General features: G+C 39.2%; 5 protein-coding genes across 9 annotated transcripts; 3 read left to right on the top strand and 2 right to left on the bottom strand.

Moving 5' to 3' along the window:
* Window positions 1–15,903: 15,903 nt before the first annotated feature.
* kazald2 (Kazal-type serine peptidase inhibitor domain 2) lies at window positions 15,904–25,208 on the bottom strand. Its single transcript, XM_079838815.1, has 4 exons — window positions 24,424–25,208; window positions 21,457–21,617; window positions 19,493–19,640; window positions 15,904–16,219 (listed from the first exon to the last, which is right to left on the bottom strand). Exons 1-4 carry the CDS (start codon window positions 24,902–24,904, stop codon window positions 16,098–16,100), a joined length of 912 nt encoding a protein of 303 aa, XP_079694941.1. The 5' UTR covers window positions 24,905–25,208; the 3' UTR covers window positions 15,904–16,097.
* A 16,487-nt stretch (window positions 25,209–41,695) lies between these two features.
* aup1 (AUP1 lipid droplet regulating VLDL assembly factor) lies at window positions 41,696–68,645 on the top strand. Of its 4 annotated transcripts, none has more exons than XM_079838601.1 (13): window positions 41,696–41,923; window positions 42,474–42,654; window positions 43,656–43,793; window positions 47,956–48,106; window positions 50,262–50,452; window positions 54,039–54,111; window positions 56,690–56,763; window positions 57,195–57,261; window positions 60,005–60,128; window positions 60,235–60,378; window positions 62,780–62,925; window positions 67,098–67,186; window positions 67,312–68,645. In XM_079838601.1, exons 2-13 carry the CDS (start codon window positions 42,614–42,616, stop codon window positions 67,355–67,357), a joined length of 1,284 nt encoding a protein of 427 aa, XP_079694727.1. In that variant the 5' UTR covers window positions 41,696–41,923; window positions 42,474–42,613; the 3' UTR covers window positions 67,358–68,645. The 4 variants fall into 4 exon arrangements, with proteins under 4 accessions (XP_079694727.1, XP_079694729.1, XP_079694726.1 ...); XM_079838603.1 differs by having other exon boundaries at window positions 60,005–60,110; window positions 67,312–68,025; XM_079838600.1 differs by lacking the exon at window positions 41,696–41,923 and having other exon boundaries at window positions 42,373–42,654.
* On the top strand, window positions 68,397–71,353 carry tubb4b (tubulin, beta 4B class IVb). Its single transcript, XM_079838598.1, has 4 exons — window positions 68,397–68,645; window positions 69,624–69,732; window positions 69,832–69,942; window positions 70,144–71,353. The coding sequence occupies exons 1-4, from the start codon at window positions 68,589–68,591 to the stop codon at window positions 71,202–71,204; spliced, it is 1,338 nt and encodes a 445-aa protein (XP_079694724.1). The 5' UTR covers window positions 68,397–68,588; the 3' UTR covers window positions 71,205–71,353.
* A 1,250-nt stretch (window positions 71,354–72,603) lies between these two features.
* Window positions 72,604–117,023, bottom strand: loxl3a (lysyl oxidase-like 3a). Of its 2 annotated transcripts, XM_079838597.1 has the most exons (15): window positions 116,712–117,023; window positions 113,056–113,352; window positions 112,767–112,930; window positions 104,354–104,571; window positions 94,466–94,658; window positions 93,012–93,192; window positions 91,546–91,700; window positions 90,920–91,090; window positions 88,211–88,366; window positions 87,107–87,266; window positions 85,804–86,047; window positions 78,882–78,997; window positions 74,273–74,409; window positions 73,729–73,840; window positions 72,604–73,552 (listed from the first exon to the last, which is right to left on the bottom strand). In XM_079838597.1, exons 2-15 carry the CDS (start codon window positions 113,348–113,350, stop codon window positions 73,479–73,481), a joined length of 2,376 nt encoding a protein of 791 aa, XP_079694723.1. In that variant the 5' UTR covers window positions 113,351–113,352; window positions 116,712–117,023; the 3' UTR covers window positions 72,604–73,478. The 2 variants fall into 2 exon arrangements, with proteins under 2 accessions (XP_079694723.1, XP_079694722.1); XM_079838596.1 differs by lacking the exon at window positions 88,211–88,366.
* A 28,187-nt stretch (window positions 117,024–145,210) lies between these two features.
* kctd8 (potassium channel tetramerization domain containing 8) lies at window positions 145,211–198,626 on the top strand. The gene is made up of 2 exons (XM_079838443.1): window positions 145,211–146,332; window positions 197,149–198,626. The coding sequence occupies exons 1-2, from the start codon at window positions 145,498–145,500 to the stop codon at window positions 197,673–197,675; spliced, it is 1,362 nt and encodes a 453-aa protein (XP_079694569.1). The 5' UTR covers window positions 145,211–145,497; the 3' UTR covers window positions 197,676–198,626.
* Window positions 198,627–282,420: the final 83,794 nt, after the last annotated feature.

The raw sequence follows: 282,420 nt of genomic DNA, 5'->3' as shown, positions 1-282,420 counted from the left end.
GTCTGTCTGTCTGTCTGTCTGTCTGTCTGTCTGTCTGCCTGCCTGCCTGCCTGCCTGCCTTTGTTTCTTTCTTTCTTTCTTTCTTTCTTTCTTTCTTTCTTTCTTTCTTTCTTTCTTTCTTTCTTTCTTTCTTTCTTTCTTCCTGTTAAAAAGTTTAGCAATTTAATATAACTTTCTAACATATGTTAAAATGAAATGTATCCTTGCAATGGCAAAGCTGAATTTTCATCGTCATTAGTCCAGTGTTTAGTCATGATCCTTCAGAAATCTTTCTAATATGCCTAGGAGACGTAAAGGCTTTTCCAAGTAAATATTCAGAGTTTCTTTTGACAAACTTAGTTTAGTTTAAAAAAAAAATCGTTACATAAATTTAACTCTACTTCCTTACATTCAAATTCAAGAACTGAATTGAATCAGTTCGAATCAGAATGGTGCACAGGTGTGTGTCTCGCAACAGTTTGGTTGAATGCTAATCTTATTCTGCATTTGGGAATTTCTGAATTTCCATCTTCCTACTTGAAGTCAGACTTCTAATTTGTGCAGAAATCTATTAATCAATTTGCACATGTATGACATCAGACAAACATGCTGGCATTTGTTTGGCGATAGCTTAAAACGTGTAAAACATAGCATTCATTTTGCTATGTTGACAATAATACTTGGGGTTAAAGCTAGAGAAGTGCATATTGCGCACCCTATTTCTTCGGCTCTGGGAGTATCCCACATCTGCCCTTGGTTGGAATGCTTGCCGATGGAAACTGACTTTTGTTTCACGTTGTTGCAGGCAGTTTAGCTTTATTAAATATCATTGAGTTTTAACGAAAACCTCCACGGTTTGGTCTAATGAGCCTTAAACCGTCGTTGAAAACATATCTGCTTTTCATACGCACTGTCGAAAGAATTGATATGAATAGATGCCATCATAATAACGAATGTTCTCCTCATATAGTTGTAATTATTTTATCACAGTCGGAATGTCTGACATCTCAAGCAGATCTGAGTGTAAAGTGAGAACGGGGATTTCCACGGACATAATGCGTGGCATAAATCATCTTAAATGTAGCGCCTTTCATCTAATTGCTCTGCTTTGTGTAGCACATGTAACAGAAGGCCGTCCCCTTTGGAAGGAAACATGGTCGTTTTTCACAGTATAAACTGATCAATTGAATGGGACATCGAAAAATGAAATTTGAAGAAGCAATTTTTTTGCTCTTATCCATCTTTGAAATACCACAGTAATAGCAACAAAGTGGTTTTTCCTCAAAAATGCAGTTTCTGCTGATCAAATCAGGATTTCAGGGCAGCACATTTGAGAGTATGAACGACAGGACCCATCAGACTTAAGTGAATTATGACCCTGTTAAACCAGGTTTTAGTGCCATCCAAAGCAGACACATTTTCCAGCCTTTTCCTGTAATTTTTGAAAGCCTTTTTGCTGTAATAAAATATCACTTTTTCCAGCATTTATGCATTAAACGCCCATCGTCCTCGTGTCTCTGCTTCGATGATAATCAGATTGCATCTCGCTTCCTTTTCTTCGCCTCTCCCGGATCACTCTCGGTAAAGATGACACGAGGGCCTGCAAACTGGACCAAATTGACCTCGGTGTCTTTCCCTCACTTTCACTCTCTCCGGTCGCTCGTGTTATGATTACATCATCTAAAGAAACACTGAGGTGCTTGTATGACTGTCGCAAAGGGCTCTGACGTCCCATCATGCGGCTCTTTACCCACAATGCCTTGGGACAGAGTACGCCTTGAATCCTCGAACCAGCTATTAGAGCACATCGGCATGTTTACAAAATGTCCCTGACAGGTCCTTTTGGCGGGAGAGTGTTTTATTTCTCAAGCGAAACCATTCTGATGCGATGACTATGATTTCACTGTGGAAATATGACTCGTTGAAAATCACTGAAACCCAGCTGTGGATATTGGCAATTATGTCAGGCATAATTGTTTGGAAATGAGAATAGGAGGCGATAAAACAGGCCGATCGCTCTCTGAATGATCCTGCTCACTTCAGTCTGTGATGAGATGGCTCAGGACAGGTTTGCTGCTGCGTTCCTGATGTTCGCTGTAATGTTTCTCAGGCATCGCTACAGGTAGGCCTGCTGCAGTTCTGCTGATAGAGACCCATCCATAACCAGTGAACCTGAGCACCTGCTGTAGCCTCCGGCGGCCATTTATTCTCGCAGCGTGATGTCACCACAGATTTGGCTTTCCCGAAATGCATTGCAGTTAGGATTGAATTCAAATGAAACAAATGCGTTTACAAGGTACTGGGATGATACAATCTGAGCATTTAAGGAGGAATTAGTCACTGGAATGTTTTTCAATGGCATCAAATCTTAGAAAGACACCCAGTTTTGATAACATGGCAAACATTTTAGATAGACAGACAGACAGACAGATAGATAGATAGATAGATAGATAGATAGATAGATAGATAGATAGATAGATAGATAGATAGATAGATAGATAGATAGATAGATAGATAGATAGATAGATAGATAGATAGATAGATAGATAGATAGATAGATAGATAGATAGATAGATAGACAGACAGACAGACAGACAGACAGACAGAAAGACAGACAGACAGACAGACAGACAGACAGACAGACAGACAGACAGACAGACAGACCATCAATCGATCGACAGACAGACAGACAGACAGACAGACAGACAGATAGATAGATAGATAGACAGACAGACAGACAGACAGACAGACAGACAGACAGACAGACAGACAGACAGATAGATAGATAGATAGATAGATAGATAGATAGACAGACAGACAGACAGACAGACAGACAGACAGACAGACAGACCATCAATCGATCGACAGACAGACAGACAGACAGACAGACAGACAGACAGACAGATAGATAGATAGATAGACAGACAGACAGACAGACAGACAGACAGACAGATAGATAGATAGATAGATAGATAGATAGATAGATAGATAGATAGATAGATAGATAGATAGATAGATAGATAGATAGATAGATAGATAGATAGATAGATAGATAGATAGATAGATAGATAGATAGATAGATAGATAGATAGATAGATAGATAGATAGATAGATAGATAGATAGATCCACAGACAGAGACAGACAGACGGACGGACGGACGGACGGACGGACGGACAGACGGACGGACGGACAGACAGACAGACAGACAGACAGACAGATAGATAGATAGATAGATAGATAGATAGATAGATAGATAGATAGATAGATAGATAGATAGATAGATAGATAGATAGATAGATAGATAGATAGATAGATAGATAGATAGATAGATAGATAGATAGATAGATAGATAGATAGATAGATAGATAGATACACAGAGACAGACGGACGGACGGACGGACGGACGGACGGACAGACAGACAGACAGACAGACAGACAGACAGATAGATATATAGATAGATAGAAGCACTAGGCATGCAGACGCTTCTACACACATTTGTGAAAGAATGGGTCGCTCTCAGGAGCTCAGAGAACTCAAGCGTGGTACCGTGATCGGTTGCCACCTGTGCAATAAGTCCATTCAGGAAATTTCCTCACTACTAAATATTCCACGCTCAACTGTTAGTGGTGTTATAACAAAGTGGAAGCAATTGGGAACAACAGCAACTCAGCCATGAAGTGATAGGCCACGTAAAATCACAGAGCGGGGTCAGCACATGCTGAGGGTCACAGAAGTCGCCAACTTCCTGCAGAGTCAATAGCTACAGACCTCCAAACTTCGTGTGGCCTTCAGATGAGCTCAAGAACAGTGTGTAGAGCTTCATGGAATGGGTTTCCATGGCCGAGGAGTTCATCCAAGCCTTATATCACCAAGTGCAATGCAAAGCGTCAGATGCAGTGGGGTAAAGCGTGCCGCCACTGGACTCTGACGAGTGAAGAATCACGCTTCTCTGTCTGGCAATCCGATGGATGAGTCTGGGTTTGGCGGTTGCCAGGAGAACGGGACTTGCCTGACTGCATTGTGCCAAGTGTAAAGTTTTGTGGAAGGGGGTCAAATATTCCCATAAACTCCTAAACCTTGTGGAAAGCCTTTCCAGAAGAGTTAAAGCTGTTATAGCTGCAAAGGGTGGGCCAACTCCATATTAAACCCTACGGATTTAGAATGGGATCTCATTAAAGTTCATGTGCATATTAAAGCAGACGTCCCAAAACTTTAGTAATATAGTGTATTAACAGAAGGGACATGAGGAGTGGACAATTACAAAAGTATACATTTTCTCACCAAATAAGTACAGAAATGCAACACACATTCACGGCCATGGTCAAGATGTAAATCAGCTTTACAGTTCAAGAGATGAATACTCGGAGAGAGGGCAAAAGATTTACCAATAATCATCTGAACAATTTCATGGATCTCTTTCCAGTAAGTCTATATCTAAACATAAATTTACTTGAGAAGCAAAATAGTTGTGTTTTCTGAAAAAATTATCTATATTGTGTTTTTATTCTTAAAACAATAAAAAAAATTTAATTGCTTACCATTTAAATTAAGTTTGTTTTATTATCCCATTAGCAGCTATTTTGTGTTTTAAGCATAATATGTACCAATAGTATCAAAATTAAATGATTTCATGCTTAAAACAAGACAAATGTTTACTTATTTTTCCTTTCGATTAAGTTTATTTTTTATTATCCCATTGATATTTATTTCCCCTATATAAGTATAAACTTGCTTAATTTTATTAGTATAGAAAACTAGACTTTCTTAAAGTGACTATATGTGAGAGTTTTCATGTATTAATCGCTTTTTTTATTGACAATTTGTGAACAGTTTGTAACAAAAAATTAAAAAACGAGACCTTATTCAACTTCCTAGGTTGCCAAACCACATAGTATACTACTCTGACTACTTTTACCATATCTTTCTATGGCAGAAATATCAGTAGTCTGTTAGTATGTGGTTCCGAATTCACCGAAAGCCTGTAGACTGACCTTTATGTGAAGGACTTAGGACGTTTTTTTGCGTGATGTGACATTTACGTGCACTCCTGACCCGTGAGCCTCTCTTCCGTTCACACGCATGAAATGAATACATACAATGTTCAGGATAATGCACAACGAGCCGTTCTGTACTACTGTAATGTCAGTGTGCCATACAAAGAAAAGGGATTAATTCAAACTATAGTCTCACATAGCCAGATCTGTAGCCTACTTTATAATCATTCATAACAGTAATTTTAATGACCTCATCTGTCCACATGATGCCAGTGAATTGCAGAGCTGGTGCAGACATATCCACATCGTCGGGATGTTCATATATCGCTGAAAAGGTATTTCCAACTTCTTTTTACTTCTAAGCTAAGAACGAAATAGAACTTCGCCTTGAGTATACATGGATTTCTCTGCGACGTCATCACTGCTTGCGCACGCACCCGAGAGGCAGAAAGAAGAGACCTCTCGTGTTGTAGGTTAGTAGCGGCGTGTCTGTAAGTCAAAATTACAAGGAGTTGCTGCGTGGTTAATTGTACCAACAGAGCCAGTGATGGGTGCCTGATGTTTAACATACCAGTAGATGCGGTTAGTACATTACTAGCCTAACATTATCATTCATACATGTATCACAGCAACACTGCAAAATTAAAGACAGACAAACAGATCCAACTAAAATCACGTTTTATTGAGTCAGCAGTTATATACAAACAATAAGGAAAGCTTCAATACTTAAAGGGTTAGTTCACCCAAAAATGAAAATTCTGTCATTAATTACTCACCCTCATGTCGTTGGACACCCGTAAGACCTCCGTTCATATTCGGAACACAAATGAAGATATTTTAGTTGAAAGCTGATGGCTGAGAAAGGCTTCACACAGGCCTCCATTGGCATTCAGTACATTTACACTCCCAAGATCCATGAAAGGCACTTAAAACGCCGTTACAAAGTCTATCTCACCACAGTGGCTCTACAATAATCATACAATGCGACGACAATAGTTTTTGTGCGCAAAAAAAATCAAAATAACACCTTTATCCAACTTGTTCTCGACTTCCGTGTGTGCCTCCACGACGCATGCGCGAGAATATGACGTAGCGCCGGTGTTCGGGAATCGATGAAATACACACTTAAGCCCCATTTTGAGCACTACGCCGAGACCTAAAGCACGATCAATGTAGAATCCAACAGCTTAGACACGCGCGTCTTCCTCTGCTCGTAAACAAATCGCTTCTGGGTCATCTGTCCAAACGCCGGATCTGCGTCATATTCTCGCGCATGCGTCGTGGAGGCATACACGGAAGTCGAGAACAAGTTGGATAAAGGTGTTATTTTGATTTTTTTTTGCGCACAAAAACTATTGTCGTCGCATCGTAAGATTATTGTAGAGCCACTGTGGTGAGATAGACTTTGTAACGACGTTTTAAGTGCCTTTCATGGGTCTTGGAAGTGTCAATGTACTGAATGCCAATGGAGGCCTGATTGAAGCCTTTCTCAGCCATCAGCTTTCAACTAAAATATCTCCATTTGTGTTCCGAATATGAACGGAGGACTTACGGGTGTCCAACGACATGAGGGTGAGTAATTAATGACAGAATTTTCATTTTTGGGTGAACTAACCCTTTAAGGTTGTTGCAGTAGCGGACCAGCTCAGCGATCTGGCTTTCTGCCTCTAGGATGCGCACGCACCCTGTAATGTTTGTAAACAGGAAACCCGTGTATATCGACTTGAATAACGTTCAGTCTCTTGTACTTTACGCTAGTTAGCATTTCACTGGTTCCCTCAACAAAAACCCAATAGGATTTTCCAATAGGCTGTTGGATTATTGCAAGCTGTAATCAACAAAAGTTTATGATACTTACATGTTTTTTCCAGCAAGATACTTGTCAAAAATGAACTCAACTTTTATGAATTTTGAAGCCTAAATCCAGTCACCAGAAGTAAAAAGCTAAAGGCTATAAACGAACTACACCACGATCCCGCGATTTCAATGTCTCCATCACTGAGCTAACAGCAACTCTTTCAGCTTTTATCTCTGAACATTTTCCAGAAAGTTTGAGTAGTTTATTAGAGCACAATTATGAGTATAATGAGGCAGTAAAAGTGGACTGAGCTTATCTTTACAGCGTGAAGACGTTTAATCCTCTGTAGTCCCATTTAGCCACTTGTTAGCGAACGCCTTTTTCAAGATACAAAACAGCTTTAAAAAATCACCGGTGGGGTAATACTGATGTATTTTATGCTGTAGAATAAAACGTGAAAGTGTCTTGAGCTTGTGTTCACCACAGACCTTATTTCAGCCATTTAACCAAAATCCCATTCAAAAAACCCATTGACTCCGAGACGATGGAACCGGAAGAGCTAAAATGCTAACTCGCATTTTGGACTACAAAGTGATATCAAACCTGCACCACTCTGTAAATTATTTAAAGGGATAGTTCACCAAACTTCTGTCATCATTTACTCACCATCAAGTTGTTCCAAACCTGTGATTTTCTTTCTTCTGCTGAACACAAAAAATGATATTTTGAAGAATGTCGGTAACCAAACAGTTGATGTGCGTCATGACTTCCATAGTATGGGAAAAAAATAGCCTACTATGAAAGTAAATGGAATGTTTGGTTACCTATGTTTGGTTTGGTTATCTTCTTTAGTGCATCTAAGATGCTTAAAGCAATTGTCTACAAACATGACGGTATATTCAGCTTTTTCTAAGTATTTGAAATCATGTAAGAGTAGCACTCCGGAGATAATAAGAAAATAGGAAATAATACACTGTGTTCTGTTACCTGTGGTTATTGTTTATTGTGGTATCAACTTTTTCAGAAAAACCCGGCCCTTAAAGGGATAGTTCATCCAAAAATGAAATTGTTATGTTTATCTGCTTATCCCCAGGGCATGTAGGTGTCTTTGTTTCTTCGGTAGAACACAAATGAAGATTTTTAACTCCAACCGTTGCAGTGTGATAGTCGTAAAATGCATGTCAATGGGGATATTTAAGAGTATGAGAGCTATGAGAGTAAAAACACATAGACATACGAATCCTTATTAAACCATGCGGCTCGTGGCGACACATTGATGTCTTAAGACACGAAACGAGCGGCTTCTGCGAGAAACCCAACAGTATTTATGTTATTTTTTTACCTCTTATCAGACGAATGTCATCTAGTATTCCCAGCGCCATAACATCAGGCGAATAAGGTCAAAATATTGCCGTGATCAAAGATATATATACGTAGATGCCTCATTTGACAGATTGGCGCAGGCACTAATGAGGACTCTATGTATACATCTATGATCGCGCCTGTATTTTGCATGTATTTTGACCTTATTTGCTGGAAGTGATGGCGCGGGGACGGCTGATGCAGAGCCATAGAAATAAATTAAATAAATGTTTTATCGCTATGTTTTATCGCTATCGCTATATTTAAATATGGATATTTTTCTTACACAAACGCATCAATTCATTTGATGGACAGATGCACTTTTTAATGGACTTTTAAAAAACTATTACTGCCATTATAATGCTTGGATTAGCCTGGACTTTTGTAATATAACTCAGATTTGATTCGTCTGAAAGAAGAATGTCATAAACACCTCGGGTGACTTGACTTGAAGGTTAGTAAATCATGGGCTAATTTTCATTTTTGGGTGAACTATTCCTTTAATGCCAGACAAAAAAAAGCAAAGTGAACTATCTGGGCAGAGCCGGCCCAAGGCATAACCGAACTAAGCGGCTGCTTAGGGTCCCCTTGGCCTCGAGGGCCGCCCCAAGAGCACATTAAATTACTTTTTGCTGCATGTTACTTTATTGAATTCGCAAAATGGCCTCAAACAATTACCAGATAAACAGGCAATTTTTTTTGGGGGGGGGGGGGGGGGGGGTTCTAATATATGCATATATTCCTGTGATCAAATCTGAATGTTCAGCATCATTACTCCAGTCTTCAGTGTCACATGATCCTTCAGAAATCATTCTAAAGGCCTGTACACACTGGGACGAATATCGCGCGTGCTAATTGGCAGCGCTTTTCAGACATTTTACAGCGCATATTGAGTGTTCACACCCAAGCGTAGATGGTGCTCCCGGTACACAAGGCGGTGCTGCGCCACTTTACGCTTCTGACACTCGCTTGTTACACAGAAGAAGAAGAGAGACAGTATTTACATGCTTGCCAAAACCATTCACACACTTTTTACTAACTGGCAAGCAGCATTAGCAGCTCATCTTCTTCTTTGTGTACGTACTTCTTCTTCATCGTATCAATGCGTGCTCGGCAAGACCGTTTTGTGCTTGAGCGCCACCAACTTCAGCAGCTCCAGGCACATGAACAAAAGCGCCGAACTCATTGGTCGGCTAATTTTTAACGTGGCACGTCAAAACAAAAAAACAAACCCAATGCGTTTTTTTATTTTTATTTTGCATGTCGGTGTGCACACTCACATTGGCGCTCTTTGTTTAGTCACGAGGCGTTAAACGTCGGCGATAAATGCGTGCAAAAATTATCCCGGTGTGAACAGGCCTTAATTAGGGTGACCAAACATCCTGTTTTCCCAGGACATGTCCTGTCCTGGCCCTAATATAACAATTTTCTATCCATACAGTGGGGGCATACTTTAAATGTATTGAAATTAATAAGGAATCTTTGAGTAAACATTGAGTATCATTTGAGTATCTCATTGCCGGGCAGAGTGTCCTGGTTTTCAGTAATCAAAATATGGTCACCCAGCCTTGATGATTTGCTGCTCAAGAAACATTTATGATTATTATCAGTGTTGAAAACAGTTGTGTAAACATTTTTTTTAGGATTCTTTGAAAGCTTTCTATTTCAGAAAATTCTGCTCTTTTGAACCTACTATTCATCAAAGATTCCTGGGGGGGAAATTAGCATATTGTGAGCATATTCAGCATAAAGAGACTTCTTTTAAAAAAAAACGTACATATCAGAGTCTGAACTGTTGTACTGTAAGACTTTGAATATTAAAGTGCAAATTAACACCTGAGCACTCTTTAGTGGGTTTGCTACTGTTACAATTAAAAACTGTATAGGGGTAAAAAAAACATGACAGGCAGACATGATGTAGGCAACACAGCTACAACTAATACAATTGATAATGGGTGTGCGAGTTATCAAGAATTGACAATAGTCAATCGTATTGGTGGCCCCCAAATAAAATTCTGCTTAGGGCCCCATATAGGCTTGGGCCGGCCCTGTATGTGGGCTATTGCTAATGTTAATCAACAGTCAAATTGCTATTTTGGTTTAGCTTGAATGAAAATAATTCAAATGAATCTAGAATTTTTTTTACTAAGAAAGTCAAGTCACATTTATTTGTATAGCGCTTATACAGATTGTTTCACAGTAATAAACAGAAAAATAACGACCAATGATGCAAACTTCCTCAAATATGAGACAAATTCAAAGCTCTACAGAACAATAGTGTCATTATTCAGATCAAGTCAGTTCAGTGTTGATTCAGTTCAGTTTAATAACTGTGAGAGAAAAAAAAGAAAGATGGGTTCTGATGAACAGTAATGAAAGTGAACAGAAGCTGGGAGAGAGTTGCCAAAAGGCTGAATGGATGACTAGACAGTTGATTTATTATGTTGGTGACAGTGCTGGCGAACCCATGACAGCTTCCCCTGATGGCATCCTCAACATATCAAACACTAGACTCTTCCATTTCCACATAATAGGCACTGTGTTTGTCTTAAAGGACAGGCGGTACTGTCAGCAGTGGCTAGGTTGGATTAAAGACAGGCAGTAAATAAAAATATGCCACATCACCGTCACAAAGCTTCTCTGGGGATCAATACATCTGTCAATCACTGACTGCTGTCTGACTGGGCCAAATGAAAATGCATGCATAAGAAAACGTGTGATTTTAATACGCCACAGTCAAAGGCAAATATACTTTGAGTATGGCTGTCACTTTAAATATGAAACAGATTATTAGTACAGCTACAAAATGAAATATGTTCCTTCAGTGTGTTGCTGAGAGATTCAAGCAACATTGATAACACCGTAGCCAGATTTACTTAGTCACTATTAATGTTTGTTCTGAACACAGTTACATTTTTAACATGCTGTACAGCTAATATTTATTATTCCATGATATTAATTTGACTAAACACATAATTCAACATCAAACAATTCCTCTGAAACTATTATTAACATAAGGAAATCAAAAAACAGACCATGTGTGTGCATAGGCAAATTTGAGCACGACAAGCATCTGTAACGCTCTGTGGTTGATTGTTCAGGCTGGCAATTGTACATTTACCTGCATATGCCGGTAGTTTCCTTTGTGAGGGTTTGTTTGTGTGAAAGCTGATCTGTGAAAGTGCCATGGACGAGCTGCATCCACACACTCGGAAGCCCTGAACTCAGAACAAGCTGAGATGGAAAAATACCTGCATGTTTACTACTTACCGTAGTAATCAAATCCTGCTTTCACAGGGAAAAAAGCTAAGTGAAAGAGTAGCTCTCCGGAGAGGAAAATAGAAGGGTTAAATGATACATTCCTGCAAATGGAAGTCCATTTCTGCAAAGCACTGTATTCCGTTCATGATAAGAATAAAGACTTAAAGAGCATCTATCATGGAATTTTGAAATTTACCTTTCATGTAGTGTGTAACATAGATCTAAGTGAACAAAAACATCCTGTGATAGCTTGAAATATGACAGTGCACCGTATATATAGTTATTTTCTTTCAAAAGTAAGAGTCGACTCGGAGTCATTTTTAAGAATCGTTAGAAGACCGAAGCTTTTTCTCTGACTAGATGACGTCAACTTGTCAAGTTATTTGAATACGATACGCCCACTTATTGCGCTCCAAGACGCCAGTGAAAACTAGAAAACATCATGGCGACGAGACGCTGTATTCTGAAGTGCCACTCAAAAGCAAACTTTTTTCATCTGCCCAAGGATGAGCATTTGAAGACTAAGTGGCTTGAAGACAAACCATACATCGTCGCGATTGTGTGTTTATTAGTTGTCAAATGTATGTTTCGCGATCTCAGGAAGCTTTTATTATGGACTTCTATTATGGCACATGGTATCTTCTTCGTCTGTCTGTACATGGACTACATGTGCACAGAGCGCCCTCCGGCTGCCAGTATGAATTGAAAACAACACATAAGAGACTCAATCGCTCATGATTAGGCTATAACTGCCCATTTTGAGGAAGTATTGAATAAAAAATACTCCTCTGTTTAGAAATTTGACACAGACATATGAGAATCTATCAATATGTCTCCTCATCTGCACACTTTTGAACTAAAAGCCCTGAGGGATGTTGATTTGTCGCGAGTCTTCGTGAGGAGAATAGAGGAGTTTTTTTATGAATGAGATCAGCTGAGGCTCATATTACAATCAAACAGTACCGACGCGGTTTTCATATTCATAACTCCTGACACATATTAACAAATTACTGTCACTATAAGACTTTGATGGGCGTTCCGTTTCCGAAAATATCTGCACAGACTAAACCAATCACAACTGACTGGGTCATCGGACCAATCACCGCAGATTAGCGTCACGTAAAGGCGGGGTTTTGAAAAGTGAATCACTAAAGGAATCATTTGAGAATCGCTGTCAAAACAGGTAAAAATAAATGCATATTATAAGAAAACTAAAGTCTTTTTTGTCATTGCATGCATGCAAAACTGTTGTTGGGGACTTCTAAAACAATATTTGGAACAGAATTTGCATCAATGAACAGAGCAAGGCGAGCATTTGTGCTTATAAAACTTAAACTTTATTTATCTTTAAAAAAATGACAGATCGTTTCGCTATAAGACCCTTATTGATCTTCTGGTACCGTTTGATGTGGTTTAAAGCCCTTTTGAAGCTCTACTGAACCTCTCATTTGGACCTTGAACCGTATGGGGTCTATTGACTTTCATTATATGGAGAAATATCCTGAAATCTTTTCATCAAAAATCTTCATTTCTTTTCGACTGAAGACAGAAAGACATGGATATCTTGGATGACAAGGGGGTGAGTAAATTATAAGCAAAAGTTTATTTGAAAGTGAACTAATCCTTTAAATAAGACTGAAATAGTACTTTTTGCGAGCTGCACTTGAATAAAGTTAGCCTATGTTTTTTTTAAAGGCGGTATGATGATGGATACACACATTTTGGACCGCCATTCACTGCCATAAAGCTTGCCAGAGCCTGTACATTTTTTAATACAACTCCGTTTGTATTCGTCTGAAAGAAGAGTGACATATACACCTAGGATGGCTAAATTATAGGATAATTTTCACTTTTTCACTATCGCTTTAAATAGCTTATCGTAAAAAAGTGTGACATTTAGCCCCTAAATTACTGTAGTCTTAACTTAGTTTTAGTAGCCTATTATTGTTGTAGTATGTTGTGACATTCAATCTAAACGCTTAATCTTACCGCCCTATTAGCCTAGCCTACTATTGTAAATATTATATTTTTTTCTCCCCAAGTGTTGCTTAATCACAACAATTAATGCTCATGTGGATATTTCATATTGGCCAGTGAGCAGCTGGCTGTGAAAAGTCCAGTCAGACTGTGCCACCCAATGCCTTTGGAGAAAACGAACGAGCTCCGTTAGCAATTCACCGCCATCTCCAATTAGCCTGACAACAATAACCTTTCATCCTGTCATTTATCAATTAGAGGAGATAAAAAAAAATCGTTTAGCTGAGAGCTGTGCAATAATGTGCAGCTGTGCTGAAGAATTCGGCATCCCTTTATTACTTTGCGACAAAGGGGAGACAAAGACATATTTCACTCATTGCGTGACTTAATGAGGCCTCTCACAATCCATCACCTAAATGCAGCTCCAACAGCGGACGGAGTTCTCGCGAGAGTTCGTTTAGCAGCGCTCGGTGTTCTCGCGAGAGTTCGAGCGGAGAGCGGATGAGACAGCACGACGCGCCACCTGATGGTGTTAAGGAAGCATTTCTGCCTCTTTTTATTTGCCTTTTTCAACTTGATATTATTAAAGCATGAGAATTAAACTAATGATTACTGCATGGTGTGTTTTTTTTGTGGGCTTCGTTCTCCAAACATGAGGATATTATCTCATTAGCACACTGAGGTAAATAAATAGGCCTACAGAAATGATTGAATACGTATGTTTTTATTTTTCAGAAACATAAATTAATTATTTAACTCGTTTAATTTAATAACATTCACTGGATAAGTCAAGTTTCTTTGTTAGGCCTATTTATTTTTTAGGTTTGGTCCTCCAGATATTTAAATGAAATATCAAAATCAGCTAAATAATGATCAGTCAACAAGCGATTGTTTGTTTGATTCTGTTTTGCTGCTCCATCAGGAGTCAATATGATCAATATGAAGATATTCATGGTCGTTTCCATTGACCAGCACAATATTAAAATGCTTAATTCGCTGCCATGACTGGTTTATAACGTTTTTCCACGCTTCTTTTTCCACTTTTTATTTCAGTTTCCTATATCGTCCGGTTGATGCTTTTATGTGAAATAAATCAAGACGTCTTTTTTCGTCTTTTTACATCTTTAATGTAGCCAGAATACATTTTCTGACCACATCCTCTTCCACTCAGCTGAGGTGAGTCGTGTGTGTGTGTGTGTGTGTGTGTGTGTGTGTGTGTTAGGTCAGGCTGGGCAACTAGTAACCCGACCCAGCGTTTTATTGAGATGTCCATTAATCCCAGCTCTCTGCCCATGACCCCTGACCTCGGCTGACCCCTGCACATGGTGTTGCCGGCCAGAGGGACTCGGGCACGGCTGCGTCCGGATCGCGTCTCCCATCCCGACAGCAGCCCACTCTCTCCCATCGGAGTGGGAATCATTAAGCGCGAATCTAAAACGAGGGCCAGGGGAGAGCTTTATCCACACAAATACAGCCATGAGAAAGAGGCTCGGCTCTCATCTCCACGGATAGAGTTACACTGGAGTGAGAATGATTCAGCTTTTAATTGCATTCTTCTAACTCCATCTCGCATCTTCATCCATCTATCTCCCTCTCCCAGTTTCTCTCGCCCAATCGTGTTGCACGCTCCCCAACAAACGCCTCTCCGAGTACAAATCACTCCAAATTGGAATTCATTTTCAAGGAGCTTTTAAGAAGACGAATATGAGAGCCACTTACTTTAAATGATCCATTTATTTTAAAGCTGGAAGTCGTATCGCTTACCTGACGCCTATAAAAGACAGTCCTCACCTGCCACCAGGAGTCTAAAAATAAGCGTATAGATAAGCTTTCGATAGGTATCATTGCTTTCTCACCGACGGTAGCGGGGCGCTGAAAGAGAACACCTGATTGGCTCGCCGTCTCCCCTCCAAGCTGTTGTCACCTATCCCAGCTCTGGTGAGCAATTACCTGGCCTGTCGGAATCCTAGCCGAACAGATTGAATTCTGATTGATTTCTGCCCAGGAAAGAGGAGAGAATTTAAAGGTCTTCTTTTTTAATTGGGTATTTGGTGTGTGCTGATGTGAGGAACTTGTCCCTCCCCGGGGATCCTTTATGGGGCAATAATGGCGCTGAGAAACAGCCTGGTCTGCTCTCTCCCTGGAAGGCCATAACCCCACATTTGTCCTGAGTGCTTTTCTATTATGCATTGATAGCTAAGCATCAATCAATAGGGGAGGGAAGAGAAAACCCAGCGAAACCAACTTCTTAAGTGTAAAACGCCTCTTAATACCAGAGCTTTCAAACAACTTAACCTGGGTGTTTTCTCTCTCTCTCCATCTCTCTCTCTCTCTCTGCTGAGCATCTTTGGGAAGCCAGAAGTGAGGAGAGACACTGCTGATGTTTTATTCAAAAGCAGGGAATGGTTTTAGGGTAAATGCATGCCTCGGCAAAGTCCGGCACACACATGCACTTTTGCGTAATGACTGTAAAGCTTTGCCCTAAACAGATTTTTCCGAAATGCATTATGAACAATAAAGGACTCGATGAGTAAATCAACTATTTAATTAAGTTCTATTTTTTTTAAAGTACAATTCTCGAGAGTGAATAGAAATTATTTGGATTTATATACAAGGGCAAAAAATTATATTTTAAGAGTACACATTGTTTCGTATAAGCTTACATTTGACACATAATAAACTCGATCTGTGATTAAATGCTATGTTTTTTTTATAATGTCTATGTCACAAATACATATATCCACTCGGCTGGCCTTCGTAATCTTCATCGTCGTAGTTCTCCTCTTCGCCTGATATTCTGTAAGCTCCGTTTTCTTTTCGCCGGGACTCTTTGCTCAGCTGAGAACCTGGAAAATATAAAGATTTGATTAATTGCATTAATTATTTACGATGCATCATAAATATACACTCAAAAAAAATAAAAAAAGGTTCTATATGGCACCAAAAATGGTTCTTGGCTCGTAATCATAGGGGAACCTTTTTTTGGTGCTTCAGTGGTTCTTAAGCGGTTCTTCATCGGTTCTTTGACTAAGGTGCTATATAGCACCTCTGAAGAACCGCTGAAGCACCAAAATTGGTGCTATATAGCACTAAAAAAGGTTCCCCTATGATTACAAGCCAAGAACCATTTTTGGTGCCATATAGAACCTTTTTTATTTAGAGTGTGTGAATTCTTTTAGAAAGCACTTTGTTTAATTTAATATAATAATATTATAATAATATAATAATGCTATTATAATAATAATATTTGTTGTAATGAACAGAGTGAAAATGCAGCGAACAGCCAGCGTGCTAAGAGGATCTATTAATTAATGCACTAAATAAAAAGCAGCACGTCTACATTTGATCATTTTTTAGAAAGCTCAGCATTTTCTCAATATGTCCTGTAAAACACTCATGATGTCTATAGCCTCCTATAGGAAAAGGTCTGTCCTGTGTCCAGAGTCACCTTTCACTACCTATCCCAGAGTTCATTGCAGTCAGGACGTTCCGGGAAACGAGGGATGGGGGGGGGGGTGCAGATAAGGGGCCGTCTAAGGCAGCAGACCCCCCAGAGAAAGAGATAACAGCCAGACAGTCACAGCAACGACCTGCCACATAATACACAAGCCCTTCCACCCCTTCTCCCTTTCCCTTCCAAATCTCCCCCCCATCTAGGGCCCTCTCGACCTCCTGTCATCGCCAGCCTTTATGTTGCTGCTGCAGAAAGCCCTCGACTGGTGTACGGTTATCGTCAGCCCTGTCGGATTCTCGGAAAGGGCCAAGTTCACCTTTAGCGATGAGGAGATGATAAGCTTTGATAGAAGCGAATGCGAATCGATCAGCTCCCACTGTTGGTGCATTCGCATGTCTTTTCTGACCACGCCACAGACCACAGAGAGAACATAAATATCCTAACAGATTTCTCTTTGCAGTGTGGATGGATATTTTTCAATGTTAAAACGAGAATAATGTTCACATTAAAGGGAAATGGACATTTGTTGTTTGCATTAGGTTAAATACACAGTTCAAAATAAAACAAGTTGGGTTGAAAATGGACTAACCCAGCAATTGGGTTGTTTTAAGCAAACATTTAAACAACCCAAATGCTGGGTTAAAACAACCCAATTGCTGGGTTAGTCCATTTTCAACCCAACTTGGGTTATTTTTAACCCAGCATAATGGTTTTGAAATTGTAATGTATCTTTTTTTATCCTTCAAGGGGGGGCCTTGGTTAAATGTGCTCATTATTGCTTGTGCCTTTTCTTTTCTTTTTTTGTGCTTTTTTTTTTGTTATGTGTGTGTATGTCGTATTTTTTCTAATGGTGGTTGGATTTTTTGTTGTGCTTTCTGCTAAAGTTGGAAAAAGTTCACTAAATATAGCTATATTTAAAGAAAAAAAAGCCTTTACTGCTCTGCAAAAATGTTAATTTTTGAATTTTGTTTTTTTTTCCAGTACAAATACCTTAACATTCTTAAATCAAGATAAGCAAAATATAACACAAGTCTTGTTTTCTGGAGAAAAAAATTAAATGATTACATTATAATAATTTTATTTTTTTTAAAGAAAAGAAAAATATCTTGCTGTGAGGTAAGAAAAATAAACTTGTCTTCACGTTTTCCCACACCACTGGTGTATTTTCCCTTAGTTTTGATCGATTTTTTTCAGAAAGCAAGACTTACTAATGCTAAGTAAATGTGTCTCGATTTGATAATAATGATATTTGTACTGGAAAACAGGACAAAAACAAATTTTTTGCAAAGTAAAAATACTTTTTATTGTAATTAGATGAGATATAAATTTGCATGACTGCAGAAAATCAACTAACATGAAACTGGTTATCACATATAATAAACTGGAAAAATCACAAATGAGTAATATTTTTTAATGTAATAATTTCATATATTTTTCTTTTACACAGAAATGAAACTAAATTGATAAGAATTCTGATTGTAACTCTCTAAACGCAATTGAAGATACAAAATCTGGTGCCAAATTTTATGTTGGTCTTATTTGTTTTGTATTGGTTTTGTGTACATGTGTACATTATTTTTAATCTCAGAGAGTTTTTTTCCTTAAATAAAGGCTATAATAATAATAATGGATACTTTTTCTCAATGGAGAAAAAAAAAAAAAAATATATAAAAAAAACAGAATTTTCCTTATTTATTTTTTCAGGTGTTTTAAAATTGTCTGTAAAAAATACTGGATAATGTCCAGGTAATAAGTACTTTAAGTACTTGACGGTACTTTTTCTGTTATTTTACAGATTTATTTTTTTTATTTACATATATATATATATATATATATATATATATATATATATATATATATGTACATACACACTTTTTTTCTTTAAAAAAGTTAAAGTTAACTTAAAAAAGTAAGTAACCTGGTTGCCTTAAAATTTTGAGTTCATTGAAATTAAAACATTTGAGTTAATACAATGAAGGAAATTGGTTTAATAAATATAAACTCAAAATATTATTGTATCTGAACCACATAAATAAAATAAAAAATGTTGTGATAAATCATGAAAATAGCACATTTTGGCATGTTTCACTGCATTATTATAAATAAAGCGCACAATTACGCAATATGCTTACTAAATCTTTTAATAATATTTGAATAAAGGGTGATGTCGATTCTCAAATGTTCATTGTATTAACTTAAAGAACTCAAAATTTTAAGGAAACCAGGTAACTTACTTTTTAAATATTTTGTTTTACAGTGCAGGGTCTCTGCTCAGATTTGCTAAGATACCAAAATCTGTAATCAAAGATCTCAAATATTAACTATATTTATCATCATAATTCTTCCCATATCAAACTATCTGAGCTAGGCGGTACCGTCAACATCGGACTCATTTGTGTCTGTTTTTATTCCTCCCCAGGAATTTCAGGAGAAACATTGTTGATACTTAAATGTACTTAAAAGTCTCCTGAGTGAACAAGCAACTTCTGAACAATGAAATATTCCTCTGGGGATAAGTGTGTGCGTCAAACATGTAAACAGTGGGGTTTGTGTCTGTGAGTGAGTGGAAGCAGCCCCAACAATCATGCTTTTTCAGCTTGTTCACCTCTGACCTTGTTCTCTAAAGGCCGTGTCTGTGTCTGTGAATGAGTGTTCTCAGACATACCTCCATGTGTAACCTGTAATCTGGCGGAGGCAGACACCTCTCCGAAGGCGTTCCTGGCGGTGCATGTGTACACACCTGCATCGTTCGGGCCGACTCTTTGAATCTGGAGCCAGCCGGTCAATTCAAACCTCCGCGGTCCTCCACGGGCCTGTAATTACAGAAACGCACACCGTCACACATTTAACAACACCAGAACAGTGACTAGAATGTAAACCTGGGGTGAGAATTTATATAACTATGTGTTTGTCTGTTGAAGCTTCGATTAGATGTGATGAAAACCACTAAAGAATATGTGACTATCATTGTTTAGGCCTGTTGCGATTGGTCGATACAATCGACTGCGTCGACGCTGTTAAAAGGAACACTCCACTTTTTTTGAAAATAGGCTCATTTTACAAGTCCCCTAGAGTTAAATAGTTGAGTTTTACCGTTTTTGAAAGTAGCCCCCAGTTAGGTAACTTTCAATGTGACCGGCACTAAGTTTGTGTAGTTGCAGAGAAAGTTTCAGGCTTGCAGCCGACAAATTGTGTTGTGGATTTACCTGTGTGATTAGCCATGGTTCTGTGTGTTGTAAAGGGCTGTGATAGTAAGTCGAAGGTGTAACTACCACCATGTTTCACAGAATACCAACGAATCATTGCGCTGCTGCAGCCATCCACGACTATTACGCAGGAATGAGAACGTAGTTCCTAGCCATATAGGTGTAGAAAATCGCAACTTTTCATTTTCAGTTGGTCTTAGCACACGATGTAACTGTAGAAGAGTCAAGTTTTAAATAGGAAAAATATTGAAAGTGTCTTTGGTCATTTTTTTAATGAGATGCTAATGGACTGGTCAGAATCAATGATGTATGCTAAGCTATGCTAAAAGTGCTACCGCCAGATACATAGATCGGCTGAATGGATTCAAAAACGGTAAAACTCAACTATTTAACTCTAGGGGACTTGTAAAATGAGCCCATTTTCAAAAAAAGTGGAGTGTTCCTTTAATTAGTCGAAGTCAATATTTTTAGTCGACTGGGTAAGTTTCCTAATATGAAATTGTATTAGTACCGGTAAATGACAGCACTCTAATAAGGGCAGTATTTCTTAATGTGCGTCGATGTGTGACAGTAGGAGTGAGGACGTGTGTGTGAGCTCTGCTTCCACCATTCACTAAACAAATATATACGCACAGCTCAGGAAAAAGAACGCAACAGAAAAGTGCGCGCGGCCGGGACGTGCTCGCGCGCGCTGCCGGACTGACCTGAAGTGCGCACAGCCGCCTTTTACTTTTTACTCAGACAGATCGCGACGCCAGTTTCGCGGATTATCGGGTTTGAATGGTAAAAAAAAATATGTAAAAACGCTCGTCCTGGCGAGTATTCGGGTAAACGCAGTCGGATATGTCTTTAGTGAACGTATACAGAGTTGAATGAGAAATCGGGTGTTACAATGAATGTGGTCCGAGCAGCTCTTAAAGGGCCGGACCTAATATTCTGTGTGAAGCAGGGCAGGAACATGTCCGAGTTTAGGGGTTTTTTTAACCCTAAAACAATGAATAGTAAGTTCTGTCAAATTATTCAATTACTTTTACTGTTTTTTGCCATGGTATTGATTCAGTATCGGTATTGAGGTATTTTAGTCTGGTATTGTATCGAAGTCATAACTTTGGTATCTTGACTTTTAGGCATGTTGGTTTACAAATTTGTACCTTTTTACATTTTTACTCTTAGTTTTACATTTTGTCAAGGGCTTGTTTACATTTATACTTTTTTATAATACACTACTGAAGGCCAACGTTGCAAGTTAAATTAAATGTTTTTTAAGTAAAATTGTTGAAAATTATTGTGATAAATCAGTCGATAGATTAATCGATAAATTAGTCGATAGATTAATCGATATAAAAATAGTCGTTAGTGGCAGACCTTGCATTTCTGATGAAAAATCCTGTTTTATTGTTCACTTGTATGTGCACATGCGTACCTGTACAGCCGTGCTTGAATCATCAGCAGGAAAAGAAATGACGTCCCCCTCTTTACTCCACTGGACGGAAGCCAGTGGATACGACGACACCTCACAGGAAAAGATTACATCACTTCCTTTGGTTGTGACGATGTCACGGGGAGCGTACGTGATAACTGGTTCTGAAAAGTTTGCAGAAGACGGAAACTTTTATATTTATTCATTTAGCAGAGGCTTTTATCTAAAGCAACATACAATCGAGTAATACAAGCGAACAAAGCGATTCATCTGTGCTAGTTATACAAAGTTTCAGCTATTGTTCAAAATAGTCCAAGCTAGAATAGGAGTGGATTAAGCAATAGTGAGAGCTTTAATTGGTAAAATAAAACACAACACATTCATATTTGATGTTAAAAAGCACCCCAAAGCAAATCTCTGCTACTGGATGGTTCCCTCACACCAGCTTCTGTATTCGCGGTAGCCATTTGTGCTGTGTTTGGTTAGCTTGGTTAATTATTTTAAGGTGTGAGATTGAACACTTTACGAGCTGCTAATCTTAAACATGGCGGTAAGGTAAATACAAACCTAATGGCTGGATTTTTACTCCCACAGTTGAACAAATGGGTTTTCATTTGGCCTTTTCCATGACAAAACTTTTAAATGAGGTGATTACGTTGGCACTCAGACTCTATACATGACAATGGCTCCTCTTGAGAGGACATTTACATCTATATATATATATACATTTAAATTAGCAGATGTATTCATACCAAAATGATGCGGCCTTTACTTTAGGTCTACTGAGACTCAAAATCAAATGCCCTTTAGAAGGGTAAATCTCTGTCAGGACAAGCCCCGGCCACATTTTACGCCAAAAGCAAAATAAATAAATGCAGAAAGAAAATTAATCCTGTTTTAGGACCATTCATTGTTTGCATTGTGACTTTATATGTATGCCAATTTAGCACCCCCACCCAAATCTCCTTACACTGTAAACAAGAAAAACGGAAAATGTACTGGTTAATTTCTGTCAGGACATTATCCAGTAATTTTTTGGAAATTTCTGTCAACACAATGCAATGCTTCATTCAAAATACAAGTAAAACACCTGTAAAAAACAATACGGAAAATTCCTTCATATTTATACGCTCTAAAAAAAATGGTGCTATATGGCACTAAAAGTGTTTCTTTGTCATAATCATGCACTCTAAAAAATGGGGTGCAATTGGGTTGTTTTAACCCAGTGAATGGGTCGTTTTAACCCAGCGGTTAAATGTTTGCTTAAAACAACCCAATTGTTTAGTCCATTTTCAACCCAACTTGGGTTGTTTTTAACCCAGTATTTTTTAGAGTGTAGGGCAACCACTTTTGGTGCTATATAGCGCCATATCTTAACAGGTTCTGTATATGATAGCGGTGCTATATAACACCTTAGTCAGCGATACTATATAGCACCTCAGCCAAAGAACCGGTGAAGAGCCGCTGAAGAACCACTGAAGCACTAAGATTGGTGCCGTACAGCACTTAAAAATGTTCCCCTATTACGAGCCAAGAACCACTTTTAGTGCCATATAGCACCATTTTGTAGAGTGTACAGTAAATTGTGCCCTATTTCTACTGACTTCACGTTCTCCTTATTGTCTTGTGAACAGTGTTGGGTAAGTTACTCTAAAAAAGTAATTAATTACTAGTTACTAATTACATCTCCAATAGTGTAATTAGATTACTGTTCAAATTACTCTGTACATTACTATTACTAATTAATTTCTAAATCCTATATCAACCTCGACTAAGTAATTCAAGGATATGAAACGGCTGTTTTAATTCATTCAAATACATAATATAAAATTACATCAATTATTCTTATTAACTGACCAAAGTATTACAAATATGAGGATACATAAAAACATGCATTTTAAAGTTAGACGTAAAATGTTTGTGTTAATTCCACTATTGTATTATATGTAATAGTTCTACAGTCTATACACAGTATTTAGTTCAATTACATGTGAAGTAACTGTAATTAAATTACACAAAAATAAGAGTAATCGCTTACTTTACTTTTTCAAGGGAAATGTAATTAAATTACAGTAACTAATTACTTAGCTAGTTACACCCAACACTGCTTATGAATATATAATTAATATATAATATGTAATAATTTAATGTTTAAAGGGTTAGTTCACCCAAAAATGAAAATAATGTCATTTATTACTCGCCCTCATGCCGTTCCACACCCGTAAGACCTCCGTTCATCTTAAAATAAAACGAAATAACGACTTATATAGTGATAACCGATTTCAAAACACTGCTTCATGAAGCTTCGGAGTGTATCGAATCAGCGAGTCGATTCAGTGGTTCGGATCGGCAAAGTCACGTTATTTCAGTTTGGCGGTTTGACACGCGATCCGAATCATGATTCGACTCGCTGATTCGATACACTCCGAAGCTTCATGAAGCAATGTTTTGAAATCGGTTATCACTATATAAGTCATTAATATATTTTATAATATTAATATTGATCCACTGTACTCACATGGACCGATTTAAATATGTTTTTAGTACATTAATGGATCTTGAGAGTGTAAATTGCTTTGCTCCCTATGGAGGCCTCACTGAGCCTTCAGATCTCAACAAAAATATCTTCATTTGTGTTCTGAAGATGAACGGAGGTCTTACGGGTGTGGAACGGCACGAGGGTGAGGAATAAATGACATTATTTTCATTTTTGGGTGAACTAAACCTTTAAGTTATTTAAAAATATATGAATTGTAACGTGTTTATATATCATGGTAGTATTCTTTTGTGCTGCATTCAAAATATTGTATATTAAATACAATAAAAAATTTTTTTTACAATATTGTATTTGCTGTAATACACTTAAATGCACTGCATGTAAAAAGTTGCAATAACGAAAACCCCCAATGAAAATAACAATTGAATTACAATTTATGTATATATTTAATCAGTTTGTTTAGAGATACTTACTTGTCTTGCAGGGTCCATGGTGCAACATTGTCAACGTCTGACCTTTGCCTTGTTTGTGTTGGGCCACCCGAAACTGACATATATTCTTAAATGTCTTTTCATTAGACCCGCAGAGTGCTTCCTGCTTGCTGCAGACGCAGACGGCTCTGGGCTCACCTGTGGGGTTTCTGCGTGGAGCTCTGCAGCGCAGACCTTCAGCACAGCGCCCGTAGAAAGTAGACCCAGACCGGGGCTCGGGGTCACACAGTTGCCCCTCATCGTTTCCACATTCCCAGCAACACCCACACTGGTCACGAACCAGCCCGGCGGGACAACCCTGCAGCTGCCTAACATCTGGGCACCTCTCAGGGTGGCACTTTTTAGGGCATCCCTCACCTGGTCGAAGGCTCCTCTGCCAGTCAAAACGGCCGAGGTGCTCCAGGTGGAATGGCTCAGATACTGAAACTAGCATCAGTACAAGTATAACTAGTAAATAAGCCATTGTTTGTAAGGTTATACTGGCTAAAGTCACCAAAAAGATGAAAAAGTCTTGTCTCAGATGGCAGAAGTAGCTTTTATGTCAGTGCAGAAGGCCAACAGATGCAGTCTTGAGGGACATGAGTGATCCTCACCAGTCACTGCACCTGAAAATCCCAAAATACAGCGTTTCCAGGTTTTTGTCTCTGTGCAGTCCCCTGAGTATCGTAAAAAAGTGACCTGTGTTCCTGTGTCACACAAGTGCAACAGGCTGAATGAGAAGGTGGGAAAGAAACAGAGCTCTAACTTTGGTGACCCCCTCTTAAACTGCAGGGTGCCTCCCCCCATTTGCCAAACAAAAGTGGAGAAAAAAGGTGTGAGCTGGGAGATGCACAACATCCAATCAAAATGCTCTGTTTTGAGTTGGGGTGGGGGGTGAAACCGTGGGTTTGAAATCATGGGTTTTTAACCAAACTGAGTCATAAATTAACTTCTACAAACCTGGTCTCAGTAAGTATCTGATATTTTGCACACCTCGCACTTTGTCTTTTCCACATCATATGATTGTCTGCGTCCGAAATCGCATACTCTCTTGAGCAGGTATTTATTTTGATACTGAGTGTGTGTAGTATGAATGTAATCTGGACGTACTACATACAGCCATGTTGTCATTATCACGTGACCAGCGTCAGCCATTCATAAGTCCTCTCCCGTGGCCTCATGGGATGGTAAAGTGTCTATCATATGCACACTTCAGAATCTCAAATATTACACAAACCTTCATTAATTAAACGTTAGCCCCCTTTTTGAGAATAGACGCAAAAATGCACTATCCAAACGTAAATGGCTGTAATTCAAGAATGCTTTTGAATATAGACCTACGGTCTCGTTTTAAAGACAAAACTCGGCAGCTCTTAAAAAGATGAAAGTATGAAAAAGTTATGGAAGTTTAAATTTAGTGTAAATTAAACATACTGTACTAAATATTTTTATTTCATATAAAATTAGGGCTGTCAAAAGATTAATCGCGATTAATCGCATCCAAAATAAAAGTTTGTGTTTACATAATATATGTGTGTGTACTCTGTTAATTATTATTTATATATAAATATGTATATACATTTATATAATCTATAATAAATATAAATGTTTTATATATAAAAATAATATTTTTTTCTTAAATATATACATGCTTGTGTGTGTATTTATATATAAATAATAATTAACAGAGTACACACATATATTATGTAAACACAAACTTTTATTTTGGATGCGATTAATCGCGATTAATCTTTTGACAGCCCTATATAAAATATATATTTTACAAAATAAAAAAATATTATAAAATTACTATAAAATCAAAGCCATATGTCTAACCAAGTTGTGTCCTAAATTTTAAGTTGATATCACAAAAATTAAAGTACCCATGAGAATTTGTTTAGGTGCTGTACCAAAAATAGCCACCGGGTGTCACACATTCCATTGATTTTAATGCATTCTCCTGTAACGAATTACTAAGTTTCTGTCCAAATATCACTATAAAAAAAAAAACAGTCATCAAATATGGAACCTTGAGACATTTCCGACGATATGTGTTTCGTAAAGATAAGAAAAGATTTTGATAAAGTAGTTAAAATAAATTCTGTAATATGAAACATGACACCGCCCACTAGGGGGAGGAGCCCGTTAGAAGAATTTAGAGTACTGTTTCCATGGTAACGCAACGTCTGATTTCAAAACGGTTTTCACAGGATGAATTTTGAGCTCTTAAGCTTTTCGAATGATACCAAATTTATGATATAGCTAAAATATATGATATGAAAAAAGCCGATCAAAAAAAGCGCCAAAAACAGAAATATACTTTATGTATTTAATCTCACTTTATTGTCTTTTCTGCTGACTTTCGATGATCCAATTCAAGCATATTAATACACTAAAATGACTTTTGATAAACATTGCATTTGTGTTTTATTTTTGTGAACTTTTTTTGTTGAACCTTCTCAATTCTAACGCCTTTCTAGCCTGGTCTTACCATTTTATTTGTACAGAGAGTCTGGCCGCTCTCCATTGACAAGCCTTAACTTCCTTGAAGGCGGGAACTCTGTTGAAGTTTAAAACTTTTGGATCTGCCATAACCAATCGCTAACGTTTGGTCGTGACGTGTGTCATCTCAAACTAGCGCACAACATCAAAGTCATCTCCCTTTGTTCGCTGATTGGACCGGTTAAAGTTTGTCCGGAGAAAACCAGAGAATTTACCGCAATCCCAGACGAAGTGCTGAGGGAAAATGAAAATTGAGCGGACGTAGGAGGGCGGAGCCAGGCTAGCATGGCAGCACAGCTGGTTTGTTTGAGCTGCGCCCACTACTGTACAGACGTGAATTTACATTTTCACTTTTGATGTGAAAGGGCCTTTACATTTGCCAAAAATATAACCCTTTTAGTTATTAAAAGACAAAGCAAGCCCAGCCCAGGTCAGGGGAAAAAAATATATATTTTCACAAAAAAAATAACTAAGTGATTCAATTAGTTATTTTTATTTTTAATGTTGTAACAATTGCTTTTAAAAGTAACATTCCCCAACACTGGGAAAGCTGGGAAACTCTCATTTTGATTTCATGGGGCTATACAAAGACATTCAGTAGTTGGTCCAGATTTTGTTGTTGGCGCTCTGCATGAAAAACAAAACAGGCCTCCATTACAAATGAGCTTATCTGTGCTGTGAAAGAAAGAAAGTGAGAAGATGTTTAGCTCCTCTCTCTCACTAATGTCCTTAGTTTATCTGCTGCTCTCACCTCGCCACGTTGAGCCAAAACAAACAATTAGGCGGCCATTAAGGGCCCATTGTTAATTGTAAATAATCCATCATTAATATTGATTAGCTGTGGTGAGCAGATCTCATTCACTTCTTACCTCCTAATGAGTGGGTCTTAGTGGGCTAATTGCTTCAGGCTATTTCTATTCAACACCGAGGAGGCTGCAGCGAGCTCTGGAGTGTGCCCTGAGTTTTACTGTTAACTAACACAGATTGAACGTCCGTGATAAGATCAGACCCCACTCCAATTAACTTTCTCTGAGAACCTTTCCCAAGGTTACCATGTGCTTTTCCAATCTGTCCAAAAAGAGAAAAGTAGGTCATATGACTCACAATCTTCTGGATATAGTTCTTTTTGGAGCTCAATAGCCCCTGGTCAGTGTATAATGACAGATTTTCAGTGTTTGATTATTCCTTTAAGGGTTTTAACTGGAAAATACATGCTGTCACAGCATGTGTTAGAAAGTGTTACTCAATATGTGACTGTAACGTCTCAAGTTGTTGCTTGAAGGCAAACCAGCTGTCTGCAGTTGTGTAAACTCTTTTTGAGACGACAGTCTCATTGTCTCCCCATTCAGCGGAACATGATGTCTGTTTGATGGTTTGAGTTGAAGGCATGCCGTCAATGTAGAAAATAAATGGCACTTTCTCAAAAATATATTATCCACCTTATTTTTCAGGGCGGAAGTATAAGCCGTTTTGATGTATATTTCTTATTACACTATATAGCTTGGATTCTGAATTAAAAGGTAAATGTTTGTCCACATATATTATCAGAGCTATATGGAGCCCTCGGGGGTCAGTTGAATATAGAGGAAAACAATATAAAACTTATTTGGAAAATACAAAGTAAATACAAAACAGGAAAAGGCACAATTTGTTGAAATGATGATATTAGCAACCCTAACTTACAAGATAAATGCAATTTTAAGTTTTTCAATTCCTCCTGGGGGCTCTGAAGAATTTGTTTACATAAATTTACATCTGAATAATACAAGTTTTAGAATCCATAGTGAATCCGTGACAATCTTGTAAATGTACCAGTTTTGTATTTTTTTCAGTTTGAAATTTTATTCAACTTTAAAAATTTGATGAAACTGTTCCACTGTTATCTGTATTTGAAATGTATTATCTATTGTATTGTTTTACAGACTGTATTTTGTCTTCCACATATATTATCAGAGCTTCATGGAGCCCTCGGGGGTCAGTTGAATATAGAGGAAAACAATATAAAACTTATTTGAAAAATACAAAGTAAATACAAAACAGTAAATGGCACAATTTGTTATTTTGTTATAAGGTGAAATCATGACCTCATCATGATATTAGTAACCCTAACTTACAAGATAAATGACATTTTTAGTTTTTCAATTCCTCCTGGGGGCTCTGAAGAATTTGTTTACATAAATTTACATCTGAATAATACAAGTTTTAGAATCCATAGTGAATCCGTGACAATCTTGTAAATGTATTTTTTTCAGTTTTAAATTTTATTCAACTTTAAAAATGTGATGAAACTATTCCACTGTTATCTGTATTTGAAATGTATTACGTATTGTTTTACAGACTGTATTTTGTCTTAAATTGAACACTTTATTGAATTTTTTTTATTGTAATAATTTGTAAAATAATAGTGTTTTTCTGCAGAATTTTTCGTACTGTCACTTTAATGAAGGTGTTTGATCATAATAATAATAATATATATGACTTGAGGGTGAGTAAATCATGGGCTAATTTTCATTTTTGGGTGAACTTTCCCTTTAAAATGATGAACTGATATTAAATATTGTGTCGCTGTTTGCCATTACACTACAATGTTTTACTAATTTACTACTTTTAACTAAACAAATAGTCACATAAAATACTGAATGGAAATAAAAACTGTTGAATTCGCATTTTAAAGGTATTGTACAAATTCAATGAATTGGTTAGGCAGCTTTACAGCTTTATGGATGGGTGTCTCAACTACACCTGAAATGGGATACATTGTGTTTATGAGTTAATTATGGCAAATATGACCTACTTATGGATGTTAATAATTATTCATATTTTAGTAGACAAGTAAAGGAAATGTCAAATGAACTAAACAATTTCCTTAACAATTGATTCTGGATAATCTTTAACCAAAAGTTACAGATTACATCTTTAAATCAGCTAAATTAAAGCTAGAACAATTTTTACATATTGCTCTTCTGTAATACTGTAATGAGATTGAGAACTAGCTATACATTAATGCAAATTTCTAAATATTATAGAGGGTAACAAAAATATAAAATAAAGCTAAATATAATTTCATGCTTTCTTCTGTTTTGGACAGAAATATGATCATTTGTGGCACAAAGAAAGAAACTTTTTGGAGGATGCCAGCAGTGTAAATGTAGTCAATTGATTCAAGTTATTTGGATGAAAACAGGATTTATCAACGATTCAGAGTGATCCGATTGGCTCACCCCCCCCAAAAAAAACCTTTCATTGACATTAGTGAGTGACCCATGAAAAGAAAGCAAAACTTGATATGTAAATCATTCTTATTCATGTCAATTTCTGTTGTCTGTTTTGCAGTTTAATGGGTACTTTGCTCCAGTGATTTATTTTCATGTGGACAGGCATGTCAGATTCATGAAGATCAATTGCTTTATCCTGTCTGTCTGTCTCTCTCATGTGTCTCACACGCACACACACACACGCTGTCTCACAGTCTTCGTGGAGCCTCCGCAAATGTAATTCCTTTATAACAATGATGTCACTAAGCGGAGGTCACATATGGAGCAAATGCTTGTAAATCCAAATGACTGTATAGTGTATTAAACAGGGCAAGCAATGGAATTACTGGACGTGAGCAGGGGAGAGATTCACCTCACCTCGGGGATTAGACATATTGGTTTGTGATAACACAGAAGCCATGAATCAGCGCAGTGTGTCACAGGAGGTAGAGCCCTTATCACGGGCCTTTAAGTGATGATCAATAGGATCTTTATTTCACTAATTTACATGATGTGATTCAATAACTTTCTCTTCAAAACTGGGAAATCACCAATAGGAGTGTTTAATATTGCATGATAAATAATTGTGAATTTCTTATATATAAAAGCAATGTTTGAGAGAAAGATTTGATCTGAGTTTATATCTCTAAAAAATTTTGGGTTAAAAACAAACCAAGTTGGGTTGAAAATGGACTGACCCATCAATTGGGTTGTTTTAACCCAGTGAATGTTGTTTCAAACCAGCGGTTGGGTTGTCATAACCCGGTGAATGGGTCGTTTTAACCCAGTGGTTGGGTTGTTTTAACCCAATGAATGGGTTGTTTAAACCCAGCAATTGGGTTGTTTTAACCCAGCGGTTGGGTTGTTTTAACCCAATGAATGGGTTGTTTAAACCCAGCAATTGGGTTGTTTTAACCCAGCAATTGGGTTGTTTTAACCCAATGAATGGGTTGTTTAAACCCAGCAATTGGGTTGTTTTAACCCAGCAATTGGGTCATTTTAACCCAGCGGTTGGGTTGTCTTAACCCAGTGAATGGGTTGTTTTAACCCAGTGAATGGGTCGTTTTAACCCAGCGGTTGGATTCTTAACCCGGTGAATGGGTTGTTTTAACCCAGCGGTTGGGTTGTTTTAACCCAGCGGTTGGGTTGTCTTAACCCAGTGAATGGGTCATTTTAACCCAGTGAATGGGTTGTTTTAACCCAGCAATTGGGTTGTCTTAACCCAGTGAATGGGTCATTTTAACCCAGCGGTTGGGTTGTCTTAACCCAGTGAATGGGTTGTTTTAACCCAGCAATTGAGTTGTCTTAACCCAGTGAATGGGTTGTTTTAACTCAGCAATTGGGTTGTTTTAACCCAGCAATTGGGTTGTCTTAACCCAGTGAATGGGTTGTTTTAACCCAGCGGTTGGGTTGTCTTAATCCAGTGAATGGGATGTTTTAACCCAGCAATTGGGTTGTCTTAACCCAGTGAATGGGTTGTCTTAACCCAGTGAATGGGTTGTTTTAACCCAGCATTTGGGTTGTCTTAACCCAGTGAATGGGTTGTTTTAACCCAGCGGTTGGGTTAAATGTTTGCTTAAAACAACCCAATCGCTGGGTTAAAACAACCCAATTGCTGGGTTAGTGCATTTTCAACCCAACTTGGGTTGTTTTTAACCCAGCCATTGGGTTGTCTTAACCCAGTGAATGGGTTGTTTTAACCCAGAAATTGGGTTGTCTTAACCCAGTGAATGGGTTGTTTTAACCCAGCGGTTGGGTTGTCTTAACCCAGTTAATGGGTCATTTTAACCCAGCGGTTGGGTTGTCTTAACCCAGTGAATGGGTTGTTTTAACCCAGCAATTGGGTTGTCTTAACCCAGTGAATGGGTCATTTTAACCCAGCGGTTGGGTTGTCTTAACTCAGTGAATGGGTTGTTTTAACCCAGCAATTGAGTTGTCTTAACCCAGTGAATGGGTTGTTTTAACCCAGCAATTGGGTTGTCTTAACCCAGTGAATGGGTTGTTTTAACCCAGCGGTTGAGTTAAATGTTTGCTTAAAACAACCCAATCGCTGGGTTAAAACAACCCAATTGCTGGGTTAGTCCATTTTCAAACCAACTTGGGTAGTTTTTAACCCAGCAATTGGGTTGTCTTAACCCAGTGAATGGGTCATTTTAACCCAGCGGTTGGGTTGTCTTAACCCAGTGAATGGGTTGTCTTAACCCAGTGAGTGGGCTGTTTTATCCCAGCAATTGGGTTAAATGTTTGCTTAAAACAACCCAATCGCTGGGTTAAAACAACCCAATTGCTGGGTTAGTCCATTTTCAACCCAACTTGGGTTGTTTTTAACCCAGCATTTTTTAGAGTGTATACTGTATGGTACTGTTTTAATCCCATATTCATATATAATTATTCTGTGTACTGTAAGATCAGTTGTTTTTGGTTTGGCGCTCAAACACTCTTTTGTTTTGTTCTCCCATATAAAGTTGCAATTCCATGGGAAAGCAATATAAATCCCATTCAGCACGTCACCTGCTGTGAAATCACAGTGCGATGTTTTATCGGGCTGTGTACGCACGCTGTGCTGAAGGTATTGAGTTTAGCGTAATGGATTTTAGAAAACATTTGAATTGTATCTTAATTCACTTGCGTCGTGTAGCCTGCTATAGCAGATGAAAACAAGAATATTAAACAAAACAAGTCAAATACATCAGTGCTGTCGTTTTCTCCAGCTCATCTTTGCGAAATATACTAATCTGCATTTATGGCACTCTCATTATCCATTATTTCCCATATTATGAAACACCTTATAACCTGTCAAGTCTTTTATCTCAACAGGCAGGTACTTAACTTCAGCGTTATTAACATGATCCGACCGCCTCAGACTCACCACAGGATGCTTTTCCCGCAAAGTGAACTGCTTGATTTCTTTTCAATTGTTTTAAAGTGCCTTTCTTGTCCTTCGACAGACATTAGCCTCACAGCGTTAGCCACGACTGGAGAACTTGGCACACTAGGACATCGGAATGGTCAATCAGAGCAGGTAATGTTGGTCAGGGTGGTTGATTTGGTCTCTTTGCAATCTTACAGTCGACGTGAATTGCTGAGACAGACCATTTAAGCAGCATAATTCCATCATTTTAATCGTTTTAATGCTCAACAGGTACGCGGATCTGGGCAGCATGTGCTGTGTTTCCCAAAAGTCACACCCTGTGCCAAGCTGGACTTGAATAATTGAAGCGGTTTTGTGTACACTCGTTCATCTGAAGTGCTCTCGCATAAGTCTTTCTCCAGAGACGGATTTGAGCGGGAAAAGGCGGCACTGTTCCTACATTAATGAGAAGCTCTTTGCTGCATCCCGACTCTGTGAAGATAGGCTATGCAATCACAACCGACGTGTGTGTGTGTGTGTGTGTGTGTGTGTGTGTGTACATGTTTTTCAGACATGTCACCATGAGGTCCTAAATTGAGGTCCCCATGAGGAAACAAGCTTGTAAATCACACAGAATGAATTTTTTGGGAAAATGTAAAAATGCAGAAGGTTTTGTGTGCTGGGTATTTTTAGGGGTATGGGTTAGTGTAAGGGGAGAGAATATAAAGTCTGTATACACACTCAAAAAAAATGATTCAGGCCCTTCATAGATATGACACATTTAAATTCTGTTCACTTTACTTAAACATCTTATTTTGTCACAACTTAATTTAATTGTGTTCAATCAACCTAATATATTTAAATTAGGGCTGTCAAAAGATTAATCGCGATTAATCGCACCCAAAATAAAAGTTTGTGTTTACATAATATATGTGTGTGTGTACTCTGTTAATTATTATTTATATATAAATACACACACATTCATGTAAGAAATATTTGCATGTATATACACATTTATATAATCTACAATATATATAAATATAAATGTTTTATATATAAAAATAATATTTTTTTCTTAAATATATACATGGTGTGTGTATTTATATATAAATAAAAAATAACAGAGTACACACACATATATTATGTAAACACAAACTTTTATTTTGGATGCGATTAATCACGATTAATCTTTTGACAGCCCTAATTTAAAACTGAAGTGTACTTAATTAAGTTGTGTTAAAGTACATGAAATATTTGTGTTGACACAACTAACAGCAGTGGATCTGTAGTTCCCAGCATGCTTTGCAAGGGACTCCATTAGGAGAGTAAATTTAGGGATTAAAGTGTTATTTTATGTTTTTCTGTAAAGGGAAAAATGTTGTTTCTGTAATGCTTTTTAATGGTTACCGTGATGATGAAGAGTATAGCACCTGTGCTTAGTGACACCTCTTTTCTTATATTATCATTATATACATTGTGTATGATGATGAGTGAAACTGCTTATAATTGATTTTCCAATTAAATGTTTTAATTTAAGTTTGACAAGTATAAAAAGTCATGTTAAAAGTATATAAATATCATTTAAACTGTATTTGATAAAATTGTGTTGGACCAACTCAGTTACATTTCATTGCATTAATTAGTTTTTAATGAGTCGGGGCTACACATATTTATTGGATGGAAAACCTTCCCTCAATTAAATTGAGTTTGTCCAATGAGTTATTTTTTTGAGTGTAAAAAACCATTACGTCTATGGAGAGTCCCCACAAAGACATGTGAACCAGGCGTGTGTGTGTGTGTGTGTGTGTGTGTGTGTGTGTGTGTGTGTGTGTGTGTGTGTGTGTGTGTGTGTGTGTGTGTGTGTGTGTGTGTGTGTGTGTGTGTGTGTGTGTGTGTGTGTGTGTGTGTGTGTGTGTGTGTGTGTGTGTGTGTGTGTGTTGTGTTAGTGTTGTGTTAGTTCTCTTAGGGAAATCTGTCAATTATCAATTTGTAGATTTGTCTTCAGTTATGTAAATATTAAACTTTCCCATTCCCGTATGTCAATTCCATCAATAAAAAAATAACACAACTGCGATGCTTAGAAATGCTTTCATTGACTTTGTTGTATCGAGAAAAAATAGTTTTAAGAATCTTCCTTTTCCTAAAGTGACCAGAGTTAAAGAAACACCCTTAAATGGGTGTTTTAAACATGACCTAATGGGAAATCAATACCAGGGGTCAATTATTGTCTCTGAGTAAAAAGGATGTGTGAAGGCCTTGAAGTTGGCCGAAACATCACCGTTTTAAAGAAATAAAGTCAGCTCTATGTTTGTAGAGTATTACACTTTTCTTCTAAAGATTTTTGAGTTGAACCTCCTCTACCATTGGTTGAGCATCATGCCTTTTATTTTCGTCTACTTTGTTGCAGGAAATACCACTGCATGCTTTGAAATATGAACCATATATATATTGCTGTCAAAGTTATTAGTGCTGTCAAATCGATTAATTGTGATTAATCCCATGTAACATAAAAGTTTGTAAATATATAATGTATGCAACTGTACACATACATAAATACACACACACACAGAAACAAACTCTTATGTTAGATTTGATTAATTACAATGAATTTGACAGCACTATATTATGTATATATACAGTAATGTAAAACAATTAGGACAGCCCCAGTTTTTTTACAGTTAAACATATGGAGATTTGATCTTCATTTTAACAAAATTGGGAGATTGAAGTAATATAACTAAACAAATAAAAACAAAGAAAAGTCTTTTAAAAATATCTGTAAAATGTCATTGAAAAATGCTAATTTGAAAAAAATGCTAATTCTTGTGAGGAAAAAGTTAAGACACCCCACATGTATTCATACTTAAAATGGCATAAATTACCTACAGGTCTATCACATCATGTGCAAATGATTAGAATATTGTGACAGGGCATTTTAAAGGAGACTTATTTAAACCTCAGACATTTAGTTTGGTTTGCTCATGATTGTTGAAGTGAGCGCATGGTGAGATCCAAAGAGCTCTCTGTGGCCTTCAGAAAGAAGATTATAGAGTCTGGTAAAGGATATAAAAATATCTCCAAATAATTTGTATTCAGCCATTCCACTGTTCGGAAAATCATTTACAAATGGAGAACATTAAATACAACTGGCAACATGGCCAGGTCAGGCCATCCAAGCAAATTCAACCCAAGATGTTAAAAGAAGTCTCCAAAACGCTAAAATGTCATCACGGGACCTACAGCAAGCTCTGCTCTTATGCATGCATCTACCATAGATCGGCACATCTTTTATTATCATGGGATGTGTGCAAGGAGGAAATCTTTGCTGTCTGAAAAAAACATGAGGGCAAGACTGAAGAGAAAGGAATATACAGTGTATGGAAGTTTGTTGCGAATGGGGCGGCATAGCCGCAGACCAGTTAGTGTGCCCATGCTGACCACTGTCCACCGCTGAAAGCGCCAACAGTGGCCCGTGAGCATCAGATCTGGACCACGGAGCAATGGAAGAAGGTGGCCTGGTCTGATGAATCATCTTTTCTTTTACATCACGTGGATGGCCTGGTGTGTGTGCCTCGCTTACCTGGGGAACACATGGCATCAGGTGCACTATGGGAAGAAGGCAAGCCGGCGGGGGCAGTGATGCTTAGGGCAATGTTCTGCTGGGAAACCTTGTGTCCTGCTATCCATGTGGATGTTACTTTGACACGTACCACCTACCTAAGCATTGTTGAAGACCATGTGCACCCTTTCAAGGAAACGGTATTCCCTGGTGGCTGTGGCTCTTTCAGCAGATAATGCGCCACCACAAAGCACAAATGCTTCAGGAATGGTTTGAGGAGCACAACAATGAGTTTGAGGCGTTGACTTGGCCTCCAAATTCCCCAGATCTCAATCCAATCGAGCATCTGTGGGATGTGCTGAACAAACAAGTCCGATCCATGGAGGACCCACCTCACAATTTACAGGACTTAAAGGATCTGCTGCTAACATCTTGGTGCCAGATACCACAGCACACCTTCAGGGGTCTAGTGGAGTCCATGCCTCGATGGGTCAGGGAGCAAAAGGGACCAACACAATATTAGGAAGGGGGTCAAAATGTTATGTGTATACAGTGTTGCCACAGTTACTTTGAAAAAGTAATCTGATTACTGATTACTCCTTTAAAAAGTAACTTAGTTACTTTACAAATTACTTGATTTTAAAAGTAACTAAGTTAGATTACAAGTTACATTATTAGTTACATTCAGCAGCTGCTGACAACACCCCTGCCGCCTCAACATAAAAATGACAACCATTTTTGCCAACACTCACTTTATTGGAGGAGCATTTTTAACAGTAACGTCAACAATGTATCTCCTGACATTTTAAGTTGAAATTAAAAAATATTTCCTGAAAAAAAAAATTTAATAAAGACTTTCTTGACTTCACTTAACATAAATAATCTCAACGAGACGCAAGAAGAAAGCAAAAATATATATTTTTACTAAGGAACATGACAAAAATAGTAACGCACAGTGAGTTACTTTAATCTGTACTATATATTTTAGTGGTGGGCCGTTATCGGCGTTAATGTGCTGCGTTAACGTGAGACTCTTATCGGGCGATAAAAAAAATATCGTCGTTAATCTATTCTCAAAGTTGGGTTGGGAGCTGGGTCTATACTACGCAAGATGTGATGACTTTCACCTTGATATTTTAGCGCGGATGTAAACCTAGCCGAATTGCACTGTAGGGGCGAGAGAACGAGTCTTCGAACCTGTGTGTATGCCTACCAGTGCCTCTCATTCAGTCCGGTTAACCCTCTGAACACGGCGAACGCGTGTTCTGCTGGATTTTTCCTCATGACAGCGTGTTAGTGTTGGTGTGACCGGTCTGAATTTCGCGCGGGGTTGCATATAACGTTAATTCTACTAATTCCCGCAGATTTCGCGCTCGCATCTGAAGCGCACACATACCGTAATAAAGCCGCCTCTGACATACAAGTGCAAAAATGAGCTCCTTTTTCCTGCTTATTAATGGTCAAATACACCCAAAAATGTCTTAATGCCCATCTTGGTGAGTTTTAACGTAAACAAAGTCGTAACCAGCTCACAGGAACAGTGTTTGGGATCCATGGGTGCGTCAGGCCTTAAAGGGACAGAAGTTATTTATTATTCAAACTACAAAAAGACAAACGATCACTTACGAGCAAACATATTCTGAATGCCTTCAGCAGAATTCAAATGAGCCATTTTAATCTAGATTAATTCCAAGATTACAGTGAGATTAATCTAGATTTAAATATATATATATATATATATATATATATATATATATATATATATATATATATATATATTAGTGCTGTCAAACGATTAAAATATTTAATCGCGATTAATCGCATTAATGCCATAGTTAACTCACAATTAATCACAATTAATCGCACATTTTTATTTATTCTAAATGTCCCTTGATTTCTTTTTGTCCCATTATTTTTTCTTATTTTAATGCTCTTATCAACATAGAAAAGTGGATCGGCTTGCTTTGTTCAAATGTTTGTTTTATTGAAAACAACATTGGCATACTGTAGTGTTCGATTTCACACCAACATTCTCACTTGAAGCAAATAATCGCTCACACAATGTAACACTGCCCATCAATAAAAGGGTGAAACAAATACTTTGTTGCACAAACAGCCCCTTCAACAGCCCTTTCTAAGGGATCAAAACAGGGTGATACAAAATAAAATTACAAAGTGCACATGCAAGGTAAACTAGGACTCCGCCTATAGTGCAGTTAAACCAGGGGTCGCCAACTAGCGGACTCCGGTCCGAATCCGGACCGCGAAGCCTTTTGACGTAGGCTAATGAAACAGTTAACGTTGCAATGCTCACTGTTGCGTTCAGACCCAGACGCGCGGTCAAGCATGCACACCGGACGCGAATGACGCGACATGCACGCCGCTTAATTCGCGCCGCAGAATGTCTATTTGCGTCTTTGCGTTGACTTAAATCACTCGCGCAAAACGCTTCATTCGCGTCTGGTGTGAATCCACCATCAGAGCAGAAAGCAGCGCTCAAGACAAGCACTTTTAGTTGAAGACCCCTGAGTTAAACCATGGCATAATACGTTTCTCATTTCGGCGTCTCACGCTTGCCATCCACGTCTACTCTTTTAATGGCCCAAACAAGTGTGGGCAGCCGCAGCGTGCCTGATGTTTTGTTTCCGGTCTAGCTACACCCGGAGTGGTGTTGTAGTTTTTCTAACGTTACTAGTTGCTGCAACAGCATGTGAAAAAACTACAAAGTTTGTTAGACCAAAAAGAACGTTAATCTCGCGATAAAAAAATTGACGCCGTTAAAATTGGTTTGCGTTAACGTCGTTAATAACGCGTTTAACTGACAGCACTAATATATATATATATATATATATATATATATATATATATATATATATATATATATATATATATATATATATATATATATATATATATATATATATATAACCCATTAAACGGACATCCAGCAAACACAGAACACAGAGGACGTATAGACAGAGGCAGCACAATGCCAGAACTTCTACGGTTACACAAACTTTGCTTTCGCCCCCTCTAAATCAAGCCCCTTTACCAGCATCTGCCATCTGTTCCAGGAGAATCTGTTTCACTCCCCGAGCCAAGCAAGGCCGTTATTGGTCCTAATGGCGCTATCAGCTAAGCCGCTAAACCCAATTACTGCTTAAAAAGGGAGGCCACCCCAGCTAATCATGGCCGCCTAACCTGATTTGGCTGTGATGAAGAGATGGGATAAAGATCAGTTAATGCAGGGAGAATGATCTCACAAATACAAAAAACTCAATTCATTTCTCTGGGAGGCCAATCTGTCCGATTCAGCGCTAATGGAGTGGAGTTTCATTAGACTCGAGGCGTGCTGCTCGCTCTTATCAGCCTGATGACAAATAATATCAAATAAGGGTGATCTTCATTAGGGACATGTGTCTCAAAAAGCTTCGATTTAGGAGGGATTGATGCGAAATGTGTTAATATACTGTTCTGGACATCATTAATAATACTTGGGCTTAGGATTTGAACAAACCCTATGTTTTATGTTTTGAGCATGCTGACCATTTGTGCTACAGACAAGAATAATACCTCAAATCGTGCTTGTTAAAAAATAGGTTTTTGGAATGACTCGAAGGCCAGACCTAAAAACCTGTGTGTGTGCTTGTTTATGTGATTTATGAGGACACAATTTTGTATAATTACATTATTACACGGTTATTACAATGGAAATGGGGTTTTTGAGGACATTTCCTGAGCCCTCGTAATGAAAATGTCTTAAAAACATACTAAACAATGTTTTATTAAAAATGTAAAAATGCAGAACGTTATTTTTGTGATGGGTAGGTTTAGGGTTAGGGGATATAATATACAGTTTGCACAGTATCCTCATAACGATAGATGCAACATATATGTGTATGTCCGTGGCCAGGTGTTCCCTATATGTTATGGGGACCAAATGTCCCTACAAGTATACTAATACCAATACATTTTGACCTTGTGGGGTCATTTTTTTTGGTCCCCATGTGGAAAAAGCTTATAAATTTATCACACAGAATGATCTTTTTCGAAAATGGAGAAAGTTTTGTGTGATGGTGGGTAGGTTTAGGGGATATAATGTACAGTTTGTACAGTAGAAGAACCATTACGTCTATGTAAAGTACCCATAAAACATGGAAACCGTAAAAAGAAACCCTTGTTTTGCATTATAGTGAACTTCATCAAACCCGTCTCTTTTCCTGTACGCGTTTAGGCCTTATAAAGTCAAGTTCTCTTGACACACTGTTAGCCACACCATCTGTTCATAGGTCTGGCTTGACAGCACGTGTGCGTGCGTGTTCACCTGAGGGTACAAATCTGTTTATTCGGACGCTCATCTGCAGCCCTGCAGTCAGAGTGAGTTGTGCATGCGGCCGCTGGGCTGAAGGGCAGGTCTGGCCTAACAGAGCCGGGCCAGGCCTTACAGACGGACATTAGGCCAAACCGGAGTTAAAATCCTATTAGTTTCAGCTGGGAATCAGATTATCGTCGTCGAGAATCACTCGTCTGGCAACTAGGGTCTAATTTACGCCAATCAACAGCAATTATTGAGGGGAAGGGGAGCATCTATTAGGGAAGCTCATCCACTTAGGCTAATGAATGGGGCAGATTCAATCTCTTACTGAAGAGACATATTTGGGAACTGCAGCTGGGGGCGAATGCACTGCATTCAAGGGGCACCACTGTTATCTGACTGTGTGTGTGTGTTTGTGAGGAGAGATACATTCATTCGTACTGAGTTTTATTATAAATGGCAGTCGTATAGATCAGATTTTTAGGCTTGTGTAGTATATTACCTGTGCAGTAATGCTCAGATCAATGACAAACTGCATTATTTTTCTTTGTCAATATACTGTCAAACTGATCATGAGAGAGATGTGGGTTACTACTGTTAATGTAGGCTATAGGCTACCCTGCAAATTGTGACTTGTTTTTCCATGAAGGAACAAAATAGAGGCCTTTATTGCTAGCAAAAAGTCACTGACGCCAATAGTTTTCATTAAGTCTTGGGAGTTGACAAAGTGACATTGGAAATAAGAAGACTTGTGGTTCCCCCTAGTGTTTGAAAACAGCAAGTGTTTCCGGCACAGTTCACGTCTTTCATAAGGCAAAAGGAAGAAAGTGAAAGAAATTGTTAGGAGTTGTCTAAATATGTAAGAATAAAAAAATATTAGAAAATGCAAACATATTATGTTAAACTAGTGTCTGATAAAGGCGGTCAGACTGTATTGTAGTGCGTACTCCATAACGCAAGATGTCAGCCTTCAACTAGAAAAATGCACGTAGAAAAGCAAGAAAATAAGGGGAAGATGAAAGGTGAGTTGTCTTTTGAAAACTGAACATAGATGAACATAGATGCTTTATTTGACAGATCATCCACTCTTGACTATTTGGTAAAAGGTCAACAAATGCGGCATACGAGGTCGCTAGATTTTTACCTCAGGACTTAAAACTGAAATGGCTACATAATGGCCCGGTTTCATTTATAAATGTGCCTAAGAAAAAGAAACAAAAACATTACTGGCGTGTATCTTGAGACAAAACAATGGCACTGACATATTTTAAGACATTGGTTGACGTTAAAAACGGATCAAACATGCATTTTAGTCTGGGATTAGGTTTTATCCTGATCTGGGAAAGCAGTGGAATGTTAATTAAAACATATGTTATTGTCAAGGAAAAAAACTATATCGAACAATATTTATTTTGTTGTATTTGTCCACTTCTCTAATTATTTGGCGGTGTGCACTATTTAATATCTAAAGACCAATCAGATGCGTTACAGCAACGCACGTGATCCAGCACGGAAGTAGCCCTGGAGTGTCTAATCTCGTTTCTTTCCTGAAGTTCTTTGTTCTTCATCTAGAAACATCAGCAGCTTCTCAACATGGCGAATAACAGCACAGGCTAATAACGGGCTAGCGTCTCTCCCCCTCTCACCTTCCGTTAAACCCTGAAGAATAGTATGCAGGAGCCTTTGACATTATCCCAGAAAGAGCTTAAATAATGGAAACGCGGGGGATTGAGCAGATGTTCGACTTCCAGCGGTAACTTATTCACATTTAAAGCTTGAAATGACAACAGTTGCAGAGCTAACACAATTAGCCGTAGCATGTTCAACATCAAACCCTCAAAAACACAGCCGTATAAAGTCTGTTAGAGACTAGTGAATGATTTTCAGATACATACAAAAGAGAATAACTAGTAAACACGAATGATTTCTGGTTATTTTGGCACGTACGTAATTTTATAAACTATTTGTCATAAATGCTAATGAAACAGTTTGAAAGTGAATACTTAGATTTAGCAAGGTCGATCAAAAGTGACATGTTTTTGTAACATTATAAACCTTTTACTATCTTATTATTTTAAAAAAAAATGCTGTTCTATAGAACAGTCATTTTATGGTTTATACGTTAGTATTGCAGAATATAAAAGTCTGGGGGTTATTTTCAGTTAATGAAACCTGCCAAAATATGCTGTATATATATAAACACAGTAAGTCTTAATATTTGTGATTATATATGTTAGCAGTAAGGCCTGTTGCCTGCATAAAACTTACATTTAAATAATAATGCATTATTGTATATTAGCTGATTTTTCCCACCAAGGCCTTAACTTAGGTTGACCAAACGTCCTGTTTTCCCAGGACATGTCCTGTTTTCAAGTTTTGCCCTGGCCCTAATATAACAATTTTCCATCCATGCAGAGGGGGTATACTTTAAATGTATTGAAATTAATAAGGAATCTTTGAGTAAACTTTGAGTATCTCATTGCAGGGCCGAGTGTCCTGGTTTTCGGTAATCAAAATATGGCCACCCTACCTTAACTCGTGTTTCTAGTCATCCTGATATATTAGAGTAACTCAGACATGACCGCAGAAATGAAGTGCACTAGTTAGTAAACTGCTGGAAATGTAGTTATGCCGTCTACTGTGTACACTCCTCAGGTCTCTGATATGGAGAGATGGATGTTGGTTTCTGCCAAACGGCTGTTTTCAGAAATAGATCCTGAAGTTGGTTTCTATTCCTGTCATCTGTTTCCACAGGTTACCAAATGATCGCTTCATCCTGCTGCTGTTGTTGCTGTACTCCCCTGTCGGCTTGTGCTTGATGCTACTGCGAATATTTATTGGTGTTCATGTGTTTCTAGTGAGTTGTGCACTACCTGACAGTATTGTCAGAAGGTAAGACGCCCCAGCGTTAATAGATAGCAACATTTAGAAAGCACATCAAAAGATTGGAATCAGTAATAAAAAGTCATATTTAGAAAACATTGCATAGTATTATTTGCATTTAGTATCATTTATATGCTCTTATAATATTTATTATTATTTATTGTTTTAACTTAAACTTATATTTTCGTTTTAGCCAAGACAAAATGTTTAGCTAATATTTAATACTTTTTAATTGTTAACAATAACAATACTGCTGCAGTCTTACATGCTCAGATGCTTTTAAACAGCATTTTTACGCACAGTTTTTACTTGTAAAAATGTATTAAGTTATTTAAAAATGATGAATAGCTTGGTGATCAGTCACAAGTTTCCTAATGCATTTATTTAAAATGTGGTGTTAAATTCTTTGTCATTTTTGTTTGGCAGATTTAGGGTGTGTTCACACTTGGCAGGTTTGTTTCGATCAAAACAAACCCTGGTGCGATTGCTCTGTTAGTGCGATTCATTTGAATAAGTGTGAACACTGCCATCTGAACCCTGGTGTGCACCAAACAAGCTAACAGAGACCGCTGAAAAGACATGTTTCAGTCCGCTTCCAAATTAACTCTAGTGCGGTTAGACTGAAATATGACCAAAGACGGACCAAAGACATGTAACCGAACCAAAAACAGGATTTGATGTCACAAGATGCGACCGTAAAAAGGACAGAATGCTCAAGCATGCCTGTTTTTTTCTTATCTTAGTCATGATATTGCCCATCACAGAATTCGGTACAGGCATCAGAAAGGCGTCTCCTCGCAGCAGATCTTTGTTTGTGTGTGTGTGACGGAGGAATTCCTGCTGCACATTTTATAAGTTCTTCACGAGTTCTCAGCTGGTCAAAATACCATCAAATGTACGCACATATAAGGAGCACATTTAAAAAAAAAAAAAAAGTATCTTTAGGTTCTGTTTTAAAAAAAAGACTAAGTGAACCAGGACTAAATGTATTAGTTCTTTTTTTCGTCCGGACCAAAAGAGAAAATAGCTACTCTGGGCAGTTGTGGCCTAATGGTTAAGCCGGGTGTACACGGTGCGATTTTTTTATTTTTTTTTTTTGCTATCGTACAAACTCGCAGACGATTTATTTCTCTCGGGAGAAATCGTGTGGACATCGTGGATGCTCATATGGTCGCGGCTCGCAGCGTGTGAGAGGAATTACGTAACGAGACGAGCACCTCCCGACCTCACGATCATTTTTAAACATAAAAATTCGGCCTGATTTTCACCAGCATATGGCTGTCCCCTATTGCCAAATCATGCATCACCACGTCACAAAGGCTAGATCGATGAGTATTATTAGGCAATAGCTCAGTGGCTGCAAACATACAGTGTGCACACACACACACACACACACACACACACTGGGGGTGAAACGGTACACAAAACTGATGGTTCGGTATGTACCTCGGTTTTGAAGTCACGGTTCGGTACGGGTGCGGTACAGTAGTTTGACAAAATTGCTTTTTATTTATTTTTTATTAAATAGTGGTTTACTGAAAAAAAGTGTCTGTCCTTAAATGAATTAAATTAGAAGTAAAAGTTTATTGAAGATATTGCTGTAAACTATATAGGGAGCCCTTACTTGCACATTAATATTAAAGGATAACAACAGAGCCCAAACTATTAGCCTAAATTCAGTTGCTATTTATTTTTAGATATATTAATCAACACTCAAATAACAGTACGCAAACATGTAAACTTCACATAAGGCAGTTTTTGCAGTAACTCCCAAATCTTATTATAAAATAGTTTTTCCTCCAATTCGTTGTTGAAATATAATAATTTATACACAGTGGCTGTCATTTTCACGACAGGTTTATTTAAACATACATGAAATATTCAAGACATAACAGGTTCAGTAGAATATAATGAATATATAGGCTAATATAGAGCATATATTTAGTGAAAGAGTTGATTTCTCTAGTGAACTAACAGCTGTGGACACTGAATGACTGCCTGAGGTAAATGTGATGCTATGACATTGTTTTCAAGTAGTTATATTGAGGTCTTTCCGCCGTTGAAACACTGATTGAGCGATTACACCACATATGATACGTGTTGTAATGTATCCTCAACACACCTTCAGATGTTCATTCATGTTTATTCTTTAGGAAGAGATGATCGATCGTGTTCACAGATAATTGTATTCACATGCGCGCGGCCAACTGTGATCAGTGATCAGCGATCAGCAACGGCACATTAAAGAGCGTCAAAACAGCATTTATCATTTGAATTTCGTTATAAAATGGACCGAATACTTAATATGTTCGTGTGGGAACTCGGGTTGAAGTGTGTTCCGCGGAAACAAGCCGACTGTTAACTGTTAAAGATTGTATTCAGGTACACACGTGCACAGAACCGAAAGCCCTGTACGAATACGTGTACCGTTACACCCCTAACACACACACATACTCTCACTCACACCCTCCCTCTCTCTCTCTGGTTGTTTCTGTTTGAAAGGAATGGCTGCTGCTCTCTGCTTTTCAACAAATTATATGAACACAAATGATTTTTCTTTCTTTTTTCTATCTGCAGCTATAGCAGCAACATTGAAAGCTCCAGTATCTGTGTTAAGTGAGAGCTTGTGTGAGTGCCGCCGACTCGCCGTGCAATACCAGCTGCTTTGATGCGATTATCAAGTTAACTGACTCGTAGCGTGTGTAATATCTCACGACCTGAGTGTCTGAATTCGCACAGTGTACGCCCGCCTTTAGAGAGTCTGACTTGTAAGCCGAAGGTTGCAGGTTCGATTCTCAATACCAGCAGGAAAGGACTGAAGTGCCCTTGAGCAAGGCACCTAACCCCCAATGGCTTCCCAGTGCTCCGGGTGTGTGTGTCCACGGTTTGCAGTGTGTGTGTGTCCACTACCGTATTGTTCTGAATATAGGACTGTTTTTATTTTTATAGAAATCCCCAAAAAACGGTTTCGTCTTATATTCAGGGGATAGACTTTTACATGCACCAGCAACAATAAGTGCCGCCAAGTGTGCATAAAACAAGTGTGCCACGAAATACGGTGTGTCAGAGTGTAATGTTAGAAGATCGCGAGCGCAAAAAGAATGTCTAAAAACCACTAAGTCAAAGAAAAGCTTACCGTCGAAGAGTCGCCTGACTGTCAGGTTTGCTTGCCTCACTGACGGGACCAAACTTCCTCCAAACGTGATTTTAAAATGTAAGACTATACCCAGATTTCACTTCTACTGTTAAGGCGGGCGTACACTGTGCGAGTTCGGACACTCAGGAGCTTTCAATGTTGCAGATATAGCTTTGGATAGGAAAAAGAAATAAAAAATTATTTGTGTGCAAATGATTTGTTGAAAAGCAGAGAACAGCAGCCCTTCCTTTCAACAGAAACAACCAGATAGAGAGAGAAAGTGTGTGCGAGTGTATGCACACGCTTCATGGTTGCAGCCACTTATAGCATAATAATACTCATAGATTTAGCCTATGTGACGTGGGGGGACAATAGGGAACAGCCTACACACTGTTAAAAAACGTTTGTTTAAAAATTATTGGGAGGTCGCGATGTGCTCGGCTCGTCTCGTAATTCCTCTCACACACTGCGGGCCGCGACCATATGTCAATCAACGATTTCCACACAAGTGAAAAAAATCGTCTGAGGGCTCGTACGACAGCAAAAATCGCACCTGTACGCCCGGCTTTAATGAAATTTTGCTAGGCTACATGCTTTTCACTATGAGATGGACAGCCTAATTGTTATATAATTCAGATGGGCTACAGGGTATTGTTATGGTATACCAAAAAGGTTCTATTTTTTAAATGTTATCGTTTGTACATTTTAACAGTACTTACCATAATTTCAAAACGAAAATGAAAAACATGCAATATGAAAATGACTTGGTAATTTCTTTATAAAATACAAGATTTGGTCTGCAAAAAGCGGTACATCTTGAAAAAGGGGAGTCGTCTTATATTCGGAAAACTACGATACTCACTACTAACTTGGATGAGTAAAATGCAGAGGACAAACTCAGAGTATGGGTAACCATACTTGGCCTTCACATCGTCACTTCACTTGAAGTGTGAACACACCCTTAGTTTGCGTTTTTGTATGTTTGCTGTATTTATGCCAGTGTGTGTGAATTGGCATCTGTCTGTGCTGTTTCAGGTTCATAGTGAGAATAATGTGTTCAGTGCTGGGTCTGCATGTCCAGCAGAACAGCCCGCGCTTACGGGACAAAACTGCCCGTCTTTACATCTGCAATCACGTTACACATTTCGACCACAATATTATCAACCTCCTGACCTCCTGTAACACGGTGAGTGTGTGTCTCAGTGTTTTCCTAGTGTTTTTTCTCCTCTGCTCTGCCCTTGACTTCTGTGTCTTTCATTGGTTTACTCACACAATGAGGTCTATTTCTCCTTTGGCAGCTGTGCTGACTTAATGTTAGGCCAGAGGCCAGTGAATGAGGTTTCAGTCTCTCTGTTTGCTCACTTCAAAAGATTCACTTTGTTTGGATGCGGGGCAGTAGGGAGTAACTTGCGTTCAGTTTCATACATTAGGTCATGCTGCTCTGCTTGAACTTACAGTTCTGTATGAGTTGACCTAGGTTTTTTGGTAGAAAATAAAATCATGTATTGATTATAAATGTACACTTATTAATAATGCATGTAATTGTACATTACTGTAAACACAATTGAATTGAAATATTATATACATTAGGGTTATAACCTTGATTATTTTTCAAATAAAATATTTCCTGTATCATAAATGGGTGAACTTTTGCTTAAAAACAATGAAAAACTCCTGAATTCCTTTCTGTTTAAAAAAAGTTTAACCATAACAGACATTATTGCTTATAATTAGCAGTTCCTAAAACTTTCTATAACTTTCTTGGACTGTTGAGCTGGGATTTTCTTAAACCATTTTTCCAGAACAATCCAAATATTGGGATGCATGAGAGAGAGAGAGAGAGAGAGAGAGAGAGAGAGAGAGAGAGCGGGAGCTTTATGAGCAAACAACTAAACTTGATACTATTTGATATTTGTTTCAGTAGCAAGCAATATATAATGTTGTACAAGATAAGTGAAACTACCTTACAGAAGAACAAAGCTATCTGGGTCAATAATCTAGTGAGATTCCAGCAATCACATGGAAGAAGAGGAAGTGTGCATTTAGAAGGATCTTCACTAGAAGAAAAGTGCCGAATACCCATCCAAATGCAAATTATTGGATGGTACCAGTTTCTTGGAGCAAGAAAGGAAGAAATTTCCATAAGTCACAAATTTATGGAACAATAATTTGAACAGGAAATCTCAGTTAATCCTTCCATAATTTTGTGACTTCTTTTTTCGTTTAGCGATTTATGATACAGGAAATCCTTCATTTGTAAAATAGTTATAACCTAATACTAATATATATATATTAGGGCTGTCAAAAGATTAATCGCATCCAAAATAAAAGTTTGTGTTTACATAATATATGTGTGTGTACTCTGTTAATTATTATTTATATATAAATACACACACATTCATGTATATATTTAAGAAATATTTGCATGTATATACTGTATGTACATTTATATAATCTATAATATATATAAATATAAATGTTTTATGTATAAAAATATTTTTTTCTTAAATATATACATGCTTGTGTGTGTATTTATATATAAATAATAATTAACAGAGTACACACACATATATTATGTAAACACAAACTTTTATTTTGGATGTGATTAATCGTGATTAATCTTTTGACAGCCCTAAAATATATATATGTATAATATACATATATTATTTACACAACTTGCACAGTATAATACACTCAGTATATGTACACTTATACATCTAATATTATCTATTAATACTTCTACTCTGCAGGGACGCATTAAATTGATCAAAATTGACAGTAGATACATTTACAATGTTACAAAGTATTTATATTCTTTAGAAACTTTATATTCATCAAAGAATCCTGAAAAAATGTATCTGTTTCCTCAAAAACATTAAGCATCACAACTGTTTCAACATTGATAATAATCAGAAATGTTTCTTGAGCAGCAAATCATCATATTAGTATGATTTCTGAAGGATCATGTGACACTGAAGACTGGGGTAAAGATGCTGAAAATTCAGTTTTGATCACAGGAATAAATTACATTTTAAAATATATTTACCAGAAACTTTTTAGAATTTTAAATTGTAATAATATTTCACAACTATTTGCCTTGGTGAGCAAAAGAGACTTCTTTCAAAAGCATTTAAAAAACGTACTGACCACAAACGTTTGAACGCATTGCTCAGATGCATTACACAATGTTTCCTACTTGATTCAGCTTCAATAAAAATAATAAAAGATACTTTTAATTGCTATATCCCCTTTTTATCTATTTTTGTTTGTTCATAACTGTGTAATTAGTGAACTACCATTATGCTGTAACTAATCAGCTACATCTTTCTCTGTGTGTTTAGCCTCTGTTGGAGGGCCCTGTGGGGTTCCTGTGCTGGGCGAGGGGTTTCATGGAGCTGGGTCAGGGCGTAGGGAGCAGGACGGAGCTGACTGAGACCCTCTGCAGATATTGCTCATCTCCTAACGCTTTACCCCTCCTGCTCTTTCCAGAGGAGGACACCACCAATGGCCGGACCGGCCTCCTCAAGTTCAGGTTCAAAACATTATTTTTTCTTTACTTTTGGCTGTAGTCAATTCAAGTCAAATTTATTTTTCACAAATTCACATTGTTTCAAAGCAGCTTTAGAAAACCGTGGCATTAATGTGTATATATTAAAGGGTTAGTTCACCTAAAAAATGAAAATTCTGTCATTAATTACTTACCCTCATGTCGTTCGACACCCGTAAGACCTTCTTCGGAACAGAAATTAAGATATTTTAGTTGAAATCCGATGGCTCAGAAAGGCCTCCATTGGCACAATGCACTTTACATTCTCAAGACCCATAAAAGGTACTAAAGACGTCGTTACAAAGTCCATCTCACTACAGTGGTTCTACAATAACTTTATAAAGTGACGATAATAGTTTTTGTGCGCAAAAAACCCACGCGTAGCGGCACAGACAGCCTTCTTCAGGGTGTGAGTAAGTGTATTTTTATGATCGCAGTAACTGTAAAGGGACTATTGTAACTGGGTAATCAAAATAGCCTAATATACTGTAGTCCATTGTTTCTCAAACTTTTTCTGCCATTCCCCACTCTGAAGGTAGTGAAGGGTTCCGAGCCCCACCTGTCCCCAATCGCCCCAACAAATTTTTTCCAAACTATCAGTATCAGTATTTATGATGGCCGATAAATTAATATTTGACAAAATTATAAAAGTGGATGAAACACCGCTCAACCACATTATGAGTGTTGGTGTTTCATAGTTTTAATACATTTTATTTATCAGAACTTTAATATATTTTTATTTTCCTCTGTTCTGTTTTGACCATAATGCAGTTTAAAAATAAACTTGTTTGTTTTATCACATTATTTTAGAGAGGCTGAGGGATCATGAATAACTACAAATAACTAATGTAAGGGAAATCTATATGCGTTGTGTTTATATATATATATATATATATATATATATATATATATATATATATATATATATATATATATATATATATATATATATATATATATATATATATATATATATATATATATATATATATATATATATATATCAGCCGATATATCAGACGAACTTGACAAACTTGCTTACCATGTCATAAAATCTAATAATCGAATTCTCAAATATGTGCAAGTGAGTGTGTTTTGCCATTTAAAAACCTTCATAAATTATCTTGATTTTGATCTATAACGTGAGATGGGCGCCTATGTTTGTTTGCGTCGCAGTTCAGAGAGTCCTGTCAGTCAGATTCGCGTGAATTTATCAGTTTCTCCCGAAATACATGCAAGTAAGTGACCGGTGAACTGGGAGAAGAATATAGTAAACTTTTTAGTTACCTATACGTGTATCTGATATGAATAATACGTCGGCAAATTATTTTTGAATGGATTTATTGCTGCGTCTAGTGACACCAGTGTGTAGGCCTATTTTACAAACTCTAAATGTATTGTTTTACTAGTAGGCCTACTTATGTGTATTTAAATGTTTGAAACCTAAAATAAACATTATGCATGATATGTTAAGTCACCTTCATTTATTTAGCGCATTTTACAACACGGATTGCTTCAAAGCTTTAGTGATAATCGGAAATAGGCTACATTTTGCTTTAGAAGAAAAGCTAAAGTAGGTTTTTTTATTATTATTATTATCAAGCACTGAGCGAGTGCTTTTATTATCAAGCACTGAGGCCCTAGCCCGGCCCGTGTCCGACAGCTTATCAAAATTTTCAGCCTGAGTCCGACTGAAGCCCGTGTTTTTTTTCCTTCTATTTTTTATCCTCCCTATTAGGCCTACACATTGTTGCAGCCATTAAAATAGTTCAGTTTTGTTTTTAATGTCAAAGTAGTTATATTTCGTTTCGTTTCTTTACTAAGTTAATTTAGAAAAATGTTTGAAGCATTTATTTGTTTGTTAAATCTTTTTTTTATTTTAAGTAACGACCAAGCGGCCAGCAGCCGACAGTTAGTTAACCACATGTTTGATTAATTTAGCCTCTCAAATCAAAACTGGACTTGTCACTTGCTTATAATAAAATCCATAGATATAAAACATTTCAAGCAACACAATGTTAATTTAAACGTTTAGCCTAAAAAAGGCATTTTTGTACAAGCTGAGGCAGGCTGCTCGCAACGGCGCTCACAAACAAAACGGGCTGATCGAGAAAAAAATAAAACACACACACACACACACACACACACACACACACACACACACACACACACACACACACACACACACACACACACACACACACACACACACACACACACACACACACACACACACACACACACACACACACACACACATGCACATGCTGTTTGTCCTATCCTTACACCTATCTACAAAATTATTATAAATCCGATCTTCAATTCCCGGTCTGAGCTATATGCACATTTAACGGAGTTCACGTCAACGAAAGCAACAGATGAGCTCATTTCATCTCATTTCATTCTCATTCGAGCTCATCAGCTCATTTCAAGATCAAAGACCGCAATATGAGAGAGCGACCTGAACATTGGGAAGAGCATTTAGTCTCATTCGTTTTAATGAAGATGATTGTGTTTTTGAGCATCTAAGACGTAGCCTATTTTCTGTTTCACTTGCGGCCGTTTGCGTGTTGGCTTGCTTTACTCATTTGTGGCGATGCGTTGCATAGCGCCAGCCCCGCGCCACTCTAAACACTGAGCGAGTCATCTTGACAGTCGCGGTGTCATGGTCTCATGTTGTTTCCACCAGCGCAGCACATCTCATCTCAGGTGCACCGAAATAAAAATCCCACATGTGGGACCGCTCAAAGGGGTAATAAAGATGGGCTCAAAAATGACCACATTTCCTCCCGTTTGTCGCGCCCCACCTGTCGCGTCTCTATTCCCCACCAGTGGGGCGCGCCCCACACTTTGAGTAACGCTGCTGTAGTCTGTGTTTCTGTTTTTATCATTTTTTTTAGATTGTAATGTTAGAATGTAATGTGATTTGACCCTTTTGTGCACATAATGCATAAAAAGCATAGGATACATGGTTATATTCACTGTATTTGTTTTCATAGCTGATGAACATTGTGTGTAGGACAACATTGGGCAGGATGTGAAATAAGTTTTTTTTTTTTTTTTTTTCTATATCCAAATAGAAAAATGTAGAAAATACAGAGAAATATACCGTATATTGCCATTCAGCCAACAAAATACAGAGATATGGTTTATTTGTCCATACCGCCCTATTATATAGTATATATCACCCAATATGCTGAAAAGTTGGATATACTTATATCAGTATAGGCGATAATATAGTTTACATTTTACAATGATTTATAATATATCTGATTTGGGTTTTAAACTTGACCGTACTGTACGTAGATGGTCAGGTGCCTGATATAAATAATGTTTGGTAAGTAAGGAGTGATTTAATGGTGAGACTTTGGTGATTAAAATGTGGATCTGTTCTGGGAGGGTTGCCAGGTCCTCTCTAAGCTTCATTGACGGTTCTCTCTTAGCTTTACTGATCCTCCAGTTTAGCCTTTACTGCCTGTTAATCAGCTGACACCCACTTTGCCATTAGCTTTTAAAATGACATTTAAGACAGCTGCCATTTTTAAAAGCCCAACTTCTTCTCTCTCCTCAGCTCTTGGGCTTTCTCTGTGTCTGACTCCATCCAGCCTGTGGCATTGCTGGTGAAGAGGCCGTTCATAGCTGTGGTAATTGCATTTAAACCCTTTTTTTATAATCCACTCTAGTTGAATGATTGCAGTTACCAGGTATTTTCTTGTAACCCGGTTAAAGTCACGCACATAATAGATCATAATTACCTCTCTCGCTCTGAATGTGTATGTAATGTAATCCTATCTGTAGTTTCTATGACAATTCTGCACTTGTCATTTCTGTAAATCACTTTCCTATGAAACAATCCACCCATGCATTTAAATGAGACTGAATAATTGTCAATCGTGTCTAGAGTTTCCAGATCTTTTTCCATCCTCAAGTCCCTGTAAACACATACAGGAGGATCTTTGTGTGAGTGTGGATATTTATAGCAGCACTGATAATAAGTGATTCACAGTGCAATAGAAAGACAAAGACGGACTGCCACATGTCGGCAGATATAGTCATAGTGACCTCTTGCTCCCATTGCAGCATTGCAAAATGGTTTTATTATTTATGTTTTAGTGAGCACTGGAGTATGCATATGATGCACTCATTCAGCTGCTGTATTACAGCTGATGCCACTGACCTCCACATCAGATTCTTTAACTTTTAAAAGGCAGCTAAATATTTGTATGTTTAAAGTATGGAAGCTTGTTTGAGCCACAGAATTAAAAAAAGGTAATTGCAGCTAGTTATATCTCACAATTCAACCTTTTCTTCTCACAATTGCAAGTTTACATCTTGCAATTCTCAATTGCGAGTTAAAAAGTCTGAATTGTGACATTTTCTTGCAATTCTGACATTGCAACTCAGAATTGTGCGTTTATATCTCGTTAATTCTGACTTTTGTTTCTCAGAATTAAAAGAAAATCAGTTTTGTGAGATTTTTTTTAGTATATACCTTATTATTATTCCGTGGTGTAAACAAGCTTCCATAGTAAAGACGCAATTCACAGTATATTGTGATAGTTAATATACATTCATTTACAAATGTGTGAAACCTTATTTGGAAAATATTTCATTTCTATTACGTTACATTACTACTTTTTTCTACTCCTTTTAGTACTCTAGTGTGATTGTGTGTTGTATTTTATTTATTTAACCCTTAAAGACCGAGACAGTCGGTCTAAAAAATGCCCGTGGCTAAAAATAACTATCATTCTAAAATGTTTAATAACTTTTAAACCGCTAATCCAATTTGTGAAATGCAGCGTAAAGAGGTAAAATCTCAGTTTTTCTCGCGATTGATTATTCAGAGGCTCCGTGGATGCATCATCAAAGTCTGCAGCATTGATTCGTCAAGGAAACACATGTGGGTTGTTCCCCTGAGCCAAACCCCCCCCCCATGCCCAGATTTGTTGAAACTGTCATCAACAAAAACCAATAAACATAGTGTTTGGTCTTTTGAACCGCCAATCACATGTTTCTCTGACACAACGTGAAAGTGGGTGTGTATTTGCATGCATGAAAATAAACCGAAATAAACGCATGCAGAGCACTCTCTCACAGAGCACAGCCCACAAAAGTCAGTATATTTCTCTATTTGTATGTAGTTTGTGTTTTACACTGTTTCAGTGTTCCGTTTTTATATAAAAATATTTCTATTTACTTTACTCCCTGAACTTTTTTGGACTCAAAACTCACTCAATGTATCGTCAGGAGCCACGTGTTGAGTGGACTCACTCAAAAACGCCTAGAATAATATTATAATAAATGGCTATAACTTGCTGAGGGATTGTTACACGTAGACAAAATTTCATCTGGAAGTCAACCAAGTCTAACTTCCTAAAGGAAAAAATCCAAACTTCATGAAGTTCTGTTTGAGTTCACAGTAAAAACCGCTGCCGTTTTTCTTAAAATTCTATTAATTTAACCCATTCTCAGACTAAATAAATGCAAAATTGGGACTTTAAATGCGCTAGATGGAAACTTCATGTTCTCCTGTTTAAAATGATATATGACACTTGATGCTAACTACTAGAAGGGGTGAGAAAAGCAGAGGCAAGTCAGGCGCCCCAAAAATGTTCTAGGTCTTTAAGGGTTAACCCTTCTGTTAAAGCAACATTAAACATATACTTATTGGTTCTAATTGTTTCTTATTGCACTGTACCACAGTAGTAATAAAGTAACCAAATAAAATTGTTTTTCAAAATCAAAAATGCTGCCAGGCTTTCTTGCATCAAAAACAAATAATAAAATGTAGTTTTATAATTATAATTTAGGTTTTCGACCTCTCATGCTCTAAAAATGACACGCGCTGTACTGTAGCTTTAAGTCTTATGTATGTAAATGACCTCTTTTATGATTTGCTTACCGTTTTACATGTGAAAACAGCTGGTGCAGTTCACACTCGTTCATCTGGATGGGGCGAGTTACTGAATTCTGGATAGGTGTTTTATGTATACGTGGGCGGTCTTTTGTTAATGCGCTTATGGTTGTAATGGTAATTCCAGGACGATTTTTTAATGACCTGTTTTTGCAGCTCCATGGTCAACTGGGTAGAGAGAATTACGCTGTGTATGTGAAAGTATGTATAGATAATAAGCATCAAGGCATCGACGTGCACATAACTGTTCTGTTAAACACTCGCATCTAGGATGATATAAAAGGTCTTTCTCTGTTTCTTTTCAGAGCACACCAGAATCCTCATGGCTGAAGGAGCTGCTGTGGACCTTTTTTGTACCGTTCACAGTGTACCATGTAAGGTACTACATATTACAGTTTCTCCTTTTGCCAGTGGCAGTATTTTAAACGTTCAATCTTCTATTGCTGCTCTCGACAGGCCAGAACTGGTAATACAATAATGAACCTTTTCAGTGTTTAAGAGCCTCAGGAGTCTTAAAGATGAAGCTTATAAGGCCGACAGTTTCAGGTTTAGTCCTGAATTTTTGTGCATACTTGCCTATTGCTAAGTACTTTTATTACTGTCACTTTTAAATATTTTAATATATTTAGTTATATAAAATGTTGACATTTTGAAGAAGTAGATGCTAATGTTTAATGTTATAATTATTGAGTGAATAAAGGAAGAATCAGAAGCATGTCTTTCTGAATGAATAAACTTTCTTATTCACTCTTGCTAAGTGTCCCTGTACAAAAATGTAAGGTGTGATTGATTTGAAATGCTCTCAACCAGATGGCTTCCACCATTGTCTAAAGAAGATGGTGAATCTCTTCAAGAATTTGCCAGCAAAGTCCAAGAGGTAAAACTTTTTTCCTTTTATTTTTTCAAACCCGAGATACCATCATATTATCATATTACCCTCATATTATCTACACTATCGTAACACTTTCTACAAAAATATGATCTAGCACAACTGTTTTCAACATTGATGATAATCAGATATGTTTTTTGAGCAGCAAATCAGCATATTAGAATGATTTCTGAAGGATCATGTGACACTTAAAGGATTAGTTCACCTCAAAATGAAAATTTCCTGATCATTTACTCACCCCAATGCCATCCAAGATGTCCATGTCTTTCTTTCTTCTGTGGAAAATATATTACGTTTTTTGAGGAAAACATTTCAGGATTTTTCTCCACACAATGGACTTCAATTGCAACCAAAATGTTGAACGTCCACATCAATGCAGTTTCAAAGGGCTTAGAAGTGCTTCAAATGGTACTGCGCGATCCCAGCTGAGGAATAGGGTCTTATCTAGCGAAACGATCTGTCATTTTCTAAAAAAAAATTCAAATGCATATACTTTTTAACCACAATTGATCGTCTTGTGCTGGTCTGCAACGAGCCAGGCATTACGTAATGAACGTTGAAAAGGTCACGCCGAACGTGGGCGGAAGTACCGCCCCATTGTTTACAAAGCGAACGTTCGAAGACTAATACAAACACTTTTTTAACAAAACAGGTAAAACAATGATAAATTAAATACTAAATATGTCATTCAACATACAATAACATTTTAATGATCCTCCTTCTCCACACTTTTAAACAATGGGGCGGTACTTCCGCCCATGTTCAGCGTGACTTTTTCAACGTTCGGTTAGTTAAATAAGACCCTATTCCTCAGCTGGGATTGCGCAGTACCATTTGAAGCACTTCTAAGCCCTTTGAAACTGCATTGATGTGGACGTTCAACATTTTGGTTGCAATTGAAGTCCATTGTGTGGAGAAAAATCCTGAAATGTTTTCCTCAAAAAACTTAATTTCTTTTCCACTAAAGAAAGAAAGACATGGACATCTTTGGCTGGCATTGGGGTGAGTAAATGATCAGGACATTTTCATTTTGAGGTGAATTAATCCTTTAAGACTGGAGTAATGATGCTGAAAATTCAGCTTTGCATCACAGGAATAAATTACATTTTAAAAGGGGATTTTACACTGTAATAATTAGGGCTGTACGATTAATCGAAAAATAATCGAAACCGAAATTCAGAACCTCTAACCAACGTAATTTTCCCATGTCGGTTATTTCGGTTTTAGTCATGTGACTCTGCCCCGTCAGTCACATCAAGTGCAGTTTTCAGGCACACAGAGAGATGCAGGAGCAGTTATCTTTGTTTATAGATGCTCAGAATCACTATAGTAACTGCATGTTTATACAGGTAAGTTAATTGCCGTTTTTAAAGCCTACGCGCTGACACACACACAATGCGTTTATAGGCTTGACAGTTTGAACATTTAATGCGATTGTGCAATATTCAAAAACAACAATACATATCCGTTCAGTGCTCAGCTTTTTTCTGTGACACAGAGAGCCGAGCCGTGTCGCGTCTCTGACAGCGCGCGCGCCCTGAAGGCAGACCTCTTTCACCTGCGTCCTCAAAAAGTTTTGTCATTTGTATGTGTTTTAAGGTCTGCCAGTTTGGACATTAAGCGATTTTAGACCATCAGATGTGTATTATGTTGAACTAATGCCTGATATATTGTGACAAATGAACACTCAGACAGAAGCTCGCCCATCACGTGAAGATCGCGCACAGAGAGGAGCGCAGAAACTCATTGTCAACGCTGTCCTGTGACTAAAGTAAAGTCACTAAAGTAGCTTAGAAACTCAACCGTTATAGCATAGATTTTAATACCTTTTGAAGTACAAACCACAGCTTCATAATGAATAGAGACGGTATGAGTAATTCTCACACACAATCACTCTCTCATTAATGCATTCAAATAAATGTAATGTAGGCCAGCTGTGTCTGTATCTGATGTACAACAAGCAGAAATCTGCCCCATAGACAATAACTGCCGCAAGTGAACCGTTTCCTTCAAGTATTTTAAAATCACAAAGAAATGCACTTTTTCATTAGAAAAAGAATTCCACCTTTTAGTAGTAGAAAATATTTACAGTAAAAACCTTATCAGGAACTTACTCAAAAAACCTTACGAGGGCAAAAAGTGGAAAGCAAAAAAAAAAAGCAAAATAATAGTTTATTAATCATAATCGAGGCAAAATGTTCAATTTATCGAGGTTTTTATTTTTGGTCAAATCGTTACAGCCCTAGTAATAATATTTAACTATCGCTGTGTTTTTGATTAAATAAATGCAGTATTTGTGAGCATAGAGACTTCAGAAACATTAAAACAATCTTAGTGACTCCAAACTTTTGGAGTAGTGTTAGTCCATGTCACAAAAACTGGACAGGTATCATAAAAAACATGGAATTAGTCCTACTAAAACATTACATGAATTGCGTGTAAATGCATGTGCCGATCCTCTGCCTATTGCCTGCTGAAAGTTTGCAAGTCATGCTTCTGTAGTAATGAATGCTCTGTGAAATTCCTTGAAATTAAATGGATTGGAAACCATTTTCCGGTAATGTCATACTTGGTTGAATTACCATTAAAAACATGTTCAAACAAACCATTATCTTATTGTCCACTGACATAGTTTTTCATCTGCCTAACCTTCAGATCTGTTTCATGTCCATGTCAAAGCTTTGACTTCGGTGTGTCGTTTGATGTAATGTCCATTGTGTCCCTCTGTCAGCTGCTGGCCACCGAGCTGGGCGTGATCTCCACACAGATTACTAAAGCAGACAAAGCCGAACACATCAAAAGGAAAAGACACACTGCCCTTCAGACTGCACATTCAAGTAAGAACGGATTCAATGGTGAGAAATGCAATTATGATGTATAAATACATAAAGCTAGATCACTAGATCAGTATAGATGATGTATTTTGTTTTCTAGTGTAACATGAAACAAATTTTTTGACAGATTTGGGTGCCAGACCTCGCACAGTGGCGCAGGGTTTCCTGGGCACGAGTGCAGGAGCCGAAGACTCACGAGTGGCACGTATGGTGCAGCAGGTGAAAGAGGTGCTGCCTGACGTCCCGTTATCGGTCATCACCAGAGATCTGTGTATGTCATCCTCACATAATGCTTTGCTGTGTGCAATTAGTCATTAACATAAAATCTCCTGAAATATTTATTCAGACAAGCTTAAAAAAAAGCAACTGTGCCATTATATGTGTACTAATGCAAAGCTGATTTCTTGGGTTTAAGCATTAAGTATGGATTTGGTTAAAGGGAAGCTGTTGAATTACTCCCCCTCAGGCCATTCACGATGTAGGTGACTTTTTTTTTTTCCTTGAGCAGAGCAGTAAAGAAGATTTTTAGCTGAAACCGTAGTCCATTGGTGTGATTCATATAATGGCTACCATCACTTCGAGAGTCATATACAGGAAATGCGTGGCTCCTGACGATACATTGAGATCTTATGAAGCGAACCGATCAGTCTATGCTAGAAACTGGACATTATTTACAACACTATTTCCTCTAATCCATAGCCTCTGCGAACGGTCCTGAGTAGGGATGCACCGGTTGACCGGCCAAAAATCGGAACCCGTTTTCTTTGTATTTTTCTGCCGATTTTTCCAGAAGTGCACCCGCGTGCACATACGCGCCTATATTGCAATAATTCGCGAACACGAACATGTCACATGTCACTGTTACAAACGGAAACTGGAGAACTGAGGGAAGAGACGAGATGCTGAAGGGAATGAAGAGCCGCTTTCCTGCGCGAGCTGAAGTTGCGCGAGCTTACCTCTCCGCGCCCTGCACAAGCGCAGATAGTGAGCATTGGATTGCAGAATATGCAGTTGTTGCCTTTAATTTCACCTTTCAGCCTTGTATTTTCCAATTAAATTTCCCGTTCATTTCAGATTGCGGACTTGTTTTCATTAGCCAAAAGCCAATTTAGCCTGTTAAATACCAAATAAACATCTTGTTCATGTATACTTTCGTTCTTTTATTGAGTAAAAAAAAAATCGGTATCGGAATCGGCCAGTTTTATTGAAAAAAAAACGGAATCGGCCATGTAAAATCATGATCGGTGCATCACTAGTCCTGAGCACGTTCACGACAGTCTGGAGTGCGAGCCTCCTGTCGCATATTGGTGTATACGCGGAATGCAAACGTTAGGAATCTGTGACAAATCTTCCTGATTGAAATACCACAACCAAACGTAATCTTAATTTTTATATAGGTTGCGGCATCCAGGATAAGCACATTTGATGAACAATACAACACACGCGTCCTCCCTCGCTGTTGTAAACACACAACATCAGTTTGCATGTGAGTTTGCTCCTGTGCATAGTACATCATATTGCGACAGGAAGCTCGTAAACATGCTCAGGACCGTTTGCCGAGGCTGTGGATTACAGGCAAAAATTTTGTAAATAATGTTCAGTTGCACAATACCCATGGCTCCTGACAATACATTGAGGTCTTAAAGGAACACGCCACTATTTTAGATTTTTCCGACTCCCCTAGAGTTAAACAGTTGAGTTTTACCCTTTTCGAGCTTATCTCCTGGCGGTAGCACTTTTAGCATAGCTTAGCATAGATCATTGAATCTGATTAGACCGTTAGCATCTCGCTCAAAAATTACCAAAGAGTTTTGATATTTTTCCTATTTAAATTTTGACTCTGTAGGTACATCGTGTACAAAGCCCAATGGAAAGTTTTCTAGACTGATGTGGCTAGGAACTATACTCTCATTCCTGCGTAATAATCAAGGAGCTTTGCTGCCGTATCATGAGTGCAGCGGCGCAATGATATTACACAGCGCCTGAAAATAGGCAAACTTCGGTCAACATAACCAACGGGACAACCTGCTTGCACAGAGAGCGTGCTGGGGACTATTTTCAGGCGCTGTGTAATATCATTGCGCCGCTGCACTCATGGTACGACAGCAAAGCTCCTTGATTATTATGCAGGAATGAGAGTATAGTTCCTATTCATATCGGTCTAGATAATCGCAACTTTTCATTTTCCGTCGGTCGTAGTACACTGAAGTAACTACAGAAGAGTCAAGTTTTAAATAGGAAAAATATCGAAACTCTTTGGTCATTTTTTGAGCGAGATGCTAACGGTCTAATCAGATTTAATGATCTATGCTAAGCTATGCTAAAAGTGCTACCGCCAGACCCGGAGATCGGCTAAATGGATTTAAAAACTGTTTAACTCTAGGGGAGTTGGAAAATTACCCTATTTTTAAAAATAGTGGAGTGTTCCTGTAAGAAGCTAACAGATCCGTCTAATTTAGTTTTGCCTGAATGTTTTTTTTTACTCTCAAAGTGACGGTAGTCATTGACTTGCATTATATGAACCACGGTTTCAGATAAAAATCTTCTTTACTGTTCTACTGAAGAAAAAAAGACCTACATCTTGAATGGCCTGAGGATGGGTAAATTAACAGCAAATGTTTAGCTTTAGGTGACCTATCCCATTAAATTACCCCTTTCTTTCTTCTGTACAGTACAGACCAACTGTGTGGACACAACCATAACCAACCTGCTGGAGCAAACTGACCAGTTCAACTCAGAGGCTGCTGCGAGCACACCTTCAGCTCCAGCCAAACCAGTAGCTTCCTCCACCTCGTCTGCATACACACCCAATTTAAAGGTACCAGTGGCTCTCACATCACTCACTGAAAAGATGCAGGGGCAAAGGAACCAGTTTTTTAGCCAAAGTTTGTTTAACAAGTAGTGTTTTGTTCTTGAATGAATCGTTCTTTTAATCGGGTAACCAGTCGAGCCGGTTCACAGAATTGAACTGAATCTAACTTTTGTTCCGCTTTGATGACACAAGACCTTCATCCGAAGTATGCTCAGCACTGAATGAGCCAATAGGCATGTCCAGATGAGTTATTGAACCAAAGAACTGGTTAGAAATGAATGAATCAAGTCATCTGAATTTCAGTCATGTCTGACTAAAAAAAAATTACAGAATGAGCTGGTTCTAAATGTCAAAGTTAAAATCGTCCCATTCTTTTTTTTTTTACTCGTTTATTTTTAACCGGTTCTTTGGCTCAATAAGACTTTTCGCATTGCTCTTAACTCTGGGTTATTGTCGGTCTAAACCAGGGGTCTCCAAACTCAGTCCGGGAGGGCCGCTGTCCTGCAGAGTTTAGCTCCAACCCCGAATAAACACACCTGAACCAACTAATCAGTGTCTTACAAGGCCCTAGTTAGACACTGATTAGCTGGTTCAGGTGTGTTTATTCTGGGTTGGAGCTAAACTCTCTTCGACAGCGGCCCTCCAGGACCGAGTTTGGAGACCCCTGGGGCCGGTTGCATAAACCTTTAAGACTAGTCTTACAAGTTAGACATACATTTTTTTCTTTAAGACTGTTCATCATTTTTTTAAATCAGTTACATAAAAACATAGACTGGCCTAATTTGATATGAAAAGTAAGACTGAATGCCACTTGCCTAACTGCTAGTGGCTCCTACTAGATCTTAAGACACTGTCTTAACATAATGGCTTAGTTTATGCAACTGGCCCCTGGTCTAAACACTGCTTTTAACCCTGAGTAAAGGAACATTTCACATTTGTGATTTAGAAGCGGGTTAGCATCGCTTTTTGCCTGGTGTTATGAATAGGGTAGGGAAACGAACTCTGTACTTTTAGGGGAACCGACCAAATTACGTCGGTGTTACCAAGTACCGATTTACATTAAATCAATCAGTGCCAAATTTCGGTACCTGAGAACACAGTCTGGCCGTGAGAGTAAGATGCATTAGAGAAAGAGAGAGACCATGTCACCCCTGCAACATGTTCAAAGGCAGTGCACCTCAACAATGCGAGTTAATCTTCACTCTGGGCGACGAATTTAATATATTAGACATTATTTAATAAATTCTTTGATTTTACTCGCCTGTGTGTTTTAGAGGCTAAGCATAAGTTTAGCATAGATATATTTTCGCTCGCTCGTCTTGCTGAACACTCTGAGTGCTTGAGTTTTGCTCTCCATCAAGCGATCTGTAATTATTTCAATTCAGCTCAGTGGATATGAGCATACCTGTATTTGACATGCCGTAAACTCTAGTGTGAAAGCACACGATGCGCTGTTGCTTTGCTGAGAGCACTGTTTCTCCCACACGGAAAGAGAGAAGAGTCTGATCACACAGAGTTGATAAACTACAATATTCTTTGTTGTATTTTCCTGTCAAAATAAGAGAGTTCATTTGGAATTATTCAGCTTAAGCAGAAGATATGGCAGTTTCTCCGGTAGTGGGGCGAACTAATGAGCAAACGGCAATCTCATTGCCTGGCGCTCATCTATTACCGTCCCTGTTTTGATTTCAGCAAATCACCTTTCACTTTGGCGGAGAAGACTTCATTACCTCACTAGAGAGTCAATGACTGCCATAGGGCAGTGACTGTTTATTGTTAAAGGGAACAGTGTGCTCACACTATATCCTGGACTGGAGACACTGTGATGTCATGTGACAGCTAGACTGGAGGTTGTAGGGATGGTTTTGAGAGGTAGAGAGGGGATTTATTTTGTCAAGTGTGTACAATTTCTAAATAAATAAAATGTTTTAATTGAGAGGTTTGGACTTGTTTTTTTCACTGAAATAAATGTTTTTGTTATTACACAGAGAGTAAAGAACAGAGAAAGAAAGGTCCCGTTGGGTACCGGCACCGAATTTCAGGTTAAAATGTGAACGGTACCCACCCCTTGTTATGAAACACTGCACTGGAGCTCTTTTACAGTGTTACTGTGCATTCACACCAGACGCAAATAAATCATGCTATTCGCGCGTAGTTGGACGCGTGAACATTTTGAGTTTAATCGCTTCATTCGTGAGTGAAATCCACTTCACAACAGACGTGAATTCACGTCATGGGAGGGGCTTCTGCCAGCCGGCTCAAAATGGCTGACATGGATCGTTTTAAAATACAGCGAATATGCTCAATTTGCCGGCTTTATCTAGCTTGTAGTCTCAATAGGGTGATTGGGACTCTTTTTCCAAGTCATCTCAATGGCAAAAAGTGTCCCAATCACCCTGAAATCAACCTATGTATTGCTCAAATTGAGTAAAGAGCGTTTTTTACAACTTACCAGATTGTCCGACCTCCTCGCTCACTTTCTTCCAAGCAAGATCCTTTTTGTTCCTGTTTCTATAAAGTACGAAGATGTATCGTACAGCTCTGGGTATCCACATATGATTTTGTCCTCACTGTTGTCACAACTAGAGCAAGCTCCTGATTGGTTAACGTGGGGCGAATATCCGCCTAGAGCCCCGTTTCCACCAAAATTACCCGGAACAATTTTTTACAGGAACTTTTTTTCCCCAGACCTGCAACTGGTTGCATTTCCACTGCGGTCTAAAGTACCGTAAAGATTAGGCAAATTAGTCCAGAGACGTGGGACTGCGCGCGACTGTTCTTCCCAGTCACTGACGGACAGTGAAACCAAAACCCCATCAGGTGACCTAATGGAGAAAAATAAACCTTGGGGACCTTACCCGGACAGTAAATAAACCCGGACAGGAATCATTTTTGTGCAACACTGTCTGCAACAATAACAAGTGGAGGAGATGCAAGCAGCGCTGCTTTTGCTGGTTATGTATTGGTTTACTAAAGAGGTCATTAACAAAACTGTGGAAAAGAGATGAGCACTGACACTAAAGCATATTCTGAAAGCTCGTAAAGCTAGATTTAAAATAAGACAACATATGTTATTATCAGCTATTACAGACATTGACCTTGCGATTGCTGAGACGAACGCGCGCCATTGGACAGAAAGAGCAAGACTGATATTTACTGAACGCAGAACGAACCTCGCAAAAGACTTTTAAAAATGCCTGTTGAAATAAAATGCTGCGTGAGCTCAACCAATCAGCGCCCAAGTCCCACCCCTGAAAGTTCCTGAACTTTGAAAAAGTACTACCTCGTGAGCAGGGGAAATATTTACCCGGAACTTCATTTAGACCCTGGTTCCTGCGGTCGAAACACACCGAGTACCAGCCCAAAAGTTCCTAGTTCCTGGGGAAAGTTCCTGCGGTGGAAACGCGGCTAAAGTAATTTTTCAACTCGCGCGATCGTGCAAATCACAGGTCAAACGCTCAATTCGCGCTGCGTCATTAGCGTGAATCGCGAACATGCATTAACTTAACATGTAAATCACTTGCGCTAAACATTTAATTTGCGTCTGGTGTGGACGCACCATTAATTGATGTGGTGTTAGAATGTTACAGCTAGCAACAGACAACCAATCGCGTACTCATATTTGCGTGCTTCGGATGTCCACAGAAAAACTGCATTGTGTATAAACAGTAAATTCAGCGTTTGAGAGGACAATTAGAGTGAAGAAGAGACCGTTTCATTCTGAAATGTCATTTTAGTATAAACTCGATAGAACAGTCGGCAATACAAGGATGCATCCAATCATTGACACTGGCACCGCAAATATTCAAATAACAATGTTAACCCAGGGTTTAGGAAAGTACAGTGTGAAATGTCAGCTTATGAATACTCAGGAGTGTAGACTACGAGCAGTGTGAAACGTGAAGCAAGATAACCCAGGATTCCGTTTACCCAGGGTTAACTATTTCAAGTGTGAAAAGCCCTAATAACCTGTCTGGACATGCTTATTGGCTCATTTGGTGCTGCGCAAAGAGCGTGCGTGCGTGCTGTTTTTAGAGTTTGGCCTTATTCTGTACAAACAGTACAATGGCCGCCTTCTTGCATGGCCTACATTGGTGAATTTAACTATAAATAGTAACTTTGAAGCCTTTTGTCTGACAGGACATTTATATAAATATGTATGCGTATTCTTTCAACAGCCAGCTGCCAAATCTTTTGGGAGATCACCCACAGACAGACACATGACCCTACAGGAGAGAAAAGAAGCCTTATATGAATATGCAAGAAGGTAACACGTTTGAAAATCTGTCGTTTGTCAGTGTCCATTAGGTTTGTTGTATTATAAATGTGTGCTGTATTTATTTGCCGAGTTGAGTAATCTGATTCTTTACTTTCTGTTCACCCCACCTGCAGACGATACATTGAAAAACATGAACTGAACAAAGAGGATGATCTATGACCGTGGACAAAGACACACCTGAGGAATTGTTTAGGAAAGGCCGCTGCTTTACACAAAATCCACATAGACAAAGAAGAAATTATAGAGTTGACCCAGAATGAAACCATTGTGCTCACCAAACATACAGAGAGAAGACTGGATTTTTTTCCTTTCTTGTTTTTGTTTCTTTGTAAATCTTCTTGCATGGCAATCATGCATGTCTTTTTATTATTTCTCTCTGCAACAGAAAACAATTATTTTGGTAAACAATTTGTATTAAGACCCAGTGACCTTGGCACACTTCATATTATTTTTATAAGGTCCTTGGGTAGAGAATAGGGGTTCAGAAACAAATGGCAGTGAACCAAATCAACTTGAGGTTCATTAAGTGGTTAAGGATACATGTTGATGCAATATCAGCTTTTAAAGACATTAAAGATCATATAGAAATGCAAAGACTATTCTGATTGTGTCTCTTGTACTTTATATAATGTATGTGTATTATTGAATGAAAATGAAGTTGTAAGGGATAGATATATATAAAAAAAATTCAATAGGTCCTATAGCATGTCATACCTTTACAATGCTATTTTTTGTCATCAGGAATATTTTTTTAAATATTTATTTTCAGCTGACTGATTTAACACTCATGTACACAACAGTAAAGCCCAGTGACTGGACTGTATGTCTATGCTCTTAGCTTTTTCTTCATTTACACAAAACTAGGTTCATGGATACACTTTAAACCTATCAGTTTTTATCATTATTACTTTATTACTGCCATATAAATTAATTAACACCTTGTAATGGTCATGGGAGACAAATAATGGGGTTCAACTGTCAAAATGTCTTCAATTAGGTTTTATTTTTCGTCTACAAGCAAATAAGTGTTGGAAAATATTCACACAGCCCCTCCTTCACGAAAGCATTAATTAATTTAAAAAAAAATTATGATGAGAATTTTGAATGCCAAGAGCCGTTATAACCGCTCTTCTAGCCAATGGCCGTAAAGCCTGCCTAGTGATGCCGCCGTCTGGATGAACCAATCATAACCATGAGCACACAAAGGAGCCAATGAGAATGTTGGAGAGGGCGCACAGCGACCAATGAGAATGATGGAAATGTAGGCGATTTCCCCAGACTGAATAAGTAGGAGCACATCTCGGTTTACGACCGCATTGTCGAGGGTTTTGAGTTTGGTGTTTGTTTCAGTCATTTTTGGGTTGTCAAGCAAACAAACAAACAAGCAATAATGAGGGAGATTGTGCATTTACAGGCTGGACAGTGCGGCAACCAGATTGGTGCTAAGGTAAGAACTGAATAAATATATGTAATTTTTAAATGTAATATACAAGTAACGTTACCGGTTGGGCTTTTGGGGGGAAAGCTAATCATCGCGGGTTTTAGAATCTTAAATTGTTATAGTTTAAACGGTTACTATTACATATTTAGTATTTCATATTGGCCGACTTGTGGTGTTTATTATTAGTATTCTTTAATCTTAACTACTAAAAGCTATATTTGTTTATATGATCCTAAATCTTACGCGCAACAAGTTTTAAATAATATCTTATTTGAGTCTTCATCTAAGAATCGACGAAAATGGACTTAATGTCTGTTTAAAAAAAAAAAAAAAAAATTATAAAATCCGCAAGATTTGAATTAACTAATGGTGAAACAATGCGTTAGTTTTAGGGTGTTGGCCGCGCCGAACCGGCATAATGTCCGATTCGCAGGCGAGTCGGTTCTTTGTGACGATTTGATGGAGTCGACTCGCTCGAGATTTTGCTCCCCTACAGTTGTCTCCCGACTGTACGAGAGTCATGACGTAAGCGAATCGATGTGAACGAACGGTTCAAATGAGTCGATTCACTTGGAAGAATCACGTGTCGTTATGTGGCCGGTTGTATCTGGTTGAGCTCATGGAAAAGTGCGGGAACGTTATATGTCGCAAATACCCCCAGGCCCTAAGCAGAGACAGGATCTGAATAATTTCCAAGCATTTTGAAATGTTCAAAATAAAATTTCAAGACAATAGTAGTGCTACTAAGCTGTTACTTTAAGCTCCCGGTGATGTAAAATGGCCCCGGTGACTTGGCAAACTCCATTTTACGAGTGTGGAGCTCATGTAACGGGAAGCTCTGGCTATTCGATATTGGATTAACCTGTTTTTTTAAATCGATTTTATAAACAAACTCCATATTAGTAGCTTTGGTTATTGTCCAAAAAAGTCAATAGAACAAATAAAATAAATGTCTTCCTCCTTTTTGAATCCATTTTATTTCAGTTCTGGGAAGTCATTAGTGACGAGCATGGAATTGACCCAACAGGCAGTTACCATGGCGACAGTGACCTTCAGCTGGACAGAATTAATGTTTATTATAATGAAGCCTCAGGTGAGCAGAATTTAATGCCTTTTTGTATTTATTTAACTTGACAAAGCTGTATTTAAGCATTTTGATATGTCCTAAAAAGTCTGGACTCTGTCTTTTCAGGTGGAAAGTATGTTCCACGTGCTGTACTGGTGGATTTAGAGCCTGGTACAATGGACTCCGTGAGGTCCGGTCCATTTGGTCAGATCTTCAGACCAGACAACTTTGTTTTCGGTAATTTAAAAAAAAAAAATCAATATGAACCCAAGAGCAATTATTTGCTGTTGATTGTTTAGCTGGAACGTCTGATTAAAAAAAATTGATCCTGCATTTGCTCGGAACACGATTTGAATGGCAAATTGTGACCTGATATGGATCTATTTCCCCATTGTGTGGAAGTAACTAAACTCCTAACCATTTGTTGTCATCTGATAGGCCAGAGTGGTGCAGGAAACAACTGGGCTAAGGGCCACTATACCGAAGGAGCCGAGCTGGTCGACTCCGTTTTGGATGTGGTTCGGAAAGAGGCGGAGAGCTGTGACTGTCTCCAGGGCTTCCAGCTCACTCACTCCTTGGGTGGAGGTACGGGGTCTGGTATGGGTACCCTCCTTATTAGCAAAATCCGCGAGGAATACCCCGACCGTATCATGAACACCTTCAGCGTGGTGCCCTCTCCTAAAGTCTCAGACACAGTGGTCGAGCCCTACAACGCCACACTGTCTGTCCATCAGCTGGTGGAAAACACAGATGAGACGTATTGCATCGATAACGAAGCCCTTTACGACATCTGCTTCCGCACGCTCAAACTCACAACGCCGACATACGGTGACCTCAACCACCTCGTCTCCGCCACCATGAGCGGTGTCACAACCTGCCTGCGGTTCCCCGGTCAGCTGAATGCAGATCTCCGTAAACTGGCCGTGAACATGGTTCCCTTCCCTCGTCTGCACTTCTTCATGCCTGGCTTCGCTCCTCTCACCAGCAGAGGCAGCCAGCAGTACCGCGCCCTGACCGTTCCCGAACTCACCCAGCAGATGTTCGACGCCAAAAACATGATGGCCGCCTGCGACCCGCGTCACGGCCGCTACCTGACTGTGGCCGCCGTCTTCCGCGGCCGCATGTCCATGAAGGAGGTGGACGAGCAGATGCTCAACGTTCAGAACAAGAACAGCAGCTACTTCGTAGAATGGATCCCCAACAACGTCAAGACCGCCGTCTGCGACATTCCACCCCGAGGCCTCAAAATGGCCGCCACCTTCATCGGCAACAGCACGGCCATCCAGGAGCTGTTCAAGAGAATCTCCGAGCAGTTCACGGCCATGTTCAGGCGCAAGGCTTTCCTGCATTGGTACACCGGAGAGGGCATGGACGAGATGGAGTTCACCGAGGCTGAGAGCAACATGAACGACCTGGTGTCCGAGTACCAGCAGTACCAGGATGCCACCGCTGAGGAGGAAGGAGAGTTCGAGGAGGAGGGTGAAGAGGAGCTTGCTTAAGTTCACTCTTGTTGTGTTCCGTGTTTTTTCCCTTTTTCTAAACTTGCCACCTTTTTTTGTTTATTTTTTTTTTCTTACTGCATATCCTGTCACTTAAACCGTCAGTTCCTTTTCATGTAAATGTTAATAAAACAAATACAAGAACTTAACTGGTTTACTTGTGTTTCTCTATTCTTGACAAGGGAAGGTCTTTAAAATACGAAGACTCGAAAATAAAGGTTTTAATTCTATTCAAATGTTGATTTTTAGTTGAGGTCTGAACTGTCTTTGCAGTTTGTCTACATGTGCTTATTAGATATAAATGGATGGTCATCTAAAAATGAAAATTCTGCCATTTTTACTCCACCCTCATTCCAAGCCTGTATTAGTTTCTTCAGTTGAACATGAAAGATATTTTTAATGTTGGCAACCAGACAGTTGACGGTAACCATTGACTTTCTTTTTCTATGGGAGTCAATGGTTACCGTCAACTGTCTGGTTGCCAACATTAAAAATATCTTTCATGTTCAACTGAAGAAACTAATACAGGCTTGGAATGAATGTAAAATGAATTTACATTTTTGGGTGAGACATCCCTTTAAGGTTTTGAGAGTTAACTGAAAATACACATTTTAAGTAACCCGACTAACGGTCTAAGTGGTTGTAGAAAACTGTTTTAGTGGTTCTGAATTCATCTAAATTCCCAGTCCACAACCATACCCTCCTGGGCCCCCAGGAATAGACTTGTCCACTGTAGTGGACCTATTTTAGTGAATTTCTCTGACATGTCTCAGTTTTAAGTCTGGATGTCCTGTAAAGAGCACATTCCAGGCCTTGCAGAGATGCCAAATGTTTGGAGGTTTCATCAGGACAACAGCTTGGTCTTTAAAAACGGCTGGCATTAATATTTAGCACTCTTATGGAAAAATATTTAGTAGTAATTTAAATCAGATTAATTTGCAAATGGTTTGTTATAAATCAACATCTCAGGAACATGTGGGGTTTCTAATCAAAATATGACTTCCAAAACAAGGCATTGATTTCATAAATGTCCACTGTAGAGAACGGCAGGACTTAAATCATGTTTATCAGACATTTTGAAGACCAGTGATAAAGAAATTACAAATCATTATTCCTATGAAATAGATATGTTCATTCATTATGTAAATGTTGCCAATTATTCCTCCCATTATTACTCTTCTATTTTCATCACATGTTGCACCAAGAACACATTAATATGCAAATTAGATGCATTGTATAGAATGGGAAAATCCAACATATTTCATAAAGTAATATGGTATCAATGCATTTCGTTATATCTTTCATAACAGTTTAGAATCATCTTTAAATAAAGTTTGGTTTTAAAAAGCATGAAACCTAAAAATTGATTGGTGAATGAAAAATAACTCCCATTGTTTTTGCCTATATATGCAATTTCATGTCATTTTATTTTTTAAACAACAGTCCTGGTGTCAACTACAGAGGACATATACATTTTCAAAAATGTTTTTTTTTTTTTTTCATTTGTTTCTTACGCTCTAAACAATAATGACATGGAAAAAATATTGATACATTTTTTCTGGGTCCCAGGAGGATAGGAGTGTTGGCACAAAATGCCAACCCATATTCTGTCATATTTGTGAAATTCTATTTGGCATTGGGCATGTAATCTCCATTTAGATCTGCATCAGTGTGTTTACGGTACAATTTCAATGATGAAGTCATCTATTTTCCATTTGAATCCAGCTGGGGGAAAAATGTCTCTTAAAGGTGCATGTCTCTTTCTAGTTTAGATCTGAATGTAGGCAGAGATGATCATTCAAATGACATCAAGGATTTCCAAAGAGCAGATTTGTATATATTTTACAAACACGATTATAGGACATTCCAGAAATATACAAATATACATGGACATGTAAATGCACATACTGGGAAGTGTGAGAAGCCGTCTGTAAACATTTACAAAGCATCTTTTATAATTCCCTAATGCATGTTATAAATTCACTAAAAGAAACTGGTGTTTCACGTGAATGCTCTCAGCGTTCGTACAAGAGGAAGTGTATAGCCACTGTCCGACCGCTTGCATTTGCATTGACAAAGTTCCCAGACCACAATCACAGCTCTGTTCTGTCTCCGATGAGCTCGTCTAAAAGCAGCATGTGATTGAGTAGCAATGGATTCAAATGAGAATAAATAGGAACGTTAAGTGATTAAAGTTTCTCTTTGTCCAGAGCCACGTGGTTATTGCAGTTCCCTGGGTTTGTTCCTCCCACACACAAAAAAAAAAAAAAAATGTTATGAGATCTTGTTGTTGAGCTGCCCGGGATAATGCTCGAACTGTTTCTCCGCCTCCTCGCTGAATGAATCGCCTGGAAACAAATAATACAAATTACTGCAAGAAACATGTAAACTGGAGCTGATAAAAACACTTCAGTTAGTGCTGATCAAAAATATCTGATTAAGCGAGCACGACATTTCCTTCCTCTCAAATGTTTAATAGAATCAGGCAGATCTGAAGGACCCAGTGAGCAATGGCCAATCTCACCAAGATGACATTTATGCAACCAGACACGGTTTCCGTCGTATTTGCAGTTGCACCGCATGCCGTTGTTGGTGAAGTCACTCTCGGCGACCTCAAAGTTGGGGTTTATTACGACCTGAGAAAGAAGAAAAAAAACATATTGTAATCAAACTTAATCCAGCCAATAGTGACGGTGAAGACTAATCGTAAATAGTTCATCCTAATCCGGGAGGGTCTTTTCCAGTTAAATCCGTCCTCCACCCACCATCTGTGTAATTAAGGTTTATTACATCATTAATCAAACCAAATCCTATTACTCTTCTAACCCTTGCATTCCTGGACATCATGTGAACTGTGTGAGCGCTGACTAATCTCCACCACTAGAGGGCAGAGCTGCGACAACTCATTGACCCGCTGAGAAGCCCAGACAATGGGGTCCTACGGGACCAAAGTCTGCTCATGTAACGGCTCTCTTCGCTGTTAGTGTGCCATCTAGCCGATGGAAATACATTTTTAACAAAGCACCAAAGTGGTTTCTCTTTCTGTGACTGTTACCACGAGTGAATACCTGTAGAATGTAGTTTCCCGGTTTAACATCCGTGATGTCAATCCACTGGCAGTCGATATCATGTCTGTACAAGTCCCAGCAGCCCACCGTGATGCCCTGCTCACCAAAGTTGGCACATTCGTAGCGCTTTGAAACACCTGCAACAAGGGAAGTGGCACCAGTGTATTTCTGGGGACAAGCTGAGGCGGAGAACAGACAAATTTTTTTTTTTTGCATTTCACTGCACTTCTTTTCCATTGTTTTTTTATGTAAACATGCACTAGACCAGGGGTTTTCAAACTGGGGTCCGGGGTCCTCCAGATGGTTCTAAGGGGTCCCCAGAACATTTCAGAGAATAAAAAACAAAGCAAAAAAAGTAGGGCTGTCAAAAGATTAATCGCGATTAATTGCATCCAAAATAAAAGTTTGTGTTTACATAATATATGTGTGTGTACTCTGTTAATTATTATTTATATATACACACATTCATGTATATATTTAAGAAATATTTGCATGTATATACTGTATATACATTTATATAATCTATAATATATATAAATATAAATGTTTATATATAAAAAAATATATTTTCTTAAATATATACATGCTTGTGTGTGTATTTATATATAAATAATAATTAACAAAGTACACACACATATATTATGTAAACACAAACTTTTATTTTGGATGCGATTAATCGCGATTAATCTTTTGACAGCCCTAAAAAATTTATAATTTATACCGAATATTCTGTTTCCTTTCTAAATGTTTCTCTCATTTCTTGCCGTATACATTCCAGATTTGTAGTATATGTTTGCTTTGTATCTTTCTAGTGAGTTTTTCTCACTATAGTCCCCTTTATCTCGCTCACTGGGAATGTAAGGCAGGGATAGTTCACCCAAAAATGAAAATGCTGTCATCATTTACTCACCCTCATGATGTTCCAAACCTGTATGAGTTTCTTTGTTCTGCTGAACATAAAAGAAGATATTTTGAAGAATGTTTGTAATAAAGCAGGTAGAGCAACCATTGACTACCATAGTATTTATTTCCCTACTATGTTAGTCAATGGTTGCTCTGTCTGCTTGGTTACCAGCATTCTTCAAAATATCTTCTTTTATGTTCAGCAGAACAAAGAAACTCATACAGGTTTGGAACATCATGAGGGTGAGTAAATGATGACAGCATTTTCATTTTTTGGGTGGACTATCCCTTTAACGCAAGACGTAAGCTGCTTACATACATTTATTGTGAAAATTGCTTATACAAACATTTTAATATAAAAAAAATCTTCAGGTTTGTACATCCAACATTAATAGCCAATTTAAGTTGGGAAACAATATGTTGTAATTATAATGTCACAGTTACTACTTAACAGTTTAAAGGTTTTTTTTCATGCATAAAAATAGATGGATTTTAGGAAGGGGGTCCCTCATAAAGGTTCATCATATTTGGGGGTCCTCTGCATCATAAAGTTTGAAAACCCCTGCACTAGATGAACGTGTTTGGTCGCTGCACTCGTTTAAAAGAAGGTAACTTTTTTTAACCTTGCTTTTTTATTATTATTTCACTACCACAAATGTCGTGTTTTTGCTTTCCACCGGGATTGCGTTTCTATTGTTTTTCTATGTAAACATGCTACATACATCTTTTGCCCTGCCACACGATATGACATAGTGAAAACGTGTAGCCCAAATTCAATTTTAAAGCAGCACTAGGTAACTTTTCAACCTTCATAATATATTTTCAAGACTCTTGTGATGATACATCGACTTACAATAGGTTGAATGACACGTCTGCCATAGCCTGACGGGGTCTGTATCATTTTTAATCGTACTTTTAAACTTTGGGTTTCGGGTAGTAACCCGAGAACAAAAAGAACTACAAAATTCGACTTCTTTACGGCATAGACGTCACTTCCACCACCACCCCCACTTCCTTAAATTTGGACGTGCGAGCCAAACTATCATTTGTTTGCCGGATGTTATAGTCATGGCCGAAGCAGCACAGAAAAATAAGAAAGCAAAGGTTTTGTCAGAGGAAAGCAAAAAGAGGAAACGAGAAAGTGATGGGATTAAAGGCAGGACGAGGATCAACATTGGGCCGGCGTTTGCTCATTGGCGTGAGCTGAAGGAGGAGGGGCTACATTCTTGCTAGTAAATACATAAGACGTACAAAATCATATTTTAGGATACCTAACATGTCTTTGATATTTGTTTATTTGTCTTGCCTCAAGCTATAATGCAAATCGATTTTTCAAATTTGCAGATTCATCTATGGTAGCTTGATATTATAATATTGACGATATATGGTTATTGCCTACCACTCAAACATTGAATTGAAGTATCATATAGATTCTGTAAAATGGGAACCAATAGACTAGGCTACTATAATGACGCTGGGTAATAAAACGTGAGCATCGCGATCATTTGGCGTTTGAAAAAATAAAACCCATGAAATGATATTCATATGACATGCTGTAACGTTACCTGAGATGAAGACATTTCACACGCGACGCAAGCAGAACACCTGCATGTGAACTCCTGCAGTGTTCAGGGATATCATGGTTGTCGTGAACAAATGCACGTGCGATGCATCCCCTGATGAAGGATGACAAGAGTTTACGACAGTAGTAGAGGACAATACTGTTTCCCAACTGTAGGGGGACCTCGAGAGCAAAACCTACCTAGTGCTGCTTTAAATAAAATGTCCAACTTTTAAAAACCGAAGACCTTATGTTTCTTCCCATTTCCATGCATTTTTAAAGGGGTCATGAACTGGCTTTTAAAAAATATATATACTGTTGTCTGAGGTCAACTTATGACGTGTGCGTGGTTTTTACATTCAGAAACATCATAATGAATAAGTAATAGGCTATTTTCTGCCTTGGTTTTGAGGCTCTCTGAAAAACGCTCAGTTTTGATGGGCGTGTTGCACTGAAGACTTGGAAGTAAAGGGCCACGGCTAGGATTGGATAAGATTTGCATATTTAATGAGCTTCAGCTCCCCTCAGTACATGTGGGAATTGTTTTGAAAGCGTATGGAGAAACGCTCACAGGACTCGCAAAATATCTTTATCAAACAAACACAATGATTCATCTCTCATCCACCCGCGATTGATTGGAAAGTTATTTCTGTATCATTTTGCCCAATCATCAGTGAATATAACCGCAAACCGAACACACACACACGCGTGCGCGTGCAAGAAAGGAATGTTATTTCACTATAGCCCGCCAGCAGGCCAGTGATATGTTTTGGTAGCCCGTCTGAAAAACACATAGCCCCGGGACTTTGGGCTTTGCGAGCACTGGCGTTACAAGTCCGAGTCTGATCACGAATGAACCAATAACCACTTCTCCAGCCTGTGACCGCGTGCTAAGGTATGAAATCAATAGATATCAAACGATCTGTAACAATGCAATACTAACACATATAAAAAAACATGTTTTACTCACATAAGTGTGTTGCACCATTCCTATCGGATCCGATATAGAAGGCACAGCAATGTCTTACGCACGTGAGCTAGAACCGGCATGTTTATAGCTCGATAGCGCGAGCCGTTTAGCTCCACAAGTGGGAGGGCGGGGCTTGAGGCGGCGCTTCTGCATTCAATGACGTCAGTGGTCGACATATTCTGAGATCTCTCGTTTTCTGGGCCTGGTGTCTATAAAAGCTTTTCTTTGACTAACAAGGACGTTATCAGCCCTGAAACTTACAGGATATTCTTATATCACCATGAACTTTTATATATCAAAGGCTCAAGGGAAAGTTGATTTCTCAATTCATCACCTCTTTAAGAAGTTGGAACTTCTAAACATGGCGCTCATCCACGAGACGTTGCAAATAACGCCAGACACGTCGCAAACGCCCATCTCGCACATGTTTAAATGGAAAAAAAGCACGCTAAAATGCAAAAACACATTGTGTGTGAACGTCTTGTCCTAGTCAGGATGATTAGGATAGACTGTTTTGCTGATTTTAGAAGGGTTTTGAGATATTTGTAGATTTTTTTCCCCCATGCAATGGAATCAATGTGAACAACTGTTTGGTTAAAACATTCATCTATCTTCAGCAGAACAAATAAACTTATACAGGTTTGGAGCAACTTGAGGGTGAGTAAATGATGACAGATTTTTTATTTTTGGGTGAACTATCCTTGTAAATCAGCAATACCTTTGGCTGGTTTAGTGTCTTTAATATTAAACTTCAAATCTAAAGTAGCCTATGTATAACACACCAGATGTCAAAAAGTGACAGAGCCGATTTAAAGTGTTGGTCACTATAATGTATTAGTATTTCAACTCTTCTATAAACAGATTTCAATAGTTAATACCCAGTAGTCTAGAGACCCCTAGTGGATAAACAACTACATTGGCATGAAAGCCAAAAGGGTTCACGGTTACTATGAAACAAATCACTTAAAGCACTGAAATAAACTTTTCCTTGATCGTTAGAAATAAAAACCTCCTGAAACCTAATTTATGAAAACTAATATATTTCTGTCACAAAAAACTAACATTATAAATAAACCTCAGTGATAAAGTAACACATTTTTAATGGGTTAAGAGACAAGATGAAGCGTTTGGTGTTCATCATGCAGACAGCGTCTGACCTTTGACCCCTGCCTTACCTTCATGGCACTCTGTGTCCTCCAGGCAGAAGCTCGCTTTATGTCCGTCTGCCACTTTAGTCCCGTTTAGAGACAGCAGGTCATAATAGGTGAAGATATCCATACTATGATAGTGCCTGGAGGTCATAAACACATTAAAAATATCATTCAAATATAACCAGGCCAGCTATATGGAAAATCATTCAAAAACACATATCAATGTACATATGTATTGCGTACAAACTCATAATGCATGCTCTAAGATGATGCATTTATTGTTCAATAAAGTATTTTATTGAATCAGTGTTTTCTTTTTTGAAAGGAAATTTTGACAAATAGGTTGCATGTTAAGGTGTTACGTGTTAAGTCAAACCCAGCCTATTCACATTTATCATATGCAGGTTTTAAGTAAGGCGCATTCAATTTGAAGAAATTTAGATCAACCATTATATAAAGAATTTCAAATGTTGCCTTCTGGGCGTTATTTTAAAGGTGGAAGAACAAAACGATTTAAGGTGTTTTTGTTTCAGTCGCTGTCGGTTTAATTAACTGTTCATAGGTAGATTACTTTTCTATGATTTGTGCAATGTGTATTATATATTGTTTGTGTATTATGTATTGTCTGTATGTCTGTTACCTTCTGCTGCAAAACTAGTTTCCCTTAAAGCAGCTGTTCGTAACTTTTTTTGTGTTCAAGATTTACAAAAATTATATAATGAGAACGTACAACATTAATCCATTTTCCAAACCGTGTTTTTTTCTTACCCTGAATCATTATGGTACACTTATAATAAGTGTTTATATTGGGACTATTTCAGACCGTCCACTGCGGAGGAGCACAGTCCCCGCGTAATAACTCGCCATAGACATAAACAGAGAGAAGTAGCTCCGGCTGCAATGTTCTTCCGCAAGACGCATTCGGTTCTGTTTATTAACCGCTAGAGCGTCGAAAGTTACGGACTGCAGCTTTACTTTAAGCAATCCTGAATTCTGTATAGTGCAACCTACAAATCTGTCACTTTCATGGGCGAAAAAAAAAAAAGATTTAAAAGTCCTTGGAGAGCAGATTCAGTGCTTTAGGCCTGTATGAGGGAACTGAAATCGCAGTGTAAACACCAGCCTCTCAGACACTGGCCTCAGTCCCAATCCCGGCGGTGTGTGTGTCCTTTCAGCAAGAGCACACAACCGGTTTCCTCATCATCATTGTGTCAGGCACATACATTGGGAAACCTGATGTCTGCTAGGAAGCTTGCAGTGTAAACACAGACCACCACAAAGAGTTAATGGAGACTATTCAAAGCTGCTTTTATTCATAAATCATCTGAAAAAATGCATGGTGTGGAGAGTATAAAATTCACTGACTACGTAAAAATTCATGGGTGTCCAATCCTGCTCCTGGAGAGCTACCGTCCTGCAGATTTCAGTTCCAGCCCTGCTCCAACACACCTGTCTGTAATTATCTAGCACCCTGAACACCATGATTAGCTGGTTCAGGTGTGTTTGATTCAGGTTGGAGCTCAAATCTGCAGGGTGGTAGCTCTCCAGTATCAGGGTTGGACACCCCTTCTACACCACTGAATTCAGATTTCGCAGTCTACAGCATCGAGAGGCCATTTCAACACAAAAATGACATTTCTGTTATGATTTTATTGATTTTTTTATTTGGATTTCAAAAGTAGATTCTTTAAAAAAGTAGATCTTGAGCAGTTCAAATCAAACTAATCATTTTTGGAGCCTGTTCTTTTTAGTGAACTGGTATAAAAATCGATTAAACCCACTGAATTTGGTCAAAGTCCCTTTAAAGGTGCGGTATGTAGGATTGACAGCAGGTGGTCGAAATGTGGTACTGCAGTCCAAAATTCGAAATATTGGAGATCGTTGTTCCCCCGCCCCCTCCTCCTCAGACTTGACCCTCACGCGTGTTGCCAGCTTGAGGAAAAGCAATTGACAATGGAAGGCGAGGAGACACACTGTAAGTTGATTAGTTAATTTATCCACATTTTAATATGCTCTCATTCATAGAGATCTTTAGATGGGTGCCGAGGCTTCTTAGGTCGAGTAGAATCTGTGATCTCTGACCCAGTTTGTTCGCTGACTTCGATGGCTGCAATAAGCTTTAAACTGGCAACCTGTGGTGTCGAATTACTATTGGGTAAACTGGCAACGAACGGTTTCGCACAGACCAACTGGCTGTAGCATTGTTTTTCTGAGAAACAAGTAACTCAGCATACAGCACCTTTAAGACAAGTCATTTCATTCTGCGGCCATCTTTGAAATGCCGCTCGTTGAATGGGGAAACATCAGATTCTTTGATTTGGTAAGTGTAAAAATTGTAAAAGTGTTTTATTTACAAAATATCTCATTTTGTTTCACAGAAGGCCGAGGGCGAGACTAAATGGTGACCAAGTTTACATTTTTGGGGTGAATATCCCTTTAAGGGCGACACATTGCTGGTTTTACCATTATAAACAATAAATAAAATATTAGTATGATAAATGTATATCTGGCATTTTAATTATTGTTATAGTTTATTTTCCATCCGTTTTATGGTTGGACCAAATCAAGTACATATAACGGCAATATAAATAGCAATTACAGGGTAATTTAGAAACCTGTTGCAAACGTTGGAAAGCCATATGGCAGACCATGAATAACTTATAACCATCAAATTCTACAGGCCTCCTAAAGTATATGGAGCAAGCATGACATCTGACCAAAAATGTTAGTTTTTGACCACGTTTTATGAACTTGGGCCAGAAGGTGACGCATCGGAGGAAAATATTATTTAATATTATAATATGTCTTTTATGCGAATATTGTAACTGGTTTGCCACCAGGCTATTTGGTTCTCAATAGGAGTGAATATTTTACTCATTTTTAAAATAAAGTTTTGAGACTTCAATTCATAGACTTCAGAAAGCACAGAATAAGAACTTTTACAGATGCAGCAGTTGTTTAAATATGAAGAAATTGGGAGCAAAAATTGTAACCATACCGTTGTAATGCAAAAGATTAATATTTAAGCACTACCCCAGCTCATTGTTGAAGATTATACCATGACGCACGAACAGAAACCGCTGAGAGACTGATAACAAGCCTTGGATCATGTCGGCACACATGTGTTCATTTAAAGCAGAGACTGCCAGCTTGAACTTTCATACACCCTGTAGGTTGTCCAGGGTCTGAAAACCTCTGCTCTGGTTTGTAGGAGGAAATTTATATCGGTTTATGACCTTTGGAATGTCGATCAGCCGGCATGACCACTAGCGCTCTGTGTTAGTAAAGCCATATGGGTCCTTGGGGCTGCAGCTGGATCAGGATGGAGCAAAAGGAGAGACAGCAAAGCTGCCAGACGCTTCAAAGATAAACACCGTTGATCGATCTCTGTTCAAGCCAATCCAATACTTTCAGCAAGCAACATTACCGTAAGCGAACATGAATCCATTTATGCATAATTCACTTTAAGTTCAAGTCTTGATGCTGTCATGCAAATGCAGACATGAATTTGGCCAATGCGTTGCAACATGTTTACTTGTGCAATCTTGCACATTATCTGCAATGATCCAAAAGCCAGTGGAAAAATCAGAGGGAACCATTCTTGCATTACTGTGGCAGTACTCAAGGGGGTGGTGGTATCTTTAAATGTCTGAGGCATTACATTGGATGTTGACAATTTAACCAAGTTTAATTAACTTGATCAGCAAAAGTGTCTTCAAACTGTTGTCATGACAGTAATCGACCGGAAAGACTAAACTGACCATAGAAAAAGACCATTGTAGTGCCCCTTGTGGCAATGATGAGAATAGTTCATGATGAACTAACGAACATATGTTTTCTATAGCGTTAATTGATCTAAAATGAATAAATGCTGTAAAAGTATTGCTAATTTTTATTTCATGTTAGCTATTGAACTAACTAATGTTAACATATGGAACCATATTGTAGAGTGTTACCATTTGTAGGCCAAAGTTATCAATTTGGCACTTCCGGTTCCATCGTCCTGAAGTCAATGCGGGTGTTTGAATGGGTTTTTGGTTAAATGCCTGAAATAAGGTCTGTATCAAGCTCAAGAGATTGCCATGTTTTATTCTACCACATAAAATACATCAGTAAACCTTGTGATTTTTAAGCTTTTACTTTTCTTGAAAAAGGCAGTTGCTGAAAAGTGGCTAAATAACAGAAAGAGTTGATAGTGGTGACACTGAAATCGACCGTGGTGTAGTTCATTAATAGTCTACTTAAGCTTTTTTACTTCAGCTGATTTTATTTAGAGTTTTAAAAAATTCACAAAAGTTGTTCATTTGTAAAGATTATCATGATGAACAAAACGTGCAAGAATCATAAACTTTGGTCACAGAGCTTATTTTCTGCAATTCCAGAATCCACTGCCGCTTCAATATATATCCTTCGAGTGGTTGATAATCAAGTTATTAATCAAAATTTATCCTTCTAAATATTAAAGGGGTGGTAAAACACGATTTCACTTTTCTAACTTTAGCTAGTGCGTAATGTTGCTGTTTGAGCATAAACAACATCTGCAAAGTTACAACGTTCAAAGTTTAAAGCAAAGGGAGATATTTGCTTTTAAAGAAATCAATTTCTAAGGACTACAGCAAACGGCCGGTAGGGACTACAGACATTCCTCCAGGGTTGGTGACATCACCAGCCTCAATATTTACATAAACCCCTCCTCCGAGAATATTACATATGGAGGGTGAGGCCATTTTGTATTGCTGTGGAGAAGAGTTGGTAGGCTGGAGTGTTGTTGCCGCAATGCCGACGAAACGCTGCTATTTTCATCCGGATTGCACGTCCAGTTAGGGATCGATGGTTAAAATGTATTTTTAACTCGGTCCCTCATAATTATTACCCAAATCATGCTCTCTGTGCTGCACATTTTAAGGAGGAAAGCTTCCACAATCTTCGCGAGTTCAGGATTCGCACAACGGCTTGTCCTGAAAGATGGAGCAGTTGCAACTTTTAAAACAGAAGCTGTTTACGGGCCACAACCTGTAAGTTGATTTATTTTTCGTCTATGTGTTTTCCTGTAATAGTTCGTATTGCTAATTGTACGTTGTAGCAAGGAAGTAAACAAATGACAACGCTGTTTGGCTCTGCAAACCAGTTTGTTAAATGCTCATCCATACCGACAAACACCTAACGTTACAAACTTAACTTACATACGAACTATCTAAAAAGTATGAGACAACAACAAAAAACAAACCATTCTGAAACGTCGTCTGTTCACTGGGATGTACTCTCTCCTTGTTTTTGAGAGAAGCACATAACATGTTAAAACATACATTTACTCTTCTAGCTGACCATGACAGCCGAGGGTCTTGGTCACTGGGGTCACTCGGGCCTGTCTCCTACATGACCGATTTTAGTTAAAGCATTTACTTTTTATTAAAGTCAACCATCACTGCAGCCCTCCACCAGTCGGGGCTTTATGGCAGAGTGGCCCGACGGAAGCCTCTCCTCGGTGCAAGACACATGAAAGCCCGCATGGAATTTGCTAAAAAACACCTGAAGGACTCCATGCAGGCTTTCATGTGTCTTTCAGGAAGGATTATGGAGGCCACTGTGCTCTTAGGAACATTAAGTGCAGCAGAAATGTTTTTGTAACATTGGCCAGATCTGTGCCTTGCCACAATTCTGTCTCTGAGCTCTTCAGGCAGTTCCTTTGACCTCATGATTCTCATTTGCTCTGACATGCACTGTGAGCTGTAAGGTCTTATATAGACAGGTGTGTGGCTTTCCTTATCATGTATAATCAAACACCGCAGGACTCAAATGAAGGTGTAGAACCATCTCAAGGATGATCAGAAGAAATGGACAGCACCAGAGGTAAATATATGAGTGTCACAGCAAAGGGTCTGAATACTTAGGACCATGTGATATTTCAGTTTTTCTTTTTTAATAAATCTGAAAAAATGTCAACAATTCTGTGTTTTTCTGTCAATATGGGGTGCTGTGTGTACATTAATGAGAAAAAATAAATAAACTTAAATGATTTTAGCAAATGGCTGCACTATAACAGAGTGAAACATTTAAGAGGGTCTGAATACTTGAATGCGTACCCACTGTATTTTGTTCAGTTGAGTACTTACAATATCCCAAATGTTTCCAACTATTTGTAAATCGTGAGAAATTGCTATTTTAACCGATGAACCGGGACGTGTGGGAGAGTCGCCTGTCAATTGCGTCATATCTTCGTTACCCTCGGTTTCCGGTTTTATTCTGCAGAAACGCTTTACTCTCACTGCAGTGTGAACAAGTGTCATAGCAGCCGCCGAGAGAACGCTTTACGAGTCACGCCATAACATCATTTCCAACACACTCAGATGTGTCTAATATGATAAACAGAGCTGCGTTACCTCATACTCATGACCGTAAAACCGCAAGTGGCGCTGTGTCATAATAAAAGTCCCACCGCACTTCTCATTAACAATCGCTCCAGTGGCCTTGCTCAGCTCCACAACACTCGGCCCTGCTCTGCTTCAGACTACAGTAACATTAATAATCTCATCCATGAACATGATTTCTGCCCGAGTCCAATCCCGATTCTTTCCCACCGGCTGTGAGGTGAAGACCACATGTCCCAAGATTCTGCGTTCAAACGTGGCGTCATCAAACTACACCTTTGTTTTGAACAGGCGACCTCTAGCGGACGGAAAAGTTACATAGTGCAGCTTTAACTGTAAATTCAAAAGCCAATGATGGAAAAAGCTGAATGAACCAACTCCCTAATTGACTTTGAAAATGCATCACTGCAGCACTCTTTTTTTTTGTGATGAAATTGAGCTTGCATAGCTATAAAAGTTTGCATACTTGCATAGCGTATGTTTTTGGGTCTTAAACACATGCTCCACATGCAAAACAGGACATATAGACTGTGGGCCAGGTATGAGACTTGAAAATCAGCTACAACAAGAGCGTTTACCTATGGCATTCGTGCCACACCCATGAGTGGCGTCCGAGCCGTGGTCTGAAGTCAGCCTTGCCGATGTTGTGTATCTGGGAGGAGAAGCGTAGCAGGCGCCGGTGGCCGTATGGCCAGTTGGCTTGAGCAGCTGATTTGGCGAGGCAGTTCTCCTCTGCTGCGCAGTACAGCAAGTGCAGGGGTCGGTCCTCGATGTAAACGGTTTGCTCCACCAATGGAGCGTTCAGCACTAGGTCCGAAGCCGCTAGGGATTGTGTGAGAAAGGGACCAGAATGATACACAAATACAATAGAATAACCCTTCTTTTGAAACACATGCTTTTCTTTACAGGTTTGCATATTTGAAACGCCTCTAGGCATGCAAGAGCAGCTCCTATCTCTATGAATAGGGTAACATCTGTATTATGACACCCAATGATCATGCTCATTCTCCAGTCTCAGGTTTGTAAACTGTTCGCCATGTTTACGATTACATTTCCATATTCTAAATCACTGTCTTATAAATTTTGTTTCTAATTTGCTCGAACCATGACAAAAGACTGCATTTTTCAGGCTGGACCAAGCTAATGTGCAAGCGCACGTCTCAAAACCATAGACTGTAAAAAAAATATGGACGTAGTGTCCGTGATCGTCACCCGTAGGATTCTGAAGAGCCGTTCTGAAGCGTAAAGTAGGGACGAGCTGGCCGTTGCCATCTTGGCAGCGCGTCACTCCCGGATAACAGAAAATGGGCAAAGAGGCGGGTGGAGCTGAGGTGACGCGATGACTAACAGACAGCAGACAAACGGCTATCCACCTGTCACTCAAAGTGGCCACGCCTTAATTATGCAGAACTTTAAGGCTTTATACAATGTAAACGAATGAGTTATACAAAAATTCACCCCCCTCAGAGTTGTCATGAAGGGCAAAATTAGCCGTAGAGACCAAAACCACAATTTGTACCAGACTGTAAACATGTGTTCTTCTGCTGTAAAGTTGGGCATTTTAACATGGGGCTCAATGAGATTCTGCTCCCTTCTGGAGCCTGTCTCTAGTGGCCAGTCGATGAATTGCAGTTTAATTCACTTCCGTATTGGCTTCAAGAGAAACTGCGGGAGGTTGCCGCTTGCTCAAAACACGGCTGTTTCTGTGGGAACCGGAACTTCTAACGGCAGCTGCAGTGACGCAATGACTTTACCAATCGGCGATTGGCTCTTATTTAGAAGGCGGGACTTATTCCGCCATATTGTGCGTTGGACTTTCTCCCATTCATAGTAATACAAGTGCACTGTCTTTCTATATATAAAGTCTTTGATATTACTCACTGTCTGAGCAAATGACGCCAGCGGAGAACTGCGCTCCCGGATTTTTGCAGCTGACGACAGGATGATGCTGACAGTCGGTCAGAGTCATCTCATCTCCCTTACACTTCACTCCACTCAGAACCATCTCCGTCACATTACTGCTGTCCCAGTACCACGTTTCCTTAACACAGGGGAGAGCTCATCAGTAGATGAATGAATATGGCACATTAATGGATAAAACAAGAAACACAATACAAAGCATGGTAATGTCAGCATTAGATATGAGTTGAATTTGACTCAAACAAAATAGCAAAAATAATGGGAAGTACTTCCATTGGTCAAACAAACATATAGTCCTGCCTCTAACTCAAACCATTGGTTGAGTGTTGGTGTTGCTGCTTGCCTAATTATTTCACAATGTTTACAATTCAGTCTATGAATAAATTGCTTATAATTGCGAAGAATTCATAATCAAAAGTGGATGAAGTAGAGATAATTACAGTATATACTGTTGGGAAAAACAAATGCAATTAATAAATTATTAAAATATAATTTGAATATTTCAAGCATACTGAACGTTTACTGTTTCTTATGCTCACCATTTGATCAAAAATACAGTAAAAAGAGTAATATTGTTTAATATAATACAATTTAAAATAACAATTTTAATATATTTTAAAATGTAATTTATTGCTAAGCTGAATTTTCAGTATCATTACTTCATGTGTCACATGATCCTTCAGAAATCATAATACTATGATGATTTGCTCCTCAAGAAACATTTATGATTATTATCAATATTGAAAACAGTTGTGCTGCTTAACATTTTTGAGGAAACCTTGATGCATTTTTTTTCAGGATTCTTTTAATTAATAGAAAGTTCACAAGAACAGCATTTATTAAAAATACAAATATTATGTAACTTTATAAACATTTGATCCCTTTAATGCATCAATGCTCAATAAAATTATAATTTTTTTTTTTTTTTTTTTTTAAACACTGACCTCAGACTTAACAGAAGTGTATATTTAACGCATGAATAGCTCACATGTTTATGTTAATATGGGATTTCAAAACCAATCAAGCTGCACTGCTTGATCAGCCAGTCCCATTGCGCCTACTCACAGTGATAGCATGCAGGCAGTATCTGAGGCCTAACTGTCTGCACGCCACCATGGCTTCTCTTGTGGTCCAGTTGTCACTGCATATAGTTCCCCACCTGGACTTGACCTGAACCTCCACGCGACCCTCGTGATCCGTCCTGCCCCCCACCATACGGATCTGCAGACAGACCCCCACTGCAAGGGCTTAGCATGCAAACTAGGCTAAATAAAGTGCTAACCAGGTATGAGCCGGCTATGCTGATGCTTGAATTACAAAGTTCGATATCTGCTAGTTAATGATTTGATTTAGTGGATTATTGTGATCAGTCCCAGAGGCAAAAGAGTGTGGTGCCTTTTACTGGTCAGTTAATGTATGGAAGGGTTAAGAGGTATTAGCATAATGCCCTGTTCGCACTGACACCTCCTTTTACTATTTAGTTATAAAAAGCATCCTAAAAGGGACCTTTTCTGTTCAGATGCTAAGCTAATTCAGCAAAGTTGTGTATTCAAAGTCTGCACAGCATTTGCACCCATACAGAAAGCTCAGCAGAGCACCCATCAATATTTTTTTCCCCTCCAGATTTTCCTACATAATCAACATGGAAAATGTGCATATTTTGTCTGGGTCTACTTATTTTTAATGCACTGCAGGTTAAGAACTGCCAAAACATACCGACATACCGTCACCACTGACAACAGATTACGAACAGACCTGTACGGAGCCCCTAAAGTGACATGGTAATGAAAAAAGTATGTTAATGCTTTTTGCAATCGTTCGCAAATTTTCTCGGTGGAACGCAAACATTTTGTGAGCGAACGCAAAGTTTCTATAGAGAACGCAAACATTTTGTGAGCGAACGGAAAGTTTCTATAGAGAACGCAAACATTTAGAGAACGAACGCTAAGTTTCTCAGGGGAACGCAAACATTTTGTGAGCAAACGCAAAGTTTCTTAGGGGAACGCAAAGTTTCTAAGGGGAACGCAAACATTTTTAGAGCGAACGCAAAGTTTCTATGGAGAACGCAAACATTTTGAGAGCGAACGCAATGTTTCTCAGGGGAACGCAAACATTTTGAGAGCGAATGCAAAGTTTCTTTGGGGAACGCAAACATTTTGTGAGCGAACGCAAAGTTTCTATGGAGAACGCAAACATTTTGAGAGCGAACGCAATGTTTCTCAGGGAAACGCAAACATTTTGAGAGCGAATGCAAAGTTTCTTTGGGGAACGCAAACATTTTGTGAGCGAACGCAAAGTTTCTCGGGGAACGCCAACATTTTGTGAGCGAACGCAAAGTTTCTCGGGGAACGCAAACATTTTGTGAGCGAACGCAAAGTTTCTCGGGGAACGCCAACATTTTGTGAGCGAACGCAAAGTTTCTCGGGGAACGCAAACATTTTGTGAGCGAACGCAAAGTTTCTTAGGGGAACGCAAAGTTTCTTAGGGGAACGCAAACATTTTGTGAGCGAACGCAAAGTTTCTCGGGGAACGCCAATATTTTGTGAGCGAACGCAAAGTTTCTCGGGGAACGCAAACATTTTGTGAGCGAACGCAAAGTTTCTCGGGGGAACGCCAAAATTTTGTGAGCGAACGCAAAGTTTCTCGGGGAACGCCAATATTTTGTGAGCGAACGCAAAGTTTCTCGGGGAACGCAAACATTTTGTGAGCGAACGCAAAGTTTCTCGGGGAACGCAAACATTTTGTGAGCGAACGCAAAGTTTCTCGGGGGAACGCCAACATTTTGTGAGCGAACGCAAAGTTTCTCGGGGAACGCCAACATTTTGTGAGCGAACGCAAAGTTTCTTAGGGGAACGCAAAGTTTCTCGGGGAACGCAAACATTTTGTGAGCGAACGCAAAGTTTCTCGGGGAACGCAAACATTTTGTGAGCGAACGCAAAGTTTCTCGGGGGAACGCCAACATTTTGTGAGCGAACGCAAAGTTTCTCGGGGAACGCCAACATTTTGTGAGCGAACGCAAAGTTTCTTAGGGGAACGCAAAGTTTCTTAGGGGAACGCAAACATTTTGTGAGCGAACGCAAAGTTTCTCGGGGAACGCCAATATTTTGTGAGCGAACGCAAAGTTTCTCGGGGAACGCAAACATTTTGTGAGCGAACGCAAAGTTTCTCGGGGGAACGCCAACATTTTGTGAGCGAACGCAAAGTTTCTCGGGGAACGCCAACATTTTGTGAGCGAACGCAAAGTTTCTTAGGGGAACGCAAAGTTTCTTGGGGGAACACAAACATTTTGTGAGCGAACGCAAAGTTTCTTAGGGGAACGCAAAGTTTCTTGGGGGAACACAAACATTTTGTGAGCGAACGCAAAATTTCTCGGGGAACTCCAATATTTTGTGAGCGAACGCAAAGTTTCTCGGGGAACGCAAACATTTTGTGAGCGAACGCAAAGTTTCTCGGGGAACGCCAACATTTTGTGAGCGAACGCAAAGTTTCTCAGGGGAACGCAAACCTCTTCGCAATGAACCTTTAGGGGCTACATGTACTGCAACAAATATTGCATTATATTTTTAATTTTGGAACCGCCATTTCATTAAGTGCATTTACATTACTTTTCTTGCATTGGAATTTTTTTCATACTAAGCTTTTTTTTGAAGGTCATTAGAGTTTTTTATTTGTAGATGTGAACACACTATATCTGTGAAATTCCCTAACCTGCTACATTCACTTCAACTACTCATCAGCTCCATGTCTGTGCATATTTTACAGTGGTTATCTTACTCTCAGGCCACTGCTGGCATGTCCCAATCCCAGCTGTCTGCACACTACCATGGCTTCCCGAGATGTCCATCCATCCCCACAGATTAAACCCCAGTCCCTCAGCTCACTGCCTGTAGGGAGCAGCAGCTCCACCCTCCCCTCCAACCGCATTCGACCCCCTGTCAGGCGGATCTGCGACGGGTTACATAGCAAGCAGGAGAAGGAATTAAAAGACTTAAGAACCTTGACTTTGATCATTTGAAGTTGATAAGCAGTGCTGCTTTAGGGCTGTGAGAACTTGTTTTTACTGCACATTGCATCACCTATTTGAATAAAAGCATGCTCACTTTAAGAGTTTTTCCAGATTTTGGTGGTGCAATGCTTTAGTTTGGATCAGCCCTGAACAGCATTGTTAGTTTTCATAGCTAAGCTAAGAAAAATTTAACACAGTACAAAAAATGCACATAAGCGTGAGTTGTAAATGAAGACACTTTGTTGAGGGCCTCAAAGATCTTCTGTCTGTGGACTCTGAAGTCTGAGTGTTAAATGTTAAATGTTAGATAAAAGCAGATTTGAGGTAGTTTTTTTTTCTCTAAACACTTCGCTAGAAATAAAATAACAGTAGAATCATCATGTACGTGTCTGACCGTTTTCTCAAAGCCCATGTAGGGAATGTTGCAGATGACGGAGGCGTCCTCCATGTGTTTGCAGTCTTCAGCAGTGATGCTCTTATGAGGACAGTCCCACAGGCTCTTCTCATCACCACCACACTGAACCTCATTCATGTAGATGGGACCCATGCCTGTGGACAAGAGATCATAACAGGCTTTGAATGGAATATCTATCTATCTATCCTCGTCTGTCTGTCTTTCTATCTATCCTCGTTTGTCTGTTTGTCTATCTATCTATCCTCGTTTGTCTGTCTGTCAATCTATCTATCTATCCTTGTTTGTCTGTCTGTCTATCTATCCACATTTGTCTGTCTATCTCTATCTATCTATCCTTGTTTATCTGTCTGTCTATCTATCCTCGTTTGTCTATCTCTATCTATCCTTGTTTGTCTATCTCTATCTATCTATCCTCGTCTGTCTGTCTATCTATCTATCCTCGTTTGTCTGTCTGTCTATCTATCTATCCTTGTTTGTCTGTCTGTCTATCCACATTTGTCTGTCTGTCTATCTCTATCTATCTATCCTTGTTTATCTGTCTGTCTATCTATCCTCGTTTGTCTATCTCTATCTATCTATCCTCGTTTGTCTATCTCTATCTATCTATCCTCATTTGTCTGTCTATCTCTATCTATCCTCGTTTGTCTATCTCTATCTATCTATCCTCGTTTGTCTATCTCTATCTATCTATCCTCATTTGTCTGTTCTATCTATCTATCTATCCTCGTTTGTCTGTCTGTCTGTCTGTCTATCTATCTATCCTCATTTGTCTGTTCTATCTATCTATCCTCGTCTATCTGTCTGTCTATCTATCTATCTATCCTCGTTTGTCTGTCTGTCTATCTATCTATCCTCGTTTGTCTGTCTGTCTATCTATCTATCTATCCTCGTTTGTCTGTCTGTCTATCTATCTATCCTCGTTTGTCTGTCTGTCTATCTATCTATCTATCCTCATTTGTCTGTATATCTATCTTATCTATCTATCTATCCATCTATCCTTGTTTATCTATCTATCTATCTATCCTCGTTTGTCTGTCTATCTATCTATCCTCATTTGTCTGTTCTATCTATCTATCTATCTATCTATCTATCTATCTATCTATCTATCTATCTATCTATCTATCTATCTATCTATCTATCTATCTATCTATCTATCTATCTATCTATCTATCTATCTATCTATCTATCTATCTATCTATCTATCTATCCTCGTTTGTCTGTCTATCTATCTATCCTCATTTGTCTGTTCTATCTATCTATCTATCTATCTATCTATCTATCTATCTATCTATCTATCTATCTATCTATCTATCTATCTATCTATCTATCTATCTATCTATCTATCTATCTATCTATCTATCTATCTATCTATCTATCTATCTATCCATCTATCTATCCTCGTTTGTCTGTCTGTCTGTCTATCTATCTGATCTAGTGTTGCCCACCTTGGCCCATTCGTGCTCCGGTCAGAGCCTCTTTAGCGGTGCCGAAGCCCAGCTCTCTACACACCACGCTGGCGGACTGCAGGTTCCAGCGGTCGTCACACACTGTCCCCCACTCACTCCCCTTCAGGACCTCCACACGGCCCTCACCTGCCTTTGCACCGCCCTTCAGACGCACCTGAGACTGGAGAATGAGAAGGAGCGTGATCATTGGGAGCCACAATACAGATGTTCTTTTACGGTTTTTCTCAGTCGCTTTGGTACATTTCTCGAATCATCCTCGACATTTGCAAAACAGCAAGTGCATTTCTCAAAACAATTCGTACAAATAGCAAAACACCATGCATTACCTGCAAAAGCCAGTCTCTTGCTCAAAATCCTTAGTTCATCTCTCAAAAGTAAACATCTTTGTCAATGAACATGTCAGTGCCATCAGAATGACAAATCCTTGTGTCATTGTGTACAGATAACACAGTCAAATTGCTTAGTCATGTTGTCAATATAACTGTACACTGGAGGGATGTTCTGATGTAAACTATGGCTAAAGTTTTGATGACAATTATAGTAAATTGTAGGTTACACCTTAGTGTGTGTGTGGGAGTTTGATTGCAAGAGACTGAACAAGTTTCACATTTACGCTTTTACTGTTTGTACTGTCAATTGTTCACAGACCATGTCATTGCGATACAGAAAGGAAAAGACAGCACTGCATAGCACAAAGAAGAGAAAAAAACAAAAGTAGAAATATGAACATAGGACAATCTCCTGAGGGAAAACTGTACATGCAGCGCTATAGGAATTACAGTGCAGTCGTCCTACACCTCCTGACGTTCCTGTCTGTTGGGCCACAAATTCTCATCCACATCACAACGGATATCTTTAGGGGAAAAAAGTCTAATGGAAATGTATAGACATATTATGACATCTTGTTCAGCCATTTTGCATGTAAAGACTTGTGCTATGAACTAATGGCTAAATGTTGTGGAGGGTGAGACTATTCAACAGAGACCCATTATAATACATTTTGATCAACATGACATAAGCAACTGATAATGTAGGAAACAGCAGAGAATTGTACACAAGCATTTGCATGGATGAACCAAAGTATTTGCAACTTGTTCAAAGAAATGAGAAACTGCTATTTTGATGTGCACATGTGACACGATGATGTGAAGATTGAACAGGTCGTTTTGAGAATTTCAATTCTGATCTGAAAAATGTACCTAAGCGACTGAGAAAAACTGTAATACTGTTGATATCACCTTCAGAAATCCCGATTAATGATCATATCAAATGAGCATTTAGATGCTTAAAAATGTCTGAATGGCATTGTATTAGATAACAAAATATAAAACTAAGTGGCTTCTAGCATATGCAAACAAATAATGTAACCTGCAAACAAATAACAATACATTTTTGCACAATGAATTGAAAATGATTTAGCTTTATCTAATCACCATTGGATTGAGCTTGACTCTGCGCGCTCTGCCCTGTGTGAACAGTGGCCCGGGCACACAGTTGACTACAGCAGCTCCTCCATTGGGACAGGTGGCGCTAGAGTTTACGTTACTGAACTCCATAGTGCATGCTGAAAGATGAGCCTCATTTCCTGTGCAGGCCACGGAGTGGATCCTGTACACACTCTGGTGACTAAACAGAAACACAAATGATCACATGATGGAAAAAAAAAACATACATTGCATCCCCAAACAATAGTAAGAAATGTCATTAATATTCTAACTGCTGAAAGAATCATAATTCCTGCCGTATGTGCCAAGTAACAACTATTTATGTACCACATGCAATAAGCCTAAAATACAGCAGAAGACGTCTTTGAATTCTGAACCTTGCAGTGCTCAGACAAGGAAACCCGAATGGAAAGCGTGACAGATTTCTCACATTCTATCAGCTTGCTGAGAAATAGTGTCCAGTCCTGTGTGAGCAAATAGTGCAAGCCGCAGTATGACCCAGACATGCTCTAGAGAGCTTTTGAGAGATTCACCCGTCTAGCATGTGTTTGCTTTATGAAAGGCAAGATTTTACAATGGTTCACCTGATTTATGACGTGTTCTCGGCTCTCTCATAGGTGATGACATGACCATGAGAGGTCTGGAATGGAGTAATATTATTGTAGTGAGTGGCGGTATGTGGTTGAGTCTCTGAGGTTTTCACACACTCCTGAGAGAGAAGATACTTTCCTCTTGTGTGACTTTCCAGTGCAAAGTTATCTATGCAATTAAATGATATTGAATTTTTTTTTTAAAGCAAGTAAAATACTGGAGAATAAGATATATGTACAGTGGCCCCAAAAGGCATTTAGAGGCTTAAAGGGTTAGTTCACCCAAAAATGAAAATAATGTAATTTATTCCTCACCCTCATGCCGTTCGACACCCGTAAGACCTCCGTTCATCTTCTGAACACAAATGAAGATATTTTTGTTGAAATCTGATGGCTCAGTGAGGCCTCCATAGGGAGCAAAGCAATTTACACTCTCAAGATCCATTAATGTACTAAAAACAAATTTAAATCAGTCCATGTGAGTACAGCGGTTCAATATTAATATTATAAAGCGACGAGAATATTTTTGGCCAAAAAAAACGAAATAACGACTTACATAGTGATAACCGACTTCAAAACACTGCTTCATGAAGCTTCGGAGTGTATCGAATCAGCGAGTCGATTCAGTGGTTTGGAGCGGCAAAGTCACGTGATTTCAGCAGTTTGGCGGTTTGACACGCGATCCGAATCATGATTCGACTCGCTGATTCGATGCGCTCAAAGCTTCATGAAGAGTTTTGAAATCGGTTATCACCAGTGTTGGGGAAAGTTACTTTGAAAAGTAATGCATTACAATATTGCGTTACTCCCTTAAAAAGTAACTAATTGAGTTACTTTTTAAGAACAGTAATGCGTCATATTACTTTTGCGTTACTTTTTTTTTCGTTTTACTTTTTCTCACCTGGGCTGGGCTCTTTTTTTTTGTTTTTTTTATAACAAAAAGTTATATTTTTGTGCAAACGTAAATACCTCTACATACCAAAATTGAAATAATAAGCCTCAGGCTAAGGTAAAAATGCAAATTCACGCATTAACAGTAGAGGGTGCAGCTCTGCTGTGCTGCCATTGTGGATAATGGAAGAATAGGACGTAGGAGAAAAAAGGTTTACCAATAAAAACAAAATCTAGTAATTTTTGCTCATGGTTTAACTGAGTCATCAAAGATCAGCAGCAAGACATTGATCAATAAAGGTAGATTAAATACATAAAAAATATTTGTTTTATTTAATTATTGGAGGTTTACATGGTACTCTGATTTTGCATTTGACTGATTGTATTCATTTTCAGGAGTACAGAATCTTTATTGTGCAAGTGAGATAAATAAATGCTCACATTTAGTCTAGAACTACAATAACCTTCATGTTTACACACACGCCTCTGCACTTACTCTTGATTTTTCTCAACATGGTGGCAGGAGAGCTGTCAAATAAATGTGAAAAAGTAACTTGCGTTACTTTTTTGAAAAAGTAACTCAGATATTTTGTTGTAACTTTTACAAGTAATGCGTTACTTTACTAGTTACTTGAAAAAGTAATCTGATTACATAACTCAAGTAACTTGTAATGTGTTACCCCCAACACTGGTTATCACTATATAAGTCATTATTTAGTTTTTTCTGGCACATCAAAAATATTCTCGTCGCTTTATAATATTAATATTGAACCACTGTACTCACATGGACCGATTAAAAAATGTTTTTAGTACATTAATGGACCTTGAGAGGTCTTACGGGTGTGGAACGGCATGAGGGTGAGGAATAAATTACATTATTTTCATTTTTGGGTGAACTAACCCTTTAAAAAATGTCTGAATGGCATTGTATTAGATAACAAAATATAAAACTAAGTGGCTTATAGCATATACAAAAAAATAATTTAACTTGCAAACAAATAAAGAATAAATATTTACACAATGACTATTAATATATTTAATAGTCTAATATAATATTTTTTTTAAGTTGTTATAAAAACAGGCCTTTTAATTCAAATTCTGGGAAGCACAGACATTCATGCAGACAGCTGAGAAGTGTAGGATATCATCCACAGTCTTCTAAATGTGCAGAGTGAGCTATTTCTGAAGCACTTCTGGCACAGACCTGATATGATTGTCATAATTACAAAGATGAAGAGAAGTATAGTATTTTACACATTTCCTTTCAGTAAATTTTATGTCAGAGCGCATGATCATTTTAAAAGCAGTGTAACAGATAAATGGCAGCTTTATTATCCACCTAAGATTACTTGTGTTTAGTCAGCTTGTAGAGTTTAATATTAAGCGACATTAAGTGTAAATAAAATGGCCTTCTGTCAAGAGAAGATTTTTCCTCAGTCAGACTGATGAACAGCCAGCGGGAGTGTGTTTTTGGAGCTTAACTTCAGCATGCTAAGGACTTGAGCTCATGTCTAAAGGAGGTATGAGTCACTCACTCGTTCAGTTTAATACACACACAGATAGTGCATTTGTTGAAATGATAGCTATTCTCACAATGCACACGTGAATTCTCAGTTGCTGGCTTGTTTTTCTGTCCAGTCACAGACTGCTTACATTTCACCATCTGCTGTGAATCGGAGTAAGTGTCTGTGTTCAGATGTGGATGATTGTTCCAGCACAGATGGAGGAGAGAAGCCATACAAGCACAGCAAAACAAAGCAATGAAATCGCATTGGACCTCCATTATGGTGTTCTGCAGAGTTGAAATGGCATTGCTAGGTGTTTGTAGAAAGAACCATGTCTTGATTTAAGAGTAAAAGAACAAGATTTTTTGTAATGAGTTCAAACCATTTTCAAATTATTAATATATTTTTAAAGTGAATGTGCATATGTCGAAATCGCTTGAATATGACAAGAAACATGGCAAAATGTCTCATCACATTCAATTAAAATTACATGCACACTCTCAAAAAACAAAAAAAAAGAGGACTAAATTGTACCTTTTAAGGTACAAGTGGCCATCACTGGGGTGGTACCCTTAAAGGTACATTTTTACCTCTAAGACAGGGTTAGGCAAGTTCGGTCCTAGCTGATGTCCTGCAGAGTTTAGCTTCAACCCTACTAAGCCACCACAATATAAAACTCATGGCTCCCAGCATGCATTGCAGCATTAAGTATGTCACCATTGTTGAGATTCATATGTTGATTCTTGATATCTGTGCGTTTAAACTTTTTTCACCCTAGAATGTATTTAAAAATCAGAATTCAGAATGTCTGATCTGTGGCAAGAAAGCAATGTTGGTGAATATTATTTATTAACGTTTTTAGTCAGTGATGAGTTTAGTCAAACACTTTTCTTCATGATAATTTTTGTTTATGGCTTTTTTTTTTTTTAACAGATTGTGTTTTATTAACACTGTATCAACAACCACAAACTCACATAAAAAGCCAAGAGTCAAACTGGCCAACTAAATAAAACACAAACATTGTCAATAAAACATCAAAGTCTAAACCTCTGTTAATTATCAATGAGCTTCTATAGATGTCTTTCAGGGTTGGAGCCAAACTCTGCCGGACACTGACTCACTAGGACCAAACTTGCCTACCCCTGCTCTAAGTAGAGAAAAACAATGGTATAATTGTACCCTAAGGACCAATTGTTAAATTTTACCTTTAAAGGTACAGTAATACGTTTTGTTCCCAAGGAACAAAATTGTACCTCCACTGTACCTTTTTTTTCTGAGAGTGAATCGTGTAAATGATTCATCTTATATTTTCAATTCAAAGTTTGAGTAGTCGAGTAGATGACAGGATATTACTGTTGGTCGTTTAACATTTTTTTTTATCATAAAACAGTTGTCCAATATTAAATGTTTTGCTATAACATCTTATCTCGCACTCTTTCACAGAAACTGAAGCATTGCATGGAATTTAACACTTTAGTTTTGGGTCCAATTCTCACTATTAACTAGTTGCTTATTAGCATGTGTATTAATAGGATATTGGCTGTTTATTAGTACTTATAAAGCACTATATGCAAGAACAAAAAACACTGTTGACATATCGCATTAATTATCGCAGGCGATACGTCCGTAATAATTAATGCAATATGGCTCAGCTTGTCAGTAAACTATGGCTCTGTGTAGTAAATGCCACTGACGAGATGCGCTTAACAATGTCATGCGATATATCGCCCAGCCCTAGTTATGGCCCTGGTTTGCAGTACAAACGGTGCAGGATCAAATCAAACTATCCAACATGTCCTCCAACCAATACACCTATATAGGTAATTAGTCACTTCCCTGAAATACGACCCATAGGAGCGTTTACTAAAGTTGCGCCCCTATCGATAACAGGACACTTTCACTTTAATTCATGAAATATGACCCATAGGAGCGTTTACTAAAGTTGTGCCCCTATCGACAACAGGACACGTTAATTTTAATTCATGAAATACGACCCATAGGAGCGTTTACTAAAGTTGTGCCCCTATCGATAACAGGACACTTTCATTTTAAGTCATGAAATATGACCCATAGGAGCGTTTACTAAAGTTGCGCCCCTATCGACAACAGGACACTTTCATTTTAAGTCATGAAATACGACCCATAGGAGCGTTTACTAAAGTTGCGCCCCTATCGACAACAGGACACGTTCATTTTAATTAATGAAAAACGACCCATAGGAGCGTTTACTAAAGTTGCGCCCCTATCGACAACAGGACACCTTTCATTTTAATTCATGAAATACGACCCATAGGAGCGTTTACTAAAGTTGCACCCCTATCGACAACAGGACACGTTCATTTTAATTCATGAAATACGACCCATAGGAGCGTTTACTAAAGTTGCGCCCCTATCGATACAAGGACACTTTCACTTTAATTCATGAAATACGACCCATAGGAGCGTTTACTAAAGTTGTGCCCCTATCGACAACAGGACACTTTCATTTTAAGTCATGAAATACGACCCATAGGAGCGTTTCCTAAAGTTGCGCCCCTATCGATAACAGGACACTTTCATTTTAATTCATGAAATACGACCCATAGGAGCGTTTACTAAAGTTGCGCCCCTATCGACAACAGGACACCTTTCATTTTAATTCATGAAATACGACCCATAGGAGCGTTTACTAAAGTTAAGCCCCAATCGACAACAGGACACCTTTCATTTGAATTCATGAAATACGACCCATAGGAGCGTTTACTAAAGTTGCGCCCCTATCGACAACAGGACACTTTCATTTTAATCCATGAAATACGACCCATAGGAGCGTTTACTAAAGTTGTGCCCCTATCGACAACAGGACACTTTCATTTTTATGCTTTGTTTCCTTTTATTTGCGTCATATTTTGGGTTTTGCGTAGCTCAATTGATAGAGCATTGCAAAATACAACATCATGTGATCATGTGATCATGCAATCATTGGTTCGACCCCAGAGAACACATGTGCTCATAAAGTGTATATGCACTATAAATCACTGGGGTTTAGGAGTGGGGTGTATGTAGTTGTTAATAAAAAAAGATTTTTGCTAAATGGAAATATGGCAAATGCTAATAAAAAAAAGTCCACACATTGCATTTAAATTAACACACATTTTGATTGGTAACGCGTCATTTCATGACAGACGTAACACGACACTGTCATTATTTTTACGCCAGCTAGAGGGTGCATGACTTTAAAACGTAAATGAGGGTCGTAATAAGGTGCTTGAAAAACCCTTGGAGGACAGTCTGAAACTTTCATAATGTTTACCTATTGCTATAATATTAAACCAGAACGAATCAGAGACAAAGAACCCCGCAGCAAATTCCCATCAGGACCTCCCTGATCTGTATGGTACATTTTTCTCTGGTACAATGATAAAACTTGCACATCCCTCACATGTTGGCTGGCAGCCCAGTGACCACATATGGGATTGATTTCACTTTGCAGGACTTCATAAACATTCTTCATTACTTCATGTGACAATGCATAGAAACGTCTGTACAGACGGCCAGCAGAACAACATCCCCATTTGACCTCACAAAACACTGCTCATATAACTACCAAGATTCGAGTGTGTGTGCTCACATACGCTGCCAGGTTTCATAACAACATATCCTGACTTGCATAAGCGGATTCTTGCTACAGTCTTTTTGGCCGCAGCATGGGAAGTGTATGATGATCTATAATGATTCATTGGCTGAGGATCATGAAATAGAGACATTTTCCATATTTTTAAGAGCGCCTGAACATGTGCAATAACTAGGTATCTATTTAATGGTGTATATGAGCTCTTCATCTCGAGTATTTGAGGAAATAAGGGAAAATATCTATGTGGCTTTGCAGTAAAAAAAAGACAAGGCGGCATCCAAATGCATTTGAAACGATGCTCTGGCTGAAACACAAACACTAAAAATAGGTTTCAAATAACATATACAAAAAAATGTACAATAACTGTCCATAAGAATCCAAAATAGTCTAGATCACACAGAAAAATTATAATTTAGAGGAAGGCAGCCAGCCACAAATTAGACAGTCAGCTTCGAGGAATTTGAAAACAGACCATTGTGCTTTTAAAATGCGGTTTTGATCACAAAGTGGCTTCAACTGTTGTAAAATACATATCTCTTTTGTTTACAGCTGAATGGCCTCTAAAACTACTTGGACAACTACATAACAAAATATCCTGTGGTATAAGTATGATAAAATATAAGTGGTATTTAATATAAAGAAAGATAGATAAGCTCACTGAACCCAAAAAAGAGACATTTATTAGGTTTTAAGTGATGAGAAAACAGATACACCATTCAAAATGGAGATTTTAAGACTATGGCTGCATAATATATAGTAGGTGAAAAACCGTTTGTGATAAAAGATGTATGTCCGAATTCACAGTACTCATAAAAGAGTAGGCAAAAAGTACCCGGATGGCTTACAACTTCCATCATATGAAGTGTGCATAGGATGGACACTTTACTATCCCATAAGGCCACTGGAGAGGATTTGTGAATGGCAGTGAAGTAACTGTCTGACGCTGGTAGGTCACATGATAATGACAACATGGCGAATGTAGTATGTCTGGATTACATTTATACTACACACATTCATTCATGTGCACTTTCGGTGAAGCAGTTGTGAAGTAATTTACTACTTTAATTTACTACGAAGTAAATTACTACTTTAAACTAAGTACCTACTCAAGAGTGTAGCCTATGCAATTTCAGACACAGCCATCAAATACTGTGCCACTTAGTAGCTGTCAAACATTAGTTGATCGTGTTCATTAATGTGATGAACAACACCTGTGGTTACTCTGATGGGACACCTGTGTGAGCTTGAGGAGAACTGACACCATACGTCCACTAAAAATCATTAAAACCAAAAAATTCAGACATACTTAGTTGCACTCATTTTACTTATAAATTGGAGAAAGTGCAACGCACAATATACGTCACACCTTGACAAAAATACGCCTTTTTAAGAGCATGAGAAGCTACCTTCATTAGAGTTTTTAATACGATTTCATTGGTGAATTCAAATTTGAAATTTCATTGTAAGCTTGGTGAACAGCTTTGGAGAATTTTATATTTTATATATATAGTTTTCTAATTCAGTGGCATTCTAAGTGCAGCTTATGTTTCCGAATGTGTTTTGCGGTCACAGATTCACCTGTGTGTGTGAAATACCATCTCAAAATAATTTCAGGTAAGTTCGCCTTTTGATAGACAATTGCTGGTTATTCGCTAAAAGAATAAATTTTTTACTAATCATATTAAGCACCTTAAAGGTGCCTTGTGTAATATTTATGAGGATCAATTGACAGAAATGCAATACAATATACACTCACCTAAAGGATTATTAGGAACACATACTAATACTGTGTTTGACCCCCTTTCGCCTTCAGAACTGCCTTAATTCTACGTGGCATTGATTCAACAAGGTGCTGAAAGCATTCTTTAGAAAAGTTGGCCCATATTGATAGGATAGCATCTTGCAGTTGATGGAGATTTGTGGGATGCACATCCAGGGCACGAAGCTCCCGTTCCACCACATCCCAAAGATGCTCTATTGGGTTGAGATTTGGTGACTGTGGGGGCCATTTTAGTGCAGTGAACTCATTGTCATGTTCAAGAAACCAATTTGAAATGATTCGAGCTTTGTGACATGGTGCATTATCCTGCTGGAAGTAGCCATCAGAGGATGGGGACATGGTGGTCATAAAGGGATGGACATGGTCAGAAACAATGCTCAGGTAGGCCGTGGCATTTAAACGATGCCCAATTGGCACTAAGGGGCCTAAAGTGTGCCAAGAAAACATCCCCCACACCATTACACAACCACCACCAGCCTGCACAGTGGTAACAAGGCATGATGGATCCATGTTCTCATTCTGTTTACGCCAAATTCTGACTCTACCATCTGAATGTCTCAACAGAAATTTCAATCTCTTCACAATTTTGGTGAGCTCATGCAAATTGTAGCCTCTTTTTCCTATTTGTAGTGGAGATGAGTGGTACCCGGTGGGGTCTTCTGCTGTTGTAGCCCATCCGCCTCAAGGTTGTGCGTGTTGTGGCTTCACAAATGCTTTGCTGCATACCTCGGTTGTAACGAGTGGTTATTTCAGTCAAAGTTGCTCTTCTATCAGCTTGGATCAGTCGGCCCATTCTCCTCTGACCTCTAGCATCAACAAGGCATTTTCGCCCACAGGACTGCCGCATACTGGATATTTTTCCCTTTTCACACCATTCTTTGTAAACCCTAGAAATGGTTGTGCGTGAAAATCCCAGTAACTGAGCAGATTGTGAAATACTCAGACCGGCCCGTCTGGCACCAACAACCATGCCACGCTCAAAATTGCTTAAATCACCTTTCTTTCCCATTCTGACATTCAGTTTGGAGTTCAGGAGATTGTCTTGACCAGGACCACACCCCTTAATGCATTGAAGCAACTGCCATGTGATTGGTTGATTAGATAATTGCATTAATGAGAAATTGAACAGGTGTTCCTAATAATCCTTTAGGTGAGTGTATATATAGAACTATGTTTTCAGTGGTGTATAAAGACCTTACATAATGAACCGTTATGTTTTTACTACCTTAGAATGAGCCATTTCTATCTTAATTCACCCTTACAGTGTACAGCTTTACAGAGCGCTAGTTATTCTCTGCTGTCTCAGACAACATCTTTGTCCTGTGTTGGCCATCATAGCTTCTCTATGTGCTTCGAAAGGGAGGGGTAAGCGGTGGGCGGTTGCAACCTCACCACTAGCTGCCGCTAAAATTGCACCTTTAAGCTATCCATCGAACATTTGATTAATACCGTTTTTTTGCCAACCATACAGTTTGATCCTTGAAACATGCCCATTACCTGCTTGGCTTCTTGGCCGTGGTTCTCTGCGAAGGGAATCCCATCATGCCACACACCACACGAGAGTTCTTGGTGGTCCAGCCAGTGTTGCAGATGTGACCCCATCCTTCCTTAAACTTTATTTCTATCACTCCCTCCGTCACAGGCATACGGCCGGCATGGGCACCTGAGAGTGGATGTAGACGAATCTTCTCCATACGGTTTTCATCCACCTGCATCTAAAACAAATGCAACTCTACATCAGGAAGGGTAAATGTGATAAATGCTGTTTTTATATAATATGTGCATGGCTGTGGTGAAGAAGATGAGATTAAGTTTTTCGGTAACACTTTACTTGAAGGGGTGTGCATAAGACTGACATGACACATGTCATGAATATGAAGGAGTTTGTATGCATGTTTATGACAACTGTCATTAAGTGTCATTCGCTCAATTATGACATTTTTAATGCAAAGATGACATTATTTGAGATGTCTTTCTGACAACTTGACATTACCAAGACAACATAACCTGTCATAAATCGTTTTTTTCAGTGGTAAAAGTTGAATTTGTCATTAAAATGTCATTAAGTGTTAATGCCCTGTCAAATTATTTTATAACCGCGTCGTGAATATTTTTCAGTTCATACTGTTGTTGTTTTTTAAGTTTCCTAAAGAGTTAATTACAGCATCCCACATATTTATATTTTCTTGAAATGCTTTTTTACATGATGGATAAGTCTAGCTAAGACACCATCATAATGGCGGACACCTCACCTGTGGTGCCACTCTATCATTCTGAGCTGAGTTTTCACTGTTATAAAATAATTTGACAGAGCATTGACACTTAATGACATTTTAATGACAAATTCAACTTGTACCACTGTAGTTTAGGTCAAGGAAAATATTCATGACACTGTTATAAAATAATTTGACAGAGTATTAACACTTAATGTGGATAATATTTAATATTTTAATACTTAAGTTTGATAATTAATCTGCTATGTGATCTTTATGGCAGGTTATGTTGTCTTGGTAATGTCAAGTTGACAAAGACACTGACAGGTTATGATGTATTGGTTTATGTAAAGTTGTTATAACTGAGACATCTCAAATAATCTCATCTTTGCATTAAAAATGACAAAATTGAGCGAATGACACTTAATGACAGTTGTCATAAACATGCATAAAAACTTGTCATGTCATGATTATGAAAGTGTCATGTCAGTCTTATGCACACCCCTTCAAGTAAAGTGTTACCAATTTTTCTGATAGATAGATAGATAGATAGATAGATAGATAGATAGATAGATAGATAGATAGATAGATAGATAGATAGATAGATAGATAGATAGATAGATAGATAGATAGATAGATAGATAGATAGATAGATAGATAGATAGATAGATAGATAGATAGATAGATAGATAGATAGACAAACGAGGATAGATAGATAGATAGATAGATAGATAGATAGATAGATAGATAGATAGATAGATAGATAGATAGATAGATAGATAGATAGATAGATAGATAGATAGATAGATAGATAGATAGATAGATAGATAGATAGATAGATAGATAGATAGATAGATAGATAGATAGATAGACAAACGAGGATAGATAGATAGATAGATAGATAGATAGATAGATAGATAGATAGATAGATAGATAGATAGATAGATAGATAGATAGATAGATAGATAGATAGATAGATAGATAGATAGATAGATAGATAGATAGATAGATAGATAGATAGATAGATAGATAGATAGATAGATAGATAGATAGATAGATAGATAGATAGATAGATAGATAGATAGATAGATAGATAGATAGATAGATAGACAAACGAGGATAGATAGACAGACGAGGATAGATAGATAGATAGATAGATAGATAGATAGATAGATAGATAGATAGATAGACAGACAGACAGACAGACAGACAGACAGACAGACAGACAGACAGACAAACGAGGATAGATAGACAGATAGAGATAGATAGACAAACGAGGATAGATAGACAGACAGATAAACAAGGATAGATAGATATATAGATAGATGATAGATAGATAGATATACAGACAAATGAGGATAGATAGACAGACAGACAAACGAGGATAGATAGATAGATAGATAGATAGATAGATAGATAGATAGATAGATAGATAGATAGATAGATAGATAGATAGATAGATAGATAGATAGATAGATAGATAGATAGATAGATAGATAGATAGATAGATAGATAGATAGATAGATAGATAGATAGATAGATAGATAGATAGATAGATAGATAGATAGAAGCCTTATATTTAACTAGTCAGCTATAGTGTCTAAATTAAATTTCATGGCGAGTTTTTAGTAACAAGCCCGTCTGTTTGACTCATGCTGGACACGAGTCATCTCACATGAGGGTTTTGGATCACTGTGGTAAGGCCAAACCACACCGTCATTGTGCATTGGCTAGAACACAAACTTACACAAGCACTTCCAAATGTCTGGCCAGCACAGTCCACAACGTCTGCCGAGCACCTTGCCATGAGGCAATCAACTGAAATCTGAATTTGGAACTTGGGTCTGAATCTCAAACTAATTGGCAGCAAACCACATCTGTACCAGTCGGCTTTTTCGTGCAATGCATTGTGGGATTTTAACAGAGTTTCTAAAAAGCTTACTGTAAAAGCTATGGATTTTGCTTTTATTTTGGCAAGGAACCCAAACTCCATCAGGTGACAGAATGGAGGGGTTCTCCTCTGACCAACTAACGAACACTGTGTGATTCAGGACTTCCATTACTGGGTTAAAGAAAACCAGAAGAGAAGTTGGAGTTGGGGTGGTGGGTGATGCCGGAAAGCTATTGCAGTTCTGAGATGTATAGGTTTCCTCTAATGCTGATTATTTCAAAAACAATTTAATCTTAAATTGTGTTTGTGTGTAGTAAATTTATAAGATTCAACATATGATTTTCAACACACAGATGATGAAATGGGTGGCCTAAAAAACTTACAATGAATTACAGAAGCCATATCTAGAGACGATAATATCATAGAGACTTGTGGGTGGGCTTTTTGGTCCAGTAAGCAACCACATGGCAACATGCTAAAAAGCCCTCAGAAGACTTTGAGTCAGTGAGTTTAGCATGCACAAGCACCGACTGCACTTTTTGTAGATTTAAATGTCAAACATAAATGCTAAATGAAAATACATTTTATATGCTTGAAAAAAAAAAAAACATAAATCACAAAGAATACAAATGTGAATAGACATCATAAAAACTTTCAGACTGTTGAAAATTAGCTAGAGATTGAATGTCATGAGATATTTACAGGTGCTGGTCATATAATTAGAATATCATCAAAAAGTTTATTTATTTCACTAATTCCATTCAAAAAGTGAAACTTGGATGTTATATTAATTCATTACACACAGACTGATATATTTCAAATATTTATTTCTTTTAATTTTGATGATTATAACTGACAACTAAGGAAAATCCCAAATTCAGTATCTCAGAAAATTTGAATATTACTTAAGACCAATACAAAGAAAGGATTTTTAGAAATCTTGGCCAACTGAAAAGTATGAACATAAAAAGTATGAGCATGTCGAGCACTCAATACTTAGTTGGGGCTCCTTTTGCCTGAATTACTGCAGCAATGCGGCGTGGCATGGAGTCGATCAGTCTGTGGCTCGGCTCAGGTTTTATAAGAGCCCAGGTTGCTCTGATAGTGGCCTTCAGCTCTTCTGCATTGTTGGGTCTGGCATATCGCATCTTCCTCATCACAATATTCCATAGATTTTCTATGGAGTTAAGGTCAGGCGAGTTTGCTGGCCAATTAAGAACAGGGATACCATGGTCCTTAAACCAGGTACTGGCTGCTTTGGCACTGTGTGCAGGTGCCAAGTCCTGTTGGAAAATGAAATCTGCATCTCCATAAAGTTGGTCAGCAGCAGGAAGCATGAAGTGCTCTAAAACTTCCTGGTATACGGCTGCGTTGACCTTGGACCTCAGAAAACACAGTGGACCAACACCAGCAGATGACATGGCTCCCCAAACCATCACTGACTGTGGAAACTTTACACTGGACCTCAAGCAACGTGGATTGTGTGAATCTGGGACCCTGATTTCCAAAGGAAATACAAAATTGACTTTCATCAGAGAACATAACTTTGGACCACTCAGCAGCAGTCCAGTCCTTTTTGTCTTTATCCCAGGCGAGATGCTTCTGACGCTGTCTGTTGTTCAAGAGTGGCTTGACACAAGGAATGCAACAGCTGAAACCCATGTCTTGCATATGTCTGTGCGTAGTGGTTCTTGAAGCACTGACTCCAGCTGCAGTCCCACAATCTCCCCCACATTTTTAAATGGGTTTTGTTTCACAATCCTCTCCAGGGTGCGGTTAACCCTATTGCTTGTACACTTTTTTTCTACCACATCTTTTCCTTCCCTTCCCCTCTCTATTAATGTGCTTGGACACAGAGCTCTGTGAACAGCCAGCCTCTTTTGCAATGACCTTTTGTGTCTTGCCCTCCTTGTGCAAGGTGTCAATGGTCATCTTTTGGACAACTGTCAAGTCAGCAGTCTTCCCCATGATTGTGTGGCCTACAGAACTAGACTGAGAGACCATTTAAAGGCCCTTGCAGGTGTTTTGAGTTAATTAGCTGATTAGAGTGTGCCACCAGGTGTCTTCAATATTGAACCTTTTCACAATATTCTAATTTTATTATTTGGGATTTTCCTTAGTTGTCAGTTATAATCATCAAAATTAAAAGAAATAAACATTTGAAATATATATATGTGTGTGTGTGTGTGTGTGTGTGTGTGTGTGTGTGTGTGTGTGTGTGTGTGTGTGTGTGTGTGTGTGTGTGTGTGTGTGTGTGTGTGTGTGTGTGTGTGTGTGTGTGTGTGTGTGTGTTTGTTTGTTTCAGGTATTCCCTACATTGTGGGGACCAAATATCATAATTTCAATCAATCATACTAATTGATTTTAAAATATTATATGTAAAAAACATGTTTTACGGGTAAGGTTAGGGCATGCCATGTAAAGTTTGTACAGTATAAAATAATTACTTTTATGGGGAATCCTCATAAAACTCAAAAACCCAACGTGTGTCGTTATGCCATAAGTCTGCACTATATATTAGATAACAGACATTTCAAGACAAATCACATTCAGTTTCAAGCAAACATGTATTTCTACGAAAAACAAATAGCGAGCACATTATAATTACTTTGGGAAGTTCTTTGTTCTTTGGGAAGAACATTCTTCTCGTCAATCTGTGCTTTGGAAAACATTTGTAGATTTGGATGTGAAATCAGTCATTTGCAGCATTCCAGTAAACGCAGACACATCTGATTGTGCGTAGCGAAGCGCAAACAGCAGAGGTTGCCAGAGGTTCGTCTGACACCCACTCGTGTTCTCTGTGTTCCTTCTGCCTTCCGGACAAGAACACAGAGAAACCTGGCACATATACTGAGCAACGGCACTTCTGCACGACCTCAACTCTTCCTTCTCTTTTCTTCTCTCCTGCTTTGCAGTCGCTAATTCTCCAAGCTCTTATATCTCTACATCTGTCTCTACTCCTCTGGTGTGGTTCCAGCACACAGGCAGATCATCAGAGACTCATTTACAACTGAGCAAATACTTTGAGTCGGAGCAGAGTGACTCTGGCTGGGGATGAGGGAGAGAGAGAACATGGGGGGAAAAGAGACTGGAGAGAGGGAAGATGAAAAACGAAGAAGGAAAAAGTGAAGAGATAAAAGCAGGCTGCAAACATGACAGAAAGTTGCTAGGGTGTTCTGGGTGGTGCAAGGTGTTTGCTTATTGCTCCAGGTCACAAGAACTCATATCAGATTACTTTGAAAAGTAACTGCCACACAATTTGAGCTATCATTATTATGTGACTGTGTATGAAAAATTATCACATTTTCTAATCAAGAACAGGCCAGTATGCTGACTCTTTAATATAAGTGTGATATAAGCATTTTCACATTTATCCTCTTCTGTATCTGTATTTGTTGTTTTGTTTTCTAGTAGAAATATCTAAACATTCTTAAATCAAGACACATTTATTGAAGAACCAAAATGACAAGATATTAAGTCTTGTCATGCTTAAAACAATAAAAATAAATATCAGTCTGTAGGGTAAGAAAAATAAATCTATTTGTCCTGGAAATCATGACAAAAACACCAAGGAAATCTTGTTTTACATTGTAGGCAAAAGGGCAACAATTGTTTTGAAAGAAACCACAGGCAAAACACGAACAACAAAAACCAGTAAAAACATGTGCTTTTAATTCTAAATGACTATGCAATCTGAGAGAGCTTTGTTATTTGACATGTACTTCTAAACAAGTAGTATCACAGCAATTCAACCACAGTAGATTCAGTTAAATCAGGTTTCACTGCTACGTTAATATGGTTTATTGATAAAATAGTGTATTGCAGGGTTGATGTATTTTGTTGGCCAAAACCCAGAAACAAGTTAGGGTGCGTTCACACTTGTCATGTTTGGTTCAATTAAAACAAACCCTGGTGCGATTGCTCGGTTAGTGCGGTTCATTTGAACATATGTGAACATATGTCTGCCATCCGAACCCTGGTGCGCACCAAACAAGCGACCAAGACGCTAAAAAGATGGGTCTCGGTCCGCTTCCAAACCAACTCTGGTGCAGTTCGATTGATATATGAATGCAACACGGACCAAAGACATGTAAACGAACCAAAAACAGGACGTGATGTCACAAGATGCGACGCTACAAGTCAGCTGATTTGACGACGCTGAAAGATCGGTGTATCCAACATGAGTAGAGGGGAAACGTGGAGCTAAGAGGCAGGTAAAGTGCCTCATCAATATATGCAGATCTGCGTTTTTGCACACAACGGAGGAAATCCTCCTGCTGTTTTGATTGTTTTGAACATTTTATGAGGTCTTTGTGAGTTCTCAGCTGGTAAAAATAAAACCATGTGTACACGCACAAAATGATGGTGTTTAATCCCGCACACAGCATTGTTTTGAATGTTCGGTAAGCAAGCTCCATCGCAAAATATACGTCTTAAAAGCCGACCAACCAGGTTGTGACCGTATCCCTATGCCTTTGGTTCGGTAACTTTAGGTTCGCTGTTAAAAATGCCAGTGTGAACGCTAAGAGGTTCAGGACTATATGCATGCGTCTCAATCAGCTCCCTAGTTCAGTAGTCAGGGCACTGATCAGGACATAACTCAATGGGCTGACTCCCTGATCAGTGCACTGACTACTGAACTAGGGAGCTGATTGAGACGCTCCCTATGTTTTGTTTTGTTTTTTTGGTCCAGACCAAATGAACCAAACAACAAGTGTGAACGTACCCTTAGAATTGTAGCACTTTCAGACCCATCGTATCGAAGTCAATGGGTTATGTTAAATGCCTGAAATAGGGTAAATAACTCTTATTAGATATTTTGCATCAGTCATATCACCCTGTAGCCCAAGACTGGTTGCCCACTGAAGCTAAGCAGGGCTGAGCCTGGTCAGTACCTGAATGGGAGACCAACTGGGAAAACTAGGATGCTGCTGGTAGAGGTGTTAGTGAGGCCAGCAGGGGGCGCTCACCCTGTGGTCTGTGTGGGTCCTAACGCCCCAGTATAGTGATGGGGACACTATACTGTAACAAGTATCGTCCTTTGGGTGAGACGTTAAACCGAGGTCCTGACTCTCTGTGGTCATTAAAAATCCCAGGATGTCCTTCGATAAAGAGTAGGGGTGTAACCCCGGCATCCTGGCCAAATGGGGGGGGGGACTATCCCTTTAAACGTCATCAGCCAAACAGGTAAACTCATCTGCAGGAAGCTAGTTGTTTTAGTCTATACGTTTTAAAAAGGAATATTTGTCTTATAAAAGTGCACGGCTTTGCTTCAGAAGGTCTTTATTAACCCACTGGAGTTGTATGGATTACTTTCATGATGAATAGATGCACTTTTTTTGGACTTCACTCCCATTATAAAGCTTGGAAGGGCAATTATATTTTTTTAATATAACTCCCAATTGTGTTCGTCTGAAAGAAGAATGTCATGTACACCTAGAATGGCTTTAGGGGTAGTAAATCATGGGATCATTTTCATTTTTGAGTGAACTATCCCTTTAATGGTGGAGACGTTTAGGTCATGAGAACCTGGTGACGTATTCTAAATACAACTTCTGGCGATTGTATTTAGTACACAATATAAAAGTTAATTTGTGAAGATAATCATGATGATCAAAACATGTAAGAATCATACACTGTTGGTCACAAAGCTTATTTTCTGCAATAATGGGGTGATGTGAACTTCCGGGTTGGCTTGCAAAAATGCATCATCACTGCAGGCAGCACTCTATGTAATGGCATCATTGTTATTTCTCTCTGTTTGCCAGCATCAGTGGCATGGCATTTGAGGAAAATGATCTTTTACCTCAATGATGTTGGAGTCTGCAAAGCCCGGAAGTCTCTCGTCTTTACAGACCACCCCTGCGTCCTCCTGGTGCGTGCAGTCGCTGTTCCCCCAGCCACGGGACGCACATTTCTCGATGCTGTTTTCCGTTCCTCCGCACATGACATTATCCAACCAGATTTTACCTGCAAGGACAGGGATATTTACCAGCCAGGTCAGCTTACAACAGGAGATTTAAAGACTAATAAAATAACTAAACGGCATGAACTTGATAAACTACAATAAAAGTGGCATTTTTTTTTAAACTCACCATTGCCTGGTCCATACTTGGCACTGTGTGACCAACTTAGTGCCTCCACAAACCCTAGATGGCGACACAGAACATGCGCGTTGGCCAAGGTAAAGTCGTCATCGCAGATAGTTCCCCACTCTCCACTGTAAAACACTTCCACTCTCCCTTCGTTGTGTTTGCGAGGGTATCCGGCCAGACGAAACTTCATTTTTCCATCCTGAGATGGTGAGGTGGTCTGGCCGAGACAGGAGGGCAGCCAGACGGTCCATAGCACCATGGCAATCACCGCATCCCACAATCCACCTCTCAGCATGGCTTGAATGTGTGAGAGAAAAAGAAAAGCCAAAAGAGGGAGTGATTTTTTTTTCTTTTATATATATACAGTGAGGAAAATAAGTATTTGAACACCCTGCTATTTTGCAAGTTCTCCCACTTAGAAATCATGGAGGGGTCTGAAATTGTCACCGTAGGTGCATGTCCACTGTGAGAGACATAATCAAAAAAAAATCCAGAAATCACAATGTATGATTTTTTTAACTATTTATTTGTATGATACAGCTGCAAATAAGTATTTGAACACCTGTCTATCAGCTAGAATTCTGACCCTCAAAGACCTGTTAGTCTGCCTTTAAAATGTCCACCTGCTCTCCATTTATTATCCTAAATTAGATGCACCTGTTTGAGGTCGTTAGCTGCATAAAGACACCTGTCCACCCCATACAATCAGTAAGAATCCAACTACTAACATGGCCAAGACCAAAGAGCTGTCCAAAGACACTAGAGACAAAATTGTACACCTTCACAAGGCTGGAAAGGGCTACGGGGAAATTGCCAAGCAGCTTGGTGAAAAAAGGTCCACTGTTGGAACAATCATTAGAAAATGGAAGAAGCTAAATATGACTGTCAATCTCCCTCGGACTGGGGCTCCATGCAAGATCTCACCTCGTGGGGTCTCAATGATCCTAAGAAAGGTGAGAAATCAGCCCAGAACTACACGGGAGGAGCTGGTCAATGACCTGAAAAGAGCTGGGACCAGCGTTTCCAAGGTTACTTTTGGTAATACACTAAGACGTCATGGTTTGAAATCATGCATGGCACGGAAGGTTCCCCTGCTTAAACCAGCACATGTACAGGCCCGTCTTAAGTTTGCCAATGACCATTTGGATGATCCAGATATATATATATATATATATATATATATATATATATATATATATATATATATATATATATATATATATATATATATATATATATATATTCATTTGCAAGGTGTGCGTGAGATGATGCTAAAATAAAGGAAAACTCACTTTCCATGAAACAGCAGGGCTGAAATACTATTAACCACCGTTTTTTATCACTCTCAAAATATCAGTGATAAAAATATATCTGATAATATACAGTGGCATGAAAAAGTATGTGAACCGCTTGCAGAATCTGTGAAAATGGGAATCATTTGAACTAAATAAGAGGGATCATACAAAATGCATGTTATTTTTTATTTAGTACTGTCCTGAATAAGATATTTTACATAAAAAATGTTTACATATAGTCCACAAGACAACAAAATAGCTGAATTCATTAAAATAACCCTGATAAAAAGTTTCTGAACCATTGATTCTCAGTGCTGTGTGTCGTTCCCTGAATGATCCTCGGCTGTTTTTGTGTTTTGTGATGGTTGTTCATGAGTCCCTTGTTTGTCCTGAGCAGTTAAACTGCCCAATGTTCTTCAGAAAAATCCCCCAGGTCCTGCACACTCTTCAGTTTTCCAGCATCTTTTGCACATTTGAACCCTCTCCAGCAATGACTATGATTTCTTAAAATCCATCTTTTCACACTGAGGACAATTGAGGGACTCAAACACAACTATTAAAAAAGGTTCAAACATTCACTGATGCTCCAGAAGGAAACACAATGCATTAAGAGCCGGGGGGTTACTTTTTAACGCATTACTTTTCAATTTTACTCAGTTACTTTTTCACATTATTTGACTGACAGCTCTCCTGTCCCCATGTTGAGAAAAATCGAGAGTAAGTGCAGAGGCGTTGTGTGTGAACAGGTTACTTTAGTTCTAGAGTAAATATGAGCATTTATTTACGAACCTCTCTTGCACAAAGATTCTGTACTCCTCAAAATGAATAAAACCAGTCAAATGCAAAATCAGAATACTATGCAAACCTCCAATAATTAGATGTTAAATTAAAAAAAATATTTGTATGTATTTAATCTACCTTTATTGACCAATGTACTTGCTGCTGACCTTTGATGACTCAGTTAAACCATGAGCAAAAATTACTAGATGTTTTGTTTTTATTGGTAAACTTTTTTCTCCTGCGTCCTATTCTTCCATTATCCAGAATGGCAGCAAAGCAGAGCTGCGCCCTCTACTGTTCATGTGTGAATTTGCATTTTTACCTGAGGCTTATTATTTCAATTTTGGTATGTAGAGGTCTTTACGTTTGCACAAAAATATAACTTTTTTGTTATAAAAAACACAACAACAAAAAAACAAGCCCAGCCCAGGTGGGAAAAAGTAACGCAACACATTACTTTTCTTAAAAAGTAACTAAGTAACTCAATTAGTTACTTTTTAAGGGATTACTTTTCAAAGTTACCTTCCCCAACACTGCATAATTGACTGGGTTCTGCCTGTTGGGTCATTTTGTTGGGTTATTTTGGGGAGTTGGGTTGTGTAATGGGTAGTTTTGTGTAGTGTAAACCACTGCTCTGTTAGGTTTCACTGACGTTGCACCTTCTCAGAAACTACCCAGTCTGCTGGGTCATAGTAACTCACTGCCGGTTTGAAATTTAAAACTGGATCGGTTTGTCAATGGTCATTTTGTCTCCTGAGGTGATCTTTGTGAATAACTTTAAGGTTTGTATTCACTTGTATATATAAAAAAATTAGGCCTACTGTACAGACAAAAATCATCTGTAGTTTCACCCTTTTTTAAGTAAGTTTACCGTTGTTTGCTCCGCTAACATTATTTCACGTTTCCTAGGTTCGCTTGCAATCAAAAGCCATATTGAAGTATCATCTCCCGGAGGAGATTTTTAATCAAAATGAGCTGACATTGGGTAAACTGTGCAACCCAACTTGGTGGGTTAAAACATGTGTAACCCAGCTTTTTGGGTTACTTTAACCCAGCATTTGTTCTTACCCAGCTCTTGGTTGCCAATTGGTTTGTTGTACTGCACACAGCCATTGTGTAGTATAATTAAAGTAAGCTAACTTAACCGCATGCTTATGAAATTATAATGTGCAATAGTTAACTGTGCATGTGCACAGGAATGACAGTATGCATTTAAAGAGAATACTGCAGTTCAGCTATTTCCAAACTTTGTTGGATTTACACAAATTACATCTGACCACAAGTTGGATACACTGCTAAAATATTCCTCAACATCTTTGAATATCATCTTAACTTTAATCATACAATTACAGAGACGTGTTTAAGATCACAACACGTATTCATCACTAGTCATTCATCTTAGTGTGAAGAACATTTTAATAATATGAAGAATCTTTTTCAATTATAAAGAAACTGTTGTGCAATGGAAATTAAAGGTTATTCAAATAATTTTTTTTTTTTTTCAAATTTTTTTTATAGTGTCCACCAAAGATATGAAAAATATTTTTAAATAAAATATTATAGTGTCCATGCTCCACTTACCTGAATCCAGGAGACAGAAACTTGCACAGGTTTTCTGATAAGCCAAGTGGTTGTGGGCTCAGATCAGATTTTATCACAGTTTGATCAGTCACTGGAAGTTTGGAGCATCAGGGGAAATCACTGGACGCTGTTGCTGTCTGCAGAGAGAGAGAGAAAGACGGAGAGCTGGAACTGCCGTGTATCTGCCCGTTTCGCAGGTTTATTAAGAGGAGGCAGGTCTTATGTAGAGGTCTCTCTCAGACTCAGTGAATGGAAATGTCCCGTCATTCCGTCACGTCCTCTCCATTTCTCTCTCTTTTTCTTGCAAAATCTGGAAAAGACTCTGAGGATGCATGTGTTCAAGCTGCAGGAGGAGGAGGGTTGAAATCACGCATTTTCTCCACTCTCTCCTTGTAATTATATTCTTTTTCACGTGCATTTTATAAAGAATTATTCTTGAATAAACATAAAACAATTAAAGACCAACAGCATATTCTAGATCTGAAAATTAGACACCTTACCTGTGTAGTAGTTAACAATTCTCACCTCCAACTCAAGTCAGCTGTCAACTAAGAAACAGCGCCATCTTGTGGGCACGAGTACATTGTGCCCTAGAAGTGAATGGTTTTACTGTCTATGCCTATGGGAAGTTTCCGCCTCTAAACTGTAGAACTAACCGTTGTACATGCATGTCCCCGATTTAAAACTATTCTAAATAAAATTATTTTAACTCATACTTTGTGTGCACTAGATTGTAAGCTACAGTGTAGCACGTACAATAAAGACGGCCATTATCGTAAAATTACTTTAATACATTTCAAGTTATTTAAAAACTATTTAAAAACTGTTTTATTGATTAATCAGCAGGCATTTTTACTCTCTAGGGGGTGACCACGACGTCCCCGTTTTCCGGGGACAGTCCCAGTTTTTGGTGTTCTGTCCCCGAATGGAGCTGTCCCCGGAAATGTCCCCATTTTACAGCTCGTTAAAAACAACCCAACATAAAAAAAGGCCAACATACAGCAGCCTGCTGGTCATAGGAGCAATCGTGTAGTGATTATTTTCACCAGCAGATGGCGCTGGGAGATACGCTGACTCTACTTGGTCGCGCACGCCACTACTTCATGAAGAACTTAAAGGGTTAGTTCACCCTAAAATTTAAATTTGTCATTAATTACTCACCCTCATGTCGTTCGACACCCGTAAGACCTCCGTTCATCTTCGGAACACAAATGAAGATATTTTAGTTGAAAGCTGATGGCTGAGAAAGGCTTCAGATAGGCCTCCATTAGCATTCAGTACATTTACACTCACAAGACCCATAAAAGGCGCTTAAAACGTTGTTACAAAGTCCATCTCACCACAGTGGCTCGACAATAATTTTACGAAGCGACGACAATAGTTTTTGTGCGCAAAAAAAATCAAAATAACGCCTTTATTCAACCTCTTCTTGTCTTCCGTGTGTGGCTCCACGACGCATGCGCGAGAATATGACGTAGCGCCGGCGTTTGGGAATCCATGGAATGCACACTTTAGTCCGATTTGAGCACTACGCCGAGACCTAAAGCACGATCAATGTAGAATTCAACAGCTTAGATACGCGCGTCTTCCTCTGCTTGTAAACAAATCGCTTCTGGGTCATGTGTCCGAACGCCGGATCTGCGTCATATTCTCGCGCATGCGTCGTGGAGGCACACACGGAAGTCAAGAACAAGTTGGATAAAGGCGCTATTTAGATTTTTTTTTGCGCACAAAAACTATTGTCGTCGCATCGTAAAATTATTGTAGAGTCACTGTGGTGAGATGGACTTTGTAACAACGTTTTAAGTGCCTTTTATGGGTCTTGGGAGTGTAAATGTACTGAATGCCAATGGAGGCCTATCTGAAGCCTTTCTCAGCCATCAGCTTTCAACAAAAATATCTTCATTTGTGCTCCGAAGATGAACGGAGGTCTTACGGGTGTATTTAATGTAATTAATGACAGAATTTTCATTTTTTGGTGAACTAACCCTTTAACCGAGAGCAGAACCCCATTATCGTCAAATATCAAAAGAAACATCGTTATCGCTTTCGAGGTAGTAATATAGTAACTATTCATGTTAAATTAAAGTAATACTGTTTGTATGTGCTTTATTACAGAGCCTCAACAGGGGGAGGATTGTTTTGTCCTCAAAAGTTCCGCAGTCACAACACAGTGATTGCCACGCATCTTAACTATAAATATATAAAAAAACTAAACAATTACACTTGCAATAAATACATGTGCAGAATACACATACTTAAACACATGCTTAAAATAAGCCGAAAATAAAAAATAACGACTAAGTACATTTAGTCAGAGTTATTTTCAAGCACAAACGTAACAAAACATTTGAATTAAAAAAAGTAATTTATACAGTATAAACTTGTGAAAATTAAAGTATTAAATACAATTATATTTGTTAAATCGTTTTATTCATTATATATGTAGAAGAGGAAGTTAAGCAGTGCCTTCTGCTGGACACCAGAGCTTACGATCATGCACTGATCACGCGAACGGACGGCCTATCAAAACACAACATTGGTCGGTGAAATTCCTTGTGTTGGTCAATGATACAAAGTAAGTGCTTATTTATCTTGTATATTGCTGTTACCGCTGAGCAAGATTATTTACAGTGACGTTCTTATGTAAAATGATGCTTGGAAGACCCGCGGCTCCGCGTGAGCGAATGTTTGTGTAAACATAAGCTATTTAAACTTAGTATATTCAGAATCGTTTTATGTGAACTTGTTAATGCCATTGTGATATTTCCGCCTAAATTCAAATGATAGTTTGTAAGTGTGATGAATCTGTCAAATGTACACTTAATTTATATTTAGCCTACCTATGCATATAGATGTATTTGGTTCATAAAACTAGAAGTTTAAAGTCCTCGTGAAATCAAAATTGATCATATTTACTTTGTTAGCGCAAATTGCTAGTTTTGTGGTGAACAATCCATCCGTGCAAGTCAATCCGCATCAAAAAATTATTTGGCTCCGTAATCTTTAATCAAAATCTGAAAATGCTCCTCCCCTCTACATTGGTAGGCCTTTTTTGATGACGTCTGTATGACGGCTTGGGCTTCGACACCGACATGCCATCATTAAACACGCTCATCCAACTGCCCGCGAGCTAATAAACAGAGATGGCGAGGAGGTGCGTTTTTTGAATCAAACGCCTACGTTTCTATGTCCAATCAGGTCACAGGGAGGAAAAAACAAACCACGCCCTCTGTTCTGCTCATTTAGTATTCCGTTTCTCTCGGAAATACGTCAAATCACTGAAATAAAGTCGGTTGCAACTTCCGGTTCACTGGGACTTTAAGGATGCACAGTATTTATGTATATTGTATTACAGTGCTGTGTAGACCTACAGCTTTACATTTGTTATGTTGTCTGGCCATATATATGTGGTAATGTTATCCTGTTTATTCTAGATTCACTTAATTTATGTAATTTATTTCTCCTTTCCTTTGTATAGACCACACACACACACACACACACACACACACACACAAACACAGACACCAATGTAACCAGTAAACTTGACGGACATTAAAGTCATTTAAATGGACTGTCTCCGTGTCCTTACCGACACACCATGGCGATGACCAAATCTACCTAAACCAGTCCACCTTTATTACTTCAATATCATTTATGTTGTTTTATTTTTGTAATGTTTTTTGTTAAATCACGTTATAATATTGTTTTGAACGGCTTGTGATTTACAATGGTTATTACCTGTTTTCATTGTTTGATTGTTTTTTTGTTTTTGCGGGTGCAGTGAATTGTATTAAAACCAGACCACAATCGTAATAATCAAACTAAATCATAATAATTATTAATGTTAATAATAATATAGGGAGCCCACAACAACAACGACAACAACAAAAAAACATTCAAAAATATATGGTCCCGTTTTTAATTAATAGATAATAACAAATTAGATTTTTTTTTGGTGATATTTTGACCACTCAAATAGGAAATGTCCCTGGTTATCATTTCCGCTACTTGTCAAATTTTCCTTGACAGTGCTAGAATCATGACAGTTCGTGATTTAATCTCTCGTTTGAATCGGTCCTTCTCCTTTACAATGAATACGTTTGCGAATCAGTAAATCATTCAGTAGACTAATCATAGGCAGTCCGTCCATTCACACGCAGAATCGTTTGACGCGGTGTTACGGTAAATAGTAGGAGGAACACTGAAGACAAACAGATGAATAAATATTTACCTCCTACAATCAACTGATATTAAACCAGCAAATAACCAGTATCTACTGTCAGCAATGAAGAAGATCAAAAAACTCCTGTGAAGCTTGCAAACTAGCCTAAACAGTTTTAAACCAAAAAAGTAACGTTACGGCAACTGGCTGTGGCAATATAATGTTTGTGGATATGTTTTGTTTTCTACTATATCATATTAATAAAAAACACAAAACACAGTGTCTTTTATGTAGCAAGTAATTTCTATGTAACTGTTAACATTAGTATGTTGTGTAGCTACTCCTAGCTGAACTAGCTACAGTGTTTTTAGCTTAGTTTAGCTAAGTACATTTTTCTGTAGTGTGTAATTTATAGTCTAGCTACATTTTTTACATAAAAATTGTCCAGCCTGTTACCGAACGAGACACGAGAATGAACCTCATTGGTTCTTGAGGAACTCAAACATGCTGGGTAATACGAGAATGAACCTCATTGGTTCTTGAGGAACTCAAACGTGCTGCGTAACACGAGAATGATCCTCATTGGTTCTTGAGGAACTCAAACGTGCTGCGTAACATGAGAATGATCCTCATTGGTTCTCGAGGAACTCAAACGTGCTGCGTAACACGAGAATGATCCTCATTGGTTCTTGAGGAACTCAAACGTGCTGCGTTACACGAGAATGATCCTCATTGGTTCTTGAGGAACTCAAACGTGCTGCGTAACATGAGAATGATCTTCATTGGTTCTTGAGGAAGCTCAAATGTGCTGCGTAACATGAGAATGATCCTCATTGGTTCTTGAGGAACTCAAACGTGCTGCATAACACGAGAATGATCCTCATTGGTTCTTGAGGAACTCAAACGTGCTGCGTAACATGAGAATGATCCTCATTGGTTCTTGAGGAATTCAGACGTGCTGCGTTACACGAGAATGAACCTCATTGGTTCTTGAGGAACTCAAACGTGCTGCGTAACATGAGAATGAACCTCATTGGTTCTTGAGGAACTCAAACGTGCTGTGTAACATGAGAATGATCCTCATTGGTTCTTGAGGAAGCTCAAATGTGCTGCGTTACACGAGAATGAACCTCATTAGTTCTTGAGGAACTCAAACGTGCTGCGTTACACGAGAATGATCCTCATTGGTTCTTGAGGAACTCAAACGTGCTGCGTTACACGAGTGATCCTCATTGGTTCTTGAGGAACTCAAACGTGCTGCGTAACATGAGAATGAACCTCATTGGTTCTTGAGGAACTCAAACGTGCTGCATAACATGAGAATTAACCTCATTGGTTCTTGAGGAACTCAAACGTGCTGTGTAACATGAGAATGATCCTCATTGGTTCTTGAGGAAGCTCAAATGTGCTGCGTTACACGAGAATGAACCTCATTAGTTCTTGAGGAACTCAAACGTGCTGCGTTACACGAGTGATCCTCATTGGTTCTTGAGGAACTCAAACGTGCTGCGTAACATGAGAATGATCCTCATTGGTTCTTGAGGAACTCAAACGTGCTGCGTTACACGAGTGATCCTCATTGGTTCTTGAGGAACTCAAACGTGCAGCGTAACACGAGAATGAACCTCATTGGTTCTTGAGGAACTCAAACGTGCTGCATAACATGAGAATTAACCTCTGTGATGAAGGTTCGACGTAGGGTAAGGAAGGAAGAAGACAGGGGTCGGCGTGACTGGGACACGTGCTCTTTATTTATAATACAACTCAAAATAACAGTGCTCGCGGGCGCAAACAGCTCTCAAATTATAGCAGCTTTTAACCACTTTCTCCAGCAGACAATATTTCTTGGCACAGGTCAGGCAGATAGCAGCAGTGGTGTCCCAGTCCCTCTCTCTCGGGCTTCGGCACCACTGTAGTAAACTTGTTTGTACGGGAAGAAGGAGGCGGGAACCGGCGAACAATCAAAGTATTTAATAAAACATAAACACAAAATAAAATGGCGGCGACAGCCCCTCACGGTCGACTGCCGCCTACACACACACAAACACAAAATGAAAACAAAAAGGCTGCAGCCCCTCGCGGACGACTGCAGCGTGCACATAACAAAAACGTCCAGGCCTGGTCCTCTCTCGTCCCTCACTGTCGTCGCTCCTCCTTTATAGTCCCTCACTCCTCCGCGAGGGCCGAGATCGCTGCGGCGCGCAGCTGGCGCTCATCCTCCCTGATGAGCGCCGCCTTGTCCCGCCCTCACGGTCCCTCTGCCTCGCTGTTCGCCACAACCTCATTGGTACTTGATGAAGCTCAAACGTGCTGCGTTACACGAGAATGATCCTCATTGGTTCTTGAGGAACTCAAACGTGCTGCGTTACACGAGTGATCCTCATTGGTTCTTGAGGAACTCAAACGTGCTGCATAACACGAGAATGAACCTCATTGGTTCTTGAGGAACTCAAACGTGCTGCGTAACATGAGAATGAACCTCATTGGTTCTTGAGGAACTCAAACGTGCTGTGTAACATGAGAATGATCCTCATTGGTTCTTGAGGAAGCTCAAATGTGCTGCGTTACACGAGAATGAACCTCATTAGTTCTTGAGGAACTCAAACGTGCTGCGTTACACGAGAATGATCCTCATTGGTTCTTGAGGAACTCAAACGTGCAGCGTAACACGAGAATGAACCTCATTGGTTCTTGAGGAACTCAAACGTGCTGCATAACATGAGAATTAACCTCATTGGTACTTGATGAAGCTCAAACGTGCTGCGTTACACGAGAATGATCCTCATTGGTTCTTGAGGAACTCAAACGTGCTGCGTTACACGAGTGATCCTCATTGGTTCTTGAGGAACTCAAACGTGCTGCATAACACGAGAATGAACCTCATTGGTTCTTGAGGAACTCAAACGTACTGCATAACACGAGAATGAACCTCATTGGTTCTTGAGGAACTCAAACGTGCTGCGTAACATGAGAATGATCCTCATTGGTTCTTGAGGAAGCTCAAATGTGCTGCGTTACACGAGAATGAACCTCATTGGTTCTTGAGGAATTCAAACGTGCTGCGTTACACGAGAATGAACCTCATTGGTTCTTGAGGAACTCAAACGTGCTGTGTAACATGAGAATGATCCTCATTGGTTCTTGAGGAAGCTCAAATGTGCTGCGTTACACGAGAATGAACCTCATTGGTTCTTGAGGAACTCAAACGTGCTGCATAACACAAGAATGATCCTCATTGGTTCTTGAGGAACTCAAACGTGCTGCGTAACACGAGAATTAACCTCATTGGTTTTTGAGAAGCTCAAACGTGCTGCGTAACACGAGAATGATCCTCATTGGTTCTTGAGGAACTCAAACGTGCTGCGTAACACGAGAATGAACCTCATTGGTTCTTGAGGAACTCAAACGTGCTGCGTAACATGAGAATGATCCTCATTGGTTCTTGAGGAACTCAAACGTGCTGCGTAACACGAGAATGAACCTCATTGGTTCTTGAGGAACTCAAACGTGCTGCATAACACGAAAATGAACCTCATTGGTTCTTGAGGAACTCAAACGTGCTGCGTAACATGAGAATGATCCTCATTGGTTCTTGAGGAAGATCAAAAGTGCTGCGTAACAGAAAGGGACAGAAAGCTCTCATATTTCATCAAGGCAAGGCAAGTTTATTTGTATAGCACATTTCATACACAGTGGCAATTCAAAGTGCTTTACACAGAAATGAAGTTAAAATATTCGTAAGTGAATAAAATAAAAATATATATAGTATAACAGTTATAATAGGAATTAAAGGGGTGATTCCGTGTTTTTTTTCTAGGCTTGGTTGTGTTTATGGGGCGCAGTATAACATGTCTTAATACTTCTTTTTTTTAAAAACGCCGTATTTTTCTTATATTTTACCTTTATTCCACACCGCTGTCTCCACTGTCCTTTGAACGGCTCGTTTGCTTCCTGCTTCTGTGAAGCCCATGCCTCCAAAAAACGCAATGGTCTTAGATTGGATACTGTGCGTTCACACCACCGCCGGCGAGAGCGTCAAAGTGGCCGGAAGTCATTCATTCTCAATGGGAGCCCGGCGGCGAGCTCCGGCGAGAGCGGCGCGGCGCGTCTTGGACGATTTGGGCGTCGAGGAGAGTTGAAGTCAGGTCAACTTTATGGTAATGAGCTATGACGCGGTTCGGCGGCAGCCAGCGGCAAACAATGGGAATGTAGTAGTGCTCCACTTGAGATGATTCTAGAGAACGCAGCGCTGTAAACTTCGGTTCCTACCACATTAGTTCCTAAGCAAAATAGAGGAGAGGTTGATCACTGCTGGTGCGGCGGGTTTGATAAGAAGACGCGCAACATTATTTATCCACCACACAAATGGCTTTTAATTGGTTTATTTTGTTAGCAAACATGTAACTATAATTGTTAAGTTCTTTCCATCGATCTGCTTTTTTTAAACTTTCACATTTAAATGATTTCATGAGGTTATATTATACGGTTATACCCTACTTGTGGTCAGTCAGCACAAATGCCGGTCAACATGATTGTTTGCTTTGCAGCCCCTTTAAATGCCGTTTCAAAAAAGACCAAGCATTCGATCTACGTCAGAGCGGCAGCGCGTCCACGAATCTTTCTACAGCGTCGATGGCAGGGCGGCCAGAGCGAAGTTTGACGCTCTCGCCGGCGGCGGTGTGAACGCACAGTTAGATGGCCAAATGTAGTTTGTAGTTCTGCAACAGCTCTCTCTCTTTCGTAATGACTGCGGCGTGGCCTCGCCCACTTTGTTGCGTGTTTTGGGCAGTGTTTATGTTAATAGCAAGGGTTTATGATGTCACCAACCCGGGAAGAAGCTTGTTGTAGTCCAAACCAGCCGTTTTTGTAGGCAATAAACTGCCATAACTTAAAAAAACAATATCTCCGTTTGCATTGAACTTTCAGTTCGCTGTAACTTTGCAGATGCTGTTTATGCTCAAGCAGCAACATAACACACTAACTAAAGTTTAAAAAGGGAAATCGCATGCAACCACCCCTTTAAAAGAATTAGAAAATAAAGATGAAATCCCCTATCTGGGGTGGAAGAAATTGGAGAGTCAGGTTTTCTTTAAAAATATTTGTCAGGTAACTGTGCCTTTAGACAGTACCCTTACAGACAAATCTTCTTGGCCTTACTTGAGGGCATTCTCTAGATGTTTTACCCGTCAGAGCAGATCTAAACGGGTCTTCCTCGCACCGGAGGGAGTACTCAAAAAAAAAAAAAAAAGATTTTGTCAGGTAACTGTGCATTTAAACATTAACATTACAGACAAATCTTCCTGGACAGGAACACCAGGGCTATCTCTACTTTGTTTGACCGTTAGAGCGGATCTACACGCTCCTTCCTCTCACCACCAAGGCTATACAGATCTATCCGTCAGAGCGGATCTAAACGGATGGATTTCGATTTATCGCTCCCCCGTCTCTAAACCTCTTCCACCCAGACAGCCTTAACAAAATAAAAAAATAATAAAAAAATAAAAAGTATAATTAAAACAAGAAATAAAAACAGGGTTAAATTGAAACACAAAATTAAAGTGCAAGCAGTTCGGACAAAGCACAGAGCTCATTCAGTAAATGCATAAGATAAGGTGCAATCAGTCGGAGGTACAGTGGCACAGCTCATTCAGTAAATGCACAGCTGAACAGATGTGTTTTGAGTCTGGATTTGAAAGTGGCTACTGTTGGAGCACATCTGATCTGTTCAGGAAGCTGGTTCCAGCTACGGCTGGCATAATAGCTAAAAGCAGACTCTCCTTGCTTTGAGTGAACCCTTGGTATTTCTAATTGAGTGATCTGTTGTAGGGGTGTAACGGATCACAGTTGATCCGTGATCCGTACGGATCACGACCCACGGTTCGGCACGCACGTGACCCGTGGATTTATTGCAATTTTTTTTTAAACTTGTGGATTAATCTGAATTGTTTAGCGATCGCAGACTAAAAGATGATGCTGAGTTTCAGAGAAACACATGTGTTCACGTGAACAAGGCATGTTAATCAGTCAACAGTGGCTAGCGGAGAAGTAGAAGAACTTGAAAATCCTACCGCATCATTCAAATCGCGTGTATGGGAGCATTTTGGTTCCCCGTAAAATATATTGATGACGAAAGAAGGGTGGTGGACAAAACTGTAGGCAGTGTGGCATGAGAAAGCCATATGAAAGTGGCGCATACATCGAGAATGGCACCTGCTGACGCCCGTTTCGCATACTCCATTTGCAGTGCGTATGCGGTGCGTATTTTTTCCGCACCCTTGTTAATGGATACAGCTTTCACACTGCACGCGGCTTCGGTCCGTCAGTGCGTTCCAGGAGCGCGCTGTGCTGCGATCATTTCCGCACACCGAGTCTAGTTTTTGATGTGCTGGGGCTGAATTAAAGTGACAGCGAATCCGCGTTAAAACAAACATGTATTGATGCGAAAATCTAGTAATTCCACCACAGATGCATATAATGTAAAGTCTTTTCTGTTTCAAAGTCAACACATGGCTTTTTGCCTCAAGTAAAGCAAGGAAAACGGCCTTTAAGTAAACAAGGAGAAATAATGGAGAGCACCTGTCCTTTCTTGGAGGTGAAAAAACAAAGTTCTTTATGACCTTCAGGATTTCTTGTAAAAAGATTTAAAAACTAAAGAAAAGACGACAGTCGGTTTTTGTCTATCGTAAGTTTTAATTTAAAATGTTTATTTTAACATTGTCTATTGTAGGGCTTACGATTAATCGAAAAATAACCGAAACCGACATTCAGAACCGCTAACCGACGTATTTTTCCCATGCCGGTTATTTCGGTTTTCACGTGACTCCGCCCCGTCAGTCACATCAAGTGCAGTTTGCAGGCACACAGAGATGCAGGAGCAGTTATCTGTGTTTATAGATGCCCAGAATCACTATAGTAACTGCGTGTTTTACACAGTTTATATACAGGTCAGTTAATCACCGTTCTTATAGCCTATACGCGCTGCCACCGACACACACACACAAAGACGGCGCGCAAGCCCCGAAGCCAGATCGGTTTCACTTTCATGCTCATAAAGTTTGTCAAGTAAATGCGTTTAAAGGCTTGCCAGTTTCAACATTTAAAGCGATTGTGCACTATTCAAAAACAACAATACGTATCCGTTCAGTGCTCATGAGCTTTTTTCTGTGACACAGAGAGCCGAGCCGCGTCTCTGACAACGCGTGCGCGCGCCCTGAAGGCAGACCTCTTTCACCTGCGTCCTCACAAAGCTTGTCATTTTTATGTGTTTTAAGCCCTGCCAATTTGAACATTAATGCGAGTTTAGACCATCAGATGTGTATTATGTTGAACTAATGTCTGATATATTGTGACAAACGAACACTCAAGACAGAGAGGAGCGCAGAAACGCAGTGTCAACGCTGTCCTGTGACTAAAGTAAAGTCACTAAAGTAGCTTAGAAACTCAACCGTTATAAGCATATTTTAATACCTTTGAAGTAAGTACAAACCACAGCTTCATTGAGACGGTATGAGTAATTCACACACACAATCACTCTCTCATTAATGCATTCAAATAAATGTAATGTAGGCCAGCTGTGTCTGTATCTGATGTACAACAAGCAGAAATCTGCCCTATATAGACAATAACTGCTGAAAGTGAACCGTTTCCTTCAAGTGTTTTAAAATCACAAAGAAATGCACTTTTTCATAAAAAAAAAATCCACCTTTAATAGTAGAAAATATTTGCAGTACAAACCTAATCAGGAACTTAATCAAAAACCTTACGAGGGCAAAAAAGCAACAAAAAAAAAGCAAAATAATCATTCAGTAATCGTAATCGAGGTAAAATGTTCAATTAATCAAGGTTTTTATTTTTGGTTATTGTCTGTTTTGCAACTTGCATGAGCAACCTAATATATACATCTAAAGTAGGTACTGCTATATAAATATAAAGTAATGAATTCAATGAAACGTTGTTTAAGTGTAGTGCGTTTAAACATGATATAAAATAGTGTATAGGCCTACAAAGAGAATTGCAATGCTGACAAGTGTGAGAGGTCTACTCTCTCCCCTGAGAATGTTGACATCCTAATCTAAAAAAAAAAAAAAAAAAAGCTCAGGCCCATTTTCACGTCTCAGGTTGTTTTTAGTCAAATTTGATTTATTCAGATTGTTATTTATTTATTTTATTTTTGTTAACACCAAAAGTTCCTTGTTAACCTATAAACCATATAGGTTATGTTAACACCAAAAGTTTTCATGTAATAAATGGAAAGCAAATAAAAATAGTCCCCTCCCCCTTTTATTCTGATCCGAAAAATGATCAGATCCGTGACTCATGATCCGTAGTGCGATCCGAACCGTGAGTTTTGTGATCCGTTGCACCACTAATCTGTTGGGTTTGTACTTAATCCGCATATCTGCAATGTATTTAGGATTTTCATTAAAAAAAATCTTCATTTCTTTTCCGAAGATGATCTGAAGTCTTATGGGTTTGGAACGACATGAGGGTGAGTAATAAATAACAGAATTTAAATTTTTGGGTGAACTATCCCTTTAAAATAAGGCAAGCTCACACTGAAGTACCTTCCCCTTTTCAAGTGTCCTCTTGTGCCGCCTCAAACCTTTTAAAACAGCTTGACAAGTCATGCTGACGACACATTTATCTCACTGTGAAGTGTTGATACTGGTCTACAGAAACAGCGATGTAACACCACAGGAAGTCGTCTCACCCCAACCCATAATTGAACTGCAAACGGGTGGGTGGTGGTGGGGTGCCAGCGGCATGCAGTGGCCTTTCTGATCGACTTGTCTTCATTCCCCTCACACTGCCGAGGGAAAAGCAAGGCTGTGGCAAAGTGCTGTCATTTGCTGCTGTCAGTCACTGTTCAGCTTTCTATACACACTTCTCCAGGCTCAGAGATTTCTCTTGCTCTTGAGTGTTTTTATTGAAAGTGATTGTAACAATTTGTTTGAGCTGCTTCAAAGAAAAAAATCTTGTGCTGAAGCCTAATTGTGTTATGGAGCAGAGCCGCAAGGACAAACATTAATAAGCTCAAGACGAAACTAGATTTTTACTTGTTCTGAAAAGAAGATGTTTGCCCATGCCAAGCTTTTCAACACAATGGTGGATTGCCTGGGCATTTCTATGTGGTTGCTAGTGTGTTCTGGGTGGTTACTAGTCAAGTCAAGTCACTTTTATTTATATAGCGCTTTATACAATACAGCATGTTTCAAAGCGTCTTTACAGTGATTATAGGAAAACGATTCAATGATGCAAACAGAGTTTATTTTGGCTGTAAAGCAGCTCTAAAAGATTGTTCAGCTGAAGTCAGTTCAGGGTTGATTCAGTTCCATTGTAAAGACCATCAATTATTAATTTAGTCCATTTCATATCTTAAGCAGTTGTGCAGAAAACAGTGATGTCATCATCATCATGCATTTCAGTTCTCATACAATAGTGTCAGTGCAGTCAGAACCGTGATATTGTTGAATATGAAGGGTATTGCATACTGGACTAAGTGAAAAGCTATATTTGCTTTTGTTTTTTTACGGGTTTTATCCAAGCCTGCTAGCCTGACGTCGTCATATAATGTTTTATAAACATAGTTTGGGAGGAGCACGTCAGATAATTGACACAGGTGGAGAGCACTCAGCTAATCAACAGTAAGAGGTATATATATACACGCAGCAGTCTTACCTCCATTCATTGACAGTTTCTAGCATCCCTCCACCACCCCTTCTCCACACTTTTATTTTATCAACCACTTTCATATACGGGGGTACTCTGGGTTCGGGCCAAATTCCGAGCTCGAAGCCCTCCCCCGGACAGCACGCCAAATACGCAGTTAAACTTCTCTCCATAAATTATATGTAAGTGTGAACTCGTGAAACTCAGATTGTAGTCAGAATATGAATCTGGTTCTGCTCCATTGGGCTGTGATTATGGGGTGTTTCAACTGAACCAGGAAAGAAAATTACTCTGCCCTCAATTGGATAGACTCACAACCAATCAGAGCAACGGAGTAAGTGACGTATGTTGAGCGACGCATAGTTGTCAACAGACTGCACACACGCTGGGAGAAGTAGAAGAAGATGAGGGGTGTAAACGATCTTTGCCGGTGTTGTAAAAGAATTTAAGGATACACAGAGTACTTACCAACACGATCATCATTTTTGAGAGAAATAGTGAAGGTAAATGCATATATGAACAAGTTCTCCGTTTAGGATTAGAACTAATTCAACCCAAGCGCTCTTTGGTGACGTGGATGATTACGTTACTGTTGATCATCTGTCCATCATCGTCTAAAGCCCGCCCTGACAATTTCATTGGTCCGAACAGCTCTGGTTCGAGCATAGTTGCTCCACAACGGATTGACTCCAGACCGAACTTCCCAGCCTCAAATGTTGTGGGTGGGGCTGAGTTCGGCTGGCATCCAGGCTATAAGCCTGCGGCACTCGTGTTAGAAACTGAAGCCTCCGCGTCTTGATCGCCCCCAGGTGGTTGGTCCCAGTATAGCTCATAACTCCCGCTCCTCCATGTATTCTAATGGACACGAGACAAACTAAACAATCAAATTACACTTCATATCATTTTTTCCCAAAGTTGTTTTTTGTAATTTTTAGGTGTTTTTTATCACACTGATTTAATTTCAAGTGTTCGTTTTTTCAAATAAGTTTAGTTTTAGTTAGTTATTTGATGCTATACAAAAAGGGGTGTGACGTCATGATTGACAGCTGAGATTGACGGCTTCTCTGAGTGAAGTTGTCACTGAGGCACCAACTGACTTTTTTCGGGAGGAGATTGGAGCTTTAGCTTTAAAGCTGCACTATGTAACTTTTCCGTCCGCTAGAGGTCGCCTGTTCAAAACAAAGGCGTAGTTTGATGACGCCACATTTGAGCACAGAATCTTGGGACATGTGGTCTTCACCTCACAGCCGGTGGGAAAGAATCGGGATAGGACTCGGGCAGAAATCATGTTCATGGATGTGATTATTAATGTTACTGTAGTGTGAAGCAGAAGCAGGGCCGAGTGTTGTGGAGCTGAGCAAGGCCACTGGAGCGATTGCTAATGAGAAGAGCGGAACACACGTCTAGCGAGCAGCGGGACTTTTATTATGACACAGTCGCCGGCGCCACTTCCGGTTTTCCGATCATCAGTATGAGGTAACGCAGCTCTGTTTATCATATTAGACACATCTGAGTGTGTTGAAAATGATGTTATGAGGTTACTCTGTGCGTTCTCTCGGCGGCTGCTATGACACTTGTTCACACTGCAGTGAGAGTTAAGCGTTTCTGCAGAATTAAACCGGAAACCGAGGGGAACGCAGATATGACGCCATCGACAGGCGACTCCATCACACGTAGGCCTGTCACGATAACAAATTTTGCTGGACGAAAAATTGGCCAAGAAATTATTGTGATAAACGATAATATTGTCGTTCTGAGACCACTTTCATCTAAAATAATGATAATGGCATAATAATGCAGGTACACCTTTTCAGAGATCAATAAACTTTTATTTCTAAAGACTATTTAACACTGAAAACGGAAAGCATTTTAAATATCCTCAATAAATGAACAAAACAAAAAAAGCAATGGACTCTCAGTCTGTTAACAAAAAAAATGCACTTGAATAAACAGCTGGGAAAACTGCAGAGGATGATTGTGTTTTAGGTATAGTGCTGGGAATCAATAAAAAAACTAATTAAATCAAAATTTTTCTGTAATTAATCACGATTAATACGTTTTTAATGTTTTGATATTGTAATAATTTCAGTTACTCTCCAAATTAATGTAGAAACAATTTATTGACTGCATATTTTAAATGTGTGTTGTATTGTCATGTTTTTATGAATGAAGGCCAGTATAACTGATACTGATGTCTATATGAAACATTAATGACGGTACATTACAGTAATACTGATCGCTACCAATTTCAACATTTATTAGGCTTTAAAAAAACAACTTTTAATTTAAGTGAACTTAAAACAATCTTTACATAACCCCATTATAATAAATGTTATTTTTACCTGTGCCTTCCCTGTTAAGACATATACAGAAATGTAATAGTTATCAAACAACTTTCTTAACTGCATAAATAATAAATTAAATATAGATTATTCATCATTAAAGCTACAATTTTCTCTGTTCCCGTTGTTCTTTGATGAACATTAATGACAGGCAACATCAGTGCTGCTGTCACTTTAAGAACAGCCGCAGCCGAACATGCGCGGGGCAGCGCGTGAGATCCGCGTCATCTCATTTCCTCACAACTCTTTAAATTCATTTAAGACTCCTAATATGAGAATACTCAAAATTCTCTGTGGTGTTGTTGTTATTGTTTGTCCATAAGCAAAAGAGAACTCGATTGGAGCAGGAGACTGCGTCGAGTGTGTGTGTGTGTGTGTGTGTGTCAGAGTGTCCCTCGATTAGCTGACATGAGACGCAGCCACACAGACAGGATATTGACACACACACACTGACACACAGCGCATTCTCTTGTGTCTTGTTGCGCTTAGAAGCATTTACATGTATAAGAGCCTGATCATATAATGTAAGGCTCGGCAAAAATGGATATAAAAACGGACGCTGGAAATTATCGCGGCTGGAAAAATGATCGAGCTCTTTTTTTTTTATCGTGCGATTAATTGATTTATTGACTATCGCGACAGGCCTACTCACACGTCCAGGTTCCTCGGTTAAAATAGTAATTTCTCACGATTTACAAATAGTTGGAAACATTTGGGATCTTGTAAGTACTCAACTGAACTAAATATATATATAAAACACTGGCCAAGTGGTTTTTGGATATTTTACACAAAACATTTTACATGGTGCACCTTTCTACATTTTCTACATTTCCATAACTGTTTATTTCATACCAACATAATGAATTGTTCTGCATCTGCTCTCTACTGCACAGACTCCAGCCCCATATTCGGTGTAAAGATGTCAGCCCCATATTCGGACCTCCGGAGGCTTCACTTTTCTTCAGTGGAAGCCAATGAAGTCGCGTCGTCCATTATTTTTAAACCACTTTTAAGATTTATTTTCACCCAAAATCTGTTTCTCCATAAATGTTCAATACAAACATATATTTTTTTGCAGCAATCATACACCACGGGAATAATGAAAAGCAAATTTTTCTTAAGGTGTCCCTATTATTGGATAATAAACTCCACAGCACTTAGTGTTAGGGATTTGATTTTGTGTAACCATATCTAACTTCATATGTTTGTGTTTGCTTGCATTTGATTGATGAGAATTGTTAAAATTCTGTATGTATTTGTAGTCGGTATCATATTAAATATGTTGTGCTGTCATAAAATTGCAATTTAGAACATTATATTTCACTGTCAGTACAGAAAACACATTTTTTTTAAAAGAGACCAGGAAAATCAGGAAAACATCATTATTCAAGCATATCTATAATATAAATGTGCGGTGGTGGTGTACTTACTCTGGATGATAAAGCTCTACATGCTGAATATGACATGAGTGTGTCATTCACGTGTACTGTGCTGCATACCTAACAGGTGCTTTACCTCATGAGCGTTTATTTTAGAGGGAAGGTCAATGTCACTTCTGTGCCATCCACCATAAAATCATCCATGCATGCTGTCTTAAGTGGCTGATGAACAGCTCTGTGTGCAGGTCTGGCTGGTGTCTGAGTGTAATCATGAAGGGAAGTGTGGCCGTGGAGTCTGATGGAGTCAGAATTAAAAAAAAAAAAGAAGAAGATGGACGGCGTCATGGAGCTACACTGAATCACTTGACAGCAAGGTGAAGAGGTGAAGTCACTCGAGGAGAGACATTTTCTGAAGAAAAGGTGAGTGGTTGCCAGGGTGATGCTATGCAGTTGCTAAGGTGTTCTGAGGTTTGTGCTATGTGGTTGCTTGGGTGTTTTGGATGGTTGCTTACTGAACCAAGTCAAAAGGGCCCATCCTCAAGTGTTCTGGCCTCTATAGATGGCTCGGTGTAAATTGCATTTCAACGCAAGTCTGTGGTTTTGCCTGTTTTATCGTCCGCCAAGCCTGATTCCTGTCATATTGTGAATTGTGAAATTAAAAGCCAGAATGATGCTTGCCTTTTAGCAAACAAAGTACAGAGAATTTTCAAAAGAAAAAAAAAAGATAAAATCATGTGTAAAATCAACCATAGAGACAGAGCGACACGCGTCATAATCTGAAGACCACACCCACCGGGGGGGGAAACAATCGATCGCTCTCCATTGACTTTGCATTGCGTGAAGTGGCCTCCTTGTCATTTCGGACTTATAACAAAAAACAGAACAATGTGTAAAAGCGGATATGTGACAAAGTGTACGGCAAACAAGCTAAACAAAATCCACAACCAAAAACCCAGACGTTTTGGTTTGTGCTTAAGGACAAAAAAGTGTATACAGGTCATTGAGACAGAGCGCGACACGTTATATTACACTGAGAAGTACACCCACTACACGGGAACATTATCAGCGACAGGAAATATAAAATATAAACCTGACATTTGGATATTTGACTTAACAGTGACAAAATGTTTACTGCACACATACGCATACTGAGTGTCAGGATCCCAAAATGTACCTATTCTTCCTGCTGAAGTGTCACGTTTTACTGCCTTTATCCACTTTTGTCTCCTTAAACTCTCGTTTTTTTTGAGTCGACAGCTTATAAAAACGTATTTCTGTGTTTTTTAGCTTGTTTGCTGTACACTTTGTCACATATCAGCTTTTAGACATTGTCCTGTTTTTTGTTATAAGTCCGAAATGACAAGGATGCAGCCTCACCCAATGCAAAGTCAATGGAGAGCGTTGGATCCCCCCCCCCCCCCCCCCCCGGTGTGGGCGTGGCCTAAATACGCTCTGTCTCTATTGCTATCCCCACTTCCAGAGTGTTTTTTTTTTGGGAAAGATTTGTGTTTTCCATCTTACTATACAATTACACATATAGAGGCAACTCAGACAAGCTGCATCATTATCAGGGCTTGACATTAACACCGCCATTTGCGGGTGTATTTAGGCTGTGGCATGTAACCAGTGTTGCCAACTTAGCGACTTTTCAGACCCCTTTAGCGACTTTTTTTCAAAAAAAGTGACTAGCGACAACTCCCTGTCCCTGCCGTCACACCTTTCTCTGCATCTACCCTGTTCAGTTATACCCCTTTTCCACCAGAATGAACCGGGTGCTGGTTCAGAGCCAGTGCTAGTGCCAGTTCGGAGTTGGTTCGACTGACGAGTCTTCTAAGAACCGGTTTGCCTTTCCACGGGCTAGAGAGCCGCCACAGAGCCAGTCTTACGTCACTGTATACGTCTCATCTCTCTACGCGGGAAACACAAACACACCAGGCTTGTTCGAGATGCATCGGCGCTGCACAGACTGATCAGCGTATGATATCAAAATACTGCATGAGTGAATCAAAAGCATAAGGAGTCGTATGCTCTCGATGTCATATGGCGATCGGTCAGCACAGCGCCGATGCGTCTCGAACAAGCCTTACATCAATGATGGCGAACGTTGCGTAACTATTGATGCACATGGCTTTACGATCCTACAGTGGCATCAAAACACAGTGAATCCAACACATTCGTGCAGCTCGCCATAATTTGTATAGACAGAGATTACAATCGAGCAGCTAAAAATAAAACCTAAAAATGGCGGATCTCAAGTTTGTGTTGGTCTTGTTGGTCTCAGTAACCTCGCCCTCAGCCCCTGACGCAAGCGGTTCTTACTTCTAAACCAGCAATGATTTGGTGCTACTTAAGAACCACTTTTCCTGGTTCAGAGCTGGTGCTTTGGGTGTGGAAAGACAAAGAACCGATTTGAAACTAGGCTCTGGCTCCGAACTAGCACCAGCACTGCCTTGGTGGAAAAGGGGTATTAGTGGCTGAGAGGAATCACTTATCTGCTTCCTTTGTTTTATATTTAAAGAATTTAGTTTGACCCGTTATGATTTCCATTCTTCTCTTGTGGTTATCACTTATATTACTCACCATCACAGAGCTTTAGTTCATCCAGTTTCTGACATCTCTCAATTCAGATTATTTAAAAAAAAAATGTCATTCACTATATCATACTCGTTCTATTGTATGAAAAAGGATATAGGAAATGAGAACGTCTGTATTGGACAGTCGGCTATGTATTATATTATTTTAAAATACAGTATGTGAGCACGGATTGGGAGAGCAAGCACATTTTATAGGCAGGCAGAACGCAAGTACGATGTGGTTACGTCACGGATATGCTAATTGACGCATGACGTAATCTAGCGACATTTAGCGACTTTTTGGGCAGGCTTTAGCTACTTTCCTTGGTAAATAGTTGGCGTGTAACACATTGTGTTTAGAGCACAACGTTTTTTTTTGTTGTGAGTGTACACAAATGAAAGTAGGAACTCAACAGATTATAATAATGATGTATAACACTTGCATGAATTATAAAAATCGACAGAGTTATTTGAGTCTCTTTGGCACTGAAAAGAAAAAAAGGTGGTGCGACCGCCGACTCGAGAGGGTTAAGGAGCATTTTTATACAAATAACCTTATCAGAGCTAAATAGGCCTATTTGATAACCTGTCATGGTATACATTTCATGTAGACTTGATTTGGGTGTGTACAGTCCTCCTTTACATATAGACAACAACAAATTTCCCAACAACAAAATGTTGGCCAGTGAAAATGCTGAGTGGTGACTTTGGAAAACCGCTAGCCTCAGTGGCATGGTGAGCAAAAAAGTTAATGTCATGCCCTGATCATTATAATTTACACCAGCATGGCTCAATTACCATCCTCTGCTTTGTTTGATTGTGGGTGTGTCTCTGTAAATAGGTCAATTTCTTACCATAGGCTGTCAGAAGTACACCTAATATGGCAATCACATGCAAATGCTGAATATGACTGCGGATCAATTGGTTCATTCATCAACAGCAGGTAGTTTTTAGACAGCGCCGAGACTGCAGTCCTCAGGATCCCAGTAATTACTCATTGTCAGCTCTCAGCCAGGTGATTAGCACCAAGAAACAATGGCTTTTCAGTTTATCCCTTGAGGAAGCCTATTGTTCCTCAGGAGGGACAATGTTCCCAGAATGACAGTGATAAATAGTAAGGCACTGACATTATCGTCATCCAGATCTCCTAAAAGCCTCTTGTGCTGCTGTCCTTCAAGAAAGTGTCACCTCAAAGCTGGGTGGGTTTTGATCCTTTTGAAGTTGCGTTAGAATCTTCTGACTGGTCCTCTTTTAAAACGTTACAAATTTTAATCTGGGGGTCTAACCAACCAATTACAATAAAAAGTCTTGTCACTTTCAAAATTTAAAGAGTTTAATAATGTGGAGAGGCAGTAGGTAATTATTGTATGCACTGATGAAGAAAGATTATTTGTATGACTAATAAAAAAAAAGACTATTTGGCCCCCTTTACACATGGCGTTTACCAATTGCAAGCCAGATGTAATTGCACCCATAATGCATTGTGATTGGATCGCTGAAAATGCGTTTGGGATTTTGACCACCTTTACAACTTTATATACTTTATATAACTTTATTTTTCACTTTTCTCGACTTTCAATCTCTATTCATTTCTTTGAGCAAGAAATGAGAGAAAGCATGTGGAATTATCCATCAGTGTTTTACAAATTCTGTAAATGGAGATTTGCATTTTGTGGAAATAAGTGCAATCAGGGCTGGATTTCCCGAAACCTTCTTAACTCTACGTCGTTCTTAAGTTATACCTTAAGGTGTATCTTAAAGGTCCCATTTTTCCTGTGTTTTTGAAGCTTTGATTGTGTTTAGAGTGTGCAATATAACGTGTTCATGCGTTCGCTGTAGGCTTTGAAAGGGAACTTCTGTTAAATGAAATATCTCGCTTGGCATTGAACTTTGAGCTTCATAATTTTACAGGTATTATTTATGCTCTAACAGCAACATTACACACTAACTAAAGTTTGAAAAATGGGATCACGAAGAACAGGACCTTTTAACGTTAATACGTGTTTCCCGAATCGATCTTAGTTAAGAATACCTTCTGTAAGTCATTCGTTCGTAAGGTTGGTCTGGACCACTCTTAGCTATACCTTATCACTATTGACAGTTCATTCCGATAGTGGCCACCACTGTTTCTTTACATCTCAATATAATTCAGCTAATTGAAGTGTTTTCTTGCGAAGAATACAATTGTCAGTACACTGATGGCTGTTAGCTTTTTAATTATATTAACCAAAGGTACATCAGCAGGCAAACCATTATGGAGTCTGTTTAAAGGGAATGATTGTGGAGGGGAGTTAGGTTCAACTATGGCAGCGCGACAGCGAATAGTTGTTCTAAATCAAAGGCGACGCCGTCCGCGGAGCCATTTCTATGTGCATTATTTCATCCATGAAAACTTTAGTCCCCTGGCTACCATGTCAGAAGCTGCAATTTAAAAATTAATTTTGTCTACCACAGCAGCAAATTAATTTACATTTATGAATTTGTCAGACGCTTTTATCCAAAACGACATACATTGCATTCAAGGTACACATTTTAAATTTTGTCAGTTCTTGCTTTCCCTGGGAATCGAACCCATGACCTTGGCGTTGCTAGCGTCATGCTCTATTGTTTGAGATACAGGAAAGCTATTCAGCAGCTTTTAGATCTGGTTGGTCCGACTTTATCAGGATAAACCTGACGGAGCGCCCCGAAATTCAGCTTTTGCCGCTCTCCTTTTTCGGTGTCTTTTCTCCACTATAGTAGCTGTTGATTATGTTTCGCGTGTTGCCCCTTTATTGAGTAGGTCATCCAATAACAGAAATAAGTGATTTACACCAATAATATGATGCGGGCAATTAACCTTGCTTATGGAGTAAATGAAGACTATGGCAAAATATATTATGATAATATAAATGGCATACTGCCAGTTAGCGGGTTGACGCGTTTGGGAATAAGAGGTTGCAGGTTCGCACAATAATTTCAAAATTATATAAAATATCCACAGTTTTGGATTTAGTTTGCAATTTGGATTATATTTATAAGATCTCACGAGTCCTGATAAATGCAATTTCAACTATTTCTGAAGTGCTTCTATTATAAAGAACACAGACTTCTCACAAAGCGCAGTTAAACAGCCCCTGTTAGAGTGAATCATCGATTTTTTTGAGCCATTGATAAAGTAATTCCGCCACGGACAGCACCTGCTAACGTCGCACTTAAAGGATTAGTTCACTTTTAAATAAAGCCCTTTGAAGCTGTACTGAAACTGTCATTTGGACCTTGAACCGTTTGGAGCCCATTGAAGTCCATTATATGGAGAAATATCCTGGACTGTTTTCATCCAAAACCTTAATTTCTTTTCCACTGCAGAAAGAAAGACATGGACATCTTGGATGACATGGGGGTGAGTAAATTATCAGCAAAAGTTTATTTAACTTTATTTAACTAATCCTTTAAGAAGGTATACCTCAAGCAACCTCCTAAGGATTAGTTCGGGGAACACGCCCAGAAATGGTATACCTTTAGTTAAGTTATAGAGTCTTTGTAGCGCGCTAAGAGACAACGTTATTGGGAAATGCAGCCTTGATCTCTATCCGATTCCAATAGACACATTGGAGTGAAGGTGTAAATGCATTCTGCTAAAAAAAAAAACAATGTTTATGTCAGGTGTATAAGGGTTTAGAGGTGTAAGAGGTCATCACCATTTGGAATGTTTAATAATAATAAAAATTTGTTACATCTATACACCACTTTTCTAAGCACTTTACATAGAAGAGGGGGAATCTCCTCAACCAACACCAATGTGCAGCACCACCTGGATGACTGCGACGGCAGCCATATTGCACCAGAACGTCCACCTAGGGCTGGACAATTAACCAAAAACTAATCGAAACCGAAATTTAGAAACTCTAACCGATGTAATTTTCCCATGTTGGTTATTTCGGTTTTCACGTGACTCTGCCCCGTCAGTCACATCAAGATCAGTCTGCAGGCACACGGAAAGATGCAGGAGCAGTTATCTTTGATTCTAGATGCTCAGTATTACTATGGTAATTGCATGTTTTACACAGTTTATACACGCAAGTTAATCGGCGTTCTTATATGCGCTGATACACACACAGAGGCGGGCGCGCGCAAGCCCCAAAGCCAGATCACTTTCACTTGCGTCCTCATGAAGTTCGTCAATTAAATGAGTTTAAAGGCTTGCCAGTATGAACATTAAAGCAATTGTGCAATATTCAAGAACAACGATATGGAAAACTTCTCCGTTCAGTGCTCATGAGCTTTTTTCTGTCTCTGGAAACGCGCGCACCCTGAAGCCAGATCACTTTCACTTGCGTCCTCACAAAGCTTTGTCATTTGTATGTGTTTTAAGGCCTGCCAGTTTGAACATTGAAGCGATTTTAGTCCATCAGATGTGTATTATGTTGAACTAATGCCTGATATATTGTGACAAGCGAACACTCAGACAGAAGCTCGCACATCACGTGAAGATTGCGCGCAGAAACGCAGGATCAACGCTATCCTGTGACTAAAGTAAAGTCACTAAAGTAGCTTAGAAACTCAACCGTTATAGGCATATATTTAAATACCTTTTGAAGTAAGTACAAACTACAGCTTCATAATGAATAGAGAAGCTGAATAGAGACACACACAATCACTCTCTCATTAATGCATTCAAATAAATGTAATGTAGGCCTAATGTGTTAATTTATCTGATGTACAACAAACAGAAATCTGCTCCATAGACAATAACTGCTGAAAGTGAACATTTTCCTTCAAGTATTTTAAAATCACAAAGAAATTTTCTTTTTAAAGCTACACTGTGTGATATTTTCCCCCATCTAGTGGTGAAAAGGTATATGACCATCCAGTGAATTTTAGTTTCTGTTCCTCTCAATTCCGATTTCGTTTCAACTCCTACGGTGGCCGATTTAGTCCAAGATTAACATGGCTTCCAGTTCGACCTCGTCCACATTCAACACGGTGCCTGTGGGATATTCTGTGCGCAGTGGGATGGTTGGAACTCAACTGGCCTAATTATTCGGCTAGAAAGAACTGCAGCTAATCCAGAGTGAACTTTGATGATAGTAATGTTTATTCAGTCATCCAATTGCAAGGCATAAACAGGTTTGCATGGATATGTACATAAATGTGGTTTCTGTGAGAGAACAAATAAGGATGGTAAATATACATACACAGTTAAGAACTGTATAACTATACTTATAAGTTACATTTGTATAATGTAACCGTAAACCAGAGCTTATTGTACCATATATAGGCGCTAAATGCAGCTGCATTAAAAGGAGCGGAGCTGCCGCTGCTGCTGCTAACAAGCGGTGTCGGGTTACAAAAGTGTGTGCGCAGCTTTAACGGTAGCACTGCAGTGCGCTCTGTATAACAATTGTTAATATGCCGATCAGACCTGATACATATTTCCATCAACATACATTACAAGCAAATATTTTCTAAAAACGAATAAACATTGTTGATAACAAAATAACTGAATGATTATTCAAATAGGTGAGCATTACGCTATTGTATGTTGACACAAAAATACTTCTGAGGTGACATCAACTGAATTACGCGATGACACACTCTGAAACACATCTACAATGACAATAACTATTATTACTTACGGAGTTATTAACGCACAGAAATACCACACAAGGAAAAACAGACTTTTGAGGAATAAACAAGCCAGGAAAACTCTGTATAACTCTGTTACTGGAGCTGCTGAGATGAAAACTCTCTGCACATGCACCAGACAAGTCTGAACAAGTTGACGCGCACATGCGCGAGGCAGAGAATTTTGTACAGTGCCATCGAGTATTAGCCTGGATGCCAGCCGAACTTAGCCCCGCCCACAACATTTTTACTCGGGCAGTTCGGTCTGGACTTTCTCCGTAGAGAAGTAATTATGCCCGAACAGAAACTGTTCGGACCAATGAAATTGTCAGGGCGGGCTTTAGACGATGATGGACAGATGATCAACAGTAACTAATCATCCACATCATCAAAGAGCGCTTGGGTTCAATTTGTTCTAATCCTAAACGGAGAACTTGTTGTATATGCATTCACCTTTACTATTTCTCTCAGAAATGATGATCGTGTTGGTAAGTACTCTGTGTATCCTTAAATTCTTTTTTTACAACACCGGCAAAGATCGTTTACACTCTTTTTCAATCTTTTTCTTCTAACGTAACTTATTCCAGCGTGCGTGCAGGTACAGGGTTGCCAAGTTTTTACAACAAAACCGCCCAATTGCTAACGTTCCTCAAAACTAGCCAAAAACAAGCCCAATAGCTTTCCTGGGGTGTTCTCCGGAAAAAAAAGGCATTTGGGGGGTAAAATATGTGTTATTTTGGCAGGGCTGGCAGGTAAAAATCGCATTCCTGGGTCTGTATATCACATAATTAGGGTCGCTTCAACCCGCGGACATGGCAACACAGTGCAGTTGAGTTCTGTTGACATTTGACAACTAACGTTATGCGTCGCTCCGTTGCTCTGATTGGTTGTGGGTCTATCCAATTGAGGTCTTTCCTGGTTCGGTTGAAACACGCCCCATAATCACTGCCCAACGGAGCAGTATCAGACTCATTTTCTGACTAGAATTGAGTATGACGACGTCAGGCTAATCGAGTATTAAAACCGGTTAAAACGCGAAAAGCGACGCTTGAATTTACGGGTATGTCCCTCTTTGGCTAATGTACTTTCAAGATGGAGGGGCAACATGGCGACCACCGTTAGATCCCATTACCTTATGTATTTTCAATGGCATATTATAAACTTACGAGAATACTTTATTACTTGAAAGAAGTAAATATACATTAATGAGCACATATATTTTTTAAAGAACTAAGTGTTTTTAGCTAAGAATAGACTAAAAAAGTTACCCAGTGTAGCTTTAATTAGAAAAAAATATCCCACCTTTTAATAGTAGAAAATATTTACAGTACAAACCCTATCAGTGAACTATGAGGGCAAAAAAAGGAAAGAAAAAAAAAAAAGCAAAATAATCGTTCATTAATCGTAATCAAGGTTAGGGTTAGGGTTAGGGTTAGGCTAAAATGTTCAATTAATCGAGATTTTTTATTTTTGGTCAAATCGTTACAGCCCTATGTCCACCACACACCATCTTATTTACCATCTGATAGTTAAGTTTAGACTGTGTGACCTGGTTGACATTCTGAATTACTTACTATTTACTGTTGAAATTCTGAATTGCTGAATTCCTTACTGTTCCTTGCACAAGGTTAAAACGCAGAGGAGATGGAGCTTTTTCAGTGGTGGGTCCTAGATTGTGGAATAGCTTGCCAGTAGCTCCTTCCATATCAGTTTTCAAATCACTTCTGAATCTCTTCTGTTTTCCTTAGCCTTTAAAACGTGTTAATGTGGTTTTAATGTTGCTTCTTAGTTATTTGAGTTTGTTCAGTAGCCTACTTTGGTCGGTCCTGTGTTTAAATGTATTTTATAAATAAAAGAACTGAATCGTACTAATCTCAGGAACAGAGTATGAATCAGTGATGACCAAATGCAAAATAGGAAAAATCTGTATATAAATTCAGCATTTATATCAAGATTTTACTATAAAATATGACCAAATCCATTAAGAAACTGATCATTAAAAATCTCACACTGAATTGCACAATCTATTGTTTATTCATAAATACAAATCAATTTAATTTGAACAGAATTGGATATTGTTTTACCGATTGCCTTTTTCACTTTCAATGACAAACCTGACCGATTGTACTTCCATATGGCCCCTAGATGGCGATATAGTCTTCTGGGTGATTTAATATAGTGCTTCTCTCTCTGACTCTCTCTTTCTCCCTCCGTTTTAATGGTTTGGCAGAGATAATGTGAGAATTACAGATAATCTGTGTTTATTCCCACGAGACAATCACATTGTGTGCCTGCTCATTATTCACTGTGCCACAACATGCAGACATTGGAGTCCAACTCAATTACACCGGATAGTCATTTAGAGAGAACATTATTCCACAACACAATAAGCACATAACTGAAAGAACAAACCAAAATCGCATTTCTCTATCTTTTTCTAAGGGTTTCTAACATATCCTTGATTAAATCTTTTGATGGTAATTAATTTGAGTCTCCTTGCTCTTTTTATGTTTGAATTATAGTGCCGCTGTCTCTTTAAAAGGCAGGACCGTGTGGTTACACCTCCACTCCCTCTCTCATTCTGTAGATGATGTCACTGTGGCTTCCCTTAGACCTTGGACAAATGATGTGGGTCTCTGTATGGCGTTCCTCCTCTTTCCCACCTCCTCTCTCTCTCTCTCTCTCTCTCTCTCTCTCTCTCTCTCTCTCTCTCTCTCTCTCTCTCTCCCCCAGTGTCTCCATCTCATACTCCACTGCTCTCTTCATCAACAGAGGGACAGCAGCTGAGGAAACTTGATAGCACTCCATCCCCTTCTCTTGTCCTCTTCCCTTTTTCTTAATCTCCCTCTTCTTCTCTCTATCCCTCTCTCATTCTCCAGCAGCGATGTAGTCCTTTCTCAAACTTTAACAGCTGTTCGGCAGTGAAGCCTTGACTGACATCCATCACTCCTGGACCTCTATGGATTCTTTGCCTGCTTCGTTTTGAGATCTTTCCATAGTCGCCTTCCTCCATTCGTCTCGTTTACCCTGTCGCTTTGGTGTGTTTGGATCATGGCCATGAAGGAAACTATACTCCCTATCAGCGAGGTGTCAAGTCCGTACCCGGAGGTCGTGGAACTCAATGTGGGCGGCCAGGTGTATGTCACCAAGCGCTCCACTCTGGTCAGCATACCTGACACCACCCTCCACGGCATGTTCACGCGATGCAACCCGCACGAGTTGCCCCGCGACAGTCGAGGGCGCTTTTTCATCGACCGCGATGGCTTCTTGTTCCGATACGTGCTGGACTTCCTACGGGACCGGCAGCTCGTGCTACCCGAACATTTCCCGGAGCGGGAACGTCTTCAACGCGAGGCCGAGCACTTCCAGTTGGGGGAACTTCTGAGACTTCTGGGCCCGCGTGTAGCCAAGCAAGGCTCGCTCAATGACGAAGGCTGCCAGAGCGATATCGAGGAAAGTTCGCAGAGTAGCGAGTTGGTGACTCGAACTGGGAACAGCGCCACCAACTATGTGACGACTTCTTCCGCCCTGGACAAAAGGTCAGGATTCATTACGATTGGTTATCGGGGATCCTACACAATGGTGAGGGATAACCAAGCCGATGCTAAGTTTCGGCGAGTGGCACGGATCATGGTCTGCGGGCGTATCGCTCTAGCGAAGGAGGTGTTCGGGGACACTCTAAATGAAAGTAGGGATCCTGACCGTCCACCAGAGAAATACACCTCACGCTTCTACCTGAAGTTCACCTACCTGGAGCAAGCATTCGACAGATTGAGCGAGGCTGGGTTCCAGATGGTCGCCTGCAACTCAACCGGAACAGCTGCGTTTGTTAACCAGTACAGAGACGACAAGATCTGGAGCAGCTATACAGAGTACATTTTCTTCAGTAAGTGACAGAGCAGCTCTTGCAAACCTGCCAGCGCTGCACTCTAATTTCCTTTTCATGTATCCGAGTGTTCCCAGCTTTTTTCCCAAGAGATAGAGGGACATGTTTCACAATTCAACCCCCAGCTCTAACCCTCCAACCACCACCAAAAAAACAAAGCATGCACTTCATTTTATGTGTGCATGCAAGAAGGATTTTTTTTTACCTTTGTAGAACAGGTGTGACTTGGGTACATTGGGTTTTTCTGCTCACTGCATGCAAATTAAATCTAAGGGTACTTGAAGATAAATTTGAAGTACTTGGCATCAAACTATTTTTAATCTTTATTAAAGAAATGCAGGGTCCTCAAGAAGGAATGATTCCGGTCTTTTGCATGGCTTTATTTCGATCAATTTCCAAGATTGTTTTTGGACAGGTATTGACATTTTTTTTTCTTTTGAGTTATGCATAGACTTAATGGTTTTTATACTGTACAAACTGTAACTCGTTAAAAGTCTTTTTTATTAATGTCGCTAGAAAACGTAAGATTACTAGATAACGGCTAACGAGTTCCTTTAAAATTGGATGACCCCCAGGCTGGATCTCTCTTTCTTTTCCTTCTTTTTCGCTGTTCATCTGCAATCCAGTGTTGTTCCTTTAGCGTCTCACAATCAAATGCTTTTTTTTTCTAACTACCCCCACACACACACTCTTTCTCTACTTTTCAATATGTAGCGACTTTGATGCTGTAATTCATTGCAGTTCATGTAAATGTGTGTCATAACTGGGACAGCGAGAGCCTCAGGCCTGACGTACTGAATAGAGAGGATAGTACACTAGGCAATCCCACGCACCACTTGTGTCCAATCATAAAGAACCCAAGATCAAAGCCTCCTCATTAGCCAATGTTAATCAGAGCTGGAATAAACGATAGCTGATTAGTTAATTTTTATTGGCTGCTTCGTGTTTGTCATTCTTAAATTGTACAGACAAGTGCTAATCCACTGCAGGCTGATGCTTTCACACTGCAGTAACTGCGAGTTCGCTTTTACAAGGTGTCAACCAGAATGCCGTGCAGTCTCTGACTGAGCTGATGTGATTGTGATCTTGATTGATTTGTGGTAGCTGACTAATGGTGTTTCTTTTCAACTGTATTTTATTGAATTTGTTCGGTCCTTGAAACTGCTTAAAACATTTAAGCATGTTTTAGCGGGTTCTGTGCATGTGCACATTAAAGCTGAGATAAGGCATAGCTGCGTGGACAGGTAGAGAAGTGTGAAAACATGCTGATAAGAAAAAGGACCGTCTAGGAGGATGAAAAATCTCACTTTGGTAGACTTAAGCGAGGTAATGGAACTTCAAGAGCTAATCCTACCGCTGCGTGTCGCAGATAATGAGGCTGTGTGTGTGTGTGTGTGTGCGAGAGAGAGCGAGTGAGTGAGTGAATGACTGTGTGTGTGTATTTGTCTTTCACTGTGTGTCCGTTTTTAGAAGATATTGATGAAGATAAGATGTCCATTCTGTGAAGCTGCCTGATCATTTATTGGCTGTTGTTTAAAGGTGGTGTGTGTAATTATTTCAATGTTAAATACTTTATCCTACTCCAGCATAAAGTCCCCATGAAATCAAAATTGATGTTTTTTTGGGCTTTTAGTATGAATATGTTAGCCTTACTGTTATCTATAAGCTAGTGTGCTCCTAAACCGTGACAACATTCGCGTTTAGAAGATATAAGCATTAAAATCTTAGTCTTTCACTTTCATCCAATATGGATCAAAATCAGTCTGCGCAGATTTTCTGTCCAATCAAATGCTCTCTAGAATCTAAAGCGTCCTGCCCCCTACATTATAAATAGATGCTGAGGCTGAAATCGGTCACTTGTTCACACAACACATGGTGAATGGCTCATAGTGCACTACATAGGGGATAGGGAATGATTCAGACAGTGTAAATATGCTTTCCATTGGGGCGAATGAAGTCTGGTTTCGAATTTTGCCACAGTGCTCATACAGTTTGCTCCGGTCCAGAGTCACGATAGCACAGAGCGGATCATATGCGCGAGCCGACGCAGACCAGAAAACATATCAGACCTATTTCAATTGTAAAAGGGGAGTAGCTATTCGATATGTTCCCTGTCTTCCTGTTTCAGTGGAAATTACGTTAACACATTGAATAATGCTGCATGTTTCAAGGCACTTCAGTTGCCTTTAATATAAGGGCACTACTGGTGACATTCCCAATATTTAAGTGCGGATTTTCAGTGACCAATTCTTTAACTTTTACATTCTCTCCTCTCAAATCTTGAATATATGGCTGCATTATTATACAGAGACAAATATAAGTAATAGTTTCTTAGACTTGAGTTGCGTGAGCAATTCAGAGGCTGCATCCTTCAAAGGACTTGGACTTCAATGGCCATGCCTTCGAAGGCCACAAAGGTCAGAACGAGTGTTGTTAAATGGGACGGTCTAACCACAGAGAATTGTTCTTGTTGCCTAGCAACTGTGACAGCTGTTGTTGATGAGTGGCAGTAATGTTTGGACTGGAGTTTTTTTTTAAGTTATAGTAAACTGTCTGAAAACACTGCATAAAATGATTTTCTTGTTTCCAGTCCAAATATCTAAAAAATCTTAAATCAAGACGCATTTACTAGAGAAGTAAAATTACATAAGATACTTTTTCTAGTTTTCTGGGGGGGAAAACTAAATGAAGTGAGTTTTTGCTTAAAACAAGCAAAATGATCTGCCAATGGGGTGAGAAAAATAAGCTTATTTCTGTTCAATCAGATTTCAATCAGAAACAAGAATATTTTTCTCACCCCATGGGCAGATCATTTTGCTTGTTTTGAGCAAAAACTCACTTCATTTAGATTTTATTTTCAAGAAAACAAGAAAAAAAACAGTAATTTTACTTATCTAGTAAATGCACCCTGATTTAAGAATTTTTAGATGTTTAGACTAGAAACAAGACAAAATTAGGTAAGAAGAGAATTTTTTGCAGTGAACAAAACAGGGTTCACAAACTGTCTAAATATGTTCACCATGGTCCATTTCTGTATATAATAAAGAGTATAAACTATATATAATGGCACCTTAGTAATTTGTCAACATTTGAACCGCTTTAAAGTTGTTGGTTTTTTTTCATGTATCATTAGACATTTGAGTAAGCTGAAACCCAATACTTGCATTTAAAAGTGTAATTCAGCAATTTACATAAAATCCTGTAATCACTGGCGCGCAATGAATTCAGGGGTAGACAAGGCTAGGGTTGGGTATCGTTTGGGTTTTTTTCATACCGGTGCCAAACCGATACTTTTTAAAACGGTACCGGTGCCTAAACGGGGCCTGAACCGATACTTAAAAAAAAAAAAAAAAGAGCCACAAAACAAGGTGGATGACAATTAAAGAATGACTTTAAACTATTTTTAATCTAGAATTAAACTATTTAACTATTTAAACTGAACCATTTATTAAAAGTTTAAAGTATACTTACATATATAAATAAATAAAAACACAATTTACTTAACAAATTCACAGTAAAACCTAAGCCACCTAACCCAACAATAGGCCTAATTTAACTCTAAATAACACAGTACTAATAACAGCAAAGTAGTCTGTATTCTTGGTATGCTACAAACCAGCTTCAAGGTTCAGTTTTTTGCAGAAATATGACCATATTCTCTGGCTAAATATTTTTGAACACATCGCCTTATTGTTTCCATGGCGACGCATCATGCTTCTCACATGACACACAGCAGATAGCGCTGTATGACAGCTCAGCTGTATTTAATTTTTTCTATTTTATTCGAAATATTCACAAACTATGTCACAAACTATCTGATATTCTGATTTTCAAATATGTGTGTTGATCTGTAATGCGCGATGGGCTTCGCCATGTTAGTTTGCGCCTCAGAGAACCGGATCTGTCGGATTTATAACACGTATATTCGACCGCTGAACTATGAGAAGAATAGAGTAAACTATATTTACTATATAATGTGTATCTGATGTGAATAAAACACGTAGTCAAATTATAACTGTCTGAAATGATTGTTATTGCCGCTACCATAGACATCAGTGTGTGTGTTTTTGCTAGTACTTATGTCTGGAACCTAAAATAAACATGATGTGGTTGAAAACACTGAATTGTTGTGATATGTGACGAGAGCTGAGCCACGTCAGCCAAAGCGCAAAAGCACCTTTGAACTTAAATGGCACCGAAATGAGGCACCGAAATCTGCGTTCTGGTTCGGTCCGGTTACATACCGGTTACATAGGTTTCGGTACCCAACCCTAGGCAAGGCCGAAAAGGACCCATCTGTTGTATCCTTCATTGCACGGGAATCGAAGGATGCATTTGGAGGCCGCAATTGAAGGAGTCTTCGAATTGGGACAGCCTTCGTTGCGCTGCTGTGACGCAGTTGGTCTTCGAATGTGCCCTTCAAAGGATGCAGTCTCTGAATTAGGATGCAGCTATTATGTTGAACTATCCTCCAAAACAATGGGTTGCAGTGAGGAGAAAATATCAGTTAAATCAGCTAGAAACAGAAGTGAGTAGTTAATAAAGAAGTTTGCTGAACTTTACTTTTACTGTACTTCATGTATAAAATGAATTGGTGGACAATTGGTGGACTAAACAACAAAAACACTAAACCGCTAGACCGGCTGTGTATCTCTAAACTGTGCAGAAGCAAACTATAGGTTTATTTGATTTTAGGGCTTGACTTGTGTTCAAAATCATTTTATGAAATATAACTGCTATTAAATGCACAATTAGAAAAAATGCATTTATTTTAAAATGGCAAATTAAATGTATTGATCATCAAACTTTAGTGTATTATATATACATATGTATTAGGGCTGTCGATTTAACATGCTAATTTACTTAATTAATTTTGGGGGAAATATGTTATTTATTAAAGCATTTAATTTACATTTATCCATTTAGCAGACGCTTTTATCCAAAGCGACTTACAACTGAGTACAAGAAGCATTAAATTGAACCATTTATTAAAAGTTTAAAGTATACTTACAAATATAAATAAATAAAAAACACAATTTACTTAACAAATTCACAGTAAAACCTAAGCCACCTAACCCAACTACAATAGAATAGAATAGAATAGAAAACTTTATTGTCATTGTACAGCTGTACAACGAAATTGTCTCATTTTGAAAGTGCATACACATAAGAAAACTATACAATTAAACAAAAGTAACCCGTGCAAATATGACAGATATGTGCAGTAAAGTGCAGATATGTGCAGACATTTGATTGCATACCTGTGTATACATTGGTAATGTAACATTTGTTAGGTGGAATTTAGAGCTTGCACTGCTATTGGATAAAAACTGTTTTTGAGGCGGTTCGTCCTGGTTCTAATTGATCTGTACCGTCTGCCTGATGGTAGCAGATTGAAAAGAGAGTGACCTGGATGAGATGTGTCCTTTATGATGCTGTAAGCTCTCTTGAGGCAGCGGGAGCTGTGTAGGTCCTCCAAGGTTGGGAGAGGGCACCCGATGATTTCCTCTGCAGTCCTGATGACCCTCTGGAGCTGTTTTTTATATGCTACAGTGCAGCTAGAAAACCACACGCAAAGGCAGTAAGTGAGAATGCTCTCTATGGTGGAGTGGTAGAACGATACCAGCAGACTCTGGGCGATGTTGTTCTTCCTAAGGACCCTCAGAAAGTAGAGTCTCTGCTGTGCCTTCTTCACCAATTCTGCGGTGTTCATGGCCCAGGTCAGGTCCTTCTCAATATGAACTCCCAGAAAACGGAAATCTGTGACCCTCTCCACACTGTCCTCGCCAATGAATATGGATTGAATGTCTGTTTTTTTCCTCCTGAAATCAATGACTAACTCCTTTGTCTTTGATGTGTTCAGGAGCAGGTTGTTGTCTCTGCACCACACTGACAGTCGCTTCACATCATCCCGGTAGGCCGACTCATCAGCCCCTGAGATCAGCCCCACTACTGTGGTGTCGTCTGCAAATTTGACAACGGTGTTGCTGGAGTGGAAAGGTGTGCAGTCATATGTATAGAGGGTATAGAGCAGGGGGCTCAACACACAGCCCTGGGGGGAGCCGGTGCTGAGACTAAGAGCTGTGGAAATTTGGGAGCCTGCTCTGACCCTCTGTGTGCGTCCTGTCAGGAAGTCTTTGATCCAAAGACACGTGGAGTTAGGCAGACCCAGGTCCAACAATTTAAACACCAGTCTATGGGGGAGGATGGTGTTGAACGCAGAGCTGTAGTCCACAAAGAGGAGCCGAGCGTAGTTCCCTTGCTGCTCCAGGTGGGTCAACACAGTGTGAAGAACTACAGCTACTGCGTCCTCCGTGCACCTATTTGCCCTGTAGGCAAACTGATATGGATCAAAGGTGGAGGGTAGAAATGATAGAATGTGTCTCCGTACCAGTTTTTCGAAGCACTTCATCACCACAGGGGTGAGTGCTACTGGCCGGTAATCGTTAAGGCTGGTAATGAATGGTCTTTTGGGCAGAGGGACTATAGTGGAAGATTTCAGGCAGGCTGGTACAGAAGACAGTGATAGAGACAAGTTAAAGATTCTGGTAAAGATCCCAGCCAACTGGTCCGCACAGTCTTTCAGCACACGTCCGGAGATGCCATCTGGGCCTGCAGCCTTCCTGGAGTTAATGGCCTTCAAAGTGCACCTCACCTCATGCTCCTCCACAGAGAGGGTGAAATTGAAGCTGCTGTGGGCCGTTGGGTGCTGTATGACTGAATCGTGTGACCCCACCTCAAAGCGGGCAAAGAAGAGGTTCAGCTCCTCTGCCAGCGAGATGTCACCCTCAGCAGCTCCGAGGCCGGACCTGAAGTTGGTGAGATGCTGAACTGCCTGCCACACCTGCCTGCTGTTGTTGCTGTCCAGATGGTCATCAATCCTCTTCTTGTAGTCAGCCTTGGCTCTTCTGATGCCTCTTTTAAGATTGGCCCTGGCCGTGCAATAGGCCTAATTTAACTCTAAATAACACAGTACTAATAACAGCAAAGTAGTCTGTATTCTTGGTATGCTACAAACCAGCTTCAAGGTTCAGTTTTTTCAGAAATATGACCATATTCTCTGGCTAAATATTTTTGAACGCATCGCCTTATTGATGGCGATGCATCATGCTTCTCACATGACACACAGCAGCAGCAATAGCGCTGTATGACAGCTCAGCTGTATCGGGTTTATTTAATTTTTTCTATTTTATTCGAAATATTCACAAACTATGTCACAAACTATCTGATATTCTAATTTCAAATCTGTGTGTTGATCTATAATGCGCGATGGGCGTCGCCATGTTAGTTTGCGTATATTCATCCTCGTCTCACTTCAGTGACCGCTGAACTAGGAGAAGAATAGAGTAAACTATATTTATATCTATATATACTATAAGAAGCGATCCGTCATGAAGAGGCAACAAAACACAAAAAGTGCCTGAAGTACTAAGTTTTAGACATTACACAGAGCATCATACGGGTAGGGAGGGAGTAGAGGAAAATAGAAGGAACATTTTGTTTTTGTTTTTAAGATGAGGTTAAGTGCTCACGGAAGAGGTGAGTTTTCAGCTGTCTTTTGGATGTTGTCAGTGATTCTGCAATTCGGATGGAGGTGGGAAGATTGTTCCACCACTAGGGAACGGTGAATGTAAATGTTCTGGAGAGGGATTTTCTGCCTCTCTGTGATGGCACCACAAGCCGTTGCTCCTTAGCTGAGCGAGTCAAAGTAAAGAGCTGAGCTCGTGCTGGATCTGTAGGCAAGCGTCAGCGCCTTGAACTTGATGCGAGCAGCGAGTGGTAGCCAGTGCAGAGAGATGAAGAGAGGTGTGACGTGGGCCCTTTTGGGTTCATAAAAGGCAAGACGTGCTGCTGCGTTCTGGATCATTTGAAGCGTTTTGATCGCACATGATGGAAGTCCAGCCAGAAGCGCATTGCAGTAGTCAAGCCTAGAAATGACCAGGGCCTGGACGATTTAGTGCATCGTACATTTCATAAACTTGATTGCTTGATTGCGAACATGAAACAAATGGTGGGTTAAAAATAACCCAAGTTGGGTTGAAAATGGACTAACCCAGCGATTGGGTTGTTTTAACCCAGCAATTGGGTTGTTTTAAGCAAACAATTAACCCAAACGCTGGGTTAAAACAACCCAATTGCTGGGTTAGTCCATTTTCAACCCAACTTGGGTTATTTTTAACCCTGCATTTTTTAGAGTGTACTGTGTGATGTAGCCTATAGAATGCAGTTAGGCCCCTAAAATTCAAGATATCAGGGCAAAAATGCCCTTGTATGGGTTTAAGTCTCATATTTATGCCATGATAGTTAAAGGGGGGGGGGAACACTCAGTTTCAGTCAGTCTCATGTCAATCTTGAGTACCTATAGAGTAGCACTGCATCCTGCATATCTCCGAAAAGTCTTTATTTTTATTATAATTATAAAAGAAAGATGCGCTGTTCCGAGTCTTTCCGGAAAAAGCCGTGCGGCTGGGGGCGTATCGTGTGGGCGGAGCTAAAGAATGTCGAGCGCGCGCCGCTGTTACTGTGTTGAGTGCGTCTGAAAGCTGCGTCATCCCTAAAAGCGGGAAAAAACTTTATTCAACATAAAAAATGGCTTTTAATCAGATACAGCCATACATCTATGATCCGGAATCAGACCCAGAGGCTGAAGTTGAACAGGAGCAGCAGCAAAAACGACTAGAGCAGGACGTCGACTATGTGGTATAAGTTACACTAACTATATAATATGTTTAGCGGCTTGTGTTATTTAGAACACCATGTCAAGCGCGAGTGTTACAATGTGTGTGTGTGTGTGTGTGTGTGTGTGTGTGTGTGTATGTGTGTGTGTGTTTACGCGTGGTTTGTGAAGACATGATTTGTAGTAAGCGGACTGGTTTTGCGCGTCAGGCTAGTGTTTACATAGAAAGACATGGAATAGTAGCGCATTTGAATGAAGAACCGCGCTTATTTAGTTCAACATATTTCCCCATTCTTTGTGTATTGTTGTTTGGAGTGCTTTTACAATACACAAACATACACATATAGTGGCCAGCTAAACAAATGTACACACACTATACATCGCATGCTCCATTGATCAATACGTGATCATGTTTGGGCTACTTGATGGGCATAGGCAAAAACAGACATTTGAAGCAGTCAAACCTGCGGTTCCAACGTTGGGACCTTTATCGTTGGGACCGCTCCATCCTTCAGTATTAGGCGATCTGAAAATCCGGCGTCGAACTGGGCCTTGTTTATAAAACAATCGGCACCGAAATGCAGGGAACAGACATAAATATTTGCGCAACTCAGTTGTTGATCCGGAAAAGCAAATTCCATCTGTACGAGCCAGCGCTTTGATGGGCGTAGCCTATTGCTTTCACGCTCTCTCTCTCTCTCGCGCGCGCTCTTCCGGTAGAATTGTCTGTACGGCCCATACAAGGAAATTCCGCCCTGTTGACGTCAAGCGGACCCATGATCGAAAAAAACTTTCCGAAACTTATGACTAACAGGAAGTACTAATTTTGGCAAAGAAATACTCCCATCAAACGTCCACCTTAGCTTATGAAACGGTGTCCATGTTTAGCATGGGAATCCAAGTCTTTAACAGTGCCAAAAGATCAGTATGCATGAAACAGCATTTCACCCCCCCTTTAAGCAATATCACATGAGTAATGAGCGCAATATCCCACACGAGTGCTGTTTTTGGAACAAGTACAAATGTGATATTGATTTTATACAACAGTTAAATTAGAAGTTAATACTGTGTTATATTTTAGACACAATATTGTTGGATTTTGCTTAATTTTGCAAATGAAAATCTTACCGATAAAGCCAGAGCAGAACTGTTGTGCGGTGTTTCGTTTATTAATTACATTTACATTTATATAGCGCTTTTCTAGGCACTCACTCAAAGCGCTTTTACATAGAAGGGGGGAATCTCCTCAACCACCACCAATTTTTTTCTGAATGAATCCGCGTTGAGCGAATCAATCGGGTGAACCAACGATTCAGTGGCTGATTCATAATGACTTACTCATTTAGACATTCCTTCTGGCAGTTTTAGTTTCTTATTTATGAGTATAATTTCAATTGTTTTAATAAAATCATATTTCCATATTAATATCTCATTAAAGGTATAGTTCTGAGGTAAAGGTAGAAAATTCTGTCGTCATCTAATCACCCTCATGGCCATTGAAGCTTAAAAGTTTATATGTAATAAATTCTATGTTGAATCAAATAAAATGTTTTTGTTTCTAAAGCTACTTTTTGTAATGTCTATTTGAAGCTTTTCTCATTTAACACAATAATGACATTCAATTATCTTTTGGGGGTAATTTCTCAGCCAAATTTGATGTGTGATTAATTTGCGAATAGATTAATGAATCGCAACATCATATACATATATTTATGCTGTATAACATACATTTTAATACTTTTTATATATTCTAAATATACTTTCATTTGTGTAAACGTATATTGAACTTGACCTGCAGCCTTTTATTTTTTTAACAATTGAGGTATTTCTCTCAATTTGTTTTGTCCCTTTCTCTCTCTGTCTGTCTCTCATTTAAAATTTTGGACGTACTGATGTCAGTTTTATAATTTGCGTATGTGATTGCAGAGGCAGAAGTGACGGGAGAGCCAGAAGAAAGAAGGGGAGAAGTAATAAGTGAGAGAGAATGAGGGTGAGGGGGTGGAACGGTCACCAGCGGTCCCGGCTGTAGCGGGGCTGTCGTTCAAGCTTAGCGTGATGTTTGTCCGCCCCGCAGGAGCATCAACGCCGGCTCCTTATCTCTGTCAGGATGCTAATCACAGCTCTGGAGGCTCAGAGGAAGGAGGGGACATGCCTCAGCGTGCCAGAGGGGCTTTCTGTACAATAGTTGCTAGTTAACAATAGCAGACCCCCCACCATTATACAAGAGTCTAACACTTGTCATCCAGGGAAAGTGACACATGATTAGTAATGTTTACAGAGATAAGCTTCACTATATTGCTCATACTTGGAGTTGGGGATTTGAACAACCCCATTAGCCATACGTATTAAACTGTGGTGTGTAACTTGTGCTACGGATATGAATGATTCCTTTGTGTTGAGGAGAGGAGTAGTGTTACTTTTTTTTCATTGAATGAGGGTCCTGAGTCAAAAACAGACCTTTTTTAAAGAGACTTAGGCCTATTCTTTACAAAATATTGTATATATTAAAATGGTTTAAACTTGTTGGGTGTATATAGGCTATTTGTTATCCATACTTTAAAGCAATACCAGCAGCAGGACAGAAAAGTTGTTCCAGAGCAAGTTATTGCATTTTGATGAAAGATTATGAAGACTTTTGTCTTTCATAAACCAGGACCAGGAATAGTGTAGTAAGAAAGTAAACAGTGTCAATTTTGATTTCAAGTTGACTTTAAGTGAAAGACACTCACTGTGTCTGTGGACGATTGTGATGATCTATGGTTTAATATAGACCAGTGTTTAGATTAGCTGTGGGCTGAATTTGATCATGCATGTTTGCGCTTGTCAGTATGTTTATGTGTGGGAGTGTTGTGAAAGTATGTGTGTGTGTGTGTGTGTGTTTCTCCAATCTCACACATCCTCATGCGCTGCTGTTGTGATGCGAGTGTGCGGGTGGTTCACACTCTGTCGAAGGACAAATCAAACCTCTGATTACAAAGCCACGATGGCCTTAACTCACTCAGAGGATGCAAATAAATCTCTGTCATCTGTCCTCCGTCGATCTCTTGGTGTCCTCCAAACCTCTGGATGAAGGAGCTGGAGTCACTCATCTCATGAACCGCTGCTCTCAAGCAAAGTAAACAAGCTCGAAAGAAAATTGTTTGGTCTGTTTTCATTTTTCGCTTTGATTTTTCATTATGGGCCAAACTCCCCAGGCCAACAAAACAAACTGAAATGTAAAATCTTCGTCTGATTCATGTAATTTGGTGCCTCCGCACAGGAAATTGTGGAAAACGTTTTGGCAGTGTTGTGGATGCTGAGAGTTAGCTGACATCCATTGATGTTTTTTTAAAACTCTGCGTAACATTCAGTCATACAAGACTGGTTAGATCAATGCCTGTCTGTGTTAGTGAGAGAAGCAAAGAGAAGGAAGAATGAGCAGGTCAAGGTTGAGTATATGGATCTGACCCGCATGAATATTTATACAAATTGATTCACATATTCAGCAATTATTAACAAGAGCTTAAACAGAGATTGTGAGAGACATGTACAGTGAAACCAGAGATGGATCCAATAACCAGGGACGTATCTTTATGGTCTGATGCTCAACGCCACCATAACACGTTGATAGTCTGAATTATATGAACAGACCACAGACATTTGAAACTTAAAGGGATAGTTCACCCAAAAATGTAAATTCTGTCATTAATTACTCACCCTCATGTCATTGTCATGCTCTCTCACAAATGAAGAGAGCGTTCTGTCCCTCCATTGACAACTACGCAACCACCACTTTGACGCTTCATAAGTTCATAAAGAGATTGTAAAACGAATCCATAGGAAATTTTCTGAAGAGACACGATCGCTTTATATGATGAACAAATTTAATTACGTGTAAAATTTAAATTGCTGCGTAACACAAGAATGAACCTCATTGGTTCTTGATAATAATAATAATAATTTGTTACATTTATATAGTGCTTTTCAAGGCACCCAAAGCGCTTTACATAGAAGGGGGGAATCTCCTCAACCGCCACCAATGTGCAGCACCACCTGGATGCTGCGATGGCAGCCATTTTGCGCCAGAACGCCCACCACACACCAGTTTATTGGTGGAGAGGAGACAGAGTGATGAAGACAATCGTGTATATATATGGGGATGGTTAGGAGGCCATGATGGACAGGGGCCAACGGGCAAATTTGGCCAGGATGCCGGGGTTACACCCCTACTCTTTATCGAAGGACATCCTGGGATTTTTTATGACCACAGAGAGTCAGGACCTCAGTTTAACGTCTCATCCGAAGGACGGAACTTAAACGTGCAGCGTTTGCGGAAGCAGCGCTTGTGTTCCTCAAGAACCAATGAGGTTAATTCTCGTGTTACGCAGCACGTTTGGACTTCAGCAAGAACCAATGAGGTTCATTCTCGTGTTACAGCATTTGAGTTCCTCAAGAACTAATGAGGTTCATTCTCGTGTTACAGCATTTGAGTTCCTCAAGAACTAATGAGGGTCATTCTCGTGTTACACAGCACATATGAGTTCCTCAAGAACTAATGAGGGTCATTCTTGTTTTACGCAGTACATTTGAGTTCCTCAAGAACTAATGAGGGTCATTCTCGTTTTACGCAGCACATTTGAGTTCCTCAAGAACTAATGAGGGTCATTCTCATGTTACGCAGCACATTTGAGTTCCTCAAGAACTAATGAGGGTCATTCTCGTGTTACGCAGCACATTTGAGTTCCTCAAGAACTAATGAGGTTCATTCTCGTGTTACAGCATTTGAGTTCCTCAAGAACTAATGAGGTTCATTCTCGTTTTACGCAGCACATTTGAGTTCCTCAAGAACCAATGAGGTTCATTCTTGTGTTACGCAGCACGTTTGAACTTCAGCAAGAACCTCGGATGCTCTTGCAGAAGCTCAAACGTGCTGTGTAACATGTGAGATTACACTCACTCGCACGTCAAGCAAACAAGCTTGAGCTTCCATTTACCACAACTGATGTGTGAGTTGATGAATGTTTATATGTGAATAAAGGCCTAGATTCAAGATTTCTCAGATTTAAATTAAAAGATCTTCATTTGTTCTGAACGAAAGTCTTATGGGTTTGGAACAAAAACAACATGAGGGTGTATAATTAATGATAGAATTCTCTTTTTTTTGGTGAACTTAAGTTACCTTTTAAAGGTCCCATGGCATGGCATTTTTCTATTATTTTATAATGTTTCCTGAGGTGTACTTATATTGTTAGTATGACTTTTACATCATAAAATGTCATAATTTAGAAATAAAAGGCATTTTTTCTATACTGCTGTTTGCCCTGTGGCTGACTGCCCTGTTTCAAGAGGCGTGTCTGCTGTGAGACTTCAGTAAAAACGCCCACTGTTGTGATTGGCTGACATCTTTGCATTTTAAATGAGCGGAGGGGGCGTGGTTTAACGAGGTCTACGAGGCACGAGCTGCTGCCAGAGAGACGGATGGACCTGAGTTCACTTCACATCAGTTCTCAGCATGTCTGAACTGTTGTAGTTACAGCATATACTTCAGGTTATTAGTCTATTTCTAGTCGGAGGGACTGTCACTCATGTCAGAAAGTTAGTAACTTTAGTAAATTATGGATCAGCGCTGACTGGAGAAGCGAAACGTTTAGAACGATTCAGTCCAATTTGGTGAACTGATTCGGTTCACTAAAAAGAACTGGTTCAAAAGAAAGATCGTTCGCGAACCGGACATCACTAATGTACCAGAGACGGAGCTCAGCGATTGCTAACAAAGTTATTTATAGTAACTACTGAGTTATGAGAGCGCTGTCAGTCAGCGCGAGTTTATTGTGTTTGTATCTGAGAGTTCTGAATAAACACGAGTCCCAGTCACACCGAGTCCGTCTTCATCATTATTACCAACTTTGTAACACATGCAAAGTACCATTACAGCTGTCGAGATGAACGAGTTAAAAGTAAGTGTTGATAATAGCATTATTTTTTAAATAAAAGCGTCAGTGACGCGCGTTGAGTACACAGCGCAAACAAAGACACAACAGCAGTAATCGAATGTAATCCAGTTTATTGTGGGGAAAGCTGGCTAGCCCGGATATGCTCACGCTTACCCCCCTTCTGCTTAATCTCACGCCGCGTTTGGTGCCTCCGCTGTGGGCCAGATGCAGTACTGGGGGTCGGGGATGTTGAAGGCCGAGCTTCGGCGTGTGTGAAGTTTATCTCTAAAGATCTGACTCTGCTGATGTTGAGCAGAAACTCATGACTGTATGCACATTTAAGAACTGATAGACGCGACGAGGACGTACAAAAACACTGACTCACAAGATAGAAAACACCGTTCTGTCTAGAGAGAGAGAGCTGCGTGTGCACGAATAATAAATAATTAGCTACACATCAGAAATCACTGATCACAGATCAGAAGGAACTGAAAAAGACTTCTGTTTTCATTTGTACATCCAAACACTGAGAAACTGCCAGCGTTCACTCGTTCACAAGCAATGATCTCTCAAGCGTTTGCATGGGTGTGGCAGATTCTCTGGGCGGAGGAAAGGGAGGGAACCGTTCCTGCTTGGACGTCAAACCAGGAGACTTCAGGATTGGCTCGTCTGGCCTGTCATTTTCTCAAAGGCAGAGAAAGACAGCCAGAACTCGGGTTTACACCAATCAACATTTCTATCCACTTGGGGACAATATTCAGGCTAGGGGAACTCATATTAATGTTGAAAAACCTCATAAAATGAAAATTTAATGCCATGGGACCTTTAAAGGTTCAATATTCACCCCAAAATTAACATTTTGTTCATAATCTGATTATAATCGAAATTATGGCTCTGCTGGACTGAAAAGCCTTCATGTAAACACCTAAATCTGAATGAAATATGTGAATTTTATTGCAATGTTTAGTGTTCATATAAACTTTTACAATCTGAAATGGATCTGGATTAATTCTGATTGATAAATTAGTGCATGTTTACATACCTAGCAGTGTTCATAAAATACTAGTCCCCACTGACTTTCATTGTAATGGACTTAAAAAGACATTTTCCAAATGTCCTTTTTTGTATTCCACAGAACAAAGAACGTCATACAGTTTTGAAAGGACATGAGGGTGAGTAAATGACAGAATTTTCATTTTGGGGGAACTATTATCTGTTCGCCCATAGGGAAATGGTACAACAAGCGATTACTCATGTAGGAGGAGATACATCAAAAAAATTGCACAGTGAATTTATCTTAATCTTTTTAATCTCTCAGTTGTTTCTCCAAAAGCAATGAGACTAGACTCAAAAAGCTAATGGAGGGTTTTGCTTGAGTCTCTTACAGCTTAGGTTTCATCTCCTGAGACACATATATGTTTCTTCTCTGGTGTTTTAGAGGAGATCTCAACAATGTCTCTCAGTGTGCAAAGGTAAGAGATCTCAATATAAACTCAAATATTTATCATTTAGTTCTTTAGAGACCAAATGATGTGAGCTATGCTATCTACATTCAACGTATTTTGTATTCCTATAGTAAATGTCTCATTTATGTCTTATTTTGTATAAGGAATTTGAGTTTTTCCTTATCTATCCATTACAACTCATTCATTTCAAAATATTAATAACATGTAAGTTTTGTAAAGACGTTCACACAGTTTATATTTGTGCGCTAAAGTAATTTCGGGCACTTAAGCTTATGCCTTTAGACAGGGCCGTGCACAGACATTTTGAGGGGCAGTGGCCCAAACCAAAAAAAGGGGCACTGGGGTGGGGTGGCATTGGGGGCGAGGATTGGGTGCTTGTCCATACAAATTATCCATCTTTCTTTTGATCTAAATTTTGTGTCTATCATAAATAGTGATATATGACATTGTATTATGTTGAATATCAAAGTTTTTGTGTCTATTTGTTAAAGCTACACTATGTAACTTTTCCGTCCGCTAGAGGTCGCCTGTTCAAAACAAAGGCGTAGTTTGATGACGCCACGTTTGAGCGCAGAATCTTGGGACATGTGGTCTTCACCTCAAAGCCGGTGGAAAAGAATCAGGATTGGACTCGGGCAGAAATCATGTTCATGGATGCGATTATTGATGTTACTGTAATATGAAGCAGAGCAGGACCGAGTGTTGTGGAGCTGAGCAAGGCCGCAGGAGCGATTGATGAGCGGGACTGTTATTATGGCATTGTCGCCGGCGGGACTTTTATTATGACACGGTCGCCGGCGCCACTTCCGCTTTTCCAGTGATGAGTGTGAGGTAACGCAACTCTGTTTATCATATTAGATATTTCTGAGTGTGTTGAAAAGGAAGTTATGACGTTCGCTCGGCGGCTGCTATGACACTTGTTCACACTGCAGTGAGTACAGCATTTCTGCAAAATAAAACCGGAAAACGGGGGTAACGCAGATATGACGCAATCCACAGGCGACTCCCTCACACGCATAGGTCACACGTCCCGGTTCCTTGGTTAAAATAGAAATTTCTCAAGATTTACAAATAGTTGGAAACATTTGGGATATTCTAAGTACTCAATTGAACAAAATATATAACACTGGCCTTGTGGTTTTTGGATATTTTACTGCCAAAATCTTACAAAGTTCACCTTTAATGAGGGATTTGTGGACACAATGTTTTTGGTTCCCATTCAGTCAGTCACGTTCGACGTACGTCGGACGTACCGACGAATTGGGATCACTTCTGGGAGCCCCTATCAGCTTCGAGCTATCTAGAACCGGCCAATGAACAATTGGCGTGCGAGATTTGCATCTCGCGCTCCGCCCCGCGCCGCGGGTATAAACAGGAAGCGAGAGCGAATGCACGCTGTCATTCACTTCGGAGCCACACGGCATGAAGACGACTCTCAACGCATTGCTTGAGTTTATCGCTGCTATCAGCAAGAGTAAATACTTACCGGAGAATCCAGAGGAAACGAGTGTTGGAGGAACGGCACACTTCAGCGGGACCCGCGCTGACTCATCGGCTGCCTCTGCAAACAGAGAAAAACTGCTGTTTTCACAGCAACGAGCAATTGTTGGTCTGGTTGGGCGTTTTTCCTGTTTTGAGTACAGGCACGGGCTGCACAACAATCCCGTGCGCTGTCGCGTTTCCCCCTGAGTGCTTCAGCACAGAGCGTTTCCTCACAAAAGAGTTCACGGGTGACGTGCCGTCCTTTTCAGGATGTCTTACCACCCGTGCGTTTCTGGATGCGGTCGTTCCCTGTCCCCTGCTGACGGTCACAATCGCTGTCTCACGTGTTTGGGCACACGGCACGCTGAGGCGGCGTTTGTGGATAGTTCATGTTCCCACTGCGGGAACATGACTATCTCGGAGCTAAGATCGAGACTCTCCTACCTCCGGGCTGGGGGAGTCCCCTTACCCATCCCACGAACCAGGGCTGCCCCTAACCCGGGCGGACCTGCTTCTTTGGATGGCCAGGGTGATCTGAGGATTACGTTTAGGGCAAACCCGCCGAACGACCCTCCGCAGGCCCCTAAACCCTCAGCTCCGCAGCCGGTAGAGCCTCCAAGAGAACCCGCTGGACCCTCCCACGGGAGACCAGTGGTGACTTTTGGAGCTCCAGCGGACGAACAGATGTCGATCGCTGCATCGGAGGGGGAGTTTCAGTCCTCGGAGGATGAAGGGTCAGCTGTACTGCCTCCCTCTGGGAGAGTGGCAACGGCTGCCCCGGACCCTGAGATGGCTGCTATGCTTTCCTGGGCCGCCGAAAGGGTTGGGCTCGAGTGGAACCCTCCACCGTGTCCCAAACCCTCTAGGTTGGACGATTGGTTCCTCGGGGTGGGTCGCGCTGGTTCTCAGCATCCCGCCCCGACACCTTTCTTCCCGGAGGTTCATGAGGAGCTCACGAGGTCGTGGACGGCACCTTTTTCTGCCAGAAACCGACCGAGTGACTCCTCCCCCCTCACTACCCTCGACGGCGGGCCAGCCAAGGGTTACGTGGGAATCCCGCCAGTGGAGCGCGCCGTCGCGATGCAACTGTGTCCGGCGACCGCCTCTAACTGGCGCGGTGACCCACGTCTCCCGTCCCGGGCCTGTAAGTTCTCTTCCGGTCTGACCGGGAAGGCTTACAAGGCTTGCGGACAGGCTGCGTCCGCCTTGCATGGCATGGTGTTGCTTCAGGTCCACCAGGCCCAAGCACTCCTTGACATGCACGAGGGTAGGCCTGACCCAGAGCTCCTCCGGGAGCTCCGGGCGGCGACGGACCTCGCCCTCCGGGCGGCGACGGACCTCGCCCTCCGGGCGACGAAAGTCACCGCCCGTGCCATCGGTCAGGCGATGTCCACGCTTGTGGTCCAGGAGCGTCATCTCTGGCTAAACCTGGCTGACATGAGGGAGACCGATAAATATCGGTTCCTGGACTCCCCCATCTCGTCAGCTGGGTTATTCGGCGACGCGGTCGAGAGCTTCGCCCAACAGTTCTCGGCCGCCCAGAAGCAGACGGAGGCGATCAAGCACATCCTGCCCCGGCGGCCCGCTGCTGCCTCCACCCCGCCGCCGGCGGCAGCGCCTCCGACTACTCGTCGCCGAGGACGTCCACCCGCCGCCGCCTCCGCCCCCGCCAAGGCACCGCAGCAGCCTTCCACCAGCCGACGGAGTGGGGCCGGCCGTGGGAAGGATGTCCAGCCCGCTCAGGCCGCTGCTAAGCCAGGTGGCAAGCGTCGTCGCAAGCGACCCTGAGACGGGCCGCCCAGAGATGGAGGAAACTGCTCTGAGGGAGATGGCTGCAGCACCACTCCTTCCCCCGGAGGAGGGCCGGGGGAAAATCTTTTGTTTGTCTGTTCCGCCGCTGGTCCCAGTGCCAGCGGCACCCAAAACATCAATAAAAGAGCAGTTTCCAATATCTCTGGGTGCCAAGAGAGCGCGCTTGGTGGTGGTCGACGCTCCCATGCCTCGCCACCCTCAAGTACCTCTCCCTTCGCCAGCAGGGGACACCGGCTGTCAGGACGCACACAAGCGGCCTCCCCACACTCGCACGTCCCCTCCGCGGATGCAGGTAAGTGTTGCACAGCACACTCAGATCCCGCTTCGGGCCGCTCCCATGCCATCCGAGCCGGATCCCTGCGTTCCGCCTCGCTGCCCCGCTGCGGGTACGTCTGTGGTGCCGATGGTCCCCCTTGCTCGGAGTCTGGGAGCCTGGCTAGCGCTTCCCAGCCCGTCTCGGTGGCTCATCCGTACCATCAGACTCGGCTATGCGATTCAGTTCGCCCGGCATCCCCCCAAGTTCAGGGGCGTTCACTTCACGATTGTAGTGGAGGCGAACGCCCCCGTGCTCAGGGCGGAAATCGCTGTCCTACTGGCGAAGGACGCGATAGAGCCGGTCCCTCAAGCCGATATGAGGTCCGGGTTCTACAGCCGTACTTCATTGTACCCAAGAAAGGCGGCGGGTTACGACCGATCTTGGACCTGCGATTCCTGAACCGGTCCCTTCACAGGCTGCCGTTCACGATGTTAACGCAGAAGCGCATCTTCAGGTGCATCCGTCCCCGAGATTGGTTTGCAGCGATCGACCTGAAGGACGCGTACTTTCATGTCTCGATTCTCCCTCGACACCGGCCCTTTCTGCGCTTCGCGTTCGAGGGACGGGCATATCAGTACCGCGTCTTACCCTTCGGCCTGTCCCTGTCGCCCCGCGTCTTTACGAAGGTTGCGGAGGCGGCCATTGCTCCCATGAGAGAGCATGGCGTTCGCATCCTCAACTACCTCGACGACTGGCTGATTCTTGCCCAGTCGCGAGAGCAGTTGTGCGAACACAGGGACAAGGTGCTCAGTCACCTCAGCCAGTTGGGACTTCGGGTCAACTGGGAGAAGAGCAAACTCTGCCCCACGCAGAGGATCTCTTTTCTCGGTATGGAGATAGACTCGGTCGCCATGACTGCGCGCCTCACCGAGGAGCTGGTGTTGGTGTTGGTGTTGAACTGCCTGAATTCGTTCAGAGGCAGGACAGCGGTTCCACTGAAACATTTTCAGAGGCTCCTGGGGCATATGGCATCCGCAGCCGCAGTAACGCCGCTCGGATTGCTTCATATGAGACCGCTTCAACGCTGGCTACACGATCGAGTCCCGAGATGGGCGTGGCACAGCGGTTCCCTCCGCGTCCAAGTGACTCCGAGGTGCCGCCAAACCTTCGGCCCGTGGTCGGACCCTCTGTTTCTCCGGGCGGGAGTTCCCCTAGAACAAGTGTCCAGGCACTCCGTTGTCTCCACGGATGCCTCATCCACGGGTTGGGGTGCCACGTACAACGGGCTTGCAGTTTCGGGTCTGTGGACGGGGCCTCAACTGCAATGGCATATCAATTGCCTCGAGTTGTTAGCAGTTCGTCTTGCACTCAGCCGCTTCAAAGTGCCGCTCAGAGGCAAGCACGTTCTGGTCCGGACGGACAACACTGCGGCCGTAGCGTACATCAACAAACAGGGTGGTCTACGCTCCCATCGCATGTCGCAACTCGCCCGCCATCTCCTCTTATGGAGTCAGAAGCATCTGAGGTCGCTTCGTGCCGTTCACATTCCGGGCCTGCTCAATCGTGCGGCCGACGAGCTGTCACGTCAGCAGGTACTTCCGGGAGAATGGCGACTCCATCCCCAGGCGGTCCAGCTAATCTGGAGTCGTTTCGGGGCCGCACAGGTAGACCTGTTTGCCTCCCCAGAGACGACCCACTGTCAGCGGTTTTATTCCTTGACCGAGGGGACCCTCGGGTCGGATGCCCTGGCCCACAGCTGGCCCCGGGAAGAACGCAAGTATGCGTTTCCCCCAGTGAGCCTTCTTGCGCAGACTCTGTGCAAAGTCAGGGAGGACGAGGAGCAGGTCCTGTTGGTCGCTCCGTATTGGCCCAACCGGACTTGGTTCCCGGAACTAGTGCTCCTTGCGACAGCACCTCCCTGGCCCATTCCTCTGAGACAGGACCTCCTGACTCAGAGACGGGGCACCCTATGGCACCCGCGTCTGGACCTCTGGAAACTTTGGTCCCTGGACGGGACGCGGAGGTTCTAGGTGACCTACCGCAAGCGGTAGTTGACACCATTGCTTCCGCTAGAGCCCCCTCTACGAGGCACCTCTATGCGTTGAAGTGGAACCTGTTCGTCGACTGGTGCTCTTCTCGCCGAGAAGACCCCCGAAGATGTTCGGTCGCATCTGTGCTTACCTTTCTACAGGATGGGTTGGAGCGAAGGCTGTCTCCCTCCACCCTCAAAGTCTATGTCGCCGCTAATCATGAGCTCGTAGATGCAAAATCTCTAGGTAAGCACGATCTGATCGTCAGGTTCCTTAGGGGAGCGAGGAGATTAAATCCACCTCGTCCTCCCTCCATACCCTCTTGGGACTTAACTCTGGTGCTAACTGCGCTACAGAGAGAACCTTTTGAGCCTCTGCAGTCAGCTGAGTTGAAAGTTCTGTCGTTAAAGACAATACTCCTGACTGCGTTGGCCTCCATCAAGAGGGTAGGGGACCTGCAGGCATTTTCGGTCGACGAATCGTGCCTGGAATTCGGGCCCGGTAACTCTCATGTGATCATGAGACCCCGGCCTGGATATGTGCCCAAGGTTCCCACTACTCCCTTCCGGGACCAAGTGGTGAGCCTGCAAGCGCTGCCTTCGGAGGAGGCAGACCCAGCCCTAGCTTTTCTCTGTCCCGTCCGTGCTCTCTGGACTTACGTGGATAGAACGCAAAGCTTCAGGACCTCAGAGCAGCTCTTCGTCTGTTACGGAGGACAGCAGAAGGGAAAGGCTGTCTCCAAGCAGAGGATGGCCCACTGGATAGTGGATGCCATCGTCTTGGCTTATCAGTCCCAAGACGTGCCCTGCCCGCTCGGGTTAAGAGCCCACTCCACTAGGGGTGTTGCCTCTTCCTGGGCGCTGGCTCGTGGCGCCTCGCTGACAGATATTTGTAGAGCTGCGGGCTGGGCGACACCTAACACGTTCGCTAGATTCTATAGCCTCCGTGTAGAGCCGGTATCTTCCTGTGTGCTCACTTCCCATAGTTAGTAACACCGAAGTACCCATTCTAGTGTTGGCTTGCTGCGCCATTCCCTCCCCTATGGTACGGATGTGTGCGCTTATTCTGCTCCAGTCGAGTTCCCCGGAACGGCGAACCCTGTTGAGTCCTCCGCAACCCGCGGCAGTCGGACGTGGCGGAGCGTTCGACGCCAGGTCTAACACTCGTATGCATTGGTGGAACTTGTGTTAGGCTGGGTTCCGTATGTAGTGACCCCCACGGCGGTCCCATATGTGTATTTTTCCACGGTACGGCTCCCTACGGCGAGCCCGTGTCTTTCCCTCGGCAGAGCTCCTCTGCCGTCTCAGGTACGTGTTGTCTCCCTCCTAATTGGCCAGGGCCACCCCTGAGACTTCCGTATGTTGTGCTGCCCACGGCCAGCCCGTACGTGTATTCTCCACATGTTAACTCCCTCTGGGCATGATGTGGCTTCCGCAGCTGCCTTCTCAGGCACGCTTTCCCAGCGTTATCCAATACAGTCAGCTGAGTGGGTCTTGCGGAACAGCAGCTTTGACTCTCCCTGCGTGAACCTACCCGCCCGCATCAGATCGGGGTCTGTGGGGCTCATCGCTGGGCGCTGGAAGTGGTAGTAACTATGGCGTTTTCCATAGGGGATCCCAATTCGTCGGTACGTCCGACATACGTCGAACGTGACCGACTGAATGGGAACGTCTCGGTTACGTATGGTAACCCTCGTTCCCTGAAGGAGGGAACGGAGACGTACGTCCCGTCGCCACAGTTGCTGTACCATCACTGCAGGTCGAGCCACTACGTGTGGCTCCTCAGTGAAAAACAGTGTGCATTCGCTCTCGCTTCATGTTTATACCCGCGGCGCGGGGCGGAGCGCGAGATGCAAATCTCGCACGCCAATTGTTCATTGGCCGGTTCTAGATAGCTCGAAGCTGATAGGGGCTCCCAGAAGTGATCCCAATTCGTCGGTACGTCCGACGTACGTCTCCGTTCCCTCCTTCAGGGAACGAGGGTTACCATACGTAACCGAGACGTTTTGTGGAGTAAATGTTATAGCTTTTATTTTGAAGTAAAAAGATAAAATTAGACTCTTGGGGTGAGATGACCCAGCCATATTTGGCACAGAAGGCCCCAAGTGGCATATTGTTACATACTGGTGTTATTGTTTTTAAACGTAATACTTACTGTAATTAACAGGGCTGCTATTATTTAATATTTTCATGATTTAGATGTACATTTAAGGCATCTTCACTTTCATTAAAACCTATTGAGTGAAGACAAAATCTATTATGTTTTTTGCTTTTTTTTATAATGACATATCTTCAATTAAAATATGGGCAATTAAATAAGTAAATATTGATATGCTTGTACATAAGTCATTACAAAAATTACCTTTCAGATGATTATCTTTTAATGGGATTCAGATTTTTCTGTTATCAGTTATTCAATTATTCTACTAAATTGTCAAAATAAAATTAGAATTTGAATATTTTAAGTATTTTACATTAATGACACTTTAACATATAAATAAATAGTAATAAGAATTATATCAATTTATAAATTCTTTAACAGTTTATGGGCTATTACCTATATGAAGCTATTACCTATATGAAATTAGGCCTATATATATATATATATATATATATTCTACAAAGTGTGCCATCAACAGCAAAGTTGGTGTTATTTATATTAGATCAGATCGGGTAGAAAAATAGACTGCTCCCTTACATGACTAACTGCTTATGATGTACCATTGGTTGATTTGCATAATCTGCCAAATCTGCTAATCTGCCAAATGAATCAATGTAAAGTGAACTTGTCAAACAGACTTGTCTTACTAAATGCATACTCCCAAACCCCAAATTTTCACGTTTAAAAACCATTTAAAAAAACAGTAGTCACGATGTCCGTCTTGATTTATAGGCAAATAATATAATGTAATTAGAAACCAGAAAGCCCACTAAAGCTCCATTGCGGCCGCTCGTTTGTCTTTGTCAGGGTTGTTGTGGTGTGTAAACACTGATGATGTTCTGTCATTGTGTTTGGATGGTGTGGATGGTTTTGTCACATCATGTAAACAAATTATTGCTGGGGTTGAGAGATTACACTCACTAAATTACTTGAGCATGAATTCATACTGTGAAAGGATGACAAGAGTAAGGAGAAGAATAGCATATTCATTATCAGGATGAGAGTAGTCCCATCTTTTGTTGTTCTTAGCTGCATTGGTTTTATTTTTGTTTTGCTCTGAAAAGTATGAAAGCCTTTTTTCTGCCTCAAAGTAAAAAAACATGTATAATTGTAACTTTATACATCACCATTATGTCTTTTACAAATCAACATTTTAACAATTTCTTTGTAATTGATTCCTTGTAATTAATCTCAAAATATTTTTTCCTCAGATTTTATATTCCACAATTGCGACTTTCTCATAATTATGATTTGTATTTCTTGTAGTTAATTGCATATTTATATATATTTTAAATAACTGTAACAAATACATTTAAGTAACTGTAACTGACTTATTTATCACAATGTTAACGTATATTTAACAATGTATATTTTCATTTTAAATTAAATTATTTAAAAAAAAAATTACTCTGAGATGAAAACAAGCTTCCATAGAAAATCGACTTCCAGTAAAGTTTTTACAGTTCAAACCTCTGAACCCACAGATACTGTGACTTTTATCTATAGCAGTTTGAGAAAACCCACTCAAGTTTCATCCATCTGCTGGTGAACTTATAAAAGCTCTCTCCATTTCTAATCCTCAGGGTGAATACGAATATTCAGAATGAAAGGAATGGAAAAAGAAAGCGCTCTGACAAAAGAGCAGATGATAAGGTACGCCCTGCTGCCCTGCAGGTGAGGAACTCAGTTCTTCTCTCAATGGAGGAGCCATAAATGGCATTGTGCCGTAAAATTTAGCGTTTTCTTAATATACAGTAGAGTTTTCTCACAGTGTGTGTCTTTAGTAATTCTGCTGTACTTCAGAACTGGGTTACGTTATTCTGCAGTATGATGTCATTTAGGTGCATGATCTGGAGCACTAAGGCTTTAGAAGACAAATTTTATTCTGTATGCACACTGAATGAGTGTACATGCATTCTTCAAACAACTGAAGAATCAACACCTTTTTGTAGAAAATACAGAATACGCGCAACACAATTGTTTGTATGTAAAAGTATGTTACAGACTTTACATGATGACCCTAAAGAATCATACTATCTTATGGAATACGGGTATCCGATGACCCCTTTAAACCTCTAGGGTACATCGGGTCAAAAATTACCCGAAGCGTTTTATAAAAAAATATAAAAAATCGTAGCTTCATCGGAATGGTCTGAAACTTGGTGACTTTATTGGTACTTGGTATATAAACACCCAAAAAAATTAGGGACAGGATTTGAAAAGTCTAAGTGGTTGTTAAAAAAAATAGTCACATTCAGGACCTTCGGGTCAAAAATGACCCCCATAGAAAATGAATGGGAAATTATGAAAATACAGAGTTTTTTGCGCATACAATCTACAAATCAAAAAAAGGACTCAACAGTGAAGGGGTGAATCTACAAAACATCAAGAGTGCAAAACAGACAAAAAAAACTCACACACACACACACAAAAACACAATTAGCTTTTGGAATGGCACGCGTTCATTTGTGTGTGCGTGTGTTTTTGTGTGTATAAGTGTGTGTGTGAGAGTTTTTTTTGTCTGTTTTGCACTCTTGATGTTTTAGAGATTCACCCCTTCACTGTTGAGTACTTTTTTTCTGCATCCTGGCTGATTTGTAGATTGTATGCGCAAAAAAACTCTGTATTTTCATATTTTTGCCAATTTCCCATTCATTTCCTATGGGGGTCATTTTTGACCCGAAGGTCCTGAGTGTGTCTATTTTTTTTTATGACCACTTAGACTTTTCAAATCCTGTCCCCAATTTTTTGGGGGTGTTCATATACCAAGTGCCAATAAAGTCACCAAGTTTCGGAACATTCCGATGAAGCTACGATTTTTAACATTTTTTTTTATAAAAAGCAAGGTCCACTATTTTGGTAAAAATGTGATAAATGATAAATGCTCAGTGTCCACCATATGGCACCGATCTCATTTAAAAAATTGCTTTCATGAGGCCTAGGCTTGACTCTAAAATTAAATACAGCTTTAATAAAAATAAAAAAATATATATATATTTATATACATTTTTATTATATTCAATGGGAAAAAAATTGTCATTATTATTGCATAAATATTAATTATAAATCATAAAATTATCTCAACACCAAAAAATAAAAGAAAAAATATTGAACAAAAATATATTTCATTGATTTTACTAAAAACTTTTTTTTATCTTAATCCCGCCCTCCGGGTCATTTCTGACCAGAAGGTCCTGAGTGTGACCCATAAATGAAGAACCCCAGAGGGTTAAAGGGAATGGGAGATGAGACTCTGATTGGTTTATTCCATGTTACACTCAAAACACACCCATGACTCATTGAGAGACTAGGGACAACTCTTTTGGACCATGCAGCCGCACAGACAGTTTTTCCATTGTTTAACTAGAAAAAGTGGATTCGGACAAGTGCATCTGCACTTCAGACCATGCGCTCAGAGGAAATAAAACCATGGCACGATTTTAATATTCATAAATAAGGATTCCTACACATTTGTACGTCTCTAACTTTGTTCATATGTAAATAATTAGCATTTTAGTGCTGTCAATACATCAATATTATACGTTTCCGTGTGTATGGAAACATAAGTATAAATGTGGTAGAACCACACTTTACGTAAAAATACACACGAATACTCACAACAGTTGATTTGTTTATTAATGTGGCACATTTCTATGTAGCATAAAGTTAGATTAATGAACTATATTACTTGGCGAAATCAAGTGCTCAGTGCAAAGCTTTTAATTAACATCAAAGCCTCAAACCTAAACTTTAACTTTTTTTGCATTCTTTGCAAGCATTAATATTAAATTCTGCCAATGCAAATCTTGATGTTTATGTCTTTATATTATATTTATTTGCACTTCCCCATAATTGCTCGGAAAACATGTAGCCCTGTCCCAAACTCGCACCATTGTTTGAGCCAGAAGTTGAAATGTTGGGTAGGACAAAGTATTTCAGCCTTTAGACAAAAATGACATGCATAATTAACAAATGTTTTTTATCATAATGCTGTTGCTGGAATTGTATTCAAGAAAATATTCTACCACTATGCATCATGCGTAACAATTTCATTTCCTTTTGTACTTTATTTACTGATTATTTCACATTTAACAGCCATTTAGAAAAACAGCAGGCACAATATCTGCATTGATTTATATGCATAATATAATGTAATTAGAAACTGAGAAAGCCCAGCAAAGCTCCATTACGGCTCTCTTGCAAGAGATATTTAATTCTGGCGATGTAAAAAATCTGTAATGAATGTTTTCCAGACAGATTTTTCATGCACTTCCCCTTATAATTGCTCGGACAAAATATTGCATCATGCCTAACAAGAATGCACAGCCTTTTTTTACTGCATTTAGTCAGGACACATTAGAGCGGTTCATGGGGACGCAGGTTCGTGTCATGTCTGATCTCATTCCCCACATCCTCTACTTTCCTGTCTACCTCTACTACCCTTTCAATTATAGGCATATCCCATAAATGACAATGAGAAAGAAAGGTTTTATAATAAAAGCAGCTGAGCTCCTCCCGCTGGTTCTAATTAACAGAACAGAGATAAGAAATGCCGCCTCTCTTTCAGCCCACTGGCTAAATTGTAAAAAGCTTCTGGGCAGCAATAAATTTGCTCAATTGAAGTCATTTGGGAAATAAAAGGCACCTCACACAGAGAAAAGAACAGTCTCCACCTACCGTTTAGCTCTAATCTGTTTTATATGTCCACTCCATGAAACGTTCACAGTCACTTCAGTGGTCAGAATGTAAAAACTTTCTCAAAACGATAATGGAATGTCATTCCAGTGGAAAGATACGGCTGCAAATCTCACAAAGGAACATTTTCTCTCGGGGTGGAAGATATGGCAGGACCATCACTCATTTATCTGACTACCGCAGGCCTCTATCTCGTCTCTAAGTAAAGAAGAGCCAGGCTGTTGAAACATATGTAATGCTTTCAGTTTTCAATCTGAGCCACTAGATTAGGGCCGCACTATCTTTTCCCTGGAAATACTGAATCGTTGCATGTTCTTGCCAAGGTGAAGAATGAGATGGAGAGAATCTGCTGCTCCTGCTGTGTATTACTGACTCAACCAGACCTTGACTTGTTTTGGGTGGTTTGTGGATTTTGCTGGCTGTGGAAGGAGCTATGCAATGTAAAAATGTGCACAAATATTTATATAAAAAGTAAATCTGCATTGCACTGCTTGTTCTACTTTAATCTTGGCATTGTGCGCTATGAATATTGTTGGCTCTTATAACAAATTGCGTGTGCTGTTGTTCATTTGTAAGTTGCTCTGGATAAAAGCATCTGCTAAATGAATGAAAGTGCATGTAAAATGTGAAGTAGGAAAGAATGTCCTCAAACAAATTGATATCAAATGTACACAGTACAATCCTGTGATCTAGCTCTAAACTCATTAGAAAATAGATACAAGTTTTAACTTTAACACTACAAAGCTTAAACTAGGGATGCACCGAAATGAAAATTCTTGGCCGAAGCCGAATAATAATAATAAAACACTTTTTTTCCACTTATTTTGCCAATTTTTTCACCATTGCATAAATTAAATGGTAAAAAATGAGCTTTTTACAATTTTGTCTTAATTTTTTAAAGAAAAACAAAAAACAAAACTACAATTTAAAAATATTTATTTAACACAGAATTTTTTTTAGCATTGCAGCAGACATAGAAACAAAGCACAATATAACTTAAAATAAATGTAAAAAAAAAAAAAAAAGTATTTATTTTTATTTTTATTTGGCTATATATTATGCCATCTTATCTTATCTTTGGCCTATTATGCCTACATGTATCATAATCATATCATAATCAAATAACTTAGGGTGCTCTAGTGCAGGGGTTTTCAAACTTTATGATGCCAAGGACCCCCAAATATGATGAACCTTTTATGAGGGACGCCTTCCTAAAATCCATTTATATTTGTTTATGTATGAAAAACATTAAAAACTGTTAGATAAATAGTAAGTGTGACATTTTAAATACTACATATTGTTTCCAAACTTAAATTGGCTATATATAAAGGGATATTTCACCCAAAAATAAAAAGTATCCCATAATTTACTCACTCTGAAGTCATTCTAGGTGTTTATGACATTGTTCTTTCAGACTAATACAATCAGAGTTATATTAAAAAATGTCCTGGCTCTTCCAAGCTTTATGATGGCTGCCCAAAATTTGAAGCCCAAAAAAGTTCATCCATCGATCATAAAAGTGCCCCACTTGGCTTCAGGGAATAAAGCCCTTGTGAAGTGAATCGATGGGTGTGTGTAAGAAAAATATCCACATTTAAAACTTTATGAAGTAAAATATCTAGCTTCCCGTGGACCGCCCTCTGTATTCAACTTACGAAGAAAGTGTAACGCCTCTCACCGTTCTAACATTTTTTCGTAAGTTGAAGGCGGTCTGGCAGAAGCTAGATATTTTACTTTACAACCCCAGTGAGCAAGATAAAGGGGACTATGGTGAGAAATTCACTAGAAAGATACAAAGCAAACATACAATTCTGGAAAGTGTGTATACAGCATTTAGAAATGAAGCACTTAGAATGTCCGGTAGACTTTAACCATTTTTGCTTTGTCTTTTTTATTCTCTGAAATTTCTGGGGACGCCTTAGAACCTTCTGGAGGACCCCTGGACCGACTGTTCAAAAACGGTGAATTATGCGAGAACGAAACCTATACTTTTTTTTAATCTATTTTTGTTGTAAATATAGAGCAAAAACTGTAAAAAATGACAACTTATTGTTTATTGAACTGTTGTATAAAATTAATATAGTATTTTGCAATCGTGCTGATATAGGATTCTCTGTAAAATAGCACTCTTGCTCGTATGATATTGCTTAACTCATAATTTCCTCTTTAATTACTTTCAAACTAATGTTTTTTTTTTCGTTATTAGCCTATTTTTAATGAAAATACAACAACAATAAAATAGTACAATAAAAAAACTTGAGTAGCCTATATTAAACTTGTGTTAAAAAACGAATAAGACGGATGACATAAAATAGCTATACCCGAATTATAACAATTAAATAAAAGATATTTGGAAATTCCCCTGTAAAACGGGGAACCCTCAATTTGTGGTTTGTGTTTTTTGTTATTAACAAAAGTGATCTTGCGCTTGTGCCTCCACTATCGTCCTGTCAATCATCTCGCTCGTGCGCAATTACAATTACAGTAAAATTTTCTGCATGACAGTTTTTGCAATGACCATCAATACTAGATAAATGGGCAAGTGAAAAGGCACGCCATGTCACAATTTAGTAGGAACTAATTTAGGAACTATTTAGTAGCGCTCTAGAATGTTTGGTAGCAACATTGTTAGGCATCGAGAACCGGTTCCTACATGGAATCGTAATAAAAATTCAGAATCTTTTCTTTCTTTTCGTTTCTTTATTGGAATCCAATCATGTTAATGTTTGTCAATTTGTGACAGTTTTTTTATTTGTTAACATTGTTAATAATAATTATATAGTGGGGGCGCCAAAATTGTTGCTGCATATCCCTCTGGCGCTGGGTAGTTGCGCCCCTGTGCCTCTCTCACACGCGCTGGTTTCTATATTTGATTGCGTCATCAAAAACGTCATTGTTCGGTTAAATTTATTCTGCCTTTTCACTTATTCGGTCGAATAATTCCGGTTGCCGAACAATCTGTGCATCCCTAGCTTAAACTAATGCTATGGCTAATGCTCCTTTAGTGTGTACTGTGTACACTTGTGAGACTACTTTGAAAAGTTTTAAACCTGTTTGAAATCTAGTCTTGTACACACACTGTCCTGTCAGGTGAGAGAGCAGTAATGAAATGGAGAGAGAGTGAAAAAACAATAAAAACATCAAACTGTTCTACGCATTGCCCCAAGCACAGTCTCATCTGTTTTCATCTTTTTTTTTCTCCTTTCTCCCTATTGTTTTAATCCATAAAAAACACGACAACCAGCTCTTTCTCCTTGTTGCTTGTTGACATGTCAAGAATAAACTCTCCTGTTTCTGTGTGCATACGTTTGTGTGAGAATGAATTCTGGAATTGAAGCTTTCAGTCAAGGGTGGCATTGTCTCCACTGTGAGTCTGAGAGTGATGACTTTTAGTCTTGTAGAGTTCACTTGGCTTTCAACATCTCAGCCTGAAACTTCAACTCAGATTTATATGAAAGAGATTGCTATTAATGCTCAACATTTCCTAATCCCTATCCTCAAACTAACCTGGTTTTGGTCAGCTTGCTCGATTCGAGGCAATTTAAAACCGTATTTGCTGGCATTTTCACATATTATTTAGTACATTGGGGTCTGAAAGTCTGAGAACACATTGAATCTAATTTTAACCTGGAAATAACACAATAATGATATTATATTGGAGAAGACAAAATGGTTTCAGATTGCTGGACTCCCGGTATATGTTGGTAAATGATGTAATTAGGGTTGTCCCGGTACAAAAATTTCAGTAGTCTGTATATAGCTATACCAGTAAAATTGCGTAGTTCTGGCTTTCGGTAACAATTTAGGTAACAGAGCAAAACTGTTGAATTATTTACTTTAAAAAATTAAACAGAATGCAAGAGAAGTCCCTTTATAATCACTAAAGCCGGGTTTTGGCCGTCTGAGACAAATTTCTAGCCTAAAAAAATCTAGACGCACCCTAGTGGCACTGAAGTCATTCTTAAGAAAGGAAGATGTGTTCAGAGTTTTGCCGACCGGATACGGCAAAAGTTTAATCTATCAACAGCTCCGCTTCACCTTCTTCGTCGCTCTGGTTGGTTGTAGTCTATCCTATTGCGTGCAGAGGGAGTTTGAAAGACAACCGTTTATCCCGCCCCTCGGATTGAGCCCCAATGGTGTGTTCCCAGACCCAACATCTTGTCTGGCTTGTCAGGCTAACAAATTTCGTGGATCCTAAAAGATTCCTAGGATCCTAGGCCTAAATCTTAAGTCTTGGATCGTTAGTTTGACATGTTCACCGACAGCCAATGAATGACCATTGCGATCAAATTTTACCTCAGACAAAATTCTGTCAGTGTCAAATCAAAAAACCAATAGAATTGCAGAACCTGATGACGAAATTATTGAGACAACATTATACCACCACTTGCGCCACACACAGTTTTTTTCCAGTTTTGTTTTCAAGAGAAGCCATGATCAAAATGAACGCTAAGTAGTTTTTGTTTGCTAGCCACCATTTGTGTCACTCATGTAAATGGTTGACAATTATGCAGTAAATATTCATTTTTGTAAAACACAGCCTTTGAAGAAAAAATACATTTTATTCTGTAGTGTGAAGTCTGATGTTTGAGAAAATATAAGGGGTCACTAATTTTGTCAAAAAAGTTAAATATTTGAACAATTCTGAGACAAAAACTTACCATGTGCACATGTCATGGGCTTCACAGGGAGCTTCAGTAACATGACCTTGAATGAGGTCCTTCAACTAATTAAACTTGTCAGTGGAATTGCCCGATTTAAAATCAGGATATGGTCTCACACCGGAGGACATGGTTTTCAGTGACAAAATCTATCTATATGGATGAAAAAACATGATTTACTAAAATAGACACTTGTAAAAATGATGCCTGGGGTATTTATTGACATTTGTATGCTTTTCTTTTTAATTTATAAAAGTTGTAATTTATTAAACCATGCTTGAGACTGTCACACCATAGGATAATTTTTAAAGGACTACATTTAAAAACTAATAAAAAAGCAGGTTTATATCAACAGGTCCATGTAAGACAAAGAAATATTTAACCATTTACTGCATTTTAAATGATGACAATACTAATTATATGCATGTTTATCTTGTGTGAGAGTGTAAATGCCATATCGTGTCAACAACCCAAATGCAGGTGCACATCACTGAATGTGTCACGGATTGATGATGGACAACTTATTGTGTGTGCGCACTTGTTCCCGTTTCTAACATGTCTTGACTGCCATACAGTGAAAATTGAAAAAAAAGTCTGTGGAAAAAACTATTTTTGCTTTAAATTGTATCTTGGATTCTGAGTTTACATTTTTATGCATTTGGCAGACACTTTTATCTAAAGCGACTTACATTGCATTCAAGGTACACATTTTTACATTTTGTCAGTTCTTGCTTTCGCTGGGAATCAAACCCATGACCTTGGCGTTGTTAGCGCCACGCTCTACTGTTTGAGCTACAGGAATTACTTGATAACAGTAGCTATGATACAGATAGCAAATTCCTGATATATATTGAATAGAATATTGATTATTTTATAGCTCTTGAGTGTCTGCTCTTTTTCATGTTCCTGGTCTTATTGTGCACAATTATTACAGACACACCCAACAGCAATTTCAAAGTCCTTCTGTTTCATTTCTTTACTTTCATTAATTGTTGATTGTAAATTTGCTTTACAGACTCTGTAATGTTGTCCAGATGGTTGTCAATTAGATTTGAGTCCTTGTAAATTCCCTCTTCATTTCTGTGCGAAGCCATGGGGACGGCTCAAATGATGGCGGAGTTGTGTTTCCTGTTTTTCATCTTTCTTGTTTCAGTCTGCCTTGAAGCTGGCGTTAAATGATGTTGGCTGCAATCCTTACAATAAGAGAATTGCGTAGGTTATATTGAATGGTTTTGAAGAAGTTCATTTAAATGTGTTTACTGTGGGAACTAGGCCTAAAATGCCTCACATGGAAATAATATATTAGTCATGTTTACTTTGACATTCATGCATTTGGCAAACTGTTGTATCCACACAGCGGCATAGGGAGATGAAAAACACTTACTTTTGAATGTGTTTCAAACATTCTCTAGCACAGAAATCAGCAGAAGTCTGTGGAAAGGATTTCAGTATAGCTTGGTTTAGGAGTTGTTGGGTTTTTTTGTAAAAATTTTTGCCTTTGACCTCAACAAAAGATATGGAGAGCATTTTTTCCCCTCCCTTAAAGTTAACAACACTGTTTATTTTGCTATCCCCTCTATGTACAATCATATGGCTAGCTGCTTTTTATTATTTGTATTTAGCTTTGTCTTTTCCCTGCTCATTGATCAGAACCCCGTGAGTGAACTCAAATTTCATCATATTATATTCACTTCAGGCAATAGAGCCGTTGCAATGTCCTGTTATAAAAAGAAGTGAAAACAAGACTCTGTAGTTGGGTTATTTACAGTTTGTTCCATCATGCTTAGCGAGGCGGATGAAACTGAAAAGCGTAAATCATGGGCATCTGTGTCAACCAAAATATCTCATCAGAACTAAACGCTTCTCTCCTTTGAGGTTTGCAAGAGGAAACGAGACTTAATGTACGGAGAGGATAGAGAGATTTCTATGGCAGTGATTGGGCTGGAAACATGAGCACACACACAATATGTTTACAATGTTTTCATGCTAATTATTTCCAGGACATGGTTTGGTCCCCAGAGAAACCATTGCATGTGAGGACATCTGCTGCTTCTCTATGCAGGTTAATTGTAGTAGTGATGTTTGAAAGTACATTTACAGACATTTTTGAATGTCTATTCACCTGTGGGTTGCTTTTGGGTAACTTTGTAGCTTTTAAAAGCATTCAAATCATGTTTGTCCATGCAAAAGTCACTTCCATGAAGTGTCCTAAATGGTTTTTAGCATGTTGCTATTCCAGGAGGCTGCTATGGCATTGCACCCCTTATTCCTTTTATATAGTAAATGAGATAGTGATGTTTGCCTTTCCATTATAGTCGAAGAAATTGGACATTTTATTGCATGGAATTTTAATTACCATATATTTTGTCCCAGTCCCCCTGGCATTATCAGCTTCACAATGACATCAAGATAAAGCACAATCTGTTTCCTGCTTCCAGTGGAACAGAATCTGATTGGATCGTTTTATCATAGTCATCATGATTATATCATAACATAACGCCAATCTATGGCGTTATCATCACCTAAACATACTTTTATCTGTGCGAGTCATTCCTGAAGGTCACTTCCTGTAGTTCTCATGCCCTGCTGTTTGGCCTCCCAGCTGACGGCTATACTCCAGTGATCCTGTGTTTTCCCAGTAGGATTATGGCCTTATTGAAATCCCTATCAGATTTTTGCTTCTCTCTTCAATCCTTTTCTATTCCTTCTGCAGAAATGCTCTGTGCATCTCAATGATATATCAGCCATTGTGTTGAACTTGTCTGTTTTCCCCCACTTGTCTCTCTTTCTCTCTCTCTCTCACTCTCCAATAATCCATTCTCCCCAGGAAAAGGTCAGGGTGCGTTTAGTTGTGGCGGCCTGGTACCGGCGTGAAATGCTAAACAGATGCACACAGGGAGGGGTAGAGTTTCATTCCTCGATAAATCTTCCAGCAATTGCTAAAAGTTTGTGTGGCATCCTTGGAATGCTTTTACATTAATATCAGACTAATAAACGCACATTTTGGGTTTTCTATATTTATATATATATATTAGAGCTGCATGATTAATCGTTAAAAGATCGCAATCTTGATTCAATGGTAAATGACAACGATTCGCCTGTGTCTATTAAACCATTGACAAAATCACACCTGAACATTAGAGCTCAGGAAGTCACATGACCCATTCTGTTTATGACCATTTTAGCAGGCAGGAACAGCCAGCACCAGCATGAGTTTTAAAGGTCCCATGGCATGGATTTTTCATTTTATTTTATAATGTATTCTGAGGTGTACTTATATTGTTAGTATGATTTTTACATCATAAAATGTCACAATTTAGAAATAAAAAGCATTTTTTCTATACTGATGTTTGCCCTGTGGCTGACTGCCCTGTTTCAAGAGGCGTGTCTGCTGTGAGACTTCAGTAAAAACGGCCACTGTTGTGATTGGCTGACATCTTTGCATTTGAAACGAGCGGAGGGGGCGTGGTTTAACGAGGTCTACGAGGCACAAGCCTGCTGCCAGAGAGACGGATGTCACTTCTCATCAGTTCTCTCAGCATGTCTCAGTTCAGTGAACTGTTGTAGTTACTAGCATATACTTCAGGTTATTCGTTTATTTCTAGTCAGAGGGACTGTCACTCATGTCAGAAAGTTAGTAACTTTAGTAAATGATGGATCAGCGCTGACTCGAGACGCAAACCATTTAGAACGATTCAGTCCGATTTTGTGAACTGGTTCAGTTCACTAAAAAGAACCGGTTCACTAAAAAGAACCGGTTCAAAAGAACGATTCATTCGCGAACATCAATGGACCAGAGACCAGAGATTGCTAACAGTGATATTGTACTGAGTTGTGAGAGCGCTGTCTGTCAGCGCTGCAAGTTTATTTTGTTTGTATCTGAGAGTTCTGAATAAACAAGAGTCTCAGTCACGCCGGGCCCGTCTTCCTCCTTATTCTACCAACTTTGTAACACATGTAATGTACCATTACAGCTGTCGAGATGAACGAGTTACGAGTAAGAGTTAATTATAGCATTATTTTTAGACATTTTCCTATCATATGGAAAGCGTCAGTGATGGATCAGCATTGAGTACACAGCGCAAAAAAAGACACAACAGACAGACATGCAGTAATCGAATGTAATCCAGTTTATTGTGGGGATAGCTGGCTAGCCTAGCCCGGATACGCTCATGATTACCCCCCTTCTGCTTAATCTCACGCCGCGTTTGGTGCCTCCGCTGTGGGCCTGATGCAGTACTGGGGGTCGGGGATGTTGAAGGCCAACCGGTCAGTGCAAGCCGAGCTTCGGCGTGCGTGGGGTTTATCTCTAAGGATTAGTGATGCACCGAAATGAAAATTCTGGGCCAAAACCGAAAATGTAGGATGCACTTGGCCAAAAACCGAAACTGAAGCTGAAAATGTATATACAAAGGATGTGACTCTGCCGATGTTGAGCAGAAACACACGACTGTATGCACATTTTAGAACAGATAGACGCGACGAGGACAGACAAAAACACTGACTCACAAGATAGAAAACACCGTTCTGTGGGGAGAGAGAGAAGCCGCAGTGTGTGCACGAATAATAACGTTCTGTGTGAACTTGAATAATTAGCTACACATCAGAAATCACTGATCACAGATCAGAAGGAACTGAAAAAAGACTTCTGTTTTCATCCAAACACTGAGAAACTGCCAGCATTCACTCGTTCACAAGCCATGATCTCTCGAGGACAAACAAATATGGCGCTCGCATGGGCGTGCCAAATTCTCTGGGCGGAGGAAAGGGAGGTAACCGTTCCTGTTATGACCTCATAACAGGAGAATTCAAGATCAGCTCGTCTGAGCTGTCATTTTCTCAAAGGCAGAGAAATACACCCAGAACTCGGTTTACACCCATCAAAATTTCTAGCCACTTGGGGACCATATTCAGGCTAGGGGAACTCATATTAATGTTGAAAAACCTCATAAAATGAAAATTTCATGCCATGGGACCTTTAAGGCGGCGGAGTTCACTGCACACTTTAATTCAAAAGACAAAAGAGTTCTACAAAGCAAAACTTAATAGATTAAAAATAACAGATCCCTATAATGGTGTTTTTCATGTGTATCAATAAAGGAACGGATTCCTTTCCTGTCAGGACACCTGCTGCACCAAACTTAGTTGAAGCCTAAATCTATGTATAAACTAAATATTTACGGAGCCTCCGATCAGGAGTAACATTAACAGATAGAATAGCAGGCAGACTGAACTGCATCAATACGCTCTTGTTTTACATGACAGACTTCAATGCTTTACACGTATATGATAATGCTGACATATAGGCCTACATGAGCTTACATTTTAAGAGAGAAAACATGTGAATATATTAACGTTATATGTTAGTAGTTAACACAAACCCGTCCAAAACAGCGAGCCGCTGTGTGCATCCATCCCATTGGTCAGTGTTGTGCATGTCAAATAAAATCAGTCATAATCAATAAATGATCTATATTGATTTATTGATCCTTGATTTCATTTCAAATTGCCTACAGTTTCTGAATGTTATTTATATATAAAAGCACTTATGTTATTCATGATTAAGTATCGTATTTAATGGGAACTTATTTTTATCATTAGTTACGTGAGGCAAAAGAAGTTAAGAATGAAGAATAAACTGAAATTCACGGCATTTCAACAATTAACTACGATAAAATTATTTCCCCTTTGCTTTCCCCCGCCTGTTCTGGCATCCTGGCGCACATCAGCTGACCATCATGTTGAAATAGTAAGGTTTAAACAGTCCAGTTTTAAATTATTTTATGGATATCAATGCTACAGCCGCTCTAGCACTCCCGATTGCCTGCCAAAATGGCATAGTTTAGGCTGCGTGACGTCAACCTCCGGAGCTCTATAGTTATTTCTGTGTAACAAATATTCATATTAATCACAGAACTGTGATTAAAGTTTATAGTTCGGGTATAAACACTGATGTCTGCGGAAGCGTAAAGAGTAAATCACCTTTTTAAAGTAACACAGCACTTCAAAAAACAATTGTATTTTAAAGCAATGACTGTATGATTTTGAGATCCATATTTTCACACTGAGGACAATTGAGGAACTCAAACACAACTAGTAAGAAAAGTTGAAACATTCACTGATGCTCCAGAAGGAAACATGACGCGTTAAGAGCTGGGGGTGAAAACTTTTGAACAGGATGAAGATTTTATTTTTATTAAATTTCAGGTTTTTTTTTTCATTTAGTCCTGCCCTTCAGAAGCAACAGAAGATACTTGCATGTTTCCCGGAAGACACATTAAGTACAATTTACCTTGATATTCAAATTCAGAAAGTTTTCACCCCCCGGCTCTTAATGCGTCGTGTTTCCTTCTGGAGTTTCAGTGAATGTTTGAACCTTTCTTAATAGTTGTGTTTGAGTCCCTCAATTGTCCTCAGTGTGAAAAGATGGATCTCAAAATCATACAGTCACTGCTGGAGAGGGTTAAAATATGCAAAAGATGCTGGAAAACTGAAGAATGTGCAGGACCTGGGGGATTTTTCTGAAGAACATTGGGCAGTTTAACTGCTCAGGACAAACAAGAGACTCTTGAACAACAATCACAAAACACAAAAAACAGCCGAGGATCATTCAGAGAACGACACACAGGACTGAGAATCAATGGTTCATAAACTTTTGAACAGGGCCATTTTAATAAATTCAGCTTCTTGTGGACTATATGTAAACATATTTATGTAAAATATCTTATTCAGGACAGCACTAAATAAAAAATAACGCATTTTGTATGATCTCTCTTATTTTGTTCAAATTATTCATATTTTCACAGATTCTCAAAGCGGTTCACATACTTTCTCTTGCAACTGTATTTATATAAATCTTGAGTGGTGTGCAGTGGTGTTCTGAAATGAGTAGCAGTTTTTTGGTAAATCAAATGTAAATTCATGTCCCAGTGACACTTTTTTTTTCCAGGTTAAATATTACTTTACATAAACGAAAAATATTTTTACATTAACAATGTAATTAATTTATAAGTATACATTTAATCAAGTGTTTTAAGCACTTTTACATTTATTCCAAAATAATAACTAAAGGCAGTAAGAATTTAAACAATATATTATTTGTGAACTGATCTTTATATATAGGCTCTGTCTCAGTAATGTTAATAAAAAATGTTTTGTATTATGGGGTTGAATATATATATTTTTTTCCTATAGATATTTGGTGTGTGTCAAATTTGGTGCTATTACCAGGGATTTTAAGTTATGGTTGCTTGGTGATTTTGTTTTGAAACCTTTAGAAAACCTTAACTCGATTTTTCTAAAAATTTACTTTGCTGACTCTATCGACTTCAAACAGGTGTAGCTTAGTCTTTTTTGTCTAATTCAAACAAATCAGACGTAATTTTAAGGTTTTTTAATAGAGAATGTGAAACAAATGTTTTATTTGCTCATTGTGACTCATTTTGCCAGCACGGGTCACATCTCTCAGAGCTGAGTTCTCTTTCGAGACTTCTTGCACTTCAATGGTTTTAAAATCGCTTAAATGTTTAAATTGGCGTGGATGTTTAAATACCGACAACTTTCCGGAGTGTCTTTCACTCTGAAATGTTTGCAGTAATTTTACGCATTATTAGCACTCCCAAAAAAAAAAAATATATATATAGATTCTGGATAGAGTGTTCTGTTCTAGCCCAGCAATTCAAGAAAGTAACTTTACTTGAAATATTGGAAGAACTGTCTATAATGAGAGCTGAATGAGTCGTCAGAATCCTTCTAAAAAGAAAGGATCCTTCTAAAGCGGTTTGTGTCTCTGCCAGAGCTAATTGGTCTTTATTTCACGAGGGCAGAATGAGGGATAAACCTGTGTCTGTGCCAACAGCATTCTGACAGCTGAGAGGGTAATTTACATTTTCAGCAGTCATTATCCAACCTTAATGTGTGTGGTTTCACATTAGTAAGAAGCATTTGGTGTATTTGCTTAGTTTTGTATTATTATTACGTTATTTATATTTATATATTATAGAGTGACCAAGGCTGGTTGTCATACTTTTTATTCCAATGAATATCCCTCAGAGTTTGTTTACTTTTGAAAGTCATTTTCTGACAAGTCTTGGCTACAAAATACATGATGACTATTTGCGGGGCAATTTGTATGACCAGTCACAGGTGAAGCAAATACCGTTGATCATCTCCTAACAAGACCACATATTAAGGGCTGGGTAGATTAGATGGCAAGCAAACAATCAGTTCCTGTAATCATTGTGTTGGATGCAGGAGAAATAGGCAGGAATAAAGATCTGTGCGACTTTGACAAGGGCCAAATTTTTAGGGCAAGGTGACTGGACCAGAGTATCTATATGACAAGGCTTGTGTGTTGCTCTCAGTCTGCAGTGGTGAGAATTCTGCCAGGACCACTATCATCAAAGATGATTGATTGACTGTTATCATACAGTTTGGATTGGCGGTATGGTTCTGTTCCTGGCAAGAACTAGCCTAGGATAACTAGGATAAGCGCAGGGAGAGCAGCAATAACCCTTAGGGTAATCCGAACAATAATCAATATTAAATGTACCAAATAATTCAGGAATTTAGTCTGATTCAAGGGGAATTAGAATACCAAATCTTGACTGGACGAGAGGAGGAGCTGGGGATGGAGGGGGGTAAATGAGCTCTGGAGAACGTGATAGCTGCTGATAGTACTGAAGGAGCGTATATATGTATGCTGTGATGGACGTCATATTCCTATAGCTGACAGTCAGCTGATGCGAGTTTGACTGACATGACCTGCCAGAACTGATGCTATACACTTGATTTTACTTACAGTGGTCCGAAGAGGGACAAACCACAAACTGGCAAAAGGGTGTTGAGTGCCCAAGGCTTATTGATACACAAGGGCATAGACAGAGCGTGTGTGAGGCTAAACAAGGCTTAGCTTTCCCCTGGCCATAGACTTGAGAATTTTCTCACTCAAACCACTGACTGCTGCTGCTTCTGATTGCTTTTTAAGGAAAAACCTGCCCAAACTGCTGGTCTAGGATCAGTTTTCTCCATACTAATAGCACACTGGTGAAGGAGATTCGGTGCTTGCATTATTGAGAATGTCAAATGTTTCTTTTTACAACATGTTTTGCTGTGTTGCACAATGTAGCCAATCATAAGCCACATTTCCACAGCAGGAACTTTCCCCAGGAAATAGGAACTTTGGGCTGGTACTCGGTGCGTTTCGACCGCAGGAACCAGGGTCTAAATGAAGTTCCAGTTAAATATTTCCCCTTCCGAACGTCCCTGCTCATGAGGTAGTACTTTTTCAAAGTTCAGGAACTTTCAGGGGTGGGATTTGGACGCTGAACATGCTGATTGGTTGAGATAACGCAGCATTTTATTTCAACCAGCATTTTTAAAAGTCTTTTGCGAGGTTCGTTCTGCGTTCAGTAAATATCAGTCTTGCTCTTTCTGTCCAATGGCGGGTGTTCGTCTCAGCAATCGCGAGGTCAATGTCCGTAATAATAATAATACGTTGTCTTATTTTAAATCTAGCTTTACGAGCTTTCAGAATATACTTTAGTGTCAGTGCTCGTCTCTTTTCCACAGTTTTGTTAATGACCTCTTTAGTAAACCAATACATAACCAGCAAAAGTAGCGCTGCTTGCATCTCCTCCACTTGTTATTGTTGCAGACAGTGTCGCGCAAAAATGATTCCTGTCCGTCGCTGACTGGGAGCAGTAGTCGTGCACAGTCCTACATCACCGGACTATTTGCCTAATCTTCACGGTACTTTAGACCACAGTGGAAACGCAGACAGTAGCAGATCTGGGGGGAAAAAAGTTCCTGGTCCAAATTGTTCCGGGTAAAAAAAATGTTTTAAAGAGGAAGCACATCTCCTTATTGTCTTAAAGGGGCAGTCACACTACACTTTTCGTTCCATTGACTTCCGTTCATACGCATGCGAATGCGTCAGGCCGCAAACACAAGCTCATGCCAAAAGTTTCGCATTTCGCTGCGTTCCAAATACGGCTGCCCAATATATCGAAATATCGCAATATGCATATCGCAAGGGCACGCAATATTTGAATGATTTTAATAGGCTACTTTAACATTGTGAAAAGTGTATGTTTTAGGTCAACGCATATAGCAGAGAATAGACTGAGCACACGACTGTTACTTATGTGACTTGCTTGACGTTAAAAAGAGTTATTAAACACAATAACTTGCGAAAAACAACTCCTTGCAGTCTCGCGCTGTCTGCTGTCTGACACACACACCGAAACGTGCGCACAAGCCATTCGTTTTTTTCATGTCTTGTTACACACTCGAACTGTCAATGCTTTCTTTTCCCAGAACCAATGCTTTCTTTTTCCAGAAAGAATGTGAAACACATAAATGGTATCATTCTCGGTTTTTAAATAATTTTTTGGTAACACTTTACATTAAGGTTCCCTTTGTAAAGGGTTTATAAAGGTGTTTGTTAATGACTAATAACTAATTTACAAATGCATTATAAATTGTTGATAAGCAGTTATAACTGCATGACTAAAAAGGATAACTTTAACGCAATACCTGCCAAATAGTGAGCTTTTTTTAACTCACATGATATAAATGCTTAATAAATGTATTTATTCACATTTGTGTAACTCAACCATTTATTAATGAGTTACAAACATTAATAACCTGTGAAAGTGAACCTTAATGTAAAGTGAAAACATGTGAACCATTTATTCATGAGTTGCATGATTCACATGTGTTCACTTTACATTAAGGTTAATGTTTGTAACTCAATAAATGTTTACACTAAGGTTTACTAATATTGGAATTAAAATATTCATTATTAATATCTCATCAAGTTATCGTGCTCGTTTTTTTTCTTCTCAAAAATAAAGTTTGATCATTTAATTTTGATAAACAAGAAGTTGATAGGCATAATGAGCATTTTGTGGAATATCATGGGAGTAACTTTTGGTAAGGAACATATTAAGAAAAGTGGCAGTCATTGAGATTAATGAGAAAACCACAAATACAACACCCTTCAGTCTCACTATGATAGTCAATTTTTTTCTGCATAATGAAATAAAACCGGAATCTTTGAGTTAAATAATTGTGAATAAATACATTTATTAGGTATTTATAACATGTGAGTTAAAAATGTCTCACTATTTGGCAGGCATTGCATTAAAGTTACCCTTTTTATTCATGCAGTTATAAATGCTTATCAACGATTTACAATGCATTTGTAAATTAGTTATTAGTCATTAACAAACACCTTTATGAACCCTTTACAAAGGGAACCTTAATGTAAAGTGTTACCCATTTTTTAAATATAATTTAAATAGATTTCACACAGTTAAAGCAATATTGTATAGCATATCGAATATTGCATTATTTAACAAGGATATCGCATATCGCATTTTTCTTCAATATCGCACAGCCCTAGTTCCAAAGTGCAAGTTTAGTGAACTCTGACCTGAGAATTTACATCACATTAAGCGATACGTTACGCGTGACCTCTTGGCTGAATGAAAAGAATGCATATTTTTGCAGTAAATTCGAGTACATTGTGTATTGTTTCTTTTCAAATGTATTATATTTGTTATATGTTGCTTATAACATCATTGCAGTGTCAGAAGAAAGTCTAGTGTGACCGCAGCTTTTACCCTGGAGATGGTTCACCCTCCTGCTATGAGCAAAAACAACTATTCCATAGTGCGCTATTCCAAATTCAGCGTGTCCAAATCCAGGTACAACATGCTGGGTATACTGAGAGAGAAAAAAGGTTTTAAATAAAGTTAGCGATTTCAAACTAAGAAGTTGCATTCTTGAATGACAGAACTGTTTGTTATGGGACAGCGGTTTTAGTACTTTACCTTCCATTATTTATCAGTCTGACCTCCATGTGTCACATCTCACGGCCTGGTTTGGAGATGTTTTATGATAGGACGTTTTTTTTCTCCTGTAGAGCCTGTGGTATCACCTCTGCTTATTTATGTGTTCTTATGCATTTCATTAACAGTTTGATATAGACTGTATTTACTCAAAGGAGAGAAGCTATTACTGTTTTCCTTCGAGCCACACATGTGCGAGACACACCAGTAAGAGCCAATCTGTGGATCTACGTGTGTAATTGTTTTGCAGAGAGATGGGAAGTGTGTGTGTGCATTTTGAAGCCGTTCATTAGCCCGACTAGCTCGCTTGCTGGAGGCCCTGATGGTTATTGCTGTTGTAGAGATTATGAAGCAACAGGAGCAAGTATGATGAACAGACTGTTAAAATGCCTCCAACTTGCCACATGTGCCTTAATGATCAACTCGCCATATGTTATTTAATAGTAGGATATTCATTTTAAAACCGTGCAATCACACGGATTGACTTCACAACGCCCGGTTAAACCAGGAATAGCTAAAATCCGAGGACGTTCTGGAACGTTCCAGCACTCATGCTAATTCAGAATGGCAGGGGAGTGTAGAGGGAACATCTGTTGGGTTTAATAAGGTCATGCAGAGCTCTCTACAGCTGCATCTGAGGACCCTTGACCTCTGCAAATGGATACGCTGCTGCTTCAGATACACAGCTATGCAATTTACAGCATGAAGGTTGTATGTGGTCCTCTGACGGTCAATTATGGAGATGGCTTGCTCAACAATATTAGGTTTTTAACACACTGTTTTCTTTACTTAATTAACTTTCCGGTAATTATCATTTGATAGTTTCCGAAGAGTTTCAGATGTGTGCTAGGCTATTTTGGCTTTATTTTATTTTCTCTTCAACTTTTTCTACTTATTAAAGGCACAAAATGTACGATTTTTAGATTAAAATATCCAAAAACCACTTGAACAATGTTATATATTTTGTTGACCTGTGTACTTGCATTATTGCCGGAGGCTTGCTCCAAACAAATTTTGTTGCATTGTACTTGTACATGTGTAATGACAATAATCAATCCATCCATCCATCCCAAACGTTTCCAACAATGTTTAATCTCATTAAACTCTGCGGACCCTGTACCGGAATGACATCATCAAGTATATACTTTAAATTTTAAATGTCTGTGGTACATTGGTACATCTGTGGTACCATTTGAAAGCTTAGAGTCTCTACTTTCTGGAGATATGCATCACTTTGGTATTTGTTTTACACAAAGTAACTTATTTACACTAAATTACTCTGGGACCATTTCCGTCTGGATTTGGCCTACCCAAATTGAAAAGCTTCCCATTCCCACATACAATGATCTCTAAATACAAAATGTTGGTGTCATTTTACAGGAAACCCTTTGAAGTTACATAAACCACTGCTAAAAGTGATAAACATGTAAGTATATGTTGTCTAAGCTGTAATAACCCCCGCCCAAAAAAGAGACGCTATTAGATTTTTTTGATTATAAATTAAAGGGTTAGTTCACCCAAAAATGAAAATTCTGTCATTAATTACTTACCCTCATGTCGTTCGACACCCGTCAGACCTCCGTTCATCTTCGGAACAGAAATTAAGATATTTTAGTTGAAATCTGATGCCTCTGAAAGTCCTCCATTGGCACAATGGCACTCTACACTCTCAAGACCCTTAAAAGGTACGAAAGACGTCGTTACAAAGTCCATCTCACTACAGTGGTTCTACAATAACTTTATGAATCGGCGACAATAGTTTTTGTGCGCTCAGACTCATTTCCATCCTTACCTTCCTTCTTTTTCTTTCTTTGTTTTTGTTTCGTTTTAATGACCCGATTTACTAATTTCTAATGATTTCAGGCATTTTCTTCAGGGTTTTCTTTTGTCAGACCAGGCCACTTACTTTTCTAATGTTTAAATACTTTTTCTTATCTCACCTGAATATGCAGAGACTACTCCAAGTATACACTATTTGTATGTTGACTCTAAAAAGTAAAAACACTGAGACTGGTTTCAAATCATTACTGTGTAATGTATTTACCTATTCAGTTTGGTGACATGAGTGTCACAGAAATTACACAATTTTAAAGGAATATTAAGGTTAAGCTCCTTCTACAGCATTTCTGGCATAATTTTGATTACTACAAAAAATATAACGGGTCCAATTATTGCAGGATTTAAGCAGAAATGTTAAAATTATACATTTTATAAAAGCACTTACTCTAACTTCTGTAAAAGAAAAAGGTTGTAAATCTGTCTAAAGGGGTTTTAGGTATTACGTCGTCAACAAAGTTGCCATTAAAATTGGACATACTTTACAAAATGTTTGTAAAAAAAATCCTAGAAAAGGTTAATAAGCAATTATATATTAAAATAAACACATATGGTGTACATCTTGTGGCTGTACAATTGGAACATTTATGGATTGGCCCCATTCACTTCCATTGTAAGTGTCTCAATGTAACCCAGATTTCTTGATTGAGCTTAACCTTGAATATTTGCTATTTTTGTCAGTGTGAAATACATATAGTAGTGTATACAATTCATTTAGCTGTGGTGTGTGTTTAGCTTTAAGCCTGCTTGTCCTGAAGGTCTGATGGTTTGGGATCTGTGTCCAACCAAGGGTCAGGTGTCCTGTTCTCAGAGGGTCTCCTTCAATGATCTGTGTCCTGAAAAGCAACCGGTGAAGTCTGTTTTCAGCTATGCATGCATATTCACGTTTAATCACCAATTAGCAGCTCCTCTGCATCACATTAAGAGACTTGCTGAAGCGTGCAGTTACAGCTGGCTCCTGATTCTCTACAAAAATGTATTATTTCATCATTATGAGCCAATACAGAGATAATAGACAAGAGATTAGATGTAGTTAGTTGAGTTAGCTGGGTTGGCTTCATTTTTAAATTTCAAAATGAGTGGAATTTTCTTTTGCAGACCCAGAAAATCAAAAGCTGTCTCGAAGAACTTTGAAGCCTGGACAGCAAAGACTTCTAATGGACAAATTAAGACATTTACATTAAGACTTGTCTTAATCTGTGCAGTGTAAAGAACTTTTGTGTCCTCTGAACATATTTCTTATATGTGTAATCACCCCTGAGGCATTGATATTGCATTGAAGTGCAGTCAGTTACCATTTATGGACCACATTTCCATGTTTTTGACCTAGACCCAAGTGCTTTGGTGTTTGCTTGAGGCTGAATTATGTAACTGAGAACCCCTCTATCTCAGAATACATGCATGGCATCCTCTCACAGGCTAAATCTGTTCTTAAGAGGGAATGCAGTTAGAACTGTGAATTACAACAGATATCTGTACTGAGTGACTACATTTTTGTGGGTTGATAAGACATGCTTTGAAAACTGAGCCTTTAACAACATTGGGACCCACTTTATATTAGGTGGCCTTAACTACTATGTACTATGTACCTTAAACTTACCCATACCACCACACCTGTCCCTAACTTTACCCTTAAACTTACCCACACCACCACACCTGTCCCTAACTTCAACCTTAAACTTACCCATACCACCACACCTATCCCTAACTATACCCTTAAACTTACCCATACCACCACACCTGTCCCTAACTTTACCCTTAAACTTACCCATACCACCACACCTGTCCCTAACTTTACCCTTAAACTTACCCATACCACCACACCTGTCCCTAACTATACCCTTAAACTTACCCATACCACCACACCTGTCCCTAACTTTACCCTTAAACTTACCCATCCCACCACACCTGTCCCTAACTTTACCCTTAAACTTACCCATACCACCACACCTGTCCCTAACTATACCCTTAAACTTACCCATACCACCACACCTGTCCCTAACTTTACCCTTAAACTTACCCACACCACCACACCTGTCCCTAACTTCAACCTTAAACTTACCCATACCACCACACCTGTCCCTAACTCTACCCTTAAACTTACCCATACCACCACAACTGTCCCTAACTTCAACCTTAAACTTACCCATACCACCACACCTGTCCCTAACCCTACCCTTAAACTTACCCACACCACCACAACTGTCCCTAACTTCAACCTTAAACTTACCCATACCACCACACCTGTCCCTAACTTTACCCTTAAACTTACCCATACCACCACAACTGTCCCTAACTTTACCCTTAAACTTACCCATCCCACCACACCTGTCCCTAACTTTACCCTTAAACTTACCCATACCACCACACCTGTCCCTAACTATACCCTTAAACTTACCCATACCACCACACCTGTCCCTAACTATACCCTTAAACTTACCCACACCACCACACCTGTCCCTAACTTCAACCTTAAACTTACCCATACCACCACACCTGTCCCTAACTTTACCCTTAAACTTACCCACACCACCACACCTGTCCCTAACTTTACCCTTAATCTTACCCATACCACCACAACTGTCCCTAACTTTACCCTTAAACTTACCCATCCCACCACACCTGTCCCTAACTTTACCCTTAAACTTACCCATACCACCACACCTGTCCCTAACTTTACCCTTAAACTTACCCATACCACCACACCTGTCCCTAACTTTACCCTTAAACTTACCCATACCACCACACCTGTCCCTAACTATACCCTTAAACTTACCCATACCACCACACCTGTCCCTAACTTTACCCTTAAACTTACCCACACCACCACACCTGTCCCTAACTTCAACCTTAAACTTACCCATACCACCACACCTGTCCCTAACTTTACCCTTAAATTTACCCATACCACCCACCTGACCCTAACTTTACCCTTAAACTTACCCACACCACCACACCTGTCTCTAACTTTACCCTTAAACTTACCCACACCACCACACCTGTCCCTAACTTTACCCTTAAACTTACCCACACCACCACACCTGTCTCTAACTTTACCCTTAAACTTACCCACACCACCACACCTGTCCCTAACTTTACCCTTAAACTTACCCACACCACCACACCTGTCCCTAACTTTACCCTTAAACTTACCCATACCACCACACCTGTCCCTAACTATACCCTTAAACTTACCCATACCACCACACCTGTCCCTAACTATACCCTTAAACTTACCCATACCACCACACCTGTCCCTAACTTTACCCTTAAACTTACCCATACCACCACACCTGTCCCTAACTATACCCTTAAACTTACCCATACCACCACACCTGTCCCTAACTATACCCTTAAACTTACCCATACCACCACACCTGTCCCTAACTTTACCCTTAAACTTACCCATACCACCACACCTGTCCCTAACTATACCCTTAAACTTACCCATACCACCACACCTGTCCCTAACTATACCCTTAAACTTACCCATACCACCACACCTGTCCCTAACTTTACCCTTAAACTTACCCATACCACCACACCTGTCCCTAACTATACCCTTAAACTTACTTTCTGTAGTTGATTTGAGTAATGGTGAATTTCTTCTTATATTTGTAAATGTGTTGTTTTACTTGTTTTCCAGTGGAAAAAAATAGATTTAGGTTTAGTTCATTTTTATCCCATTTCTCTCGTTTTAGGACTAAATATAACTACATTTTGTTTGATTTTAAAAACATTTTGCTTGTCAAGTAAACATACCTTGTTTTGAGAATGCTTGAATATTTTTACTGCACAAGACCATTTTTTGCAGTGTAAAGAGTACAAGCAATGAAACTGGTGTGATTTATTGTATACGCTAACAGAAAAGAGCTTAGCATTTCATCAATTCAGTCTGTGAGACATTTCTATTGGCCTCTAGAGGTTTCTATTGTTTTATCAGCTAATTTTTTTTTTCTTTATCTATCCACCAGGACCTGCCTGCAAGTCAGCATCCCCTAAACAGGAGCGTGATGAGCCCAAGTCTGAGAAACTGCTGGATAAGGCCAGCGAGAGCGGAGCCTCTTTGAACGAGCTCTCCACATCCAGCTCTGAGACCCACTCAGAGGCCACGTCTCCCCAGGATGGGGGCCCCATCCTGGTGTCACGTGGTGAGGTCGTGGGGGGCTCTCTGGCCCCGTGTGGCGCCCTACACTCTGTATCACGGCCTCCAAGCACTCTTACTCTTGGTCGACCGCCCAAGAAAGGTTCCTCCGTGCAGTGGATGGAGCTGCCGGATAAGAGGAGAAACAGCGAGCTGTTTCAGTCCCTCACCAGCGGAGTGGGTCCACGGGAAGGTGGGGGAAGTGGTCTAACCCGGAGGAAGACTCTGGAGAGGCCCAATGCAGAGGAGGAAATGAAAGAGTGTATCCAAGATTTCCGAAAGATCAAGATCCCCCCGGCGTTCCCAGAGCGCAAGCGGCAGTGGCAGTCAGAACTACTTCAGAAATATGGCCTATAAGGGAAACTCAGGATAGTGGACTGTTTTAAACTATCCAATCTTTTCACGATCTCGCACAATAGATTATCCATCAGACTTTGAAGTCCTTAAAGGCCTTGATTCACAGTGAGAAACCAAACAACCGAGTATCTTGAGCCAACAAAACATGTTCCATCTTTTGTTCAGATTGACAGCACCATTGATATCTTTGAAATAGACCTTAAAAACCTTCCTAAAAGTGGGGATGGAGAACTTTTTAACAAAGACCCATTCCATCTAGAGTCATTTAAATAAGCCTTTCCATTGTCCAGAAGGTCTGCAAACAGGGCTCATAGTATATCTCTTTAAACACCTGAACTGACCGACTTTGGTGACATCTCTGGTGATCGAGTCAAAGTGGGAGTACAAATAAATCCTTGTGGTGGTCAAAAGAGAGAGGCGTCACTGTGCATTAACTAGTGGTTCAGTCTGGTTCTATACAAACAATGCAGATTTAAAGGGATAGTTAACCTAAAAATTTCAATTTTGTCATTAATTACTCACCCTCATGTCTTTCCAAACCCATAAGACTTTCGTTCATTTTTATAAAACAAATGAAGATCTTTTTGATGAAATCTGAGAGCTTTCTGTCCCTCCATTGACAGCTACGCAACTGACACTTTAATGCTTCAAAAAGGTCTGAAAGAAATTGTAAAACGAATCCATATGAATTGTAGCCTGGCTCCGCCCTCCTACGTACTTCCGCTCAATTTTCATTTTCCTTCAGTACTCCGTCTGGGACTGCGGTATATTCTTAGGTTTTCTCCGGTCCAATCAGCGAACAGAGGGAGTGGCTGAGAACGATGACGTTGATTTTGTGCGCTAGTTTGAGTTGTGCGGTTGCGCTTCGCTGTAATTTGGATGCATTTCTAGACTTGTATTTCTTTAAATGCTGTTAAGTGTTTACAAGAGCAATATATTTCATCACCGCTCAAAAAATAAAAAGAAGAAAAGCACGTAAACGTTTGAATTGGGACGTTATTCACGGCAGCATTTATTCTTATCATACCAAGCATATGACATTTTATTCACAGCTATCATGTTAAGGACCACGTGAGCAGCGAGTTCCCGATCACAAAACTCTCCCTCCACTGTGAATAAATCACAATCCGAATGCACAAGTTTTAGGTTTTATCACTGAGGTGGCTGCACAATCTGCAGTTATTTTTACGGATTTCCATTTGAAAAACAGAGGCGAACGGCGCATGACATACGTCACGACCAAACGTTAGCGACTGGTTATGGAAGATCCAGAGTGGCTCTGGGCAGATCCAATAGTTTTAAACTTCAACAGAGTACCCGCCTTCAAGGAAGTTAACGTTTGTCAATGGAGAGTGGCCAGACTCTCTGTACATATGAAATGTACGAGAGTCTGGTAAGACCAGGCTATCTGAATTGAGCGGTTTATTCCTAATTTTTCTGGAGAGACTTGATCGCTTTATATGATGAACACATTGAATTTATGGTGCGTTCACACCAGACGCGAATGAAGCGTTTCGCGCAAGTGATTTACATGTTAAGTCAATGCAAAGACGCGAATAGACATTCTGCAGCGCGATTCGCGTGAATGAGGGGCGCATATGCCGCGAAATGACACAGCGCGAATTGAGCGTTTGACGCGTGATTCGTGCGAAGTGAAAAATCTGAACTTTGGAGCTTGCTCTAGTGGTGACAACAATGAGCACAAAATCATATGTGGAGACCCGGAGCTGTACGATACGTCTTCGTACTTTATAGAAACAGGAATAAAAAGGATCTTGCTTGGAAGAAAGTGAGTGAGGAGGTTGGACAATCTGGTAAGTTGTAAAAAAACGCTCTTTACTCAATTTCAGCAATACATAGGTTGATTTCAGGGTGATTGGGACACTTTTTGCCCTTGAGGTGACTTGGAAAAAGAGTCCCAATCACCCTGAATTCACCCTATTGAGGCTAGAAGCTAGTTAAAGCCGGTTTGTAAATTGAGCTTATTCGCCGTATTTTAAAACAATCTATGTCAGCCATTTCACAACGAGACGAGCCGGCTGGCAGAAGCCCCTCCCATGACGCAAATTCGCGTCTGTTGTGTAGTGAATGTCACACGCGAATGAAGCGAATTTCACGCACGAATGAAGCTAGTAAACTCAAAATGTTCAAGCGCCCAACTACCCACGAATACCGCAATTTATTTGCTTCATTCAAGTCTGTTGTCAACGCACCATTAGGCTTTTATTCACATATAAAAATTGATCAACGAACATGAACAGAAGCTCAACCGAACCTGCTTGATGCACGAGAACAAACCTCATTGGTTCTTGCTGAAACTCAAAATGTGCTGCATAACACAAGAACAAACCTCATTGGTTCTCACACATCAAGCGAACATGCTTGAGCTTCCGTTTGATGAAGTTGGTCTGTGAATTGAGTTTATTTGTGAATAAAAGCCTAAATTTAATCTGTTCAACATATAAAGCGATCATGTTTCTTCAGAAAATTTGGACTAAACCGCTCAAATCATATGGATTAGTTTTACGATCTCTTTATGAACCTTTGAAGCGGTAAAGTGGGAGTTGCGTAGCTGTCAATGGAGGGACAGCTCTCGGATTTCATCAAAAAGATCTTCATTTGTGTTACGAACATGAACGAAAGTTGGTTTGGAGCAACATGCGGGTGAGTAATTAATGACAGCATTTTCATTTTGGGATAAATGAGGTTGTCTCTACCTAACTTACTTTGAGAGGTGAATTTAGATGTAAATGAAATGTTTTTATATACATACATTAGGGCTACCAAACAATTAAATGTTTTAATCAAATTACCATATGTTGATTAATTCATCAAATTGAAATTACATATATCAGTGTTTGCTAAGAAAAGCCTCCAGGTCTGTTCACACAGGACATTTGCGTTCCACATGCACCATTTCTTATTGTTTGGTTTATGTACACTTGTTTTAGATTTATGCCTTTGCATTATGTCATATCTGTCCGATGTTCTTTTTAGCATATCACCCAAAAAATGGGTGAGAATATGTGTCTTTTATTCGCGTCCTCATTCTGTGCTGCTTGCTCTTTGGTAAGTGTGGTGATTAAATGTTAATTTTTAACGAATTACTAAATGATTGTTAAATTGACAGCCATAATATATATACATATATTTAAATATTTAAAATATAACCTTATATTTGCTAAAAAATCATGAAGCTAGTATTGGAAGGTACAATGAATACATTACACAATCTAAAATACTAACTGAAATAATATAAGACGATATTGCAGTGTTATATCTGCACACATATATAATATAACATAATATAATAGATACACTTTCTTCTCATTCCACCCCTTTAAATGAACTAATTGTTGCATTTATATGATGGGCCACAATGAACATCATCTCTGCACTGGCTCTTCTGTATGTGAGGTTTCTCAGAATGATGCAAAGAAATTGTCTGGGCCACTTTTGCTATGAAATTTTGTTATGTGCCATTCATTTTCTGAAGTGTTTTTGTGTGTGCTTGTGTCCGTACAGTATGTGTGCGCACTCTTTTCTTTCATGTGAATTTCTATAGAGCCATTTGTGAAGGACATTCTGATTTGGAATCATAAAAAAGAAGAAAAAAACAGAAAGTGTGTTGCTTCAAATAAAACCTTTATTTAAAAAGGTTTTACATAAAAACCTTTCGTTGGTTCCATGCAGGGCCAAACGAGATGAAGATGAACCCTTAACTAATACAGTGCAGGTTGACCTCCAAAGATGCCTGCACATGATCCAGCCCTCGTTGGTTCCCTTACAGTTCGTCTCCGTGCAAAACGTTAATGTGAAATCATTTTTAAGAATTGATCTTCATGACACTGATTAATTCTAGTCTAAGTTTGAGCCTAGCAAGAAATGGAAATAGCCATGGCGTTGAGCCAGCAGTTTAATCCACGTGCTGAAAAGCGTTCCAAGATATTGTTTATAGCAGAGCGTCATCCAGACTCGGGGAATGATCTTTCCATCTGCCGTAGGCTGCGTATCAAATGCCAGTGAGCATTGTGCATTTCCATCTCCATAAAGATTTGTATTTGAGAGATGTTAGATGATCGCCCTCCAATTGATGTGTGCGGTGTTCTGCGTACGTTTAAAGCACAATATTCTGTAAATGCCGGTTTGAGACATGACATGGTCTCAATCCAGGACACGGGTTTGAAAAGCACAAGGCACAGTTGACTCTGTCATCCTAGAAATATAACGTGTAATGGGTTTAAATCAGGACTTAAGTGTTAGTCTGCTGTGAAAAAACCTGAAATGCTACAAAATTTGTAAAGACATTGGTTGTTATCTGTTGATTTGCCTCAGTGTCCTGTAATAAAAGTGTCATGTGGGTGATTTAATGTGCATTTTCCCCCCTCATTTCATTTGAATGTTTGAACATTTTTTAATCGTATGGTAAGAGTATTCACCTTACAGCACTTTTATTCGCTTCTTTTTTACTGAAGAAAATGTCCATACCAGCCTTTTCCACACGGTAAAAAGTGATCAGTTGACTTGACTTAAAAAAAAAGTGAGGAACGTTGCCTTAACCGTCTGGTGCTCTTCGTTTAGGGGTTGCATTGGTTGTCTTCCCGGTCATAAGTGACCGGACACCAAAAAATTAAACTTCCTCCTCCCCAGTAAAACCAATGCAATTTATTTTTCTTCAATAATATTTTTTCTTTTTAATTTTGTATTTTGAGATGATTTGATGGTATTTTTTGTTACATTTATGCAATAATTATGGTGTATTTTTGCCATTGAATTTTTTTATTAATTTTTTTTTGTAATTTTTTTTTTAAAAATTATTGCAGAGTATTCACCTCACAGCACTTTTATTCTCTTCTTTTTTACTGAAGAAAATGTCAATACCAGCTTTTTCCACACTAAAAAGTGATCAGTTGAGTTAACTTAAAAAAGTGAGGAACGTTGCCTTAAGATTATTAAGTAAATAAACTTGCGTAATTTAATAAAATTAATTAATATAATTAAAGATTGCGTAATTGAAAAAAAAGTTATGTGGAATTGTCAAGTTCACATAACTTAATTTTTCAGTTACGCATGAAGTTTATTATTTAATTATTTACATTTTTTCTCACTTTTTTTAAGTTAAGTCAACTGATCACTTTTTACAGGCACATAAACATTTATAATCTGTTCAGATTTTTTTTTAGACAAAGTGTGTCCCCGATATTCATCCTAACAGAACAGTGTTGCCATGTGCTCTTATAGGTGACTTCTGGTGAAATACAGGACTGGATGGACTGGCACTGGCACTCCCTCCCCCATAAAAGTATCTAACACAACTTTGCTTGGCCAAAAATTCACTGAAACTGTGTAGCACACCTAAGCCTAACTTATTTCATGGGATGAGAGGTTTTATTTAATGATAATGATAAACGCTGATCAGGCATAACGCGTGAAGTGAATAACATTGATGAACTCTTCATCACCTGTTAGTGGGTGGGATATATTAGGCAGCAAGTGAACATTTTGTCCTCAAAGTTGATGTGTTAGAAGCAGGAAAAATGGGCAAGCGTAAGGATTTGAGCGAGTTTGACAAGGGCCAAATTGTGATGGCTAGACGACTGGGTCAGAGCATCTCCAAAACTGCAGCTCTTGTGGGATGTTCCCGGTCTGCAGTGGTCAGTCTCTATCAAAAGTGCTCCAAGTACGGAACATTTGTGAACCGGCGACAGGGTCATGGGCGGCCAAGGCTCATTGATGCACATGGGGAGCGAAGGCTGGCCCGTGTCGTCCGATCAAACAGACCAGTCAGGGTGCCCATGCTGACCCCTGTCCACCGCCCAAAGCACCAACAGTGGACATGTGAGCATCAGAACTGGACCACGGCGCAATGAAAGAAGGTGACCTGGTCTGATGAATCACGTTTTCTTTTACATCACGTGGATGATGGTACTTTGACACATACCACCTACCTAAGCATTGTTGCAGACCATGTACAGCCTTTCATGGAAACGGTATTCCCTGGTCGCTGTGGCTCTTTCAGCAGATAATGCGCCGCCACAAAGCAAATGGTTCAGGAATGATGAAGATTGGAGGAGCACTACAACGAGTTTGAGGTGTTGACTTGGCCTCCAAATTCCCCAAATCTCAATCCAATCGAGCATCTGTGGGATGTGCTGAACAAATAAGTCCGATCCATGGAGGTCCCACCTCGCAACTTACAGGACTTAAAGGATCTGCTGCTAACATCTTGGTGCCAGATACCGCAGCCCACCTTCAGGGGTCTAGTGGAGTCCATGCCTCAATGGGTCAGGGCTGTTTTGGCAGTTAAAGGGGGACCAACACAACCAGATCAGTGTATTTAATTTAGTTTTTTTATGATATTAAAAAAGAACAAATAAGCAAATCACAAACAATAAGATAAATACGATAGAGATACAAATTAATCACCCATGTTTTTCAGGTACAGTAGTTTTACTTAATATAGGCCTATATACACATACACATACACACACACACACACACACACACACACACACACACACACACACACACACACACACACACACACACACACACACACACACACACACACACACACATTTATTTAACATCTTTTGTTGTTTGATTAATATTAATGACACAGACAGGTATTTTAGGCTGCTGTGCTGTCACTTTAAGACCGAGCGCTTGGATCTAATCAGAGCCGTTAAATATGGTCCCGGATCAATATACTGACACAAATCCGGTTTCACCGAGCTGTTTACTTTCACTCAAGCCATAACCGACTATATTTATGTGAGATATATACCATGATGGACATATTGACACGATTGACACCTGTGTCTGTACTTGACCACTGAGGCGCAAAGAGAATATTTCGGGATCGCATCGCAAGCTTCTGGTGTGTGTCATTCAGTGCATTACCACATTGAGATTTTTTTTTTTTTACTTAATAACGTGGTAAACTCTTTGAAGATCCTCGTTAAATGTACACAGCACGCTTGACATCTTCTCCGCGATGGCTACTATCTCGCCTTCACTAAATGTAAGTTAATAGAATGATTATTAGGCTATTCTCGCGTAACATAAGACTACTACTCGCTTTTATGATCACCTAGCAGGGAAGAAGAAATACGGGACAAAACATGATTTTTTTCATAACAAGTCGGGACACAAAAATAGAGCTGAAATACGGGACTGTCCCGAGGGAAACCGGGACGTCTGGTCACCATACTACTTATAAGTGACTTTGAGCTTGTTTTTTTCATCAAGGCAGTAGCGTTTTATTTTCTTATTTCCAGAAAAAATACACATTTGGGGTTGCTGGTTCTTTGCCGCTGTCAAACCTCAATACTCCACACTTTTCCCCTGCCTCTTCCAGTGCCTCCTCACACTTTCCTTTCCTGGGAGATTTATTCATTGATTTAGACAGCAGTTGTATATAATTTGTATATAACATTTGAATGCTCATTTTTTTAATTAATGATTTGTTATGGTTTAGCTTTTTATTAATATGTTTTTCTTGCAAGATCTGGCAACACTGTGTTGTAAGAAGGGTTTGAAATACATCTCTTTTATAAGTCTTCTCCTCAGATATTTTTGAAAACATTTATAAAATCAGGCAATGTCAAGGGCAGCCATGATCCAGAAGGACCTCTTTCCATAATTCATCTGCAACACACAATTTTTTTTTTAGTTTTGTGGTTTGTTTTTTAAGTAATCGTGCTAACCGTCACAACTGAATGTTAACTTGTTTTCTCGATTCTTTCTTAAAGTTAAATGCTAGATTTGTCAGTGTTTATGGGAAATATTGTATTTGACAGTCAACACATATTGTCTAAGGTTGGTTGCATCAGAAGAAAAAAAAACTTGTTTAATAGATGAATCCATTCCAGACCTGTTTGGACCAGCTAAAAACCAGCTGCCATCTTCCAAAACACAACTACCACCTTGAGCTGGTTTTGGCAGGGATTCCTTAAAGACTTCATGGCACTTCACCTGTCTCAGATGGCTGGTAAGTCTTCAAGAGCATAATTATCTTGAGTCAGAAGGATGTTTTATTATTCATGCGAGTGGAGACTTCATTTACATTGAGTCTTAACTTTGTCATCCGAGGCTTTTCTCTTCAGTTTGGTGTAATGATTTCAGACATCTGAAATGATGCTTGTAATAGAAGCGCTCATAGTTTAGTCATGTAATCAGTCAGGGCAGATCTCAGAGTTTATTCATACCTGTCAAAATGACGTCTGTCTTATATATTTGAGAAATGTAATCAGTGATTTATAGTGAGTCATCGTCCTTGTCCTTCCTAAGCTCTTTCCTTAAAGTGTTTTTGCATTTTGATTCGAGTGGAATATCATTAATTTTGGCGAAAACAAAAATGTAGATGGGTAGTTATTTACTGGTCATTTACCACACGATAGACCCAAAATGTGTCTTTCTCTATTGACATCTTTCAAAAGTAGCAGCCTATTCAGACTAAGAAATATTTTTAAGACTAGTAATATATGAAAGACTAGTTTATAGTGGAAATTGTGAATTTAAGCTTTAAAAAAAAAGGTTTGAGGTTTTTTTTTTTTTTCAGAGAGACAAGCCAAATACAGTTGTGGTCAGAATTATTGGCACCACTGGTAAATATGATCAAAGTTGGCATTAAAATAAATATGCATTGTTTATGCTTTTTATCTTTAATTAAAAAAAATCACGAAAACCTAACCTTTTAATGAAGTCGGGGGAAACTCACATTATGAAATAAATGTTTTTCTCCAAAACACATCGGCCATAATTATTGGCACCCCTAGAATTTTTTTATGAGTAAAATATCTCTGAAGTATCAAAGCAAGAAATGCAAGAAGTGCTGCACAGGGTGTAAAATCTCTGTGCTCTTTGGTTGTATGGGATAATTAAGTTCAGAAACAAAGGTAGTCCAAGGCACTTGATGGGTGTGTTGAAAAAGTTAAAAAAGCCTTTATTTTTTCATGGCTTAAACATTTAAAATTGGTGACAGGTACACCTATGCGTTGCGGCTTTACATGCCTTCGTCAGGGTGTGTATAACAAACAACATCTCAAGCTCATTTTTAACCAGCCATTAATTGATCAAATTACAGACAAGGCTTTTTAACTTTTTCAACACACCCATCGAGTGCCTTGGACTACCTTTGTTTCTATCTCTGAAGTATATTCCCATTAATATTTAAAAAAATTTAGCACACAGGAAAATGAAATTGTCCAGCTATGACTTCTTTTTTCACAGGAGTATAAATATGATCCAGAAACAAACTCCAGCAAATTCAGTTGTCAGACACGACTGAAATTCAAAAGGGACCTGGTTCTGTGGTCAGATGAAACTAAAAAGAGCTTTTTGGCAGCAAACCCACCAGAGGGTTTTGGTGCAAACAGGGATAAAAAGGGATAAAAAAGTACACCATGTCCACAGTTAAATATACCGCTGGATCTTTAATGTTGTGGGCTTATTTTTTTGCTAGAGGTCCTGAACTTCTTGTTCAGATACATGCTATCATGGATTCTAGCAAATACCAACAGATAAAAAATCTAAACCTGACGGCCTCTGCTAGAAATTTTATAATGGGCTGTGTCCTTCCATCAGGACAAAGATCCAAAACAAACATCAAAATCAACACACAAATGTGTCACTGAGCACGAAATGAATCTTCTGCCATGGCCGTCCCAGTCCCCTGACCTGAACCCTATAGAGAATGAGTGATGAACTGAAGAGAAGAAGCTCCAACATGGATCTGTGAATCTGAAGGATCTGGAGAGATTCTGTATGAAGGAATGCTCTCTGATCTCCAAACTCATCAGGCATTATAGAAGAAGACTCAGAGCTGTTATCTTGGGAAAAGGATGTTGCAAAAAGTATTTAATAAAAGGGTGCCAATAAATTATGGCCGACGTGTTTTGGAGAAAAAACATTAATTTCATAATGTGATCAACCCCCCAAGTTTCAATTCTTTTACTTCAATGAAAGGCTAGATTTTTGACTCTTTTTTTTTTAATGAAAGATCAAAAGGATAAACAATGCAGATTTATTTTAATGCCATCTTTGATCATATTTACCAAGGGTGCCTATAATTCTGACCACAACTGTATCTGAGAAGGCAAGGGAGGCAGTGACTTAAAAAAACAGAATGAGAAAATGATCAATATTACAAAAATAAAACAACCAAAGGTCACACTTTAGATAAGGGTCCAATTCTCACTATTAACTAACTATTAACTACGTATTTTGCCTAATTACTGCTTATGAATAGTTAGCAAGGTAGTTGTTAAGTTTAGGTATTGGGTAGGATTAGGGGTGTAGAATATGGTCATGCAGAATAATTCAGTTATAAACAGCCAATATCCTATTAATATGCTTGCTAATAAGCAACTAGTTCATAGTGAGAATTGGACCTTAAACTAAAGTGTTACCCAACCCAAATATGACCTTAAAAAGTGTAAAAGTCACAAATTTAAGTAACAATGTCTAACAGCGACACCTGCAGGTTACAGTTACAGCAGGAGGCTTGCCTCCCCTGATCCTATTGACTTTAAGTAGACCTCCCAAACCTGATCTGGGTTTGGTGGGGGGTAATTGAGAATGAATGGGGAAAATTCATGTGAGAGGAGGAAATTTCCTCCATCGCTCTATGATATGCTAGCAGCCATATCACCCTGTAGTCCAAGACTGGTTGCCCACTGAAGCTAAGCAGGGCTGAGCCTGGTCAATACCTGGATGGGAGACCAACTGGCAAACCCAGGGAGCTGTTGGAAGAGGTGTTAGTGAGGACAACATGGGGTGAGTCCTAATGCCCCAGTATAGTGATCGGGGTACTATACTGTTAAAAAAATGCACTGTACTTCAGATGAGACGTTAAACCGAGGTCCCAGGATGTTCATTCGCAAAAAGAGTAGGGGTGTAACCCCGGCATCCTGGGCAAACCATCCCCATATATGTCTCCTCTCCACCAATAAGCTGGTGTGTGGTGGACGTTCTGGCGCACTATGGCTGGTGTTGCATAATCCAGGTGGTTGAGGAGATTCCCCCCTTCCATAAAGAGCTTTGAAGACCTAGAAAAGCGCAAATTATGATTGGATATGATCGGTTTGTGCGATAAATCCCGCCTCTTGTTTTTGTGCGCGTTCTTGAATCAGCCTGAATGAAGACAATAATGCCGTTAATGGGAAGACTAATTAAAATGTGTGTAAACAACTCAACCATTTAGATAGCACTGCTTTATGTCACGTCAAAATCAAAGTTGTAATGGCCTGAATACATAATGACTGTCGGGGGGTTTTAGTGAGCAATCAGCTTGGGGAAATTAAAGGTACATCTTTGTGTCTGTGAACAGTGCGTACAAGCTTGATGATGACTGCTGAAAATAAGTTGACTATTAAAAAAAAAACCTGAACATTAGTTCACAAATAAAATATTGCATAAATTGTCACTGCCTTTATTCTGGAATAAATGTAAAAATGTGTAACAACACTAACTTGATTACTTTTATTCTTGTTTTAATAAATAGAACATGACATAGTTAGTGTAAAAAAGTGTAACAGGGACATACATTTACATTTGATATATATAAAAAAAGTGAGGATTTCATTTTAAAAAACCACTGCACACCACTGATATCTCTGGAAATGAAATGGTCAAACAAATTCTCGGCTCTAAAAGTATTAAAACATTCTAACATTTGACTAATGGAAATGTGTTAATGGAGAAAGAGGTCTGACTAAAAGTTTGGGATTGCTGCTGGATTGCTGCTCCTGTGTGATCGATTGCTCGCTGATCGATTGCTCCTGTCTGCCTGCTGTGTCTGTTGCTCTGTAGCTCAAGTCTGTAGCTCTGTAGAGCCTTGCTTACGTTTGAATCTTTATTTTGATATTTCCTCTTTCTTCTACTGCTAAATATAACTTACTCATCACCATACATTGTTTAAAAATTGCCTATCACGTTAAATTTGACATCGCTAGCTTTTAATCTAAATCACCATCACACGTTAGCATTTTGCTAGCCTGTTAGCTTGTTATCTCTGCACCCGGGCCTCCCTTTTTCTGAGTTCATAACTTGGATTAGTAAATTGTGTCCAGCAAACGATTGTGGTAAGTGGTAAATTGGATTAATCAACAAACACGGTAAGTCATGTCTTCTCCTGTCATTATCACCTGCAGTGCATGCCACATGTTCAGTATAGGCTTCTCCGCTGGCGAAAAGGGCTTCACATGTGATAAATGTAAGGAGATAGTTAGGCTGACGGAGAAGATTTCAGAATTAGAAACACGCATCCATACTTTATCTGAGAGTAGTGAGGATGTAACAGCTTTAGACACTGATTTGGATGCGAATAGCTTAGTGAACTCTGTACATTCTTCGGTTCCGGCTGCAGGGCCCTCGCAGCAGGGAAACTGGGTAACAGTGAGGCAGCATAGTCGCAGACCAAAGAACCGCTTTTCCGTTCCGGTTATAACATCAAACAGGTTCTCCCCTCTCAGTGAAGCACCCACTGAGTATCCTGTTGAAAGTGCCCTAGTCATTGGCGATTCTATTACACGGAACGTGAAGATAGAGACACCAGCTACCATAGTCACTTGTTTACCGGGAGCCAGAGCACCTGACATCAAAGCAAATTTAAAAGTGCTGGCTAAAGCTAATCGTAAATTCTCTAAGATTATTATTCACGTCGGCACTAATGATGTTCGACTTCGCCAGTCGGAGATCACCAAAATTAACATTAAAGAGGTGTGTGAACTCGCTAGTACGATGTCTGAGGCTGTTTTTTGTTCTGGACCGCTCCCGGTAAAAAGGAGTGATGAGATAGTTAGCAGACTATCATCACTCAATGGCTGGTTGTCTAAGTGGTGTCTGCAAAATAACATAGGGTTCATAGACAATTGGAAAAGTTTTTGGGGCAGACCTGACCTGTTGAAGAAGGATGGCATCCATCCCTCTTGGGGTGGTGCCGCTCTTCTCTCTAGTAATCTGGCACATAGTCTTAGAGCTAAACCTTGACTCACTAGGGCCCAGGTCAGGAAGCAGACAAACTGGCTAAACCGACCGTCTGCTAGCTGTCTCACGTTACCGGAGTCAGATAAATCCCAGCACATAGAGACTCTTTCACCTAGATATTATCATATAGAGACTGTGTCTGTTCCCCGAATTAGTAAATACAAAAAAACATCAAAACCATTCAACAGTAAAAATTTAATTGACGTCCAACAAATAAACAAAATATATAATACAGATGAACAATTGATAAAGCTTGGGTTGCTGAATATTAGATCCCTTTCCCCAAAAGCGCTTATTGTTAATGATATTATTACAGATAATAATCTAGATGTGCTCTGTTTGACAGAAACCTGGCTAAAACCTGACGACTACATTACCTTAAATGAGTCCACCCCCCAAGATTATTGTTATAAACATGAGCCGCGTCTGAAAGGTAAAGGGGGAGGGGTCGCTGTAATTTATAATAATATCTTCAGTATTACTCAGAAGTCTAGTTTCAAATATAATTCCTTCGAAGTTTTGGTGCTTTATGTAACGCTATGTAGTGTACATGATAAAACCCGTTCAACATTTGTGTTAGCTACTGTATACAGGCCACCAGGGCATAATACAGACTTTATCAAAGAATTTGCTGATTTTCTATCAGAGTTAGTACTGGCCGTAGATAAAGTACTAATTGTTGGTGATTTTAATATCCATGTTGACAACGGAAAAGACGTATTGGGATTAGCATTTAAAGACACACTAAACTCTATTGGAGTTAGGCAACACGTGTCAGGAGCCACTCATCGCCATAATCATACTTTAGACCTAATATTGTCACATGGAATAAATGTTGATACCGTTGAAATTCTGCAGCAGAGCGATGACATCTCAGATCATTACTTAGTATCATGTATACTTAATTTAGCTAAGGTTGCAAAGCCGCCCCCTCGCTTTAAAAATGGCAGGACAATCACTGCCGCTACTAAAGATTGCTTTTTAAATAATCTCCCTCATCAGTATCATCTGCTCAGCATCCCAGATAGTATAGAAGAACTCGATGTTGCAACAGAAACTATTGACTCTCTCTTTTGCAGTACTTTAGACACAGTTGCTCCTCTGCGCTTAAAGAAGATTAAAGAAAATAGTCCAACGCCGTGGTACAACGAGCACACCCGGGCCCTTAAAACAGCAGCCAGAAAAATGGAGCGCAGCTGGAAGAAAACAAAATTAGAGGTATTTCGTAATTCGTGGAAAGAGCACATGATCACATACAGAAAGGCTGTAAAAACTGCTAGATCTGCTTATTTCTCAACTCTCTTGGAAGAAAACAAACACAACCCAAGGTATTTATTCGATACAGTGGCTAAATTAACCAAAAATAAAGCTTCAACTTCTGATGATTGTAAACAGCACAGCAGTAATGACTTTATGAACTTCTTCACATGTAAGATTGATAATATTAGGAAAAATTTTTTAACCATGCAGCCGTCTAATACAGCATCACATCAGACAGAGCATTGTAGTGTCACTGAGGAAAAATTACACTCATTCACTGCTATAGGAGAAGAAGAATTGGCTAAACTCGTTAAATCATCAAAATCGACAACATGTATGCTCGACCCTATACCAACTAGGCTATTAAAAGAGATGCTACCAGAGGTCATAGATCCTCTTCTTAATATCATTAATTCATCTTTGTCATTAGGATATGTACCGAAAACTTTTAAGTTGGCAATTATTAAACCACTTATTAAAAAACCGCAACTTGATCCTACAGATTTAGTCAATTATAGACCAATCTCAAATCTACCCTTTCTGTCAAAAATACTTGAAAAGGCAGTGTCTTCACAATTATGTTCCTTTTTAGAAAGAAATGGTATCTGTGAGGATTTCCAGTCAGGATTTAGACCGTATCATAGCACTGAGACTGCTCTCGTCAGAGTTACAAATGATTTGCTCTTATCATCCGATCGTGGCTGTATCTCTCTATTAGTGTTACTCGATCTTAGCGCTGCATTTGATACTATCGACCACAACATTCTTTTGAATAGACTCGAAAATTATGTAGGTATTAGTGGAATTGCATTATCATGGTTTAAATCATACCTATGCGACCGTTATCAGTTTGTAGTAGTAAATGAAGATATGTCACACCGATCGCAAGTTCAGTATGGAGTACCGCAAGGCTCAGTGCTAGGACCGCTACTCTTCACCCTGTACATGCTACCACTGGGAGATATCATTAGGAAGCATGGCGTTAGTTTTCATTGTTATGCTGACGATACTCAGCTCTATATTTCTTCACGCCCTAAAGAAACTTACCAATTCACAAGATTAACGGAATGCATAGCTGATATAAAACATTGGATGACTGGTAATTTCCTGCAACTCAATTCAGAAAAAACTGAATTTTTAATTATTGGACAAAAAAGCTCCACAAGTAGTAACCTAGAATACTGTCTAACACTTGATGGCTGTTCTGTCAAGTCCTCGTCGTCAGTGAGGAACCTGGGTGTGCTCTTTGATACCAATCTTTCGTTTGAGAGCCACGTTTCTAGCATCTGTAAAACTGCTTTCTACCATCTTAAAAATATATCTAAATTACGGCACATGCTCTCAATGCAAAATGCTGAACAGTTAGTTCATGCGTTCATGACCTCAAGGTTAGATTATTGTAATGCTCTACTGGGTGGTTGCCCTGCTCGCTTAATAAATAAACTCCAGCTGGTCCAAAACGCAGCAGCTCGAGTTCTTACTAGAACCAGGAAGTATGACCATATTAGCCCAGTTCTGTCAACACTGCACTGGCTGCCTATTAAACATCGCATAAATTTTAAAATCTTACTTATTACTTACAAAGCACTAAATGGTTTAGCTCCCCAATACTTGAGCGAGCTCTTAACATATTATACTCCATCACGTCTACTGCGGTCTCAAAATTCTGGCCAGTTGATCATACCGAGAATATCCAAATCAACTGCAGGCGGTCGATCGTTTTCCTATTTAGCACCTAAACTCTGGAACAGTCTTCCTAACATTGTTCGGGAAGCAGACACACTCTGTCAGTTTAAATCTAGACTAAAAACACATCTCTTTACTGTGGCATACACATAAAACACTTTTTCAATGAAATGATTGTTAGGCTGCATTAACTAGGTCAGCCGGAACCGGGAACACTTCCCATAACACCTGATGTACTCGTTACATCATCAGAAGAATGGCATCTACGCTAATGTTAGTCTCTCTGTTTTATCCCGAGGTTTACTGCAGTCAGCTGGATCCGGGCCGTATCCAGATCAGATGGTGGACCTGCGCCCAGAGAAGACCAACACAGGACCCTGAAGTGTCTGGGAGACCGTGATTAGACTCCCCCTGAAACTGCCTCATCGACACGGCATCTCAATAAACCCGTCTCCTGCGTGTTGCCTCCGATCATTCGAATATTGCACTTTAATAATTATTTAATCAACATCATCCTCAATAAACCCGTCTCCAGCATGTTGCCCCCGGTCCCTCGAATATTCTGATCTATTATGACCTCCGAGCTGTAAAACTGCCAGAATAATAATAATAATACGCTGTTTGTTAATTGGCCAGAGGAGAACTGGCACCCCGACTGAGCCTGGTTTCTCCCAAGGTTTATTTTTCTCCATTAGGTCACCTAATGGGGTTTTGGTTTCCTTGCCACTGTTGCCTCTGGCTTGGCGTGCTCAGTTGGGGACACTAAATTTTTCAACTAAACATCGAAATACATCTAAATAATAAACTAAATTAACCATTTAAACTAAATTACTGATCAAATTATTAATCTAAAGCCCACACTGTCACTGTATGATACTTGAAATTTTTCCAGAATGGCTATACAGCTGAATAAAATTATGCTGCATTATTTTCCTGTTTAACACTGTAAAGCTGCTTTGAAACAATCTACATTGTTAAAAGCGCTATATAAATAAAGTTGACTTGACTTGACTTGACTAAACAGTATGCCAAATGGAAATTAAAAAGACAGATTACAAAACTTTCATTGAGTCTGGCGTTTTAAAGCGAGGGATTGAGAAACAATTCTTGGAAAGGCTGAGCACTCCTGCTTTCATTACGTACAGCGACTGACAGAATGAATATATAATGTTCAGTATGTGAATTAAAGTCGTGACACACATCAGTAGTACATCCCATTTCATGAATATCACCCGTATATGATCGCACACCCACACCAATCTAAATGCAAACATGCAGTGTTTAAAACGATGCCGCCCAGTTCTCTCAGATCACATACGGTGATATGTTCTCCAAGAGCGCCTCGAGAAGGCTAAGCCCTCTCTCGCCGTCCTTTTTCCTCACAAAAGGAAAGCACTTACATTTACACATTGACAAGATGGAACATTTAAATATATTTGAATAGAAAACGAAGAATTAGCATCATTGTTCTCTGGTATCTCCATGGCAACTTCATAATAAGTGGCTTCTCTCACCTGTTTTAGAAAGCTGTTGTCCGAGCCTTCTCATGCAAACGCATATGTTTCACGCTAAAATGCTTGTATCAGCTCTTCCGCCAGTCACACGTTTACGGTATAGAGAGAAAATGACAACCGCAATTACCAGGCACTCAAAAATCCATCACAGCAGGTAACGAACAAAAATGCCAAAATGTCCGCATGAAAAATGTCAAACGGCCTTTTACGCGGTTCAGTATCAGTGAAACAACCTCTTGTGACTGACTGCACCCCTTGACGCTTTAATGTATGAAAAACAAAAGTGGATTTCACTATGAGAATTAGGCCTACATCTAACCCTATAGTAGAGATGTGCAAAAGTAGCATACATATTTCAGTTCCCACTCGCCCTGGAAAACTGAATTTGAATGATGATGTTTAGTCTTGTGTTGCCACTTAATGCTATTAACTGCTCAAATGTATGCAGCGAATGTTAAAGGGTTACTTCACAGATTAGCATTAGGCTTTGTATCAGTAGAAACCCGGTAGTATATTCGAATGACATTTCATTTGTTCAGAGAGTCTGGCCACTCTCCATTGACAAGCGTTGACTACCTTGAAGGCGGGAACTCTGTTAAAGTTTAAAACTATTGGATCTGCCCAGAGCCACTCTGGATCTGCCATAACCAATCGCTAATGTTTGGTCGTGACGTATGTCATGCGCCGTTCGCCTTTGATTCTCACATGGAAGTCCGGAAACACCTCAGTGATAAAACCTAAAACTCGTGCATTCGGATTGTGATTTATTCACGGTGGAGGGAGAGTTTTGTGATCGGGAACTCGCTGCTCTCGTGGTCCGTGACATGATTGCTGTAAATATGCTGTCATATGCTTGGTATGATAAGAATAAATGCTGCCATAAATAACAGCCCAATTCAAACGTTTACGTGCTTTTTCTTCTTTTTATTTTTTGCGCTGTGATGAAATATATTGCTCTTGTAAACACTTGCCAGCATTTAAAGAAATACAAGTCTAGAAATGCATCCAAATTACAGCGAAGCGCAACCGCACGGTGCAGTGGTCAAAAAGGTTATATTCTGGTCAAAGATGTAGATAAGATATAAGATATATTCTTGAAAACTCAGAGATGTGGATTCGGAGAGCAATTAAATTACCACACGACCTTGGTGTTTGCAGCCCCACCGCTGGCCGTTTTGATGCCCTAAGCGCGATCACTTTATGATGCCTGCCGTGGCACCACTGGGTATTTGTTTAATACAGTAGGTAATTCGGCCATGGATTTTAACTTGGGTGGTGGGAGATGGACGGCTTCAGCCAACTCCTTCACCACTAACGGAGCGAGCTGGAAAATCAAACTTTTCCCAGGCCACAACATCATGGCCACCAAAAAAACTCAGCAAAGATTGTTCTTGCTCCGGCTTTAATTTCTGGATATTCGGCAGCGGTGCCAGGAATGAATGCCTTCACTCGCATATTTTCTCCGCTGCCATTACTGAACTACATCTCAAACTAGCGCACGACATCAACGTCATCGTTCTCAGCCACTCCCTCTGTTCGCTGATTGGACCGGTAAAAAATTGTTCGAAGAAAACCTAAGAATATACAGCAGTCCCAGACGAAGTATTGAAGGAAAATGAAAATTGAGTGGAAGTACGTAGGAGGGCGGAGCCAGGCTACTTCCCTCCCTCATGTCCCGCTGAGCGCGAGATATCTGTATTTTATGTCTGAAAAAAAAAACTCTGATGACGCAAAAATTTATATTTAGCATCATCTGAGGCTTTTTTGTAGCCTGACGTCGTCATACTCAATTCTAGTCAGAATATGAGTCTGATACTGCTCCGTTGGGCAGTGATTATGGGGCGTGTTTCAACCGAACCAGGAAAGACCTCAATTGGACAGACCTACAACCAATCAGAGCAACGGAGCGACGCATAATGTTAGTTGTCAAATGTCAACAGAACTCAACTGCACTGTGTTGGCATGTCCGCAGGTTTAAGCGACCCCAATTATGTGATATACAGACCCAGGAATGCGATTTTTAGCTGCCAGCCCTGCCAAAATAACACATATTTTACCCCCCAAATGCCTTTTTTCCCGGAGAACCCCCCCTGGAAAGCTATTGGGCTTGTTTTTGGCTAGTTTTGAGGAACGTTAGCAATTGGGCGGGTTTTGTTGTAAAAACTTGGCAACCCTGTACCTCCACGCACGCTGGAATAAGTAGCCTAACGTTAGAAGAAAAAGATGAGTGTAAACGATCTTTGCCGGTGTTGTAAAAAAAGAATTTAAGGATACACAGAGTACTTACCAACACGATCATCATTTCTGAGAGAAATAGTAAAGGTGAATGGATGCATATACGAACAAGTTCTCCGTTTAGGATTAGAACAAACTCAACCCAAGCGCCTTTGATGACGTGGATGATTACGTTACTGTTGATCATCTGTCCATCATCGTCTAAAGCCCGCCTTGGCAATTTCATTGGTCCGAACAGCTTCTGTTCGGGCATAATTACTTCTCTACCGATCAAGTCCAGACCGAACTGCCCGAGTAAAAATGTTGTGGGCGGGGCTAAGTTCGGCTGGCATCCAGGCTAGCTTTTTTGGCCAGAGGCTAGAGACTACAGCCAGTAGTAGAAGTTAGTTCTGCATGGTTTCAACCCGCCCATAGGGGTGGGATCTCACTCACTGAATTTAAAATACGCATGGCCGCTCGGGCATTCATAACGGAGCGGTGCGGAGCAAAGCAAGTGTTTTCAATGAATTCCTATGAAACTTAAAGGGATAGTTCACCCAAAAAATGAAAATGATCCCATGATTTACTCAACCTTAAGTCATTCTAGGTGTATATGACATTCTTCTTTCAGACGAATAAAATCTGAGTTATATTACAAAAGTCCAGGCTAATCCAAGCATTATAATGGCAGTGACTGTTGCTCTGTTTTTGAAGTCCATAAAAAGTGCAGCTGCGCATCAAATAACTGCTCCACACGGCTCCGGGGTGTTAATAAAGGCATTCTGAAGCGATCGATGCATTTGTGTAAGTAAAACATCCATATTTAAAACTTTATAAAGTAAAGTTTTTCATATTTTGTAAATACATGTGGGGGAAAAATGTGTCAGATGTGTTAATTGATTCTGTGTGTAAACCCAGCATTTGCACTCTCACCACAGGCAAACGGCGTGCTTTGAATTATCTTTGATATGATGCATTATGCACTAGTGCAATTTATAAACCCTTTCCCCTCTGGAATGTTCATTTTAGCGTATTTAAGCTGGTCTGATGTCAACAACAAATGACATGAAATGATATTTTTGCTGGAGTGACGTTATGCAATGACTGACGCAACCATAGCTGGGAACACCTACTATAGAAAGTGTGCAGTGGTGTGATCTGGGCTTGGAGGCTTTTCCTTTCTTGTGTTTAGTCTAAACAGAACATAAGGATCTTGAAAGACGTATCCAATAGTAGATAAGACCAGAAAAAAAAACTGTCCATGCAAACTTTTCAGGAACTCAGACAGGATTCTCTCATTTTCATGAATATTTTATCCATTTTGTCAAAGATCATTCAAAATCACCTTGAGCACCTGCCACATTTGAACAATGTAGAGAAACATTACGAAGACAAGTGTTTGCATGTGTGTCCCTGTGAGAAATGATTGTTCTGTGCCCTGTTTTTTAATTGCCGTATTTATTATGCTCAAGGACAGAGATGTCACTCTTCTGCTGTTTAACATGGAGTCTGGGAATACAGCGCTCATGAGAGCTTTTCAATCAAGAAATTAATTGGCAGATTTTAGGCTTGCAGCATGCTCATGGGTTCATCTTCGTCTTGGGCCTTCGTCGCATGGGTCGGGAATAGCTTGCAGGCGATTGTCAGCTGTGTTTAGTGCAAGGGATGTTACTGATAGAGCTATGATTGGAATGACAATGGAGATGCTGAAAAATCATCAATAGCTTCCGTGCCCTCTGATTGGCTGCCGTTTTCCCTGCTGATGCTCTAGGAACGATGCAGAGATGCAACTGCGGGAAGACACATCTGTCCTCAAAGTAAGCGCAGGATTTAACGCTTTCTTTGATTGCAGCTGCTGTCGAACACTTCAAAACTGCACTTATGCACCTGCCTTCAATTGGACTTGCTGATTGGTGCATTTCTGTCCTACAGATTTGCATATGGTATGCACATATGCTTTGTCCTGCACTTCACAGGAACTAGATCTTAACAGTCAAGCTTGCTGAAATACAATGTATGCCGTTTTGCAACACTCCCTCCCAAATAACAGTTCTAAATCACTTGCTCTCTAGGGAATAGCGATATCTCAGATCTAAAGTCCCAGTTCTTAGCGATTTAGCCCCAGATAAAATGGTACTCCTACAGCCAAATATTGCAGATTGCAATGAATGGTTCGTAGCAATTTCTGTTCTGACAGAATATAAAATGAAATAATAACGAATCTCTAGTTTATTCCAGTCTGATGTTTACGTTGGAATTTATAAAAAACTTGCAAGTTGTGAATCACTTGATCTGGAGGTGAAAACGCGGTAAATGTGTCCTCTAACAGACTGTAAATCTTGTAAGGGGGAGTTTTGAAGTTAAACAACCTCAGCAGTTTTGAGTATTCTGCATCAGTAAGCAATAAAAGCCAGGGAGAAAAAAAACATGCGTCTTGCTGAATTGATATCCCTCTGCTCAACAAAACTTTAATCAAGAGCTTTTAGGTGTGAGAGTCAGGGCTGTTATCCTGAAGGATGTTTGTTTCATAGGGCCTGTTTATATGGAAATCTAAATGAGAGTTTAAGTGGCTTGTCTCTTTGAGGTCATTTATGCGAGTTTACTCCTAAAAGTTGACACAATATTTATATTTCGGCAGATCCGTAAATGCATGTACAATTTACTTCTTAGGCCCATTCACAGCAAGAACGATAACTATTAGGGCTGAGTAAAAAATACTTTCCATAGAATCCATGAAAGTGGATTCACACTTTTACAAAACAATATCGATTCTTAAATCCCAAGAATCGATTAGTCATCCTGTTTTCAGTTAATGAATGAAATAAACATTCTAGCGCGCATCCCATCCAATAAATCGCAATAATCTTTGTGCTATATCACTACTGATATGAAACAAAGTCTCAGATTTCAAATTGCGTCACATTTTGTACGAAATTCAAAAACATAAATACTGTTTTGGCGCTGTGGCGTGATATCGCTCTGCCCCAGCTCAGCTCAAGAGAACCGGCAGCGCGGAGCAAACATGAACGGATCTTTTTTTACGCCTTTAATACCAGTAACAGCGCAAAATAAACATGAATGAGCATCTGAAAGTGTGTTAAAAGATGCAGGACAACTCACTGAAATCCGTATCATGATGTCACATGAAATCGCTCAATCAGTGTTTCAACCGCAGAAAGACGTAGGCGTCAGTAAAATGGCTTGTAAACAATGTCATGTAACGTCACATTTACCTCAGAAAAACCATATCCAGTGTCCACAAACTCGTTAGTCAGCTAGAAAAATGTACTCTAGAGAGGAGCATTTTGCTAATTATATGCACCACATTTCATAGGATATTCACTGTCATTTTGAATGTTCTTCAATATTTATATCAACAGCTCCGCTTCACCTTCTTCGCTGCTCTGGTTGGTTGTAGCGCTATTAGTGCTGGGCGATATGGCTGAAAACTGTATCACGATATAAGTGTTTCATATCGGTCGATATTGATATGTTTTAAGACCCATTTCAAATAAGGACCAGGAGAAACATTTTTCATTTAATCATTTTTATTTTAAACGTAACCTTCCTCTGATTATAATCCACTCAGTTATGAAGGCAGAAATGTCAACACAACCATGGAAAACACTCAAATAGTTAAAATATAAACACAAGTCTAAAATCACAATGAACACTTAATTATCTCTTAACATTAAGGTGCAGTGCCTCCGTTATTTCTTTGTAATGGTTACCGTTTAGATGCTTTGTCATAAGGCACTGATGCAGAGTAACATTACCTCTCCATGTAGTTTCAAAGGCTGAATCCGAAATCACCCCCTATACCCTTAAATAGGGCATTATTTGAGGGGACACCCATTTGTAGTGGTGTCCGAAACCATAGTGGACGTTATTGAGTGCACTCATTCTATCCCACTTTGCACCGCAATAATGAGTGTACAGCCGATGTACATATAGTGCCTATCCGAATTCGCTCAATTGTTTTCATTCACTCCTTCAAGTGAACTGTATCGTGCAGAGGGAGTTTGAAAGACAACCGTTTATTCCGCCCCTCGGATTGAGCCCTGCCAATGCTGTGTTCCCAGACCCAACATCTTGATGTGGGTCTGGCTTGTCAGGCTAGTATTAACGTGGACCTGCACCGAATCATCAGAAGTTCTGCAGGTATTGTGAAGATGAGGACAATATAGTGAAAACGGCAGATCATGGATATAAATGTTATGTTCCAGGCTGTGCAGGGGATGTGAGCACTTTTCATACCCTTCCCACAGAACAGAACTGTCCACAGGCATGGTTGATGTTTATCTATAACCGGATACAGCACCAATTGAATTCAAAGAAAGTTGTTAGTTTGCTCTGACTAGTGTCAGTTTCGTTAACGAAAATATGACGAAATGTTCATTGACAACCTTTTTACCATGACTAAGACAAGACGAGATTACACAAATGTCCTTAAACGATTATTGTGACTATAAAAACATGCAATATCGTTGACGAAAAAAGACGAGACTAAAATGTAGTTTAAAAAATAAAAACTTGAACAAAAAGCACTCTTTGGTTTTGTCGGGGTTCGTGCTTGCAGTTGCCAGATTTCAGCAATTTAAATCCCCCAATCAGAGCTTTGCTGTTAAAAAAACATGTATTCTATCCGTTGTTTTACTTAAAATGTGACAACCATGTGCACTCGAGCTCTCTCTCTTGTGCGCATGATGATCTGAAAACTCCAATAAACAAGTAAGCTGCATTTCAGCAATCTCCATTTGTGATTTTCTGCTTAAAGTGTCATTCAGTCGGTCTGTGTTCTGTCACGACTCACAAGCCGCTTGTGCTGTTTGCGATTGTGTTTGCTCAATAACTGCACTTGTGTGAGCTACTGAAATGAGCCAATCAGAGCAGAGCTCAACATTATTATTCATGACCCTTCCAAATAAGGCAAAAACAGACCATTTCATTCTAGGGACAAATCCTAGGGTTGTAAATGGACCTGTAAAACCGTATCTGGACAATTTTTGACCTTAAATAAGCCACGTAGATATCAGAGAACAATTTAAAATATTGTTTCAACTCATTCGAGGGCATCTTTAAAGGGGACCTATTATTTCCCTTTTTACAAGATGTAAAATAAGTCTTTTAGCTTAAAACACCCCACAGAATTTTTTAATAGCATGTTAAAATTGCCACTTTTGGGGGGTGAGCAAAAATGTGCAGATTTTGTGTGTGTCCCTTTAAATGCAAATGAGCTGTCAAGAAGAGGGCGGTGCTTCAAGAGCTCATGCTCCGGTGTCAGGACAATCTCATGCACTGAAAGTGTCAGTGACTGTGTTCAGTTTGAACTGGAACCAGAGAATAAATGCTACATGGAGATAGAACAGTTAGAGTTTAGTTCAATTATGGGTATAACTTATGTTGTCATCTTGCATTTATCCACTATTAGTACAAACCTGTTGTAGCGGACCCCGTCCGAGTGATGGCCAAAACTTTACTGATGGGTTTAATTAAGTTTATTGTACATGTCACAAAAGATAAAGTGTCTGTTTTCATGAACAGTTGGTACTGATCCATCCGTGTGTAACAAAACCTGTGTTTTGTATTGTCCGTTTGTATTGACCCTTGTTCACAAAGCAGTCTGGTGTAAAATGATTTGTGCAGACATAAACAAATTTAGGAATGTGGGGGCGCATTCTCTTTAAAAACAAAACAAATCCACTGCGTCTTCAGCGGCTCTGATGTCAGGAGAACATGAAGACTGTTATGTTCCCTCTTACATCCAACTACAAAACACCTGAGTTGCTTACGAAACAACGCGTCTATGCTAATATGGCAGAGTTCGTGAAGGGGTGAAAATAACACTCTACTACAACAACTCTTCCTCTTCTCTAAAGCCGCCCAACATGGCCTCACCCCATTTGTTGCGTGTTCATGTACATTTTAGAGTTTGTGATGTCACCAACCCGGGAAGAAACTTGTAGTCCTCAAAAAGCGATTTCTGTAAAAGAAAATATCTCCCTTTGCATTTAACTTTAAAGGGTTAGTTCACCCAAAAATGAAAATTCTGTCATTAATTACTTACCCTCATGTCGTTCGACACCCGTAAGACCTCCGTTCTCCGTTCCATCTTCGGAACACAAATGAAGATATTTTAATTGAAATCTGATGGCTCTGAAAGGCCTCCATTGGCACAATGCACGGTTCACTCTCAAGACCCTTAAAAGGTACTAAAGACGTCGTTACAAAGTCCATCTCACTACAGTGGTTCTACAATAACTTTATGGAGTGACGAGAATAATTTTTCGCGTGTCAAACCGCCAAACTGCTGAAATTTGGCGATCCAAACTGCTGAATAGACTCACTGATTCATAACGCTTCGAAGCTTCATGATGCCGTGTTTTGAAATCGTCATCACTATATAAGTCGTTATTTAGGGTTAGGGTTGCGCACAAAAACTATTCTCGTCACTCCATAAAGTTATTGTAGAACCACTGTAGTGAGATGGACTTTGTAACGACGTCTTTAGTACCTTTTAAGGGTCTTGAGAGTGAACCGTGCATTGTGCCAATGGAGGCCTTTCAGAGCCATCAGATTTCAACTAAAATATCTTCATTTGTGTTCCGAAGATGAACGGAGGTCTTATGGGTGTCGAACGACATGAGGGTAAGTAATTAATGACAGAATTTTCATTTTTGGGTGAACTAACCCTTTAAGCGTCGTAATTTGCAGTTGTTGCTTATGCTGAAACTGCAACATTACACACTAACTCAAGTTAAAAACATGAAATCATAATCAAGGACTCCTTTAACTTCTTTAAACGGATGAGCGAGTCAGTGAGTTGAACTCAAGAAATGTATCCGTTTCATTTGTGAATGAATCATTCAGGCCAATTTGTGAACTTGATCAATTGATTCATTGAAAAGAATGATTAGTTCACAAAACAGACATCTGTAGTTCTCTCATGAATGTGTTAATGAGAGCTATGAATCATACAAGTCATACAATTTATAGAATAACGATTTAAATTGTATTGTTTCTCACATATTGCAACGTTCAGTAGTTTTTCATTAGTGAACGCATTTTCATTAGTGAAGCAACTGTGCTTTAGTTTGAGCTGAGACAGTGCGAAACAGTGGGAGATAGACGGAGAGACATTGCAAAAATGTTTCTTGCACTCCGCAAGACGTCCAAGCTCTTCGGCAGTCGATTATGACATCTCGCTTTAAAAATGAAGTCCACTGCTGGAAACCATCAGCCATTCGGTTGCTAGAGCGCTGTAGTGTTTGGCAGTATTTAGCCTGGCCATTTACTCAACCAGTCAGTAATTATGCTTACATAACTAATTATTGCCTGGATGTCGCTCCCCTGGAAGGCCTTTTCTTTCAGCTGATTGTTTAGGGAAAATGAAGAGACAGCTGATTAGATTCACTACACTACTTCAAAGCCACAATCCATTATTTCACCATGGCAGCGCCAAGTACGGGCCTGTTAAAGGGCAATCATCCTGATATTCATAAAATCATGGGCTGTAATATCACGATGAATGCATATTTTGTACTATTTTATGGCTTTTGAAGCAGAAACACAAGCCTTATGGGTGCAGTGATCTGCCCACACCTGGACTGCAGCTTCCTCTTCACTTGATTAGTGCTGCTGATGGTGGGGTTCGTGTGAAAAGAATCTTTGTGTCATTTTGCACCCATTGAACTGATGTGTGAATATACGCCCCTACAAATATGAACATTTGGTTATCACAGTGTTCCCACACTGATGTGCATTCATTCTGCCACCAGAAAGAGAGAGAGAGAGAGAGAGAGAGAGGTTCGCCAGGCCTGTTTCACACATGCGTCTGTGGGACGTGAGTCTGCAACTGCATGCCTGCGTGTCTGCAACCACAGATTATTTTTAAAGGGGTCGTGAAATGCTTTTTAAAAAAAATATTATTGTAATGTTAACAAGATTTTTACATTAAAGTGCCCCTATTATAGCCTAGAAATCTAGACGCACCCTAGCGGCAGCAAATGTAATTTGCAGCCAGGGTCGTCTGGCAACTCTCCGTTGGCTTGCGAACTGGAAAAACCAAACCCTGGTCAGGCCAATCACATCGTGTGTAGAGTCGGTGGGCGGGCTTAACATAATGGCGGCAGAGTTGCGGCGGTTCCGCGAGCTACTCGTAAACACAGAAGCTGGCAAACAGAGGTCTTTCTAATCGGCTTTGGCCGCTACTCTGGAAGACTTGAGTTCAGCTTTTCTTTGAGGAAAGAACAAAGAACGGCACTGAAGTCATTCTTAAGTAAGGAAGATGTGTTTGGAGTTTTCCTGACCGGATATGGCGAATGTTTGATCTATCAACAGCTCCGCTTCACCTTCTTCGCTGCTCTGGTTGGTTGTAGTGCTATCCTATTGCGTGCAGAGGGAGTTTGAAAGACAACCGTTTATCCCGCTCCACGGATTGAGCCCTGCCAATGCTGTGTTCCCAGACCCAACATCTTGATGTGGGTCTGGCTTGTCAGGCTACCCCTGTTATGGAGGTCTCCTACAACAGGTTTAAATGCATCAAAGTTCAAAAGACAGCTTAATTTTCTCATAATATACATTACACATCACCACAGTGTTCAATTATTCTCAAATGACTCAATGGATGAATCAGTCTCTCTAAATCCCTCCTCTCCGTGAGCCTACTCTGCTCTGATTTGTCAGATGGCCCAGTCTGTTGCTGTTGTGATTGGTCTACCGCTTATAGCACATGTTTCAGAAGCTAAATGTCCATTACCATGACTGCGTTCAGCCCCGACAAAACGTTGCAAAAAGTTTTAAGAAAAGAAAAATAAACCTTGGGAGAAACTAGGCTCAGTCGGGGTGCCAGTTCTCCTCTGGCCAATTAACAAACAGCGTATGATTATTATTCTGGAAACTTTACAGGTCAGATTTCATAATAGATCGGAATATTCGAAAGATCGGAGGCAACACGCCGGAGACGGGTTTATTGAGGATGATGTGTCGATTAAATAATTATTAAATAGGAATGATCGAAATATCGGAGTCATCACGCTGGAGGCGGTTTATTGAGGATGCCGTATTGATTAAACAATTATTAAATTGCAATATTCGAAAGATCTGAACCGTCAGGCCAGAGACAGGTTTATTGAGGATGACATATCGATTTAACAATTATTAAATAGGAATATTCGAAAAATCGGAGTCATCAGAGTCACCTATGGCAGCTGAGAAGGCCATTCTTTGTGTTCTATTTGAAGAATTTTCGGAGCCTGATGAAATCGATATAAATACATGTTTAATACCGCCCTTGCCGTCCAGAATAAAAGAGAACATCCCCACCCCATTTAATTAACTTTTTTATTTCCTGGTAATCAATTTAAATCATTTTATTTCTAGTTCTTACTCTTTTAATACCTTGTATTTTCTTTCTCATTTTTATGTAAAGCACTTAATTACTAGCCTGACAAGCCAGACCCACATCAAGATGTTGGGTCTGGGAACTCACCATTGGCAGGGCTCAATCTGAGGAGCGGGATAAGCGGTTGTCTTTCAAATTCCCTCTGCACGCAATAGGATAGCGCTACAACCAACCAGAGCAGCGAAGAAGGTGAAGCGGAGCTGTTGATAGATCAAACTTTCGCCGTATCCGCAAATTACATTTGCTGCCGCTAGGGTGCGTCTAGATTTCTAGGCTACTTAATTACCATTGCCTTTCAATGAAGTTAAAAAGCTACATCATCATGTTGATATACTATGTTTTTACTATAAAACTCTTACGACAATCGTGTCTTCTAATATCTTAAATTGTTGCGCATACTGAGCTCCAGGGGACACATTTGTAAACAACTTTACTTGGACCCATTGTGTTGTGTGAGCTGTCTCTTTAATACTGCGTGGTTTATATACATCTTGCTGCTGATTGGGCTGACATTTTTGACACACCCACCAAACAAGAGAAATCGCATCTCAAACCCGTTACATACAGTTTCCAGGAAACATGTCGTTCAACACGGAAACCGTAGCAAACCGTTTTGAGCTTGAACGTGCCCCATAACTGAACTTGATCTCCGTCTGGAGGCTTCCTTATGATGGTAACGATGATGTTGATTTTACCATATAAATCCAAATGCGAGTCCGATGATGAAACATTGGAAGAACTAGTTATTCAACCCGAACCTCCATTGCAAGGATGATTTCAGCAGGATGTTTCTCAGTGATACACTACTCATTTTGAGGTACATTATGAGCTTTTGCAACTGCAATTCCTCACTATCAGCATTAACAAGTGTGTGTACATCTACATCAACAAACCCATTTGTATATTTTTTATTTATTGCGGTGCACATGCAGGAACTGTATCAATAACAGTGCATACTTTAGCCCAGCACTAACGTGAACGTTTTATAAAAACAAATCTTGTTTCATCCTTCATCTTTACTCAAAGTAGTACGAACGACAGACAATCTGCATTAATAGACACAATTTTAGGTAATAGTGGCCCACGCAGTAGGATCCGAATTGCAAATGACTTGTATAGGCGTTCAGAGTCAATTATTTATTTTGGGAGACAATGACTTTATTTATCATGCACTTTGGACTTTTACATTCACAAACAGCTGTATAACACACTGCATGAAAGGGAATAATCGAAAAACAATAATAGGGGCACTTTACAAAAACAAAAACAGAATAATTTAGAAATAATAGGCTATATTCTATAAGGTTTTTGACCCTCTCTTTAAAACACTTCCTTTTGATAAGGGTGCCGCTTTCAAGACTTGGAAGTAAACACCCACTGCTATGATTGGGTAACCGATTTGCCTATTAAAACCTCTTAACTGTCACCCCACTTTTTGAGACTAGTCATGAAAATGCACTATCCAAACTTATAGGGCTGTAATTCAAAAATGCTTTGGAATGTTGTTTTAAAGAAGATAAAGCATTTCAAAATATGAAAGTATGACAAAGTTATGGAAGTTTACATTTACTGTAAATGAATAATACAGTACTAAATATTTTTTATTTTATATAAAATATATATTTTACAAAAAAAAATTACTCTAAAATCAAAGCCACATGTCTAACAAAGTTGTGTTCCAAATTTGAAGTTGATTTCACAAAAATTGAAGTCCCCATGAGATTTTGTTTAGGCGCAAAATGTTTAGGCTTTTGAAATCGTTTTTTTTAATGCATTTTCCTGTACATTTCTGTCCAAATATCACTTCCATCACAAAACAGTCACCAAATATGGAGCCTTGAGACTCAGACCTTTCCAACGATATGTGTTTTGTCCAGATTAGAAAAGATTTTGATTATAAAGTAGTTAAAATACATTTTGTAATATGAAACATACAATACCAATACAATAACAATATGACACCGCCCACTAGGGGGAGGAGCCCGGTAGAAGAATTTAGAGTACTGTTTCCATGGTAACGCAACGTCTGATTTCAAAGTGTTTTTCATAGGATAATTTTGAGTTCGTAAGCTTTTGAATGATACCTACTTTATAATAATTACTAAAATATATGATACCAAAAAAAGGCGATCAAAAAAAAAGAGCGCCAGGCATCCCGCCAGCGGGACGGTGACAGTAAGGGGTTAAAATCATTTTCAAAGTCCCCACTTCCAATGTTCGCCATACATGTTTGAGCTGGAGTCTGATCCCGAATCAGAACAAACCTACACTCAAATACTAAGGATACTCAGCTCTGTAATTAATCATCTTTATTTATTTATATTTTTTATATTATTTATATTTATTCCTTATGTATTTGTGGGGTAGTATATTGTATTTGATTACATTATATTTGTGTTGAAACAAAAACACTGCAGAAATGTGTGAAAGTTTTATGCGCATTACATATGCTTTATAAGTCTTGGTTGTGGCAAATAAAGTTTAAGTACTTAGAGTTGCCACAGTTACAGTTGACGAGATATCTTGCAGTGTTACGAATTATGAATGAATGTACCATCGTTTGTCTCACTGTCATTCTTTTATTGATTATCATGTTAATTAAAATAAAGTGATCAAACAATCTATAACAGACAAAGCAATAGCGATACATGGTAAAAACACATTGTTACTAGGCCTGTCACGATAACACATTTTTCTGTACGATAAATTGGCCAAGAAATTATTGCGATAAACGATAATATTGTCGTTCTGAGACCATTTTCATCTAAAATAATGATAATGGCATAATAATGCAGGTACACCTTTTCAAGGATCAATAAACTTTTATTTCTAAAGACCATTTAACACTGAAAACGGAAAGCATTTTAAATATCCTCAATAAATGAACAAAACAAAAAAACAAACAATGGACTCTCAGTCTGTTAACAAACAAATGCACTTGAATAAACAGCTGGGAAAACTGCAACGGATGATTGTGTTTTAGGTATAGTGCTGGGAATCGATTAAAAAATTATTTTTTTCTGTAATTAATCACGATTAATACGTTTTTAAGGTTTTGATATTGTAATAATTTCAGTTACTCTCCAACAAACAATTTATTGACATATTTTAAATATGTGTTGTACTGTCATGTTTTTATGAATGAAGGCCAGTATCACTGATGTCTCTATGAAACATTAATGACAGTACATTACAGTATAACTGAAAGCTGCCAATTTCAACATTTATTAGGCTTTAAAAAAAACATTTTAATTTAAGTGAACTCAAAACAATCATAACCCCATTATAATAAATGATATATTTACCTGTGCCTTCCCTGTTAGACATATACAGAAATGATATAGTTATCAAACACCTTTTTTAACTGCATAAATAATAAATGAAATATAGATTAATCATCATTAAAGCTACAATTTTCTCTGTTCCCGTTGTTCTTTGATGAACATTAATGACAGGCATCATCAGTGCTGCTGTCACTTTAAGAACGGCCACTGACGAACATGATGCGGATCTGACGCGCTGTCCCGCGCATCTCATTTCCTCACAACTCTTTAAGTTCATTTAAGACGTTATTTAACTAATTTAAGACTCCTAATTTGAGAATACTCAAAATTCTCTGTTGTTGTTATTGTTTGTTCATGAGCAAAAGAGAACTCGATGTGAGCAGGAGACTGACGCGAGTCTGTCTGTGTGTCGAGTGTGTGTGTGTGTGTGTGTGTGTGTGTGTGTGTGTGTGTGTGTGTGTGTGTGTGTGTGTGTGTGTGTGTGTGTGTGTGTGTGTGTGTGTGTGTGTGTGTGTGTGTGTGTGTGTGTGTGTGTGTGTGTGTGTGTGAAAAATTATCGAGCTCATTTTTTTCATTTTGCGATTAATTGATTTATTATCTATCGCGACAGGCCTAATTGTTACTCACACTTGCGTGGCAACCATAGACTGTAAAAAAGGTGGACAACGCAGCTTAACTCTCTTCCATTGTAGAAAGCCATTAAAGCCGCCAATGTCCCAATATGGTGTCAATGTGTGGTGTCTTATTATTGTCAATGTTGAAAACAGTTGTGCTGTATTTTTGTGGAAGCCATGATGCATATTTTTTCAGGATTCCTTAATGAATGGAAATATAATTTTGTCTTAACATTCTGTCTTGAAATGCGTTATAAAATGCTGTTTTAATTAGATATTTTGTTCTGTATGTATTAAAGTCACACTGATTTTGAACAACACAAAGATGATTAAATAAAGCAGAACTTCTAGTTTTCAGTGAACTGTTCCTTTAAATTCCTTTCATTTCTGGAAATAATCTGCGTCAAGCTGGTATTTATTTTGGGCATAGCCATTCGGGGTATATCACGTCAACATTACCCATGAGTCATGACACCTTGCATGTAAAACTATTTCGGTGGAGAAAGATGGCAAGATATTCTCTGTAATCTGTACTGCAGGTAAACAACAACATGACAAAGACACTAATAGAAGAGATCATAAATCATGAGACATGAGTATTTTTCAGGCCATTCACTGCAGTGGCTTGAAACAGCGTGACATGATGGATGCATTTTACTTATTGCCTCAAGCATACACAAGTACACAAACCCCCACACACAGCTTCCCATTCCCTCCCCATTTCACTTCCTCTGTTTTTTATCAGTCTACATTATTTCTTTACGCCTTGTGCCTTGAGAAAATCCCTCGCCTGCGAACTGCGGGACATCCACCATGTGGAACGGCATCCAGAGACACAGCGAGAGTCAAACATCTGCTGTTGCGTTCGGCTTCTCTTCTCAGTGTGAGCCTGTGGCGTCTTGAGTAATGACTGTACCGTTATCATTGTCTGACAGAGCGACATATACCCTCAAACTGCTTTCCCCGCTCCTGCGGAGGAGATGCAAAACATACCTAACCACACAGACAGGTGTAAGTCCCTCCTTTACAGTCAACAGCTGATTTACATTAACACGTTTTTTTTAAGACCACCCACATGCATTCATATGGATGGATGACTACCATGTCTATAAGGATGAGTACATTTATATACAGTGAGGAAAATAAGTATTTGAACACCCTGCTATTTTGCATGTTCTCCCACTTAGAAATCATGGAGGGGTCTGAAATTGTCATCGTAGGTGCATGTCCACTGTGAGAGACATAATCTTTAAAAAAAAATCCAGATATCACAATGTATGATTTTTTTTAACTATTTATTTGTATGAGACAGCTGCAAAAAGGATTTGAACACTTGTCTATCAGCTAGAATTCTGACCCTCAAAGACCTGTTATTCTGCCTTTAAAATGTCCACCTCCACTCCATTTATTATCCTAAATTAGATGCACCTGTTTGAGGTCGTTAGCTGCATAAAGACACCTGTCCACCCCATACAATCAGTAAGAATCCAACTACTAACATGGCCAAGACCAAAGAGCTGTCCAAAGACACTAGAGACAAAATTGTACACCTCCACAAGGCTGGAAAGGGCTACGGTGAAATTGCCAAGCAGCTTGGTGAAAAAAGGTCCACTGTTGGAGCAATCTTTAGAAAATGAAAGAAGCTAAACATGACTGTCAATCTCCCTCGGACTGGGGCTCCATGCAAGATCTCACCTCGTGGGGTCTCAATGATCCTAAGAAAGGTGAGAAATCAGCCCAGAACTACAAGGGAGGAGCTGGTCAATGACCTTAAAAGAGCTGGGACCAGCGTTTCCAAGGTTACTGTTGGTAATACACTAAGACGTCATGGTTTGAAATCATGCATGGCACGGAAGGTTCCCCTGCTTAAACCAGCACATGTCCAGACCCGTCTTAAGTTTGCCAATGACCATTTGGATGATCCAGAGGAGTCATGGGAGAAAGTCATGTGGTCAGATGAGACCAAAATAGAACTTTTTGGTCATAATTCCACTAAACGTGTTTGGAGGAAGAAGAATGATGAGTACCATCCCAAGAACACCATCCCTACTGTGAAGCATGGGGGTGGTAGCATCATGCTTTGGGGGTGTATTTCTGCACATGGGACAGGGCGACTGCACTGTATTAAGGAGAGGATGACCGAGGCCATGTTTTGCGAGATTTTGGGGAACAACCTCCTTCCCTCAGTTAGAGCATTGAAGATGGGTCGAGGCCGGGTCTTCCAACATGACAATGACCCGAAGCACACAGCCAGGATAACCAAGGAGTGGCTCTGTAAGAAGCATATCAAGGTTCTGGCGTGGCCTAGCCCATCTCCAGACCTAAACCCAATAGAGAATCTTTGGACGGAGCTCAAACTCCGTCTTTCTCAGCGACAGGCCAGAAACCTGACTGATCTAGAGAAGATCTGTGTGGAGGAGTGGGCCAAAATCCCTCCTGCAGTGCAAACCTGGTGAAAAACTGCAGGAAACATTTGACTGCAGCTGATTTGCTGCTCAAATATTTTTTTATTATTATTATTAATGTTGAAAATAGTTGCTGCTTAATATTTTTGTGGAAACTCTGATACTTTTTTTTGTTATCGGATCCCGAATAGAAAGTTCAAAAGAACAGCACTTTACTCTAATATATATACACCACTGACAGGTGATGTAAATAATACACCTGTTAGTGGTTGGGATATATTACACTCTAAAAAAAAGTCTCGTAATCATAAGGGAACCTTTTCTAGTGCTATATAGCACCAATTTTGGTGCTTCAGTGGTTCTTCAGAGGTGCTATATAGCACCTTAGTCAATGAACCTCTGAAGAACCACTGAAGAACCACTGAAGCACCAAAAATGGTGCTATATAGCACTAAAAAAGGTTCCCCTATGATTACGAGCCAAGAACCATTTTTGGTGCCATATAGAACCTTTTTTTTTTAGAGTGTAGGCAACATTTTGTCCTCAAAGTTGATGTGTTAGAAGCAGGAAAAATGGGCAAGCGTAAAGATTTTAGCGAGTTTGACAAGGCCCAAATTGCGATGGCTAGACGACTGGGTCAGAGCATCTCCAAAACTGCAGCTCTTGTGGGGTGTTCCCGGTCTGCAGTGGTCAGTATCTATCAAAAGTGCTCCAAGGAAGGAACAGTGGAGAACCGGCGACAGGGTCATGGGCAGCCAAGGCTCATTGATGTACGTGGGGAGCGAAGGCTGGCCCGTGTGGTCCGATCAAAGAGACGAGCTACTGGAGCTCAAATTGCTCAAGTTAATGCTGGTTCTGATAGAAAGGTGTCAGAATACACAGTGCATCTCAGTTTGTTGTGTATGGGGCGGCACAGCCGCAGACCAGTCAGGGTATCCATGCTGACCCCTGTCAACCACTGAAAGCACCAACAGTGGCACGTGAGCATCAGAACTGGACCACGGAGCAATGGAAGAAGGTGGCCTGGTCTGATGAATCACGTTTTCTTTTACATCACGTGGATGGCCGGTTGTGTGTGCATCTCACCTACTTGTTTTAACACATGGCACCAGAATGCACTATGGGAAGAAGGCAAGCCGGTGGAGGCAGTGATGCTTTGGGGATGTTCTGCTGGGAAACCTTGGGTCCTGCCATCCATGTGGATGTTACTTTGACACGTACCACCTACCTAAGCATTGTTGAGACCATGTACAGCCTTTCATGGAAACGGAATACCCTGGTGGCTGTGGCTCTTTCAGCAGATAATGCGCCACCACAAGGCAGAAATGGTTAAGGAATGGTTTGAGGAGCACAACAACGAGTTTGAGGGGTTGACTTGGCCTCCAAATTCCCTAGATCTCAATCCAATCGAGCATCTGTGGGATGTGCTGAACAAACAAGTCCGATCCATGGAGGCTCCACCTCGCAACTTACAGGGCTTAAAGGATCTGCTGCTAACATATACATCAGATATTCTATATATACACTCACCTAAAGGATTATTAGGAAAACCTTTTCAATTTCTCATTAATGCAATTATCTAATCAACCAATCACATGGCAGTTGCTTCAATGCATTTAGGGGTGTGGTCCTGGTCAAGACAATCTCCTGAACTCCACACTGAATGTCAGAATGGGAAAGAAAGGTGATTTAAGCAATTTTGAGCGTGGCATGGTTGTTGGTGCCAGATGGGCCGGTCTGAGTATTTCACAATCTGCTCAGTTACTGGGATTTTCACGAACAACCATTTCTAGGGTTTACAAAGAATGATGTGAAAAGGGAAAAACATCCAGTATGTGGCAGTCCTGTGGGCGAAAATGCCTTGTTGATGCTAGAGGTCAGAGGAGAATGGGCCGACTGATTCAAGCTGATAGAAGAGCAACTTTGACTGAAATAACCACTCGTTACAACCGAGGTATGCAGCAAAGCATTTGTGAAGCCACAACACGCACAACCTTGAGGCGGATGGGCTACAACAGCAGAAGACCCCACCGGGTAGTCAAGTCAAGTCAACTTTATTTATATAGCGCTTTTAACAATGCAGATTGTTTCAAAGCAGCTTTACAGTGTTAAACAGGAAAATAATGCAGCATAATTTTATTCAGCCGTCTAGCCATTCTGGAGAAAACGGTGATGTCATCAGTTCATTTCAATTATAATACAGTGACAATGTGGGCTTTAGATCAGTAATTAGATCAGTAATTTAGTTTATATGGTTAATTAAGTTTAATAATTAGATTTATTTCGATATTTAGTTGAAAAATTTAGAAAAATGTAGTGACTCATCGACCACTCATCTCCACTACAAATAGGAAAAAGAGGCCACAATTTGCACGAGCTCACCAAAATTGGACAATTGAAGACTGGAAAAATGTTGCCTGGTCTAATGAGTCTCGATTTCTGTTGAGACATTCAGATGGTAGAGTCAGAATTTGGCATAAACAGAATGAGAACATGGATCCATCATGTCTTGTTACCACTGTGCAGGCTGGTGGTCGGGGTGTAATGGTGTGGGGGATGTTTTCATGGCACACTTTAGGCCCCTTAGTGTCAATTGGGCATTGTTTTAATGCCACGGCCTACCTGAGCATTGTTTCTGACCATGTCCATCCCTTTATGACCACCATGTCCCCATCTTCTGATGGCTACTTCCAGCAGGATAATGCACCATGTCACAAAGCTCCAATCATTTCAAATTGGTTTCTTGAACATGACAATTCAAGAGTTCACTGCACTATAAAAGGCTCCCACAGTCACCAGATCTCAACCCAATAGAGCATCTTTGGGATGTGGTGGAACGGGAGCTTCGTGCCCTGGATGTGCATCCCACAAATCTCCATCAACTGCAAGATGCTCTCCTATCAATATGGGCCAACATTTCTAAAGAATGCTTTCAGCACCTTGTTGAATCAATGCCACGTAGAATTAAGGCAGTTCTGAAGGCGAAAGGGGGTCAAACACTATTAGTATGGTGTTCCTAATAATCCTTTAGGTGAGTGTGTATGTATACATATATATATATATATAAAATATTTTTCAATATTAAAAAATATATATTACTTTTTTAAAATAATTGTGCTTACAGTATTCAGTATAAGCACCACATAAATGCAAAGCATTCTGCTATCAGTTCGGACTCTACTGCCACAAGCAACATGCTTCATCAAACCACGAGAGCAGACAGAGCCGTTTACGACCACGCATGACGCGCTGGTGCATTTAACAAAATCTGGACAGTGTGCAACAGAATGGAACAGAATGCAAGATGCATTTTTCAAAATTGAACGACTTATAGCTTGACAAGGCATCTAACAAACACGGCATTTATGACGCAAGATGCTGAATAAACAGTGAAGCGTGACGCAACAACCAAAGATGTCCATCTGGTGCATGTGTACAGAAGCAAACTATTAAAAAATAGCCCAGATCCAAAGCAAGAATAAGTCTTGTGTGAACAGCCCTGCTTTCGACAGAATGACAAACTTGATTGTAAATGTACTGTTTATTGACTCAGTTGTGTTTTTCTTTGAATATCAGCATGACTGTGATCGTCTATGACTGAATCATATTCATACTAATATTCAGTGCAACGTGATATTCCTCGATTAGCAGCATAGTATATATTTAAATCTCAGTTTGTTTTATTCTATTTGTGTTTGTTTGTTTGCTAGATTTCCAGACACTGCGGTTCTGTGTTCTGCCATCGCATAAGCTGAATCATAAATATGACTAACAAGTTAAATTACATTCCCTAAGCGGCTCAGGTAAGAGACGAAGCGCTCTTTTTTTTACTCACTGCTACAGAACATTGGATGAAACCACAGGTTTTTCCTTTTTTCACAAAATAAGCTGCTTACCTTTTTATTTAAAAATGTTTCTCAGGAAGAATCATTGGATTAGTGTGTGATTTTGTAGGGATTGATTGTAGTGACCTGGCTGGCTCTATATACCAACAAACAACAATTTAGGAAATAAATGCTTGTTTAAATTTTTTTAACTTTTTTCCCCAGTACAAATATCTTAACATTATTAAGTTAAGATACATTTACTTAGTAGAAGTAAAATGTAAAAATCTTAAATGAATGCTATTTCATGCATTCTGACTTATTTACATTGTTAAAGCTACACTGTGTAACTTTTTTAGTTTATTCTTAGCTAAAAACACTTAGTTCTTTCAAAAATATATGTGCTCATTAATGTATATTTACTTCTTTCAAGTAATAAAGTATTCTCGTAAGTTTATAATATGCCAATGAAAATACATACGGGTGAGGGGTTCGAATGCGGGTCGCCATGTTGCCCCTCCATCTTGAAAGTACATTAGCCAAAGAGGGACATACCCGTAAATTCAAGCTTCGCCTTTCGTGTTTTAACACTCAATGGCACCGTGTCGAATGTGGACGAGGTCGAACTGGAAACCATGTTAATCTTGGGCTAAATCGGCAACCGTAGGAGTTAAAACGAAATCGGAATTGAGAGGAACAGAAACTAAAATTCTCTGGATGGTCATTTACCTTTTCACCGCTAGATGGGGGAAAATATCACACAGTGTAGCTTTAAAGAGTTTGATTCTCATGCTAAACATGACCAAAATAAAAAAAAATTGTTGGACGTATGACAGGTTTTTTTAGAGTATGGCCCTGTATGATGTCATAAAGGGCAGATTTGCTTGTGGGCACTTATCCCGGATGAGCGTGTGCTGTGCGCACATCAACCAGAGCGAGAGCAAGAGCATGCCTGTGAGGGACCAAGCAGTCAAGGGCAAAGGACACTGGATTTCCAACCAAAAAATTATGTATTAAATGCAAAAAACAAAGTTACAAATTAAATAACTTGAAAAACTGACTGGAAATAAAATCAGGTCTGGGCCCATAAAAAAGGGTAAACTAAAGAGAATCAAACTGAACCGTAATCAAACAAACAAACTAAACAAAGAAAACTTGGTCTCCTAAATGCCACACATGGGGAAACTTATATACACAAAGGCCTAGTCCATTACACACACATAGGGAACAACAAACATCAATTAAACACAGTTAGAATGAATAAAGTAATTCATTCACAAAAAATAAAGAAATAAACAAGTTAGTTATATACACAAACAATCATACTAAACAAGAATAAAAAAAACCAACCCTACATCCCCCCAGCTAATCTGCAACATGGATTCAACCACTGGAACAAAATGGCGGCCACTGAGCGTCAAACCTCCGCTTTCCACACGTAGGTAACTTAAACTCAAAAGAAATACATGTTAACACAATATACCACTAATAACTAGAAAGTGTGCACCCAAACTAGTCACGTATGGTATGGTAAAAGTGTACATTAGATATAAAATGGTGAAAATGAACCCAAATCTGTGTCTATCTTTATTATGAAATATATAGGGTGATCTGCAACAAAATGTTTAATTATGAAAGGTACTAAAGGAAAACCCAAAATAACATGTAAACAAACAAAAGAGAAGGATGCATGTCTGTGTGTGTGGTTTAGTTACCGCCTTGCTGTGTGGCCACGTTGTCGGCCATCACAATGCCCATCAACGAGCTTCGTTCGGGTTACGGTAGTGCTGTCATTTTGTTTTCAGACCAAGAAACCAACAATGTCACTAAAGAAGTGTGTTTTTGGTTGTGAGGGAAAGATTGAACCTTGTTCAGCTTCCCAAAGAACCCAGTGTTAAGGAAACGTGGATGCAGTTTGTGTTTCCGGAGTTCTGCAAGTGCGTTTGTATGTTCCCAGTCACGAGTCGAAACCGCATGCGGTGAGTGAAACTGCATCAAATGTGTGTGTTTTGTTGGCAATTGTCGCGTGAGTGCATATAATGTCAACAACGCGAACGTATATGAATTGAAAGCTATCCAGGGATAATGCCATGATGTAGGCCTATTTCGTGTGTGTGTGCTTGTGTCTTTTTAGCACTGCCCACTGCACACCTGCACGAGCTCGGCTGTTTTCAGTAAGAATCGGTACAGCGTATCGGTCTTTTATAAATATGATAAAACTAAAGACTTCTCTGAGATATTAAGGATGCAATACTACTATAGAGGTACTCCAGATTAACATGAGACTGGCAGAAACTGTGCGTTATGTACCCTTTAAGTCTTGTTTTCTGAAAAAAAGAGGATCTATTATACTTTACATTTTAGGAGTTTTCTGATGAGAACGAATAATTCACAATATTCCTCAGTTAAAGTGGGGGGGTGAAACACTCATTTTCAGTCAATCTCATGTCAATCTTGAGTACCTATAGAGTAGTACTGCATCTTTCATATCTCCGAAAAGTCTTTAGTTTTATTATATTTATAAAACAAAGATACACTGTACCAAGTCTTTCCGAAAAAAGCAGAGCGGCTGGGGGTGTATCGTTGGGGCGGAGCAAAAGAATGACGAGCGCGCGCAGCTATTGCGTTGAGCTATGCATGTTTACATAGAAAAACAATGGAATCGATAGCTTACAATACATAGACATTTGAAGCATTTTTACTCACCGCCTGCTATCAACACACGACGTGAACCTTAATCGCTGGGACCGCTCCATCTTTCAGCGTTAGACGAGCTACAAATCCGGAGTTGAACTGTGCCTTGTTTATAAACCATCGTCGCCGAAATTCAGGGAACAAACAAACAAACACTTTCAAAACTCCGTTGCTGCTCCGGAAAAACATGATTGTCTTGCCATGACAACCAAAAACACACATCTTTGGTGACATTGTTGATTTCGTGATGTCCTGTGACTGCAGCGCAGCCGCTTCCCTAAAGCGTTTGCTCTCTCGCTCTAGTCGTGCGCGCGCCCTTCCGGGAGAAGAGCCCGTACAAGGACATTCCGCCCCATCTGACGTCACATATACCCATACTTGAAAAAAACTTTCCGAAACTTATGAAAACCTTTTTTTTTTTTTTTACTTTGTCCATGTTTAGGATGGTAATCCAAGTCTTTAACAGTGTAAAAAGATCAGTATGCATGAAACAGCATTTCACCCCCCCTTTAAATAATTCCAACCCAAGGCATATGCAAAATAAAAGGGCAGAGGCCTAGTTGAGTTGCGTTCGAAAGTGTATTGAAACTCACTTTTATGGTAAGGGACGTGACATTTCCAAAACACATTTGAAGCGATTGACCAATCACAACATGAGAGCATGTTGCACTTTTCATAAGGAGGGGCTTCATAGAGACAGGAACTAAACAGAGCGTTACTGACAGACTGAGAAGAGAAAACTAAGGCGTTTTTTTTAACGTTCAAGCATGAAAACCTATTCTAGTAGACCCCACAAACAAAATCAAGACTTTAGAAAGAGCCAGTGGCGGCTGGTCAATAGAGGGCGCTGAGGCGCCGCCCCTTTCAAAATTCCAGAAATATACATGTATACAAAAATGATATAAAAGTGAAATAAAAATAAAATAGTTTACTAATACGACGTGCCGGCTGTTAGTAAGAGCCTCAGCATTTAATAAAAACTGTCTTTGATCGGTTAAAGGAACTGTATGTAGGACTGTGGCCAAAACTGGTACTGCAATCACTTTCAAATTACTGTAGAGCGGTGTATCCCCTCTCTCCCTCCCCTGACTCGAGGTTGCCAGATAGGCTGCAGCAGAGCCGTTGAAAATTATTATATGGCTCTGGGCTGCAGGATCCAGCAGGAACGTAGGCTGCTACAATCGCAAAAATTTACTAATGGCGATTAGCCAAATATAATCGTAAATATGAACACTCGTATGTGACAGTACATTGTTAGAACAGTAAGTTAGTCTAACTTGGAAGGTATCTGTCATTAACGTAAGTAAGTTATAAGCACAAGCCATCATCTTGCAGCATGTGTTGTCCACTATATATATGTATGTATATATATATATATATATATATATATATATATATATATATATATATATATATATATATATATATATATATATATATATATATATATATATATATATATATATATATATATATATATATATATATATATATATATATATGAAGAACGAATGAGGAATCATTTTTACAGAGGTAACGTTAAGCTACGTGTCTCAAATACGTTTTCACATTGCCATAATGGGCGTGCTAATGTTGTTTTCCTCAGCGTCTCAGCATAATGACAATTCAATGACCCACCTCCTCCATATGCGCTAACCTAGTTACTTTGCACGAACATGCATAACTTTGTTCGACTGCCATGAATATTTGAAATGTCAATTTCAAAAATATACTTCGCCCGATGAACCTTACCTGTCCAGGAGGAAATTAGCAACGTTGGCGTCTGTCTTCAAATACTTCTCCGTTTTCAGCCGTCTCCATCTTTCAAAGGCATCTCCTATACAGATCCTTGTTTTATTTCGGACATTGTCACAACGTTTTTCTGATTCATAACGAGCTCTTTTAGGTTTCGTAAAGTTGGAAATTTTTTATCCAAAAAGTTTGTAGCTGCAGCTGTGGTAACTAGAGCTGGCAACCCGAATGCCAAAACACTACTGACTTTGTGATTGGTAGATAGGTGGAGGGTGGCGCTTCAGGCCAAAACACAACATGTCAACATCAACATCAGTTGAGGGCTGCAACTTCACTTTTAGAATAACAATATCCTGGCCGGACAACTGTTGTCAGTGATATAAGTATTTGAAATTAACATGATTTCTTAATGTCTAGTGACATATCAGGGCCATTTTATGATTAATTGAGATACATTTCTTACATACAGTTCCTTTAACTATTTTATATGTTCTTCAATATGTTTAATGCGGTTTCATGGGCGAGGGACGCCGGACAAATGGATGTCTATCTGAGTCTATCTGAGTCCAAAAATCTACGGGCAGCATGTGATCTGAAGCTGGTCTCTAATTGGTTTCTTAAAGATCCTCCTCCGGACGCAGCAACGTGTGCGTGTTATTTTATCCAATCTGATTGGTTCTCGTCACCTGTCATTCAACTTTCTGCTCTTGGCCACTAAAACGAAAGTGCGCGGGCGACACCGTCACTCCGACTCCGCCAAAAGCTTGTTAGGATGATCACTTTCGTAGAGATGGCAGCAGTTAAACCAAATTATTTCATAAGGCGTTCGTTGGAAGAAAAAATTGGATAACGGATCCCGAACCGGACCAACGCGATTTACAAATCCAGCAGCAGGCCAGTGACAGAGGATGAAGCTGCACTCGGAGCTTCACACGCTTGTTATGAGAAACGTAAATTAGGTGGCTGGCTGGATGTGTTGTTAGCAATGCCCTTTATTGCTTTCCCTGTCTTGAGGTAAGAGACCTCAAATATCTGCCTGAACAATGCAAACGTCATGACACTACTGAGATGACTGACTTTGATCAGAGAGTCATTGAGAAATTTTACTGGCCAGAAAGAAAGGAGAGCCAAATTTATGTTCAAGTAGTCAACATGCTATGTCTGTTGTTGTTGTTTTCTTTTCTTTTTCCTTTCCTCATTCAATTATATGTGGGAATTGGGAAATTAATGTCTAAAAAGATAAAAGTGAAGACACTGTTTTCTCTTTAATGCTTTTAGTCAACATGCATCTTGATACTAACCCCCACCCCCCGCCGGGAAAAAAAAACGCTACTGGAAAGAGCGCATAATAGGGCATAATATTTTTCTGACCCAATTGACTGTTCGCAAAGACCCGCCCCCTTTAGTTACTGTTGCTATGTCCGACAAGCCATGGCGCTCTCACACCACACGCACGTTCTCACGTTGAGAAAATACATTGCGGAGCAAAGAGGACACGGACAACACGCCGACAGACAGGACAGAGCAAGTTACTTTGGATATGAAACAAAGTCTCAACTTTGAAATTGTCATTTTTTTAAAGAAATTTAAACAATAAATAGCGTTTTGTGGCTCTTTAATGTGTTGTGATCGCTGTAGCGCCTCAGTTAAAGCTGCTCTTGAACCGATTATCTCTTCCTTCTAGTTCATTGATAAGCATGAGATAAACATGAATGAACACTAAAAGAAATGTTGTTTCAACCGCTGAAAGACGTCAGTACACACCGTTTTTCCAAGTTCAAGTCCACCGACATTAATCTACCAACTCTTCTGACTGCTTTGTCGGACAAAATGGCAGATTCGGCGATGTGATTGGTCAGATCACCTGTCAATCAAACTTGCGGCGAAGGGTGAATTGACAGATATTTCTTGTTTTAATACTTTATCTTGTACTACCAGTGCTTATAATACATCATAAGCTGTCTGACCTGTAAACATTACGGGTCATTCACATAAGTGAAAATATCATCATTAGTTCAGAAAATGCATTGTATAGCAATTTCGTTGGATGACCAGATGTTTTCTAGGTCTGGCAAGCTACCGTTTTCAAGTACTCTGGATTACGTCAAGCAGAAACTCCTGACACAGAATGTTCCTAGTGGAGCTCTGGGGTTTAGCCAAAACACGGACTCCATTAGTCATGAGCATCATTGACTGTCTTTATTAACCGGAGCTTAGACTAGCTTACGGCACGCTGCGTTTTGAAGAGAGAATCTCTGTTTAGCTATGCTAAAGCTCTGAAGCTTTGAAGGCAAAGTCTCGCTGAAGGGCAAAGAGTTGGTATAGATCTGTTGTTTCTGATGCCTGGGAGTTTGAAGTCTCTCACAGTAATTGGTTAATGATCTCTTAAATAAAGTGAGCATGAAGAATTTTAATCATTTTGGGGCAATTGAGGCTCAAACGATCTATTGATCTACATTGTGTCGATACTTCGAGACGACACACAAATGAGGCGACACCTACCATGTGTCTAAAGCATCACATACAGCACCTTTAGCAATTAAAAATTTCATTCTGGAAGACATTTGTATATCAATTGCTGCAGTGGATAATGTATCGGGAACAAGATGAATTGTTATCAATGCAGGAATCAAACTCATTTGTTTTCCATGCATCATTTCAATATTTATATCTCTGTCTGTATTATTTAGAAGAGTAAAACTGCTCACAGTATCTTCTCCATCACAAGATGGATCACTTGAGCTCCCTTGTCTTCACTCACATTGGTAATCACAGTATTGCAGCGATGCTCATTTGCATAAATATGTATTTTTTCATATTATTTGACAGGCCACTTATGTTGCCAGAACTTGCACGGAATCATCAAAGCCAGCTTTCTTTCATGTTTTGATACATTTCCTTTTGGAAGATTTTCTTGGAAGACAAAGTCTGTAAATATTCATTTTAAATGTGTTTATAATTTTAGCAACGTTTAGGGATATAGTATAAAATATAAAATAGATTTTTTTTTTAGCAAACACTTTTGATCAATGCAATGCAACCTTGCTGAATAAAAGTATTAATTTCTTTTAAAAACATTTGAACGGTATAGTGTATAGATGAATGTCATTAAGAAAACTAGATGAATGTTGCAAAATTGATAGATAAATTACCATCAGTTCTATGTGCTAGGGTTTATATAAAGTTCAAAAATCTGAAAAGTTAATTATATAATTTCCGCTTGCACATCAATCTCAACACTTTGATCAACCCACAAACCCTGATTGCAGTTCAGCATATTTCTTTAAAAAATATTGTTAAAGTCAACAGAGCTCTTGAGAGTTCTTCTAAAGTCTTGCTTGCACTCTCTGCATCTTAAGCATTCAGTTATAGAAACTCTCAAACATCTCTTTACATGGCAGTGCTTTTCATTTTGTCTTTCTCGCAAGGATGCTCAGACGTGGATGCTCTTGTGTTCATGTTGAAATCCTGTAAAGTATTAGTGTCACATCCGCTGCTCAGGATGCAGAGCGTGTTGGCATAATCTTACGGTGAGTAGTGCTTCTCTCTCCGGAGACAGGCACACTCATCGCACCGAACCACACAAGCAAACAGCCTCAAATCAAACAACAAGAGTCTTACCTGCATTAATTGCCGTCCTTTTTTAAACCAACACATGGTTCTGTTTGTTGACGAATGGCAAGAAGTCTGAAAATACTCAATTCACTTCATCATGTGTAAATTATCTGCGGTACAGTGACCGTATCCATGGTCATACCGAAGTACATTGATTACCAAACTCATATGCATATACACTACCGTTCAAAAGTCAGTATGAATGAAGGCCAGTATCACTGATACTAATGTCTCTATGAAACATTAATGACATTACATTTCAGTATAACTGAAAGCTACCAATTTCAACATTTATTAGGCTTTAAAAAACTTTTTAAAAAAACCTTAAAACAGTCTTTACATAAACACAAAATAATAAATGTTATATTTACCCGTGGCCTTCCCTGTTAGACATATACAGAAATGTAATAGTTATCAAACACCTTTCTTAACTGCATAAATAATAAATTAAATATAGATTAATCATCATTAAGCTACTGTTCCCGTTGTTCTTTGATGAACATTAATGACAGGCTTCATCAGTGCTGCTGTCACTTTAAGAACGGCCGCTGACGAACATGACACTCATCTCATTTCCTCACAACTCTTTAAATTCATTATAAGCCCTATTCGAACAGGATTATATTATCTGAGGACCTCTGGTGATTTGTTATAATTGCAGAGAATGTCTGTGATCTTAATCCCGTGCGAAATCGGCCATGTCTGTAATTTGTAAAGTAAAAATTCCCCCGCAAATTACCTACCATATTTCGCCAAAAACCGAGGTCCTGTGATAATATTAGTCCTATGCGAATCGGCATCTCTGTGATTTGGCCAGGATTAGGCATAATTTTTGCAAGGTTTTTGTTTCCTGTGCGCATTTCTATCATTATCTTTCACGAAGAATGGAGCTAGGCTGCATATAATGCGCACCGTTATGAATTCCTGTGCGGCCGCGCGGATTATACTTTCACTTTAGAATGAGCACCAATTTGGGAGTAAATTGCTTGAATGCGTTTAATATTATTCTTAATGAAAAACACAAAAACAGAACAGTACAATGACAAACTCGCTTAAATGGGCACTTTTACATTTAGCTTTGAATGAATCTTCCGCCGTATATTGTTATTATATTGCTCAGTTCAGTTTTTAATTGTAGCGTCTGTTCTCTAACTGAACTAAATTATTTTTATTACTATAAAACAATCAAAATGATATCGATACGACTGTTTATAATTTCATACAGCTATATCTATAAAGAAAAAACATAGACAAAGTCTTGATCATATCCGGGTCAGTAAATTCGAGTAAACGCAAAATTCAGATGTGGGGGAGTAATTTCTAAATCACACGATGTCCCCAGATAATACTAATCCCGTGCGAATAGGGCTTAAGGCGTTATTTAACTAATTTAAGACTCCTAATATGAGAATACTCAAAATTCTCTCTGTTGTTGTTGTTTGTTCAAGAGCAAAAGAGAACTCGATGTGAGCAGGAGACTGACACGTCTGTCTGTGCGTCGAGTGTGTGTGTGTGTGTGTGTGTGTGTGTGTGTGTGTGTGTGTGTGTGTGTGTGTGTGTGTCAGAGTGTCCCTCGATTAGCTGACATGAGACGCAGCCACACAGACAGGATATTGACATACAGCGCGTTCTCTTGTGTCTTGTCGCGCTTGGAAGCATTTATATGAATAGGAGTGTGATCATGTAACGCTAGGCAAAAATGGATATAAAACGGACGCTGCGTTATTTGCGTTAAATATTTTTAATGCGTTAAGCTGAAAAAAATAATCACCCGCGTTAACGCGTTAATTTGCCCAGCCCTAAATTTGAAAAAACTGTTTTCTATTGTAATAATGTTTTGAAATGTAATTTATTCCTGTGATGGCAAAGCTGAATTTTCAGCATCATTACTCCAGTCTTCAGTGTCACATAATCCTTCAGAAATCATTCTAATATGGTGATTTGATGCTCAAGAAACATTTCTTCTTATTAATAATTTTCATTATTGTGTTGAAAACTGCTTCAAATTTTTGTGGAAACCATGATACATTTTTCAGAATCCTGAACAGCATCAATTTGAAACCTTTTGTAACATTATAAAACATTTAGTCATTATTAGATCGGCAACACGCTCTGCAGTATCTCTGTGTTTGTTTTGTGGAGTAACCGATAAGGAGATACTGAATATGTAAGCAATAATTGATGACGGGCCACCAGAGGTGGTAATGTGTCGTGGCTTTTACACCTCAGGTGTGCATTATTTTCTAATAATTCAATGGACTGGAGCCAGTAATTTCGCTTATACTACAGTTACCACACCTCAAGACATTGTTCATTTGTCATTTTGTTATCCTTAAAATGCTTGTGTGTGTGACTAATTTCTTACGCATCACATTTCCGTTGCTAATTTCAAAACGTCATTTTAGAGATAGTACCGGAGGCTTGAGCCACTGGCACTCTAATGCAGTTATTAAAGAGACTCAAGTTACCTGAGTCTGCGCGTCTCTCAACAGTGTTTGGCAGCAGCGTCTCAACTAATAGCAAAACGGTACGTTATCTGCTTCAAAAATTGCGCCGTTATTACCTCACTAGTGAGAAATGTCATGTAGCTTTTAAGTTGCTGAACTATTTTACTGGTAAAATCGTCAGAGCAGCGCTGACAACACGTTTCTGTGCAAGTGTGTGTCCGTACTGTATGTGTGCCTTTGCGAGAAAGAGAGTAGGCCTATGTGCTTCTCTTACAGTACATAATTAAAACATATTTTTGTAGCAAAAAACTTGGAAATAAATTGTCGTTTTTATCCTATTGTTTACTATATTTATTTGCTTGGTCAGTGTTGTTGTGGGTTTTGGTTCTTTTGCTGTTGTTGGCTATAAGGACCTTTGAAAAAACTGAAATCATTTGGCGAAGTGATATGGAACTGTAATGCGGTCAAGACCTGTCTGGAACTACTTTAGCCGTGCGTTTCCCTGAAAATAATTGCTCACCTTAGTTAGAACGTCCGTCAACCAATCATATTCAAAGATTCAACATCCCCGTAGTATAACAGTAGATAAAACCATTGCCACTGGAAAGGACAAAAGAGAGGAAAACAGACTAATTGACCGTTCGCAAAGCCCGCCCCCTTTAGTTACTGTTGCTATGTCCGACAAGCCGCACTCTCACACCACACACTTGTTCTCACGCAGTGAACACATCGCAGAGCAAAGAGGACACTGACAACGCACTGACAGACAGGACAGAGCAGGTTACTTTTAATATCAAAAAGTCTCAACTTAGAAAGAAATGTAAACAATAAATAGCGTTTGTGTGACGCTGTAGCGCCTCAGTTAAAGCTGCTCGTGAACTGATCATCTCTTCCTTCTAGTTCATTTATAGTATCAAATAAACATGAATTAACTTCAGAAGGGATGTTGTTTCAACCGCGGAAAGAAGTCAGTACACACCGTTAGTCCACTAACGTTAATCTGCAAATTCTCTTGACTGCTTTGTCGGACAAAAATGGCGGATTCGGATGGCAGATTATGATTGGTCAGATCGCCTGTCAATCAAACTCCCGGCAAAGGGTGAATTGTTACACACAATGTTGAAAAAACACTGCTGGAAGTTGGCAAAAATGGCTCTTTCTCACTCATTTTCTGTTTCGCCTCTCTAGCAAAAGTTTATGATTAGCAGATGATTCATTGCTTTCACTGAACCTTCACCAAACTCAGCCAACATGACTGAAGAGAGAACAAATGAAAAGTATATTGTCACTAACTGGTCATCCCTCACAGTTTATTTATTAGATTATTTGTTTTCTTTCGTTCTGGCCCCCTTCCTGTTCACTGGAGTGATGAGATGCTTAGCAGACTATCATCACTCAATGGCTGGTTGTCTAAGTGGTGTCCGCAGAATAACATAGGGTTCATAGACCATTGGAAAAGCTTTTGGGGCAGACCTGACCTGTTAAAAAGAGATGGTATTTATCCTTCCTGGGGTGGTGCCGCTCTTCTCTCTAGTAATTTGGCACATAGTCTTAGAGTTGAACCATGACTATCTGTGGTCCCGGTCAGGAAGCAGACAGACTGGCTTAACCGAGCGTCTGCTAGCTGTCTCACGTCACAGAAGTCAGATAAAGTATTGTTGGATTTATGGCTTATCCCAGTCTGAGACCACACTGAATATTTACCGGTATTTACAAAAAATATTATACTTTGTTTTATTTCAGTTTTAGTCATTTTAGTGCTTCGACTTGAACCCGTTTATTTTATTTAGTTGACAGTGTAACATTTCTAATTTTCGAAACTGATTTTTAATAGTTTTAGTAAACCATTACAACACATGTTTAAACCTAAAAACTAAAATGAATGATGAATATTTACTATTCCGCATTATTTCTAGGTAACCAATCAAATACAAGAAAAGGAGTGACATTGAGCATGCAAATTCATTTGTACAAACAGATTTTCATATCAACTGCCGCTTACACTAAAACAAATTGAGAAATGTTCTATTTCTTATCAGCTTTCCACTCAAATTGCTCTAGCAGCTTTCCATTCAAATTTGCTCTATATTAGAGCAAATTGCTCTAATATAAAAAATAGTCATTTTAGACTTTGTGCCCCACAGTGTAGTATAATTATTATTATTATTTTAATTACTACATCAGTTCAAATCCAAGCCATTGCTTTCAATAAACTGTCTTCTCTTTTGAGGGAACACTCTCAAACTTTCTACAGACATTACCTTCATTTCCATGGCACAGTTTGAGGGTTATACTTTTATCTATCGTAGTAATTGGCAGAAAATTGCATATGCCGTGGCCGTAGTTTTCTTACCCCCCTCAAAGAAAAAAAAGAAATAGCAATTATGGTTTCCCTTATCGAGCTCCTCCCTGGTGCAGGGCCAGCGCTCAACAGAAGAGAAGAACATTTCTTTTTCTCATTCCATGAAATTGGCCACATATAGGGCCAAATGGGCTCTTTCTGTACATACAGAGAGGCTTGTGTGTTCGTTTCTCCCTTGTATTTTAGTTTAGATTTGAGCCACATCTTCCTGAAAGAAAGTCTGTTCATCAAATGCAATATATTTAAGTGTGTGTGTGTCTTTCCAAGACGTCTTAAGCATTCTTCAGATAACGACCCTTTCTTTGTGCTTTCATTCCAAGAATATAAAAGCAATCGCAAGTTACCATGGTTACCAATGTAAGTCTTCTCAAAGTAACAATGCGTTTGTGGATATGGCATTATATCAAACATTCATGACTTAATTTGTGACTGAAGCAAATTTAATATCACTCAATTGAATCTTATGCTTTAATATGTGCGGCATCCATCGCCTCGCAGGACGTGTCTTGAATCTTCAGAAGCTGAGAGCTTTTGCCTGACAGGGTGCATATATAAAGGTCTGTCCTGTGTGGCGTATGAGATTAAGGTGTCGGGATTATGAGCTGTTTCACGGCTAAAGGGAGATGGCTAATCTCTCCTCCGCAGGCTCAAGAAAATCTGTTCTAGACTGCTAGACAGGATCGTGTTCTTTTCTCCAGCAAAAATCTGACTCTCTTCTGCTGCTCTCACCAGAGGCTTCAGTGTAAGAAATACAAATAATTGTTGTTTTTTTCAGTTAGTTACATGCAATATTATACAATGAACTACTACCTAAAAGTCAATCTATTTACTTTTTTGATTCAAAAATATATTTTCCAGTTTTTTGGACACCATTTGAGAGCAACTGACTAGCACACTCTAAAAAAAAGGTTCTATATGTCACCAAAAATGGTTCTTGGCTCGTAATCATATAGGGGAACCTTTTTAAGTGCTATATAGCACCAATTTTGGTGCTTCAGCGGTTCTTCAGAGGTTCTTCAGCGGTTCTTTGACTAAAGATATACAGAACATGTTAAGGTATGGTGCTATATACCACCAAAAGTGGTCCCTCTATGATTACGACGAAGAATCATTTTTGGTGCTATGTAGAACCTTTTTTTTTTTTTTGAGTGCATGCACAGATGAAACTAAGGCAGAGATGAGTATTTTCTGAATCACAGACAATGGGAAATGTGATTTAATTTGCTCTTATTTAACGTTATTTCGATATTAACGGTATTTTGTCAAGCTTAGGATTGCCAGAGTCAGATGGACGAATTTCTGTGAACTCTATTGTATTTCTTGTATACTTAAAGACAAATTCTAGCATTTTTATAGTATTTTTTTATATATGTGTATGTGGCATGACCCAGATACCAAACTTATATACTCCTGTTCATCAAAAGATTACTTTGAGTGCCCTAAAGCTGTTGGTCCCGTTTGCTAAACTCTTACATTTACATTTATGCATTTGGCAGACGCTTTTATCCAAAGCGACTTACAGTGCCCTTATTACAGGGACAATCCCCCTGTAGCAACATGGAGTAAAGTGCCTTGCTCAAGGACACACCGCTGGGATCGAACCAGCAACCTTCTGCGTATCAGTTCCATGGTTTAACCCACCAGACCACCATCTCAAACTCTTAAAAATAAAGGTTCTTTATTGGCATCTGTGGTTGTATAAAGAACTTTAACATTCATGGGACCTTTCAATTGCACAAAAGGTTCTTTATAGTGAGAAAATGAGATCGCTGTGCAACCCCCCTTTTGGAACCTTTATTTTTAAGTGTGTAGCACTTAAAGCATCATTAAGCATTCAGCTCACATTTGTATCAACACCGAACACCATTTGAAATTAGATATAACAGCAGCGATTAGAAGACATTTTTTATAAGCTGCAGCATGAAACACAAGCCCAGCTCTCTCATTATACCTGGTGCGTGCCAGTGAAGCGCAGCCTAAATGTGGTATTATTCTTAAAGACGTAAATTGCCAGTTATAATTATGCCTGATTCTCAATTGTATGACGTGGGTGGGTTTTTTTTGCATGCATACTGTTAAAAGGAATATATTATTGTTTTCTGCGGTATTTGTGCTGTTGTGTAATAAAATCCTAGTTGGGATTAGTCTTTTCTATATCCGAGGTTTACCTGAGAAAACGGCTTCTCGAACAAGCAAAAAAGTTGGGCAGGGCTTGATTTTTTCCGTATGGAATTGGTTGCATGGTTGCATTGTTGTGGTTTGCTATTGGTGAATCTCATGTGAGTGACTGGTTCCCCCGCCTCTCACACCATGATCATCAGAGAAAAGAAGAGATGCGGCTGCGAGAGGGAGGGCAAATTATTTTATTAACGATTATTAGGCAGAAAAATAGTGATGTGCATGAATAAATAATTTATAATAAATACTGCGATCATATATATCATAAAAAGAAAAACATGATTGATCAATTTTGAACTGGTTACTTTAAAGGGGTAATGAACTGAGAAATCACATTTTCCTTGAGCGTTTTACATATAAGAGGTCATACTATAAGAATATCCTGAACATTTCAGAACTGAGAACTTCCTTGTTGGTCCAAAAAAAATAATCTGCACAGATAAATAATTCATAATAAATACCGCAATATATCATAAAAAGAAAAACAAGAATTATCTATTTTGTTCTGGTTACTTTAACGGGGTCATAAACTGATAAATCAAAACGTTTCAGAACTGAAAACTTTCTTATTAGTCCAAAAATGGCTTTTATTGTAACCAAGCCCAACTATCTATGAGCTGAAAGACAACGGCTACTTCATCATTGCAACTTTGGCCCCACCCACTGGCATGTTAATGAGATGACGAGGAGAGAAGACCAATACAGGATGGACTACAAATAACATTACCTTCCAAAGGATCCTAATGCTAGGAATGTGAATAAATATATTACATTTATTTTCAACTATGTGAATGTCCAGTAGCGTACCGTGGGGTTTCAGTCAGGGCCTTCACTAATGATCAACACACCACACGCCGCCGCCATAACAACACCACACACACACACCCATACATACAAAATACAATCATGCACTGTATGCACTACTGTTACAAACCCCGCTTTCAAAGTGCGTGTTGGGAAGGTCGCAAGCAACATAAAAGGACACGTGAGACAAAAAGGCAATTTAATACCACTGCACTCACGTGTCACCGTTTAGGCAACTGGTGAAATGAATCAAAATCAACTCACTGACGCAAATACTCTTAAACAAACAAAAACACAGACCAACAAGAACATCAAAAGAAACACAGAAAAGCAACATCAAAATCTGATTGGCTGATGACCCACGTCAAAGTTATGATCAAATGGAAAAGGGCAGCTTCAACTGAAGGCTAGCTATCCTATTTGTGCTGGTCCACAGAGCTGTGATGCGTTTAGATCAGGGGTTTTCAAACTGGGGTCCGGGGACCCCCAGGGGTCCTCCAGAAGGTTCTATTGGGTTCTAATCTACATTCCAAATTTTTATGTGGTTTGCTTTGTTTGTTTTTCTCACTATAGTCCCCTTTATCTCACTCACTGGGAATGTAAGGCAGTATCCTTAATGCAGGACGTAAGCTGCTTACATACATTTATTGTAAAAATTGCTTATACAAACATTTTTTAATTAAAACGTTTCTTCTTCAGGTTTATACATCCAACATTAATAGCCAATTTAAGTTGGGAAACAATTTGTTGTATTTATAATGTCGCACTTACTATTTATCAGTTACTACTTAACAGTTTAAAGGTTTTTTCATACATAAAAATTAGGGCTGTCAAAAGATTAACCGCGATTAATCGCATCCAAAATAAAAGTTTGTGTTTACATAATATATGTGTGTGTACTCTGTTAATTATTATTTATATATAAATACACACACAAGCATGTATATATTTAAGAAAAAAATATTATTTTTATATATAAAACATTTATATTTATATATATTATAGATTATATAAATGTATATACAGTATATACATGCAAATATTTCTTAAATATATACATGAATGTGTGTGTATTTATATATAAATAATAATTAACAGAGTACACACACATATATTATGTAAACACAAACTTTTATTTTGGATGGGATTAATCGCGATTAATCTTTTGACAGCCCTAATAAAAATAGATGGATTTTAGGAAGGGGTCCCTCATAAAGGTTCATCATATTTGGGGGTCCTCTGCATCATAAAGTTTGAAAACCCCTGGTTTAGATGATCAGCTCAGCCTCACAAAAAATAATCACATTCTTTCTGTAAATTTAATTGTAACGTTCTGAAATAGACAGTAATTGAATTTAGACACGTTCAGGCACACATTAATTTAATTATGAAAATATATATATTTTTGATTTTGAAAGGGCCAGCAGAGAAGGCCCTGACAGCCCACCACTGTGAATGTCTCAGTTGAGCATTATTTATTTGTATTCGGTACATTTCGCTGTGGATTCTTTGGTAAATCTGTCAGCAATTTTGGCGGAGGCTTTGCAAACAGACTTTTACGATATGGACTTGGCAGTATTGGCGCAACAACACAAGTAATTCTAATGCCTGATCTGTGACCCGAGATGTTCTTTGTCTATGTGTCAGTAAATAAAACCAGTGACTGAACGGTCAACTTCACATTGTTTCTCTGAGTAGGATAAAAAATAATCTGTAATTTAAACTGCTGATGAAAGCATTCATGAGAGTGCAGAAATCAAGTTGCGATGACAAGATTCATACGCTCAACAGACATGTCTGTGATCTGCTACAATGCTCATCACAGGAAACATGATAACACAGTAAAACAATGCAGTTCATGACCCCTTTGATATTACAGGTTCAATTTAAGTTTTTACCATTTTAATCACAAATCAATGGTCAGGAAATTAGCAATAATTGCACAAATACTGTAGATAGCTTAGCACAGAATAGCCTTCTTTGTTTTCTTTAAATGTTTGAGCCGTGGGTAAACTCGCAGACAGCTTCTTACAGGAAGAGGAGTCAGTGTTGTTCCACTCAATGTCGATGACTTCAAAACATTCATGAGTAGTTGAAAAATGTCTCCCAGTTCATTTGAGATTAATGTGAGACCAAATATTCACTACAGGGTTCAAATCTGGATTCTGACCAGGCCAAAACATGAGCCTGATGGATTTGTTCTCAAGCCACTTCTTGGTTGTCTTTGCACTTTGGGCAGGAGCATTGTCTTGTTGAAAAATAGCATCTGGTCATTCCTCTTTAGATAACAACTTTTCAATTGTGGGAAAAGCAAGCCATTCTGCAATATTCTCCTGCACTCACCAATACCAGCAGCTAACAATGACAGCTCTTTCTCCATGCTTCACTGTGGTAGAGATGCACTTTTTATTATATTTCTCTGCAGATTTTCAAAGACACCTCTCTAGAGCATCACCTTGCAACTCATTGTGATGCATCACTCCACACACAACCCATATTTTGCCAAAAACTTAATTCTATCTTTGAGGTTTTTTCTGAGACAGTAACAGATTTTCAAGCATTTTCTTAAGTTTTGCTAATTTCCTGACCAACAATTTGTGGTTCTATTAGGACCCCTATCGTCAAAGATGATTGATTGACTGTTATCGTATACAGTTTGGATTGGCGGTATGGTTCTGTTCTGGGCAAGAACTAGCCTAGGGGTAAGCAGAACAGAACCAACATCATGTATTTGCAGATATCATTAATGTCATTAATGTAATGATTCAAGGGGAATCAGAATACCAAATCCTGACTGGACGAGAGGAGGAGCTGGGGATGGAGGGGGGTAAAAGAGCTCTGGAGAACGTGATAGCTGCTGATAGTACTGAAGGAGCGGATATATGTATGCTGTGGTAGACGTCGTATTCCTATAGGTAGACGTGATCAGCTTTACTAACGTGACCTGCCAGAACTGACGCTATAGAGCTCTGCCATTTTTTTTTATATAAAAATATTATTACACGTCTTTTTACATTACAACACATTGATATGCAAATTAGATACAGTGTATAATGCATTGCCTAGAATGGGAATGGCATTTATGGCCATGTTTATATTGCATAAGGTAAAACGGTATATCAAATTATTCTGTATCTTTCATAACATTGAGAATCATCTTTATACAAAGTTTGGATAAAAACTTGAAGCATAAAAATTGTTAGGTGAATGACAAAAAAGAATCCCATTGTTTGTCTATTCATGTCTTTTAATTTTCTCAATAAAGGGGTTATGGTGTCCTCTACAGAGCAGAGGATATAGCATAGCCTATAACAGGAATACAAATATGATGTTTTTTTAATGCTCCAAAAAAAAACAAAATCTAAATTCACAAAAACTTTTTTTCTGTTTCTAAGGAAGATGACATGTTACAATACTAGTAACGCATTGAAGCAATGTAAAGGCGGACTAATAGATTAATAGACAATTTGTAGCAAAATATTTTTGAAATTCCAATTATTGGTAAATCTGTAAATTATCATACATTTCTCACTGTACACCAGTGGTGGCTGGTCAATAGAGGGCGCTGGGGCGCCGCCCCCATCAAAATTCCAGAAATATACACGTTTACAAAAATAATATAAAAGTGAAATAAAAATAAAATAGTTTACTCATACGACGTGCCGGCTGTTAGTAAGAGCCTCAACATTTAATAAAAACTGGCTTTGATCTGTTAACTATTTTATATGATCTTCAATATGTTTCATGCGGTTTCATCTAGCCTGACGTCGTCATACTCAATTCTAGTCAGAATATGAGTCTGGTTCTGCTCCGTTGGGCAGTGATTATGGGGCGTGTTTCAACCGAACCAGGAAAGACCTCAATTGGATAGACCTACAACCAATCAGAGCAACAGAGCGACGCATAACATTAGTTGTCAAATGTCAACAGAACTCAACTGCACTGTGTTGCCAAGTCCGCGAGTTGAAGCGACCCCAATTATGTGATATACAGACCCAGGAATGCGATTTTTAGCTGCCAGCCCTGCCAAAATAACACATATTTTACCCCCCAAATGCCTTTTTTTCCCGGAGAACCCCCCTGGAAAGCTATTGGGCTTGTTTTTGGCTAGTTTTGAGGAACGTTAGCAATTTGGCGGGTTTTGTTGTAAAAACTTGGCAACCCTGTACCTCCACGCACGCTGGAATAAGTAGCCTAACGTTAGAAGAAAAAGATGAGTGTAAACGATCTTTGCTGGTGTTGTAAAAAAAGAATTTAAGGATACACAGAGTACTTACCAACACGATCATCATTTTTGAGAGAAATTGTAAAGGTGAATGCATATAGGAACAAGTTCTCCGTTTAGGATTAGAACAAATTCAACCCAAGCGGCTTTTGATGACGTGGATGATTACGTTACTGTTGATCATCTGTCCATCATCGTCTAAAGCCCGCCCTGACAATTTCATTGGTCCGAACAGGTTCTGTTCGGGGATAATTACATATGGATCAATTCCAGACCGAACTGTCCGAGTAAAAATGTTGTGGGCGGGGCTAAATTCGTCTGGCATCCAGGCTAGTTCTCATCACCTGTCATTCAACTTTACGCTCTTGGCCACTAAAGTGAAAGTGCGCGGGCGACACCGTCACTCCGACTCCGCCAAAACCTTGTTAGGATGATCACTTTCGTAGAGATGGCAGCAGTTAAACCAAATTCTTTCACAAGGCGTTCGTTGGAAGAAAAAAAAGGATAAAGGATCCCGAACCGGACCAACGCGATTTACAAATCCAGCAGCAGGCCAGTGACAGAGGATGAAGCTGGACTCGGAGCTTCACACGCTTGTTATGAGAAACGTAGGTGGCTGGCTGGATGTGTTGTTAGCAATGCCCTTTATTGCTTTCCCTGTCTTTTATTTAAAAGTGTCGGTACTGAAGTTTTGTGGACAACAACGGGGGTAAGAGACCTCAAATATCTGACTGAACAATGCAAACGTCATGACACTACTGAGATGACTGACTTTAAGTCATTGATAAATTTGCTGGCCAGAAAGAAAGGAGAGCAAAATTTATGTTCAAGTAGTCCACATGCCTGTCTGTTGTTGCTGTTTTCTTTTGTTTTTCCTTTCCTCATTCAATTATATGTGGGAAATGAATGTGTAAAAAGATAAAAGTGAAGACACTGTTTTCTCTTTAATGCTTGATACTATAACCCCCCCCAAATAATTATCACCAGCCGCCAGTGCTGTACACTGCTATGGTGGAGCCGTTGCTTAGCCTATCTACACTTTACTAGAGCACCCTCAGCAATTTCAGAAGCACCCTCAGTGATTTGATTCTAGAACCGGGCCTGCCCGCCCCTCGGATTGAGCCCTGCCAATGGTGAGTTCCCAGACCCAACATCTTGATGTGGGTCTGGCTTGTCTGGCTAGGCGTCTGCTGTTCCTGACGGGTCACGTGACCTCCGGACCTCTACACCGTTGATTTAAGACAATTAAAAGCTTAGCATTTAGTTTAGCCCATTTTTTGCCAGAATGTGTATGCCACAAATGCTGTCAATTGAGCTTATTTTGTTTAATATTCCTTTAAATGTAGCATTTTCATGTAAGTTGCATCCCTGAGAAGCAAACAGCCTTTCATAATGCCACCTCTTTCACTCTGTCTGTGCATGAGGATAAATAATAACAAATCTTCCAACAGTTTCCTTTAATTCTAATTGGAAATTGGCTGAACAAGAACTGAACGAAGGGCACATTTAGTGCACAAGCCAAAATAAGTACATAAAGTAGTTTAAGGACAGTTGCTGAGAGACTTCAGAGCATCATGTTGATGTGACATTTTTTGTTGTGAGTTCCCGTTTTGGAGAGCGTTTAAGCTGCTGTCCCCTTCCTCCATAAAGCATAACACACCACATACATTAGTATTCTTTTCAGACCGAGAACAAGGTGAGACAACTTGCCATTATTATGAACCCTTTTAACACATTTTGGCAGGTTGCTCTTGGCAAATGTGTTTTGAATTACAAATAGTCCTAATTATGCACAAGTTTACAAGCCACTACAAGCGCTCATTTGAACAGATAAGCATACTGTGGCTATATAATCACTTTAATTTTATTGCAGATATTTTTTCCCCATTGTTATCATTAATCTGGGCACAGATATATCTCAGGCAGGCCAGTAATACTGTAATATGTTTCGCCATGCTTTATGTAACTGGAGCAAGTGATTAAATATTTGATATGGCTGCTGTGCTAACATCCATATCCTCATCTTCACCACAGGGGAACAAGATGACTCGGGGAATCAGTACTTCTGAAGGGCATGACGGGAATTAGTCACGAAACACCTGCTCTGCCTTGATAACACTTTACTTTGTCTGTCAGAATAACGTCCTGGAACACGTGGGGATGTCACAATTGAACACCGAATCTTCCTCACCAATACAAACGTATAATTAGAATGAGTAGAACAGGCATATCGTACCACCGATGGCCAAAGATGGGCGCTGCGTTAACTGATATGTTACTGTGAATGCATGAGTAGGCCTACCAATCGTGCTCTTAAGGGCCTGAAGTGTGCTGTGTGTGTGTGTGTGTGTGTGTAGGCTAATCTACATGTAGAATGGTATACAAGTGATCTTATCAAAAAATGTGCAGTGACAATGAATGTGGCGAGTGGTGCTTGGTAGGATTTCTTACCAGCCATGCTAATCCAGTGGATGGTCACACATGCAATAAAACTTCAGTGCATTTTGCATTTCCTGATAGGTTTATGTTCTTGAACACATCACTTTACAAACTAGTAATTTTGTGTGTAGTTTAGTAAAGTTTATGCACGTTGTGATTAGGACACAAAAGGCTGGACTGAAATTTGTGTCAAACTGCTGTGCTAATTTGTTCCTCTTTACCAAACTACCCTTACGAAAATACCATAGTTTTATGACAAATAAAACCAAAAAAACATGGTTATTATAGTTAAACCATGGTAACCACAAATTAACCATGGCTTTACTACTCTAACCATAGTTTAACCATGGTATTTGTGGTAAAACTGTGGTTATATAAATGGGAATCAATTAGCCAAAAAAACATGGTTACTACACTTTTACTATAATAAAACCATGGTTAATTCTCGTAAGGGTACACCTTGAAATTAACATTGCAGTGTTCACTCCAGTGTTAAATTTTACAGCAAATTTTGATTTAGTTTTAGTCGTAGTCTTTTGACCTAAAATGCCATTTAGTTTTAGTCATATTTTAGTCAGCTGAATTGTTTTTAGTTTTAGTCTAGTTTTAGTCGACTAAATGTAATACGATTTTAGTCGACTAAATCTATAGTAGATTTAGTCTCCTAAAATCTAATGAGTTTAGCTAAATTGCAAAATTTTGTTTTTTGACATTAAAAATACACGAAACAGACCTCAATTCACTTCTTTTGTTTGTTTTTTTAAAAACATCTATATAGTTTTTATAACTTTGTATTTCTGTTTTAGTTAGTAGGCCATATCAGGTTAAGCTAAAGCTTCAAATAAGTTTTTTTTTTTTTTTTTTTCAGTTAACATTTATTTAATTTCAAATAATGAAGATTTTTTTTAATGGTTTTAGTGAACTATTATAACCCTGATACTTTATTGAATATGTGTCAAATACTGGTCTTTCCTTAAATTGACTTAAAATGGGAATGAAATTAAATACAGTTTATTGTGTAACCAAAAACGAATATATAATGCGTTACTTTTAATTACAAACAAGTTCGTAATACACATTGACTCTTATTTTGAAAAGTCTGCCCCTTACTATTGCAGTTGCAGGAGCTCATTCAAGTTCAGGAGATAAAATGTTCGTTGTTACAATCGTCTAAAACATATTACTATATAAACATCGTAAAGTAAACATTGTCATTATTCATCAGCATTAGTTCATAAACATTTGCCTGGCATAAATGTGTGTTATTCATTGATTGTGAGCCGCTCTGGAGCGCTGGATTGGGGATGCGTGAGCCTGTAGAAGCGCAACAGCGTCGTGTTCTCCAGCGGTTAGATCAGCATGTTCAAATCAAATGTTCAAATCATTGTTATACAGCGCAGCACGGTTAGTCTTGAATCGTTGAATCAAATCCTTGAATCATTTAGCAACAGTCATTTAGTCATCCTGTTTTTATTAATATGATATTCTAAATTACTGCAAAGTGCAACAAGCCTCTCATACCAGCCACTGAGCAAACACACAGAGTAACATTTTAACATAACTTTCAAACACACTCAGATGTATTTAGTATGATTGTTGACCATGTAAAACAGCACTGCGTTACCCCACATACGCAACGAAAAGAGTGGAAGCACGACTGCAGCATAAGAATAATAAATGCTCCGAGATCAGTGTTTCGCACAGGTCTCTCTCATTAGCATTCACTCCCAAGAGCTCTCGGCGCATCCTGCTTCACACCACCGTAACGTTAATAAAACTTGAATACATTCGCTCATTCGTGAACATTATTTCTGCCCGAGTCTGTTGGATTCCTTTCCATCGGCTGTGGAGGTGAAGACAACAACTCCCATGATTCCACGCTCATTCACGCCGTCATCAAGCTAGGCCTTTGTTTTGAATAAACGACCTCTAGCTGCGAAACATACATACTGTGCCTTTAAAGGAAAATCAAAACTAAAATAAAAGCGCTCTCATTTGCCGTTGTGCTTGTGCTTTTCATGCATGGCTGTTATATCACTCATGCTTCAGCTCTGCCATCATTACTGTACATGTGCAGAGCAGCTCACGCTGACATGTGCTCTTAAAGCGTAAGCACTCTCCAAGTAAAAGTGCACATAAAGAGTTCAATCTGTGCCATAATCTATCACGATGCCTTTAAATTAGTGCTAGATGAAATCTTAAAGACCTTAAAACAGAGTGGAAAAAAATGAAATATCCAAGAAATATTGATAAATTACTTACAAAATGTCTAAGGATGTTTTTTAAAGTGTTTTTTTTTATAAGCCTCCTGTTTAGAGTCCTTTAGTCATTTTTCCCCATCTGTCATGTTGTGGACATTAGCAGAAGTCAGTGACTATTTACAGAACAGTCAAATATGTTTCGGTCTGTCTCACGGGTCACAGTGTTTGTTATTAAACACACATTACTTTGAGTGTGACATCATAATTGGACCTCACTGACCCATTGAGGTATTGAGCGTCTGAGGCGAAAATCTTTATTTTTTCCTGATGGCCCGTTTCAGTGGTTGAATTGAACCAAAAATGATCATGATTTTAACGGTAAAAGACTGTAAAAATGCTATACCGTTAAAAACAGTTAACTAGTTAACAGAAAGTTTCTGTACTATATATGGTAAATAACTGTAATGGATCTAACCTTACCTCACTTACAGTAAAATATCGTTAAATTTACAGTTTTTGGAAGTGAAAAAGAACAAGTCTTTGTGTAATTTACAGTGAAAAACCGTGAATTGACATTCCCAGAATTCCCTGTGTGACACTTCCCATTTGATGTATTTTCATTGAAATAACTGTTCCTTTAGTTATTTTCGAATCAATTATGTACATTAGGGTTTTGTTACATTTAATGTTGTTAAATTAATGTTTATTGCATTTTTTAAATTTCATGTGTGTTACCATGATGGTGTTTAGTGTTTGTGTGAATGACACCTTCCATATATTATTGTCCTCCCTAAAGCTGCTTGTGATGAGCTTTAATTCATCATGTGACTCTCATCACCACTGTGATTGGTGGTTGTCAGATATGAGTATTTCAATCATAGACTGTAAAAAAAATGGACATAGTGTCCGTGACATCACCCAGAGGATTCTGAAGAGCAGTTTTAAAGCGTAAAAACGTACAGATGGCCGTTGCCATCTTGGCAGCGCGTCACTCCCGAATAACATAAAATAGGCAAAGAGGCGGGACTTGGGTGGAGCTAACAGACAGTGATGACTAACAGGCAGTAGATAAACGACAATCCACCAGTCACTCAAAGTGACCACGCCCTTAATTATGCAGAACTTTAAGGCTTTATATAATGTAAACAAATGAGTTATAAAAAATTTCACCCCCCTCACAGTTGTCTTGAAGGGCAAAATTAGCCGTATAGACCAAAACCACAATTTGTACCAGACTGTAAACATGTTTTTTTCTGCTGTAAAGTTGGGCATTTTAACATGAGGCTCAATGAGATTCTGCTCCTTCTGGAGCCTGTCTCTAGTGGCCAGACGATGAATTGCAGTTTATGTCACTTCTGTATTGGCTTCAAGAGAAACTGCGGGAGGTTGCCGCTTGATTTCAATAGGTTGGTAATTTAACATTATTTCAGTTAATGAAATACGGTTATTTACTGTAAATCTAACTAAAATCTGTTAAACCTTAAATGTTGCTACCGTATTTTTTACGGCAAAGTTCCTGTAACCACAGCGGACGTTTTTTTACTGTAAATTTTACTGGGATTTTTTTAAAGAGAGTTCCCTGAACACTGACACTTGCACTTGCAGTTTGAGACAAGTTTGAGATCTTATCTGAAGATCTAGAGGAGACACACTTGAGATGACTACACTCTCTATTTAATGATTGAAATATTACAGTGATTCTCATTGGAATGATTTTGATTCTACTGAGGGTTAAAGAAGATCACTGGGACAAACTATTCTCCAAACAGTTTTAGGATTTGATGTTTTGGGGATTGTGATCTAATCTAATATGAACTGATGTACAGTTGATATTTCTTTTATTTATTTCTTTATGTATGCTTTCCTCTAACCTTATGGCAATACATTCCGGACCAGTTCAATGAAATGTGCATTGTGCAATGTAGTCATGTTTTGGCAGCCTTTCTATCATCCAAAAAAAAAAAAAGTTTGCATTTCAAAATCTGACCTTCTAAACTTTTAACCTTTTCACTCTTCTCAAAATCTCTCTCAACTCTCGTTCTCAGGACGTTTTGACCCAGCAAGGGGTGAGTAAATACATGTATTCCCAAAGTGATTTCACAGGTCTGTGGTCCAAAGAGAGCTCAGTCTGTGCTTGGGATTAGGAAGTCATGATTGACAGCAGCTTGAGTGCTGGACAACACGTTTGGCAGGAAAGTGAGGATTTCTCCGAATGTGCTTGCTCTCTTTTTTCAACCTTACTTCCTCTTCCTCTTATCTCATTTACTGGCTCTTTGCCTTTACCATTTATCCTTCCACATTCAAGTTCTCTCTTTTCAACTTGATTTTTAAATGTTTATAATTTTGGTGGTAAAAGGGTGTAGAAATGGTACGAAATATGGTGAAAAAAATGTGACAGTATATGTTTATATATATATATATATATATATCTCATACCATATATATACGTCAGCTTTATGCCACGTTCCAAGCAACCCGTAACCCGTGTTTTTCCAACCTGTGAAGTGCAGTGGAATGGCAGTCAAACCCGTGACTTACCACCCGTGAACTCGTACTAGATCAATGTACTCCCAGTTACGAGCTCTTGACGTCACATAATCCACGAAACAACAATGGCAGCCCCTACGGATGCGGTGTTTATGGAAGTTGCATACACGGTATTTTACAAATAACGTAAAATAAAAGGTATAACAGCTTCTCTTGCCTTATGCGCTGTTTTTCTCCTCCGTTTCCCTCAAATAAGCAAGGAAATGAGCATAAGCCCTGAGCACAGTCCGCCATTCTTTGTTTACATCTAGGTACCACAATTTCTGCGCTCAGGCAGTTTGCCGTGACTTTTCCTGGAACGCTACAGTCGTGAGTTGTGGTTTGAAGTTGTGACCTACGGGCTCAAAAGCCTTCCTGGAACGCAGCATTACTCTTCCGTTCAAATATTGGACTGCAAACATCAATAACCGCTTCGGGTCAGGCGGTTCTTTGCCTCCACGTCGTGTATTAAAATTGCTAGGGTTCGTTCACCCAAAAATGAAAATTAGCCCATGATTTACTATCCCTCAAGTCATCCTAGGTGTATGACGTTCTTCTTTCAGACTAATAAAATCAAAGTTATATTAAAAATGTCCTGGCTCTTCCAAGCTTCATAATGGCAGTGACTTGTTGGGTCATTTTTGAAGTCCATAAAAGTGCATCTATCCATCATATAACTGCTCCACACGGCTCTGGGGGTTAATAAAGGCCTTCTAAAGCAAAGTGGTGCATTTCTGTAAGAAAATAATAAAACTGTAATAAAACTTTATAGACTAAAATAGCTACCGGCGGTCAACAGTACACAAGTCGATTTGCGCTAAAAGAGTAACCCTTGACCCTTGAACCCTTGACGCATGCGCATTGACGAACGCAGAAGCGCAGAGGATACTCTAGCCGTAGATTATCCCTTACATATAGCCACCATTTTAAATTATATTACATTAATATATATATATATACACTGAAAAAACAGGAAAACACATGTTGTCCAATTTACTTAATCGTATTATTTGTGATCTACGCAACAAATTTGTGTTTCTCTTCTAAACATGATTTCATTGCTTTCGATTAATGTAATTCTCTAAAATGTGCAATCTACTAGATTAAATTATTTGGGGTGAATGTGAACCAATTAAGTAGTCGAAAATGATTTTTGATGAAACTGTAGTTCCCAGCATGCTTTGCTCGGGACTTGACGACTAGAGTAAAATTGTTGAAATTAAGTGTTATTTTATGTGTTTTTGGGCAAAATGAGAAAAAGTGGGAGACTTTATATTGTTTATTAGTGTTTAATTTTTAATTATGTTGGAATTATTCGAACCATTTAAATTACACTGGGTTACCATAGTGGAGAAGAGTGGAGCGATTGCTTAGGCTGTGGACTGACTCAGCACATGTCATTAAAGAGCATTTCACACTTAGCACATATATGATGTGCTATTGCTGGTAAATATAATGAACGCTACTGAAAACTGCATTACAGTTCAGTCAAGTGACAACAAAAATATACAAAAATAAACTTGTGTTTTGATTAAAGAGGCAGAGTCTTAAGCCCTCGTGTGCACCACTGTTGTTAGGGAGCCATATTAAAATCATTGTGAGACTACTGAATTTGGTTACTTAAAAATTACTTAATTCCATTATATTGAATTTATGTGAACAAATTATGTTTGTTTAACTTAATTGAATCATGTGGAACCGATGTACATGATTAAATCATGTAAATCCAACACACCATTTTTTTCAGTGTATATATATATATATATATATATATATATATATATATATATATATATATATATATATATATATATATATATATATATATATATATATATATATATATATACATATACACTCACCTAAAGGATTATTAGGAACACCTGTTCAATTTCTCATTAATGCAATTATCTAATCAACCAATCACATGGCAGTTGCTTCAATGCATTTAGGGGTGTGGTCCTGGTCAAGACAATCTCCTGAACTCCAAACTGAATGTCAGAATGGGAAAGAAAGGTGATTTAAGCAATTTTGAGCGTGGCATGGTTGTTGGTGCCAGACGGGCCGGTCAGAGTATTTCACAATCTGCTCAGTTACTGGGATTTTCACGCACAACCATTTCTAGGGTTTACAAAGAATGGTGTGAAAAGGGAAAAACATCCAGAATGCGGCGGTCCTGTGGGCGAAAATGCCTTGTTGATGCAAGAGGTCAGAGGAGAATGGGCCGACTGATTCAAGCTGTAGAAGAGCAACTTTGACTGAAATAACCACTCGTTACAACCGAGGTATGCAGCAAAGCATTTGTGAAGCCACAACACGCACAACCTTGAGGCGGATGGGCTACAACAGCAGAAGACCCCACCGGGTACCACTCATCTCCACTACAAATAGGAAAAAGAGGCTACAATTTGCACAAGCTCACAAAAATTGGACAGTTGAAGACTGGAAAAATGTTGCCTGGTCTGATGAGTCTCGATTTCTGTTGAGACATTCAGATGGTAGAGTCAGAATTTGGCGTAAACAGAATGAGAACATGGATCCATCATGTCTTGTTACCACTGTGCAGGCTGGTGGTGGTGGTGTAATGGTGTGGGGGATGTTTTCTTGACACACTTTAGGCCCCTTAGTGCCAATTGGGCATTGTTTAAATGCCACGGCCTACCTGAGCATTGTTTCTGACCATGTCCATCCCTTTATGACCACCATGTGCCCATCCTCTGATGGCTACTTCCAGCAGGATAATGCACCATGTCACAAAGCTTGAATCATTTCAAATTGGTTTCTTGAACATGACAATGAGTTCACTGTACTAAAATGGCCCCCACAGTCACCAGATCTCAACCCAATAGAGCATCTTTGGGATGTGGTGGAACGGGAGCTTCGTGCCCTGGATGTGCATCCCACAAATCTCCATCAACTGCAAGATGCTCTCCTATCAAAATGGGCCAACATTTCTAAAGAATGCTTTCAGCACCTTGTTGAATCAATGCCACGTAGAATTAAGGCAGTTCTGAAGGTGAAAGGGGGTCAAACACAGTATTAGTATGTGTTCCTAATAATCCTTTAGGTGAGTGTATATATATATATTCTCAACAAGACAAAATATGTACGTTTACAGTAAAATATTATAAAAAGGGTGTTTTTGGATGTTTAAAATAAGTCAGCTGATGATTTATGTTCAAGGAAATCCCCAAAATTCACATTTGATGTTGCTTTATTTAAATACTTTAGTTTTTTCATATGATAATTTCATTATTTACATTAGGTTTTATGTTGTTTTTAAGTTGATGTTAGTGTCGTCTGATTTTCAGGCCATCTGTAAATCACTGCAATATATATATTTTTTTTACAGTGTATATTCTTTCTTTCTCTTTTTGATCACTGGACAGACTGTTGCATTATTTTCTCTGAAATCAGTTTTCCAGTGCCTGTTGTCTTTCTTTCTGTACTTACATGATGCTCATGTTGCAGGTAATTCATTTATAGTTCACAACTGCTGCATTGAAGTCTGCTCTCCAAATTAGATCTTAGTCTAAAACAAAAGTTTACTGCAAAAAATGGCTGTATTTTACCACACAAGTCGACAATTGCAGACTGCTACAATATGACGAGAAAACTGCTGGAAAATATAAAAAAAATTGATCTTCTGCACTCAGCAGCCTGACTATTCTTGCTTCGCAAAGACAACTAGATGCTTTCTGCTGTCTATTTTCTCTCTCTATTCTTTTTTGGTCCATCTTTCCTGAGTCTCATTGATCAATGCGCAAACAGAGCAATTTCTCACCATCCATCATTTTATGGTCAATAACAAGAGAACACAAGGCAGTGAAATGGAAAATGGTGACTCAAAATCACGCCTACTGCATGGCCCGGCGCATACTGTAATAACTCAGTCAATCATTAACTCCCCGTAAGCGTAACACATGCAGACACACATGCACATGTCAGTGCTCAGCCCTGTTGCAGCAGTGCAGCGCTCCACTATCACTCACATTTGTTGTTTTAATGATATGGGACGGCCACTCTTCCACAGCCTTGTCCTGTCACTCCGCTTGTGCGTTTTCTTTCACTCCATTCTGATATGGCCTCTGGGAAAGCTTAAATCTTTGTGCTTTTTTTAATTATTCTGTTAGATTAAAAAAGAAAGATATAAAATGAATAATCCTGGTAATGACACACAGAATCAAGTGTATATGTAAACTTTTGAACAGGGTCATTATATTCAGCTATATTTTTTTTTGTCTTGTGGATTATATATCCTATAACATCTTTTAGGCCTATGTAAAATCTTATTCGGTACAGTATAAATAAAAAAAATAACATGCATTTTATCCATCTTATTTTAAAATAATTAACAGTTTGCAGATTCTGTGTGTGTGTCCAGGTAAAACCTACGTTATGATGACAAATGTCCCCACAAAGATGGCCCTATGAGGAAAACAGTTTATAAATCAGACAAAATTAGTTTTTTTTTTGAAAATGTAAAAATGCAAAAATGCAGAAAGTTTTCTGTGATGGGTAAGTTTTGGGGTCAAGTTAGTGTAAGAGGATAAAATACAGTTTGTACAGTATAAAAACTAGGACTATGGAAAGTCCCCATAAGACATGAAAACACAACAGTGTGTGTGTATGTGTGTGTCCAGGTAAAACCTACGTTATGAGGACAAAATGTCCCCACAAAGATGGCACTATCCGAAATCCTTCATGTAGGGACATTTTTTGGGCCCTCTGAGGAAAAAAGTTTATAAATCAGCCAAAATTTGTTTTTTTGAAAATGCAAAAATGCAGAAAGTTTTCTGTGATGGGTAAGTTTTGGGGTCAAGTTAGTGTAAGAGGATAGAATACAGTTTGTACAGTATAAAAACTAGGACTATGGAAAGTCCCCATAAGACATATATATTTTTAAGTATACATAACGGTATAGAAATAAAATAAAGTATATGAAAAAAGTCCAGAGACACAATGGGGTCCAAATGTATGAGACCACTAACAAAAATACTTCATACTTTATATATAATATGCATGGTGATTTTTTTGTTTTACTTCCATAGCCATGCATAATTTTATAATATTTAATATATAACCAATTTTTTTCTCTACATTTCGTAACATTTCCACATAGTTTTTTCATATACTTATATTTTATTTCTAATATTTATTGTGTATTATTTATTAGATTGAATGGGTGTAAAACAGCTCTTGGCTATAATACATTCAAACTGAGAAACTTTGATACATTGTAGATATGCGGTCAACATATTCTTAAATGAGAACTTTCTTAGTTTCAGTTGCTTCTTCAGTTATAGGGCTAAAGTCTCTTTTCAGCCTTTCGTCTTGAAAGCAGAGAGATACGGACACAGCTTCATTTCCTATACGGGCACGCTGCCATTCCTGCACTGGCCTGACTCCAGCCCGAGAGAGAGAGAGAGTAAGGGAGGACACTGCTGAGTGTTCAAGGGCACTAGCAGAGATTCACCTTATTGCGTATATATAGATACCTCAGCTCAGCTTAAAAAGTAAGGTAATAAAAGTTCACAACTTTAGCTTTGTTCCAAAACATAGTGATCTGCCTATATGGACATTACACAGCCTGCACACAGAAAAAAAATGAAATTCCAAATTGTCATTATTTAAAAATGTTCCCTATTGATATTTTCAGTACTGAGAGATTTATGGCAGTCAAAATGAGGTATCCTAGGAGGCAGTATAATTAAGTTGCACACGTTTTAGAACAGCCTTCACATCTGGAGTGCTTCTAAATGCCTTTAAATGGGACCTGGAAGCCAATAGTAATGCAGTGACAATGGGCCCACATCGAATTTTACACCGTAAGCAAACGCGGAATCAATTAACAGCACGGTTTGCATGTTTCGCAGCGTTCTTTTGAGGTCTTGTGCCTCGGAGAGACATGCCAGCAGAGGCTTTTCCATTCATCCCGGGCTCTGAAAGAGTAAATAAACATGCACACGGGCCTTTCGCTGTGTGGCATCTGCAGTCTCCCAGAGCCGTAATCTCTGCTCCCCAAACTCTCTGCCCTTTAACATTTTTACAGTGCTTAGAGGGGCCGCACACTGAGCGTGAAAATGTTAAGTATCGATTGGTGGGGGGGGACTACAAAGGGCCTGGCAGCTGGGATAGCAGGATGCTTGAAAACCCTTCCTAATGAAGCTGGCATTTGCAGTCTACAGCAGGACACATGGGCCGCCCGGCACGGCGTTTGTCATCCTGTTTAGAGCCCCTCAGGCTTTTTGGATGGGAAAATGTGTGGCAAATACAGATTGTAACTATTTAGCATCGTAGGTGAAGACAGAGCATCTCCGATAAGTAAGAGAGAAATTCCTGATGCAGTAGTCACTATTGATGCAGAATGTAAATGTTCCTCTTCAGAGTGCAAAGACACAGTGGGGTCCAAAGGTCTGAGACCACTAGTAAAAATGCTTCTATTTTGCATTGTTTTCTAATTTTATCAACTTTAAAGGGGTCCTATAATGCCCCTTTTTACAAGATGTAAAATAAGTCTCTGATGTTCCCAGAATGTTTTGCTCAAAATATTCCTTCCTTTCAGAAAGAGGGCGGAGCTTCAAGAGCTTGTGTTAGCAGCTGCGATCATGCAGACGTACTGAAAATACCAGAAACTGTTCAGCCTTTTATGTCCAAACCGGACAGGAAGTTGATGTGATCTTCAAGTCTATAGTATAATAACGTTCTGTGTGAACTTGAATAATTAGCTACACATCAGAAATCACTGATCACAGATCAGAAGGAACTGAAAAAAATACTTGTTTTCATTTGGACATCCAAACACTGAGAAACTGCCAGCATTCATTCGTTCACAAGCCATGATCTCTCGAGGACAAACAAATATGGCGCTCGCATGGGCGTTAGAGATGCGTGGTTGGCGGTTACAGCCGCGGACTCCGCGAATAAACCGCGGATCGGGCGGTTGAACCAATCATATTAAAAATATATGTGTACATTGTTAAATATTGTTATCTGACTACATCCAAAAAATCGAGCACACTTTGAAATAGTCAAATTTTCATCAGGCAGTAATATGGCTAGTCGAGTCTATGCAGAACGACTGCTTGTTATTATAAGAGATGGCAACGCCGGCGAAGGAGTTACGTGACAAACTAAATAAAATAGTCGAAAAACTGCCCATTAATTAGATGTGCACGGCAAGCAGGTAAGTTTTTGGGGTTGTTATGGACAACTACTGTACAAATCTGAACATTATTAGGCTATAATGTAAATGACTTGTTATTTTATTCGAGCTTTCTATCTATTTGCTAAAAATTAAATGTGAAATAGGCATTTAGCAGTAGGCTAAATAGCAGCATGTTGAAATGATGTGCCAAAATGCGTTTTCTATTAGGCTACAATGAAAATACTGTACAGTACAGTGCGTTTAATTTAAGCTATTTATTTATTTTTGTCCCTGTGCGCCGATCGGAGACGGAGTTCACTGCTGATATTCTGAGAGCTTTCTAGTCTCGCGGCTGTCATCAGCAGCGCCTTGCATCGCCCAATCAGTGGATGGTGGGCGGGTGCGGTTTTGAAAATTGGTCAAAAACGTTGGTTCGGATGGATGGCAGACGGATGATGAGTTTTGTGATGCGGTTGCGGATGAAATAATAGCCCATCCGCGCATCTCTAATGAACGTGCCAAATTCTCTGGGCAGAGGAAAGGGAGGTAACCGTTCCTGTTATGACCTCATAACAGGAAAATGCAAGATCAGCTTGTCTGAGTTGTCATTTTCTCAAAGGCAGAGAAAGACACTCGGTTTACACCCATCAACATTTCTAGCCACTTGGGGACAATATTCAGGCTAGGGGAACTCATATAATGTTGAAAAACTTAATAAAATGAAAATGTCATGCCATGGGACCTTTAACTGTAGTTTTTTTCTAATAAAAATGAGTATTGTCAGCTTTACTTAATAAGTGTTTGTTCGGTCAACTTAACATTGCTGAGTGAAAAGAACAAACTGGGCAATGGATCTTTAGTTCCCAGCATGATTTGGAAGGCACTGCATTAGGAGAGTAAATTTAGGATTTAAAGTGTTACGTTATATTTTTCACTAAAGGGAAAGATGTTATTAGTTTATGTTAGTGTTTAATGTTCAGTTATGTTGGACATTTAGAGGAGTTTGTGGTTACCATTATGCAGAAGAGTGGTGCCTGTGCACTGAAAAAAAGGATTATGGCCCGATTAAATTAAGCATAATTCATTTTTGCTTGTTTAAATAATTTAAATTTAGTTTTTTGATTTTAATAATAAAAAAATGAATTGGTTTTATGGGAATTGCATGTGTTTTTGTTTAAATTTAGATAAAATAAATTGATCACTTACGATACAATTTTTTAGTAAATTCAACAAATCATTTTTTCAGTGTTTAGGCTGTGCGGGCACTCATAAACACATATTTATTGGATGCAATTCCTGCCCTCAAATAAATTGAGTTTGTCCAATGAGTTATTTTTGCATTTTGTTTCTAAAAATATGCTTGTTTTTATTTAATATTTTCCCACTTACACTTGTAGACCAAATAGTTAATTGAATAAGGTCAATTAAATCGACAAATGTGTTCATCTAACACAATAAACTTTTATAAATTAAACATAACATTATTAAGTAAACTGGAAATATAAATATTATGTTCAAATGGTTTGTATTTACTCAAAGAAAATTTGTCAGCTTTACTTACTAACTAAATTGTTATTTGTAAAAAATTACTCAGTATAGTTGTGTGGAACCACTTGACACTTTTTGAGTGTGATTCGTAATGCTCCAGAGAGCATCTTCAGCTTCAATGGACAAAAAAATTAATGTTCAAATGTTTCTTATTTGTTTTTAATGTTTTAAACTGTTTGTTTTCATGTTTAAATAATAATAAAAAAGTTTTGGGGATGTCAAGGAGAAAGAATTTGAGATGTTACCAAATATGTTGCTCATGTTGTGTTGTGCTCGTCACAGACCAGAAACAGGTTGAAGTCTTCTCATATAAATCTAACTTCGAGACAGTAGAGTGATTGAGAAAGCTGAATTTGAGCATGCTCAGAGTGCTATAATTACACACTCTCAAGTTGATTGTGACCTGTGATTATAGGAACGGCACGAGTACCATCTCGTCTGATTTGGGGGCCGTGTCATGATCATTAAGTAGCATTCAGATAATTAGCAGGATGGGTCTGCAATTGCCTGGAGAATCAGCTGTTATTTGCATCAGATTGGGACATGAGTAGCACCACCCTGTCTGAGGCTTCACGTCATGCAAGACTTTCAGAAACTGCTAGACAATCCCCAAACAGTGCAGCAGGGTTTTTTTTTTTTAATTCTCAGGTTGCATTATATGAGTGCTTTGTAAAACCGCAATAAGACTTTTGTCACATTGGCAATAAAATAGAGGGGAAAATTCCACTGTTTTTTTCCATCTATAAATATTTTTTTCGGTGATTTTATAGATGTTTAAAAAACAACTGGCATACAGGTAGACAGACTTGGGTAGACAGACAATTTTCTGGAGAGTGTGTTGTGTGGTGCTGTTACATGCTGCCATTTCTGGCTGTTTAGTCAAAAATGCACCTCGCAACTTCATGGTCGGTGGGGGAAATGTGCAAGTTTGTGGCACTGAAGTTACCACACTGTAAAAAAAAATCCCCGTAAAATTTACGGTAAAAAAACGGCAGCTGTGGTTGCCAGAACTTTACCGTAAAAAATACGGCAGTAACGTTTTAGGTTTAACGGGACAGCACCATATAATTTAAAGGTTTATAATGTAATAATTACGGTTTAAACTATTTTTATTTTACAGTTCAAAACCGTATAATTTAAAGGTTTATATTGTAATGATTATGTTTACACTGTAAACAATTAACGGTAAATAAACATATTTCATTAACTGAAATAATGTTAAATTACCAACCTATTGAAATACTAATATCTGTTATTCACCTTTGATATATACGGACAACCACCAATCACAGTGGAGATGAGAATCACATGATGTATCAAAGCCCATCACAAGCAGCTTTTAAGAGGACAATACTAACATATAGAAGGTGCTCAGTGTCATTCACACACACACACACTAAACACCATCATGGTAACACACGTGAAATTAAAAAAATGCAATAAACATTAATTTAACAACATCAGATGTAACATAAAACCCTAATGTACATAACTGATTAGAAAAAACAAAGAAGAAACAGTTATTGCAATGAAAATACATCAAATGCGAAGTGTCACGCAGGGAATTCTGGGAATGTCAATGTACAGGTTTTCACTGTAAATTACACAATGACTTGTTATTTTTCACTTCCAAAAACTGTAAATTTAACGGTATTTTACTGTAAAATTAAATTAAATGTAAGGTTAGATCTATTACAGTTATTCACCGTATATAGTACGGAAACTTAACTTAAAAAAAAAACTAAAATACCGTTAAAATCACAATAATTGTTTACAGTGCATACATGTATATACAGTGTGTGGTGTATAAGTGTGAAAAACTATCACGCTTAAATTACCCCCGTGGAATGACGACTTAGACAACATAATGACTGAGTCGCCGCCACCTACATAGGCATTTACAATAGAAGAGATTGACAACGTGATTGTAAATCTGCCCAATAACAGAACCAGCGGCTTAGATGGTGTTACTTACGAGAATCTGAAAGCCACTAGGCAAACATCCTGCTGCCTATTGAGAAGCATATTTAACACTTGTTCGATTAATGGTAAAGTCCCTAGTTCATGGAAGGGAGCACTCATTCACAGAATACTGAAGAAAGACAATGTACCAGAGGAGCCCTCAACATGGAGGGACATCTCTCTACTGCCATCTGTATACAAAGTCTTTACGAAGTGCCTGCTTTCAAGAATATTACCTTGGCTGGTTGATACTGGACTTCTGTCTAACAAACAAAAAGCTTACATTGAGCGACAAGGCATGAATGAGCATGTTTTTTGCTTAAAAACTGCCATCGATGATTTTAAGCATGAATCTGCTACGCAATACATTGTCTTTCTTGACTTCAGCGATGCCTTCGGCACATTGCCTCATAAAGTCATGATTGATGCATTGGAAGAGATACAGCTCCCTAACATCTATGTGGACATAATAAAATATGTATACCGTGACTCCTACATACAAGTGATCTGTGGAAAAGACCTCACCAGACCAATTCCACTTGAGGTAGGAATCAAAACTGGCTGTCCATGGAGTGCTGTAAACTTTATCATTGCAATAAACCAATGGCTAAAATGGCTCTGTGCACATGCCCCGCCCCACGTCCTGTCACCGAACCCAGTCCAGGGCTATGCTGATGATGTGGCCGTCGCATCCCGAGATGATTAAAAACATGTTGTCGTGCACTGACAGATTCCAGACACGGTCTGGCCTACAAGTAAAGCACAGTAAATGTGCAGTTTTCTATGAGAGGAGGAGTGGCGGCCAGTGTTCATTTTGACAGCAAATTTTGATTTAGTTCTAATCGTAGTCTTTTGACTAAAATGCCATTTAGTTTTAGTCATATTTTAGTCACCTGAATTGTTTTTAGTTTTAGTCTAGTTTTAGTCGACTAAATGTCATAAGATTTCTAAAAAAAATCTAATGAGTTTAGTAAAATTGTAATACATTAAGCATTTAAGCATTACATAACGACTGTCACTTTAACTGACATTTTGACATAATTTTGACATAAAGAGCTCAATTCACTTTTTTGTTTGTTTTTTAAAAACATCTATATAGTTTTTTATAACTTTGTATTTCTGTTTTAGTTAGTAGGCCATATCAGGTTAAGCTAAAGCTTCAAATAAGTTTATACATTTTATTTAATTTCAAGTAATGAAGATTTTTAGTGAACTATTATAACCCTGATACTTTGATACTTTATTGAATATGTGTCAAATGCTGCTCTTTCCTCCTGACTATAAATTAAATGGGAATGAAATTAAATACAATTTATTGTGTAACCAAAAACGAATATATAATGCGTGACTTTTAATTACAAACAAGTTCGAAATACACATTGACTCTTATTTTGAAATGTCTGCGCCTTACTATTGCAGTTGCAGGAGCTCATTCAAGTTCAGGAGATAAAATATTCGTTGTTACAATCGTCTAAAACACATTACTATATAAACATCGTAAAGTAAACATTGTCATTATTCATCAGCATTAGTTCATAAACATTTGCCTGGCATAAATGTGTGTTATTCATAGATTGTGAGCATTATTGGGGATGAGCCTGTAGAAGCGCAACAGCTCCGTGTTTTCCAGCGGTTAGATCAACACGTTCAAATCAAATGTGTGCATCTGTTACACAGGACATCAGTTCTGACTGGATCTCTTCCCTAATCGTCCCTCCCTAACATTTTCGTCTCGTTTTTATTTGTTGACGAAAATGACAGTTGATTTTCGTCATAGTTTTTGTCATCCAACACTAGTTTTTATTTAGTTATCGTCTCGTTTTCGTCAGTGAAAAAAAGTTGTCGATGAAAATTATGACGAAAATTATTCGTCAACGAAATTAACACTGGTGGCGGCAAACGTTGGTATAAATCAAAGGCCGACAGACTCCGCTCTTTTGTCATCTTAGACCAGCCACTCAGATTGTACACTATACATGAGACCTACAGTTATCTGTGGCACAAGTTTAACATCAGCTCCAGCCGAGAACATCAAGGCAGACTATCTTCTCTATTCAAAGAGCCCAGAATATGGACTATTGGTCCAGTCTAAAACTCCAGGGAAAGCTGGCAAAACTGCCCTGTGCGGACCACTCTGTATCACACACCATCTACAGCAATGCCACCATCAGTGAGGAGATCCTTACTTTCTGTTTAAAAGCACGTCTGCAGGTTCTTCCTACAAAATACAATTTATCCCTGTGGTTTCCCTCCACCCATTCGCCCCTCTGCATGCTGCATGACCCCCCTCAACACCTGGAGTCAGTCGCCCAAATCATGAACAGTTGCTCATCACTAAAGGGACCATACACGGCCAGACATGACTGACTCGTGGACCTCATTGCTGCTCAGATTCCCTGCGCGGCTGATGAGCAGATCTTTAAACACACTACAGTACACTCTAAGTGGTTCAACTCACCTGCAAACACTTTTTTAGGAATTGCTAATACACCAGATATTGCTATCATCTCTCCGGATGACAAAACAGTCAAACTATTTGAGGTGTCTTGTGCATTTGACCTGTTTATGGAGGACTCGTACTGTTCCAAGACTCTTAAATATCAGTCGTTGGTATCTGCCATTGAGAACCTTGGGCACAAATGCCAGCTGCGCTAGTGTTTGGTAGTTTAGGTCATGTGCACAGGTTGGCGATCCGTGGACTTTGCATTGGGGGGATTTCTAAAACGGGCAAAACAGTTGGCCAAGTACTGCTCAATCTCAGCTACTATAGGAAGCATGTTTATCTGGAAGAGGCGATGTTTCCTGTACCCTTAGAACTGCATAATCCATGACAATGTTCTGCTGTTTTAATCTGTCTGATCATTCAAAAAATTGGATTCCTAATGAAATTGACTTGTAATGTGGAATCAAATAAAGTATATAAAGTGTGTGTGTGTGTGTGTGTGTGTGTGTGTGTGTGTGTGTGTGTGTGTGTGTGTGTGTGTGTGTGTGTGTGTGTGTGTGTGTGTGTGTGTGTGTGTGTGTGTGTGTGTGTGTGTGTGTGTGTGTGTGTGTGTGTGTGTGTGTGTGTGTGTGTGTGTGTGTGTGTGTGTGTGTGTGTGTGTGTGTGTGTGTGTGTGTGTGTGTGTGTGTGTGTGTGTGTGTGTGTGTGTGTGTGTGTGTGTGTGTGTGTGTGTGTGTGTGTGTGTGTGTGTGTGTGTGTGTGTGTGTGTGTGTGTGTGTGTGTGTGTGTGTGTGTGTGTGTGTGTGTGTGTGTGTGTGTGTGTGTGTGTGTGTGTGTGTGTGTGTGTGTGTGTGTGTGTGTGTGTGTGTGTGTGTGTGTGTGTGTGTGTGTGTGTGTGTGTGTGTGTGTGTGTGTGTGTGTGTGTGTGTGTGTGTGTCATCCCGGTGGGCACTTCAACCTCGTGTCATGTCACAGTGGGAATGAGTTTATTATTTGTTTAAATGTACAAAAAATGCAGAACGTTTTTGTGATGGGTAGGTTTGGGGGTAGGGTTAGTGTAAGGGGACAGAATATAGTTTGTACAATCTGTAACAATCTGTTTTATTCTTTAGGGTAAACCCCTTGAGATGCATCCTCTCGTTCTCAAGGGGGTCCTAATACACAAGTTAAATAAGACAAAACAATAAAAGCAGTCACCTAATTCAAAACAACAAACACCACTACAGAAATAACACATAAAAATAAGATTTTTTTTGCCTAGCATTAATAAATACAATCATTGATATATCATCTAAAGCAATTACAAAAAGGTTTCAAAACAACTAAAACCCTTTTTAAACATATAAAATGAAATCAAAGACGTCCATTTAAAGGTAAATTATTCCAATCTGCAGGAGCCTTAAAGCTGAACGCTTTCTTCCCAGAAACCTTCTTAATTAAAGAGGTGAGAAACAAATTATGTGAAGAATGTCTTAAATGATATGATATCAAATACTGTCTCAAATAATTGGGGTAATTAAAATGTATACATTTGAAAATAAATTGCAGCCAGTGAAGATGCCTTCTAATATTGAGTGGAGACCATTTGAGTAAATATATATATATATTTACATATTAGACAACTGGGCATCCAATAACAGATCTACACAATTTATCATAAGTAGTAATAGTAAGAGGCAACAGATTAGTTTTAGATGCATTCTGATAAACTACATCTGCATAATCAAGGGTAATATAAGTTATGCATTTTCGAATGTTAAATGTAAAACAAGTTTTAGATCTGTACAATACGCTTGTTTCAAAATTAATTTCACAAAGTATATAGTCAATGTGAGGTTTAAAATTAAGTTCAGGATCCAGCCATAAGCCCAAATATTTACTTTGGTCTACTCTGTGCAGGGATGTACCATCATAACAAATTATTGTTAGATTATTAGATTTTAATTTAGACATATCAAAACCCATGGTATGAGATTTAGCTTTATTAAGTTATAAATTATTAGAATAGAGCCAAGCAATGCATTAAAATCTGATTGGAGTATATTTTGGCTCAAATTAAGTCAGTATAAACAAGAACATAAACATTCAGTACACAATTTATGAATGACTTTAGGACTAAATGATTAACCCTAACCTTAAATTATTATATATGTGTACATTTGTAGTAATTTAAAATATATTGCATTTTATATTTACATTTTGTATATAATATTATTGCCAATTATTTTTGTGTTGTACCATGGTTTTTGATTCGTTCATGCATTGTTTCATGGAATGAGTAAAAATGTAATAGAACATACAGTTTAGCTTTTTTGCTTTCTTTAAAACAAGTTTGTAATAATGTGATGCATCTCAATTTTGTTTTTATAATTCTTTATTAAAGATTATTACTTCCAGAATCAAGGCCACTGAATAAAGTGTGAGCTCACTCACTGCTCTATTTGCTGTCGTTTTGGAGATAAAACTGAGTGTGACAGACTCTCAAATGTGTTTCTTACGGGTAGGAAATGCTTGTTTTTCTCTTCCATTCAATTGAACACATTGTACTGCAGATATAGTTGTGCTGACACAATGAGCTAATCAATTTTCCACACTTCAATACTGTTCTCAGAAAGAAAGAAAAAGCATAAAATGGGGAACTCAATTATGTACATTTTAATATTCCACACCTTAATTAATTAAAATAGAAAAAGAGAGAGAGCAAGCAAGAGAGAGAGAGATAACAAATAGTTTGAATTATTGTCTGTTTCTTTTGAGAGATGTTTCTTCTTCTGAAAAATAAAATATATTTTTGAGTGGAAATAAATCCTAATTGATTCTAATGGAAGCGCAAATCATTACAGACAGAGCATCGGAATATTTCCATTCAAGAAGGAAAGGGAACATTTTTTCCCCTTGATGGCGTTTTATACTCATATTAACATTGTCAGCATGAGAGTAAAAAACACTGATTTCTGAAAAGAACTGATTTCCACACAATAGTGAGTCTTGATGGGGGACTGAGATGTGATCTTCTAAAATGCAAAAGTAAGATGATGAAATATTCTGAGACTGGCATATTAGATATTTAAGATGTGAGGCATTCTTGCTCACTTTAACAGATTCACGAATGACGGCAGATCGTTTGAAGTTGTGGGCCCATTCGAAGAAAAGTTTCACAGATCGCGAAGGTCACAAATGCATTCGTTCAGAACAGCATCATGAATATCTACAGTGTTAGGCCACATCCAATTGTGTCTATTGTGGTTATGAAATTGTGTTTTAAGGCCCATCATTCATGTATGCACATGCTTTCTATTTTGCCAGAAGACACACAAGTAGCCTTATATCTGTACAGAAACACTCATTCTTATCTCATTCTAGACAGAACTCCTCACATCCCAGTGGACTGTGCAAGATCCCCGCTTTTGGGGATTAGATCTTTTATGAGTGTTGCGTTCTGATGCACTTCCTGTCTAGCGCTAGCCGTCCTCTGGGAGACAGGAACACCTTCACACTGCGCTCACAGTTGCGCCGCTGCGAGGTTAAAATGTTAAGAGAGCATCTGCCGCTGAAGGGAACCTTTGGCATTAAGCCCATGGGAAAAATGTGAAGATGGACAGCAGATAAAAATGGATCAATGTAATCTCATCACTTGTTCAAATCGCTCTTCTGCTTCTGTAAATGGTTGAAACACTTGGGCTTGGAAACTTTCTGAGAAGTTTGTAGAGGTTCATAGCGTATGATTGGAGAAATCTCTTTTAGAAACGTTCCATCGTTTGGAAAGGCTTTTAGATCCTGCAGGAAATGAATGATTATGATGGAATGCCCCGCAAGGTAATCTTGTCCGACTACGAAGGAGTGCAGCTGAATGATTTAATTGCTTGCCGGTGCTTATCACCACAGTCCATCTTTTATCACTCCTTTGTTCATTTCAGCTACCTCATTTCATTTATTGGAGTATCTTGTATAAAACTGGAACTCCAATTATCCAGGCCAATTGGGTGATTTCTTTATAGAAATGTGAGGTTTTATTAGAAGATAATAAGGAGTAGGCTACAAACTAAATTTACACTTGAATAGTCTCAACTAGGCTATATTTTTCCTCAGTACAGACCATAGACTGTAAAAAAAATATGGACATAGTGTCCGTGACGTCAACCATAGGATTCTGAAGATCAGTTTTGAAGCGTAAAGTAGGGTTGAGCTGGCAATCGCCATCTTGGCAGCGCGTCACTCCCGGATAACAGAAAATGGGCAAAGAGGCGGGACGTGGGTGGAGCTGAGGTGACGCAATGACTATGATGGCAGCAGATAAATGGCTATACACCTGTCACTCAAAGTGGCCACGCCCTTAATTATGCAGAACTTTAAGGCTTTATAGTATAATTTAAACGAATGAGTTATAAAAAATTCACCCCCTCACAGTTGTCATGAAGGGCAAAATTAGCCATATAGACCAAAACCACAATTTGGACCAGGCTGTAAACATGTTTTTTTCTGCTGTAAAGTTGGACATTTTAACATGAGGCTCAATGAGATTCTGCTCCTTCTAGAGCCTGTCTTTAGTGGCCAGTCGATGAATTGCAGTTTAAGTCACTTCCGTATTGGCTTCAATAGAATCTGTGGGAGGTTGCCGCTTGGTACAGGCCAAGCCCGTAGCACTCCTCTCAGAAACTGAAGCCTCTATGTCTCAATCGCCCGCCGGTGGTTGGTCCCAGTATAGGTCATAAGCCCCGCCCCTCTGTGTTTTCTAATGGACGTGAGACAAACTAAACAATCAAATTACATATCAAATATTTTTTCCCCAAAGTTGCTTTCTTTCATTGTAGGCAGTTTTTAGCACGATGATTTCATTTCAATGTTTTTTTTTTTTAAATAAGTTTAGTTTTAGTTCGTTATTTTATGCTATAAAAACGGGGGGTTTGACGTTGAGATTGGCGGCTTCTCTGAGTGAAGTTGTCACTGAGGCACTAATGGACTTTTTTCAGGATTTTTGGGAGGAGATTGGAGCTTTAGCTTTGACTGTTTATTTCACACCAACATAATGAATTTGTAATAAAGTTTGTTCGTGTGGGAAGAAGGAGGCGGGAACCGGCGAACGTTCAACAACTTTCAATCAAAATAAATGAAAACAAATTGAAAGTAAAAGCGGCAGCCCCTCACAGACGACTGCCGCGCACAGACATAAACAAACATAAACAAAACACTACTTAAAATCCAGGCCTG

Source organism: Gobio gobio, assembly GCF_949357685.1.
Source record: "Gobio gobio genome assembly, chromosome: 16".
NCBI classification, from domain to species: domain Eukaryota; kingdom Metazoa; phylum Chordata; class Actinopteri; order Cypriniformes; family Gobionidae; genus Gobio; species Gobio gobio.
This window is presented reverse-complemented; position numbering and strand designations above follow the sequence as displayed.

Bases quoted from the DNA above. Each gene is read 5' to 3' on its own strand.
- kazald2 (XM_079838815.1), bottom strand. From the start codon at position 24,904: ATGGCTTATTTACTAGTTATACTTGTACTGATGCTAGTTTCAGTATCT. The intron at 19,641-21,456 runs GTACGCATGTGC...CTGTAATTACAG, and splicing joins ATTCAAGCACGGCTGTACAG to GCCCGTGGAGGACCGCGGAG. The intron at 16,220-19,492 runs GTATGTCTGAGA...TATATTTTCCAG, and splicing joins ATTACAGGTTACACATGGAG to GTTCTCAGCTGAGCAAAGAG.
- aup1 (XM_079838601.1), top strand. From the start codon at position 42,614: ATGGAAACGCGGGGGATTGAGCAGATGTTCGACTTCCAGCG. The intron at 43,794-47,955 runs GTAAGACGCCCC...GTGCTGTTTCAG, and splicing joins CCTGACAGTATTGTCAGAAG to GTTCATAGTGAGAATAATGT. The intron at 60,379-62,779 runs GTATGTCATCCT...TCTTCTGTACAG, and splicing joins GGTCATCACCAGAGATCTGT to TACAGACCAACTGTGTGGAC.
- tubb4b (XM_079838598.1), top strand. From the start codon at position 68,589: ATGAGGGAGATTGTGCATTTACAGGCTGGACAGTGCGGCAACCAGATT. The intron at 68,646-69,623 runs GTAAGAACTGAA...ATTTTATTTCAG, and splicing joins GCAACCAGATTGGTGCTAAG to TTCTGGGAAGTCATTAGTGA. The intron at 69,733-69,831 runs GTGAGCAGAATT...CTGTCTTTTCAG, and splicing joins TTATTATAATGAAGCCTCAG to GTGGAAAGTATGTTCCACGT.
- loxl3a (XM_079838597.1), bottom strand. From the start codon at position 113,350: ATGCTGAGAGGTGGATTGTGGGATGCGGTGATTGCCATGGTGCTATGG. The intron at 91,701-93,011 runs GTGGGCAACACT...TCTTGTCCACAG, and splicing joins CGGAGCACGAATGGGCCAAG to GCATGGGTCCCATCTACATG. The intron at 78,998-85,803 runs GTAAACGCTCTT...TATGACCTCCAG, and splicing joins GTGTGGCACGAATGCCATAG to GCACTATCATAGTATGGATA.
- kctd8 (XM_079838443.1), top strand. From the start codon at position 145,498: ATGGCCATGAAGGAAACTATACTCCCTATCAGCGAGGTGTCAAGTCCG. The intron at 146,333-197,148 runs GTAAGTGACAGA...TCTATCCACCAG, and splicing joins TACAGAGTACATTTTCTTCA to GACCTGCCTGCAAGTCAGCA.